Here is a 288,358-nt window from a genome sequence, read left to right on the forward strand (position 1 = left end):
TCCCTTGCCCTCACGAAGGGGGTTTCACATCAGTTTTTTTCATGTGTAGATAGCTCCCTCTATTGACCTCAAGATGCACGTGCATTATTGTCTCTAATCGGGTTTGGAGTTTGGAGCCTGCTGTACATCATGTACTGTACAATAAGAACATGACGATACTTTTTATTGCAGGTTGATAGGTTGACAACTTTTAAAAAGATATACATATATATTGCAATAAATCCTTTGATTTGTACATTATGGGTCGTTTTGAACAATATTTACACATTTAAATAGTACTAATTAACATTCTCTAACTTGATGCCACCGATTTCCCCACCGTTCAGCTAGGACTGCTCCCACGAAATACCATATTATGGTGTCTCATGTATCAATGGTATTTATAATATTATAGGTCTTTTTTGTCATCATGAGCTATCATTTTAAATGCAGGAACACTTCCTATAACCGTCCTTTATTACCTCATTACGATAAGCACCACCCACTCGGGGCAACTGGTTCCGTCGAAACGAGCGCTCCCAAACACGCTCAGTTTGAACTGCGCAACTGCCCCTCTACTTTTTCATTGGACGGTTACACAGCAGGTTGTGTGCGTGGGTGACAGCGGCTAGCATCACATTCACACTTCACCCGTGAAAACAACCCCCATCAGCTAAGTTAACAGGAAACAACGGGTGAATTTGGCTTGTAAAAGTCCTCATAAGGGCGAAAAGGATAAACCGCGTTTTGTTAGTACGGTGAGGATGTCTGTCCCGGCAGGAGAGGGATGAAGATGACACCAATGTTATGGCGAGTTGTGTCAGTGTGGCTATGTGTAGCTGTGGTCTGTTGGTAAGTTGACTTAATATCCCCTATTTTCTCAAAATATTATAACCACAAGGTTAACCATACAAAGTAACATACTGCCAGACACACGTGAGGGTTACATTTGCTACAGCGCATTATGTTAGCATTAACATGGTGTTGTGATGTGGCACCTAACCAGGTGCTAACTGTTCACTTGTTGTCAGTGTACGAGTTAGCTTGAGTTACTGAATAATTAGCTAGCCTGTTAGCTAGGCTAGGCTATTTGACGTAGTAACCATCCACTTTAAGTAATTGTGGCTGATTAAACATAGTTAGTAACATACGTTGTATCAGCTGCTAAAGTCTGTATCTCCTTTTAAGCACAAGTATTTGGTGAAGACTTTTGACCTAAACAACAGTACGCAATGTGTTAGACACACACTGCGGAGTCAATTGCGGATGCTTCCCACGACCCATCCTGTCACAGTGCTAACGTTAGCCTCATATTTGCTCTTGACAGGATTACTGGCCTGGCACGTCCGTTCTGCTGGAAGCTGGAGGCTGTTAGGTCTATGTACACCTGACAGAACACAGTAAAGCCAGCTGAGAGGGAGCTTATGGAGGAGGATTGTTGGCTGTAGCCATGATGTAAGAGGATAGTAACACTTTAGATGGAGAGAGAAGGGAGGGGTGTAATATGGTATTAACTTCTATGTTAATGTTGACCTGATCTACTTTCACAAGCGCTGCTTTAGCTTTCATTTCAGAGTGAAGTGCGAGTTATAAAAGTGTGTTATGACATGCAGTCACATGTACACATTTAGAATCTCTGGAATTGCGTCAGTTCATAGATTTTGTTGCATTTTTAAAGTTCTCAGACATGTCCTAGCAGGCATAGCACAGGTGTACATAACTACTGACACGATGAACAGCTGTAGTATTCACTTCAGGTTGAACAGGCTCTTATTATGCAGAACTAAACTAGAATAACTCTAATGTCAGACAAGGCCGTTTGCTTTGTACCCCTTACAAATGTGTTTCCATAATATAAAACACATATTATTAGTCATTTTTAAATCCTTCCAATATTTGAAAATCAGATTGCACTTGCAATATAAGTTAAAATAATTTATATTGTTCCCAAATTGTGCAGCCTTCTGCTAAAATATTTGCTCATATTTGTTGTGGAACTCTCTGAATGTAGCCAACATCGGAAGACATGAATCACTATGACTGTCACAATACAAAGTGTTTGTACTACCAGCTGAATGTCTGAAGGAAGTCACCATCATGATGTTCACCATGTGTGTGACGTCATATCATTGAATCAATCTTATCAGATTATTATAATTGGAGTAATCAATGATGCATCACGCCACGTGGCATTCATGTGACGGCATTTGAGAGTCACAGGTCAACTGTCAGTCAGAGGTGTGTCTCGGGACAATCTTGATGGCAGTGGACACATAGACCTCATCTTTGCCCTTGTGATATTTATGTATTGTATATGTTGCATAGTGAGCAGTCCATTGGTCCAATCTGCTCTCTAAAGCATTGTCTTTAAGTATCGCAAAGGGTCTGCGATCCCTTCAACACTACTAAGGCTGTAACTATCATTTTTTTCATTGTCTCTTGATCTGCCAACTATTAGATCAATACTAAATGAATCTGGGTGTGTGGGTGTGTGGGTGTGTGGGTGTGTGGGTGTGTGGGTGTGTGGGTGTGTGGGTGGCTCGGTCCATTTGGATCGTCGTTACGTCCCTTGATTCCAGGAAGGAAACAATAGAAAAAGAAAATGTCCAGCGAGGCGTTCTGGGGCAGCACAGACGGGTCCTTTCTGTGTTAGAGTTGTACTCGCTACAGGGTGCACTTTGAGGGGTTGTGACTCTGCAGACCGTTTACATGCATACAAAGCTACATAACACAAGGGGACGGGTGATAACCAGACAAGCACATGACTTTCCGCAATTAATCAATTATCAAAATAGTTGGCCATTCTTTTTCTGATGATTGTTGCAGCTCTAAACACATTCTATTCTTGCCTGTTTTTGTATTACTTTTCACCAATTTCTCTTCAATATGAAAACACCTCTCATTGCTGTATGTCAGAGGAGGCTGGCGCACAGAGGGAATATCCATATCCTTCCAGTGTTTCCCACATCATTTGATTCTATTTTTGGGAGCACCGCACCGCACACATTTAAAAAACACTGCCTTCTAAAAACCTCTGGCATTTCCTCCCACTTCCTTTGTCAAGTGTCCTGCTTTAACTCTTTGTTAGCAGTTAGTGAATGATTGAGCAGGTCGTGGTTTAACACCGCTCCCGCTCCGTTGGGGCCTTTCAATTAGAAAACAAGTGCTCTGTTGTGCACCAATGCGTCTCTCACTAGTCTAGACCTTAACGTCAGATCAACAAAAGCAGGTAGGCCACCCAGCCCTGCCCACAGGCCGAGTCAAATCCCCCACCTGGCATCCAGAATCAAATCCAGATAATTCCTCGGATTGTTGACAAGTATGCAGTCGCTGTTGGAGTGTGGCCTTTGAGACCCTAACCCCCACAGGAACGTTCCATTGCTATTATTACGATCCTTGTTTGGGCGAACTATTGTCCTTTTCCTGCCAGGAGTCAGCGGTCACTGCAGACCTCTCCATTGGGTCTTCATTGTAATGTATGCATTTATTTAAACAAGGATCAAGATGTACCAAGACCATGTACTGTACTTTAACAAGATCAAAAGACAGTACAGGTCAATCAAATAGTACATAGTACAGTTCAAATATAATATTACACTTCAAATAGAAAAGCTCCTGACTTAGTGTGTCACCAATCAGAACTGTATTGTTTTTATTTAAAGAAAGATTTAATACACTTATCATTTGAGAAAAACAAAATCTATAGAAGCAAATAACGATGTTCTTTTTCTTCGCAGTAAAAATACAGTTAAAACTACAATACATGAAATAACTATCAAGAAATAAGTAAGATTACAAATGATTACAAAAAAGGAAGGGTTAATAAAATGACAAACATCAGGTCGGGACATATGATGATGTTTTAGATAATAGTCAACGGACAACAATCAAACGTAATAGAATATAAATAACATTTAAGAAACATTTGAAGTTTATTGATCTTGTTCATACAGTCAGTTTGAGTAACACGCCACATGTTTGAGGTGTGTCTTCACTTTGACAACGTTCTCTGACTGCACGCAGATAAGATAAGTTGTGTCCGTTAGGCTAGAGGCCCCTGGGACTCTCAGTGAGTCATACTGTGACACTGCAGCGTCCACTGTGTATGACTCACTGCAGTCAAATCCAGTGTTCAGGCTGCTCGATTCAAGAGTGTATACCCCTTCATAGTCCTCAACTTCTTCTCCAGATACATGGTGTTTTCGCTAGTGCTTTAGCAAGTGACCTACATTCATTATGACACTGATGTCCTCTCTTCGTCTCTTAGGTACCCTAGTTGCTATGTCGGTTGCACGGAGACGCAGCAGGAGGCTCAGAGGCCCGTGTCCTCACAGGACCTCAGTTCGGAGGAAGAATCAGGGGAGGAGATTCATCATCACAAGGTAGCAACTGCTGCAACACGACCATAGTGCAACCTAGGGATGCATACCGGTATCCGGTATTACCGAAATACCGGTTACTGGTGGCTACGGTATACCGTACCGAAATCAGATCCGGTTTCGATACTTTCAAAAAAAAAAAAAAAAAATTTTTAAATGTTATTTTAAAAGTGAGTCCGTGGCCCGTGATGGCGGGTGTTATAAATTAGATTGCATAATCGTTTTTCTTCATATTTTATGTATTTTTCATTGTTTGTTCAATACTAGAAAGGTAAAAGTCCCACAAATGAACTGTGATGGGATTTGTTTTCTCTCACCAGTGAAGGTACATGTTGATTTTAAAGATGAGATTTGTTTGTTTGTGCAATGCAGAGATCTCATGACCTTTATTCTATTATTTATTTGTTCTCTAGTCGAATCTCAGGTTTAACATGAATTATAACGGTCTGTTTGCATTGACAAGATGTGCTATTCACGCGGCACACCTGATGGCGGGTGTTATCAAAGATATTCCATAATCGGTTTTCTTCATATTTGTTATGTATTTTTCATTGTTTGTTCAGAACTAAAAGGTCCAAGAAGCCCCACAATTTAATTTAATATTCATTTGACATGTTAACTATATCGTAAAGCGCTTCATGGGAGTAATTGTGGGATGATACATTTTCAAAGTATCACGATATGTATCGGTTGAGTATCGGTATCGTTCAGTGGTATCGGTATCGTAAAAAAGTCAACGATATGCATCCCTAGTGCAACCCACACTAAAGATTCAAAGGTGTTATCGTCATATTCACTCAAGCTACATTGAAGTTGTTGGCAATGGAAGGCCCATCTTAAGTTATGCCAGATCTAAGTCCCAGGCCCTACTAACAGTGCATCATACACTAGACTAGGGCTGCTCGATTATGGCAACAATCATAATCTCGATTATTTGGGTCAATAATTGATATCACGATTATTAAAAACCATTATCCATTTACTTTGAAAACATCCATTTATTGAAAAGAAATTGAACAGTATGTTTTTAACAGTTGATCACCCTGAACTCTAAGAATAACTCAACTGAAAAACCAATAATAAAAAAAATAATAATAAAAAAAAAGTCGTTTTATTTCGATTACGTTATTTTCGTAATCATTGCAAACCAAAATCGTAATTGCGATTAAAATACGATTGAATTGAGCAGCCCTATACAATACAATGGCACTTTATTGTCAGGTCAACATTTCCCTTGCGTCACAGCAGCTCCACATCAACAGGGACACATATTTAAGACCAGAAACAAGGAAACTGACTGTTAATATCAAGTGTCAATCAGTAAGGATGTTTAAAACCCTGTTCAAGACATAAAGGAAGGGAATAGGAAGTCAAAAGTACAATAAGAAATGTGCAAGTTATACAATGATCCAAGTAAATACAGGGAGAAAAAAGTATAACAGGTTGCCGTCTAACCTGATGTCCTAAATGTTGCTGTATTAGTGTTGTATTGTTTTAAGTGTCGGACCCCAGGAAGAGTAGCTTTTGTCCAGAGCAAAAGCTAATGGGGATCCTTAATAAACATAAACATAAACCTGAGCTAACTCAAGTGATCATCAAGACCATCATATGTTTTTAAGCTCATCTAACCACACAGGAATCCCCCTGTCATGATACACTCAGATCAGATCAAGTATCTGAATATATGGACTAGAAAATCAAATGTTTTTAGTTTCTGTAACTCTGGTGTAAATAATATTTGTGTATGCGTTCATTTGTTTGTGTGTTTTTCTGTAGGCTGAGGAAAGCTTAATATTCCCTGCCCTGTCTGACAATGAGAAGTGGATGGAGGATGATCGGCAAACAGAGGATGAGACGGCGCAAGAGGTGGACGGAAAACAATATTTAGAGGTACTGTACAGTTGCAGTGTTTATGTAAATAGAAAAGTGCAAATCAATTCTGTACCGTGATGTTTGCTTATGTCAGAGATCATTTCATAGGTAAGATTTCCATTTGGTTTCCTCTGGAGATCAACCTCGATATGCATTATACTATGTGCTCCGTATTAATGATTGATTGATGATTAATGACAGTTGAAGCTTGAAGTGCTATCATGCTAAATCCAGCTTTGGCTAATGGGTAGGGCAGAGCCATTCTGAGAGACAATTATTTGGACTAATATTACAATTGTGATATGATTCACATATTTGAGGCAATTACCATTTTAACATAACTTTTCATTCTTATTTTCCTAAAACAAAAGAAAATATGAAAATGGTTATGGTTTGTATTATGTGTGTGAGGATCTGTATGACATTTCTTTTTCTTAAAGAAGCCCTTTAATTCTTGATGGGGTTTTCCCTTCCCTGTAGTCGTGTGTTCTATAGGTTTGTGTGCATGTAAATGGTCTGCAAAGGCTAGAATCCCTGTGTTCCCTCCGGAGGGAGATTCTCTGCCTACTAATAGGCAGATCACTTTCAACATCTTTCTCCACAGCTCAAACACCTCTGTTTATCCATCAGGCCTTTGGAGAGGAGGAGCTCACTGCAGACGGAGAATGGAAGCACGAAAAAGACATTTCACTACCTGAGACAGAACCTGAGCAAATCTCAGAAAATCCACCCCCTGAAACCTCCGCCACTCAAGACCAGGACTCAGCCCCCCCGCTGGCTCCCTCGGACCCTGGCTCTGATATTACTGTTGAGCCCGAAGATAACTCCAACATCCTTAACCTTCAAGAAAGCGCCCCAGACAGGCAAGATATTATTACACGGAGGCTTATTTCATGTTTTGTTTCCACTGCGATCTACTTACTTTGCTGTATCTCATTCTGTTGTTCGGAAAATCACTTCGAGTTACGGTACCTTTTTATAAGAGCAAGTTGTTTTAAAAGATCATTAGTTGTTTTTCTTTGTTTTACCGTGAGTAAAAAGGCTGCACGAGTGTAACATGGATGGTTGTTTCTTTCAGTGTTTCAGATGATGCAGCTGAAGTAGCTGCCACAGCTGCACCTGACGTCGTTGATTCGGAGCCGCCTCCAGCTGACTGTGAAGAAGTAGAGGAGAAAAAAAAGGGAGAAGGGGACAATCCATATGACAATGAAAGGTGGGTACAGGAAATCATGTGCCCTACTTAGTAAGACATCTTGCATTTTTGGAAAGTTGGCTTTGAATGCAGGTCGTGAGTAAGGCCAAAACAAAATGTAAGTATAGTGCAACTGTCATTTTCTTGCCACAAGGGAACTTTCAATCAAAACAAAAGGCAGTGTTTGGTGGTGTTGTGAAGTAGTGTTGGATCAAGGGGGTTTATTATTGCAGTCGGCTTCTCCCACTGTACTTCCCTAGAGTTTTACCAAACATGTCTGCCTCTGTAAAAAACAAGGAGCAGTTTAACAGCAGTACAAACCTGTACAAACAAGGAATCAAACATTTTCACATTCAAATCTCCTCTAATGAAGTTTGGAGGACTTACTTTTTTTTCTCTGACAACTTTCAGGGGGTGTTAACCTGGATCAAAAATTATCCACTGAGGTGTCCTCCTCTCCAAAAACTAAAAGCTCCTAAGATTTAAACCGGTGCAAACAGGCAGCTTCACGTTGAAAATCCTCATTGTTTAGCTGTCGCTAACATTTTCTTTGTTTGTCTCTGAGAGCTTTATATCCATGACAACTCAAATCCTTTATCCAGTTCAAATATATATTTAAAAACAACCAAGATCTAAAAAGTCTATGGTAAAAACGTAGCTTAATCTGCATAAAAGTAAACTTTGGGCAGACAACCACAACTCTTACACATGCTCTAAGGCAGCGGTTCCCAACCTGTGGGCGGCGGCCCCCTAGTGGTCCGCGAAGGCATTGCAAGTGGGCCGCCAAATAATCTTTAATTGTGTACAGGCTAGCTAAAGACACAAACATGGACATAACAATAACATATAGGAGATGGCATTCCCATCTCAGACTAAAACAGAAGAAACAAAGATACAGTCAGTAGGATCACTTCAACATTTCACAAACAAAAATAGGTTGATAACCAAATACCACCAAAAACACAACATGGCAAGCACATTTCCCATTTCATGGCGTGTTCAGCCACCCTTTGATTTTTTGTGGCAATCATTTTTTCCAAAATAAATTGTATTTACAATCTACTAGTGTTGTCACGATACCAACATTTTGGTTTCGATACCAAGTCAAGAATTGCGATTCCGATTCTTTTTCGATACTTTTCTTTAAAAAAGGGAAACAGTTTTAAATGTGATTATTGTGCTTTATTTCACACCAGAATCATAACACAAACTTTTAAACAATGAGAACATTAAATAAAATAAATGACAAGAATTCGTATTAAATAAAATTAATACATTTCTTACAGTCCGTAGGCTTGCCCTCACTGTCAGAGATATAGCTAAAATACTTCCAAATTTCTTCTTCTGGCGTCTTTTGTGTCAACAAGCCGAGGCGCAGCGGCAGTTGCACTCCCACTTGCAGCCATGCTTCTCGTTTTCTCACATGCTCTGGCAGCTAGCGCTGAACACACACGGCTCTCATTAATACGGCGCTTTCTCACCGGAGTACTTTTCCCCGTCATTCTTAAAGTACCTACTACTACTACTAATGAAACGGAGGAATCGTAACGTTTTTAACGGCAGGGTATCGCGGTACCTTTCAAGTATCGGTGCACACTACAATCTACTCTTCAAACACCTTAAGTTAAGATTACTCCTTGATTGACTTTTAAAATATGTATTTTAGCCAGAAGAATAGTTGTATTTATTAACTGTGTGCGGTCTTCATCTAAAAGCCCAAATACAATATTAAAGGATGTAAATTCAATATTTGCCTCCAAATAATTTGCAAAACATTATAATTTGTTTGGAAACATTTTCATTATTAAGATTTTTTTTAATTGGAACCTCTTTCTTGATCCTCCTTAGCAACGGTCATTACAGTCCTTGACAGCGGTCTGTTCTACTGGATTTACAACGTGTCACATGTTCTGAATTGACCAATCATAACTTTATTTAGCCTCTGTATTCTTTATGGTTGAATGTGGGCCGCGAACAAAAAATGTGATTCTTAAGTGGGCCCTGAGTTGAAAAAGATTGGGAACCGCTGCTCTAAGGGGATACGTTGGTGACTATGGGCAGCCAAATAACATTGACTTTATCCTTGATTGAATGTCTCTAGGTTTTGAAATTGATATTTTTGGAAGCCAATGGAATATTAGTAGTACCCAATTCAACAAAATATATTGCCAAGTTCTTGTCATTTAATACATTTTATGGTGGAAATGTTAAATATTAAACCTTCAAAAGAAAAATTTAGAATTTGTGACCCCTGAACAAACACCAAAATGTTTCTTTTGTTCCCACAGCAGTCCTCCAATCGTTCTGGAGAACACTTCCAATGTTCACACTGCAGGTACTAAAACCCACACTGACCAAGCTCTGAGTCCTCCTGCTGCTCACGGCACAGAGCATCTGGAGACCAACACGTTGCACGAGCTGGAAGAGCAGGTGAGGCTCTCAGATAACACGTGAACTGCTTTCCTTTTGTCTACCTAGAGAGGTGACCCAGCGCTAATTGTTCTCATTATCTTCGACAGGATCCCAGCCCCCCTGCCATCACAGGCACAGATAGCAGCACGAGCAGCAAAGACCCAGAGGACATCCCCACCTTTGATGAGTGGTCGCGCAAGATGATGGAGATGGAGAATGGAAAGAGTAAGATTACAAAGTGTGAGGATCCAGGATTCCTGTGTGTGGGTACTGGATTTAAAAAAACAACTTTTGTTATGTTTTCCTCTAAATAGCTCGGTCTACTCATACTTCTAACAACGGGGCTCCTCCTGTGGTGAAGAAAGTCCAGAAGAACTTCAATAACTACGCCTCAGTGGAGTGTGGAGCTAAGATCCTTGGCTCTAACCCAGAAGCAAAGGTACTGTGTGTATAAAGGAAATGGGGTCAGCAGGGAATCAGGTTCTGTGTCCTGATTAAAGAACACGGAAACATACTTTTCAAGTTATGGGGATTTATATAGGATGTCGTTTGAAAAATGATAAAATATGGGAAGTAAATGCAAGAAATTACAATTCAATAATTTTACACAACTATGTAAATATATAGATTGATGTAATTACAATTACTGCTCTCCATTAGGTTTACAAGCCATTGCTGGCAAATATATGAAAGGTTACCAAACAATCACTAGGACTTTACAGGATTACAGAGTAGTGCAGAGATGAAAGATTTGTGTAGGCCGACCCGGAAGTGAGGATCACAAGGGCTCCCACGACAAAAAATAAATCCGATTTTTCAATAGGATTTCGGTATATTGCAGAAAAAAAGGTATCTGTCAAAAGCAAGTATGATACTTACACGTTTTGGACATTTGGATAATCTGCACATATTGACACCACTTGATGATTTATGATATTTACAGGTTCAAAGCCCACTGCAGTCAGCATGTCGTTGTGTCCCTGAGACACTTCACCCCAAATTGCTCCTGTGGGGATTGCACACAGTATTGAGTATGTAAGTCGCTTTGGATAAAAGCGTCTAACAAGTGACATGTAATGTAATGTGACTTCACCCAGGCTAATGTTAGGTACAGTAGTCTCATTTAGTCACTTGTTAGCACTGTTTTTACCATGTATAGAAGCTTCGGACATTGTGGGGTTTCTTTATTTAACTACAGATATTATGTAAGGCATCTGTCTATAAAACATTGACTTCGAAAGGGGGAGGGTTACCAGGGTGTCCGCGGGGTCTTGTTTGTTTGTAGCCTTTATTTAACCAGGTGAAAGCCCCTTGAGATCAAAAGATCTCTTTTTCAAGGGTGACCTGCAGGACATTAGTTACACATGTAACATAAAAACAACAGAACAACAATAAGGATGACATACAACATAATGTACAGGGTACAGTTTACAAACTCTATTTACAGAGACAGGTACCATGAGTATCAAACAGCATGTCACCCAGCTGAGTTTTAAAATGATGCAGGGGAACCAAAGTGCTCAGTTTTAAACATGTTTGCAGACTGTTCCAATTTAGTGGAGCTGCACAACTAAAAGCTTTCTTCCCTAAGACAGTCCTAGCACTTGGCACATTTAATAAAACAACATCATGAGATCTCAGGCAATATGTACTTTCAATTCGTCGAGAGATCAGAGAGCAGATATAAAAAGGTAGTTTACCCAACATGGCTTTATAGATGAACATGTACCAATGACTGAGCCTCCGTACAGTTAGTGAAGGCAGACCTGCCTTGGCATACGGTACAGTGATGAGTAAGTGCTTTACAGTTAGTAACAAATCTCAGGGCACTGTGATAGGCGGCATCTAACTTTTCCAGGCAATGGGCAGGTGCATTCATATAGATCAAATCACCATAGTCCAGCACAGGTAAAAAGGTCACAGAGCCTTTTCCTGGCTTCAAAAGAGAAACAGGACTTGTTTCTGAAAAAGAAACCTAGTCTAACCCTCAGCTTTTTAAGCAGGTTATTGACATGAAGTTTAAAAGTAAGACAAACATCAAGCCAGATACCTAGGTATTTATAACTGGTAACCACTTCAAGTACTTGTCCTTGCATAGTAACAATATCCAAAACAGGCTCTGGTGTCTTTTTAGCTTTTGAAAATAGCATTACCTTGGTTTTATCAAGATTTAAAAGAAGCTTAAGTTCAGCAGGCTGAGTCTGAATAATGTTAAAAACAACCTGTAATTTAACACCAGCCTCCTTAATGGAGGGACCTGCACAGTACATCACGGTATCGTCCGCATAAAAATGTAAAGTAGCTTCATCCACATTTTCACCTAAACTGTTGATGTATATGGAGAATAAAAGTGGACCTAAAACAGAACCTTGAGGAACACCATTAGCAATATTTAACCACTCAGAAGACAGCCCATCAAAGTGAACACATTGGGACCTTTCAGAGAGGTAGTTCACAAACCAACCCACTGCATGGCTGGATATGCCAATACTGAGTAGCCTCTGCTTTAAGATGCGATGATCAACGGTATCAAACGCTTTGGAAAGGTCAATAAATAGAGCTGCACAACTCTGCTTATTATCTAAGATACTCGTAATGTCATTCACCACTTTCATTGTGGCAGTGATGGGGCTATGTTGCTTTCTGAAGCCTGACTGATATTTAGACAGGATATCATTTTTACATAAAAACTCCTTTACCTGCTCACTCACTAGGCGTTCGAGCACCTTCGCCAGAACTGACAATTTAGAGATTGGCCTATAGTTATTTAAAATAGTTGCCTCCCCTCCTTTTAGTAAAGGCAAGACATAAGCTGACTTCCATACTTTTGGAATTGCATTTGTGCTGAGGGAGAGGTTAAAAAGAGAAGTAAGAGGAAGAGCAATAAAATCTGCAGCTATCTTTAAAAAGAAAGGTTCTACGTTGTCCGGGCCAGCCGGTTTCTTAGGATCTAGCTTAGATAAGGCTTCATGAACAACATTGACAGTAAAAGGAGTAAAACTGAAAGGGTTTTCCAGACCACATTGTTCAGAGTCACGGATTGGGGTGTTCACAGAAGCAGAGTTAGTCACAGAATCAAACATAGAACCGCAGGACACAAAATGCTCATTAAAGCAATTTAACATGGTGGCCCTGTCCGATATAGTGCCAGATGCTGTGGTAAGGCACGGAGGTAGCTCATTACGGATATCACCGGTGGATATCGATTTTATGGCTTTCCAACATTTCCTAGGATTATTTAGGTTTTCTGTGGTAACTGACAAATAGTACTTCGACTTTGCACTTTTGACATTTGAAGTGAAGCTATTCCTTAGCTGCCTAAAACGCAGCCACTCTACCTCTGAGCCTGATTGCCTAGCCTTTGCCCAGGCCTTGTTTCTCTCATGAAGGAGACTGGACAGCTCATCAGAAAACCAAGGATTGTCTCGTCCCTTTACTCTAAATGTACGCAGGGGTGCATGTCTATCAATGATCTCCATAAAACCAAGATAAAAATAAGACCATGCAGTTTCTACATCAGCACACAGATCGATTTTTCCCCAATCAAAATCAAACAGATCATGCACAAAACCCTGCTCAACAAAATGTTTTTTGTCTCTCTTAATGATAATGCGAGGTTTAACCTTTTGGACCTTAGTGTCCCTAATTGTGGCTACAACACAGTGATCGCTCAGATCATTTGCAAATACTCCCACAGATGAATATTTATGGGGAACATTAGTTAAAATGAGATCAATTAGGGAGGATTTATTAGGGGACTTAATATTAGGGCGAGTAGGACTGTCCACAATCTGAGTAACATTCAAAGAGATACAAAGGTTTTTAAAATCCTCTGACACCGCAGTTAACCAGTCCCAGTTAAAATCTCCAAGTAGCACTATTTCCTTGTAGTCTAGTTGTGATAAAAGATTTGCTAGTGAAGACAAGGTGTCTTTGACAGCTGAGGGGGGTCTGTAACAACTCACTACCATGACCTGTTGACCCTTTGCCACTTCTATATTTATGGCTAAAAATTCAAATTGCTTACTGATCGATTTGGAAACTAATGTGGTTACACTGAACTTATTCTTAACATAAATGGCAACGCCACCACCTTTATTAGGCCGGTCGGTACGATACACATTAAAACCATTTAAGGCAATGTCAGAGGCCAAAATAGATTTGTTTAGCCATGTTTCTGATAAGACAATGACGTCAGCGTCAGTCGAGCTCGCCCAGATACGGACAAAATCTAGTTTACCTAACAGACTGCGCACATTCAAGTGGATGAAACCCAACCCAGACCTAGCTTTAAAATCAGCAGGAGTAGCGATCTGACTACTACTACTGGGCGGACCAGGGTTAGGTTGTACATTTCCTGACAGTAATAACAAAAAACAAAACAGGCATCTTTTCCTCTTAAACGACACACATACATTGTCATCTAATTAAAAACACCGGAAAAGTCTGCGAGAGTGTGATTTGAGCTTAAGAAGCAGTCCTGAAGAACCATCATCGCAGGAAAATAAAAAAGACAAACATATTTTGTCGAGCAGATTGTCTGTGACAAGGCAACCGGTAATTGTTTGAGCAACACATCCGAACCTTTGCAGGGGATGCCCACTGCGGGTGGCAGAACAGACCTGAATCCAGTAATCTTCTCAGAATGACTAGAGATCTTCTCATAGTCCAAAACAGTTAACAGGCACAGCAGAATCCCGATATGGGCCATTTTCCCAGACCAGCACACAGTATCCGCGATGTTCCTGGAGCAAAATCAGCACAGCAGCAAAGGACAGGTGAATACAGCAGCGTGGAAGTGCTCCGGTCCCTCCGTGGTATCCCCGGGGTGAAAGCAGGCCTCTGCAACAGCAGAACCAGGACAGGTGGAAAGCAGGCCCCAGCGGTGGTAAAATCCTCCTCCGCACAGCAGCACACGCCCGGTGGAAGCAGGCCAAGCCCGAAGCGTGGATCCACTCCGTCTCTCCGCGACGACTCCGGGGTAAAAACCTCTCCATTACAGCCGTATTCTACAGGTGGGAGCAGGCCTCCGTAGATCGCAGATCGCAGGCAGCAAACAGGTGGAGCCGCTCCGTCTCTTCGCTCCGTCTCCGGAGGAAAAACACCTCAGTACAGCCGCACTCGACAGGTGCGGCTGTACTGAGGTGTTTAAAAAGTATTAAAAGTTGATAAATCAATTTAGCGAAAATTAAGGCTATTAAAAAGCATTTTCCAAGGTATTACATTTTGTAGCTTGTTTTCAATAAGTATATGAATTGTCTATGTATATATATATATATATATATATATATATATATTGTATATGAAAAGCTCCGTTTACACCGGTTGTTAAACAACATCGTTATGGGGAAATGCAAGTTTGCGTCCAAATGATTGGAAGATAAGGAGGAAGGACAATCAATACTGTATATAGTCAATGTGAGGTAAAGTGTGTCGCCAATGTAACCGGTTAAAACTCCAAGTGGCGATGAGGTCTTAAAATGTATGGAAAGGGTCTTTAAAGGGTCTTAAAAAAGTTCTTAAAAGGTATTACATCTGACTTCAGGATTCCTGCATATACCCTGGTAACGGAGGTGGAGAAATCCTCACACATTCCCGTGCTTTTAGGACTCTTTCCTGCACCCAAATGAGGCAAAACAAATCACCGCCAAAATGAAGAAACAAAACTTAAAAAGCAATACAAATCCAAACATATCAAACGTGTGGAATTGACAGTACAGTTACAACAATATGCATGATGCTACTGAGCAATCTGTCGACAAAACAAGCTCATATTGATTATTTTCTAAATGTCTTCCATACAGAGCACTTCGGCCATATTGAAGGAGAACATGGACATGTACATGTTAAACCCGTGCAGTAATAAAATCTGGTACGTAGTGTTCATGCATCTCCTGCTTTCTATCCAAAGATGCAACCTCCACCTTATTGTTGAAGCCTTTCTTTTTCTTTATTGCCAATGCCCAGGTTCATCATCGAGCTCTGTGAGCCCATCCAGGTGAAGCAGCTGGACATCGCTAACTTTGAGCTGTTCTCCTCCACTCCCAAAGACTTCCTTGTCTCCATCAGTGACAGGTATGCACTGCAACTATCATACATACCATATTTACTGTGGGGGAAACTTCTGTGTAGCAATGCAGGAGGAGTCACCGACTCAAAGGGAGACACGGGGAGAGCTGGAGCTCTGATGTCAAACACTGATGGTTTATTAGGAGCTTCGGCCGGAGGATTCACAAAACAAGTCACACAGTCAGAGGTTCTGACTTCACGGTTGAGTTGCCACGTCAATTCTGAAGAACTCTACCCCAGACCCATACTTAGCTAGTTCAGAGAGAATAATCAACATTGTGCATGACAAGATAGAATGATAACACCTCTATCAGCTGACGCCAACAGGCAGGAACAGGGAGACAGAACACTGAGAGCACAGCAGCCAAGGTTACAGGTGCGTGTGCTCAGTCAGGACAGTTTGAACTGATACACTGGGTCAAAGTTATGGGCCTTGGAAAATATTTCCCCAACATTTACCTGTGTATTACCAAGCCTTTTGAGAATTTGCCCCAGAGTGTGTTTCATTATGGAAAAAACATCATGAATAATTAATATTTTAATTGATCAAAACCTGTATTCTTATAATGTCCATCCCAAAATGCTAATTCCAATCTCTTAACCTGATATCCACTGACTATGTGGTGAATCTCCTCTTGTAGATATCCAACAAACAAGTGGCTGAAGCTGGGAACCTTCCACGCCCGGGATGAACGCACAGTCCAGAGCTTCCCTTTGGACGAGCATCTGTATGCTAAATATGTGAAGGTGAGCTTTTCAGTCACACTGCCATACAGTACACCAGTCTCCATTCTATGAGCTAAAGTAGAGCAGATGAATCTCTGTTATCTCTTGATGCATGAAAGCATTTAACTGTTTCTGTACACTTTCTCTCTGAATCTAATTGAATGAACATTTTGACTCTTAACCGTAGAATGGTCTGTAGATTACACTGTATTATAGTATGTCTTTACCTCTAAAGCAGGGGTGTCAAACTCAATTTCATCACAGGCCACATTCGCATTATGGTTGCACTTAAAGGGTCGGTTGTAACTTTAAGACTATATAAAAATACATATATAAATATTTAATACATATAAAATAATGTATTATTACATTATTGCCTCTGCATTGGATTATTATTGGATAGGGGAATAACTTCATAATTAACTACATGTGAAAGCAGAAGATAGGGCGAATAATTGGAAGTCTCTTCAGTGAGAATGTCACAAAATGATTGAAAAACAAAAGCCAAATTCTGGAAAAAAAAGTCACAAAAAAAAGTAACATTTTGAGAAAAGGTCAAATTCAAAGAAAAAAGTCATATTTTGAAGAAAAAAAGTAAAATTCTGAGAAAGAAGGCATATTTAAGATGCATTGTGGGACATGTAGTTTATGGGCAACGTGCTTCTGTAAATCGGCATGTAACTGTATAATAAACATATTATATTCTTTGCAAGCTCTTGTGGGGCCACAGAAAATGAAGTCGCAGGCCGGATTTGGCCCCCGGGCCTTCAGTTTGACAACCCTGCTCTAAAGCCATATTCTAAATATAATCCACCGCACATTTAACATTTGGTTTTACATTCTAGATTTGGACATTTTGCATCTAAAGTGAATGAAATGAAACCATCATAAACGTTTTGGTCCTGTTTGAAATGCACGTGTATATCTCTTTAATTCTTTTCTCTTTTTTCCCCCTGTCTCTCTTGCTTCAGATGTTCACCAAGTACATAAAGGTTAGCCTGCTTTTCTTGTAGAGGTCTGTGGTTGTGTGACTTGAAAAGTAACACTAAGGGAAGGGTGTATTTTGTGGTGTGATCAACTCTGAACAGATTCATTTGCTATGCTATGCTAGCTGCTGCTAACTTCAAGAAATACTCTTTGAATACAATCATATCAAACATAATGAGACTATGCTAACCCTTCAGCTGTTGTTGTGTGATAAAGCATGCATGAAATGATCTAACTTGCCCTTTACTGAGATGTTCCTCAGATGTACTCACATTGGTCTCTAAATGTTTAATTGTAGCCTTTTATACTGATTCACAGTCAAACTAAATCACGGCTCTGCTGTTTTGTAAATAATGAAACCACTGCGGCAGGTGTTAATCTGTGTGTGGTTAAATACAGCAGCCATTTCAATTATAATATTTCAATATATTTTTCCTTTTCTTTTAGGTCGAGCTGGTTTCTCACTTTGGCTCTGAACATTTCTGTCCCCTCAGTCTCATAAGGTATGTACAATTGTTTTTTTTATTCTTAATTTGAAGTTACATAGTATTTATATTACAGTTTGCACAATCATTACTCGGTCGGTCTATACAATGGTTAATCTTTTTCTTATTTCCATTATAAACACACACAACCAAACTACAAAAAAAACCAGGAAGTATACAAAAGAATGACATTGTTTCCATTACAGAAAATCCAATTATAATAGTGTACCTTTCATCTACTGATGGGATGTCTGGGTTATGGTACTATGCTCTTAATATGTATGCAAAGATAAGTTAACTGACAAATTCCAACATTAATTTGATTTTGATTTGAATATTGTAAGCATGCCCAGAGGAAGTGAGCCACCTGTTAAAGCAAATGTAAGTAGATGCCAAAAGGTGGTACTACACTGACTTCCATTGGGAAAGAGACGTCTGTAAACCAGTGCAATTTTAAGAAACATTTCAGATATATTTTGGATGTGCCTCTACTAGAGAAACAGAGGTGAACGGGGGAGACAGAGGGGATGACATTGCCTGAAACATTCTGCGCACTCGGGAGTTGAACCCAGATACTTGGCAGTGGGCAGCGCGAGGGGCCGCTAGCTCGAACTTCTGATCTATCCGGTGGCCCAAATAATAATTTGTTTGAGTTATCGAAACTGAGCAAAGAATGGCAAATTTGAGGCGGGGCTTAAGCCCCTGTCACACTGTCCCGAAATTGACACCCGATGGACACACGATAAAGGAAATGTTCAAATTCGGCTGTGATCGTAGCAACATCGGGCCATTCGTGAGGGCATCTAAGCCATCGTATGACCGCCGGTGGAGTTTCTCAGGCTCCGGCAGCAACTTCGTGAGCGGCAACTTCGTAAGGCACTCGTGAGGGCATCTTGTCAAATCGTGTCATCTTCGTGTTATCATCGGTGCATTCACCCTCACTCTGATCGGGGCGAATGCCCGATGGCACCGATGATAACAAGATGCCCTCACGATGGCCTTACGAAGGGCAACATTGACACACGAATTCAACACGAAAATGAACCTTCGCAAGGTCCTTCGGCAATTTTTTGGCATGCCAAAGATTTTGCCACCGCTCACGAAGTTGCTGCCGGAGCCTGAGAAACTCCACCGGCGGTCATACGATGGCTTAGATGCCCTCACGAATGGCCCGATGTTGCTACGATCACAGCCGAATTTGAACATTTCCTTTATCGTGTGTCCATCGGGTTGTTTTATTGCACAACAAAATCATGTAAACATATGATGTAAATAACCCAATTCTGTTCTGTGAAACTAAAAAGGATATAATATATTATTTTGAAGGACAGTTGACAGGAAGTTGTTGTTGTTATGGAAACAACATTACGGAGAAAACGTAATATTTTCTACATATAACGACGGATAAAGTAAAGAACAAAGTCTGAAGATATCAGTACAGTATCATAGTACTGTAACACAATTGTTTTTGGTACTTTCATTGCAGTTGTATGTCTTAAATGTAATGTAAATGTTGCCTTCGTGTGTGGTTCGGGGCCATCTTCGTACGAAATTCACAATTCCATATTCGTGTGTCCATCGGGTGTCAATTTCGGGACAGTGTGACAGGGGCTTTAAGGAAAACTCAAGTGCGCCTGCTCTATTGGCCCAAGTCCCCTGATGATTCGGGAACCAATGAATCTACAGTCTGTCCATTTTGGCTTAATGCGTAACTTTCATAGAAATTAACGGGGGCCCGCCTCCAAACTGTATCCAGTATACATCCATGACTGTTGGTTGTCTAGACCAGGGGTTCCCAAAGTGGGGGTCGCGGGATGATTAAAAATTGAAAAGTAAAAACATTTAATCATTTTTTTTTTATAACTTTTTTTTAATTAATAATAACGTGTGCATAGACATTTTTCAGGGGTGGACTGGCCATATGTAGAATTTCCCCGTAGCGAGGCTCCCCCCGTTGACAATCCACTAGCTCAGTGTTTCTCAAACTTTTTCATACCAAGGACCCCAATAAAAAAAAACACTCACGGACCACCTGACTCCACAAATATCCAAAAACAATAGGCCTGCTCACCACTCCAACAGTACATAACAGCCTAATAATGACAGCTTAACCTTCTCTATATCGCCTCGTTCACACAATAAATCAACAATACAACTACAGATTATATAAGCATTTAGTTCAAATGCGATTTAAAATGAGGTTTTACACCTCTTATGAAATGTAGACTACATTTATTACGGAGTTTATGTCTGAGCCAACAGACTCACAGATCGTTGGCTACTGAGAGAAATGCAAAATACACTGCATGTAGTACGACACAAACCTCCGCTGTGGATTTTCAAAACAAAATACAGTAAAACTTTGGTCGCAGGCCCAAGTTTAACTCTCTGAGGTCTAAGCCATTTTTTCACATGTTAGGCTCGCCTGGGCTTTGTTGTAAAAATGCTATTACAATATGAGCCTTGGTGACCATCGGGCTGGCCTGCATGGTCTGCCTACAAAACTAAAATAAAAGAACGTTTATGCAGCCCCAACAACAGCCTCTAATCATCAACAGACTTCATGCAATGCTTCATCGGATGCATATATTAGATATATAATCTCTATCTTACTCCTAACACATCTAAATCTACTTCCAGCATGGATAAATGTTCATAAAATACATCCATTGTTTGTTTTATACGCTTCTTGAAATCCTAAAAACACGTCGTTTTTCTAGAACAGATTACAAATCCCCTAAAAATGGTTCAAACAAGTGGCAACATGTGTGTCGAAGGTGTTGCGCTGGGCTATATCATGCATGAAAAGTTAAACTTAAGCTCGCTCCATTGCGGAGATATTCCCGCGAGAGTGCGGAAAACTTAAATAAAATAATGTATTCTAACACTAGGCTAAAAGTGTGTTTCCTAATGATGGCTTGAACTGCATGATCTCTAGATGGTGTCAAGTGTTATTAGGTAATATTTAGCAGGTGGTCATGCTCAGTTCACATTCCCCCTTCCTCACACTATCAAGCCTATGGTGGGAATCAGGAGGGCGAATGCAGCTGTTGCTTCCACTTCTGCAACATGTATAGATAAATCTGGCTGTAGCCTGAGCACAAAAGCTGCTTCAGTAATGGAAACTGTTGAAGAAAAGGAGCAGCTGTTGGAGGACTCTCCGACACTGTGTGACCTGTGTGTGTTGTGGGCTTTAGTCTGGATCACTTTAAGTGGCTCGTGAGATCAGATGTCACTGTTACATGAGCTTGGTTCAAGAATGATTCTGATGTATTTTATTTTGACAGAGTGTTTGGCACAAGCATGGTGGAAGAGTACGAGGAGATAGCCGACCCCGCAGAGAGACCCGATGATCAGGATGATGATTTGGGTGAGAACAACATCGCAACTGGAGAATGCACTGATTGTTCATTTTAGGCTAGTTTCGTTTTCTGACCCTTTTTAGGACTATAATTGACAGAATAAACAAACATTTGGGTTCTTATTTTTTAAGAAAACATTGAAATTCAATTGTTTTGTTCACAAAAAAAACATTTCCAAAACTTGTCACTGAGAAAAATCTATAATGTAACCACAATCTTAAAACATGTTTTACTTTCCCAGGAGAAAACGGTTGCAACAACATATTTATTTAACGACATACCTAATGCTTTTGCATCAAAACTCCCACTATGACATAAAAAATATTAAAGATTAAAAAGTACAATAAAATAAGTTATGAAAAATGACTACCAACTTCGTATTTGCAGTTGCATCCATATTTCCATTAAATATCACACTTTAAATATGTGTTTAAGGAATAATACAAAATAATTTAAAACGATAAAATATATATATTACTAGCAGCGACCAAACATTCAGTATATTTGTAGATAATGAATTTCATAGATTTGGAAATGTTCGCAGCATGCGAGGCTTAGAAGTTAAGTGTATGGTCACTACACCAAACCATAGTGGTTTGACTTTCACATGTATCTTTGTGCTTTAATGTTCCTGCAAGAAGTGATTGATGTGTGTTTTTAAAGTGCCCTGCTCCTTACAGATGATCCTGCTGGACACACGCCTGGAGAAGTTGAGTTATCCAACAATCTGATTGGATCAGCAAAGGGTAAATATAGCAACTTCGCCTGCAAAATGATTCCTACAATCAACGTGGATCGCTGTATTGACTCTGCTCTTTACATTTCCTCCTCAGATGTCATTTTAAACATGGTAAATAATATTGCTGTCAATGTTCTCGGCGGAGGCCAAGAGATGCAAGGTATGACCCGTGTACTCAGCTCTGACTTCAACTTTCTTTAAGGAGATAGCATTCACTACTTTTAAGATGTTGGCCTTGACTACTGTGGGTTGTAATTGTTCATGTGTACACTCTCAAGGTTATCTTTTTTCATTTGTAGGCAACATTTCATCTCTGGAAGTGAACACGACCGAGCCATCACCCATACTTGAAACCACCTCCCAAACTACAGACCTCACTATAGTGTAAGTTCATCTAAAAACATCTTTCATAAGAAACACAAAAAACAGTTTGATGAGGAGACAATACCACCCCACTCAAGCAAATCATACATGTAACACTTTTGAAGTAGTAAATGAAATACAATAGTAATTCAAATACAAAACAGAGTCAGTTTGATCTTTCATAATTCCTAATGGACAAACCAAACATTTTTGAAGGAAATGTTTTATTATTAAAATCATAAAATTCATTACATTTGTATTAAAACAATCTGCCACCTCACACATAACATTAATGAATTAATTAATAAAACATAGTACAGTGACAACAATAATAAATGACAACAAAACGGAGCCAATAGGATCTGTTATAATACTTAATCCCCCTTAACCATAACTCGCAGATGCCTTATTGTGCACTTAATTCACTTGATTTGATGTACTTGTTTCTCCTCCTTCTGTAGTCCACAATCTGAAGTGGAAGATATCTTACCAGACCCTGATAGCCCCGCCACTGAAGCCCCATCTTCAGAGACACCCACTGCTGAAACAATCGAACAAGAGCTCCCCCCAGTGGAGGGAAATATCATCGTTGCCTTAGAGAAAAATGCAGAGGAACACATCAGCTCTACCATCACCCTTCTGGATAAGGAGGAGGAGCCTGATGAAGAAAAAGAGAAAAAGGATGAACGACAGCAAGAGATCCAGATCTACTGTTCACTGCTTTCTTCTTGCTCTTGCGCTGCTTCCCTGCAGGAGTATCTCCACCAGCAGTGTGCCGTCGTGCTGTCCAGAAAAAGGAAATGCCAAACGGTCAACAGAAAGCAAGTGATTCCTCCCATCCAAACACCTTCCTGGCAACTTCCTTTATCCCCCTCTGCCTCCCCTGAACCTCACATTGAGGAACATCAGCCCCATGAAGAAGAACAAGCGTCTGAACAGGAGCCAGAGAGCGGCGCAGAAACACCAGGCACCGACGAAGAATCTCATCAAGAGTGTACGTCGGAACCTCCTCTGCTGGAGCCCAGTCAAACCTCCATCCTCCCTACGGTCGCTGATTCATCCCCTGCCAAACCAACTCCCATTGTGGAGACACCACAGATGTCTTCTGAGGAGCCAGAGAAGAGCCAGGATGTGCTGGATGAAGAGAAAATAGAGCCTTCAGATTCTCTCACTAGCTCCATTTTTGTAAAACCAAGCATGGACGATGCCTCTGTGGCACAGACAGAAGAAAAGTCTGACATTGAGGCATCCAAAACGGAGATAGAAGCCCCTATCGAAACCCAAGATACGACAGATGAATCCCAAGTTCTCCAACCCGTCCCCTCCCCTCATTTAGACCCTGACCCCCCCATAGTACCTGAAGGTGGTGACATTGAAGCTCAAGACTCTGTTATCGAACTAGAACCCTCCGGTGGTCACATAGTCGTCACAGAAACAAAACTAGAGGATTTTGCGGAGGATTTCTCGTCATCATCATCAGGTGGAAAGCCGGCCGCCTCGGACATCTACGCAGAGACCCCCAACGGCACAGAGCCGAACGGGAACCCTGTGCACGGATCCAGCCAGAAGGAGTCTGTGTTCATGAGGCTCAGCAACCGCATCAAGGCTCTGGAGATGAACATGTCGCTCAGCGGGCGCTACCTGGAGCAGCTCAGCCAGAGGTGAGAAACAGGGATGTAGACAAAAGAAAGCAGCTTATGGTTGTCGTCCTTCTTGTATAGAGTAGAGAGCCATATTGTGCAGCAATTTTACAATTGATTTATCTGCCAGGTTATTTCTTGATTGATCATGTGGTCTATCAAATTGTGAAAAATCCAAGATTACTTTAGGTAATTGATTTGATTTGTCGATTGACAAGATAATAATCACCAACTGTTAAGAGTAGTTAGTAGATTAGTGTTAAGAAAATGTTCATGCTGTTTCGGCCCTGTGAAGACATTGGTCTGTTTCAACTGTTTTTAAATGCAACTGATGTTTTTAACTATTTGTTTGTTTATTCAATATATATATTTTAAATTGGCAGATTAGTGGATGAGGAAAATATAATTGTTGATTGCGGTCCTAGATTTCATTAAATGTTTTGTTGAATCAGTTCAAAACCTAAAGAATATCAGTTGAAAACAGCAATTTTCTGCCTCTTTTGCATTAAAATTGCGACTATTTTTCAGTCAATGGTCTGATCGCCTGACCATTGCAGCTTTAATATCAGGATTTCTTCTACCATGTTTTGATTCAAGGTACCGAAAGCAGATGGATGAGATGCAGAAGGCTTTCAACCAAACCATCATTAAACTCCAGAACACCTCCAGAATAGCAGAGGAGCAGGTGAGCAGTGAAGGGAAAACATGTTATTCCAGGTAGATGCCATGAAGGATAATCACTTTTTGTCAGACTCTTAAATAATTATCCCAAAATCAGTTGGTTAAAAAGGGAATTGGTTGAAACAGTGCCTGTGCCAATATCTTTTTCTAAAAGAAATGTTCATTTTTTAAAAATAAATCTACTAGGTCAGCGGTTCCAAACCAAATACCAAATACCACCAAAAACACAACATGGCAAGCACATTTATTGTTCTTTAATCCCACTCTTCGTTAGAGCTTTTATTATTTCCCATTTCATGGCGTGTTGAGCCACCCTTTGATTTTTTTGCGGCAATCATTTTTTCCAAAATAAATTGTATTTTTAATCTACTCTTCAAACACCTTCAATTGAGATTACTCCTTGATTGACTTTTAAAATATGTATTTTAGCCAGAAGAATAGTTGGATGTATTAACTGTGTGCGGTCTTCATCTACAAGCCCAAATTAAATATTAAAGGGTGTAAATTCAATATTTGCCTCCAAATAATTTACAAAACATTATGATTTGTGTGGAAACATTTTCATTATTAAGATTTTTTTAAATTTGAACCTCTTTCTTGATCCTCCTTAGCAACGGTCATTACAGTCCTTGACAGCGGTCTGTTCTACTGGATTTACAACGTGTCACATGTTCTGAATTGACCAATCAGAACTTTATTTAGCTTCCGTATTGTTTATGGTTGAATGTGGGTCGCACATTTTTTTATTCATTGAGTTGAAAAAGGTTGGGAACCGCTGTACTAGGTTAAAAATGCCTAAACAGCGACACCTGCACGACAGACAAAAGGGGGAAGGGCAGTCTGTGTGAAGTGGTGGTGGTGGGCAGAGGAGGGCGGGACCTCTTATATTATTCTCTATCTAGTTTTGCTGACAAAATATCAAAAATAGTTATTTTTGGGTATTCTACTCAGTGATTTTCCAAAACACAATATTAACATTCTGAAGGTCCAATGGTCATTTCTTAAATTCATTTGAAGTTCTCTACCTATGTATTGCACCTGCTTGTGACACACTGGCAGTAATGCAATAGATAGATTTATACAGTAGCATACCAGAACAAAAGTTGCAAATTGCAAACTATTTTTTTAATGCATCACTGAAAGAAAATGCATTTTATTAAGGATGTTTAACAGTTTTTTTTTATTATCAGTTTTACGTTTCATTTCATGCAGTGATTTATGTTACACTAACATGCCACATGCTGGTAAATGGTGCCTGTGGTTAATACATTTTCATCATTCAGCAGCCAAAAAAAACAGAGGCTGGTACATTTTGAACATTCACTGGAACAAATAAAAATAAATAAATTAAGCACACTTGTAAGCAGTGGCGGCCGGCCCATAGGGGCGCTAGGGGCGCCGCCCCACCTCTTCCCACATTCAAAAAAAAAAAATTAAATTAAAAAAAAAATATTAAAAAAAAATATATATTTTATATTTTTATTTTTAATGAACAAGGTAAATATCATACAATTGGTATCACTAAAATGTATAATCTACAATAAAATATCGTTTAAAATTGTGTTACGATGTCTAAAGTTACTGATAAGTCACATGTTTCCTGCCTGGCCTTGCCCATGGCATTAGTTTATCATTACCGGGCGGAGCCCCCGAGCCAAACAGCAGCAACCAGCACGTTGCAAAAGTGTCAATAGTAAACTGCCGCCGAAACACAATTTCAGCCAATCAGCGCCGTCAAATATTTTGGTCACGAGGGCACTCACGTTGGCGCCCACGTTGCTTACGTGCGTTGACGTGAGTTGTTTTTTAGACTCGTGAGTGACCAAGGTGACGCAGTAGTTGGATGAGAATGGTGTGCAGGTGGAGTCGGCGGACCTCGGTCCGCACCCAATTCCGTGCAAGAGCTACTCTCCAATCCTTTCGAAAGGAGAAGTTGGGAGATAAATTGATACTTAAAGACCTTGGACCGGACCAACCCGATTTGTATATATCACAGCAAGCTCGTGAAAAAGACAAAACGTATCAACGAGGCTAGCTGGATGCAAACGATGCAAACAGGTAAATGCTATGTTTTGTTTCCCATGCTTGCTCTTCAAACAGCCGGGGACAGATATGATCTGTTCAGAAACTAGACACAAGTTAAACAAGTACAAACCACAGACTGTCTGTGTCATGGAGAATACAGTCGCTGGTTTATTTATGTCTGTATAGGCCGTTGTTGTGAGTGTGGACGGTCGGAGCATATATAACGTTAGCTTAGCCAAGCTCCATTTAGAAAACAAGCAATCTAAAAGGTTTTTCGCCTGCCGTCTGTCTGCAGACTTGTCAAAGCATTAATTCATGGTTTTTACTAACCGGTATCAGTATGTTGTTACATCGGCATCATTTAGAAACGTGTATTACAATTTAATCACGGTAAAAATATGTTCATTTTGTTGTAGTTGTAGCTCCCGAGCGCATCTTGTTTGAATGATGCGAGTAAACACAGCTGGCAGCCGCGGTGAAACTCGAGCGACTAGAGCGATGCGATAGGAGCGTTTAGAGCGAAGCGAATATTCGCATCGCGTCCGGTCTGAACGCAGCATTAAAGCGAGCTCCGCGCTGCACTGGAAACGCGCCATTACATCACCAGAAGTCCTAATTTAAGGGGTCATTTCTCCCCAAAAAAAATTGTTTACTCACTATATCAACAGCCCTACCAAAAATATTTTCCACCAGCCGCCACTGCTTGTAAGCTATGGTTTTACTTATTTCCCTTCTAATATGTAGTTGAACATAGCCATCTAGCATAAACAAACATGACGCCTGTGGGGGAAACTTCTAAAGCAATTGGAGTCAGGACTCAAAGAGACACGAGGAGAGCTGGAGCTTTGATGGCAAACACTGACGGTTTATTTGGAGCTTCGGCCGGAGAATTCACAAGACATGTCACGGGCCCCGGTTTGACCACACCGTTGAGATGCCACAATCAATTCTGAAGAACTCTTCTGTAGCTCGAGCTTTTAACTAGTTCAGAGTGTAATAATCAACATTCTTTATCAGCGAGACTAAACAAATATGGACCCTGAATCTAACTAGAGCTGTCGTCCATAGAAAATAACCTACGTTCCTAAAAAAAAAGGGCTTCTAGATGTCCCTGAACGATAAACTACCTCATGCAGCTTGTGCTCGGTCATAAACTGCAACAACAATGTGCCCAAGCTGCCCCTCCTTAAGAGAGATAGCAGCAACACCCAAGGCCGTAGACCTATGCCATGGGAAAGGAGAAGATGATGAACTGTGTCAAAGGTTGAATACCTAAGCAAATTATTCCCCAACAACGCCATTAGTTGGTTTTCCTCTCGAGTTTCACGAGTCACCAGCCTCCACAGTGCGTGAATGTGTGTGTAGTGCTTAATATGTTGTCCTTCTGCCCCCCAGGACCAGCGTCAGACTGACTCCATTCAGGTGCTGCAGGGCCAGCTGGAGAACGTGACTCAGCTGGTTCTCAACCTGTCCGTCAGAGTGAGCCAGCTGCAGAGTGATGTAGGTACTGCTGCAGGCACAAAGCCTTCGTCTGTAATCAGGAGCTTTTACAGTTTCATATGAAACCAAGTAAATATACTCTTTTGGTTTACAAAAGAGATTAGTCATCACTCATCAGCATGATACATGGGTCAGGGGTTTTTAGGATATTTTTTTGGCAGAGCGAGGCAGGGGTTATGGGAGAAAGAGAGGTATGACTTTCAAAACAAGTCCCTAGGCTGAAATCTGACCTGCAACGTAGCAGTTACGGGTCAATAGAGAGGTGTAGAGATGATGTCGTTTGTAGGCCGACCTGGTTGTTGGCATCACAAGGGCTCCTTTCACAAAAAGCTATCAGATCTTTACATTGGTCTTTTTAATATTGCAGAAAACAAGATCTGTGACTAAAACACGTTCTGATACTTACTTGTTCAGCAGGATCATTTCCACATTATGTACACCATTTATATGATGATAAAATAAATAAAAATGTAAGCATAAATGCATCCACAGAAGTAAAATGCTAACGTTGGGCTATAAACAACCACTGCTTAGCTAAAGGCATCTAATGTTGGGCATGATGACATTAAGAAGTTTCATTTAGCCACCCCTTATCTACCACTTTTTGATGACACTCTTTTACACACTTTGAGGACATTCACCAGTAAGGTATTTAGTGACATGTTTTATAGAACAACATATGAACATCTCTTAAGCTTGTGTTAAACACAGACCTCCTTTCAGGTTGAAAACAACAACAAAAACTGTTGACTTTAAGAGAATCAAGCGTAGTAAAATGCTAACTCGTTTTCGAGGTTTAGGACTCATTACTGCACCACTCTCTCCGTCACCGCTTGGCTACGACATGCTCCAACCCTGACAACAATTGGAAACATTTCTTTTCAGCTACTGAATGGGTTGACATTTTACTGATTTAACTTCTGTAATACACGTCTGAATGTCTACGTATGGATTAGTATCAGTTCTTCATTCTGCCTCTAGTTTAGTCCCGTCAGACGTTGCTGCTGTTGTGCTAATGATGTAATGGATGTTCTATCTCTAGGTGTCAGACAGGCAGAACTACCTGCTGCTGTCTCTGCTGCTGTGTCTGTGCCTCGGCCTGCTGCTGTATGCCAACCACTGCCGCTTCTCCGATGATCCTCCAACCTCAGACCCAGAGCCCCCCCCATCCAAGAGCTACACCTTCTGCTGTCCTGAGAGGTAACAAGACATCAGGCTTTCTGCGGAAACATATGAAAAAGGACAAATCTTTCAAAAGAGATGCACAGGCTGCAGTGGAGACGCTGATTCATACAGTTTCTCATCAAGGGGGGGGTCTCCTGTCCCCGGTACAAACACACTGCCTGAGGAATGTTATGTGTATTTTGTCATTAACCTTTTTCGGACCACTTATTTATTTATTTTGGTGACGATCCGACCTCCATGCTGCTACTCTGGTTCAAACTGCATCCACCAAACAATATGATTTATCTCGACCTCCCCAAAAGAACCAGAATCTGACACGGTGTGAGATGTCTTTTTTAGCTGTTCTGTCGTCATTTCCTGCGATCTTCTTCATGCAGTCAGTCAGAATGAATATGAATACGGGGCGTATCTTTGACTATTTATAGGCAAACATGGGCGTTACGTGAAGCCTGCAAAAGCTGCGCTGCATTTCGAGTTGATTGTGATTTATAAAGGGAAACCGGCGTAGGACGTTCGTGCGCAGTGTTTTATAAATCGGAATATTTGTGTGCGTATGTATTTGCTTTGTCCTACGTACGCCACCTTCCCACGTGAGTCCTACGCAAAGTTTTATAAATGAGCTCCCTGGACACGCAGGTTAAAAGTCCATTATCCAGGCAAGAATTGTATTTGTTCATTTCATTTCCCTTCAATGATCAAACATAAAAAGAACAGTTTTTCTTTTACGTCCTCTCTTGCGATGGAAAAGAAACACATGTCTTTACCTTTCTACCAATAAATACCAAACCCCTGATGCCAAAACAGAAGCTTAAACAACTGGTCAAATAACTAAAACAAATACACTTAATCATGATCAAATGACTATGTACAAAACTGATATAAAAATCTGAAGGCCTTTTTGTTGCTTTCTCCCTGTGAAATAAGGCGTTAACCAATCACCTTGGGCGTAACGGGTCCCTTTTCGTGTGTCTTTACGATAATTAAAAAACGACACAGACTCTATAATCTGAAGATTTTGAAATCTTTATCCTCCAAACAGATCCCAGATCCACTCCTTCCATTGTTTCCTTTCACAATAAAATCCCTACACTATAATTATCACAGTATTTTCCATGTATTTATTTTTTTGAAGACATTTTCTTGAGCAACCAATTTACTTGGAGCAGGAAGAGGAGGGGATGACGTCAGAAAAAACCCTTACTTGGTTTGCCTGTTCGCGTGTTTCTGTTGTTTATTCATCTCGCCCCTGCTGTGTGAAGACCTTAAAAATGAAATGCTCGGATGCATCTCTGCATACGGTACATGGAGGCTTAGAAACATCTCTAATGGGTAGGGTAAAAGTGAATAAGCACTGAGTGGCATCTCCAAATGGGCTGTTAGAGCTAATGGCAGAGGTTACCGCGCCTCGAACGGCTCCTTCTCATTAAGCCAGTTTATTGATACGATTAATCATCAAGAGAATCGCAGCCTGAATCTTAAGTGACGACACAGTCGTGACTCATGTCCAATAAAGGTGCTACATACCGTCTATCCGTTCAACCGTTGCCGTTTCCTTTATAGGCCGTTCTCTTCCTGTGGTGAGACGGGCCTGAAGAGGAGTGCATCCTATCCACTCATACAATCACTTATCGCTGAAGGTACGTTTCTACAACACGAGGTCTATCAGGGTAATGATATGTTTGTTTCCGTATATGTTGAATATCTGATCAATCGAGTTATGATGGGGAAACTAACCTGTTTTTTGTCTTGCAGGCCCAGACATGCTGCATGCCGGGGAGACACCGAGTCTTTGTCCAGCTAACAGAAAGGTGTGTAAAGATGATTTTATCGTGGAACTATCCAGAACTTTCAGGTCTGCTTTCTGTCCCTAGAGTCCAAATAAAACACAGAGAAGCAGCGTTTAGTTATAATGCTCCATATATCTGGAACCATCTCTCATAATCTCTGTGTGTGGGAGAGAAACTCCCTCTGGAGGGAGCTTTGGGATTTTAGCCTTTGCAGACCATTTACATGCACTCAAACCTATATAACACACGACTACAGGAGAGGGAAAATGCCAATAAGCATAAAAGGCCCTTTTTATATCAAAAGACTTTTCATATTTTACACTGCACTGTAACTTTTATTCTTGTATTTAATTTGAGCTTGTTTTATTTGTATACTTTTGGCTTTTCAGTAACTGTTTTTAAAAGTATTTTTATATCATTTAATGTGTTTCTGTTGCACTATATCTTAATGTTTTTTTCTTCTTCTGTAAAGCACTTTGAATTGCCCGTTGTTGAAATCTTCTATACGAATAAAGTTGCCTTTCGTTTTTGAAATACTGGTTGTAACAGTTCTCTCTCTTACCTGTCCCCTGCAGAGGAGACGTCGCAAGATGAAACCCTTGGAGAAAGTGGAGACTCTGAAACCCTCTTTCCACGCGGCAACAGAACTTTGTAACGGAGCCGTCGTATGTAACGGTGTCCCTGTCTCTACACACCCTATACCCTTTACCAAAAGATTACTTCAACCTATGTTCAGAGACTCGCCGTCAGAGGGCAGCTCGGAGGGGTCCTCACACTCCGACGACCCCTCCTTCTGTGGCATCACCACAGCCTGCAACCGAATCTGTGACGGGCTCCCGCAACCCAGGACGCGGGCGGAGAAGCGGGCGTTAAGACGCGGGCGTCCCAAGCCCAGCTGCGCCGTGGTGGACCTGATCCAGGTCCCACGCAGGGTCGATGAGATGCCCATCTCTACCATACACGACCTCATGAAGAGGCACACGGAGCAACGCTCTGGGACATATGGGGTTAATGTTCCCCTCTCAGGTCCTGTTTGACAGGACTCCACTCCTTCTCACTAACTCTTTCCAAAAGAGGGACGATGTTTTTTCAGTAGCCACAGGCAGCGTTGAGCTTCCATACGAGACAATCCCTTCACTTAGTTTTTTTGTTCATGTTCGCGTCAGATGTTTATATTTGTTAAACTAGAAAAATCAAAGAAATGTCTTCCCAGCTTTCCATTAAAGCTTTTCTCTTTTGTTTGGAGTTATTGAGTCTGACTGTGTGTTGACCCTATACAAAATGATTGAATCTATATTTTGCTCTTGACATGTTGCACACTGACCCTGTAGCCAACATCTCTAACGTGTAGAAATGACTGTTTTCAAACAACCATCTCAGTTTTCCATCAGTACCTTATCACTCTACTCATTCAGGTCTGACCTCTAAGTTAACCTGCTCTCAGGACATCGCCTCAACATTTCAAGAACAAGCAAAACACTTTTTCGGTTGTCAGTTCACGTTCAAAATAAAAGCACATGAAATGTATTTGGACTCTAAAACCCTAAGATGACACATAAAAGGATTTAGGATTTGTATATTTAGTTGGGAAAATATACAATTCATACAAAAAACATTTAAATGTTCTTTTGTAAGATATTAATCCATTGCACCTGAAAGAGAAAAACTCAAAACATGAAAGTATATCAATAAAGAAATACTTTTATTTTAGTGATACTGTAAACAGCAACAGGTGCTTGAATTAGCACTGGGGTCCACTCTTCAAAATGATGCTTGAAATATTCCAATTCTAAGCAGTTATTGAAACAAGAAACAGGAAGATTGAGTATTAGTGGCTTGTGTTTTTCTCAAATTGGTGTGTTTAACACCATGCAGAACTAAACACTGGAGTATGTTGGTTTCAAGAGGTTATCGGACAATTGGGGCAAGTGCACCATAACCCCACCTGTTGTAATCAGAAGGAAAAGTGTTGTAAGTGGTACTGAGTAATTTACCTTGCTTTTGTCATTCAATATTATTATACAATGTTAGGTTAGTTTACCGTCTTGCCGGATATGACTGTTTTAAAAATGATGTATTCATTACATTTGGCCCCGAGTTTAGTGTGGGAAACTACCGTGCGCATGCGCAGTGTCAAACAATGTGATGCCACCTGGAGATGAGTGCCTGTCGCCACACTGCAATTTGATTGGCTGTGGACTATTTTCAAGAATAATTGCTTCAGTCTCCTTGATTTGCATTATCTTCTACAAACACATTTGAAAGTCTTCCTTTTGAGGAACACACTTTAAATAAAAACACCTATGTATCGACAAGCCGCAGGCTTATGTTTTAAACCCAAACCATGGTCCAAAAAACAGTTTTAACAGAGGTTCTTCAGGGAAATGTAGCTTACTGCTAACTTGCAAAAGGAATACGTTTTTTTTTTCCGTTGTGGTTTTTTCGCAGCAAATGGTACCTGTTGAAGAGCAGACTTTCTGGACTTCGAGTATCTTTCTTTGAGAGGATTACCAACAATGAAAGCAGGAGGAAAACGCATTGACGTCGGGCTAGCTCTGGAGAGCCAACATGGCTACGTCACGTTGAGAACAGGTCTGATTATCACCCAAATTATGAAATGATTTTTCTGGTATTGCATCTTTCCAAAGTAGTTGTTGCTCCCTATATAAAAACACCAGTGCATGTTACACAGACACCTACTGTAGACAATTCTCTGTAAACAAGATGGTTGTTGTGATTGCTGTACGGCCACAATGAAACAGAACATGCAATCAACGTGCAATAACATGCTATGTTTATGCATCATATTGGATGAAATTGAACATTTGTTATTGTGGCTGAGAGACAGTGTAACTTTCTGCATATAAACATCATCCAAGTTATTATTCATGTTCTCGGCTCCAAGGGTGTAACTGGTTTGAGAAGTGGGGGGGGGACACAAAACAGGGGGTCCTCCGCAATGAAACATTTTTCTCAATTTAATTCCATTTCCTGCCTTTCTACAAATATATTAGGGACTATGGTGTTAAACAATCCAAGGAAAATGTGTAGTGTATATAACGAGGAAAATATTTTTTTCTTTAAATTGAAGTTGAATGCATCAATCTGGTGCACTTTGAGAGCAACATTAAGAGATGTATGGATACAGCTCTCAACACTCATATGAAACAGAACTGTATATATATATATTTCAATAGGCCTACTCCAAAAACCATTAGAATATGCTCACAACCAATAACACATAATTGATACTGTATACTCATCTCTCCTCTCTTTATCTTACCTAGTCTGCATTCTTTCTTTTTATTTATGCATATTTTACTAATCACTCCCCTTTTAAACTGTGTTTTTTTTTATTTTTGACCGACATTGGAATGATTTCTTAACTTATTTTGAACAACTATATTAAATATAGTTGAAATATTTGTTTACATAGATGACCAAACCGTTTGAGACCCACTGAGATTACTTACTCACTCACTCACTCACTCACTCACTCACTCACTCACTCACACACACGCTCCTCCGTGTGACAGAGAACTAGCACATATCTATATTTACGAGTCTGAAAACAGCATTTTTGGATGCAGAATAACCCAGACTATTTGTCTGTTGATCGATTAGTCGATTAACATAAGATATTGTTGAGTTTTTAAGTTAGTAACAGTTTTTTGGTAGCACTTTACAATAAGACTACCCTTATAAAGGGCTTACGGACAGTTTGTAATTCATTAATTAATTAGGTTGTGAACACTGTATAAATCATTAATAAGCTTTATAAGACATGAGATAAACAGGGCAACTGTGACCGGTTGCTTGCCAAATAGTGAGCCCACATGTATCTGTACTGCTAAGCCTTATATTGGCTACCTAGCTTGATTCATCTTCTTCATCAGCCAGCATCCTTGGTATCTGTTGCTCACTGAGTTGATTCTCGCTAAGTAGCCAATGCAGGCCCGGTTCCAGAACAAAATGACTCAGGGTGCATCTGAGATTAGAGAGGGTGCAGTGGTAAAGTGCTATTTTTATAAGTGGGGAGTGGGCTTAACACCCTCTAGGGGGGTCCTCACCTCCTCTAGGGGGGTCCTCACCTCCTCTAGGGGGGTCCGGGGGCATGCTCTCCCGGGAAGATTTTTTTTTAAAATATTGAAGTTAAAAGCATCAATCTGGTGCACTTTGAGAGCAACATGAAGAGATCTATGGATTGGATACATCTCAACACCCATATGAAACAGAACTATACACAGATTTACTTTTTCTTTATGGATATTTTACAAATCACTCCCCTTTTAAGACCGAAATGTCTACATGCATAGCAGAAGATGGCATCTTTTTTACAGGAATATTCCAGCCAATCTCTGTTTTGAAACCATGAGCTGCAAAATGAGCGCCTTACCCCACTGTACAGGCGAGTTGGGTACTTTTTTTAATATACCTGGGCAGGCTCTGTTTTGCCGAGGTCCTCTGGCACTTGCGGGCCCGCCGAGGGGTGGCGGTGTTTGGGGCAACGAAGACGTTTGCGGCTGCTCCGCCTCCGTGGGCGAGGCGGGCAAAGCCGGCAAGTCGGGCGGGAGGACGTTAGTGTCCACGACAGTGGCCGCGGGAAACGTAATGTCCCCATGATCTGAACTGTTATTACCTGCAGTAGATGCAGTGTTACTGCTGGCGATAAGGGCTGGTTGTTTGAACAATTTTCTGATGTCCATCATTGACTGCCGTGTAAGCACCTTGCAGATGATGAACGCTCAGAGGAGACTCGGCACGTCACATCTGCACGCCATAGGACCCTGACCAAGCGTCGCTCCTGGACGTTCAGGGAGTGAGACTGTGTTGGCACAGGTCACGCACACCTGACATAATAACGTTACTTAGGCTACCATTTAAATTGACCAAATAAATGCAGCAGACAATGTTATTTAACCACAATTACAATTTATTTTATTTCAACTATATTCTTCTTCTTATTATTACTATTATTATTATTATATATGTAATATCTTTCACTTTTTTTTTCTTCAAATGAGGGTGCATAACGACTCAACTGAGGGTGCAATGCACCCTTATGCACCCCGTAGAACCGGGCCTGAGCCAATGTAAGGCTTAGTCATCTTGCCAAATGAGCCTGTGTTGATGTATGAAAACATGTTAGATCTGGTTTATAAATAGTTCTTAATGATTAATAAAGTGTTTACAACCTAATTACTAACCTAATTATAAACCCTTTATGAATCCTTTATAAGGGTCTTATTGTAAAGTGGTACCCTGTTTTTAGTACATTTGAGCTACGGCCCTTATTTCCTTTATGTAGCATATGGAAGATATATCTATATGAGCCATCCGTTCTGCATTATTCAATCATCTAAACTACATATTGTTAGTGACACATTTACAATGAATGATGAATACACATTTGCACTTGACATGTCAGTAATGATGCTAAACAGTTAACATTTCAAATAAGACCCAGGAGGTTTTGAGCTTTGATAGCTGAAAGCATTCACCCACTGAGTACTCTGACCTTGTGCTTGTGCTGTTTGTGTTGACTTGACTACCAGATGCAGTATGTGTTATTTACAGGAATATGAGCAGCACAGTAAATAGTGCTTGGTTACATCAAAACTAGGGATGCACGATAATTATCGGCCCGATATTAGGAATTATGACGTCATCCCGATAAACCCGATACCAGTATTAATAGCCCCGATAATATACAATATATTTTTTGTGTAAAAAAAAAGAAACAAATACTGCGGTGTGGGTGGATTGGGATGAAGGGCGCTTGTTTTTCACTCGGCTCCTCCCGTTTTGCCAGTACTGTGGTATTAGTGGTTTAGGAAGAGGGGAGTTTTTTCACAAATCCAGCGCTCCCTAACTCGTGAAGCCAGGACAGTAAACAAACATGTCGTCGGTGGTATGGGCGTTGGAGCTATGTGCAACTCAAGGCATATGCTCGAACCGGAGCTGCCTGGACGCTGCAATCATGTTGCGCACTATCCGTGCTGAGTGTGCTGACTTTTCGTACAATGTCCCACTGTCTGGCTTCCTGCATAAAGTCAAGTGCTCGGCGCAGTTGTGGCGAAATGTCGCTCCTCTGTTTTCATTTAAACAGCTCCGTATATCCGTTAGCGCAGCTAGCTAGCACCAGATGCTAACAACAACAATGCACGTAAGGTCTCTCTCTCGCTCGCTCGGGCCACTCATACACACACCCTCCCGGTCCTCCCAATAGCCAGTCGGTGCCTGCCGGTGAGCGTGGAAGTGTGGTCTGCCACAAGCGGGCGGCAGGAGCGGGGCTGTCAGCATCAGCTTGTAGATGGTATTTTAAACTCGATACACTCTGAAACTACGGGGCGGCCGAGGAAAAAAAATACACATGCGTTAATCGCGTTAAAATAATTAGTGGCGTACATTTTTTTGTATTATCGGTTATCGGTATCGGTCTTCAGAAGCAGGAAGTTATCGGTATCGGTTTCAAAAACCCAATATCGTGCATCCCTAATCAAAACATGAGGTCAATTTAACTGTGGGGAAAAAAGACCAGCACTATGGCTGACATCTCTCATCAGGTCACAGATTATGGTGCAACATGTTTTATATATGACATGCATATGCTCTGCTTTGATTGGCTTAGTTGCTTTGAACTGATTTTCTTGTGTTTTTTTTAAACATCGTTTTGCAAATCTAAGCTGCATAAACAGAAACACACACACTTCAGTTACACAACATGCTCACCACACAGTGCAGTAACACAATCACATAAAAGCACTTGTACAAATATTCATGCACCAATGTTTATATTGAAGCTGAAATAATTGGGATGTTTTGTTTTCTTGACATAAATCAGACCGTTTGGTCTGCAGGTGACAAACAACTGAACTACTTGAATCTCTCTTATGTAAGTGTGTTGTTGCTTTGTCCAGCAGGGGGCAGTGTAATCTTTGGCTAAACCTTCTTTGCATGATTTTCGATCCTACCGTCATCATTATTCTCCATATGATGAGTCATTACTCAGGATGGAAGTAAATTAGTTCAAGGGCTAACACTGCTCTCCACCATGCATATTCATCTGCTTTTGTTTTTGCCACCATGGAGCCACTGAAACTGCTCCCCCTCATGATCATATTTGTGTTTCTTTTATTAAAAATGCACTTGTAAGACTCTGGAGTATTCAGACCAAACAGTGTACATTTGAATGTCTCATGGAAAACAGAACACTGGCTTGTTTGAAGACAGCATCTTTTGATGCGCGGCATTTATCATATGGCTCCAGCTGTGTATTTCAAGTCAGTATTGGAATTGGATTAATTCCAATACTTTTACACACTGTCTCTTTCTCGCTACGGTCAGAGCTTGTGAGAAATTAGGTTAAAACCTCTTTATTCATCTGACCCGGTTGAGTAGCAGGAGCCTTTCAGAGATAAGCGTGCCTGATGCTCTTTCCCCCTCATTTTGTTAACAGAATTCCTAGGTTTCTCTTTCCCCTGCCTCTCTCTAAAGATTATCTGTAAATGCACGGCTGCAATCCTCTTTTCCCGGGCACTTCATCCGTGGTCTGTCATGCACGGAATATATTCTCAGTGTGATTTTGTATATTTTTATTTCGGTAAAGGTGTCTGCTCTTTACTCTTTGGCCTTATCCTTTAAACACAGAAACAATAAGGCCTTATTCTTGGCAGGCCTGTATTTTTAACACTATAAATGCTTATTTTACCCATAAAGGTCATTTTAATGTCATGGGAAATACCACTTACCCTCTGAAAACAGATGTGTTATGTCCTCTGTTCATGTGTTGGATTGTGTTATTTTCAGCACTCTGCTAGTACCTATAGTCTTGGTATGTTTTTTATGTAACCCTACATTCATAAAGCCCAAAGATAAGTGCCTATTCTTTCTGTAGTCGACTGTCACCAACGCCTCTTTCCCTGAGTTTCCACCTCTGTGGGTCTTTCTCATCCATCCACACCTACTCCAGGCCTGCTATTGACTTTACATGCAGCTGCAGAGCCTGTCAAATTCACCTTGTGTTCTGTTTAAACACGGCATTAGAAAATAACCCTGTTGTGATGTCATTAGGCTTATCTTGGATTGGGTACAAATCTGAACCATGTAGAGGAGAACAGGCAGTAGAATCGGGGAGTATGTGGTGCAGGGATGCTGAACTGGAAATTAGCATCGCGAGACCTCTCTACAAAAAGTCAAGATTTATGATACTTGCACCTTTTGTCAGTAGGATTCCCCCACATATTAACACCACTTTTATGACGTAGAACAAACGTGAAAATCTTATTTCTAGCCTAAAACATATTCAGAATACAGTTGACTTCGAACCGCAAGTGCTGACATACTTACTCATTTCTGGGTTTAAGGACTCATTTCTGCACCACTCTATAGGGGGCATGCAAATATGTTGGCTTTTACCAGACAGGAAGGGTCAAACTAAATTACACTGGTTGCACTATGGGAAATGTAGTACTTCTTATGCTTGACTAAAAACAGCATATCTCGGCAGTTCTGACCTTTCTTCTGTCTGTCTTTTGTTAGTTCCCCACCTTTTTGGGTCTTCCCAAACATCCTTTGAATCAGTGCTAATATTATTATTTTTTGGGCATGCTTTCAATATGGCTGTACAATAGGTAGTGTCAATGGTTGTTGAGCGCACCACTTCTTTTATCCAGACGGAAATATCTCAACTATTCCATGTATTTCCTCTAAAATCAGTTGTCTAATCCTGTGGGCGTTCATCTGATGTTCAGGAGCTATAGACATTTTACCTGCAAAACTCTTGTCTTCCCTTGTCAGCCTACATTGAACAGAACCATCTTGACATTCATCGTATATCTCATGTGCATTAAAAGGAATTGTTGCTCTAAAAATAGGGATGTATCGGATGTTGTAAGACTTAACTGGTCACCATCAAAAGGACAAGGTGTGTGTGTGTGTGTGTGTGTGTGTGTGTGTGTGTGTGTGTGTGTGTGTTCTCATTGTTCCTGAATGTTCATCTGTCCTTTCTTAAAGGGCAAACACCTGAACCCTTTTTTTCCGATCTAGATTCCTTATTACGTCACTTTTTCTCAGCATATCTTACATCTCTTTACAGACTCGCACCTTTTAGATGTATACTTTTTTCCCAATGCTCTTACCGTCCTTTAGCTTTCCTCTTTTCTTCCCACCATGCATTTTTCCATCTCAGTGTGGGAGTGGGCTCTGTTGGAAAGGAGTGGAGGATCCCATCAGTGCGAGCGTAAACCATTGGAGGAGAATAATCCTCTTGAGTCCTTTTGCTTTCTTAGATTTTCGTGAAAGGGGAGTATGGTTTCTTTGATGTTCTGTGGATACCATTTGAGACCACAGCATTATATGCGGATTTACAACTTCTGTCATTTCCCCTCCCTGCAGCGTCTTCATGAGCGTTATTGCCCATTTCCTTCTTTTCTTCTTTAAATGGGTCTTTTCATTATGGTTTTTCTATGACCCAATCTCCGACACTTCCTACCAGTGTTGGACATCACAATAAACACACTTGTAGTTGTGATTCAGTCACAGTTAAATCTTCTTCATGGTTGAGCCACAATGGCTTTCTGACAGGGCCGTTTAGCAGGGTGCTTAGCGAGAGGCCGATAAGATGTTGGCAGCCAATTGGAATCAATTCGGCCATGCCTTACCCTCCGTAAGCTCTCTGTCGCACAAGACTTATTCCCATGCACCATGGATATATAAAGAGAACTGCACATAGCGTTGGAGGCAGGGTCTTGTTCATTCCAATCAATGTTGCGCAGCTTTAGGGCTGCACAATTTATCGAAATTTCATCAAAATCGTGGATTGTGGACTCAATATCTGGGAACATAGGTGACACTACCTCAATAAGGTACTGTATTGTGATGCTGAACAGAAGACCCAACCTTCAATTGGTGTGCTTCAGACTAAAAAACATTGATTGGTACTGATCCTCTTTAAAAAAATCATACCATAATCACTTTAATACATGTTTTTAATGATAGTGTGATTAATGTTTGCTCCGATCATTTCGATGTATATCGCAAATCACATCGTAATTGCAATATATGTCAAAACAATTAAATATTGCAGCCCTGTTAATGCACAATAAAATGGTCCGGGGACTTAACCATACGCATTTAAGCCCTGCCTCCGATCCACTCAGTCCTAGCGGGTCTTGACTTTTTCAAATGAACTGAGAGGGATTATAATTCTAGAACTGACTGTTAGCGTATATATGTAAGTTGTTTGAATAAAGGAGTTGGCTAAATATTAAGTAATGTTTAAATAGTGACGTTGTACTGTGAAGTTGATTTATCTCAAATAATTGAATGCTGCTTTACAGAGCTCTTTTTCCCAATGCAAGTCAATGGGAAGAAGTATTTCTGACAGCACAAACTGGCAAGAAAGTTGTAGTACCACTGATTGGCCTTTACAGAAATGTGCAGCAAAGCCTGGCTAACTAACTGGGTATATGCCAGGCTCCTATCTTTAGGCCTGGTGCTTATTCTGGAAGTATACATTGAAAAGCCGCAGCAGACATGTCACATTGGATAAGGCCCTTGGTCGTAGATGTATATGAATAACAAACTCCTCAAGGGGAAGCTTCTGCTTAATGTTTCATGGACTTGTTTCCTATATAGCACTCTTGTCATCTGAGATTTGCCTCCATCTGATGTGACACTCAGAAACATGAGGTGTTCCCTGCGATCGTGGCTCATCTCACACAGAAGCCCGAGATGTGCGAAGGAGTGGGTAATAATGGATAGACTTTCTCACACACACACACACACACACACACACACACACACACACACACACACACACACACACACACACACACACACACACACACACACACACACACCTATATCCCGCCTTCACGTGGCACAGACCCGGACATATAATATTGAGTCCACATTCACTGGGTCACACTGTGTTCTCATGCCAAGCCCACACATGGGTGAGACACAGCTGAGACACACACAGATGAGATGTGACATGTTGACTAAATACACGATGGGATGCACACCATTCAGCCTAGAGTAAAGAATGATCGTGCATGACGTGCATTTTCACAGCAGCGCACAGTCTAACCTTTCCCCCGCTGATGAATGATTCACAACCCAGATGCTAAAGGTGACTGTACTCCATGTGAGTGCGTCTGACTTTTCAAACCATATCCCATATTGTTCTTCATTGTTTGTTAGTTTTCTAATGTTTAATCTAATTTGTGAACAAAAGCATAAAAGATGGAGGATATTTACATATTGGATCACATGCGTTTTGATCTCAAGTTCCACCTCTGGACTGCATTTAAACATTTAACACTATCTAGTGGCAATGTTTGCAATAGTTATATAACGTTAAGAACGGGATTGAATATGAATGTTAACGGGTTATGTCATTCATGAATTAATAGTGCTAGTTAAAAATAAGACTGCACGACTTAACATGAGGACATGAAAAGTAATGATGAAGAATAAAATAAAAACAATGATGCATTGGAACTAGTATCAATGTAAAACAATGTGTGATTTAATTAAGGTTCACAAATGTGTTTCTTCCTGTTGTCATTGAATTCAATATTTATAATTTCAACCTTTTCTGAGGACATAAATGAACCTTATGACACATGTTTAATGATCCAGGCGATCAATACATGTTTGACTATTATGATGATCTATATACTTTTCTATATTGACTAACGGAGTGATTGTAAAGATGGTTACTGTATTGACAGTGTTCGGCAGTTACAGTTACTTATCCACGTAATGCTCCGTTACTTCGACATGTGGGTGTTGCCTTGTTTGATTTGTAACCGGTAGTTTGATGGAAGGTTGATAACAGTTTGGTCTCTGCGTTCATTGGTACGCTAACGTGGCGCATTGACTGAAGATGGGGGGGGGGGAGGTTGTTAGACTGTATGAGTCTGAGGGTTTGTGAACTGCACAGCTGAGGTCTGCACTTGTGGAAAGCTGTGTTCAGTGAGCGAGGCTAAGCTAGCTGCTGAATGGTCAGTGAATCCCTTCAGAATGTAGGCCGCCTGCTTGTTAAACAAGGACTTACTTTCTACCTTCTACAGTATGTGTTAAAAACAAGAGAAGGGGGGGATGTGGAGTTATTTGAAAGCACCTTCATCAGAACTGGACTCCATTGCAACAGTAATGTAAGGCATGCTTTTTGAATGTATTAAGCATGTTTTCATTGAGTAACTTTGCAAACACTGCTATACTGCTAGCCAGTTTTCGTATTTTACCCTTTGATACACTGGGACTTTTTCCTGCACATTTTCCCAAGCTGCTGGTGTTCTCTGAACGAATCCACAGTCACTCTCATGTTAATCTTTCCAACAACGTAATATGTTTACATGTGGATTGCACTTCAAGCCGGCCCTGGCCATTTTGCAAACAGGCGCGTGGCATCTTTGGCACACGTTTTTATGTTAATCCAGTTTGATATACAGTACAGTGTACTAAAGTAAGGGTGGAAATGGACCCTTGGACCCCCTACTTCTAGCGCCCTTCTTTAGGACCTTTTGCATCGCCAGTATCTCCTTTTGTCTTTTATTCAATGTAGAGATTCAAATTGTAAAAACGATTTGATGAAGCCTAGCATTACGTGTTGGCTTATTGTGGAGAGGGCAAAAGGAAAACACTGTAATAATGAATGGCATAATGAGGATATAAGTATGATGTACTACTTTGAATGGAACATTTTCAGGTTCATATTTGTATTTAGTGCCTCTACTGTGACATGTCTCCATGCTTTAATGTTCACAAAGCTCTTTATTTGTCTCATACTGCCTGTGCTGCAGCACCTCTTTTCACCCTCTGTCTGAAACCAGAGCCCAGTCTGCTCTGATTGGAGAGGTCAATGTGTTGGAGCGCTAGCCAATAGAAGCATATGGTATTACGTAGTCTTTCATTTTTGTAAAGCACTTTAGATTGCCTTGTGTTGAAAGGTGCTAATTTAAATAAACTTGCCTTGCCCTACATAGTGATGTCATTATGTTATGGAAGTAAACAAAGGAGTCCAATGGAGGTGTTTCAGACAGGGGGAGGGGGAGGTGGGGGAGAAACTCCATTGCAGACCATTTACATGCACAAACCCAATATAACACACTACAGGAAAAGGAAAACCCCTACAAATATAAAAGGAGCCCTTTTTAAAAGTACTAATATCTACATTATTGGTTATTTAGATGCAAGTTGATCAGTCGAGATGGTAGTGAGTATGTGAATATTATACAAAATCCTTGTTTTTTTAAAGTTTGTTACTCAGAGGTTTAAGTTAGATGAAAAGCACACAGAGGACAACATCATTAAATCACCTCACAAAACAATAAACGGTACACATGAGCCCTTTGGTTAAAGCAATTTTATTCAAATGATCGTTCTCCGTTAGAACCGAATTAACTCGATTATCTTTCCTGACATTGCATTGTTGCTAACAAACCCTAATTCACCAGGAATCTAGACAATGACTGCATGCTCTCATGTGTCTCTGTAATGTGCTAATTAGTATTTAAATGAATATGAGTCTCTTGTGTAGCTGCCTATTGTAATCGTGATGTATGCTTGGAACAAACACTGCATTATGATGTAATGTTGCCTCGGGGAAAAGACTCCAACACAGATAATGTGAGTCAATGCTGGAGAGCTGGAGTATTAAATAGACATTTTAAAGGACTGTCTGTCTGAAATCACTATAATCCAATTAAGATTCCAATATCAAATCTATTCACTGAAAATGTGGCGTTTCTTACATAAAAACCTGTACACTGAAATAATGTAACACAAAATCGTTTTGCTTACATAGTTTCCTAGAGTGCAGTTTGAAGGCCACTCCACCAACCACGAGGTCAACCCCCAGCCCCCCCCCCCCCCCTTGATAGTCACCATGGTTACACAATAGGGGTCCTGGAGATGAAGATGTGACGATGATGGTGTTGGTTGTCACAGTTTGTCCCCGGGGCTTCTGCTTTTCGCATCAGCCCCCCCCCTCCTCTGCATCCCGACCTCTGTCACCTCCCCTGGGGGCGGGAGCACTCGCCAGGTGAGAAAAGCACGCAACAGGAATCAGAAGCACCGGCTCCACTGTATGTGTTCCCCCGAGCAAGGTTGTGTTTGGCTGATATGTCTGTCCTTTTCGCTCATTTGATACCAGGCAGGTTCTTTTTCTCAGACTGAACCAGGGGAGGGGGATGCGCTCGCGGATATGAAACTAGCAGAGAGGAGTTGCTCATAATGAGATCTGACCATTTCATCTTATTAAGCCAACTTTCAGCACATTTCATAATGTTTAAACCGGTTGTGTCAATCGATTGAGAAATCCAATCACAAAAATAATCAGGGATTAATCACGATTGTTCACACATTTGATAAACTAGTATTTACTTGATTTGTGTGAAGTAACGTGTGTGGTGATGTAATAAATAAATGCATCACAAACTGGTAAAAGATATCGGAGCTTTTTCTGCTTTATTTGAACGTGATTTCTAAACTATTAAAGTGCAATAATTTTCCGACAAAGCGGCTGTCACGGAAAGCCTCGTGATTGCCCTCTGTATAATGTGTGCATACAATATGAGCATACAATATGAGCATACAATATGTTCGTATGGTAGTATTCTTGCTGCTGCTATCATACTGCGAGCACTATGTGTTCCTTCAGTGTTCCTTCAGTGTTCAACGTGTTTGCTATCTCCCATTCCTGTACAACTTCAAGAAACGGACAAATCCCTCTACTCCATTTTTACCACAACTAACAGTATGAGTGCTGTTGCCATCAATTACTTACAGATGTCCAGTCAGGGCAGTAAATGTAGCTTGTGTCAAATGTTCAGCTTTTTTGCCTTTTCACTGCCATGCAATTGACAACGTTGACAGCCCTAGGTTAAACATACAAGAAAAATAAACGTTAGTAATGGGATAAGGCACTTATATAAAGTGAACTTTTGGAAATCAGAAAAACACCCAAAGTCAATAGGTTTCCTGTCATAACAGTTCATAGGAAAAACTACTTGAAATACCTTTAGTGAAAGAGAGCCCCACAGTTGGCTGTGAGACCTTCTAAATGAAACCTCTATCTGGCGATGCAGCTGGATGACGTTGCTCAGGTTCATATCCACTAGTCTTGTAATGGATTATGTTGATGCCATGTCGGCCCTCAACTCATGCATAGTGTAATGAAGAGGGATTATTTGGTTTAAGGCTCCAACAAGAAGGTGGTAGAGGAGAAAACATCCCTGCAGGCTCACCACCTTGGTTCAGACCCCGTTTACACGAGGACGATACAGGTTGTATCCGCATAGTTTCTCTTGCGTATAGCCCTTTCGTTTACATGAGGCCGTAACAAAACGATAGAAACGGACCCCGCAAACGATAACGGGTCCCAAGGTGGATAGATCTGCACGCTCTGGGTGGGCAAACGGCTCCGTGTGTATGCCTCTATACGATCATTTTCTGATAACGATGAAATAGCCCCGCCTCCCTCTCCCCACGTCTCCCTCTCCCCACGTCTCCTGCTCAGAGATCAGCTGCTGGGCTGTCAGAAGAGGGGGAGGAAAAGAGAGGCTCCGTTTATTATTTTTATATATGGAGTTGTTATCAATTTGTTTTAAAGCTCAATAAATAACAAAGAAGACCTTTGACCGGCACTTTTCTAATTTTGTCGGCCCGCTGACGACCGGCCGTTCTGTGATTCTCCAGAACACACAGATGGCCAGTCTGCCCCTGGGTGGAGGTGAAGGGAATGAGCACTTTTACAGCCTTTTTGGCGAGGTGGGGGAACTCTGTCTCCACAGTCCACAGACAGCCAAAAGTGTGCAAGTGACACTTTACTCGTCTTTTTCTCGTTATTCTTTTCTCACGCTGCGCCCCCCCTGAAGCTCTCTGGCGCCCCCCCAGGGAGGCGCGCCTCACACTTTGAAAACCGCTGACCTAGACCCACCTTGAAGCGTATCCTGCTGTTTAATCTCTAAATTGGATGGTCATTTTCTAAATAAACATCATCAGGCTGTGTTGAAGAAGACTTGCTTTAGCAATTGAGACCATAAAATGTAAAGGAACATGTTTACCCAAATAGTAAATCAAGTCGTAATACGGGTACATTTTTCATAGACTTCAATACAATTGGACTTCCCTTGCAGACACTAAGAAAGAATGCTGTTAGAGACACTTCTGCTTGGCTTCACTTTTGGACACATGATTGCTGCTTTGTTTTCGTGGTATTAGTTTTTTTTGTTATAGCTAGGCTAGCTAGATTCAAGATGATTAGATCTGGTGTTATATTGTCAGTGCGCTCTAATCCTTAAATGACCCGCTCTGTAAATAAACAACAGTTGTAGACATGTAGACTCTTTTTCTAGTATTTTTCTAAAGCCTAAGAAAGAACCCCCACTCGCATAGATGCCTTTTATAGACCTTCATATGGAATCTGGAGTGGCATTTTCTTGTGAACCACATGGTATCATCTCTGTGCATGTGGTATGTATATGTACATTTGTGATGTGTATGAGGTTGCATGTGTGCATGTGTTTGCTCCCATAGAGACCTTCTGTCTGTCGGGCCAATAAATGCTATTTTCTGTCCAACAATCAGATCTTGTGTAGCTGCTTGTTGTTGGAGCAAGGAGTGGTCTGAAACCCACCTCGGCTCCGCGCGTCCTTTAATGAGCTAGTCAAATTTATAAAAGAAGGAATTCAAAGCACCAGATACAGGGTTAAAAAATAATCAGTTTTAATGGTAAACAACAATACAATACACTTTAAAGGGGGTACCCCCTGCTCTGGTCCCAGTGCCGGGAGATCCCATCATCTTGACGGCAGGAGGAAAAGAGACCTAACACACAGACACAACAGGAGATATGTAAGAACAACGGGGAGGAGTTGTGTTGAATGCTCCTCCCATAGGGCCCATCCATTGGGAGATATAAAAACGATGGGCTGTCGTAGCGAATCAGCGCGAGCCAGCCAGGAGGCAGCCCAGAAAAAGAGTCTCTTCAGTTTGAGGGCAAAACAAACACATCTGGTGTTCGCTGTCTCACATTCTTGCAGTTTGGACACACACCCCCCTTCTTGCATAGAGTTCCCTCTCTGCTCCCCCTCCCCCATCAGTTTAACCCATACTGGCTCACATACTCTTGGCCTCTTTTAAGATATGTCTAAAATATAGTTGTTTATAGTTGGCCAATACAAGCAATACATGTAAATTACCTTAATATTAATAATAACGAGGAAAACATTACCTCTGCTCTCAAGCAGTCCTCTAGAAATGCTTCTGAAATAGTAACGCTCACTCATTTTTACCATGCAGCATTCCAGAGATCAGAGCTGTCTAAATAAAGATATCCCCTGCTCACATCTTACTTCCAAATACAAAGGTTTCACTTCTCATATTTCCAGCTTCTTGTTACACAGACTGCCATTATTGATACAAAGTAATTAAACACACACATATATCCAAGACATGTAGACTTCCCTGATACTTTACATGCTGTGTGTAATGAAGAATGTCTCCTCCCCTCTCTAGTCTTCTGTCATGAAAAGCTGCTTCTACTTCATACAGAGTAATTAAACATGTTTAAGCCAACCACTCCACAATGTTGTAGCAATTTAGTACCCACACATGAAAGAATAAAACAGAGAAATCAATAAAACACAAAAACAGGTATAGTTAAGCAGTAATTATAGCCATGTTTTCCAAATAGTAGAACTCTACCAGCATGTTTTAACGCACACTCATTTCATCATGCAGCCCCTCACAAATGTCACATGTTTTCCCCTCTGAAAGCTATGCTTGTATAGGTTTCAAACGTCCCTGTCTTATGACATTTTTTGGATTAGTTAACTAATAAAGGTTAACTGTTCCCATACCCTAAGGCAGGCCTATTCAAATGGCGGCCCGCGGGCCAGATGCGGCCCATAACCAACTCCTGAGTGGCCCAGCCTCCCGTGGCCAAATTCCTACACTAGTACAGACCATGAACGCAACACTCCGCGTTGCATAGAAACCACCAAACCAAAACGCAGCACGTTTTTTGAAAGTGCATCGAGTGGTGCTAACGGTGGTCCTATGATAGCACTATAAAACATGTCTCTCTCAACTCTGAAGCGTAAACAAAGACAAAACAGTCATTGATCTTGTGGAGCAGATGCGCGCATTCCAAGTCAAGCTGGACCTTTTCGCGACCGATTTGAGTACGGGTCGAATGCTGCATTTTCCGACGCTCCGCAAAGACATCACATCCCCAACACAAATCACGGATGTGATGACAGATTTCATTGCGAGGTTGAAAGAGAACTTTGCCGGTTTGGACTTACTCTGCCCACAGAGGTGATGGGCTTTGCCAGAGACCCCTTCACTGTTGCAATAGAGGGGGGTGTATGGAGTCAGATTTGGGTCAATATTCTAGCGAGTAAAACAAGCTACTCACGAGCGGAAAATGTGCTTTTACACGTGCATAAAATGACCCTCGCGCGCAGATTAAACCCCCGCGAGCGGCTCTGCGCCCGCGAGCTCTGCGCCAGCAGCCCTCTTGCTCGCTCGCAGGAGTATCAGCCTCGCACGCGTGAAAAGTTTCTGGCACTTTGGGGCGGAGCCACTGGACTTTGATTGACAGCTGCCAGGAAACCCGGAGTTGCCAGGTTTGATAAATGCCTGAACTACCAAGAGCCGAGGAGTGACGGCAGCAAAATCAGTTGGACGAGATTTCCTCGGCTCTTGGTAGTCCAGTGGCTCCGCCCCAAAGTGCCAGAAACTTTTCACGCGCGCGTAGACAGACTCCGCGAGGCTGATACTCCCGCGAGCGAGTAAGAGGGCTGCATTTTATGCACGTGTAGAAGCACATTTTCCGCTCGTGAGTAGCTTGTTTTACGCGCTAGAATATTGACCCAAATCTGACTCCATAGGGGCGTATCAACCAGAGCAAAGGAAGTGGTCCCCTCCACCGACGAGGGGAAATGTACACTGGAACTTATTGACATGCAGTCATCCGTAACCATGGCAGAGCAGCACACCAACGGGCCAGCGAAGTTTTGGAGTGATGTCAAAAAACAGCAGAAAGTAGCGATCTGTGTGCTCAGTATGTTTGGATCAACATGTGAGTCAAGCTTTTCACACATGAACTCAATCAAAAGTAGCACTCGCTGCTCCCTGACTGACAGCACTCTTCACCAATGTCTTAGGATTGCATTGACATCCTATGAGCCAAAAATCACTGCTCTTGTTCAAAACAAAAAATGTCACTTCTCCCATTGAGAAAGTCAGCGATGACAAATCACAAATGAGGTGATAGTAAGCACCTAGTTTACTATAGTAGACGTGTAGTGTAGTATTCATTCATATGCATGTTAGTTACCCTTATCCCTTGTTATGGGTTTGTGCACTGAAGGGTTTGACAGTTATTTTTGTATTTAAATGCACTTTGTAATGTATCTGGGTCAAATGTGACCAAAACGTATGATTTTTTGTTGTTGTTATTACTTGAAAAGTGAAAAAATAGTATTGCTACAGTACTACCTCTTTTTGTTACATTGGAGCTCTTTAACTGTTTGTTAATGCACTTTTTGATGTGCATGTGTCATATGTAGGGTGAGTTGCCCTAATGTGGGACACGCCCTAATGTGGGACACGCCCTAATGTGGGACACGCCCTAATGTGGGACACGCCCTAATGTGGGACACCTAAGCTCAAATGGGTGGTCTTCCGCAAACAAATGAGAGTCAATGAAACTATGGGTAAACACAAGCTGTGATGTCATGCGATCAAAATCACATGACTTCTCAAATGTCCAATCACAGATGAGGGTGGGAAAACATTCAAACAGGAAGTACCCTGTGTGAAGACCACCCAAAAGGTCAGTGACGTAGTGTTTTGACAAATGTAATGTTAAGGTTTTAAATTTCGTTTAAATAAAACAATCTTGGAAGTTTTTATCAGGATATGTTTATGATATGTTTGTTCATCAGAACATAATATAATATGGCGTAAATATACTCTATATTTTTTATTTCAATCAAATGTTCCATCGTCCCACTTTAGGAAACATGTTTAGCAAAGTGGGACAGTGTGATTTGCCTAATGTGGGACAGTTCTTCAGTTAGGCAAACATGTGTGGAGGGGCATGGATTGTGCAAGAGCAATGGTTATTTACAGGGTTTTAGTCTTCTAATGCATTATTTTAGATATTTAAGGTGATGGGCAAATTATATTAAATAATTGGGGGTCTGTTAAAATGATATGACAAAGTCAGGGAGAATGTTAGAGATAAATATCTGAGTTTAGAAGATGGCAATGAATTTAAGCCCAAATATTCATAGTAATTTAATAAATCCTTCCAACACACGTTTTATTCTATGCATATTAATGATGAATTTAATGCATTTTAGATCACAATGGCAAAGGAGAGAAATAAGACAGGGAGAGAATCGCAGACACAGAAAAAGGCAAAGAATAATGGAGGAAAGGCAGGTCAGGGAAGCAAACTGAATCAGTGGAGGCAGGACAGGATGAGGGCAGCCATAGAAGAATATCGACAGATCATTGAGGATGGTGGGGTTCCTAAACTGAGGCTGTTGGCCAGGGCCTGGACTGTTCCTAAATCCACTCTCCAGCGCAGGGTAAAAGGCAATGGTCACTTTAATCATACGATTGGAAGAAAGCCATTCCTTCCTGAGAAGGATGAAGCAGAACTGGAGGAGATGATTGCAACCCTGGGAAAACGTGGATTCCCCCTGAGGTTGGACGACATTATAAAACTGGCCTTTCAGTTTGCCGAAAAAAAAGGAATAAAAGGCTTCAGTCAAATCACAAAAAAGGCTGGCTATAGATGGTTTCAGGGGTTTCTGAGGCCAAACCCCAAACTGAGCATGCGCAAACCAGAGGCGCTCTCAGCCGCAAGAGCAGCAGGGTTCAACCCCACTGTTGTGAATAAGTGGTTTGAAAAGTATAAGGACACGATTGAGACCCTGGGGTTGAAAAATGGCCCAGGCCACATCTGGAATTGCGACGAAACAGGGCTCCAGGATCACTTCCTGTCCACCAGGGTGGTTGCAGGAGTTGGGGCACCCTGTTTTGAGGTCACTGGTGGAGAGAAAGGTCAAACCACCACCTGTCTGGCCTGCATCAATGCTGCTGGTGGGTATGGACCCACAATGATTATTTTCAAAGGCAAGTGGATGAAGGCAGAATGGCTCTTCGGGGCTCCGAAGAATACCTTCGTAAAGATGTCCGATAATGGCTGGATAAATAGTGACTGGATAAATAGTTTCTGCAAAGCCTTCCAAAAAATGATCCACGAGCCCATCTGCTCCTTGTTGATGGTCACACCTCTCATGTGTACAACATCGACTTTTTGAATATGATGAGAGAGAACAACGTCACTGTATTTAGCCTACCCCCTCACACAACTCACTATCTGCAGCCAGCAGACAGAGCACTATTCAAGAGCTTGAAACACTACTGGAGGCTCAAGGGACGAAGGATCACCAGGGAGCGTGGAGGGAAACGGCTTGACAGGGCATTGTTCATGCCACTGTTTTCAAAGGCCTGGATGAAAGCTGCTACACCACTGAATGGCCAGGCTGGCTTTCGAGGGTCAGGGATATACCCATTCAACCCTGCCAAGATCAATGAGAATCTGTTCATGCCATCTCAAACATCTGAGAGATGCATTCAAGAGACTCCAGCCCCAGATGAGATGCTCTTTCCTGCACCAGCAACCCCGTGTCATCCTCCACATGATGATGATGATGATGATGATGATGATGATGATGATGATGATGATGATGATGATGATTCCTGCCATCCACACATGTGGGAACTTCTTGAGCAGACCCCATGCCACCCTCTGCATGATGCTGTTCAGCCAGCAATCTCCCCTCCTCAGCGCTCTCCACCATTGTCCCCCATTGTAACCCCACCACCTATGGCAGAGGAGGTTGAAGTAGTGACACAGCCAGAGGTCTCCTTCAAATCTCTGATTACACTTCCAGTAAGAAAACGCCCAACCACCCAAACCTCCTTCCTATAGTTTCACTAGCGACAGCCATTTTGCTTTCGACTACTGCAATGGTGTCTTCACAGGTCTCACTAAAAAATCTATTAGGAAGCTGCAGCTAATTCAGAACGCTGCTGCTCGAGTCCTCACTAACACTAAGAAAGTGGATCACATCACTCCTGTTCTGAAGTCTTTACACTGGCTTCCTGTGTGTCAAAGAATAGATTTCAAAATACTGCTGCTGGTTTATAAAGCACTGAATGGTTTAGGCCCAAAATACATTTCTGACCTCCTGCTAAATTATGAACCATCCAGATCTCTCAGGTCTTCAGGGACTGGTCAGCTTTCTGTCCCCAGAGTCAGAACTAAACATGGTAAAGCAGCGTTCAGTTATTATGCTCCAAATATCTGGAACAAACTCCCAGAAACCTGCAGGTCCACTGCAACTCTGACTACTTTTAAATCCAGGCTGAAGACTTGTCTTTTTGTCGATGCTTTTAATTGAACTATTCATATCTTAGACTGCACTGTAACTTTTATCCATGTACTTTTTCTTTTAATGTTTAATTGACAGCACTGTAACTTTTATCCATGTATTTTTTCTTTTAATGTTTATTTTATTAGCTTTTCTTTTTAATGACTGATTTTAAATGCCATTTTCTTAATCTCTTTCATTTTTTGTAAAGCACTTTGAATTGCCTTGTGTTGAAAAGTGCTATATAAATAAACTTGCCTTGCCTTGCCTGCTTGCCTTGCTGCCTTGCCTGCTGCCTTGCCTTGCTTGCTTGCCTTGCCTTGCCTTGCCTTGCCTTGCCTTGCCTTGCCTTGCCTTGCCTTGCCTTGCCTTGCCTTGCCTTGCCTTGCCTTGCCTTGCCTTGCCTTGCCTTGCCTTGCCTTGCCTTCATCAAAGAGAAAGGGGGAAAGAAAAAGGAGAAAAAGCAAAAACCTAAGGAGAAGAACACTGCACAAGTGATCCAAGAAGCGTGTGCAATCTGCCAGCATGCATATGGGCACGGAAAGGACCCCAAGTCCACAGAGGAAGGGCTTTCGTGTGCAGTCTGTTTCCAGTGGTTCCATGAAAGCTGTGCAGAGGATAATGGGGTTTTGGATGATGATGGCTCCTTGACATGCAAGGACTGCTTGCTTCCAGACATGTAATGTTGTAAGCAATTGTTTTAGGCAGGTTCATGTTTGTGTGTGTTGTGTTGCCTTCAAATATAGGCTACCTGTTAAAGGTGTATGTGTTCCCTGTGAAATACATTGTAATGATTTTAGATTTTAATAACATTTTAACTTTTGTAATTAACAGCAGCATGTTGTAAGCAATTGTTTTACGCAGGTTTAGGTTTTATGTGTTGCCTCAATGTTTGATATGTTGCCTTCAAATACACCTGCAGTTGTATGTGTTCCCTGTGAAATACAATTCAATGATTTTTGAAAACTATTAGAATCTATTGTTGTTTGATGATGTTTGATTCTCACAAAAAGAAAAGAAAAAAAGAAGTTAACATCCACACCTATAAGCCTAAATGTTGTAACAGCAATAACATTATACATAGTAAAAGAGCTGAACATGGTATTGCACATTTAGCTTTGAGTGTTACTGACCCGAGATGTTTTATTACAATAATAAATAAAAACAAATGTATTAATTAAGGTGACTGAGGCTTTTCAACATTTCAGCGTCCCACATTTTGCACAGAACTGTCCCACATTAGGAAAAGCAGATTGTCTGAGACAACTTGGCACTAAGAGTACTGATATGTCTACCATTTATTTTATGAGTGTAATATCTGCACTTTGTCTTTTGGTGTGATTAGTACACATCCTGGGTATTTCAGAATGGTACTGGATGTTGATTTATTGTATTGGCTTCATATCGCAATATATTCCAGAAGTCTGAAATGCAAAAAATGTCCCACATTAGGGCAATTCACGCTATCCAATTTTATTTTGTATGTGAGGAAATGTATTAAGACTGCTATTATTGTATTCAGTTAAATGCACTTTTTTATGCACGTTGAGATGCCTCAGATTCTGTTAAATTAATGCTAATGTGTTTTTGACGTATCCTTTGTTAGATGAATAATTAATACAAATGGCATGTTTTTCATCGCAGTAATATGTGTTGGTTTAAAATGTGTCATTACCCGCTTTTTACAGGCTGCTGAATGTCTGGCCCAGCTGCATTTTGTAGTTATAAAATCTGGCCCAACTGAATGTGTAATTGAATAGCCCTGCTCTAAGGCCTTCCTCTGAACTTCATTCCACTCCAAAATCAGCTTACTTGGAATGAATACATTTATTGATAATCCAGGCCGACTATTGTCTCCAGGCCTCTTTATGAGCCTTGCAGGAAATGAATCATTAACTAACAAGACTTTAACTGCATTATATCTGAGGAAGATCTATCTTGGAGTTCCCCTGTTAATTGCAAAGACCATTGATGATTAACAAAGAGACTCATGGGCCCCTCTTGATATCTGGAAACTGCAACAAGACTTTCTGAAAAATACTTAACGGGTAATCTTTTCACTCAAGGCAGAAATCACAGGCTATACTGTACCTTACCTACTCACAAATAGCCAAAAAACCACCCTTTTGATTATACATAAAAGTGGAAGAAAAGACTATTGCGCTAATCTACTTTTACTAAAAAGGGGACATTGTTTCAGGAATATATAAAAAACCTCTCTATAATTAAGAGGAAAAAATGTACTTTGTCCATTCAAATTTAACACACTTCTTATATATCAGGTGACATAATAAAATGAATATACCAGAAATATGCTGTATTAAACTTTCTGCTGTAACACTTTACTTCATTGTACAGAGACAAAATGCTAAATGTGGGTTATTTAACATACTAACTGCGCTTAAAGAAAAAGACAATGGGCTCTCTAATAAACGTTCTCGTGCCAAAATGATTAATTCAGTTTTTTTCCGCCCTTCGGGTCCAAGTTCATTAAAACGCTTCGTTAATCTGCTTGTGTGGGTGGCCAATCAAAATGAGGTCTTTGACTTATTTTGGGTTTGGGCTATTACTAATCACTGCACGCTGACTGACTGATCAATATGTCGTGTGTACCATTACACAATGCAGTGTCCCTGGGGTGGGGAGCCATTTAGAAAACACAGGACATGTTTTACTTGTATTGTAAGGCTATTCAGGGACCCTGAGTAAAAGGAAAAGCCAGGTTGAGTGAAAGACAATAGCTCTGATGCATCATGGGTAGTTAAGACTGCACACAAGTGGGTCGGGACTCGGGAGCTAGTGTACTTGTAGATTCCTTAGGGTTGCTTTCTGACATACACCATAAGCAATTGAAGTCCTCCGGAGTTACTTTGTGCTACAGTCCTATCCACTCGAGAGCCTTGACATCATTAATCCATTAAACTTTAAATTCCAGAGGATTTCTAGTCCTCCTGCTCCCAGATTAGCAGTTCAGTGCGTTTCTGTGTCAGTTCACTGGGTTGAAATTAATTTCTCGACTAATTCAGTAATTGCACGCCAAAGCTTCTGTATCTGTGTGGAGGATAAGTTCCATCACGCTGCTGCTATACTGCAGGCAGGTTAGATGTTTTGGGGGGGGGTGAAATTGCGGTTATGTTCACTCTGCAACACAGGCTTATTAATACTGTTTTGGCATCATTACCACAGCAGTCTGCTTATGCATTGAGAAATAACTTACTGATGGGATGAAAGCCGGCAGAAAAAAAGCATTTCCTATTCAACATGTGAAACCCAGATTGTGGAATATTGCACGCTGTGATCCGTCACTGCGAGAATCAGTGCGTAGACACTGAAACATGATCATTTTCCCAAGCTTTTAACCACTTTCTCTGAATGTCTAACTGTAATTGTGAGCACTGTATTATACAGGAATACTGAATAAGTGCTTGATTTACTGCTTCGCCCATTATGGATAAGCCCTTGTGACACACTGATGTAGAGGCTATTTATTTTCATATGCTGTCATATGTGTGCGGCGTGAACAGGCTCTTAGTTTCTGTGGGTGGCGTGGGCGGTAATGAAGGAGGGGGATGATGTGGCACATGTGTGATAATGAGTGACTCTCAATCCTTCTCTCTCTCCTTTCCATTACAGTGTGAATCACTGTCTCTCCCTTGGCGCCTGCTGCACTCCAGAGAGGATTTAGACACACACACACACACACACACAATAGTTTTTCGCTGGCACAGGACGGCTGGACACTGTCCCCGCCGATCACCCGACACGTCTGACATCTTGCCTCTCAGCGTGACTCGAGCTCACTGGGGTCGGGGGCGTCGTACGAGCAGCGCATCACCCAAAAAAAAAGCGTCTCCTCGGCTGTGTATCCTTTAGCTCACAGCCCTTTGAAAAAGATGACAGTGCTTGAAATGCACATCGCCGCTGTTGTGACACTGACTAGAATTACACTAAATTACCAGTTTGTAGTGAGGTGTAATAACAGCGTTTGTTCCCATGATGCCGGCTTCGCTGCCGTCTTGTACGAGGCCCGCCTGCAGAGATGTGCAGCTCTGTCTTACAAGGCGCACGTGAACATGAGGTGTACCCTGTTATCACGCCTCGCTCTCTCGCTCTCACACACACACACACACACACACACACACACACACACACACACACACACACACACACACAGGTACTTGCCAGAGGTGTGAGAGTTGTGATAATGGTGTGTCTTGCAAACCCAGCCATCACGTGTCAATTCTGACAGTCGCCGCTCGCCTACTCTGTTGGCATTCACAGGCATACACGCACCCAGCGTTTCAAATATTTGATTATTGTCACAAAGGTATGAACAGCAGAGAGAGGGCTGACAGGTTGGGATGAGGAAAATATGTTGTCTTCTCACAGCCCACAACACTCAGAAGCATGCTGTTCAGATATTTAGGAGTAGCTTGAACGTATTGTTGCCACATTTGGAAATGTTTACTTCCATCGCTAAGCCTCTTTCTTTTGATATTTTTTTGAGAATTGAGCGGCATCTGAGGCACACTGCCTCGGGGTCCGGAATAATTTACAATGAATGTAAAGCGTATATCTACAGATGGTGACCATTTGCGCCAATAAAACACACATAGTGTCTATTAGCTTTGGCCAAATATAAATTCTGATATGATTTTGACACGTGTTGTCGTTGGTAACCTTACTGAGTTAATATACCAATTCAGAAGATGGGTCATTTTCTCATAGACTTTTGGACAATTGGACTTGCTGACCCTAAGGAAGGATAACGTTTTAAAGCACTTCCACATTGGCTATGCTTTTTTTGAACTGGAGCATATAGTGCTTTGATTTATTCATATGTATTTCAATATATACTGTATATCATTATGTTTGGTTTTTGAAGACTGTATTATTTCAGTGCAAATGTTTATCTATTCATTGCTGTATATATAGCATAACATAATTTTTTTCGCCCCAAAAATCCACACATTAAATCACTTTTATGACTTTTAATTATCGCTAACGTTAGTCTAACAAGTATAACTAAAGGGAACCAGAAGCGGTAAAATGACAACTAATTCCGTGTTTTATGACTTATGTCTCCAACCCTCTTTAAATCTAATTGAAATGGGTTTATAAACTTTATAACTATAAATATATAACATTTCAAAAACATTGCAGTACAAATAATTTGAATCAAGTAAATGTGGAATAAAGCCTGTGCTTAATCGACATTATGCTAATGAGGGGGTCATTAAAGCCCACATTCTCCACAGAAAGCGTTATAATAAACATTGCCATCTGTTGATAATACCTATGGTATGATCTCAGGTCTTGGGGTGGCTTTCCACACTGGCATTTGTGGAGCTGGTGCTGTGCAGTTGGTTGCACTGTGTTTTCTCATCATCCCTAGTCATCCCTAATCCTGTGACTGCAGCTGTACACACAATGGATAATCCCATCATGACTCAATTGTGTGCGGAAATAAAGACACACGTTGCCCATGCAGAGGAGTTATTTGTTAGGGCTCAAAGGGGGGCAGGGACTGTTGTGTGTTCACAGAGGATGAGGTGAATAGCATTACATGTTCACCTGCCAATACGTCTCCACTTGGATGGGGTCCAACGCTGCTCCTGCTGCCATTACAGTACATGGAAAGGCTTTTTTCCCCTATGAAAAGAGAGTCTCCCTCTTTTCAAAGGACTGGAGTTGTTGGATAATACAGACTAATGTGCTCAGTGTAAGGTTAACAAACACATCACATGGCAAACACTGGCTTTCCTGGAGGAGAAACGCTCTTATCCGGTCTATGCCTTTTTAAAAGAAGGTTTTATAGGACACTTAATGTAATTCTCTGCCATTAGAGTCTATCAATGAAAACTACATTGAACACAAATATAAACGCAACACTTTTTTTTGTTCCCTTTTTTCATGAGCTGAAATCAAAGATCTAAGGCTTCTCCTTTTCCGAGATAATCCATCCACCCCACAGGTGTGGCATATCAAGATGCTGATCAGAGAGCATGATTATTGAGCAGGTGTGCCTTGGGGTCAGAAAACCAGTCAGCTTCTACTAGAAACTTTCTAGTGTGACCACCATTTTCCTCACGCAGTGCAACACATCTCCTTCGCATATTGATCAGGTTGTTGATTGTGGCCTGTGGAATGTTGGTCCACTCCTCTTCAATGGCTGTGCCAAGTTGCTGGATATTGGCAGGAACTGGAACACGCTGTCGTATACGCCGATCCAGAGCATCCCAAACATGCTCAATTGGTGACATGTCCGGTGAGTATGCTGGCCATGCAAGAACTGGGATGTTTTCAGCCTCCAGGAATTGCAACATGGCTCCATGCATTATCATGCTGCAACATGAGGTGATGGTGGTGGATGAATGGCACAACAATGGGCCTCAGGATCTCATCACGGTATCTCTCTGCCTTAAAAATGCCATCAATAAAATGAACCTGTGTTCGTTCATAACATACGCCTGCCCCTTACTAAACTGCCCCTTACTATAACCCTAGCACCACCATGGGCCACTCGATTCACAACGTTGACATCAGCAAACGGCTCAAAATATATATTTTTTCAGTTGAATTATACTTAGAGTTCAGGGTAATCAACTGTTAAAAACATACTGTTCAAATTTATTTTTTCAATAAATGGATGTTTTAAAAGTAAATGGATAATCGTTTTTAATAATCGTGATATCAATTATTGACCCAAATAATCGAGATTATGATTTTTGGGTTAGGGTTACGGTTTCTGATGGTTTGTGCAGTAAGTCTTTGGTTATGCAAACCGATTGTTGCATCAGTTATCCAGGTGGCTGGTCTCAGGCGATCTCGCAGATGAAGATGCCGGATGTGGCGGTCATGGGCTGGTGTGGTTACGCGTGGTATGCGGTTGTGCCAACTGCACATTTTAGAGTGGCCTTTTACTGTGACCATCCTAAGGCTCACCTGTGTAATAATCATGTTGTCTGATCAGCATCTTGATATGCCACAACTGTGAGGTAGATGGATTATCTCGGCAAAGGAGAAGTGCTCACTAAAACAGATTTTGACACATTTGTGAACCATATTTGAGAGAAATAGGCCTTTTCTGTGCATAGAAAAAGTCTTAGACCTTTGATTTCAGCTCATGAAAAATGGGAACAAAAACAAAAGGGTTGCGTTTATATTTTTAATTAGTGTAACAGAGGGGGCAACCACATGAAGTAGCAGTCAGCTTTCGATGGGTTAGGACTCCTTTAGTGTTTATAATCAGGACACTTTTTTACCAGGTTTTGTATGAAAAGCAGAGGTTTCCTGCTTTCCAAAACAAAAAGCTGTCGTTGTTCGACCCTAACCATAACGCATTACTCTAACCCTAACCCTCAAATCACTGTGCAGTATATGGCAGATTAAACTCCTTTCCATCTCTAATGCTGTTAGACGGGTATAGAATTATGGGTAGATCTCATTGGTAATGTAAGCTCAGCTTGTTTCTCAGATAACTTCATATCCAGAGGTTGGATGGCTAAAAACCTTCATCTAGTTAAAATGTATAGAAACAACCAAGCCATTTAGCAATATTGGGAAAAATGGTGGCTTCAAACTTGATAAAAGTCTTCTGGCAGACAAGCACTATGATGCCACGTGTGCAAAGAGGATACATTGCCATTATAGGTAACCAAATGAAATGGACTCTCTTCTTGGTTAAAATAACCAATTTCGCAGAAGAGGTAGAGGCATCACTTGTTAGACCTAGCCGGCAGTATGCAGCCACGTTGCAGTGTTGTTCTTGTATTTCTGTGTTTTCGAGCAATGTAAAACCATTTTTACGCTTATGCACGCCTGGAAGTCCTTTTTCTGTGCAACAAATGCAGAAATGTTGCATACAGTAACATAATATATACTACCTTTTTGAGGAAACAGACAGAAGTGAATTAAAATGTCAATCAAATATTTTTGCAAGCAGGTTATGTGCTAAGGGAAATAGGTCCAAACTGTAGCTGGTAATTTCATGGAAGGATTTTCTTGTTTACAGAGGCACAGAGTGGAAGCTCGGTACAACCACAGGCTGTCTGTGTTGATGCCTCTCTGTGGTTTACAGAGCCACTGACCATGCTACTATGTGTCAGCCTGCCGTGACCTCCATTTCTCCTCCTGCTTCACTGAATTCTGTGCACTGGCTCAGATAATGAACAGTCCAGCCCAAGGGGGACAATTAGCTTCTTAATGTGTCTGATCTGATAGACGTTTGCTCTTGTGAGTGGAAATCCTGCGGAGGAGTGAGCGCTGCCACGCTAGGGCCGTCGCTGCCTATGAGTCTGGCACCGTGACACAGAGAGGATCAAACCTAAAACACAACCCTTCTGTCTGACACCGCGAGAAACACGAACCCCGCAATGCATCAGGGATTCACCCGTCTGAAGATGTTCTGCTCCCCCACAGATTCCCTCTGCATTTAACACTCGAAGCCTGGCAATTGCCTCGAGGAGCCGAATCCAGTACCTTTTGTCTGAAAACCCCCTTGACACACCAATCAGGCAAAGAGGCAGGGCAGGCGCTCTGAATTTTAATCAAAAAGAGAATATTGAGTTTGTGGAATTTTGAATATGTGCCTCTCAAACAAAATGCTCTTTGATATGGAAAGCTACCACTCCTCCCTCCCTCCGTTATGAATACAATTATGTGTCCTGTCAGTACAGTTAGGTATCCGAGGGCACTTTGACCCTCATTATATTGAGCTGTACATATGAGAGAAAAGCCTCTTTATTTGCCCTTCATTCTTTATTTTCTCCTGTACAATGACCCCCCTCCCAGCAGAAGGGGAGGTGCGCCACGCTTCTGTCACGGTGTTAAATAGGTTGTGAGGAGGTCGGGAGGTTATATAAAATTAACAGTTCGAGTGTAATAAATTACCTATGGTGTGTGACTCAAGCTTAATTGTCATTAAACACCAAACTGGAGTCAAGAACACACCAGCCAAATTCCTTTTTGGAAGTCAGAGATGTTGTGAAACCTGTTTGATCTTAACAGCTTTCTGTGTTCCTGAACGCCTCCAGTTGTTCTGCTTCTACAAGTATTTAAAATAATGAGATATTTGAACAAATGTATCCAATTTTAGTCTTTTTTTCTTGTATATTGCCTTTGAGTTAAGAACAGAGGATGTTCTTAGTTTGTATTTTCAAATGAAATAACTGTGAAGTATATCAAAGGATGAATATTGATGTGCAGTTATCATTTAGGGGACAATGCAGTACATTTATATAATACAACTATATTTTTCAAGGACATGTGCATTCACACAGTGTAGTAAGGATCGTTTATGAGGAACAAATGGTCTATTTCGGTCATATCTGAACACACTAGGGGTGTAACGGTATTCGTCCCGTACCGTCACGGCTCGGACGTCACGGTTCGGCACATGCAGTCACACGACGAATACGCCTTTTTTGTACGAGTGGGAAAAAAGTCTGTCATTCAGGGCAGTATCCACTACACTATTTATAATCCAGGGGGCGGTATTGCGCCTAAAAGCTGTTTGCCAGCCGCCCTTAAACAACAAATGAAGAACAAGAAGAAACACAACAACAAAACCAACAAAACGAACAAAATACAAGAAGAAGAAAAGTTAGTATGGCGATTTCAGATAACACACAGGAGCTAGAACCCACCTGCTTCTTTTAAATCAGCTGTGTGGGAACATTTCGGGTTCCCTGTGGACTAAATAACGATGGAGTGCGAGTGGTGGATCGGACGAGGACGCTGTGTCGGCGTTGTTCGACAGCGGTGCGGTATGCTAATGGTAACACACGCCAAACATGCTAAATCATATCAGAAGGCATCACCCAGATTTGCCAATCACCGGAGCCCGGCAAAAGACAGCAGCAGTTCAACAGCTGATCCCCGCTGTTTTTAAGAAGCCAATAGACATGAAAGCGGTGAGACCAACATAAATAACGGAAGCTTTTGGCATATGTTTTTCAACGACTTTGCGCTCTTGAAACACTTTCTTATTATTTATGATACATATTTTCAAGACAGTGTTTTTAGTTTTACAGCTTGATGAAACTTTTTTGTTTGACATCAGCCATTATAGATAATATGGCCATCTGAGTTTGTGTGGTACTGCTTGTGGTTTGTTTTTAACTGTTTAATACAGTCAATTATTCAAAATGTCAGAGTTCCTTATTTTTATACAGAAACTTGCACTACTGTTCAAAAATAAATAACAACAAACCTGGAATTATGCATTTGGGACTTTTTTTTGCTTTTTCTTGTTGTACCGAACCCGTACCGAACCGTGACCCCCAAACCGAGGTACGAACCGAACCTTGACTTCTGTGAACCGTTACACCCATAGAACTATGGGCTCAGAACAGTCTCATAATATACACATGCACACAGAAGGATTCACACTTGTGTTTCCGGATCCACACTTGTGTTTTTCAATGCACACACAAATGTGTTCCGTTTCATATACATGTAAATAAAATCCAAATACAGAAAAAAGTTTTACATATGTATTTTTGATCCGCACATATTTGTTTTCCGTTTAAAACCTCTGCACCTGCAAACACAAACCGCTTTCTGTGCACGCATCGCTGTGCATTCGTGTGTGGGTTTTTTGAGACTCCCCTGACGGTCAGCCGATTCTTACTTGTAATTGTTTCTATCTATAGCCAATCAGATGTCCCCTCAATTCTAAGCCAATAACATGAGTGCACCCCCACGAGGGTAGATTTCTTGCGTTCATGACGTAGCGCTTCATGTACGCATTTTGCGCTGTCCGGAGCTGACAGGTCCATCTCAGGACACCTCCACTCTCAGTACAGCACCACTTTCCGAACAGGAAATGCACGCAAATACAAGCCTTTATATTATTAAGGTACAGCGCCACTTTCCAAACCATTGATGAATGCTTGTGTACACAAAAACGGCAGGCAACACCGTTTTAAATGTGTGTTTCCTGTATGGCGAATACAGCTGCTTTATTTATGTCTGTATGAAGTTGTTGTGAGTGTGGAGGGAGCAGCTACAGGTTAGCTTAGCCTAATCGATCAGTGCACTACGAAGCCAGTGCTCGACAGTGAACTGTCAACGGGGGGAGCCCCGCCGGTCATTATCGGCCGATATTCACTCTTAATAGTTTGATCGGTGCTCTCTATAAAGGCCGATCAGGAGAGCTGGATCTGATCGATATGGACATAAACGCGAGTAAAGTATAACCGGACGCGAGAGAGAGATCAGATCAGCTGCTGAGTCTGACGGAGACAAGCAGCTCTGCATGATCACCTGAAGCTCCGCCCTCTGTTTAGCGAGCTGACCGGACAGCGCAAAATGCGTATATGAAGTGTCATGAACGCAATAAATCTACCCTCGTGGGGGCGCGCTCATGTGATTGGCTTAGAATTGAGGAGACATCTGATTGGCCATAGATAGAAAAAATTACAAGTATACGAATCGGCTGACCGTCAGGGGAGTCTCAAAAAACCCACACACGAATGCACAGCGATCCGTGCACAGAAAGCTGTTTGTGTTTGCAGGTTCAGGGGATTTAAATGGAAAATAAATATGTGAGGATCAAAAATACATATGTAAAACTTTTTTCTGCATTTGGATTGTATTTACATGTATATGAAACGGAACACATTTGTGTGTGCATTGAAAAACACAAGTGTGGATCCGGAAATACAAGTGTGAGTCCTTTTGCAGATCATGAAATACAAGTGTGAATCCTTCTGTGTGCATGTGCATGTGTATTATGAGACTGTTCTGAGCCCATATAGAACACACAATGAATACACTGAAGACACACAAGTTCAGCTGTACATAATTGTCACTGGAAACTTACCTAACATGTACGTTTTATTGGCTTATTTGAACAATGTGATCGCATGATTCCTTTTGATATGACTGCAGATCTGCTGTAAGCTAGCTAACTTAGCTAACCTAGTCATTTCATATATACTGACAAAACTTTATAAACGTCAACAAGCGCTCTGGTCCCAGCTGTGTGATGCACCTTTCAGTGTCCCCTGGTTTCCGTTGTGTTTTGAGCATCTTGCCAGGTTTTTTATTTTATTTTTTTAATGTTTTGTGTTCATAGGGTTTCGCTTATGCAGCACTTTATACCTTGAAATTGTGTATTTGCCCATAAGGCTGATACAAACCAATATTCACAATACTTTTAGCTACGTTTGGTTCTCCACCAACTCTAGGGAAATATCTGTGCCTGATTTCATAAAACCACTTAGGCTAAAGGATGCTTGGGAAAAGAACGACTTGCATCACATTACCATAAGCGGAGGGAGAATAAGGATGTTGTAAGTAAAAAACATTTGATCTCAGTTTTTGCCCTTAGCTACTTAAGTATTCTTTCATGTCTTGCAAAAAGGTCCCATACCCGTCTGATAAAAGAGAAATCGTTTGTGAAAAAAAAGATAATGGCAGAGTTTATGGTAATTTAAGAGAAGAACAAGATAACAAGACCTATTGTTCAGGACAGGGAAAACCAACTGGGAACTACTGTATGAACAAACTTGTAAGACTGTTTTATTGTACATATTATGCTCGACATTAAGGACTGCTCTATGGCCCGGGGCCATCTAGTATTTAGCTCGGGCAATGAAGCCTCACCTGCTGGTTGCCCGATCGGGCAATCTATTAGGCCAGTATCATGCAGCTCGCGGATCCAGTAATGAGTGACCCGACAGTAAAACTAAACATATCTATAACTAGTTTAGGTAGTTTGAGAGGTAATTAAAATAGCTACGTGTGATATGCTAACCTGAAGTGTGTGTTTTGTCCGCTCACCGCTGCATGTGATTATGCAGAGCTGCGTGTCGACTCGTCAGCAGCAGCTGATCTCTCTCTCTCGTCAGATTAGACTTCACTCGCGTTTATGTCCATATCGATCAGATCCAGCTAGTTCTAGCTAATGATATGACTACCTGCTTATTAAAAAACACCTAAACAATAAGTGTTGCTATGCAACTGGGTGAGGCCACAAAGTATAGCGCAGCATTATGCATTTGTTTACATGCCCACCGGAACCCCGAGGCATTACCAACAGATCAACGCACAATCAACCCATACAGGACATCTCTTTCTCCACATTAAGTGTTAGACATTAGAATTGACTATTCTCGTCTGTCACATACTCTTCTTGTCTGTCACATAAGTGGCGCAACTGAAGCGGTATTGCGCTAAAGGGAAATTATTTTGACCGGACATTTTGACCGAAGAGATTTAGGCTGCAGTCGAATAGTCCATTTAGCTTAGGAACCTTCCTAACGGAGTGAAATGACCCGGAAGTCCCTCAGTGGCAGCCATGATAAGTGCCGTTCGAATCTCAGGGGTCGGCAACAGGCGGACCGCAGTCCAGATCCGGACCCAGACGCCGACATACGGACCCGGACCTATAATCAATACCAGTGGCGAGCCGTGACTTTTATACCTAGGCCCTCTGACCCACCCCCCTCCCTCGAAAGAAAAGAAGAGATATTACGTCACAGCGTATACTTCAGCGGAATATCAAAACCGCGGCCCGGGGTGCAAAACGCATCAATGACAGCGACCCTCTACCACACAAAACAACATCATTTATATAAACACCTATCATGACAGGGCACCCACAGCCAAGTAACAATTAAAAATGAATTAAGTCGGCACGGCGGCCCACATTGAAAATGACTTAGCCTTTGATGATCAAAGTCCATCCTCCTGTCCTTTTGGATGAAGCACTTGCGGGTCATTCAGCTGATCCTTTGCCACTCCAGTTTATCATTGTAGGCTAACTCAATCTTGAAAATGACTCGGTTAATAATTTCGCAACGATGTCATCACTATCACTGAAGTGAGCCATCATGAACAAACTTATGCTAATCATAAATCTATCCATCATAAATCTATCGATTAGATTTATGATTAGAAAATAATAAAAGTAGGGTAGACATGTGGATATTATCCGGCTGAACACAACGTGCATTTATCTAACAGGTTCGTTTTCCACAGACCTTATTTCCAGCTATTTTCCAAAATTCTATGGAGAGATCCCATTGCTTTCTGTCGAGGGAATCCGAGCGCAGCTTACTTCTGGGTTTTAGGACGCGTCACTGCACCACTTGCATAGACGGGCAGTGGGCGGAACTTGTCATAAAGTCCACGAAAATAAAGCCCGCCCATTTAGAGGGAAGATATGATTGGTCAATTGTACTGTCATTTGACATTACTCTCATTGAGTTACTATAGCTGGCCCTCTGTGAATGTAGAGAGGGACCAACAAGCTCTCCCGTCTTCACATAACTCGCAGAGACGGCATTTAACCCTTTACATTCCAACAGAAACTGAACAGGCAGATTCGAAGGATTTATTTCTTTGGAAATATTATTTTAAATACAATTAAATCAAGTTATTTTGGTACAACTAATGAAAAATGTAACAACAAAAAAATATAAAAAATCATATTTAATTTTTTTTTTTTTTTTTTAATGTTTTCAAATATTATTTTTTAGAATATCTTAGGCCCTCACAGAGGGCTGTGAAGGCATTTGCCTTCATCAGATGGAAAGTGTCTTGACCAACAACTTAAGTATTTCTTATAGCTATGCAGGGCATGCAAGCGAGCAAACACAAACAAACAAGTGAAATGAAGAATACAATTGAAATTGTACAATATAATATTGTGATGTTTATCTTATAATTCAGTCTAGAGAATGCACCAGACAGCATCTAAGACCTGCACAAATCTAAATGTTCTAGGGGGAGGCCCCCCAAACCTTTTGCGTCATTTCGTCCGCGCGAATTTTTCAGGGCAATCTCTATTGGGCTCAGGGCCATCTGTAAATTAGCTTAGATGGCCCACAGAGCTCTCCCAAAATCCTTAATGTCATGATACCTACAAATCATATTCTTTTCTTCACTTGTTTATTGTATTGTCTTTGTTGTCCATTTTGGAGAAGCTATCTAACACTGACAATTATGCTGTCAAGTAACGTCAAAGATGCTTATTAAAAAAGATGACTATCATTTTTGCCGCCAATAGTATGAAATGATGACTTCCTGTCTCCAAAGTTTGAGTTGTCGAATTCATTTATGTTTTATTTTGCTAACATTAAAGGTCACCTTTTATGCAAAAACATGTGTCCCCTCCCCTCTGTGTAAAGAGATTTTGAAAGTTTCAAGAAAAAAGATTTGCTCACTTTTTAGTCCTGATCCATTTCTATAAAAACCTGTCTGAAAAAGAGCTGATCAGATTTTGGCCACTTTATGATGTCATAACGATTTTTTGGCTTGTGTAACCATTAGCCAATCACCAACCAAGGTAACCCCCCGCCCACCTTATCATCTGAATCTCCTCCTAGAGCAACATTGTGTTCTTTGTAACCAAATCTCTCTCAGAGGGGCGTGGGGAGGGGTTCCTTATTTTCATCTAAAGTAACAGACAGAGAATCAGCACTTTTGAAACAGGGCTGAAACAGAGGGGATTATGGGATGCTGCAATGGATGATCAGAACTTTTAGATTTTAGCCTTTGTAGACCATTTACATGCACATAAACCTATATAACACTACAGGGAAGGGAAAACCCCAAAACATCATATTATACTGTATATTAATTATACAGTTGCAATCAGAAAGCTGAGAGGCTTTATGCATCACTTGATATACAACCCTTTAATTTAGAAACAATATTTAGCACAAGGGATGAATTTAACAATTGAACTAATGCAACTATGCATTAGCTCTTTACCTGCTAAATGCTCCACGATCTTCCCTGGCTATTTTCAAAAATGTTCTGCTTTTGGTAAAGGACAGAGTTCAGTGAGTTTGGGTTTTTCATTTCATTTCATAGCAAACCTTTATTTAACCAGGTGAATCCCATTGAGATCATCAATCTCTTTTTCAAGGGAGACCTGCAGCAACTTTTGAACTTTTGGAAGTTGAAATGGCTGCCTGCTGTGGCTCAAAACGACTCAATGAGAGCAGTGACACTCCGCCAGTCCTCAGGTGATGTGTGAAGCGACCCCTTCACTCACAAGCCGTCTCCATTTGATCCATTGCTAATATAAAATATTGATTATAGCAGCTTTAGAGGCATTACAGTAATGTACTGGCTTTAACGACGGCCGTTAAAACTGGGTCATCTTAGGCTATTCTCCCCATCTGTATGCTAATTACCCGTCGCAGTTACTCACATCATTGAAGTTAATGTAGAGCCATAGAAGTGGATATAGTTACTGTTTCACATGCTGTGTACTGACCCGCATGATGAAGAAGAGTGATCTTCATGTATAATCCATTTCAGCATGCCTCGGAAATCTGAATTTGAAGCGTATAACAGTTTTTTCACGTTGATTCATTTAGATTTATTACGTAAGCCAATATTTCCCACATTTGTAGTTATTTCGTGTTGGATTCAAGGATTCTTTCTATGACTTTGAAGCTTTGCACCTGTCCTATTTCCAATGCTTATGAATCTCCATTCCTTTAATGGAGACTAAAGATTAAAGGTGACCGGTGCTTATGCCGTGAGGGCCCTATAGGCTCTTTCGCCTGAGGGTAATATTTCAAATGACTTCTTATACTTAATTGTACTGGTACGCCACTTTCCCACCCTTCATTTCACATTCCCTTTATGCATTTCCTCCTGTTACTTATTCATTTCTTACCCGTTTTTGTCTTTAGTTTTAAAAAGTGCTTCCCATGAATCATCGGCATACATCATTCTTTTACATTAAACGCACAGTTCACGTTAAGCCCCATAAATGCACATTATGACACACGTTAAATGAAGATGAATCAAAAGAGATTGAAAGGGTTTTATGTTTTGCCGAGGTGAGCAGAAGGCTGTAATGTATTTCGGCTCTGCTCTAACAGCTTCAGTATGTGTGTGTGATGCTCCAGGTTGTGACACTCTGTCGGCAAGAGCATATGGCAGGCTCTTACTCCGGTTTGCGGACCCTTTAATTAGCGCAGCAGTCCAAATGAGGTTACTGCAGTGAAGGAAAGGAAAACAAATCCAATGGAAAAAGAGCAGGGGAGAGAGGAAATTGAGTGTGTGTGTGTGTGTGTTTGGGGTGGGTGATGTGGGGCAGCTGTGGGGGTTGGGTATATAAGTGCACAAAATGTTATGTAATTCAGTGCATGGTTATGTAAAGGATCAATAGTGTAAGAAAACTCAAGTCCCCCCCCCCTCCCTACCTCTGCACGCTCACATGCTAATCATTGTTCTCCTCTGAAGTTCACGGCTAATTGTTTCTCAGGAGAGGAGCCTGGCATCCTCCGCCGCTCGTGCTGTGGAAACAGAGGCGCTGTTGCACGCTGTGTTGTCAGACAGAAAAGCACAGGAGGAGCCGCACAACTTTATTAATAAAAGGTTTCCCCCCCTGTGCTTTTTTAACATTAAAGAGATATGAGTCAGTTCTTACGAAGAGACTGGCAGAAGACTTACAACTGACCTCATTAAGTAATAACACAGCACGCATGTTAGTCCTTTGCTAAATCAGAAATCTAAACGGATGCATTTATATTTCGTACTTTTTGATTCATGATCCTGCTTTAAACCGTAGCGATACATATGTGGACCAAAAGCAGCGTGAAGGACGATCTGCAGGCTTCCTTCATGGTTTTGCTTAAGCCCTATTATGCTTTTCTCTTCTCTGTAGTGTGTTATAGGTTTTTGTGCATGTAAATGGTCTTCAAAAGATAAAATCACAAAAATCCACTTGCACACATTTACCCCCCCTCCCCCCCCCCTGTCTGAAACGCCTACATTGGATCCCTTTGTTTACTCCTGTAACGTAGTGACATCACTCTGTAACACTTGCAATTCTATTGGCTAGCACTCCAACACATTATAGGTGATAGGCTAATGGGCGGGACATCTCTAAGTAGTTGACCAATCACAACAGAGCCAGCCAGTTAACCAATCAGAGCAGACTGGGCTCTGGTTTCAGACAGGGTGAAAAGAGGTGCTGCAGCACAGGCAGGATGAGAATAATAAAGAGCTTTTTGAAAGCCACAGTAGAGGAACAAAATATAATATGAACCCTAAAATGAGTATACTAGGACCCCTTCAAATTATTAAACGTGTATGCATTTTAAGGTTCAATATTGGACCAAATTAGGCACTGTGGTAAATCTTGAATATGGTAGCAACAAGGGATTGGGTAATAGAGGATCCTTTGGGTGCAGGGAACTTTCACCGTTGTGATAATCGTGAGTAAATTCACTGAGTGACTTGAAAAGCTGTGTTTTCTAAAAATAAAGAATTCATCATTATCGTTCATCAATCATTTATGCAGGGGGCCTTATGATTTATTACCTCTTTTAACATGGTTTGTTTTTCAATCAAAAAAGGATTTTCACTATCTGTGATTCCGTACAAAATTGTTATCTTTTGATTTTTCTTTTTTAGATCCAGTCAATCCAGTATTGGTGTGATTTTAGGTGATTTTATGTATATTTGTTGATTATCCGGACAATATCGTGAATCGCAAGTAATTTGGCCAGAACCATCAGGAGATTATTTTTCTATTATCGATTAATTTGGTGATTACTCTCTCAATTAATACGTTTGTCTATAAATTATAATAAAATAGATAACAGTCAATAACACACTCGGATCCATTTAAGATCTAAAAAAAAAGAGCCTTTTTTCACAATTTCGCTCAACATTTAAGCAAATTTCAGCATGTAAAAATACAAAAAAATCTCACCTGATTTCTACAGCCCTCTTTTCGTCTCTGCTTCAGGCTACATTAGCCTCTGTTAGCATAGCGCACCCACATTTCCAATCTAACGCAAAGTTGTTGAGTTTCAGTAATCAATTGGTTTTGACTTTAAAATACATGCAATTAATTAATTAGACTATCTCTGAATAAACATATCAAAATCAATGCAGTTCATTTCAACTATCATTTGTCGGACAATGCTAAGTCACTATTAACCCTTCATTTTGAGTCAATGGATACATCTCAACTGACATCCAAATGTGATTCATACTGGGAAAATAGACACTATTCAGATTTTGAGTGCTGTGAGGAACCCCAACTGAGTACAGTGCAGTGAACAATTGACATTTCCCTTGAACTGAATGTCTATATATGTGTATGTTAGAAAGCCAACATTATGCACTGTGGAACTCTACATGACACCTGTCAGACCGGGAGATGGCTGTTCTCTGTTTCCAATTCCCCTGCTCCATCAGGGCGGCCTTGTTCCTTTTTCTCACTGCAGAGAGGCGGATCACAGGGTTTCCTTCTTCTCATATCTCTCTTTCATTCTCACTCTCTCTTGTCTTATTTCCGCACTTTTGCTCTCTCTTTTACACCCTAACATCTTTTTCATTCCCCCTTCTCTTGTGTCTTATTTCCTATCTTTGTCCCTCCCTGCCTTTCGTCTCTTTCTGTTTTCTGCTCCCTCTTGGCTTTACCACCTGACTCTCAGTTCAGCTGCTCTGGGATTGTCCCTGATCATTCAACATGAACATATCTTCTACTCACTGCTGCCCTGTGTTCCCCTCATCTCGACCATGTAATATTAAAGTCAAGGGGGACATCCCCTGCTGTTTTCAATGAGTGCTTGTTCGCGGCAGAGAAGAAAAAAAGACGGAGAGTAGTAGAGGGGAAAGCGATGTCACCCACAGCCGAGCCGGCAAGATGAATGCACTCTGACTAAATCTCCCCTTTAGCCACTTATTATTATTCACAAAATCCAGACCCTGCTCTACCGCAGCTCTAAAGCTGCATATCAAATGTGAGGCGTGCATTTGTAGACGGTCAACAAAAGCTATTTAAAGGCGAGGCTGACAACAAGATCAGGCTTTTGATTAAGCACACATTACCACATTTAAATGACAAGTGTCTTTTTATTTGCAATTTCAAATTTAGGTCGGTCATTGAATTTTTGGAAAACTCTTTAAAGAAATGAAAAAAACATACAACGACACTACTTCACATTCAAAACCTTTCCTTTTACTTGTATGCAGTCCATTATTTCCAGGAGTTCACAGATCTCTTCTTTACTATTTCAGTTTTTCCATGGTAGTTTTTCCAATGTCCAACCAAGACCTGGTCCAGGAGGCTCACTTTTCAACCAGTTCCTTGTTATAGCCTTTTTACCTTCGAGTATCAAGATTTTAAAAATGAAACAAACCCAGGGTACAGTACATAGGCCGGGGTCACTAGGAATCTTGGGAACACGTAATATTTATAATATTAGTTGGGAGACAAAACGAATGGTGTTGAAATAAAAGAATGCATGACAAATTGGTAAAAGACATCTAACGGTGTAACGGATTACTAATTGATCACAGATGGCAACTAGACTCATTTGCTTTAGAGATGTGTTAAAATGGAGGCAAAGGCATTATGCTGAAGCATGCGCAGTTTCTCGAAGTTAGGAGTAGGAGATAGCAGAAAAGATCTCCTCTGAACACTACGCCCTGTGTAGCGCACATTATACAGAGGGTGACCCCAGCGGATCTAGATGACAGTTAGATTGTCATATCGATGCTTTAGTTAAGTGTCGGAAAATTGTCGGTCTTGATGCCATTAGTTCAGAAATCATTACATCTATTTTAAGATCTAACAATAAAATTGCTTTATGATGTCCAGTGGTCTTCAGTCAGCTCAATACAGGTATCTTTTGCCAGTTCCTCCAGTTCCTTTGCCTTTCCACTGCCATGCAATTAAAACCCACGCTGGCATTATGGGAGGATATCTGAATAAGCTAAATAATTTGCGCTTTTTTACATTTATTATTAAGATTTCCATATTAATCCGGAGCTACGTTGCATTAACATTGCCACCCTAGTTTTTACATGCCGTGAATAAATGAACCTTTTGCTTTCACCCATTATCAAGAAAACCATTGGTGACTGCCTGCTGGAAGAAAAGGACTTGTGTTAGAGGTACCTCTGTAGTGCAGCCCATTGAGGCTACATGGCAAGACGTGCAATTAACGCAGGACAGATGGTCCAAATTCACATCGTATCAATGACTGGACTGACATGATAGGGAGGGAAGTCCGCCTGGCCCCGTGAGGCCGCCACGCCTTCACTGTCACTGATGCATGGTCCACGTTGACACGTTTGATCAGCTGACTCCATGCAGAGCAGATCCACTTTGAATTGAAATGCATGCCAACAGTACTTACTTACAGAACCCCTCCGTGTTGTGCAACACAGGTGGATACGCATTACCAAATCTATAACCCTATTTTTCTCTCATACATTATGCATGTGACATGCCATTAGTGAAGACAAGAAGGGGTTGGGCCAGGGAGGGGGTTTAATGAATTTTCAGATGATGATGATGATAGGAGGATTTGCATTTGCGGGAGGTGACATTGTGTTTGTTCTGGAAAATTGGTTGAGATTAAGGTTCATGGTCATGCCGTGCCTGTTTCAATTAATGCTGTTATGAAGAACTGGAAAACATCCGGTTGTGCTTGCGTGTCGTGATCTATATATATACAGTGTATGGTCGTGATCTATATATATACAGTGTATGGTCGTGATCTATATATATACAGTGTATGGTCGTGATCTATATATATACAGTGTATGGTCGTGATCGTTGTATTTGGTTCAATGAATTCATCTCTGCAGTAATCAGTTAATTTGCATGCCAATGAAATGTGTTATACTGATTGCTGATACTGATTTAATACAAATATGATACTTCGTTTCACACGGCATTGCTTCAGAGTTCATCATGTCATATTGTTGTACACTGTTTTGTATTTGTTGATTATAAGTTAGAATTAATATAACCGTCAATAAAGCACCCAATCGAAATTGGCATTGGAAATCTTAAATAGCTACCTGCTAACAAAAACTCAATGTAGATTTTGGCATCTTCTGTCTTGTCCACGTGTCATTAAACAGTAAGATATCGGATAAGTTTGACCCCTCTTCGTTGAACTTGACAAATGTTGACAAAACTATTTCAATTGAAGGTCCAAGTACTTCCTAGTTCTAGCTCTTTCAACTGAATTACATAGGTCAAATTGATGGACTTCTTGCTATTCTACTCCTTTTCTATTACCCCTAGGAAGCCAGGACACCATTAGTCCCAAACCCTAACGATCCTTATGATACCCATTGTTCTGTAGAAAAATAAAGAGATGTACCGTGACCGTCATGTTTTTGGAACCCGGCATCTACTCAGTAAGGAAGTATCGGTTCTTGTGTCATCCTTACTTGTAGGTAACATTAATGTCGGTACCAAATATTAATCAGAAGTCAATCCATCCAATAATAAAGACAATGTCCTTCAGAATCCGTAACCTCAAACTCATGGTGGTGCTACAGTATATACAAAGTCAGAAGTCAACAGGTTTTCGTCCGTTTGGAAACGTGAATGTCTTTACCAAAGTTGTTGAAATATTGTCATTGAAACCAGAGAACAAGGTTGCATGGCTTAAAAATTATCATTATATTTTGACACTGCTTTGATTGTATTTACCAGTGAAAAAGAGGGGACAAGTTTAAATGGATTTAATCAGGATAATAGACTACTATTTTATAATAACATACTGCTGAGCAACTGCATAGAAAACAAGTTCAATGGTTTATTAATGCAATGTATTTCAAAACTAACTGTAGGTGGTAAATATTTTATATTGCCCTGCCATTGGCAGCTGAACCAAAAGTTAATTTCAGCCTCTGTCAGTCATAGATTTGTTATACACGATAATGTTGTAGCCTGCTCCTTCCTCCGTCAATGAAAAAGACATCAGAGGTTACAAACTGGTTCCTCCATTTCCAGCAGACTGTTAATATTCTACTAGAAGCTGTAGTTCTAAATCAAACAGCCTTCACAGAGTCGAATATTTATATCTCACCCTGTGTCTGTACGGCGTCTGCGCTCACCAGCCGTGATTACAGCTGAGGTGTTGCGATAATGACCTTGCTCCGGGAACTCGACAAAATATTAATTAGAGATTGCTGTGTTTATGAGTCAGCTGGGGTCGTTACACAACCCAGGCGTGCAAAACGGCCAACTGTTTGGATGTGAATTCACACACAAAATCTGGTGTTTGTCTAAGGCTGCTGTTACAAACCACACCATCATTAGTCAGTCGTTTCTCATTTTCAACAATAATATCAAAGCTAGAAAATGAAAAATCAATACAGTCAAAAAAGAAAGGGAATCTTCTCATTGGCAGTTTTTAATTGCAAGCTTGTGTGACTGTATCATGTTGATGATTCCCTTCAGGACCTGCAGCTATTTGTACGGGAGGGGAGGTGTTTGAGTAGATAGCATTATGAGCATCCTTGCTAATTAACTGTTATTAGTTTCCTAACCAAAACCTGCACCCCCTCCCCTTTCTCTCTCTTACTCCCCCTATCATTCCTGCCCCTCCTTGTCCTCGACAGTCTAATTTGTATTCAGGTGGCCTCCCCTCCTCCCTGTGTGTGACTCTGCAGAGCAGGTGTCCGTGGCTGTGGCTCAGACAATGATAGGCCACTGATAAGCTGCCTCGCACAGACTGATAGATGGGCAGAGACCCTGTGTTTTCTGTGAGGAGAATGACATGTTTTCTGCTGCCGGTTCTGCAGCTATGGAAGGTCATTTAAATGCAGGGAACATAAACTTGCAAATCCCCATGGATGCAAAGGCCTACAATACAGTATGAATACAAACACTTGCATGTCTTAAAGGTACACGGTGCATACCACTTTGTTTATTCACTCGTATAAAAAGGTTGATTATGTTTGTCAACTCTTCATAGATGAAATAAAGCCCTGTGGAATAGTTAATCATTCTCTAAATACAAATATTCACTTTGTTTCTGAGATTTAGATTACAGGATACAATTTCCCCTCATACATAAAGCTACAGTACAGCTAGTTAGCTTAGCTTAGCATAAGGACTCAAAACAAAGCTTAAATGGCCATTGAGTAAAATGTAGGTGGATTTAAAGTTTTCCTTAGTTTATAATCCGAAGCATTGTTGTGTTTTCGTTACCCTATAATGAGCCCTTAGCTACACTAGCTCAAAACCAACATGATTGTCTTGGATTGCTTTTCACATTCTTACGTTCCCTAAAGCTACCGTTGAACGCTAACAACTGCCTGAAAGAGTCCCCAGCGTTACAACAGTTGTGCGTTCTGTAGCTCAATACCACACTCATGTAAGGGTATTCAGTTGGATGCAAACTGCGACCACAAGGCTAGATGCCGCCAAATCCTACAAACTGCCCCTTTCACACATTAAATAGAGAAAAAAAAATGAAATACAGAAAAACATTAAATTGACTGAAATAAATGTCACTAACAAAGATGTTTACACCAAAGTTGTTTTTAAAATAGATTTTTTTTTTTTAAATGAGATGCCTTGAAGGGTGTTTGTGTTTTGGCATGTTAGGACAGAGCCAGGATAGTTGTTAAACTTGCATTCTCTTTCATATCGAGCAGGGGGGGGGGGCAAATTATCTCGTTGCAAATTCCATGCAATTCCATGGAAGTCTATGAGAATATATACCTTCTTCTTATTGATTTCTTACCTCAGTAACCCTGACCAGTTTATGACCAGGTATGGTTTTATAGTTGTGTAGTAATGCATATAGTTTATGTGAGTAAAAAGGACAATTAGGCAGGGTATGTTTTAGAGTGTGGGTACCTTGTGACTGCATGGTTGCTACCACTGTGTTGTGTTTTGGGTGCTCTGTGTTTTTGTCATTGTTTACTCTTTCACAGTGTTTTTTTTCTAGCTCAAGAAAGCTATTTTCGACATTTCAGTCACCCAAAAATGTATAGTTCAGCTTTTGATTGTACTTAGCTCCACCTCCACCATCTGAGTGCAAAATAACTAGTATAGTGACAGCCAAAATGGCAGACTTCTGGCTTCAAAGCCAATATAACCAATTGAGGACAATATGGTGAATTATTCCACTTCATATACTGCTTATTATTATTACATTACATGTCACTTGTTAGACGCTTTTATCCAAAGCGACTTACATACTCAATACTGTGGACAATCCCCACAGGAGCAATCTGGGGTGAAGTGTCTCAGGGACACAACGACATGCTGACTGCAGTGGGGTTTGAACCTGGGGTTTGAACCTGTGCTCCCCTGATCCAAACACCAACTCACTAATCCACTGCGCCACAGCCTCCCCACAGCTTATACTGTTTCCCCCTTTTCCAGTCATGATTCTTTTAGCTAAGCGTCTGTTAGCTGTCATATTAATCGCACACACATAAGAGGGGTATTGATCTTCTCATCTATCTCAAGAAATGCTCATTTGTAATTTCCCAATATGTTATTCCTTACAGACATTACTGCTAAGAACAAGATTCAACAGCAAACAACTCTTAAAAACAGATGTAAATGCTGTGTTTAGAATGTTGGTGGTGAGTCCGTCCTTTTGTACACATTTGTATCACAGACTGTATCTCAAAGCCCTCTATAGCCACGTCTGGCAGACAGCGCTGTGTTATCTTTTAGCAGTTGTCGGACTTATGGACAGATCCCTTCTGGTCGAAGCGCTCCAGTTTTCCCGAAGTGAAATGATCTGTATGTGATGATATTGTGTCTCCTGATCCTGGCATCCGGCAAGATACCACAGCGATTATCTCCTGTAATCTTTAATAATGTCCCAGGGAGGAAGACGGAGTGCAATAAGCTGCATCTGCTCTAACTGGCCCTGGTCAAACAATATAGCAGATAAAGTGTTAGCCTCCCATAGGTTTACTGTCGTGGTTGTTGCTATTTCTTTTTGCATGATATGGGTAACTGAATGGTTATTTATGGCCTCAAGGTCATTAAATGTTCCAAAAGGTTATTTTATTAGACACAACATTGGGTTAACCAATGTCTACGTATATTGGTTACGGAGTGTTTTTTTATAAGCAGTATTTGTTAGATCGTAACTTAAAGATCAGTATTTCATTAAGGCAAACTTTGTGACTTTGGTCATGGGAGTCATGTTTGTGTCTAAGTTTCTTTAACAAATTAGGCCTCAGGGGCTTGTCACTCCCCGCTGAGATGAGACATTAATGTCACCGTGTGCATCTGGGTGTATAATTGAAAAATGACTACATATAAATGAAGTCTGCCACAGCAAGGCAACGTGATGTAAATGGGAACTGAAGGAAAATATGGAAACACTGAAACAGAACGTAAATTAAGACATGTAGTTTGGACCAGCCATCCATCTTTGAACAAGTTTAAAGTTGATTTTTTACTTTTTGCTGCTACTAAACTCTTAATATTTGCTGCTATTATAGTTGGTGGAGACCAACATCGGAGCTAAAAAAGAGGACTTATGTGTACATGTCACCATGAAAAACTGGAGATTCATAATGTATTTAGTTTCTCAACATTCTCAATGTTGTGTGTACAATGTATATTGCTGTCCCCAAGTGGTCAGAAATCTATGTATTGCAGACCAAGATTGAATTATCTTTTGTAAAGATGAAAATATGTGTTTTCTAGTTTTTTTTCCTCGGCTCAGTTATACTTATGTTTGTTTTGTCCATATCATAATGCTGTACAGTGTACACCAATTGTTGAAAAAGTATAATTACATTCGACAGCAGATACCAGTGAAAATTAGGGCTACAACTAACATTTTCTCATTTAATATCATATATATATATATCATAATATAATATCACTTTAATATCACATTTTTCAGGCCATCTCAGTTTTGCATTTAAATATATTCACTTTAATATGACACAGAATAATGTTTATATTTAACAGGCTAAAAACAACCTTCTTATTTTTTGCTTAAAAAATGTATTAATTAACAAAATATGTTGGTCTTTCTGGTAATCTAATCAAATAAAAAAATCACAGGGCAATGCCAGACTTTTGAGTTTAGAAGGTAACTTGCAAGGCACTTTTTCAATTGTATATTATTACTTTTCATTATCTTCTTATCTTATATGGTGCTCAAATATCAAAATGCATGCAGGTCTACTGTAGAACATAATGATGGGAAAAGACAAGCTGTCTGCATTATCTTCCTGCGGAAATAAAAATGGGCAAACAATGAAGAACAAGCACTAAACCGACAGTATTGATCATGCAGGGGGGAGGGGGGAAGGAGGGGGTGGCGTTCGTGGGTGATGGCGAGGTTTTTCAGCCATGCAGATGGGCTCATGTTTTTCTGCCTCTGATCATGGATGAAGATTCATGGTGGCCATGGCGGCTCCATGTCCGTCGCAAATCCAGGAAGGATATTTATGTTGACAGCAACTCCTTCTCCCACCAAGCCCGGGAGGAGGATCACACAAGCTGTCACTCAGATTGATGTCTCCCCTGGCGGCACAAGTTAAAAGGAAAGGAGGAGAAGGTAATGAAGAGAGGGTAGAGGATGGAGAATGCTCCCAGGGTTAGAGACGTATAAAGACGATCCCTCACCGCTGAATATCGGTATTCAATTTATCATATCGACGTTCACATACATACAATCAAATGAAAAAGAAAATGTAATGTCATACACGTTGCTTCGTTGCATACTGTTGCAATATTCATTATTTGTACCTAACTGTTATCCAGTCCAATCATCTTCAAAATGGGATGCTTGTGCAGGTGCGTCATTCAACCAAGAACACATTTCCCATCTCTGCGTGCTTTCATACGAGAAATGATTTGCTATATCACGGCCCGCATTGTGCAACAGGCAATTTGTTTGTTACACGGTGATGGCCTCTATATAACGATGAGAGGAAACACAATGTAATTTCTACCGTCATTTACGGGACAAATTGTTCAAATGGAGTAATAACAACCTCGTCTCCTGCACTCGCCCTCTTCCTCATCCTCTCTTACATCCTTTCCTCGCCTGTTCCTGCCCTATTCCTTCCTTGGAGAATGCATTGGGAAGCATGCAAATGAGAACAAGTGAACAAATGAATGTTTCATGAATGCTTTTATGATGAGAAAATGCAAATGAGGATGAGTGAGCGAATGAATGTTTAATGAACGCTTGTTCAATGAAAAGGACTTATTAACTAGAGCGCTGACTTAGCATTGCAGGCCTTCCACGCATGAAAGGATCGCATTATATTTTGGCAAGGAGGTGATACAACACATTTAGATGAACAAGCGCCGCTAATCGGTCGGACCTGACTGACAGGGACGGAGACATATTGAATTAGCATTTAACTGTCGCTCTCCCTCACCCGCCCTCTATTTGTTTTGGATAATGCCGCACAGACAATCTGATGGAGTCAAATTGGACGGGCCGTGCCAACCGAGCCACATTTTTTGGCTTCTGCGTCTGAGCTGGGGATCGAGGCCGCTCACATGAGGGAGATATATCACTCGCCTCATTAGCTGTTGTTGTCATATTTCCCCACGTCTCACACAGAGAGGTAGAGGGGATTTTTCTTTTCATTTCACCCTCATGTCCTCTAGTCTAGAATATGCTCAGAGTGAGATGTGTTTTGTGCTTCTTTCACTGCTTTGGTGCATGATGAATGTGTGTGTACGCCTTTAAAGGAGTATAACCTTGGGTGTGAGTGCTTACCTTTTGCCTGAAAGTACCTCTAATCGTAATGTTTAGAGCCATTGTGGTGCAACTCCTCTCCCTTTATGGGATCATCCTGCTGCCTTCATTACTCTCTCTAGACTGAGCTCATCACGAGGTAAACCCAGAAGGTACAGTTGGTTGAAACCATGGTTGAAACACTTGAGCAGAGTATTTGCTATTTTTAACTTAGATAAAAAGATAAAGTAGCATAACACCCATTGGGTCCTTATATTCTACTATTTGTTTTAGTCGCACATGCTATTTCCAAAAAGACAGCATTTTAGGGCTGAATCCAACATTCTTTTTATTCAAATGTTGCTGTTCAATACAAAGATTCAACTCTTGACAGCGCTGGGCGATATGTATAACCGGTCAAAATTAAATATGAATTCACCAAACTAAATGTAGAGAAATGTCACCATTCATCTCTATTAGACCTTGGGCCTTCCTTAGTTTTGGTGGAAGACCTCTGTTTAGAGAGGCGGAGCATCATAAAACACAGTTCTTTGCAACAGATATTTTGTGGACGGATGATTCCACTCATCGACTTTAAGGAGGCAACCCTAGACATTTCCAAAAATATGTGAGTTAAATAAAATGATCCACTCTTGCCAAAAGTATCTGACATTATGTAGACATGGGTGTAATAAAGAACCAGCTAAGGCCAGAGTTGGTACTTTTTCTGGTAGTCCGTTGGTTCCACCAGTCTTTTCTCATGAGCATGATATTTGAGGAAAGTATTAATGGACTTTTCCCCACATTTGGCCCCATTGTTCACTTGGACTTGATTTTGGTAGTCAGAGGTGTCTCTGTGCTAAAATCTGTCCCATTATCGTGATATCTCCTCATGGGAATTTCTTCAAACGTTTACTTGTAGAGAGATCACACATCTACTTCTGAACACACAGTTGATGATTGAACCAAAACAGTAAAGTTGTGGGCCCAAAGTCCAATACATTGGGCTGAATAGTATTACATTACATTGAATTTAGCTTTTAACCAAAGCGATTTTGTTTAAGCACAAAAATAACTCCACAGACCTGAGGGTGACTGCACTGTATGCGGATAATTCTCTGTGGGCTTATCATTAAGGTCAACGCCTTCACGTTACACATTGTTAATTCATCAATTTTCTCTCAGTATATTGATTAGTGCAGATTTAAGAGACGTTTTTTCTCTTAAGTACATACAGTACATAGTAATTCGTTCAATTCTGAAAATTTCACTCGAAACAGCTTGAGGGTTCAAGAGTACATCGTGTCCTTCAGGTCAGCCACTGAGTGTAAAAAAAAATGGCAGGGTGGCACTGTTTCATAATCCCTGAATGAATTGAAATCTTTCCGCTTTAAACGGGACCATATTATTCCAATAATGGTCATTATCCCTCATATTAGCTTAGCGGAGAGAACACGCCAAATGGCAAGGGCCACTCTGTCTCCTATTTGACCTTCCACACCCACGCTAACACTCGCCGCATATGCTCTTTTCCCCCGCGCCCTCCCTCTATCTACCCATCTCTCTTTCTCTCTCTCCCCCGTTGCTACAGTTGCGTTGGTGGGAAATGGGGCTTAACAAAAATATTGTCAAACTGCCTGGAAAGCCGAGGGGAGGAAGCTGGGCGAGCATATCCAAATAGCCTCCATTTGAATTGCTAATTTGAGCTGCGAAATAAAAAATAAAAAAGTGTTGACAGAGCGGAGCAGAGGAGAGAAGGTCCTTAAAAAGGCAACGGTGTTAACTCTTGGGTGAGAGCAGCTACAGATCAAAGCTTTTTAACACAGGGCAGACTTAAGCTTCTACCGAGGACCTCACTACACACCTCTCGGTTTCCCACTAATTCTGTCCCCTCGCTCGCTAGCTTCCACAATCCCCTTTTCTCACAGCTTGGGCTTTTGGATGAGAACCGCCACTTCCTCAAAGAGCATGCAAATGTGTGAATGTACTGTATTTGCGACAGAGACAGAGGGGAGAGGGGGGAGAAGGCGAGCTTTGTTAGAGATGTCTAAATTGGGTTGCCTTTGTGCAAATCCACTGATCTCTTTCAAATGAAAAGGGAAACATGTGTTGTCCCTCTAATAGGCAGTCCACAAAGGAGGGAGCCACACATCAAAACACATAATTACACATGTGGAATAGAGGTCACTGTTGGAGACGCACAACAGCACATGCACCCACATGTTTACAAGTAATCCGGGCTATCAAGTAACACAATCGGATAGGGCTGTACCAAAAGGGCTTCATTCATACCGTTGATGTGGAAATTCTAAATGAACCTCAAAATACTGTGCCGATTTATTTATTTTTGTATTTATTGTGACTTGCTCAGTTGTAGACGAAAATTAGGCTACATTTATGTTGTTTAGTTCACATACTGTTATTCAACTTGTGAAATCAAAACATTTACAATAATAACATAGATGGATATATTCATTTCCAGATTTCAAAAGATGTTTTTATTCCATTAAATATTCTGCTTCAATACATATCTGTTGGTATTTTGTCTTTCAATAACCACATTTTCACATTCAGTCAAGAAGAAAATCGATTTAAAAAAGAAAATACTCATAATGGTCCAGTTTGTGTCAAAGTGCCCGTTAAATACAAGAACTTGTCCGAAGATTTATTTAATTTAAATTCCAGATGATGACACTTAAAATATGGAGACCAAAGTTTCATTCAGAAAACCTCAATAGAAGCTTTGAAAGTAAAACATTCTCCCCAGTGAGTAATGGGCTTCCTTTAACACAAGTTTCGAATCCCACCTGCTACCTTTTGCATGTTGCCCCCTCTTTCTTCCCCTTAATATTTAATTATCTGTACGATTGAAATTGAGAAAAAGAAGCCACAATAATTACCTAAGAAAAAATACAAATAGAAATGTTCCTCCTTTAGCAGCTATATATGATAACAGTATTTTTTGCGTTATAATCCTACATCATCCTGCGCAGTTAATCTAACACAGGGGTGCCCAACCTTTTTTGAACCGAGAGCTATTAAAGTTGCCGAGATCTACCAGTCCAAATAGAGAGGCGTAGCCATTACTGACAGCCTACTACCAGGAAAATACACACTTCTACTTGTATACAACTGACCTTTGTACGATGAATACTTCATAAAATACTGCAGATCCTTTATTTTACCTCTTTCTAATCTACACACAAGTATTTAACTGAAGTTACACAACAGTGTTGTTGATACAGAGTTAGAGTTTATTCACACGTCACTACAGTGGGTAATGTTTTCAAGAAACATTGAACAGTGCTGCCACATGTGACACAGGAAAAAAAGAAAAGACTCTGAACCCTTTCTTTGCCATTATATAAAAATAGTGTTGCTACAAAAGTATAAATTAGGCTTACTAATAAAACAACTCAGATCTGAAGCTACACAGGAATCTGCTGCCACAGTGCAATAAAAAAGACAAAATTAATAGAATCAAACCCTTTGTTCGTTGCATTTTAGTAGAGTATAAAAAGAAATGCCTTTAAAATAGGATTCAAGCAACACTAGTTTCTTAACCTGAATTGATGATAGACTATAATCAATTTAAGTTTGCATTCTTATACCATTGTGTACAATAATTATAATGAATAAGTTCAAACAAACTAAAACTTACAGCTGATTAATAACGGTATCCAACTTGAGTTTTTATTATATCAAAAACCTGTTGAAATGCTTCTGTTATTTTTACTGTCCCCCAAAAGTGCGTCGGCAGCCTCCAGGAAAGCTTCTTTCACAACTTCGCCGTCTTTGAAAGACTTCATGTGTTTCGCTAACAGGGGTGGGGAACCTCCGGCCCCCGGGCCGCATACGGCCCGCGAGACCATTTGGTGTGGCCCTCGAGGTAATTTATAAACACACGCAAAAAAGAAAAAAATTAAAGAAATCTAGACCGCAAAATAATTAAACAAGTGAGTGCCTGTTTTTCCTGGCCAAGGTCAGGGTCCTTGAACACAACACAAGCCTAACGTGTCATCACGTGGTATATGTCTCGTCTGACCGGGGTGTAGTGCTGACGGAGAGCAGTGAGCACCAGAACGCCGCTCCGCTCCGGCACTTCCAAAAATGTCAGTACCCATAAGGAGCCGTACACATGCTGCAGTTTTTGCGTGGCTGTGTCTTAGTTGAAAGCCCAGTGGCGATCTGTTCATCTGACCATACAGTCAATAACTTTGTTGTTATTAGCATCTGGTTAGCTAGCTATGCTAACGAATAAGAAGCTTTTTCTACAACCAGTGAGGTAAAGGCACATCTTTATATGATCATTATAGTTATAAAACAAATAAGAGAATAAAGTAAACAGGTATAAAATACTATATGACAGTAAAAAAAAGTTGTTATTAATAAACGAGAATGCAGTTTGAAAGGGGAGTGATTTGTAAAATACCCATAAAGAAAAAGAAAATCTGCTTACAGTTCTGTTTCATCTGGGTGTTGAGAGATGTATCCATAGATATCCTAATGTTGCTCTCAAAGTGCACCAGATTGATGCTTTTAACTTCAACATTTAAAAAAACAAATCTTCCCGGGGGAGCATGCCCCCCGGACCCCCCTAGAGGAGGTTAGCCCCCCCACTTAAATCATGTTCACATGGATAGGAGTCTAAATACATTTGCACACATCTTGTGTCCATATCTTTCTGTTTTGGTGGTCATGCCACAACCGTGCACGTGCATGCGTGAATCATGGCAAGATATCTGGATTAAGAGGTTGCTTTTTCTTTGCACAGTATGAAAGAAAGGTGAAATGAGTGGGCTGTGATTTTAGTATTTTTAAGCAGAGGTCAATAATTTGTACGGCCCTCGGAGGATGTTGAAAACATTGAAATGGCCCTTGAGAGGAAAAAGGTTCCCCACCCCTGCGCTAGAACGTGACTGACACGATAAGATGCTCTGGTAGCAGCCTTGCTCTTGTTGTTGGGCCTGGTGGAAATGGACTGCTGTGCATTTAGCTGTCCTTTCAGGTACCTCCCCCTTTGGGAGCGTAGGGCAGAATTAGGAGGGAATTCCGTCTCGTAGTGTTTGTGCACTGTTCTGAAATGCCGCTCCTAAATTAGCCTTCTTCGATAAAGCCACGCTCGCATTGCAGATGAGACAGATGGACTTTAAAAAAATAATCATCCTCCCACTCGGAGTGAAAATTATATATTTTGGGCTTTTTTGCTTCTGCCATCTGGTCTTGTGTGTGTGCGGACTGTCACTCCTGTTGAAGCGTGTCACTCATGGATGTATAATAAGAACTGGATACAGCGTGGGAGGGGAGGCCTCATTCATTCCTATGAGAGTTGCTCAATGGCGCATGATGACAAAATGGCCCAACTTTTGAGAGAGCGAAACGTCACAGATTATCCGGCATGCCTGAGAAGTACCCGTATGTGCACTCATAGAGCATGCACAACTTTAACCACGCCGCCCAAAAGGCTCGTTCACATTAAGCACGTGAATTTGCGTACACGTAACAGCACCGCGCGTTCATGACAGCATGGTACTGGATTTATATTAACGAGGCGGCAGTTAGCAGCTAGCTAGTAAATTATGCTAAGTTACACATCAATCGTTATGTACTTTTATATTACGCTGACATCAGGATCTAGTGATATCCAAGCAACAGAGCTTCATTTAGCATGATACTTGTGTGGGTTGTACATGAAACCTCTTGGTAATATATACAAATGTATATGTTGAAGCCTGTTATGATCAATTGTGAGTTAAAACTTTATCTAAAAGATAAAGCTGATGATGGATTACTGTGGTGGAGTTAAAATAACAATAGCCTATTTCTTTTTGAAATGTGATGGAGTAAAAGGATAGTAACTGTGATTATTCATGTTAAGTAGCCCACAAGTAACTAAAAGAATTGCAAGTGCAATAAGAAGCTACAGGAACGTTAATCTACGTCGGTAATATTAACTTTATTGAATACAACATTTACGGTACAAGATTTACATCATACAGCCCATGTAGTATAATATTTTACAAATGATGAATTACAGCAAACATGTGCAATATATCCATTATTACAGCTCCGTGGGCTGGCAGTAAGGCGATATGGTCTGTTGTTATTGTGCATCCATGCATGGATTTACCCATGGGTAAAGAGAAACTCATGTAGTACTGAACACGTAAATTGAACGTGCCGGGCGGCGCGGTCCCGTGGGTTAGATGCGCGTTCATAATGCCGAGGGAAATAACTCTCAGAATAACGTTATTAGCACATTTGTACAACTTGAGGAACGAATGTTTTTAATAAGGGCTATACAAACGTTCATACTGGGTAGTTTATTTAGTTTAAAACAAATTATCCAACGAGTTACAGACCACTCTTTGCTAATGTAAGTCAATGGGAAAAAGTGTTTCCGGGCCCAGCAACCTAAAGGAAGTGTAGTACCACCGTTTGACCAGCACGAATATTCTCATCAGACTCCGGCGCACTTCCTGGGGGCTTGGTGTCACTACGTAATGGTCACTATCCGATCTGCACTGCGCATGTGCGAGATGTCCATATTGGACAACTCCATACGGCAACTCAAATAGGACATTTGACGTCTAGACGGCTGCCCGATTTGCATCGTGCATGCGCGAGTCATAAACGTCTCAAATATCTATAGAGAGGCGAAGTCACGCCCATCTACTTCCGGTCCATGGGACCTTATTTCGTAAAAACAATGTATTGAAGTCAATGGAGAGAGAAAACGTATATTTCGATCCCGTTTGAATTGTGCCATGAATTACACATATGATGTTTGTCAATCTTAAAAAATCATTTCCATGTCAAAAAAGTCACAGTTTGTCGTAAAACTGTTGAAATATAAGACTATGAAAAATACGCAACTAGAAAGACTACAAATCCCAGAGTCACGTAAGTGATGTCACAATTGTTTTCTTCCACTGAGAGATAGCTAAGATCAGGCTGGCTAAGATAAGATAACTTTAACAAGATGCCTGTGTGCTTAGTACCAGGTTGTTATCATACCAGCAATGGGTCTTGCTCGTTCTTTCGCTTCCCGTCTGATGAAAGGACCAGGGGCCTATACTACGAAGCTGGTTCAACCTAACCTGGATATGTTTGAGTTAGCCGGTTGGCCTAATCCAAAACATACGCGCTCTCGCTAAACTGTACTACGACGCTGGTTATCAAGTGGATCGCTCAAGCCAGCCGTTTCCTCTAGTTAGGTGTACGTTCACATGAAAGGGGTGGTATTTGGAGCATTCGACCAATCACAAACATGGAGAAGCGTACTGACAGCGCAGTGTCAGCGCAGTGTCATACTTCCTGAATGAAAAGTGAACTTTAATACTAGTCAAAAATGAAGAAGTTAAACTTTAAACATCCATGACTTAAACACGTTATCCAGGATAAAAGCCACATACCTGCAAGGTGAATACAGCTGGCAAAAGAAAAAGTGTTTGAATGCGTACATTAACAGGTTTTTGATATCACTGCCCGTCTAAAACACGATCTGACTTTAATTACATTTGTCTCGAGTGTTTCGTCAACTTAATGTGTTGCTTAAAATAATACTTCTGCATACAGTATGTGACACTGAGTGTTGCACGGCCAGATACGGCTCAGTTGACTCAGATAAGAAAATATATGATACATTATGAAGTGATATGCCGCGGACTGTACTTAATGTTACTCTGATCCGGTTACTTATGTTGTGGCAGATATTTAAGTAAGCTTTCTTAACGCTAATGTTATAATAGTCAGATTGCTCTGAAGATGGGAGGTGATATTCTATTAATGTTCACGTTCACACAGTCGGTGATTTTTGCCGGCCGTCTTTCCTGCAACGGCAGTTTTTCTGTATTTCCTTTCTCCTGTAATATGACTTGATCGCTTTAAACTCCGCACACTGAGCTCTGATTGGTCAGCAGGCAGTGCTTTCACTGAGTTGAGCTCTTAGCCTGCAACCTAACCTGGTCCCGACCAGGTTAGCCGCTAAGCATAAGTTACCATGGAGATCTAGCCTGCTAAAAAGAGAACCAGCTTCGTAGGACCGGAAAGCCAGAGTTTTCCCTGAATTTAGCCGGCTAAGCGAAAATCCTGCTTCGTAGTATACCCCCCAGGAGTGGCTGGATCAAGTTAGCTACCTAGCTAGTAGCTAGCACGTTAGTTATCATTACAGCCTTGTCATTAGTGTGAATGCTGTTTACAGCATTCCACTATAGTACTTCAAATCTTTATTCTTCCCCTTATTATTTCAGCCAATACTTTGGCACTCCATAACTTCAGCTTATTTTCAGCTACAGAAACCATTCAAATATTAAACTATTCAGCCTATTTCAAAAATATTTTATACTTTTTGAAATATTCAGCTTTTGAAACTCTTTTTTTAACATTGAAGTCAATGGGAGCCTTCAAATCCTGTTTTCCTACACCTTGCGCCAAATGCTACTCCTTCCACATACTTCCAGCTAGACACTTCATTCCAACTTTCAAATGATCACAAGACCTTCAGCTATTCAATTCCTATTCAGATTTTTGATATCTTTTAAACTTTTTGAGATATTGAATTTAGTTTGGAGCTTGGTAGAGAGGCCTTTTTCAGATTTTAACATTACAGTGGATGGAGCAGCTCGTTAAGTCTAGAGTGCTTGGATCTCAAAACAGAGTGCAGCAGTGCCTGAAATTCTCCCCCCCAAAATATTTTAAACTTGCCATAATTCCCAAACCCTACACTCCTCAGACATATTCTTTGATGAAAAACGTAGGAAAACCTCTCATGGGTTGGAAAATAAAAAAAAATTAAGAAAAAAAATTAAACAAAATGCCTCTTGAGGGCATGAAGAGAGAAAAAGTCCAGCTAGCTCCCAATAGATTCCCATGTTAAATTGTTCCAGATCTTTAGAAGTACACTTTAGACAAACTGCTCCCATCTCCACATTTTACACACAAAACCCCCCAAAAAAACATATTTCAGTTCATTGGGGTTCCCTGATGGTCACGGTCTGGTCATTTTTTTATAAGAGCCATAGTTTTTGAACAGGTGGCAAAATTGTCAGATATAATCCCCAATGAATTCTTATGGGACTCAGTGCTGCAGTTGGTTGTCATGGTGTTGCTGGGCAGATTGGAGCCACACACACACACACACACACACACACACACACACACACACACACACACACACACACACACACACACACACACACACACACACACACACACACACACACACACACACACACACACACACACACACACACACACACATATACATACATACTCTCTCTCAAACCCAGGCACACACACAGGCACACACACAGGCACACACACACACAGACACACACTCTTTCAAACACGACAAAGTTTGCAGTAAAAATATTCTTCTGCTTTCCCAAGCCTTTTTACTTTCTTTTCTCATCTTAAAGGTGGGGTAGGTAAGTTTGAGAAACCGGCTCGAGATACACTTTTTGTTATATTCCATGGAATGCTCTTAACATCCCGATAGCAATGAATATCTTAAGTGCTTTGACAAAAAATCCCTTAAAAAATGTCATCTGTGGAACCCTAATACTGTAAAAAGTACGACCATCCGGCTAAACGGCTTGGATTGCCGCCCTGTCTGTCAGCCTTCCATCTCGTGCACGCACAAATGTATCTCGTGCCGTCATTGGGCGTGCATTGCAGCAGTACTTCAATGACTCGCCAGCAACAGGCGGCCACTTTCACCATGGCAGAGTTAGGTTCAACATCGTCTACTGGTGGCAAAATAAATAATGTAACGGAGCAAATTAGGAACAAAAACAAAGTGGAAACTAGGAGAATTAAAACCAGAGTCAATATCGGAGTTGCTTTTCAACGATGGCGACTACTGATGGAACACACCTATGGGGGTTATTCCCAGGGCTGCACATAACTGGTGCGCAGGTGCAGAAAATAGAGGAGAGAGAGAGAGAAGAGAGAGAGAGAGAGAGAGAGAGAGAGAGAGAGAAAGAAATATATTTGCGAGTTGCATATGAACCATGATATGAACTCAGGGCCGGCCCGTAGCACTGGCTAGATGTTCGCCGAGGGCGCCAGATCTGGGGAGTCGCTGCGCTGGCAGTTCTGGGAGGGAAAAAAACATTTTGACTGTTGGGGCTCATCCTAATTTTCGGCCTTGATGTAACAATATTCATAATTAAGTAAATGTAACACCCTTTTCACCCCGGTTACACGTTTCATTTGCCCTGTACGATGGGCGCTGTAAGTGATGAAAATGGGGGATGTTGGCTTATCTGGCGCCCGCAGCTCACAGCCAAAATGCGAGGGAGAGAGGGAGGGTGCACCGGTACCAGCGCTGTTGTTATTAGAATCTGGTGCTAGCTGCTCTAACGGATATAAGAAGAAGATGTTTCTAAAATAATGTGGAGGGAGAGTCCTCTCCAGTCAGACTGAGAGGCTGATAACTACAGCTCAGTGAGGTAAGGACTCTTAGTCTAAGTTCAAACGGTTTGATCTAGGGCTGTGCAATTAATCGTATTTGAATCGCGATTACGATTATGGTTTGCGACGATTATGAAAACAGCATAATTGACAAAATACGATTATTTAGCTGGGTGCGCTTCGCCCCACCCTAAAAGCCCACTCGGCCACGTGGGAGTGACATGTGTTGTGAGTGTTCAGTGCAAGCGAAGATGTCAGAACAAGAGCAGCAACTCGTTAAAAAGAAGGGTACAACTATTTCCACTATTTGGAAGTACTTTGGCTTTCAGGAGTCCGACGTGGAGCAAAACAAAGTACAGTGCAGGATTTGTTACCAGGTTGTGTTGGCACCACACGCTAACACAACCAATCTCTTTAATCATCTGAAACACAACCAATCTCTTTAATCATCTGAAATACAACCACAAAGTGCAATACGACTGGGCAATAATACAACAAAAAGCAGACCAAAAAGCAGATGCCGCTCGACTTCATCCACCACATCATCACAGTCATCGATTCAGGACGCATTGTACAGAGCAACGGCCTACGCGACGAGCTCGCAGAGACACAGAGATATTACAGGTGCCATTACATTTCACATCGCTAAAGATATGTGCCCAGTTAGCACTGTTAGCAACCAGGGCTTTAAGCAACTTGTCAACACGTTGGACAAGCGTTACGCGATGCCGTCTCGGTATTATTTCAGCAGGTATTATGTGACAAATGCCGTGGGGAAGTTGAGAGAGATGTGGCTTCAGCTGACTACTTTGCCACCACAACGGACCTATGGTCTAGCCCAGGGGTGCCCAACCAGTCGATCGCGAGATGTGTCTAAAAATAGAACAACAATATTCTGTTTTATCGTTAATGTCCTGTAACATAATCTTCCTGTGCCAGAATAATGCACTTGAACGCATCAAAGCTTTGTGATTGGCCGGCGTCACCCCTGTGTCGGGGCGTGGCTGAGGGTCTTCAGTTCAGGTGGCAATATTGTCACCTGCCTGCGCTCATCTCTGAAACCAGACCATGTAAACAGCCTGGTGTTTCTTGCAAAAAATCTTTAAGAGATGACACGAGCAGCCCTACCAGCATTTGCCATGGTGGCGTAGACACAGGGCCGCCCCTGGCCAACTTGGGGCCCCAAGCGACATTGTGAGATGAGGCCCCCCCCCCCCCAACCGACAGGAGTGAACTTTTTTTTTTGTGGAAACAAAGTAGGCTACTTTGCAAATATAATTCCTGTTTATTATTATTATCAACGGTTACTTTTTTATACAGTGAGGTAAATGGTAAATGTGCATGTATGTCGTTCAGTATGGGTTTACAGGTGAATTTTGCATTTCCTGCCAAATACTAGCCTCAAAAAGATAAAAACATAATTAATGCAAATAAACTACTTCTACTAATAATGATAATCATAATCAATTCAATAATAAAAATACTATATTGTTTTATTATAATATAGTTGTAATATAGTCAAGACAAAACATGCTTATGACATGCTCAAAAACTGATATTTCTTAAATCTGTATTCTAGTTCTCTCTGTCAGCAATGTATCAACAACTAGACACACATTTCTATCAGTATTTCTCTGTGTTGTGGTTGACATGATGATGACTGTTAGGAGTTAAGGGGAGAGGCTGAGCATCACCATGAAATGTGCAAATTGACATAAAAATGAATAAAAGGGGAAAAAATGCTCCATGTTTTTTAGGCTGTAAACTTTAACTGTTATGTAAGCCAACTAGACAGACAGTGTATCACTCTTCCTACTGTACATTAGCAGATACAAGGCATAACATACTTGAATGAATGGTAAATAAAGAATGCTGGAAATAACTGCATCTCCATTAGCCTATATGCTCTGCAGAGACTGCCTTCTTCATGTCGTGAATTGCAGCTGATGTTTTAAGATGGCAATTGGCAATTTGACTTATACAACATTCGTAAGTTGTACATTTGACTCATACAATAACCCACCTTCGAGTGATGCTCTAGTTTCTTCATGTTTTGTTTTTTGCGCCGGACTGAAACTGTCTTTTCACCGACATCTCTTCACCTGCACTAGTGGCCGTATCAAAGCCGTGATTGGTCAGATGTCGATTCTTGCAACGGTGTCGGGTTACAAACGTGCTCCTCTTGTCACCTCTCACGGCCCGTCCATACAGCGGCGTGCGCCGCACTCTCACTCTCGCGGGGGGTGCGCGGATAACTGAGCGGAGAACTGCGCACAGCAGCTGAGGCCCTCTGGGCGGGGCCCCCTGCGCAAGGCGGGGCCCCATGCAGCCTGCGTGATTGGCCTGTAGGGAGGGGGCGGCCCTGCCTAGACATTTTTATTTGGTCTTAAATTGTAGTTCAACATTTATTTCCTGTTACTTTTGGACCATGACGGTTGGCCAGCCTTCAACGTTTAACTGAGTGGAATATGTTGAATATGTTTTACCAAAATGTTGGCTATATGTTAAGGAGTTTTCAGTAGGTTGTGACAGTGCACTGCAACATGTTTGATTTAATTTATTTGTCTAATTTATTTGTATTTATCATATTAATAATATATGTTTAGTATGGTTTTGGAAGTGTGCTCCAACATATTTGTTGATCTTGTTTATTGGTAAAATATTATTTGTTTTAAAGTTCAATAAATGGTCAATGAATAATCGTCAAAATAATCGTGATATCAATTATTGACCCAAATAATCGTGATTATGATTTTTGCCATAATCGCACAGCCCTAGTTTGATCACAATTTATGTAAACACATATTTCCAAGGCACTCCTTTATAATTATTGGGATAAACAGGTTTCAAATCATTCCAATGTATACTATAGGACAGTAACCAAAAATATCCTTTAAAACTGGAGAGATAACAAAAAATGCATAAATAAATAAATAAATGTTAAGGTAAAATAAGATATGAATGAACAACATAAATAAAATAAGTTACATTCATTTGTTATTGGCTATGGTAGGTTATTGGTTATGTTCACATACTTATTTGATTACATCCACTTGTCTAAGATGACAACAGAGACTTTCGACCCAAAACCAGTTGTGGATGCAAGCAGCTAATCGCAAACTCAACCAGAGAGAAAGTAGTAGGCCTACATCATCAGCTACCATGTCTGACAGAGAGGAAGACAGTGAGGAGAACAGTCAGGAGGGTAGTGATGACAGCTTGTAGGATTACTGGTCGTGCTAATGTTGTCTTGTGTTCACCACTGCATGTGTGTTCTGTGTTCACCTCTGCATGTGTGTTCAGTGCCGTGTGTCTGGCAAATAAAGTTAAGACCCCCTCAAAAGTTACGGTTTATTTCATTTTAAGGATGAGCACCAAGCAACATCTCCAGGTGCTCCTTTGAGAACCAGGGCAAAAAAGTTATGTGCACCCCTGGTTATTCCCTATCTTTATTCAAGAGCGTGGTATTTAAATTTGAGAGCATACTTTATGTATTTATTTCCCTCAAACCCTGTCCTCGCACTCAAATAGTGCCTGCTTGCACTTAGATTAGCTCTGCTTCTGCTCAAACTGTACGCTTGCACTCAGATATATTGCTGCTTACAGATTTGTTCTGCTCTCAGATTTATTCTGTGCATGCTCGAAACTTTTGTGCAACAATCCTGTCAAAATCCCTCAACCAATAGGAGGCCAGGTGTCCTTGCGGGTGCGTTCGCTTTACTTATTACAGCGTCCCGTAAGGGCGGTTACTCTTTCGTTTGTCTTTGGTGCGATGAAAGGGTTTGAGTGAAGGAAATCAATAAAGTATGCTCTCAAATTTAAATACCACGCTCTTGAATAAAGATATGGAATAACCCCCATACACACCGAGTTGAAATCTGACGCCGTGGTCGCTCTTTTTCTCTTGGACAGGTAATTATCTGTTTTGTATGGTTTACAATTCCCCTGAACTATATAGCCAACCTAAGTCATGTGCGCGTTCATGTGTGTTGGAGGAGGTGCTCTGTAAGGAAGTCTGAAGGAAGGGGCGGATTCTTTTCGGCTGTGTACTTTCAAATTTTAGTGCACTTGAGCCGGTTTCTGAAACGTACCAACCCCACCTTTAATACAAATTAATTCACTACTACTTACATCTGATATTTAACTCCTTCAGCCTATTTTCAGCTGCAGAACCCATTCAACTATTACATTATTCAGCTATTTCAGGACATCAAGGCTATACATGTTGTTGTTTATACCTTTTTTAAACCTTTTCTTTTAAATATTAAGCTTTTTCTGCATTTGTTTAGCTAAAAGCAGCTACCATTCAGCTAATAACATATTCAGCTTTTTCTGCATTTTCAGCTAAATTCAGCCATAAATGTTCGCAGTTTAAAGCATTCGCACGCATTTTCTGCAGGAAATGCATTTTCTAGTTTTTATTAGCCTTAATATGAAGTAACATTAAGTAACCCAGAATGTTAAACAGTAAGAGTAGTAGTCATATTTCGTGAACCCTTTGAAGAGTACTGTCACCGGTGTGATCATTCTATAATACACAATTTAAGCCCGGGGGAGAAATGCTAACGCTAGCATCGGCGATCGCCGATCTTTTCTACTTCATGCTATCTGCACAAATGGTTGACATTAAACATTAAAAAGACCAGGCAGTTCAGAGAGAATCAAAGGAAGGCAGGCAGCTTTGCATGACATTCTTCTGGACGTGTTTCATTGTGGTGATAGTGAGAGTAGTCAATCGTTTTGTTGACAAGACAGTAGTGACGGCCATCTTGGTGACGTGTGTTGTTGTGGGAGACCAGAGATGTAGTTCATTGAGTATTTCACACAAACAAATGTGTTACTTCACAGTTTTACGACACATTTTATTTTATTTTTACTTGCAAAATTATCTTTTAAATTGACAAACATCATATGTGTAATTCGTGGAACAATTCAAATGGGATCGAAAGATAATCTTTCTCTCTCCATTGACTTCAATACATAATTTTTTCAAAATAAGGTCCCATGGAGGTCCACCGGAAGGGGAGGGACTTCGCCACTCTATACAACAATCTTTTGTTATTTTATTTTATTTTAAAATAAAATGAAGGACATTCACAGTTAATGTAATTAGATATAAATTATGAATGCCATACATATTGCATACATTCAAAGTCAATATTTCTTCAGTATGTGTGATAGCTGTCTAACATAAGTTAAATCCATTCCTCACTTATTCTGACAATGTAATAAAATGACCCAATAAAAGGAGTTGCCTGTTAAGCCCCAAGGTTTTTTTTTTTACGACACTGTGTCTCAGGGGATCTTTATATTTAAGAACCTATTAATGTGTTATACCAGATTAACGGGAATAATCTCAGCTAACTGACGATACAAACCATTTTTACCAAAACAAAACACAAGTCTCATAAGAAGCATCTAAATGACCCCTGAGCGAAAAATTCTAACCTATTACTGCACCGATTATCACTCCTAGCTCCCTTATTACTTATCCTACTGTAGGTGCACATCCAACACATCGTTTATGATCGCATGGAGACACAGAATCTAACGGTGCCCACCTCAACACTGAAAGACACAAACTTGCGACGTTATCAACAAAAACGTACATCAAAACAAGTGGCGCTAGGTAGCCCACAACACTAACATGGCTTACCTTCGTCTTTGTCTGGTCTAAACTGGTCTTCAATGGCATTAAAACGATAAAAACGATGGTTTAGTTAATCCATAGGTTAATCCAATGTGACTGAGTCCCCTTTGAAATGTTCTGATAATCCATAAGAAATAAAACAGCTTTTCCGTTGCTTGATATCAGAGCAGCGATATGTCTCCCCTCTGCTGCAAGCTAGCATGCGCAGAGAGGCCACCTTTTTTTTTTTAACATGAGTGTGTGCGGGACAATTTCCCTTGGATTCTATTGGCTCGGGTTTTTTGAGTGTTCTTTTTCTGCTTTGCCAAACGCCACTGTGTCAAGTGTCCTATTAGAGTTGCCGTATGTAGGACCATCTTGCACATGCACAGTGCAGATCGGGCAGGGGTGCAGATCGGGTAGTGACAAAGCGGACAACATCAGCTAACTAGTGCCTACTGCCCACCAGCCACGCCCCGACACATGGGGTCACGCCAATCACAAAGCTTTGATGAGTTCAAGTGCATTATTCTGGCAGAGGAAAATTATGTTATAGGACATTAACGATAAAACAGAATATTGTTGTTCTATTTTTAGACACATCTCACGTTCTACTGGGAATCTCCCGATCGATCGCGATCGACTGGTTGGGCACCTCTGATCTAACACATCCAATAGGATAGAGCCAGACCCTTTACAATGTGAATGCAGCTTTAGAAAAAAGGTAATTCAAGAGTCTTAGACCCTGACCTTTGTGACAAATATTGACCTTGAAAAAGTTTATTTTCCTATTTTTAAATTGAGTTTTAGACTGAACAACAACATGCACAGACATCAAAGAAATCATGTCTGAAACCCTGTTAGAAATTGACATTAGTATGCATCTTTTGTAATCCAATCACAAGTAGACAGCTCTTAGTATCTCAGTTCACACCTGGCATTTGAACGCATCTCCACTATTGTTAAAATGGCTGCACATGCGTCTTAAATGACACTTTGTGATCTGAACTTGCTCAATATACACATTATTTCTGTTTCAAAAGACAACATTATTATAGTCCTGCATTTCTAGAAAGATTCTGCAAATTGTTTGAAACGATGTATTCCTCTACTGGTCAAGTATTACGCATTATGCTGTAATGACCTTGGAAAAGCTAAAGAATCACCAAAGCCATTCAATTATTTCTCTGGGAATCATGGTACTTATGTGTACTTATTTCTAGTCGAAATCCATCTAATAATTGTTGAGACATTTCACTATTAAACAAACAGGGTGCTTGAGGCATCATCCTCCACTTCTTGACACCATGATGTCTGTAGAAAATGTCCTGGAAATCCATCTCTATGGCTAAAAAGACACAGCTGTCTTATTTTTCAATTTGGAAGGAGATGATCTGTTGAACTGTTTTTTTATTCAGTTCATGCTAAGGTTTAGCCATTTAGTTCATCTTAACTATGAAATTGTACTTATACCAAACAAATTGCTGCTGCCACTTTAAGCTCTTTTTAAAAATGCTCCTTGGCACATCCAAGAAAAGCAGCAAGACTTTTTTTTGGCCAAATTAATGTCAAATTCTCTAATGGAGAGAATAAAATAGCCCCAATGGACACCTGCATCTCAAACCCTATCAGAAACCAGATACTTCAGTCAAAGATTAAAAGCTTCCCATTGCTGGCGTCCTCCCACATCACACTCATAATTCCTTCACTCTCCCGTGTCCCACTCCTCCCCCTATGGGAACCACACATTACAACCAAGATAAATCTGTCTGCTGTGGTATCACACAGAATAAAGTGTCCAAACCACAACATGACTTGAGGCTACACTGATCTTTCCTCTGTGAATAAATAAGGCTGCTCACATCTCATTTTGGCATATTGCCATATTGATTTCCTTTTGATCACAGCACTGATGTGAAGGAGTGTATTATATATAATTAAAGACAAAGTAGTGGGGGAGAAGTCTTGTAAATGGTGGATTCTGCACAAAATAACTTCATCGTCATGTTATCCATCTTTGTCGGTTTTAAAGTAATAACCTTGAAGATATGTTTGAGCTCTCACTCAAAGAGCTTTTATTTTTCTGTTGAATGTAGCCACAGCTAGTTTGTAATACTTAAAATGCAAGTACTTTGGCCATCGATCTCCGAACACTTTGGTTGTCAGAATGATGACGATAAGCCATTGGTGGCCAATATTTAGGGTGTCGCCAGCAGATATCCAGGCCAAGACTTACTTTCTCTTTGCTACCCATTGTTTAGTAAAAGAGGCAATAATAGAGTCAGACTTCACAGAAGACATATAAGGATTGTTTGACAAGTAGCCAGTAGCAACTAAAAGCTACAGTATAATGTCATGAGACAATAGCCGATCGGTAGGCAATTCTTTCCGTTTTCTTTCGAGAGCCTAAACTAAAGCCTTTGCAAATGAATACAGCAAATGACCCTTCAGACACCAGCATGTTGTCTCTTTGCCTTTTAGATCGTGTATTCACACTGTATGTATATGTGCATAGATATTAGTGGGCCATTGGCTTTTTTACAACTGTGTTACCAAACTGATTTAGCACACATGATGACTTTGACACATTTTGTCAATACATGTGATGTAAACTTAAAAAAACGTTTTATGTATCATGTGCTTATTTGCCTAAAGCTATAACTAGAAACAACACGATTCCAATAAATGCCAGGATGCTTAGAAGCTCTCATTCCTGGGTGTTTGTTTACCCTATTCAACGATCAACATTTAAACAGTGTTTTTCTAAGAAACAAAGCGTTCTATTTCTAAATGAATTAACAAACAAGTTTAAATTCTTGAGGAATATATTATCAATATGTACAATTCTTAATGTAGTGCATCTTGCTTGTCAATTAATACTCTAACAATAGAGGAATTGATCGCTTCCAATAACTTGCAGAAACCTTCTAGAAATGCAGGACTATTAATTACAATTCATTTGGTCTTTCAAACAGAAATAATGTGTTTATTGAGCAAGTTCAGATCACAAGGTGCCATTTAAGATGCATGTGGACACATTTTGTACAATGGTGGAGATGCGTTCAAATGCCAGGTGTGAACTGAAATACTAAGAGCTGTCTACTTGTGATTGGATTACAAAGGATGCATACTAATGTAAATTTCTAACAGGGTTTTAGACATGATTCATTTTATGTCTGTGCATGTGATTGTTTATTCTAAAACTCAATACAAAAAAACCAGCTCTGGGCTAATGTTGCCGTTGTGTTTTTATGGAGGAAGCCATGCTGCCAGCTATTTGGAAGTGAAACCCTCTGCGCCACACACCGCTCGAAATGCTTGCCAAACACTGCGCCCAAAAGGTAAAATGATTTCAACTTTGACCTCATTTACCGCTGACCTTTCATCGCACTACCAATTAGCTGACAGCTATGTGTAGCGTTGCAAGCTAGCAGAGAACATAACCTTAGTAACAAAAACTTAACTTAACTAGCTGTTTTTACAGCAAGGCTCTGCGCCCAACCTTGCAATATGCAAATAGCAAGTTGCGTATCATGTGAATGCAACTTAACACTTCAATTGTATCAGGTTAGAGCAGGGGTGGGGAACCTTTTTCCTCTCAAGGGCCATTTCAATTTTTACAATATCCGCCGAGGGCCATACAAATTATTGACCTCTGCTTAAAAATACTAAAATCACAGATTCATTTCGCCTTTCTTTCATGCTGTGCAAAGAAAAAACAACCTCTTAATCCAGATATTTTACCATGACTCGCGCACGCATGCACGTGCATGGTTGTGGCATGACCACCAAAACAGAAAGATATGGACACAAGATGTGTGCAAAAGTATTTAGTTTCCTATCCATGTGGACATGATTTAAGTGGGGGGGAGCTAACCTCCTCTTGGGGGGGGCATGCTCCCCCGGGAAGATTTTTTTTTAAATGTTGAAGTTAAAAGCATCAATCTGGTGCATTTTGAGAGCAACATTAGTAGATCTATGGATACATCTCTCAACACCCAGATGAAACAGAACTGTAAGCAGATTTATTTTTCTTTATGGATATTTTACAAATCACTCTCCTTTCAAACTGTATTCTTGTTTATTAATAACAACTTTTTTTTACTGTCATATAGTATTTTATACCCGTTTACTTTATTCTCTTATTTTTTTATAACTATAATGAACATATAAAGATGTGCCTTTACCTCACTGGTTGTAGAAAAAGCTTCTTATATTCGTTAGCATAGCGAGCAAACCAGATGCTAATAACTACAAAGTTATTGACTGTATGACAGATGAACAGATCGCCACTGGGCTTACAACTAAAGACACAGGCACGCAGAAACTGCAGCATGTGTACGGCTCCTTATGGGTACTGCAATTTCTGGAAGTGCCGGAGTGACGTTCTGGTGCTCTCAGTCAGAACTACACCCCTGTCAGACGAGACATATACCACGTGATGACACGTTAGGCTCGTGTTGTGTTCAATGACCCTGACCTTGGCTAGGAAAAACAGGCACTCACTTGTTTAATTTTTTTGCGGTCTAGATTTCTCAAAATGTTTTCTTTTTTGCGTGTGTTTATAAATTACCTCGAGAGCCGTACCAAATTGTCTCGCGGGCCGTATATGGCCCGGGGGCCGGAGGTTCCCCACCCCTGGGTTAGAGAGTTGGCATATCTTACTTTACCAACTACTGTATTTGCATTGGTTGAAATTATTATAATTTGTGTAGTCACGTTTTATTTTGTACCCAAACAGCTGTCACATATGCTGATTAAAACAAGTTTGATATATGTATGTCAGCTGACCAAAAGCGTTGTTCACATGAAGACATTGTTTTGATAAATGAGTCCCTTCTCTAGCTGTAACCTTTAATCAAACAGGATCATGGTATTGCTTTGGAGCATGTGGGCTGCTGAATGGAGCTGTAACTGATGACACCATCAGTATCACCACATCCCCTGCCCTGCCCCATCAGACTGCAGAAATCTTGTGGATCATTACTTACAATAAGCATATAATAATGACCCATTTTCCAGACCCTACAGTGAGAAGCAGCTGCCTTCCTCTGCTGCTGGTGCAGATGATCAGCAGCTGGATGTCTCCGCCTGGCCGCTGTATGACACAGTCAGAGGGACTAACCTAACCTCTAGGTAAGGTGGGCTGACAGAGGAACAGGACCGAGGGATCGTTACTGGGTCAGCGCTGTGAACCGGCACCGCGGCTCACTCATCTGACCTACATTACGCTCCATGTAGCCTGGATCAGCTCCAGTGTACAGGAGTCTCTAGACAGAGTTAAAACAAACATCAGATCTGCTACAGTCTCACTGCTCAGTGGAAGCGATCAATTCCTCTATTGTTAGAGTATTATGCATTATGCTGTAATGACCTTGAAAATGCTAAAGAATCACCTCTAGTAGAAATCCATCTAATAATTGTTGAGACATTTCCCTCATTGGCATCCTCCTTCACTTCTTGACTGCTCAGTCTGCGGAACTGAGAGTATACCTCATTTGTTGTTTTACTTTACTTGCTCATATAATTGTTTCTATAGCTAGAGATACAAAATGACTGAAGTTTAGAAAGACACATTTTGAAAAATAAAAATAACATACAACACATTTGATTTAGTGTAAATAGTGTAGTGCCGTGAAAAGAGAGTCGGAGGCGGTGTATTAAGAATGGAGTTCCAATCTTTATTATCCATTACTTTCAGAGAGGCTAACACATGCACTGCTCTGCCTGATGAGCTAGCAGGAATGGCAGCTAAAGCTACAGGTGTTCCCCACTAAAGGGTCCGTGTGGCAACACAATAAGCAATGTGAATTATGTCCAATAACGTGTCACCACACAAGCCCCCCCAGAATTCACACATAAACAAAATCAGCATGGCGGGGAGGAACAACACGCCGACCCCCACGACTCCTGAGCACGGGAGTCGGAAAAGTGACTCCCGCCTGTGCGGCCCCCGGAAGGGGAGGGACCGGAACAACAGGTCTTAAATCCGTGACAGGGGACGAGGCCGGGGGGCGGCCCCGTCGCGGAGGTCGAGCCAGCACCACAGGCTGGTCCAAGTCCAGGTGAGCAGCCTTCACCCGGTCCACCGAGACGTGCTCGGCCTTGCCACCCAGGTCGACCACCAGGTGCTTGTCCCCGTGCTCCAAGACCCGGAAAGGCCCATCATAAGGGGGCTGCAGGGGGCCTCTGTGCGCATCGTGCCGGATGAACACGTGCTCCGCCGAGCGGAGCTCTGCGGGAACCTGGGACACCTGAGTACCGTGCTGAGTAGTAGGGATCGGAGCAAAGGCCTCAGCGGCGTCACGCAGGAAAGCCCGCTGGGCCGACGCCGACCAGGGAGCCGATGCATTTGGGAGGAAATCCCCCGGAACTCTCAGCGGCTGACCGTAGACCATCTCCGCTGTAGAACAATGCAGATCTTCCTTAGGTGCGGTCCTCAGGCCCAGCATCACCCAGGGCAGCTTGTCGACCCAGTTACCGTCTGTAAGGCCGGCCTTGAGGGCCGCCTTCATGGAGCGATGAAAGCGCTCGCAGAGGCCGTTAGCCTGAGGGTGGTAAGCGGTAGTCCTGTGCAGCTTAACCCCCAAACCGCCTGCCACAGCGTTCCAGAGCTCGGACGTGAACTGAGAGCCCCTGTCTGAGGAAATGTCTGACGGGGTGCCAAAACGACACACCCACGTTGCAATGTAGGCCCGGGCAATGTCTGCGGCTGATGTCGAAACGAGCGGAACCGCCTCCGGCCAACGGGTCGTTCTGTCCACCATGGTGAGGAGGTAGGAAAACCCCTGAGAGGAAGGCAACGGACCAACCAGGTCAATGTTGACGTGATCAAAACTCCTCTCAGGCACCAGGAAACGCTCCAACGGGGCCTTCGTGTGGCGGTGCACCTTAGCGCGTTGACAAGCCACGCACTCCCTGGCCCAAGTCCTCACGTCCCTTTTCAGTCCTTGCCAAACGAACTTCGCCGCTACCAAACGCACCGAAGGTTTAACGCCGGGGTGTGACAGGCCGTGCACAGCCTCGAACACAGGACGCCTCCAGCTGGCAGGGACGACAGGCCGCGCCAGGCCCGTAGAGACGTCACACAGGAGAGTAATGCCCGCGTCGCCGAACACCACGTCCTCCAAGCGCAGCCCCGCGCTCTCCACCTTCAGGGCCTGGACGCCGGGATCTGTGACCTGGTCTGCCACCATGCGAGTATAGTCCAGGCCCAACTGGACGGCACCGATGACGACCCTGGAGAGGCAATCAGCAACCAGGTTCGACTTGCCAGCCACGTGCTTAATGTCCGTAGTGAACTCCGATATGTAGGACAGCTGCCGCTGCTGACGTGCCGACCAAGGCTCCGCCACTTTTGACATGGCGAAGGTGAGCGGCTTGTGGTCGACAAACGCCGTAAATTCACGGCCTTCCAGCATGAAACGGAAGTGCCGCACGGCCAAATAAAGTCCGAGGAGCTCCCGGTCAAAGGCGCTGTATTTGCGTTCTCTAGGCGTCAGCTGGCGGCTAAAAAAGGCACTGCTCACTGCTCGTGCACTGCGCCGACCGCGTAGTCTGACGCATCCGTGGTGATGGAGATGGGAGCCGTAGATGATGGGTGTGCCAGCAAAGCCGCCTGAGCCAACGCGGTCTTGACCTCAGCAAAAGCGCCGTCCACCTCTGCTGTCCAGTCGATCTCCTGGACGGGGGTCTTGCCTTTCAACGCTTCATACAGCGGCCGCATAATGTGTGCGGCCCGGGCGATGAAACGGTGGTAGAAAGTCACCATCCCCAGAAACTCACGGAGCGACCGGGCTGTGAGCGGGCGAGGAAACGCCGCAACAGCCTCCACCTTCGCTGGCAGAGGTGTCGCACCGCCCTTGGTGACGCGGTGCCCCAGGAAATCGATGTCCGACACCCCGAACTGGCACTTTGCAGGATTGATGATTAATCCGTGTTCGTTGAGCCGTGTGAAAAGGGCTCGGAGGTGGGACAGGTGCTCCTGCACTGAAGCGCTGGCGACGAGTATGTCGTCGAGGTAAACAAACACAAACGGCAGGTCCCGCAGCACCGAATCCATCAGGCGCTGGAACGTCTGAGCGGCATTCTTGAGTCCAAAAGGCATCCGCAGGAACTCAAAAAGTCCAAAAGGCGTTATCACTGCTGTCTTGGGAATGTCCAGGGGGTGCATGGGCACCTGGTGGTATCCACGCACCAGGTCCACCTTGGAAAACACCCCCGTACCGGCCAGATGCGCCGAAAAGTCCTGAATGTGCGGCACCGGATAGCGGTCAGGCGTAGTGGCGTCGTTGAGTCGGCGGTAATCCCCGCACGGGCGGAACCCGCCGTTCGATTTTGGGAACGACGTGCAGGGGGGAAGCCCAAGGACTGTCGGAGCGGCGGACAATGCCCAGGCGCTCCATGGTTGCGAACTCCGCCCTCGCTACAGCCAGCTTAGAAGGGTTCAACCGCCGGGCCCTGGCGTAGACAGGAGGCCCCCAGTGACGTGGTGTTCCACGCCATGCTTAGTGGTAAGCGCAGAGAAGGTGGGTAGCGACAGGTCTGGAAACTCGGCCAACAGTCTGAGAAACGTGTCTGCACCTGACAGCGAGCCTGACAGCCCCGTCGTATGCTGCGCTGCCAAGTGTGCACACGAGGGAAGAAAACGTTAAGGCATCAACCAAACGCCTATTCTTAACGTCCACTAAGAGTCCTTGAGCACACAAAAAATCCGCTCCGAGGAGGGGAAAAGAAATGTCCGCTGTCACAAAATCCCAGCTGAAACGCTGTCCTCCGATGCACAAACACATAGGCCTCACGCCGTACGTGCGAATGGGACTGCCGTTAGCCGTCGTCAATCGCGGTCCGTGCCCCCCACGGGCGACGTCTTCACTCGACGCTGGAACTACGCTCCGTTGAGCGCCCGTGTCACACAGAAACAAGCTCCCCGAAACGCTGTCACTGACGAAGAAGAGCCTGCACGTGCCGCCGACGCTCAGAGCCACTACTGAGCGCCGGCCCCTCCGTTTCCCGGGGGTTTGTAGCTGCACGGAGCGATGCATCTCTTCGCCCTTGTCCCGAAACGTGCGTGGTAAACGCACTCTCCGGCGTCTCCACGCTGGCTAGCCACAGCCGTGTCCGGCCTCCGCCACGCTTTCTTGACTGCCGGTGGGCCGCTGAGCGTCGCGGCTAACGTCTCTGCCCCGGGCTGTTGCGTAGCCAGGAAAAAACGATCCGCTTCCTCAGCCAAAGCACGGGGCTCCGTGACAGGCGTGTTGGCCAGCGCCGTCTGTACCCGGGGAGGCAAGTGACGCAGGAAAATCTCCGTGAATAAAATCCGGGGATCTTCCCCCCCTAGCAGATTTAGCATTTTCTCCATTAGCTGGGATGGCTTGCTGTCTCCTAGGCCTTGAATGTCAAGTATCTGGCGGGCCCTCTCCTTAGCAGATAAGCTAAATGTCTTAAGGAGAAGGGCCTTAATCGCCTCATATTTGCCATGATGTGGGGGGGCTGCGATGAATCCCACCAACCTGGACGACGTGGAGCTCCCCAGCGCTGCTACCACATGGTAGTATTTTAGGTCCCCGTCACGGACCTGTCGGCAGGCGAAATGTGCCTCCACGTGTGCGAACCATGCCTCCGCGGCGTGCTCCCAGAATTCCGGCAGCTTTATGAAAACATCGCGCTCAGCCATATTCGTTAATTTTCCGGAAACTTTCTCGGAAAAGTCAGGGTCACCAGTAGTGCCGTGAAAAGAGAGTCGGAGGCGGTGTATTAAGAATGGAGTTCCAATCTTTATTATCCATTACTTTCAGAGAGGTTAACACATGCACTGCTCTGCCTGATGAGCTAGCAGGAATGGCAGCTAAAGCTACAGGTGTTCCCCACTAAAGGGTCCGTGTGGCAACACAATAAGCAAGGTGAATTATGTCCAATAACGTGTCACCACAATAGTCACTTTAAGCGGCCAATTGCACTTTTGGAACAAACTCTGTTGAGCGCTGTTGGAACATGCAGTTCTTGAACATATGTCTTAGTGATTGTAATGTTATGTTGAAGGTCACCTCTTGTGCAAAATCCACTTTTTCATGTCTTTTATAAACATTTGTCTCTGTGTGTAGCCTACTCCTGACCCTTTATATAAAAACCTGCCTGAAAATGAGCTGATCAGATTTTGGCCACTTCCTGATGTCATAACGATGTATTGGCTTCTGTAGCCATTAGCCAATAACCAACTAGGGGTGCAACAACTAATCGACTTAATCGATTACCAAATTAGTTGCCAACTAATTCAGTCGTCGATTCGTTGATGACGTCATCACATGTGTTTTACGCGCCGTTAAGCTCCAACGTTATCGGTACTGGAGACATTTAAAAAATATATATGTATTCTTGCTACAACAACATTATATCGCAGTCTTAGTGTCGCCAACTCGTTTCTAATATGCAAAAAGACAAACAAATGCGTCTATGATGTATTTTCGATCAGACGAGATCTCTCTCCCCCGTCTGTGTGCGAGGGGGCGGGGCAGTTTACACACACGCAGCTGCTACATGCAGCGGAGCACACTGCGGAGATGGCGGAGAGAACGCGCTCCGAGGTGTGGTTCAACTTTACCCGTCTCGATGTGGAGAATGCTCGTTGCCAAAAGTGCAATAAGAGTTTAGCATGTAAGGGCGGTAACACGAGCAATTTGTCTAAACATTTAGCAAAAGTGCTCCACATCCAGACGGAGGAATGCACCGGGTTCGACTGTCTTTCTAGCAGCTCTGTAGCCCCATCCACGAGTAACGTTTCCACGTCAGGTGTTATGTATGCTAGCAGCAACACACGGAGTTAACTACATTATAATACAAACATGGGTTAATGATTAAAGGAAACTGAGTTATTTATTTTGTTAAAGTTTCAGCTATTCTGTTTACAGTTCTGTCATCAGATTATTTAATACGATTTGTTAAAACATTGTTGTTTCTTTTGATGTGAAATATTATTTATTTAATTTAAATTAAAAGCTATGTTAATTTTGTTCAAAATGTGTTTAGTTAATTTAATAATATATGTATTTTTGAATCAAGTATTCATCTTTATTGTCCTAATTGTTAGTTTCCACATGCCTAAAACAACCTCAAGCTACATCTAAAAGTTGATGGCTAAATAAGAGAGTTTGAGAAATTGTGCAAGGCATACAGTAATAGTCCGAATAGTCGATTAATCGTTTCATTAATCAATAGATTAAACGATTATCAAATTAGTCGTTTGTTGCAGTCCTATAACCAACCAAGGTCTTTTGCATTTGTTGATGTTGCAAATGGTGCTGCTGTAATTCAAGAAACATTTCAGAAAGTATTGAAGCTAGCCAATAGGTTTAAGTGTCTAACTCCTAACGTTAGCTATGACCTTGTCACAATCATCTCTATTCTGTAATGACCTTGGAAATGCTAAAAAATCACCTCTAGTAGAAATCCATCTAATAATTGTTGAGACATTTCCCTCATTGGCATCCTCCTTCACTTCTTGGCATCATGATGTCTATTGAACATTTCCTGGGAATCCATCTCTATAGCTAAAAATAAATATTTCTCTATTTGTATTTTTTTCTCAATTCCATCTTGTTTTTCTATTTGGAACGCGATGCTCTATTGGACTTGTCTCTGATTAAGTTCATGCTGGGGTTTGTGGGGGGCAGGTTTAGCGAATCAGTTCATCTCAATTTTGCAATTTTACTCATTCCCAACAAACTGCTGCTGCCCCTTTTTGCTCCTTCTTAAAAAGCTCCTTTGTTGTCCAACCAGAAACACAATACAGAGTAAAACATGGTGTTGTCTGATATTTGTGAAATACACTTTATTGCTATCTATCGGGAGATAGATTAGAAAGTAAAAACCACTCTCGTGTCTTCACAGTAAATATAAAGCTGCAGCCTGTTAGCTTAGCATAGAGACTGCAAACTGAGGGAAACAGCTAGCCATACTCTGTCGAAGGTCTCTGGAGTAAACATACCTCCTCATAGAAGTTCAACAATAAACATCTAATAATTTGAATGCACGACTTTGTGTATTTAAAAAATATGAAATAAAGATGCATCTACTTCTTTAAACCGTATAAAACACCATTAAATCAGGATGGCAGTTTTAAAGTTACCCCTATTAGGATTTGATGGTATATGCCATGTTATGATTACAACAACCTTTTCACTTTCCTTTAAAACTACTGCCTGTGTCATGTGATATTTACTGCATAGACCTACATGCTCCTTTCCCCCCTCACAGGGGACACAAATACTGCGCTGATATGAGCAGCAATCAAACGGTGAAAAAGGTCATCCTCTCCGAGCGCCACAACATCATCACCGTGAAAAGGTAAACAGGGGGGGGGTTCATGTGTGTTTTATACCATACCTGTTTTTTCTCCTGTGAAAAATTGAATTAGCAGGTGGTACATTAAGCAGCTTATGTTTATTTTACGATCATCGCCCTCCCCCCTCTTTCTACCTCTGATTCCTGCTCCCACTTTTCTGACAGATGTCGAGTCTCTCCCCGAGCTGCTCCACCTTCCTCCTGTACCTGCCTGCTCTGTATGTTTGTCGACTTAATGCTGGAGCAGGGCTCTAATCTGCCATTAAGACAGGGGGAAGAGAGGCTTACTGGTGTTTCTCTTACAAATCCACTTCCAGAAAACCCCCGGCAGAGATGTTGCACTGCATCTCAAAGGATTAGTGACACCGACGGGAGGAGGGAAAAAAGGTAAAAAAGAAAGTCAAGGTGAGGGAATGACAGAGGTGTGAGGATGGATGGAAGGCTTCAGGGACAGTAGCCAAGCAAGGTGAGCAAATAAGTGTGTCCCTGTGTTCAAGTCCTTGGTCTGCAAAAGCTAAAATCCCAAAGTGAGTCCAAAGGGAGTTTCTCTCCGACACCTGCCTGAAACAATTGGACTTTGTTTGCTTCCTCAAAATAATGACATCACTATGTAACACTCGCGCTTCTATTTGCTATCACTCCAACATATTGTATGCTAAGGGGCAGGACATTTCCGAAACATCTGTAAGCGATTGGCCAATCGCAACAGAGCCGGCTAGCTAACCAATCTGGTTTCAGACAGAGGGTGAAAACACGTACTGCAGCACAGACAGTATGAGAAACATAACGACCTTTTTAAACATTAAAGCATGGACATAACATAACAATAGATGTACAAAATACAGATATGAACCTGAACATTATCAGAATATGTCCTCTTGAAAAAACTGTAGGCCCTGAAAGTGGTACAATTAGCTAATGGCCAAATGTATCTAATTTTCAAATTTCGATAGCAAATTGGAGGCGGGGCTTGATTAATACACAAGTGCACATGTTCTATTATAACAATATGATACATTATTTAGTTATAACGTTTTTCAAGACTCAAAGTTGCTTAATGGACCCCATGGATGGGGAATAAAGGCGTAGGATCCAGGGATGATGTCATGTCTAGGAAACTAATAGTGAAAGTGTATTCTTTATGTTAGTTTTGTCATGTCTCTTTGCCCTGTGCTTTATGTTTATTCCCTTAATTAATCATCCCTCTCATTTCAGGCCTCCACGCTCCCCGCCCCCTTCTGTCTCCTGCGTCCTTGATTGTTTTCCCCAGCCCTGATTGTTTCCACCTGTGTCCCCTTTACCTGTGTATATATTGTGGTAGCTTCCTCCTGTTCATTGTCAGTTCGTTGTCTTACTATGACCCACGTTCCTGATTACCTCACGGACTTCCCACGGATCTACCTCATTGATCACTTGCTAGTTTTCCTCGAAAGAGTATATTTGTTTTCCTTGTTTTGATTACTGTGCAAAATTCCAGTAAAGTCTTTATTTTTTGAGAACACTATCTGTGTCGTGCAATTGAGTTCATGCCTCAGAGTCTCTCCTTGACAGATGATCTGATAAATGTTATTCTCTACAGTCTGGCCATTTTGGCATTAAGTGCCACTGAGCCACAGTCATAGGAATAAAAAGCCCCCCCCCTCCAACGCTGTATCCAGTTCTCTTTATAAATCCATGGTTCAAACATTGAATTTGCTTACGTGGGAACACAGAGTGAAAAGGAAAATGACACAGGAAGGCAGGGGTGTAGGAGCAAGGACAAAAGGGAGCATGGAGAGAGGCGGTGGGGCTGTGTGGGTGCGCTTGTTTGTCGAACGAGGGGCTGCTACATTTAATATCTAGTATCTGCACCACGTTTATTTAATGTTCTGAGCAAATATCAGTTACTGACAGGTCCCAGCTCTGCGTCTTAACCCCTTTCAACCTGTTCAAATACACAACTGATTCTCTCCCCTACATCCGCTCTCTTGGCTCAGCCTTGGCTTCTAATGGGAGCCAGGCTGCGCGGCCCTCATTCTGTCACTGTGCTGCAGCCCAGGCATGACTAACACCTTTCTGAAGGCTGTCCATCTGTGGTGGGGACACCGGAGAGCCAGAGCACGGGGGTCTGAAACGGAGCAGTCCTGACAGGCAGATGGCTCAGCTCCTCCGTGCCAGGACTGTGCCCAGTTCCTCTCTCCATCCCCGCCACTTTCCCCCTCTTGGCTCAGCCCATCTGTGCACCGGCCTTGAGGGGAATGGTTTGACCCACCTGGGCTTGACACGGGGGGCCAGTGTCCTTTTTTTATTCCGAGTCAGAGGTCTGTGAGAGCCTAAAACGTACTTAAACTGCCCACGCTCATCCGAGGAGCTGCCCCCTTCTAAAGGTAAGTGAAGGTTGTTGTGTTTTTTTCTTCTTCTTTCTCCGCCTGCTTTCCGTGGGCAGTTGCCATGGCTACGGTAAAGTAAGCGACCACCTGTGGGCTCGCTTCTGAAGTAAAAGAGGGAAGAAAAAAAAAGAGACAAATCAACAGACTGCAAAGTGATTGAACCCTGGAATAAATCCAACATTTCCGAGACTCAGATGAAAACATTTTGATTCAGCAGACAGGAAAGCCTCTGGATCAGACGGATAGGGGACTGGGACACAGTGGGCATCGGCAGCAGATTTTAGCCAGGGTCAGAGCAGCCTGAATCCCCCCGAAGCCACGCTCACCACAGACTCGTCTCCTGCAGGACATCAATCTTCAGAGCTGCTGTCTTTGCAAAGAGCAGATTTGATTTCTCCACTGAACAGAACTCAACCCTTGACCTTCCTCAACTCAAAGCCCTGGTAGCCCCAACCTGTTGCTATGGTTACTGTAAAGCGAGCGGTGGTGCTGGTAGCTGCAGCACGGCAGGATACAGAGCCGCTGTGAAACATTATAGGAATCTATATACATTTCTACAAGCCCCCTCGCAAAGTGTAATTGAATGTAGTCAGGGATGCGGCCCCTGTCAATAAATTACCTATTTATTTCTGGCCTTGAACAAGGTGACTGCGTGTAATACAGGCAACGCAGTGTGCAGCAGAGGTGTTTGGAAACACAGTCAAGTCCCTGCTGCCGTGTGTGTGCATGTACTCTGTGTGTACGTACATGTGTCCAAGCGTGTGAGGATGCGTTGTCTCGGTGCCAGTGGGTTTCCTCGTGCCAGCGCCGCAGTCTGGTGAGGCAGAGCGGCATGTCTGCTGCACAGCTGCGCGCGGGCATCTCCCATTGGTCGAGGTTAACGAGGGAGAGAGCACATCTGCATCGGAGCAGGCCACGGATGAGTGAGGCCACAGCAGAGGCTGTCATGTTCTCTCTCTGACTCGCCTGCATGTGCTCTTATGAGAAGTGCACGATTGTGTATTTATTTGAATCTGAGGAAGGGTGTCAGTGTGCCAGTGGAAGGGAGGTATCATTTAATCTAGCACAGGAGTTTTTGCGTTAGGCTCCCTAAGCATGTACTGCTTGTGTGTGCATGTGTGTGCATGTGTATGCATGTGTAATATTGCCACCCGAGTAAGCCAATGTGTGGTTAGGAAATATCGTTATTTAAATGCAAATGGTAGTTAAATATAACCAATCTTATAAAAAGAAAACTGCCATTTTTATTCTCCTGTGCCGGGAACCGCCTTGGCCGAAGCCTTTATGATTTTGGGAGAACGTCTGTCCACACTATTTTCCAATCTCAGGAATTACATGAGACAATTTCTTCAAATTTGGCCCGTACGTTTACGTGGACAAAAGTCAAGCTAACTGTAGCCTCACAGAACACAACTTCAGCCAAAACTTGATGAATGATTAGCATATTATCACAATTTCACTTATTGAATTGGATAAAATAAGGAGGTTATGATATTTTGGATGTGAAATGCAACTTAATTGAATGTTGGAAGCAAACAACTCGAAGCAGATATTCTAGTTCAACCATAATGTGTTTGGTTTTACAAAACAATGCCAACTTAAAGTCCTTATACTAGGGTTTCCTGGAGCTTTCAACCCCATCACATGGTCTTCAAACGTAAATGTAATTTGCACGGTTGACATGTAGAAGATCTGTTAAGCCTTAGCTTCGTAAGTAGCTCGTACTTTGAACTGTTTGAAGGTATTATCCATTATGGCACACAAGTATACAAGGAAATGTAATACTAGACCCTTAGACTTATTAGTTGGACAAAAAAATCCCAGCCCATAGTCCGTCTCCTAGGGTTTTTCATAGCTTTGATCACATGGTCTGCATGAGCAGTGCTTAGTAGCTTTTATGTTATTTTATCCATTTAACCTGGATCCAAAAGGCACTGCTCAAAATAACTGTATTTTGACCTTTTCAAACAACAATAGAGCTTTAAGATCCTAACATTAAAGGAAGCTGTATAAAAGATTGCGTTAATGAACACTGCCTTCCCTGTAGGACCTGGATTTGGGAAATAAAGTCAAAACAGCACATGGGGACATAATGAAATGAATACTGTAGCTTACTGGAATAGAACACTGCCATTGTTGATGTTTATTAATAACGCTTGTGCTTTTCCTACTATTGCTGCATTCACGCATTGTCAGCAGAAAAGGAAGACTTGGTAGCACTCCAGCATTATTTCCAATGCTATCCTTGCAGTCACATTAAATAGCCTAAATGAGCCACTTCTGTGGATTTACAGTTCAACCCAGAAACAAACAGTGTAGAGCGTCTTTTAATCAACTGTATTATTGCAAATAATAGGCTCTATTAAGATGTAGCTACAAGCAGATGTGGCTTTGGGACCATTGTGAAACAGGTTTGTTGACACATCTGTATTTCCTTTCTTCAAATGGGAGATAACTTCGCTGTCAAAGGTTCCTGATAGCTCCGTCTCCAAGTGTTGGACATAATATATCATCGCTCTCACTGGTACTCAGATAAAGAAGTTCCAGCAATAGCGACAGAGTCCAGGAAGTCATAAAGCTGCAGTAACTCAATCTGTAGAGGAACACCCCTGAACTGATACAGAATATCTGGACAATGTTGGAATCATGAATGAATAAACATGGCTGCTGCATGTTCCAGGTAAATGTCATTCCCCCGAAGAAGATCAAAAACAGGATATGATTCAAACTGGCAGAGTGTGTATGACAGTATCCTATATCATCTTCAGAAAAGCCCCCATTTCCAATGCAACATGAGCCGGCAAGCAAGGAGTCGCTCCTTGAATTACAGGTGGATCGCTTTGAAAATCAAAAATCTGCAAACCTTTCACGGCGAGGGGGGCAGGCAACACATCCTGGGAATAAACATGTGAGAACTGCCTTGGATACGCATCCATTCGCGCTCGTGTAGTTAAAGTGGTTTCTTGAATACCAATGCAGCTGTCGAATGCTTCTTTTAGGCTTAGAGAAGGTTCTTAAATGGGTGAAACAATTCAGAAGTATACAGGTGAGAGCCATGATGGAATTTTCTAAATTATAAAGAAAGGTGCTTAGTGCTTACCTTATTTCCTTTATCATAGGACTCATTGGACCAACCCCTAACCAAAGAGAAGTGAATAATGCTGTCCCACAAGTCCTTGCTGCAGATTTAAACGTTCTTCTTATTGTAATACTGTTGTACAGCGTTAAGTTTGGTACCGTACTCATTTTCTATAAATCATGCCCCGTCATCCATCATAAATGCAATCAGATTATCTTAGCACTTTGGGTTTCTTTTCCTAAATCCTTTGGTATTCTTCTTCAAATCCTTCCTTGACCTCGATCAGTGTAAATTCATCCGCTCAAGAAGTGGAGGCTTTCACTGTGGAAAATAGTCCTGAAACCCAGTAAAAATGGTCCAGGATGACGTACCAGGAACTCTCCACATTGGGAACGTGATCTCACTGCGAGTCGATGGAACATCCTTTACCAGAGGAGATAATGGTCTCCAACAATTCCTTCCTGCAGTAACATTTAAATCACCATCACTGTTTTAATATTACACCATGGATACTTTGAAAACAACCTTCTTAGTAGATGTAATTGTGGCGACGTTTGAAAATAACTAAGACTAAAAAGGGTAGAATTAAAATAGTTGCCAACAACGCCACCTAGGTTAAAAGGAGCCTAGGACTCCTAAAATACACAGGTTCTTTAAAATCAGGGGTGAGCAGAGTTAAGAACCACAAACAAATAAAGTTGACAACAGTTTATTATGTTAAAAATAGAATAAAAATGCCCCAGCCCAAAGTCTCTCGAGAGGTCTTGCGTCTCGGTCTTGTTATTGTTAGATACACAATAATCGTTGCATTGTACAGCGCTGAGTTTGAAACTGTATTTGTTTTCTATGCATCTGCCAAAAGTGCAAACTGATTCAGCTCTTTGGTTAGTCCTTATGAATTTTCCTTGACATCCTTTCTTGGTCTCAATCAGAGGACATCTTCTCAAGAAGTGGAGGCTTTTGTTGTGGAAATACTATAAAAGCCTCCACTGAAGGAAATACAGGAAACTCTCCACATTTGGAATTTCACCTCAATGAGAAATCGCTTTTTTGTGCCTTGGCCTCACTACGGTCTACTGCAAAGAATGAATGTGAGTGTACTCAGTCATGCATAAATATGTCTTTGTGCCTAATGTTGTCGCAATGCACAGTAGTATCTATCTAGGACAGTAGCATGTAGTGATTGTTGTGTACACTGGCAATTTACATTAGAAAGCCCCGTAACAATAGACGGTCTCACCACGTAGATCCGATAGCCGGAGGTTTTAACGTAGAAGCCCGTCATCGTCCTTATTTTCTGTTTTACCCCGGGAATGTAGAATTAACAGATTAGCCAACGGGAGGGGAGGGGGGGCGGGGGGGCATCTGCTGCTGTTTGATCTAGAAAAGGAAAGACAGTGGTGATTGTTTGAGCAAGCATGCATGAATTCATATGTCTATTTGAGGACAGTGACTGAATCCGTATGTACACAGGACCCGATGAATGTAAGCAGGCCTTGATAATGTGCCGAAGCAAGTGCCTCCCTTTGCCGTCTACACGTTGGTGTGTGTGTGTGTGTGTGTGTGTGTGTGTGTGTGTGTGTGTGTGTGTGTGTGTGTGTGTGTGTGTGTGTGTGTTTGAGTGAGTCCATGAACTGAAACGTGTGTGGAGAGCGAGACGGGGAGACGGAGAAGCGTGGAGATGAGAGGAGAAGGAGAGGACAAACATATTCCTCTTTACCGTGGATTCACTGGCTGAGTCACTGCAGATGGAGGGCATTTTTCATGCTGCATTGCAACACAGTTCTCTTTACTGCGTTATTTTTTACGACACTCCTCCCCAAGGATGTTGGAGTCTCAAGGAGGACTGGGATTAATATAACAGGCTGCCCATTACCGAGTGACATTTGAGTTCTTCTCCTACACCATTACGCATCTGCCTCGTTCCTCATCGGGCGGGTTACAGCGACTGACGCGCGTCACGCTACAGTACATGCAGTTAGCAGAATATTCAAACCTCCATCTGGCTCTTTCTGTACCTATTTCTCATTTTCACTCTTCTAACTTTGTGTATCCTTCCGTCACTCACTGCTCCCCTCAGTTTCTCACATCCTGATTTGAAAACACACCTGTCTCAATCTGGCTGATTCCTCATATCTGATATTGTTTTATTCTCATGTAGTGTGAACATATCGTATTACCTTGGTGAGCTCCACCTTCAAACCTCACTTTTTTGTGCTGGGAATGTTTCTACTGCAATTAAAGAGGGGATTCACTGTTTATTAGGATTTTAGAGTTGTGTTTTGAAGCGATGCAACGTCCCCCGTGGAACAAATCAAAACTGGGTCAGAGCCTCAAAATATCAGAAGAGGAGCCTTATTATAATTTCTGTGTATTGTCGAGCTCCAGATAAAAAACTCTCGAAAACAAAAGCTTGGCACATTTAGGATGGAGATGAGAAGGCGTTGGGAGGAGAGGGAAACCCAGACTGTCGATGCCAGAAAAGTCTGTATGTGTGTTTGTGTTGGTCCAAAGCAGCCTCCAGCTTCTAAATAACCCATAGTCCACATTTTGGGAGGTTGACTCCAGCATGACGATCAAAGCGTCCAATCTGGTTCCCTGCACCAGTTAAAACTCCCTCAAATCTCTAGTGATTTTCCGGGGGCAGCCCTGCACACGTGGAACAATGAGCGGAAAAGTCCCGTCTGTCTGTGTCAGTGTGCCTCAATTTGCATGTCGCGTGTCATGTAAAGCCTGTGTGGGTGGTTAAATATATATGCCAGTCAGCCACAGAGAGGTGTGCAGCAGCTGCAGCCATCAGTCTGCATGTGCACAGGAGGGTGACGATGTGTATGTAGGTGCGCCTGTCAGGGCTGTGAAGAGGGAGGTCTGAAGGCATTTGGATGCACTTGATGGAAAATCGAAGGCGCCCTCCCCCACCCCCTTCTCGACTCCCTGTGCGGAGCAACACATTCCCAAAGGACCCACATCTTGGTGCCACGCTGCAAAACACACCCATCTCAGCATGTCATTTATCCAGGATTGAGTCTTAACATCTTGTTTTCCTTTTAAAAAAGTGAAACCATGTGGCATGAATTCAGAAAAATATGAATTGTTTACATCTTCTACAGCAGTTTCTAAAATGTGCTGCATTTATGTCAAGCAGTGGAATATAATGAAGGTACTTCTACTTTTGAGTATTTACACGTGTTGTGCTTATAATTTGTTATACTCTACTTCATTTTGGAAGTTGATATTGTACTTTTCACTTCACTTAATTTATCTGACAGCTTAAGTTACTTGACACGTTCAGATTATTGGCGAATATAAAATATAAATCAACTAATACATATTTATTGACATATTATTTTAGGTTAAGATATCCAGCATCAATATACAAAGTAATTAAAATGAGCTCCATCTTTACCAGCTGTGATAGACACATTATTGCATTCATAATCCAGTCATTATATATATATGATTCTGAAATGGACCATTATGCATAAAGATTACTTACATTTTTGGTACTTAATTATATTTTGATGCCAATACTTTAGTAACATTTTACTTAAGTTAGATTTTGAATGCAGGAATTCACTCGTACGATACGACATGACATAATACGACATGATACCGTGCGACATGGTGTGACACGATATGACATGATACAATACGATATACTTTATTATCCCTGCAAGAAAAAATCCTGTGGAACACTGTTTTTCACAGAAGACAAAAATCTTACATTACACTGTTCACGTTAAAATACATTAACATATTAAAACATGACTTATGTACATATACACAGTATACACATATACTGACAAAAGCGACATATTGCACAACCCTCATAGCCACATTTACATCTATACATTTGAGTGTTATGAAGCTTAATGGACATACTGTAGGCAGAGATAACTTAAGTGTGTGTAGCAGTTCAGTAACAATGAGTATTTCTACAACATAGTACTGCTACTTTTACTTAAGTGTATAATCTTTCACCTCTGATATCAAGATAATCACTAAAAAAGGCATTTTGTTTAATTACAACAATCTTGTAGAAGATTATTAAACAAAGTCATAAAATAAACATTTTAGTTTTATTTTGATTGCTACTGTCAACATTTCTCTGAAAATCTAAAGAAAGTATTGTCCTTTAGAGAAATAATTCTTTCTGGGCTTTTCTGACAGCTTCTGTTTGTCGTTTTTGGAATCCAAGCAAAATGCTGTGCAGCAGTGACAGACATGATGTACAATTTGTGAGTCTTGTTTTTGAAAGTGGAGAGAGGAGGCTGTAGCTGTGGTTTCCTCCTGTCCTGTATTTACTGTCTTCAATTTTTCCATCTCAAAGAACATCAGGGAAATCCATTTCTTCCTCTTTCTATAGATTCATTTTACACTTTTGTGTGTGTCTTGTGAATTAATGCATTGAGATGTGCAACATACACCCACACAGCACACTGAAAACACACTCACACACGCAGTGTGAAACGCATCCGTACATATGCACAAACACTCCCCCTCTATGCAGTGCAGTAAATACAATCATTGTACTTTTTGGCTCCATTTTCTCCAGGGTGGTGACAAGTCTTTTTTCCACTCACATGGTTGAAATCAAATCCAATTAAATCTGTAATGGCTCTCAAACTCTTCTTCTGCTTTGAAGGAGTCAGCTTGCTTGAGTCACCACAGTTGGACCCAAATGTGCTCAGTAAATCAGTGATGCGCAAATGTGCAATGCAGACGTGTGTGTGTGTGTGTGTGTGTGTGTGTGTGTGTGTGTGTGTGTGTGTGTGTGTGTGTGTGTGTGTGTGTGTGTGTGTGTGTGTGTGTGTGTGTGTGTGTGTGTGTGTGTGTGTGTGTGTGTGTGTGTGTGTGTGTGTGTGTGTGTGTGGTCGGTCATTGGCTCTTTGTTAGCCTGCTAATATTGGGAAGTGACTGAGCTCCCATCAAACTTATTTTACTCTGCTAACTGTGTCACATGTTTCAACAATAGCTGTCTATTTGCATATTTTAATTAATAGCTGGAATTTAGAATTAATCGCTTCCTAAATGTATGGGGTAATTATAGGGTGTTTGTCCTTGACTTGGCAGCGTCACCCAACCATGAATAAATTCATCATCGCCTTGTGATGGCAGACAAAGTTACGCTGACACCTGCAAACTTTGTTTCCTGCACTTACCCCTCAATTACCCTCTTTTACTTTATTTTCTAACACAATAAATCACATACTGTCACATTCTCTTTGTCATCGGGGCCCCCTGTGACAATTTGATCACAGTGATGTGTGGGTGGATAGAGCCTGTACAATACGTGCTTGTGTGTGATGGGGTTTCTAAATACTCAGTGCACTCGCTAAAATAAAGAACCTCTTTGACAAACCGGACATAGGCAGGGTGTCCTGTGTTTCCATGGTACCCCAAAGAAGCTGTGGTGTGCTCAGAGTTGCTGATTGGGTCAAAGACAGTACTTCACTTTTTTACATGTGTCTTTCAGACTCCTGTCACTGGAAATAGATTGATCAACGTATGTATGCCAGATAAGTGATTAAACATCTATTGGCCTTGGACCGTATATAATTGAAATTAGTCACCGTGACATCACTTATCGGTTTATGGATTACTGTTTTGAAGACTCAAGTGTGGCATTTTGAATGTCGCCATCTGCGTTTTAGACCTTTTGTTTTTTAAAACCAGAAGTGACACGAGATGTTAGAGCAAAGACATTTTTTACAAAACCTTTACCTTTAAAGAACTTTAACACACTGTGTAAAACACAAATCACCCAAAGAGCCCTCCAAATGTAACAACACCATGTAGTAGACCAGTCAATAACAAGCTTACAACCCTATAACTAACACTTATTTCTGATCTATTTACAAAACTTATTTTTAAGCTGTTGTGGAAAACACTTGAAAATAGTTGATGTCAAACTATTGAGACCATTTCCCTTTTTAAAAATGTGTACCAAGGTAATACATCTAGTGAGAAGCAGGGTCATTTATACTTCTTCACATTCTGACTTATTTAAAGAACCAGAGGTTGCCTAATATTTTTTGAAAAAAGTGCACAATACTGTATATCATGCTTACAATAACATATTACATCAATACATTCAACATTCCATTAACACAAAACAAAAAATGGCATTTATGACGGGGGCAAAAAATACAGCTCTGAAAAAAATGAAGAGACCACTGCTGCATTACCAGTTTCTCTGGTTTTACTATGTATAGGTATGTGTTTAAGTAAAACGAATTTTATTTGTATTTTATTCTTTAAACTACTGACTATGTATATGTGTTGGAATTCAACAGACACTGGAATGGAATGGCTACCACATGTAGATGTTATGATTTAAGAAAAATGTGGAGTGGTCTCTGTAAACAACTGTATGTAAATAGCTCATGAGGTTTGCCTAATGTCTACACAATTTAGATGTTGATGCTTCAAATAACTTACAGAATATATCCGTACACTATTCTGTATCCAAATACTGTGCAGATGAAATGTATAGCCACATTGTGATAACGCTCCTAATTACAAATGCATCTCAGCAGATGGAAATAAAAGCATTGTATTCTCCCTCCCAAAATGAAAACTGGCACCTGTCATTGTCCATCTGCTTTATTTCCTGTTCTTGTGATTTAATATCAGTAGCTAATAAACAGTGACACCCTGAGCCTCGGCATCCTGGATGCTGCGTTTAGACTGAGGCCCTAGCCACACGGAGACGGTAACGAAAACTAACCAAATTCGATATCAAAAAAGTCTTCCGTCCACACGCAATCATCACCAGAAACGTGTCCGAGACGCTGTAGTACATATGCCCGGCCTGTAAGTGGCGCTGTACATCTGCCACAAAATACACCAAAAGCAGCGAAGAAGACTTCCCGAGCATGCATGGTTGCCATGGTCATTCTCTGCGGTGGATTTAGCAGCAGAGGTGGGGAGAGGCAGGGCTCTGGCTCTTTTTCTCCCTCCCCGAGGCAAGCGTGTGCTCCTGCTGTAAATCTCCCCGGTAGTCCACCAGCAGATGAAAACACCCACCTCTTCCAAGGGATGAGGGAACCGTGCGGCAGAGTTTCCGTTACAATTTTTCTTCGCCGGTCAATGTCCGTTAAAGTTGAAATCTTCCGGACACAATTATAAAAGTGCCGGTCAGAGGTCTTCTTTGTTATTTATTGAGCTTTAAAACAAATGAATAACGACTCTATATAATCATATAAGAATAATACACAGAATCTCTATATGATAGAGAACTGTAGCGGATACGACCCGTTTCGTCTCCGTGTGGCTAGGGCATGAGTCTAACACTGCACAATCAGTTTAACCCATTACAGGAGAGTGCAGAGTTGACATAGCTATATAGGAATGGTACATTCACACTTGACAAACATCACAGTTTAATGCTGATGTTCGGAAAATTCCACTACTATGTTCAGGCACATTCAATAGACCCAAGGTTAGAACAAAGACACAGATGTGAGTGTTTTCTGAAAGAAAGTAGAGTGGCTACATCGCAGTTTCCATGGTCTGATTGTCCTGTGTTTTATGAGCAGGATTTTCTCCAGACCTTCCTGACCTTGATAAGAGAGCTGGTCTTGCTTCATGTGTGTAATGAGCTGCTGTTGTGGCTTTAACACTCACATAAGATCATCACACACATAGCTAAATGAGTGCCTCCATACAGACACATATTTAAACCTGGCGAGCATCAGCACTGCATATGTTTCAGAGCTCTTTGGTTGCATTAATCTTCTGCTTATTTAACATTTTGCTTTTTCAAAATAGACATCTAAAGTGACAACTGAGAGGGAAAAAGGAAGGCGGCTGGCAAAACATCTAGTCTTTTAAGATAGAAAGTTTCTTACAGTAGTAGAACTAGATTGTTGGTAGCAGTTAACAGCTGTAAACACATTAACACAAAAGGTGATATTGGGGAACGTGTTAACAAACGGCTAAGAAACAACACTACCTTCATTTGGAGACATGTTGATTAATGGGAGTCCAATATTTAGTCTGTTCTTGCCTTTTTGTTCTGAACAAACTTCAGACTGGCTTGTTAACCGCTCAATGCTCCACTATGTTGATCATGTAGAGGCTAACTTTGTCTTTCTAATATCACACTACATACAGTGTACACTATGTTTACCAGCTTTTACGCCCCAAAGACAGCTGTAATGTTTTGGCCTGACAACCAAGCTGAAAGATGCTAAAATGCCTCAAACATTGTTTCTATGTTCCCTCGGATCAGAATTCCACTTTGATATTCTAACACTAACATCCCATTCATCATTTGTTAACCTAACTACCCCAACTAACAAATGCAACAAGTGCTAGCCAATCAGAGGCAGATTAGGGTGGGTCATGGTGGGTCCACCATAGTAGGGAAATACATCAGGAATTCTGCATATAGTGGAGATGTTTGGATGTTTGGGTTTTGGGTTCTTGGTCCAGTGGGACATTGGGCTTTCAGGATTATAGGTTTGCTCAATCAATGGGCAATCGCTACATTTCTACCAATGTGTTAATGTTTTTGTCGCTGTATGTGAGTTATTGTTTCCATTGGCCAACGAATATATTGACGGAATATTGGGCCTAATATGGATTGAAAGGATCAGGGGCTCAGGGAACATCGGCCTGTCTCCGGTTATCACCCGTGGTGCTTCACTACGACCAACACTTTGCTCATTAGATGTCCTTCCAATGTAATTATTAGTGCATCTTTAAAACTGTTTTAAGAACATCATGCACTATTAATCTTTCATGCTTCTTCAATATTTCCAAATACTTCTTCACTTTAATATATTTTCTAGGGTTAGGTTTAGCAATAAGCAATTGTTAGCATGGCATATGTTTGTGAGTGCTGTATACATGACATGACGGTTGGCTTGAACAAACTGCTTATTTCCCAACGATAAAAACATGGGTGCATTTCTTTAACACAGGTGCTTCGTCCCCTGAGGAGATTGGCCTCCACACCTGCTGGTGTTGGAGCACATTATGCTGAGCCCTGCTACAGGAAATGAAGAGACCTGGGTGAGACTGATAAAAAGAGCGGGACTTTTCAGCAGCCAGAGCGGTTGGGGTCAATGGTCGCATGTCATTTATCGATATCAGGCTTCTCCCCACTCTGAATGCTAATCACACACTGATACGACAATACGATTAGACTTGATTAAAACAGGCCATTAGCATAGAGCGTAGCACAATAGTGAGAAACCGGCCCTCTTTCGTCGATAACACGCTCATTCTGTGGCTGTTTTCTTGTGTAAAGAATACAGCTGGACGTCTTAATTAGTGGTCAAGTCTTAAGCATGTTACAAGCTTAGAAAATAGCAAATTGGTGCGTCATGTTTCTTCATTGAGCATGTTTTCTGCCATTGTATACATATGTTTTGTCGTGATCACAAAGCTGCTACTCTGTCATTGAAACCAGGAACTAGTTATTGATCAGCTTTCGCTCCAAGGTTCCGCAGGGGGGTGGGGTGAACCAGTTAACCACCTCTCCTCTGGGAGATGACTAATCATTTGGCAGGGTGCAGCGATGAGAATTTTGACTGCGGTAATCTCTGGATTGAAGATTAAGCGCCATGTGGGGTGATGACTCTCCTCTTTGTCTTTTTTTGTTGTTGTCTGGATGGGGATCTGCTCGCCTTATCTTATCGCTCTGCCTCATTTCTCCAGGGCAGTTCCCCGCCCTTATCAACGCAGCTCCATCTACATGGAAATCAAAGCCTTTCGCAGAAGTGGAATACGATTAGGGAGGGGGAGAGAAATCTAATCTCTCCCCCTCCCTCCCCTCTTTATTTGTGCTATTAATGCAACCTACTAAGAGCCTGAACAACAACATACATACTCTGTTGTTGTGAAGGTGGGTGGATGGATGAACAAGGTGGCACCACAGTGATGGGTTGATGTGTCACTCGTGAAACATTTCATCTGTGAGGCTTCTTTTTGTCTGTGGGCCTTGAAAATGTGGATTAACGCTTGCTTCACAGGAGCCAGCTGCCTGACACTGACCTCCTTTGTTTTTTTAATGACCAAAGAGTAGAGTCCTGTGTGCATGTGTGTGTGTGTGTGTTTGTGTGTGTGTACACAGTGTCAGGGGTGGCCGCTAAAGGGAGGGCGGGTTTCAGAGGGGATTAGAACCCACAAAGCAGCCTCCCTCCCCAGTAAACAAAACGACATGGTAGGCCTACTGTACTTTGTGTGTATGTGTGTGTGTTTGTGTCTGTGTGTGTGTAAACGTGCTATGCCGGTCACACCAGACAAAAAGAGGAAGGCCGAGTCTATCTGTGAAAGCAGCGGGATTAAGCATGCTCAAGCCAAGAGCTACACGTCAATCAACCCGCTAAGTGTGTGTGTGTTGCATACACAACTGTAAACACACACTGCACTTGTCCGGTAGTGGGGGAGGGGGGCACCCCAACACTGTTGTTTTCATTTGTAATCCGTGGGCTGGAGTGACGCCAGCGATGCATCAATCACACTCAGCAGCTGCAACACAAACAACAACAAAATGAAAAGAACAAACTTTACTTTTTTTTTAAACACGTGTGAACTCTTTGGTGCATCATCAGATATGACATCCTTTAGTGATGCACGATGTGAAATCACTTCAAAAAACACAAGAATGGAGACGTAAGCAACAAAATCACTTATTTTGATCTGCCGGAATGTCCCAGACAGTCTCGTGCACAACCCCTTTGAAAAGTGCCCCCCCGCCACCCCCACCTCTCTTACTGGTTGTTGTCTGTTTGAGAAGCTTGTTGTTTCGCTTTCAGGACCCCCGACTGTTTCCCCATAATGCACCAGCACTTCTACGCTGCACCCCGTTGCGGCCAGTCTGAAGCCACTGGTGTGGGGCCATTCACAAAGGTCAGGGCCTTCATACAGTAGGTGTGTGTGTGTGAGGTGTGGGGGCATGACCTGGATGTAGTAGCCCCTTCGAGGTGGGGGGTCATCATGCCCCCACGTGCCTTGTACCACAGATTGATGCCGGCTCACTCCCCTACACCTTTTCACCCCAGCTGGAGGGGGGGGAAATTGGAATCGATACGGCCTATGATGAGGAGGCTGGGGTGGGGGAGGAGGGAGGGAGAGCGCTGGCTTGACGGATGGCTGGTTAAAGGGGGGCGATCAATTACCCTGATGGATTGCTTTTTGGGGGATTTCAGATAAGAGACTGATCCCTGCTCCTTTAAGACCTATTGTCCATTGAAGGGGAAGTAAAAGGGTCATTTTGCATAACATCCTGCGAGGCTGAAATATCACTCTCTTACATCTTTGTTGTAGTGAGAAGTGGCAACTGGTCCCTCCTCCCTCCACCCAATCCTTTATTTTTTCGAAAAATGTTTAATCCCCTCCCTCCCCCCTCCCTGCACACATTCTCCCTCTAACGGATCCCCTCTCTCTACATTATTCTCTGTGCATTTAAAAAAAAAAAATCTGTCACCGGGGGCCCAGTTACCCCGCCCACTCTCCTCATTTTTGCCGGAGTCTAGAATAGTGGAGCCAAGAAATAGTTAATCTCTCCGGCTGCTGCTATGATTGGTCGCTGTATGCAGCCCTCAGCCTCCTTGAATGAGAAACGGAGGTAACCAGGCAACTTCAGAGCCGGAGAGAAGGGGCAGGAAAATAGAGCTTTTTACCGGATCTTAGCATTGTGGAAGAATTTTGAACATGTAAAAAGCGAGGCAATGTGATTTCACCTCGGAAAATGGAATTAACAAATGGATTTTCTTAAGCACGCTCTCTGCCTCTCTCTCCATCTCTCTCTCTCTCTCTCATTGGGGGGGAAATAGAGCGCTCAAATGAAGGGGACACAGATGTGGATTAAAACGCATAAATGGGACACTCCAGAGAAGCATCCGCTAAGAAAAGGTGAGTGCAGTTCTTCTATTAAAGGAGTGTTTTAAAAAGCGGTGAAAGTGTCAGAGCTGCTTAAGGATGCGAGGCAGCTCCGCGACATGTCAAGATTTATGGATAGGATGCGTTGGCCGCGGAATGAAAATGGGTTGCGGAGCAGTCCGCTATGGATGACTGAGAAACAGTCTCATATGTGATGAAAATGAACCTAACGAGATCAGAAATTGTGCTCGTGAGGATGACCATCGATGATTGCTTGGTGGATGTGAACGTGGAGTCATTTAAAGCGTAAACGCCGGTCGCCTGTCAAATAAGCTGCTGTCCCATATTGAAATTGCGCAATAATTGGAAATATGGTTCTGAATATGATTTCGATGCATGACTTCCCTCGGTTATGTTTCTTTTTGTGAAGATAAGTATCAGGAAAAGCTTTGAGCTTCTCCAGCCACGTCTGCCCCCCCCTCTCCCTCCCTCCCTCCACAAATATTCAAATGAAGAGATGTCCTGCTGCAACAGCAGTAAGTCATCTTCAATCGACTGCTTGTTAACCGGCTCTGATGCTGAGTGGATGATGTCGCATTTGTTGATAAATGTATTGATCGGTGCTCAGAAACGGTTAGAAAATGTTCGGTGGGCTGCATCGGGGGGACCTGTGGATGGGAGCGCGCGGCGGCAGCGGGCTGACCGGCAGAGCAGAGCCGGGCTGCCTCAGACAGCGCACAGGGCCTGGAGTGGGCTTTGGCTCTTTATTACCGATCATGGGTCACTGCGGTGATAAAAAATAATCCTGCTAATTGTGGAGTCGTCTGATCATGGTAGAGGGTCTGAACTGCGTTAGGGCATGCAGTTGTTTCGCCCACATTTGGATTTTCCCGATTAGAAATGGATAGATTTCATTGGCCATTGATTTGATTATTTAATTCACTTTTATTTAACTTTTGTAAGTATTTTATTTAGATTTTAAGTAACCATATATTGACATTATTAAAGTATTTACAGTAGTGCTGTTAATTACTCATAATTACCTCTTTGAAAAAAAATATATATATAAAGCAAAATGGATTATTTGCAAAAAAAACTTCTTTAGGTAATCTTAAAGTTTTTCAATTTGAAATGCAGGGGATATGATTAAAGGATTGCCCACACACAGCTCTAAACATGGCAACAGGCAATACCTTGGCTAGCAGCTAACGGTGCTAACAGTGAAAACATTACAAACAACAGCACCAGTGCTATCAGAACTAATGGTGTAAACCTTAGGGGGAACCAGAGGTTGGGCCATACTTTACCAGTGAAAACAATGTGGGTCGCTACAGCATTATCAGTGGATCTCCTTATGACTGCAGTGCAGGTTGGCGGCTGTTAGATATCCACAAACAGGGACTAGCATGCAATAACATGAAAACACTAGGTTCTGTGTGGTTATAGGGTGTTTAACCCCTTCCTTCCTTTCATGATTATTATTTTTTTAAACCTATTCAAATCCCCCATGGGTTTATAAGCCAACATGACCAGTTCAAATGCACAATTCAGTGCTTGGCCATATGTCTATCAGGGTGCTCATGTAACACCAGGCCTCAATGGAAAATGGCCTCGGCTATTGCTGTGGGAAATCACTAACAACACAGCTAGCAGCTATAAAATGAGATGCTGATGAAATTAACCACATCTTGCCCCGAGGCTCAAATGACCACATGTTGTGTTTATGTCGCTGTTCGTCGGGATGTATGCAAAGGTCGGCGTTAGCTTTTTGACATTGGTGCCAAAGTTCATTGGTGACTCCTGCCAATGGTCCAAACTGCCTATAGTAATCTCCTTATAGAGGATGTTCTGCAACAGATCCTAAGCTGCACTCACTGGCTCGTTTGTAGGACACATGTGGTGAATGTGCACACACACGCACGCAAGCATACATTGCGATTTCCAGTTGTCATCCCAAGACAGTTCTTTGCAGACCAGTGTGAGTTGGGGGGCTTAAGATGGAGCTGAACAAAACACTAGAGAGCATTAACTTCTCCAGTATGGGCTTCTTTGTTGGGTCTCAGTGGATTCAAGACACTTAATTTAGCTCCTGACAGCAGAAGCTGCGGGTGGATATGTTAGCTATATCTTATCCGATTAAGACCGTAATGCCTTTTCCCCTTTCGCAATTATTGTAAAATAGTGAAAGTGGTTTGGTTATTTTGGTTTGTTGTCCCAGCACAATTGCAACAAAGCAGGGACAACATTTGGGCTGTTGTTGTCTTGAACTCTTGCGATCCTTAGGGCTGTCTCGCCCATTCGCCTTAGTGTCACCTCTTGCCTTCTGTATTGCTGAAAGGCATCCGTGTTTCACATTAGTTTGTTCCTTTCATACTGCATTGGCATTACCTCAACTTGAACTCCCTTAAGATTTCCCAAGTGCACTGAGATGATGCATCTAACGAACAGGGGGGTTACGCCAACCTCAATGTAGCGTTTCAGCATTAGACGCACGATTGCCGGAGTGGCCTAAATCTTTCATAAAAGTAGCTTTTAATGAGCTCACAAGATTGTGTCTGAGTTCTCATTTTGCTGGTGGCCTTATCACATCCAGTCTACTCATTAATGGAGATGTCGCCCCTGGCAGTGGCAGGTCAGAGTTGGTCCGGGTTGACTCCGTTGAACAAAAGGAGAGGATTGCTCAGATAGCGGAGCATGCGGGATGCTGAATGATGCTCATGCTCCACTGGGAGTGAAATCAACATGACAGGTGCATCTGAAGTCGAGAGTGCAACGGGAGGGTGGCGGCAACCATGTGTCAGAAGCAAAGTCTCTTAACTTACAAGCTGTAAAACAAGCTCAGAGTAGTTTGACATTTTGGGGAATACTTTTATTTTTATAAGGATTTTCTTATCTAAGTCTTGTCGAGAAAGCGAATCAAAGTCAAAGAACAGTTTGCTTTAAAGAGGTTATGTGCTGGATCATTTCTTGCCTCGCTACTGATCCTGGCCAATAAATAGTCTGGCATCTTATTGACGTAAACGTTGTTTTGTGCACTTTAGGACAGATTGAACAATGCATATAAAATGGGAGTTAATGAGCTTTAGAGGTGCTCGTAGGCAGATTTTATTACCTTTGGACAAAGGCCAGGCGAGATGTTTACTATTGTTTCCGGTCTTTATTCTAAGATAAAATATCCATTTGGTTTAGCTCAATTTTTTTGTGTAATGTCGTGAAAGCATTGTCAATTCTAACATAAAGATCTAAAGAAAGCAAATAAGTGTATGTCCAAAAATGTATTATCTTTTTTCTCAAGCATTTTCCAAGAGAATCATTCTGTCAATAATAAAGTATTGAGTTTGGACAGACCTCACACAGGGCGATAGAATGGGAACAATCCCCACTTATTACTCACTCTCTCACTGACGTGACTAAGCGGATGTGCAACATATAAAACCTAAAATTGGAAAATGTTTAAATGAGACATTTCTTTCCAATATGTTTGGTCTGGAACTGTTTTAGTAAAAACAATAATAGAAATAGGCCTACACTTGGAAATAGAACAAATATTGTCTATGATTTACATTATAATGAGGCTGTAATTCGCAACTCTCTTATCCATTTATACTGTGTAACTTATACATTAAATCAATTATTTCAAATATCCCTCCACTGTATGCAATTAATTGGGCTTTTTCTGTTTACAAGGATAAAACCATATCAAAGTAGACATATGTTTAAATTAGAAAAAGTGAGCAATAATAGTAATCTTTGCTAATTGTGGTCAAAGCTTAATTTATGTTTCCAATGTATATGTAATTAAGTCAATTACCAGTATATATGTAAATTGTACCACAACAGCAGTGAGGCCCCATTGACTACCAAGTGTTTCCCCTCCTAGTGTCCCTGGCCCTGTTGAGTTGACAATGAGGCCGCGACCCCAGGACTATAGAGAGTGTTACTGGAATCAAATGGGCCAGTGAATTCAGACAATTATTTCCATTGTGTGGAGCCGGGTAGCTAGTAATGCTTGCGCCTTGACCTGTAACATCTGGTGAGTGAGTGAAGTGTTCAGTGTGAAGTCGGCAGTGTGGGCCTGCCTCCCGCGTTCAGCCGAGCAGCCGTCACTGCCCGCTTCACTTCCAGAGGACTGGGCTTCTTCAATGCATCAATGGCACCAGCCATCACGAGGGACGTGTACCATGCCAAACCAGTGATTCATTAGGACTCAATTAGCTGGGAGGCATGGGGCGCCATGCCATATGCCTCAAGGTTCTACGCAATCTGTACCCACTCCCTACTACTGTACTATCAACTGTCTTTGGCACCATGCATTTGTGTCGCAACTGCCTTTCCACAGTCGTCTTTGTACTATTAAAACCAATCGGTAGTATAGATTTAGCAGGTCTCAAGCCACCCACCTTCCAAAGCTGGGAATGAGTCACAATGACCTTCAGCTCAACTCATGTTGCGCCAGTTGGCTCCGTATGAAATGCTCATCCATTCACTGAAGTATGAGGCTGCAGAGCTCCAGATACTGTAAATCTTAGGAGGTAAGAAAGCCCCCCCCCTCCATCCTCCTCTCGCTCAATATCGACCTCGCCTTGCTTGCCAAGAGGCGGTGTGTGCTGCCGACAAGATCTATCCGCCCTCAAATCTAGTTTGTCTTCTTATCTGTGCCAAGGTAAAGGACCCCCATCACCCCGTCACTCCCCCCCACCCCACCGCCCAATCAGACTCTTCCACAACCCGAAACTAATGAATTAGAGCAGAGAGATGTCTTGGGGCAATGAACATGCCAAGCTCATGTGATGTAATATGATGTGGCATATACACACTCTGGCCAAACATGGAAGCTGGCATGTGATGTGTTTGTGTCAATGATTGACATTTACACATTTTCTTTAAAGGTAGATCCTGCTAATTTGCTATGAAAGCCGCTGGCATTAAAATAATGCCATTCAGTTACCTTTTAAAGGCCCATTGAAATAAATAACAATCCAATCATTCAGGATATGAATATGGAGTTATACGGGGCTTCAGAGGACTGTCCGTCTACACCCCCTTAATACCTCCAATCCATGATGCTGCTGGATATATTCTGTAGATATTTGAAATGATAGGGTCAAGTGTACTTTTACAGAACATAATGGGATAGCTTAGCTGCTCATCCCAAATCCCATTTGATTGGATACATTTGTCCGTCTGACACCAAGAACAGGATTAGTCATCAAAAGCATTGGAACAGGGAGCAAAAAAGGGAATGGAGAGACGATAAATGCAACGACATTGATAAAACCTTTTGTTTTTAATGTCAACAGGTCTTTCATTTTTCTATCGCTGTTTTTAGGCATAAAATATAATATATGTTGGAGGAATTAACTTCTGAAACAAAGATTGATAAAAACATAAAGATATGACATTTTGTTTTTAAATATTTACTTATTAGTCAATTATTGTTGAATTTTCAAAAAACAAGTGTAAAATGTAATAATGGTCTGGACAGAGACTCTGATCAGCTATTGACAACCTGCCTTTGTACATAACAAGTTCAATTTAAATATCTACCTGATACAGCATGTATTAGTATTATTATTTTTGTCCACCATCCGCAAATGCAGCAAAAAAGACCTCAATCATAAATCTAAATCAACGCAAAAATACTTTTTTTATATAGGTCCATTTATGTGACTATTATCAAAGGAGTGTCATCGAGAAATGGAAAGAGTGAAATAGGAAAAAATTCAGGGTGTTTCTGCAAATTAAAAGCGTAACTATTCAATAAAGCCAGGAGCGCGAGAGAGTGAAATGGAGAGAAGTTGGAGCGGCTCTGCCCCAGTTGTATGCACGTGCAGCCACCCAACTGCACTCCTCCAGCGCTTTCACCGCATTACCCAGAAACGCTACGTTCGTGTGACCCAATTTACCAGCGCTCTCCTCCCCATTCATCTGCTCTCACAGATGCACTGCAGGAGGCTCCATAAGCAGCAGAGCATTCATCACCTCTGAGTAGCGAGGTCCTCTCGGTTCCTCCCGTTGGCCCGCTCTACAGCCCTATCCCCCACAGGCGGGACAGCAGCTCCATATGTGGCTGATGATTGTAATAGTGTGGCTAGCAGCAGGCACTACAGTAGCCCTGATGCATTTGTGTGTGTACTTGTGTATGTGCCCCATAAAATATGTAATCAAATAAGCTTAGCGGGTTTTTCTTCCACTGACATCCCATTTAAATATTGTATCTGCCACGGCTCTTTACTGCAGTGCTTTTTCAAACCCCCCCCCCCGAGGTAATTGAGATGTTTAGTTCAGCCTAGAGGAGCTATCAAACTCAATTCTCATGTGATTTCACATCCCCTGATTGATGTTTTTTTTCTTAGTGAGCACAGCGCATCCCCATGTTTGGATCATTTACAGGTTTGTTTAACATGTGTATTGGTGGGTAGGAGTTTGATGTGAAAGAAACTTCTGACATACAATACAACTCATCCTCTGAAATTAACATACTGTTGCATCAACATCTCTTCAAAACTGTTTAAACAAAAGGTAACACTATATTATTGCAGGGCTTTTGTATTGCACTGCATTATTTAGCTTAAACCGGCAACTGAGCGAGCAGTAGGTTGTCTGTTGGCTTTACTTTCATGTGGCCAACATTGAATTCAAGCTGGTGGAACCAGAAAAGTCTCTCAGGTACTCAACTCAGTAGCAATTGCTGGAATCCAAACAACAGCCTCTGGCTTTAAACACTTCCAGTCATCTCAATCTTATCCTAATTTATAACAGCAAAAAGGTTTTGAGAAAAACGTAATGACACCTAAGTAACATTTTCCACGTATTAAGGCAACATTCACAACATGTAGGACGTATTTGCCAAATCACAACAAATATTTGACTACATTTACATGCACAAAATATACTTCATACTGTCATAATTCCAATAAAGGATTCCTTCTCAGCAGTTTAACATGGCTAATGAATATTCTTTAAATATAAGTGTTAACATGCAGCCGCAACATTTACGTAGATGTGTCCTTACAACTAGAAATGAGTGCTTTTATTTAGTCCTGCATCTCTGATTGTTTTAGCTGACGCACAGAGCTGGCTGTAAACAAGTGGCCATCTGTCTCAGACTTTTGGTACAAATACTCAATTAAGACACCTTTTGTGAATGTGCATATACAGGTCCAAAGAACCAACCCTCAACCGCATGCCTTCTTTAAAAATTAGGCCTACTTTTATCTAAAAACAAAATGCTATTTAATAATAGCGGAATATTTCTGTTAGGCTATAATTTTTAGGTAAGGAAAATATCATCAAAAATTAAACTGGTTTGCACCATTTTGCTAACCTTAACCAAGGTACTTTAGTTGTATAAAATAATCTGTGTGGCATACAAAACCAAACATTTATTTCAAAAATAACCACTGAACTAAATCCAGGGCAGCCCTCATTATGTAATACACAAAACAATTGTAGTACATAATTACATTTCTTTAAACAAGGGAAGGTCACCCACTTATTCACTGACTATTTGTGTTAATTAGCAATTAGCAACTACAACTGTTAAATACAAATTGTCTAGAAAAATGTATCCCTGATCTTCAACCAGATGACTGGCTGGGGGCCCTGAGGCGAAAAGAGTCCCGTTTCGAGCCCCCCATTGCTCTTAAGCTTGAGGAATATTCACAAAATAATATACTATCTGCCTAACAGAGCCTAAGGATGATAACATAACAGATCGCCTTCAGATAGCCCCATTATTTCAGTTTGCTGTATTCACTAATGTTTAGCTTGATGCTAGAAATCTAGTTGTTATCTTTGATTCCAATTTCACTTCAGATCATTATGTCAACCAAAAAAGTTTAGTCCTGTTTCCATTCACTTCAAATGTTCTCTTTTCCCGTTCTCTTCTTCTGAGTTTATTTTCTGAAGAATCCATTATTGTATTTCACCTGCCTTAACAACAAAGCTTGCTCATGCCTTCAAGTTTTACACAATTCTGCAGCAACACTGTTGACTGAAAGAAATCATAAAACCTGTTTTAGTCTCCCTGTATTTGCTTCCAGTTAACGTCAGGATTGATTTTAAGGTTTGAATCTTTAGTTTAAGTACTTCATGTTCTAGCCCCGTCTTACATCCTCATTTGTGAACTTATAGGCCCCTTTCTCAGATCTCAGAGAAACTCTACTAACAGACCCTGGATCACAAGCTAAAACAATTAGAGCTGTCTTCCTCAAGGATTTCCTTAAAATCGCTACTTTAAACCTTTTTTTCTATTACATTTGTTGGATGTGTTTATTGTTACAGGGGTTTTGTATTTGTGAAACCTTTTGTAAAGCCTGTTTTGAAAGTTAATTATTGCCACACAATGAACCCTGTTTCACCGCCTCATTTCAGTCGCTGCTTTGACCGATTGTTTCTATTTTGTTTACTGCAGTGAGAGTTGCCAAGGACATGTTGTTGTAGGGCTGTGCGATTATGGCAAAAATCATAATCACGATTATTTGGGTCAATAATTGATATCATGATTATTTTGACGATTATTCATTGACCATTTATTGAACTTTAAAACAAATAATATTTTACCAATAAACAAGATCAACAAATATGTTGGAGCGCACTTTCAAAACCATACTAAACATATATTATTAATATGATAAATAAAAATAAATTAGATCAAAATAAATGAAATCAAACATGTTGCAGTGCACTGTCACAACCTACTGAAAACTCCTTAACATATAGCCAACATTTTGGTAAAACATATTCAACATATTCCACTCAATTAAACGTTGAAGGCTGGCCAACCGTCATGGTCCAGAAGTAACAGGAAATAAATGTTGAACTACAATTTAAGACCAAATAAAAATGTTTAGGCCACCATGGCAAATGCTGGTAGGGCTGCTCATGTCATCTCCATAGACTGTATATATAAATGGACGTAGGGTCCGTGACGTCACCCATAGGATTCTGCAGAGTTGCCGTGAAGCCCTTAGTAGGCGGAGTCGGCCACTAACGGCTCGACAGTGACGCCAGAGTTCAACTCCCGCCTTCTCCAGCCTGCTCCAAATAAGGGCAAAGAGGCGGAGCCGAGGCGGGACCTGCTGCCACCGAGCTGGAAGTTCCAGAGCTAGCTGAAGCTACCAAGCTAAGCTAACATGCTCCCCATCTGCACGCTGCCGTCGCATGTTACGTTTCTAAGGTAAGCGGACATGAAACTATTCAGCAAAACTATAAATAATAATCTAAGTTATTGAGCTTTTAGCATAATACTTCAGAATCTTAAAACCCCTTAACGTTTGTATGCAATTGTGCTAAATTCAACACTGGAATCAAGCAAATATTAATATGTTTGCATGACATTAGTTATTTATATTTTGATATCACTTAACTATACGTTTAATACATTTAAGTCAAGCTAAGGTACATGTGATGGTAGCTAGTTAGCGCTCTTACCTGTGAGGCCTCCTCCAAACAGCATAATAACCAGACTGTATCATTAAAACTAAGTACCAGTTATAGATCCTTGACTTTAGACAAACAATTCAAAAGACAACATGTATTTAAAGACCAATCTTTATTTGAATGTGCCTCTTAACCTGAGATATTAGTTATACAGTAATAGTATTGACAATCTAAAAAAACTGAGCAACTCAACAGTCAACTTTATGTTTCTTATTGTCTAAAGCATTTATTATTTTCATTTTCCCAATCTCATATTCAGTGTGGACGGATTGAGACAGTCTGATGTCCAGAGAGCTGCAGAGACTTCAGGGAGAAACCTCCGTGTGATGGACGTCCTGTCTGTTGGTTTGGAGAGGACTGAGGGTCTTTCCTCAGCGAGGAGGACCAGGCCTGATGGAGGAGCCCATGCTGGGCAAAGCTGATACCAACTGCACAGGCCTAGTCGGTCACTTTATTTGACTAAATGTGTTTAATACATTTAATAGGTTTACACCTTCTGTCCATATGTGCTTTTTATTTAAAACATTTGATTAACTTTTGGTTCACATTTCAATAAATTGTATTTGCTCTCCTTTTGTCCATTATTCTTACTGAAAATTTTAGATTACACATTCACATCTGACTGAAGATTGGCCCCATTTATTTGTGACATTGCAAAACAAGGTACATGTTGTGAAGCTCATAAAGTGAGGCAAATAGAAATAATCAGCGGATGGAGTGTAGATGTGGAAATAGCTGCATTCGATCAGCTGACTGTGTTTTTACAATAAAAGTAGTTTCTTAGTGAATGTCCTGTACTGGTCTTAAAATCTCATAACATCAGCTTTTAATGTTCCTCTTGGATGTTCTTCTTGACCCTCAGAGAAGGAGAACATGTCGTGTCTTTCAGGCATGTCCTTTCCTAACAAAAATGACAGGAAACATAAAACATATTATTGCAGAACAAGTGTGTTATTTATGAAAGCGGTGTGTTTGTGTGTTTAGGGGCTGTAGATATCATTATTTTGTAATTGTAATGTTTTTTTTTTTTATTTCAACAGTGAGCTACAAAGACAATCAGATTATGAATGAACAGTATGAAGTTCATCAACATTGAAATATATGTTATTATCAAAATAATATTTAACTGTTACAAAACGTAGTGCAACTGTAGAAGCTTGCTCTGTTGTCTCACTGAAAGAATAACTTTTACCACGTTTTTTGCAGACAATATTGAGAGATAAATAGTAGCAGTTCTCACTATGTGTTAAATATCTTTGCCTTCAATACATTAAATTAGAAAGCTGACAAAGTCATATTGCTAAATATCTAAATGTAACTTTTTGCATGGAAAAAAACCTCAACTTAACTGATGTGTAGGTGATCTAGTATTTAGTATTGTTTAATGAATGTATATCAGTGTATTCAAGTCAATACTTCATTCATTTAAACCAATATCTTTCTTTATTCTTTGTACAGTATGAAAAAAGAGTCTTTGTACCTGAGCTGAAGTTCACTGCTGTGAGGAGTCCAGTTCTGTCTCTCACTCTCTGGTCCAGCCTGTCTGCATCACCTGGACACTTTAAACAAACAGATATATATGTAAAGTACCATGTGTACAAACAATATAACTGATTCTCTTCTGTTGAACATGTTGGATTGTGTATTGTCCGAGTCAGGGTCCTTTTTATTTTACTGTAACTTTGGAAATTGTGTTACCAATGCTTACTGTTTATTTGATACCCATTTGGTAATGCAATAAATAAAAACTTCAAGGTTTGGGTTCGTTCTTCAGATGACTGTGACGTTAACGTGTAAGCTCAATAATGAACTCCAGCTCAACCAACCATATTGTAATATCTAACTAATCATCTTGAAATATGACATTAATAATTGTAATATACACACATCTTATTGTGAGGTTGATTTCACATACACTACTTCGACATTAGCTTGTCTACATACTTGAGCATAGCCAATTTAAATTAACCTTAGATGCATACAGTTCTACCTATATAATAAAATATCTCTAAGTTACAAGGATGTAACCTTATTTTATCAACCTCAAACAGAAGCCGTTTGTTCAACAGTATTATCCCACTTAACACTTGTCTATTTCGTTTTAACCTTTATATACAGTCTATGATTTTAACTTGGAGGCTACGATTACAATCGTTAGCACCGATGTAGCTACCACTAGCCACTAACTAACCCAAGCCTTACCATTCATTACGTAGCCGATTAAAATCATTAACACATAAATAAAGCACTCGAATTTCACTTACCGCATTCATGCACCGTCTGTTTTAACCGCAGAGCGAGTCACAATAGTCCGATATATAAGCCTGAAGAACAAACAACCACGGCCGGCTACAAGTTGTGTTTGCTGGATGAGCTGAGCAGGCAGAGTCCCTGGAGCTAGCTTCACGGAGCAGCTAGCAGAGAGACAAAAAGCTAACAGCGGCAGGCACTTGACAGAGCCGTCACTCAATGTGACCACGCCCTAATATATGCACAAACTTTAAGACCTAATATAAATAAAAGGGTCGCGTTAGAAAACAATTCACTCACAGATCCATAATCATGAAGGTGGAATCTAACTATATCGCTAATAAAATGTATGGAGCCAGGGGTAGAAACATGTTTTTTTCTGCTGTAAAGTTGGGCATTTTAACATGGGGGTCTATGGAAATTGCTCCTTTCTGCAGCCATCGCCTATCGGCCAATATATGAACTGCAGTGTGTGGCACTTCCGTATTGGCTTACCGGCTCTACCCCACAGTTTGCCGCTTGGTCATCTCTTAAAGATTGTTCGCTAGAAACACCAGCCTGTTTACATGGTCTGGTTTCAGAGATGAGCGCAGGCAGGTGACAATATTGCCACCTGTACTGAAGACCCTCAGCCACGCCCCGACACATGGGGTGACGCCGGCCAATCACAAAGCTTTGATGCATTCAAGTGCATTGTTCTGGCACAGGAAGATTATGTTACAGGACATTAACGATAAAACAGAATATTGTTGTTCTATTTTTAGACACATCTCGCGATCGACTGGTTGGGCACCCCTGGGCTAGACCATAGGTCTGTTGTGGTAGCAAAGTAGTCAGCTGAAGCCACATCTCTCTCAACTTCCCCACGGCATTTGTCATATAGTGCAGGCAGCGCAGACCTGCTGAAATAATACCGAGACGGCATCGCGTAACGCTTGTGCAACGTGTTGACAAGTTGCTTAAAGCCCTGGTTGCTAACAGTGCTAACTGGGCACATATCTTTAGCGATGTGAAATGTAATGGCAAAGTACTTGCAAATAGTGGAAATAGTTTTACCCTTCTTTTTAACGAGTTGCTGCTCTTGTTCTGACATCTTCGCTCGCGCTGAACACTCACAACACCTGTCACTCCCACGTGGCCGAGTGGGCTTTTAGGGAGGGGCGAAAGCGCACCCAGCAAAATAATCGTATTTTGTCAATTATGCTGTTTTCATAATCGTCGCAAGCCATAATCGTAATCGCGATTAAAATACGATTAATTGCACAGCCCTATGTTGTTGTACTTTGTATGATGACAATAAATATATATTCTATTCTAATCCATTGAGTCAGAACTTTCCCTAAAGGGAGCTGACCCTTAGATTGACCTTTATGGACGTGAATTTGGTTTGCTTTATTATTCTTCATTTATTGGTGTTATTATTAGAAACAGTGACAGAAGGCCATATTTAACTCTGTGGCAATCAACTCAGCTATAGAATCTGACATTTAAGTAAAACGTAGAATGAATCTTTCTCTCATTACGGCTGCTGACATTTGATACTCTCTGCTGAGGGTGAGTAATTCCAGTTGCTTTTTGTTCCTTCTTGTAATTAAATGGATATCTGTCATGTAGTGATGCCTGCAGGGAACAGATTCCATACTGTATTTTTGATGCAGAGCTGTGCTGAGCGACAAGCATCTGGCACAGCGACCCGGTCAGCATGACGTCTTCAGACGAGTACCTTCAGATCACTCCTCATCGGAGCGCCACAGTCGGGGGCTGCCCTGATGTTTTGCTCTAATCAGACATCAAGTGTCATATTCAGAAGGCTTCACTCAGGCTTGTACCCGCCTCCACTCTGGGTTTACACCAAAACAACATGAACAAAAAGGAAACGCGCCTCTGAGAGAGTCAACATTGGCACCGTCGCTCGTCTGTATGTTCGCGACAAGATCTTGACCTTGTGAGGCCATTGTAATGAGAGGCAGTCGAATATTTCACTTATCATTAGCAGCATGATTAGCTGCCAATGGGCTGTGCCTGGCGTGGTTTAATCCTCTCGGTCTCCGGAGTGCGATAACATATGAGATGACAACAGTTTCACACCCGGTTTCACACCTCCCGTTGTTCCATACGTCGCAGCGGCCTAATCACTCATGAGAGATTAATGATAGACGTTTGAGGTGTGCTGGGAGATTCTCTAATTACACCCGCACATACGGTACTGTAGTCAGGGGAATAAACAGTTTATGTGCGTGTGTGTAAGCTTCTACCAAAGTACCGTTTTAGGAGCTACCTGTTCCCTCGTACTGGTACAAGTTAAGAAACAAAGGCGCTCTCAAGAGAAAAAGGAAGAAAACCTTGTGAAAATGGTTTTAGCTAAAGTGTAGCTGCAACATAAAAATCACAATACTGCAAAATACCACTAATTGGGATGTCAACAAGAGTTATACTTTAGTAAATATGGAGAACAAGTATTTCTGGGCTTTGAAAAGCTCCTGCAAGAACTAGTAACGCAGTGAGAAATGTTGCACATGCTAACTATCCTGTGGATGTCATGTCAATCACTTCTATATTTTCTCTAAGACGAATTTCTGCCAGACGCAGCAGTGTGTGTTTTCACAGCAGAAGTAAAGATAGAAGGGGGATTTGTAACATCTCAATTGACTTCAACCTTTTCCCTCTTAGACCCCATTTACGCGGGAGCGCAAACGCAAACGGACCGAATTCGTTATCAAAAAAGTCTTCCATTCACACGCATTCGGCTCATTTAACGTGTCCGCTCACACGAGACCACTGGAAACGCTGTAGTACATATGCCGGGCCTGTAAGTGGCGCTGTACTTCTGCCACAAAATACACCAAAAGCAGCGAAGAAGACCCCCGAGCATGGTTGCCATGTTTGCCCTTCTGTTTATGCCCCGTGGTGGATTTGGCAACATGTAGTTCATGTAATTCTCCATGTCCACTTGTTGCTGATGGTTGTGGTAGAGGAGCTGTAGATGTTGCACTAACATCTGTAGTATGCTACTGCTGACCATGCTACAGCAGTGAGCAGCAGAGGTGGGGAGAGGCGGGGCTATGGCTTCATCGTTATCAGGAATTGATCGTATAGGTCGTACACATTGAGCCGTTTTGGCCCCCCAGAGTGTTCTGTTTGCAGATATATCCACCTTGGGACCCGTTATCGTTTGCGGGGTCCGTTTCAACGGTTCCGTTACGGCCTCGTGTGAATGTAGCGGATACAAGCCGTTTCGTTCTCGTGTAAACACTGCCTTATACTCAAAAAGGTTTGCTCACTTGGGACCGTATGCAAATTCTTAGTGTTGGGAAGGTGGCTGAGTCTTGTACCAAGACCCTCGACAGCTTTATAAAAAAGTTAATGAACCCTTCCACTTGACAAAAAACATATAAAGAAAAAAAGGCAATGTGTATTATAGTGATGAAACCAAGGACACATATTAGCTGATTCTGCATCTCCCCTTGGCTTTACTGCATTTTGTAGCCAGTTTAAGCTCATTGTTTTGCATCTGACTTTACCGGTTGGCTTCACTCTCTATCGTTGTTTGCACCAAATGACAGACCATTTTAGGGATTAGCTGGTTAACATATTGATGCTTTTAACTGCTAAAAAGCCACATATTTCCTTCAGGAGTTGGTAGAGACCGACAACAGAGCTACTCACAAATGAATTTACACAATTAAAAAAAAAAAAAGTAGAATTCTGGGAAGAATTGTGAAGTATTTAAACTCTGTATGTTAATTTAACAAAATGTACTAAATTGCAATTTTGGTAAAGTGCAATTACATAATTCCTGTTTATCAAACACTGGTAGTACTCCAATTAATACAATTTTAAGATTATCGTTATCGGTCGAAGCTTGCGATCACAAGGCTGATTATTTATTTATAATTGTTATTCACTAAACCAACATCACAGAAGCCCGATACACCAACATGGCTTAGTTACCTAACATATTTGTGTTGGATGGATAAATTCAGATTTCTGCTGAGGAAATGCTGTTTTAAAGACCATACAAACCTTTTTTTTATTAAAAATGTTTAAATATCTGCGTTATATATCAGCCGCACTGCTATTTGAATATACATGACTTATTTTCACTGTGTGTGAGTAACAATACTAAGCACTGGTGGCAGCTCTATGGTCTCAAAGGAAGGCTGAAATGATTAGAAATCTCGGGAGGAAAATAACTAAACTAGCGAGACCCTTTTTCTGTCTCTCATCATTTTCATACAGTCCCTTAATAGTAGCAACATGACAACAGTAATTAGGATCTGAAACTTAAGTTTGACTTTCTTAGATCCAAAATATGTCACACTGCACCTCATTTACATTGAGAGAATCTCTTCCTCAACACTGTGTGAGCGATGTCCCATCATGACGGCATCAAAGAGACCGTGGGACAGGAGGTAGAAAAACAAAAAGCTTCCTGTCCGGTGTTTCCCTTCAGCTTCATTAAAGCTGTCTGGCAGACTGCAGGTAATGTTTTTGTGCTCCTCGGTTTTGATCACACTTTTATCTCGGCTTCACTAAACCTCTGATATTCACATTACCTGTCCATGGTGCAGCTGAATCAAATGTGCTTCTTTTAAGACATGAATAGAGTCAGAACAACAAACAGTTATTCACAGTGGAGTTTCATAAAGAGGCTGCTCTCTTTTCTGAATTATATCCATGACCCGTGTGCAATTAAAGAAGACACCTTTTGGCTATTTATTTAGTTCAAAGGGAACACAGAGGGAGGGAGACAACCCTAATTGTCTCATTAATTACTCTCCGCATGAAATAATGACCAAAACCAAGGTATCCACAGTTCTTTTGTAACTCACAAAAGAAAGGCAAGGGTGGGGGTGGCAGTGAAATAACACATGCTTCAACCTCTTTTCACAAATAGGCATTATGTTGGAAGAGAGGGAGACAATGAAAAAGAGGGCAGGGGGGAACAGGGGTGGGAGGGAGAGAAAAAAAGAAGGTTAAAATGAAATTGAAAGAGTGAAAGAAAAGGCTGTGTCGACTAAAAATGATAAGAGTGAATCAAAAAGAGAGGAACTAGAGACAGAAGGAGAAAAGATTGGCTGTGAGGTAACATGGTGTTTGTCCAGGCCTTTTTGGAGCTTGCCCAGTTCTCTCTCGCTCCCATTGAAAGTGGTAAATAGGCTGTTTTAACACACTGTTCAGACGCTGAGACACAGCACAACAACAAACCAAATCAACGGTGAATTAAAGACTCCTCTGGGAAGCCATCGAGTAACATCAGAGGAGGCGTTTTGAAGAGACAGATCAACCAATTAACGATTCTGAGAGGTCCAGGATTCTCACGCCGGCTCTGTTTCCATACCCGCTCTATGTGGTGGGTGGTATTAGATAAATAAAAGCTGGAAATGTATCTTGTTTGCATGCTATTGTTTACTGTCACCATAGGGAGCTAGTGATACTCTATTAGCCTGAATATGTCTGTTATAGAGACAGAAGCAGCCTAAGAAATGCCAACTTTCAAAATAAACCCCATTAATATTTGCATCTTGAGACCTCAGCTGTGCAAGCGTGTTGTTCATTTATGTCATGTCTGACACTTGATGAGACCACACACATTCTGCACTCTTCTTCCGTCTAAATTGGGCCCAGTTATCCTGCAGCTGGGCTGGTAAATAGGATAATGCGGGAGCACTTCAGAGGCCAGCGTCTCACTGCCCGGCCATGTTGGAGCCACGCCTAAGTGAGTGCACAGCTCCAAGGCCTGTACTGATATAAATCTGCATGGCAAAGCAACTGTGTGGCAACGCTTATTTAGTTTACCAGATGTAGCCGCTGAACCCGAAGCAATGAGGCTTCTCTTTTGCCCAAACCGAATATTGTATTTGGTATGTATTTTCTTCCCTCCCCTCCTTCTCCGCTCGCACACTTGACTGTTCCGTCGTCAGAGGCCCTCCATCTTGTCAGAATGAGGTGAACTAATGGGCCGTGGCTGAACAGCCCGAGCTCAGAGGCTATCAGTTCCCCCTGGAAGGCCAGGAAGGCAAATGAGGAGGAGGAGAAAGGAGAGGTCCTTCTTCATGTTTGACTCCAATATTTCAGCTTTCCCTCAGATAAATCATCGCAGAAATCAAAAGGAATGGTTTAGTTTCTAGTACGATGTCCCCATTTCTTCTGCTCACATATTATTCACATGTTTGCTATAGCTAAAAGAAAGATTGGTAATTTACTCAATTTGATCACAGATCTTCATTAGGCTGTCCTCTTTACCCTGATGCTCCCCACATCCTTTGTTCTTTTAGTCATGCTAGCAGAGGTGCTCTTTAGATGACAGTGTCAGGCCTTTTGGCCAGTCTGTTGCTCCACCACTGGCAAACATATCTTCACCACAATTGGATGGATTGCACTGATATTTGGGCAATACTAGAGTAGACATGATATTTTTGAATCATTCATTTACCTAGGATTAATCTGGTTGACCAAATTCACAGCCAAGGGAATCATTAGGTCAATGTCTGACAGTTTAAACCAAAATACCTACAGTACCTAGCATTAGCATGTTGGCATGGTCAACAAGTCAAACAAGGCTGTAGTTCAGTTGCTTCTACTTGTTTTCAGTTGTTAATTGTGAACATTCCTGCGATGTGGAAGCTATTGTTGCCTATCAAACTATCTGCTAGCTTTTTTTTTCACTTTACAACTGTGTTAAGTATTTTTCTTCCCAGAAAAAGCGTAACTGCTGTCCCTTCCTACGCCATTAGACTCTACTTTTTGACCAATAAGAGTACACCATCCGGGTTCGAAAAGTGCACTGCATTTTGCCATACTTTGTGAATAGAAGGGCAGGCACAGAAGTATGGAAATAGAGCACACATTTGTGTTGTTGCTGTACATTTTCATATATTTAATAATTTAACCTGCTATCTCTGTGCGTAAGATGATTAACCCCTCTGACATGTGGTCATAGATGTTAATACATTCCAGCGTTGCCCCAAAGACCTGTATGCCAGTCAATCATTCGCTAGTCTGGAGTCTAATTAGTAAAAAAAAAGAAGCAATTTAACCTTATCTTTTAATCTAATCATAGGCTATCTGACACTTGTAAGGTCGCATGAGACGACCTTATCGTTGATTGTGAGAGTGCGATAGGAGCTGAAGCCGTGGAAAAATAAGATATTTCACAAAAGAAATTATTACAGTCTTTAGGTATGGAGGCTATATAATAATAGTTGGTCGGCTTTCACTGGTGACAAAAGGTAACACAGCAGGAATATTCAGAGCAGCTCTGCTAGGCCAGGTTGTGACAGTTGTGTCCCACTCCATAAGCTGGGGGGCGTTTTGTAACAAAGATGACCAGCGCGAGGTGCCAAAGCCGGTCTGTCGAGCAAACGTTCCACCAGCCCAGGGCCATGCCAGCCGTGGCCAGGAAGAGATGTAGATGGTGCAGGGGAAGGGGCCGTCCCCGCTCCTCAGCAGTCACCGCAAACCAGAAAGCACAGACTGCACCTTCCGTCGGGACCACAGTGAATGGAGGTGTAATTGGCCATATCCAGTGATAGATGGCTGTTCAACCTTTGTTACTCATCGGTGGCAGGATGCGTGGGGGCCTGTCTCACAATATGAGGTTGATTGTGCAGTCTATTAAACACCGGTCTCAGGAGGAAACGTGACTCGCAAGAATGCTGGGGCTTAGAAAAGCACCTCAAGTACTGTATGATCTGATTTAAAAATCAATGTGTGATTGCCCATTATAGTTCTGAAACAGTAAACATGATTGAAAATCTGATCATACTTTAGGAATCGTTTCCATCCATCGAAAAACTGGGAAGATTAAAATCAGTATAATTGTTGCAAATTACAACCCTTTGTCTCTGCAGCATAAATCTAAATTATGGTTTTTATTGCGACCCAATTAGCACGTCAAGAACTGAAAGGAAAAAAAACACTCGTGATTTTTGATCATGAAGCCGATTAACGATGTGACTGGTTGAGTGTTTATTTAATTACCTGCACCAAGGGTTATAGGAATCTTTCTGACAAACTGAAGATAGCATGGTTTCTCTTCATGAACACATCTCATGCCATTGCACTGAAGCTGCACGACAAGATGTATGTTTCTGCATGATGCCCAGGGGGTCTGGTGTATACCTTGTGAAGGTATACACTCCTGAAAAATCAATGGCTTGCATGATTGATATCTTCAATGTTAAGGAAGAGAGTGTTTCCATACATCAGGTTTTCTCAAAGCATTCCTGTTTTTGTTCAATAATCCGGCGACAGGGCAAAGAATCTGACGCAAGCAGGAAACAAACGTCTAAAGAGATGATTTGTGAACTGCCGGCAGACGAAGACAAAGACAGCGGCGGGTTGATGGAAGGAAATGAACAAATGCAAGCAGAAAGGAAATTGACTTCCCTCAAGGAAGTTTCCGTTTGCACTTGAGAGAGGTAGCACTAAAATGAACAAATTAATAAATAAAGGGTGGCTTTTGTCAAGGGCTTTTGACATCCTCCAACTGTAAGAGTAGCTCGAGAAACGAGTGATGCTCGTTAACTCTGACCCAAATCATAAGAGACACTGGGAGCTGTTAAAACACAGAGCAGATTGGGGAGTCTGGGTGACCTAGATAGCATTGGTTTTGACAAGCCGCAGTACATCACATTAAATCGCTCCTCCGTCTAACACAATGAGGCATATCTCTCTCATTGGTAATGAAAATTACATTCTGATAAGGTTCATTGTGACATGGAAAATACCTCTTCCATCTGTGGCACTTCGAGGCTCTGTCAGAGACGTACTTACGGGAAGATTGCACCCTTTTGCCCGGACTTGGGTGAAATGATCTGCCTCATAAGTACACATGAGAGGTGACACATGGTCTAGACAGCCATGCACAAAGAGAACTGGTGGTGATGAACAACCAATATGAGCTGTTGTTAAAGAAAATGAAATGTGTCTTTACATCATAGCTCATTTTGGAATAATAGAAGGGTAGATGGACTCGACTGCTGGAGGAGAATGAGGATATAGCTGTAGACAGACTATTTCCAAGATCAGTTTGTCTTACGCATACGTACAGGAATGCAAAAAGCTATCCATATACGCTGCAAGAATCTCTTTACCCAAATTGAAAAAGACAACATAATCTCACTTATTTCTAGAAGTATCTTCTAGCCATACAGCCCTATTTGTGACCTCAGTACTTTGTAGATGATTCAGTGGGTATATGGAAGAGTACAACCAGGCATAAGTAAAATGCCTAAGTCAAATATGATAGGGGTAAAATAAAATGTATTTTACATTTTGATATTAAATCAAACTTTCAGAATGAGTGCTAGGCAAAAGAAAAACGTTTTCCACATAAGGTCAAACTTTTTCAAATAAATCAAACTAATAGCGTTAAGGCTGTAAACACAGGATGTGAAAGTATAGTATTCAAATCTAGATTGGATTAATGGTACAATCTTAACAACATGCATTTTTCCCCTATGGTTTGCTTAAGTTATACTTCTGGTTGCTAGCCATGCAGATCGTTTTCAGTTTCCACATGTTGAGATATCCGAGTATTCTGCCACTAGCACAATACAATGGATGTGAATGTATTTCCATGTTGGGTGCTTAAAACATTATAAAATTACATTAAAAGTCCCAGTTACTCTGAATAGTCGACTATATTCCATGTGATAGTCCCTAGGAATATCATCCCTATGAATAGCTTTCCTAGGGACTATTGTTTGATCTAAAAAAGCAGTTCCGATGAAAATGTCTCACATTGAGGTCGGTGGATAATAATATGTAACAGGGATACTGATTCTGAACCATTGTCTCAACCTGGCCAAAATAAACATCTAAAGTAAAAGGATATATATTCTTAATGTTGACCTTTAATAAGTCATGTCTATGAGTGTTTGCTTAACACCAGAAACAGTTTCAGTAATAGGCAAATATTGAAACAAGACTGACAATGTCAAACAATGTCAGACAGGATAATGTTTGCCCGGTCTCGATGTGCAGCAGCTCTGTACAGGCCGGGGACGGCTGAAGGCCTCTTCCCCCAACAATGGCCCATCACCATGCCAACAGAAGCGGTGCCAGCCGTTGTGCCAGTTTGGCACGGACCCCAATGTTAGCAGTGGATGATTCAAGGGCATTAAAGCACAATGTGGGGGGTTCCAGTTTATGGGCAACAGTGCCAGGATTTCCACCAACAGCCCGTCGTCATCCATCGCTCTCTGTTACTTCCCCTCACCTCGAGCTGTTTCCTCGTGCTTTGAGCATTAACAATCCATCTTCTGAAAATCTACTTTGCACGCACAGAAGCACCGGTCATGCTTTAATGTTCTATATTTACTAAAACAAGAGCATCAAATATTCCGCCACAGGTCTCTGTCAAGAGCGGGCATTTGTTGTACTCTCATTAAGGATTGATGAATGAATTATAACATCTTTGTTGATTTGTTAAATTGCTGCCTGCCATTTTTGTCTTTTAAATTAATGAGTGATCAAGGGGGCATGTGTTGTTCATTTGAATGTTTAACCACCTCCAGCTTAACATTAACTGTTAACCCTTTCTCCTCGCCTTGCAGTGCTCGGAGCAAGTGACTGTGATGGGCTGTCGGACTGCATCTGAAGCACTCTCCAAAAGAATAATATCCACTCCTGACCTACTCTGAAGAACAATATTTGATTCAATCAATGGTGCAGTCTTCCCCCGGAGGGAATTACTCCTGAGTAATAGGTGGACCCTCAGAAAAGAGCAACAGTGGACCATGTGATACTTGACATTCAAAGAGAGAACTCAGGTACACTCCAGAAGATGTCAAATTTGATCTGAGGCTGCTCTCGAGAGGATCACACATAATTCAATCATCCTTTTCATGTGTGGTTCAGCATTACTCCAACACGATGGGCCAGCAGTGACGGAGCGCACTTATCAATGACGGATCTTCATTTATCGAGGAGTACCAGACATCTCATCATGGATTTGAATGAGATTTTCCCCACCAAAGGGCGACTGTAAAACGAAAAAGACTGGAGTGGGGGGGAATCGGACTCTGGGAGTTTGTGAGGATTAGTGTGCTGCTAACCCATGGTGGATCTGCTGTGAGGGGGACGAGGGACTCAGTGGAGGATGTCAGCGGAGGCCGAGCTCCAGCCGGGTGTCAAAACCAGCCAGCGAAGGGAGTCCAGGAGGGTAAAAAGTAAGTGAGACTTTACTGCATTGGTACAAATATTCTGTCAATCTAAAATGTAATAATTAAGTGGTGCGGGAATGAGTCCAAAAACCTGGAAATAAGATGGCTTTTCCAACTTCCCAGTAACTCGTCAGCAAGTCAACGTTTTTTGGACATGATCGTGGTTCTGAAATACGGTCTGTGTTTAACAAAATGTCCAAAGCTTCTATGTGTCATAAACATATGGCAGTTGCTAACAAGTGAATAAATGAGACTAATCAAAGTAATCACGCCGAAAACGAGTCTGCTTTTGGCTTAGCGATGTTGATACGCACCCATGAAACTGTGATTTAGTTAATTTTTAAGCTTTTTGTTTGAACGTTGTTGGGTTTTTCCTCTGGCAATTGCATTTAAGCTTCAAATAACAAAAAGTGGTGTAAATATGTGGAGATTATCCTGCTGAACCAAATGTCTAAGTAACGTGTTTGCCACAGTTCGTATCTTATTCAAATTACCGAATTCTAGTGGAAAAATGTAATCACTGAATTACTTTGGACAATACATCCACCACTATAGTTTTTTGAGAATTTCGATAAAAGTCAAACGGCCTGTCCACACAGCGGCGTGCGTTGAAGCTTCCAACGCTTCTGCCCATTCACTTTGAATGGGTTGACGTCACTTTTAGCCGAACTGCATCGTGGGAAGCGACGCGGAGCGTTGCTGGCGTGGCTCGCTGCAAAAGTTGAGCAATGTTCAACTTTTGACGCCTCGGCAGAAGCGTCAGCCAATCGAATCATATGCCAGTACAAGCTCTAGCCAATCAAACCGCTGCTTGTGTGTCAGGGGCGGGAGATTCATGTGATTGGTTGTTGGTCGAGTGTCAGACACGCCCGCCGGCAAGCGTCAACGCACGCCGCTGTGTAGACGGGCCGTAACATTGAAGGAAAAGTACTTTAGAAAAGGGAGTCGGGACAAAGTGTTTTACTGGCAGCTATCTTATGTTTGGCAGGCAGTGAACATAACTTTTAGTCCTGTTTGTATGGAGTTAAATAACGCTGGACTACATGGAGAGAAGGCTCGCTCAGTCAGGCCTGCCGAGAGCTCCCTGTCTCATCCCGGGGATCCAGATGTAGTAACAGCTATCGCATGTAGCCCCAGGGTCTGCTAGCTCCCATGATTTAGGTGTCATGGACAGGGTAATTCACACCCTGTCGCTTTGATGAACAGCATAAGTGATGTAATAGGACGAGGCATTCTCCGAAACTTCACCAGGAGATTGAAATGGGATTGAATTGGCTGAGAGGAGTAAAGATAGGGAAGTAGAAGGACTGAGGGGGGAATGAAGAGGATGCGGTTTTCTTTGCCCTCCCTCTCTCCATCCCTTTTTTTTTTACTCTTTTCTCCATCCATATATAAAGCCACTGCAGCTAGTCCAGTAAATCTGGCTTCTGCGGGATGGCTGAAACGAGGCCGTGGGGCCAGGTCCTCTGTGGCTGTTTCACTGTCGGCTCGCTTAGATAAATGGCCAGGCTGGAGGAGGGCCCATTGATTTGAGTTAAGTGAAAGGGGGAGTGCAGAGCTAGAGGGGGGCTTTGACACACGTGGCCATGCGACGGGCTATCAGCACAGGCTATCAGACCCTGACTTTACCATGTTAATCACATGGGCTGCAGGGACCATTGTCGCAATCTGTAAAGGTGCTATATAGAGCCATATAAATGGAAATGGAGCAAAATAAATGCAGGCAGACTGTCAGACAGCTAATAGTTGTTTGTGAGCAGGCTGGGGCCAGTTGAAGGACTCTACAGAGGATAACGATGATGACATGTATTTAGATAAAGCACTATTCAAATTTCTGGGAAGCAACACTAAAAGTTGATGAAGAAGAACGGTTTATTTCTCATCTCATAAACAATATAGAACTGAAGGAAGGAGTACGAAACCCGGGATATAGAACTACCTGTTCCCTTGACTTTTTGGTTATGTGCCTGAAACATGGTCTGAGAGTCATTTAACACGGAAAGCAAATATTTCGCCGCAAAAAAGGAAGATCATTGCCTTTCGGCCATTTTGTACCACAAATATAAAAAGGTGTTAATCAATCAATTTGTGGGGAACAGTTGGAGTTGAGTTTATATTCGTGAGGATTATAAAATGACAACATGGAGACTCCCTAGTTCAAAGGAACACGGCAAACGTTATAACTCCTTTCAATCTTGAAAGAGGCGACATTATTCCAGATCCCATCCTTCCGTTCTTACCTTTCACAATAAAAGCCCTATACATATGTTAAGTATTTCACATTTACGTTTGTTCAAGCCTCTCAGTATGACAAGGCCTTTGGATACTTTTGGGCAACAAACCATCGTTTCCGATTTAACATTACTGAAAACATAGCAGTAAATATTTGATTCCATCTCTGTCAATAGCTCTCCCTAAATTGTACACACTGCTGCTTTTGAAAAAGATGTACTATTCTACTACTTCTACTAGACAATATTTCTTGTGCTTTGTTTTAGGGATTTCATAGCACTTGTCATTCCTTTCAAAATCTGTTAGGAAAATTCCAACCTCACAGCTGGCTCTGAATTCCATGGTAAAGCCAGAGCTCCCCTCCAACTATCAACATAATTGCTTTACATGCGTGACTTTGCTCTATCTCCGCAAAAAAAAGATTCATTTCATAAAGAAAGACAAGGAATAGAGGACAGAGAGACATTGAAAGAGAGAAGTCGGAGAACGTTGGTGATGCGGCGAACGGAAAATGAAATGCAATCGTCAGTCACCTCTCGTTCTGAATGAATGACATTGGGAAGATTGTAAGAGACAGTAGCCTACAAATAGTAACCATTTCACCCTATTCAAACACGATTTCCCACATTTGACCAAATCAATCGGGTTTCATATCAAACTGCTCATTCCACTGCTTTACAATGAGTGTTATAATGCCATCGTTGTGGAGCCTCTACCTAAAAAATGATCTTGCCCATTTCCAACCACTAGAACACATCAATGTATAGTCGACTGCGATCCAATGGTCGGCCCAGTACATAGACAATGTACACAATGACCCTCATTACCTTTGTAAGTGCTTTAACGATTAGTTTTTAGACCAGGACCTCGATTTGCTGTTGAATGTCAAAGTTGGGTGGAGGAATTTTGACATTGGTGTTGGGTGAGGGGCGTCGTACTGCTGTTAGTGTTTGTTATGGCTAATCTGCACGTTTGCAGAGGTTTATGGAAGTTATTTCATGCACATGGGGCAGGCAGATGGCAGGGACAGATTTTCCTTCCCTACTCCAAAAGGATATGTAGGATTTTCATTTTTAACACAAAATAATGGTTAACATTACAGATTTACCGAATATCTTTTTAAGCTTTTATTCTGTTCTAAGATAAAAATCCTTGAAAAACATTTTAATAAAATTATTAATTTTGATTAAATTAGTTAGTCTATTACTATTACTATTTCTCTTTAAAAAATAACTAATCAGTGACATGCCTCCCTCCATGTCCAACAGACGGCAGTGCACATGTTTAACCGCAATAATAAATGTAGTTTTTTTCAACATTAAAAATAATTAAAGAAATAAATTATTGTACATTTAGCTTTTTAACTTTGAAAATGTTTGGAACAAGCAAGTCAGAAGAAATTATCCATTACTGGAATCTATTCCATCAAATGGTATAATGCTAATAGCATTAGCATTAGCTTGATCTAAGACTGCATAAATAGCGGCTTTAAACACAATAAATCGAATATATGAAAAAAGAGGAACAAGTGATTGGTGATTAAGTATCTGAATGTTAACAATATGAATGAGCTGAACTTCAGAACAGCGCTAGTTAACATTAAACATGCATGTACAGTACGTGAACTCAGAATCAGCAGGCATTGCAATACATTCAGTCTCATTTTATCTTAATGCATTGCATGTGTCCTTGTAACAGACGGATATTGACAGGAAGAGACGAGCAGACACAGATACACACTCGGAGCAGTTCAAAGGTTAAGCTGCTTTGATGCCCAGATCCCCAACAAAAAGTTTCCTGCTGCCAAGTCCTTATATCTAGAGGGGCACTTCTGACTCTCCATCTGCTGCCATCTGTGCCTTCACTGTCCCCATTCTAGTGTGGCACGGAGGAGGATGCAACACTGTGATCAGAGACAAGCCCTGTAACAGTATGGAGCAGGGCGAACAGTAATTGTTCTCTCCATGGTCCTGGTGCAGGGCCTGTGTTCAGGTGGCTGGCCGCAGCATTTGTTTCGAGGCACGTCTGATGTCCTGGCTGGTAAATCTCAGCTGCAGTTTTGGAAGATTTGGCTTTTCCCGTCTTTATTAGATTTCACCAAATGAGGTCAATGGGAAATATTAATGGGTATTGTTGTTACAAAGGTCTTAGAAATAGTAGTGCAGTGATGTAATATATTTCTAGGCCAAACTGGTATGTAACATTGCATGAACTCCCTCAACAAAAAGCAATATGATTCCATTGGATTATGGAATATTGCAGAAAATAAGATTCTGGCAAAAACACGTTTTGTGATTCTTACAAGTTTTGTTAAACAAGTTTAATATTCTAAAAACCAAGACTCTGTTTATTTGAAATCAGATGAAAACAAACTGTCACGGACCCTGCCGTGTTATCTATGATTACTATACGCTTTTCATTCATAATTTCAGCGGGAGGGAGGGGGAGCGGCGCTGAGGAACAGCAGAGTGCGGGCTGACAGGTGTCTGTGTTGACTCTCCCCTTATTGTGCGTCAGCAGAGGCTACAAGTGTCTTAGCTAGGTTCAAGTTAGACAACTAATGTCTGGGTTAGTGTTAATGACTTAATGTGTATGTCATCTAATGGTTCATCTCAATACACACACATTTTCCGTGCTTTCCAATAGTTTAAAATAGTTTTATTCCACTGTTAAATAACCTGTTCAATACAAACATGCCACTTGTACAAAATAAATAACAGCTTATTAGAGGATGTTCCCTGAAAGAATGTAAAATGTCAATAAAGATGTCAGACTTAATTTGTTAATAATTACATACAACACATGGAATTTGTGTGTGTGTGTGTGTTCCAAGTGAATCTGCGGCCCCCTGGTGGCCAGTACATACATTATGTGGCCCCCACCACCATCCAAGTTGCCCATCCCTGCTATAAACAAACTACATCACGTTTTCACGGCTCGCATCCCAACCGCTAAACTAAAGGCGGCTAATGTTTGGCGTGCTAATTTTAGTAATCTTATTTAGCAACTTGGTAGCAGCCGTCGTTTTGAGGACACGTAGAAGCTTCCGACATTCAGCCGGACATTACTGACGTATTTCATGTTGTAGAAAAATACTTGAGGATCTCTTAAACTTGTTTTAACCGCATATCTTATTTTGGACATATAACCATTAAAGATGTTGATGTTGATACAAGTGAACCGAGGTGGTAAAATGCTAACTCATTACCACATTTTAGGACTTATTTCTGCACCGTTCTATTACCTCTGCATCCTAGACCACCAGGGCTCCTGTATGGCAGGCATGTTGTCCAATGTGTGGGATGCACTTAGACGCAGAATAATAGTACACAATGCTTTAGGCAGCCCTCTGTCAGACAAATTATGAGCGTCAAGTTTATAGGCCAGAAATATTGTGAGGACCATTCAACCTTGGGTAATTGTAAATCCAGAAAGCCAGAGGAGTATGTATCACCCCCAACTCCCCTCACCCACGCACACACACACACACACACCACACACACACACACACACACACACACACACACACACACACACACACACACACACACACACACACACACACACACACACACACACCACACACACACACACACACACACACACACACACACACACACACACACACACACACACACACACACACACACACACACACACACACACACACACACACACACCTTCCGCCTCTCTCCTCTCCTTCCTTACAGTTAAAGTAACAACATGAAACAGCATGCCCCGCAGCTCTTTAGTTTTAAAATACAGCACACTGCTCGTCGTGATCTGAACCCAGAGCACGTAGCGTACGAGTTATGCCACTGTGTCAAGACGCTCATTCGGTATGCAAGTCCTACTTTTTTTTGAGGATCTGTGCATAAACCTCTAAATCTCTCCTGAAGTGTTATTAGGGGGAAATGGCGCGCTGTATGAAAAGAAACAAATGGCACAGAACATCTGGTTGAACCTCATCTGAGAGAGCTGCACTAAATTGGACCGATCGTGTTTAAAATGCAACTGGAGCAGCATGCATTTTACATTACATTAGTGTATGAGTCAGTAAAAACTGGATGGAATACATAACGCTGTAAGAATAGGCTCCAGTCGCTCTATGAGGTATGGTTTGGAATAAAGTACAGCAATAATTATCATCCGCCTTCTCTTCTTTCATCTATCCAGCAGGCTTTGAAACAGCACATTGTCTACAGTTTGTCTTCTTAGTGAGTTTGTTATCAATGTGGAAATGTTCATTTCTCTACATGGTAGTGACAGGCTTAATGTTCAGAGGTACGCGGTGGCTGTATATAACACTCATTATCCTCTGGCTTCGAAACAAGTCTGAATTAGACCCAGATTTGACATTCACTTGCTTAGCGACTTTAATGACTTTAGCTTCTTCAAGCCCTCCCCCCCTTTAGAGAATTGTGCCCTGATGAATTAGTGAGAGGGTGTGCATAGCCAAGACGAGTGCTTGCATTTGACGCTTTCTTTTTTTCGCCATTTGCACAAACCTTTTCGATTTTCCTTAGAAATTGATTAGATCTTAGATGGAATTCCATTTGTGTTTGAGTAGATGTACGGTGTGTTTCTTGGTGGGAAAGGGTCATTTTGATGTAATACGTTCTTTGAGTTATTTGGCGGTCTGAATTAGGGATATTAAACCTTCTTCCTCTCTCTCACACAGCTCAGCTATCCTCTTAAATGTGCCGTTAACGGATGCACTGTATGGGACTCTTGACCTAGAAATGAGTGAGCAAGGGGCCTGAAAACTGTTAAATTCTCAGAGGCGATGGTGACCTTGATTCTGGAATCCCGTCGTGTAAATGTGTCAGGAGACGATGTTTTGCAGATAACAAACCCAGCACAGGTTATGTGAGGATGATTTATACATTGCATATGCACAAAACTGGGCTAAAGCTCGCATGTCATAATCAAAAGAGTTTGAAGGCAGGTAGTGTGGAGACAAAATGAGAAGACTGGCGGTGTCAAGGTGATGTCAGGGCAGTTTCAGAGATGATAGACAGAATAATCAGCAATGGATGGGATGGAGAAGGTGAGGAATTACATTATAAAGCCTGAGGCCGGACCAGACACATTCACAGATGCCCCCCCCCCCCCCTGTCCCACACCACCAGCCCACCACTCGACGTCCATCACCCAGGGAGGGCCTGGTGGATTATGGGTGAGCACTGGACCGAGATGATTCCTCTCAATAGCAGCCATTCATGCTGGTTTGTCACCACCAATGGCACCCATGGGAACTGTGGGTGTGGGTCAGGAGTAGGAGTGAGCCCCCCACACCGTAACCTTCCGACCGGGCGTTCTGTGTGAATGCCCCACAATGCCTTGCAATTGGCGACCGCAGAGTGTTCTCAATGTTCTGGTTGTTTTCTCATTAAGTCCACCGGCTTCATTCAACTTCATTTTCAATCTCAAGTTCAATTTTCTGTCAATTTTTGTTCGCTGCTGCTAATTTGCAATTCATTTTGCATTTCCTATTCCATAAATGTTTATACCGGAGCAGCCAACTCTCACAACACACACACACACACACAACACACACACAACACACACACACACACACACACACACACACACACACACACACACACACACACACACACACACACACCCACACACACACACACACACACACACACCACACACACACACACCACACACACACACACACACACACACACCCACACACCACACACACACACACACACACACACACACACACACACACACACACACACACACACACACACACACACACACACACACACACACACACACACACACACACACACACAGCAGCTCCTATAGCTCAAGCAGGGGCATGATGCTAAAGTTGTATTTTTCAGTCGCGCCCACATCCTTGTTTCATGTTTTCTCCTCCTTATTTTTCTGCCTCTCTTTTTCTTTTCCGACCACAGGTCAGGACCGCACTGAGGTGGGGCTTATTAAGCGTTTCCGTGGAGATGGCGTGCGTTACAAGGCCAAGCTGATCGGGATTGATGAGGTGACTTCGGCGCGCGGGGACAAGCTGTGCCAGGACTCCATGATGAAGCTAAAGGTGTGTGTTTGTGAATGTTGGGGGGGAATCAATGAGCTCCTTCACTCATCACAGTCAGATATGGAAAAGACTTGTCCGGTCATGTCTGTATTGTCTGTTGAATGAGTCATATGAGCTGTCCTCTCCTGTAAAGGACTCACTGAAGCTCCGTAAAGAACTGACCACACGGAACAAATAAAAGTCCAACCGTGTTATTCTGCAGCTCTTTATCATGTAGCTACTGTAAGGTTGGTTTTGTATCTGTTGCAAAATGTTAGCAGCCTCAATATCCCTCTAATAAGCGGCTTTATTTTTAGCATTGCTCAAAGCTCTCCATATTTATTCACACAGCTGTTTTTGACCTTGGAGGCAAAGTCCTATGTTTAAGACGCTTACAGCAAACACTTGCGTTAGAAATTATCACTTTTTAGAAAACCCTCCCTGCCTCTTGAATGTTTTCTCATGTCAGTCCCAGCCTTCTATTTTTACAGCGATGATATACTTGTCGACATATGCAAACTGTGATAATGTGACCTAGATAATATTTAAGCCTGTGTTCTTTAGAATGTTGCAAGTAAAATGAGGTCAAATTGAGCCCTTTAGTTAGTTGAGAAAAAGTGTTAGTACTGGTGATCGTGGATGAAAGGGTTGAGTGTCAACCAACCTATTTTGTAGTAGTGTACAAAAATGTATTGTTGCTAGCAATGCTAGGCCTTTCAACTGTTCCATTCTCGAACATGCCAAAAACAGGTGTTAGTCATTCTCAAAACAATGGCTCTTTGATCTCAGTCAGTGGAATACTAAAGCAATCCTCTCATTTATAGCCGCCTACCGTAAATGCATTGGCTGAAAAGAGCTAGCTACCTACCTACTTAAAATAACAACACCATTCTGCCACAAGCTCATTTATTTATGTTTTCAGCTGACTCGTTTAAAAACCGGGTCTGTTCATTATTCCAAAGGCCCATTGTACGGAAACCCAATGGTAAAAAAAAAATCCCATTTGTCCAAAACCCATTTGTTCCACAGTCCATTACCACAAAGCAAACACCCATTCTCAGAGCAATGAGCCTTCAGACCGATGGGTGTTTGCTTTTGGGGTAAAAGACTGTGGGACCAATTGGCTTCCGGTCCAATGGGAAATGTGTTGGACTATTGGGTTTTCGTAATAATATTCCTGTGGCACAACGGCAACAAGAATCTTGAAACAGGGGTCTTTAAAAAGCACTTGATACACCTTTTTCCTCCTGCTATAATACTGTACTGTTAGAATGTTAAGGAAACATTTCAGATTTCTCCATTAGTACAACATCCTGATCGGCTGCTTTGACATAACCTAGAGACGCACCAAATATTGTGGATTTAACAGCCCCTGGTCATGTTAGAAATGATACATCTGGTTACTTTTGGCATAATGCTAGGCAGGCCAACATTCTAAACTTTGAAGCTTATGGTAGAACTTATAAACACTTATTAAAAGTAAAAAGTTCAATCCAAAGCTTTAAAGACCCACCATGCGCAATTACGCTTGCTAATTTAGGTTTGACATTTGCTGTTCGGATAGGGGTTTAGCTAACGTGCAATTTATCAATATAAAGAACATATTACTGAGAAATAGCATGCTTCCTCTTCTCAAAATGTAATTCTGTATCCTCTTAAGTACAGTACCAGCTGTGTTTGGCTCCAAAGTAAAAGGCAGGCAATACTTATCACTTTCTTTGTTGGGGGGGAAAATAGCAGCACATAAGCATCTTTGCAGTAGGTGGCTACGGGATAAATCTTCTTCTAAAAGAGGACGTATACGCCATGGCTTTTTTAAAGTATCTTCTCATACTCTTTGCTGGGGCTTAAATGTGTGGGAAGCCCCAAGAGAAGAGGAGAGCAGCCGGAAGGCAAAGCCTCTCATCGCCTACAGTATATGTCCAATAAAACAACTTTTCCCCCGCCCCGATGACATTTCAGCAGTGCCCTCCATATGACTCCAGTATTCACCAGCTAGCAGCCATTTACAGTCTATGGGGCAGTCGATACAGACCTGCTATTATCTGGACTGGGGATAAAGGAGGCGACGTGGTCTCTATTGAGCTGCCTCTCGTTGCCTTGAGGACTAATCCACCAAATTGAGAAGCCGATAGCTGATTGACAACATCCATCGACTCGCCCGCCCGCCCGCCTCTCTCTCATTTACTTCATCTTCTCCTTATCCCCATTGCTTCTTCTGCTCTTTATCCTCACCCTATTCACACTCCCTTGATTCCTTCAGCTCCTCTGTTTCTCATATTAAAGATACATGTAAAGATGGATATGTTGCTTTAACATCTCCCTGCGGAAGTAGAGCTCAACTGTGATTTATGTAACCCGTTATGTCTTTTTGAATATTAGCTGAGCCCTAAGAGAAACAAATCTAAAGTGGAGGATAGCTGAGGTCGACCACTCTTCAGCGTTACTGGTCCTGCAGTTTTGTCACATGTGTTCAGCACAGCAGGCAGGACTTTCTTCTTCTCTTCTATTCTCTTCTCTTCTCCTGCAGGCTTTGTTATATGAAAGACATGTCAAGCACACAGGTCGCGTCAAATGGAACACGGTGGAAATGTTAATTGTTTTCTTTATTAGAGCTGAGAATGTAAGAAAGAAAATGTGAGCTGCTGAGATCCATGGGAAAAAACGTACTTCAAAGGCTGGCTGCCGTGTTCAGTCAGCACTATGCGAAGTTGTCGAAGCGAGCTGGTCGGTCAGCAGCGATCCATTCTGTCAGCAAATCTCACCTTATTGTTGTTAGCTAGCACTTGTGTATGTCACGTTGAAGTGCAGTAAACCTACTTCAAGAAAAGGGAGCGAAAAAAAAGGCCTCAATAATAATAACTATTGCTCACAAGTCGATGTGTGAACTCCTCTGAGAGTGAAGCTTCAAGAAACGGCACATGAAAGAACATTCTGTCCTATCACACCTTACGCAACTACTGTCACCTTACGATACAATATCCACCCCCCCCATCTCCCACTGTCACCCTCACCTGAGCCAGAAGAGGCGAGGGCTCACCATCGTTCATGTTGAGCTCATATCCTTTCATCTCCTCATGTCGTTTCCTTTAATCTCCTGCAGGGAATGGCTTCCTCTGCGCGTTCCAAAGGGGAGCACAAGCAGAGAGTGTTCTTGACGGTCTCTTTCGGCGGGATCAAGATTTACTGTGAAAGATCAGGGGTGAGTAGCATGTCAGCGAGGCCCTCGCCAGCTGCCGTACTGTGATCCTACAGTGTAGGACATCCAGAGGGCAGACGCTCGCACGCTTCAGTGCACAGCGGTTGCCAACCGACGCCATCTTGTCAGCCCGGTTGACTTATTGCTCCCACTGAAGTACCTGTGTGGAGGGAGGAGGATTCACAAGGTTGTGCTGAAATAAAAACAATTGCATATGTATTCCAAATTCCTGTCCAAATATCAATGCGGAATGTCCACATAACATTTTGCTCTTTAACTCCTAAAGATTGAACTAAGAGCTGTAACTAATTGATTAGACGACAGAGGGAAACATAATCGGTAATGCTTATGCTGATAGATTTATTGTTTAGGTCATTTTGTATACAAAAAAATGATGTTGAGCCTCTGAAATGTGGAGGTAGTTTAATTGCTTTGTTTTATTTCATATCAAAGTGAGTCTGACAAAACAAGAAATACAAAGACTTTAAAGAAACTTGTATGGACATTTTTCACTGTTTTTTGACATTTAATGGACCGGACAAATAACAGATTCCTAGAAAATATTCTGCAGATGTATGAAAATGAATGTTAGTTTGAGACACAATTGAACTTGACAGCTTTACACTGCAGGTCTTGTATTTGATATTTAACCCTAAGTAAACTGGGTTAACCCATTAGATCTAAGGTCTACTGCAGGCCCTTTACTGTAAGCTCTGTCAGGCCCTGTCTGCTTGCTAATGATAGCGCAGTGAGCAATGTTACGGTGATGTTATGAGATGGGCTGTTTCCGCCTCCGTACTGGCCTCCATCCCCCTGGCGGGCTCCGAGGCCTGCTGTTCGATTACAGGATGATCGAGGGGGCCCGGCTCTCCCCTATCCTGGGGCGTAGCGTTGGCTGGATAGGCCCACTATGCTCATCAGCGCTAACCGATAATTAGCACTCAGTTCCACCCCTTAATGATCATTGCCGCTAATGCTAATTACACCACGGCTCCACCTCAGCTGTCGTTACAGCTAAACTGATAATTACGCAACAGCGTTTGTCCCATGGCTGCGACCCCCCGCCACATCACCAACCATCTACCCCCCCCCCCCCAAAAAAAAACCCACACATCTCTGATAACATCTTCTTTCACTGTTAATGAAAAAGAACATTAAGCCCTGCGCCACCACCAAATAGCTCACCAGCTTTCTGACAAGCTCATTTGTTGTTTTGGAAAATGCCCCCTAATGCTCCTCATTTTATTTACTGATTACCGGCAGTAAATAACACTAGTCCACACTTAATATCCCTCTTGAGCTATTATGGGGGAACGGGGATCAGCAGTGTCAGCAACACTGTGATGGAAATACTTTATGTAAAGCTGACTTGATTCTGTGCTGAATCCAGTAGACTAGTCGTATTAGTTTTGTATTTTACATTAATCTGAGGCGTTACCAGCGACGCTCCCCGCTGAAAAACGGCTAATTTTCGAATGAAAGCTCCTCCCCAGTGCCTAAGCTTATCTCTGCTAATAGAGGAACTGCAAGTGGGTGTGCCTGAATGACAGCTGAATTACTGCGTGTGTATATCTGGGTGTGTGTTTATGTTTTGCGAGGTTTCTTATACAAAAAAGTCATTGTTTCCTGATTTTGGATATCAGAGCGTCTCAAAACCTGCTTATATAAGAGAGTATACAGAAGTAAGGAAGTCCAAGAGATTTGACATAATCTGACATAAAGCACAGCACAAACATCATGTGACTGGATTATACATTGAATATTAACCATAGTGCCTATAGAGTACTGTGTAATATAGATTGGAACACCCTTGAGTCTCTCCTCCCTCTGTGTTGGTTGCGTTTGGCTCCACAATATGCAACGATGTTTAAAGTAGGTCTGACCTACTTTCCCTGCCAACACAGTGTACAGTACTCGTAAAACACTATTTAAAAATGGAACAAGACATGCTTTTGCATCTTTAAGTGGAGCAAGATTGTCAGATTTTCCGTTTTCATCAAGCCAATGTGGTCCTTTCTGTAACCCTTCACGTGTGCCATGTAGGTGCTCATGCATCACCACTCAGTGCACGAGATCAGCTACATCGCCAAGGACACCAGGGACCACCGGGCCTTTGGCTATGTCTGCGGGAAGGAGAGCCACCACAAGTTTGTGGCCATCAAGACGGCACAGTCGGTATGACATTTTCTGTTTTTAGGTTACTTTAGGTTAGGTCAAGTCTCAAGCAATAATAGACCAGAGCCAACATCTTCATATTCTGCACTTACATCATCGGGTCATGTAAGTGACATGTCTGACAAAAATGATATACATTATAGAAATGAAAAATCTCAAAGGTCACTCAGCATATGAATTATATTAATTTATTGATGATTATAACACAGTTAATTCAAGTTCTTGTCACCTCAGTATTTTTTTTTGTGGCTGAACTTTTTTAGGTTAGGTGTCTGATTGAAATAATTCTATAAATACATTACACATTTGTTTATTATAAAGGCTAATTGAATTGATGATACCTATGAATTAACTCCTTGTTACCTTAGGATTCTGTTTAAGGGTTAGCTGCCTATAATACAAAATATCACAAAGGATAATCCCCATTATAAATAATAATAATTAATTGAGGTTAAATGAAGTCAAGCAGTTAGATTGTTTGTCACCTCAGAATTGTGTTCAGGGTTTACTATTTGTACATAAGTTGTCTGACTGAAATAAATAAATAATGTTTTAATCACAAAGGTCACCAGAAGAGGATAACACAGTTAAATCAAATCCTTATCATCTCAGAATGTTGAAACTATTTTACCCTTAGAGTTTTTTCTAGTTGTATTACTAAAGCTTTTAAAGTATTTCAGCAAACAAGTTAATTATCTTCCTGCCTTGTTCATTTTCACCCAGATCTTCTGGACCATTTTAAAACTCCTCTACCTCTGTTTCTCACTGCTTTCCTCCACATGTCCATCTTTCAAAACACTGCACTTCATTCACCTTGATCTCTCTGAAAAAACTATTCTTTATTTCCTCAAATTTTTATTTAATTGCCCATTTCCTTTCCTTTCTCACTTCCCTCTTGTTAATATTCGTACATCCCCGTTTTCCTCTTCCCCCAGGCGGAGCCTCTCATCATCGACCTGCGCGACCTCTTCACGCTCATCTACGACATTAAACAGCGGGAGGAGATGGAGAAGAAAGCGCAGAAGGACAAACAGTGTGAGCAGGCAGTCTACCAGGTAGGACATGTTTTTTTTCTCAGTTTCATTTCCCACTCGGAGGCGAGATCACACATTACATCTCGGCCAGCAATTCATTCACACAACAGAAATCTTCCTCTGAAGTGCATCCCAGACTGTGTTTGTATGCACCATTGATTTCTATATTGAATATCTAAATATAATGGAAATGCAACAGGTTTGTTTTATTGGAGTCAGGTACTGTATGTGTGACAGGAAACGCATGTGTGTTGTTATGCTCGCTTGCAGGAAAGGACACATCAAATGTATTTTTTGTTACCCGTTCTTCCTCCATTTCCTTTCTAATGACTTTCTAAATTGGGCTGCACTGTCTCACTGTTTTAAAAAACCAAAACGTGTCATCTGCCTTGTATCCCACCCCTGCACAGACCATCCTGGAGGACGAAGTGGACGACCCAGTTTACCAGGTAGGTCCAGTGGCACACAGCGCAGCGACCAAACACTGCTGACTGTGATGCTTTCTAGCTGTTTTTCACTCTTAAAGCTTTGAATTTTACAAGAAAACTCAATTTAAATATCTCCTCCAGTCACTGATCTGCTTGAATTAATGATTCATGATATTCCACCATTCCAGTAATACACTGAAGACCATCCTATGGACAGTTTTGTTCAACCATTCAACTCCCATTTGCCAGTGCAGTGTTGTAAAACCATATTTTTTCAGTTGATCTGTGTTCCAAAGACATGCCCACCCCCCAACAGACTGGTTGTTACCCCCTCCCCTTCTTTATAGCCTTGTGTATTTATTTGCCTGACATGTTTTCTTTTTTTCTGTTTGCTCACACTGAATACAGACAACACTAACTCTTACTCTGAATGCTATGTTCAGTGGTACGTCCAGCCACCCCCTAGAAGTGTGTTTTGCATAAAGTCATTCCATGTGCAGCTTTGGATTATGTTGATGTTGGTTGACAAAACTCCACACTGTGGCCAGAATCTTAAAGGAGCACTTTGACATTTTGGGAAATTCACTTTATACTTTCTTGCCGCCGATACGGTTGGATACAATTCATTTTATTCACAAATACAAGTACAATCATAAGACATAATGGGGATATGTAAAATGGGACAAACCAATACACTATTCTAAGCTTTTAGAAAAGGATCCCATCAAACTAAAGAAAGAGTATTTACAGTATATATATATAACACATTTAGAATTGGAGAGACTTCATTTAATATACAGAAACATTACAAGCTAAAAACACCTACAGTAACATTGACCAAATACCCTCAAACTGTATCAGCAGTCAAAACATTAGATTTCAATCTTCAATTTTGACATATTTGGTCAAATGTGCTTAACTGCACTAAAATCAAGCTACGGTGTTAACTTTAGCATTGATTTCGTTTTTTGTCATAAACTATAGTCTCTTTTTTGTCATGTTTTTTTCATTTTGGTATCTCCCAAGCATTTTCAAGCTACAGCTGTTGCCATTTTTGTTGTGTACAGTTACCATGGTTACAGGGGTTTGTATTATCTTTCTCAAGGTTAGAGGTGAAGGACATGTTTGTGCAAACACAGTGTCCATGTTAACTCTGTTACAGGTGGGGTAGGTAATTCACTTCAGAAACACTTTTTGTTATATTCCATGGAATGCTCTTAACATCCCGATAGCAATGAATACATTAAATGCTTTGACAATAAATACATAAAAAAACGTCATCTGTGGAAGCTGTGGCGCTGTAAAAATCACAACCCGGCTAAAATAACTGGATGGCCTACCTGCCTGTCAGCCTTCCATCTCGTGCACAAATTTATCTCGTGCCCTCATTGGTCATGTGCGCGTTCGTGTGTGTTGGAGGAGGGGCTCTGTAAGGAAGTGGCAGATTTTTTTCGGCTGCGTACTTTCAAATGTTAGCGCACTCGAGCTGGTTTCTCCATTCTTACCCACCCTACCTTTAAGTCATGTTGACAGAAAACAGACTCTCCTCAGTAAATCAATTTATCATTTACAAACGCTGGCTGATTGAACAGGAGGCTCACCTTGCATTAGCATTCAAACAAGCATTAGTTCTGAAGCTAGATTCCACCACTTCTTTTAAGTGCTGTGGTTCTCATTCATAACACTCCGTTCGATGTCTCACTATGGGATGCGCCTCATCGCGGAGCAAACAGAAGCATCAATCTCATTACGCCAATCCTGATTGGCTGGTGATCTTGACGTCAGCGTCAGGGAATCACCCCCTATAAGTAGCTTGCGCCACGACGCATGCATCATTCAAACACCTCTTCTCGCTTCAGAGCACATCTCTATAGTAGCCGGACAAGCTTAACGGTCCACAGACTGAACCCAAATATAACCATTTCGGTCGACGGGCGCTCGCCGGCTACTCCTTCTGCTTCGCAAGAAGACGGTAATACTAACGCCAGTTAGTATTAAAATCGACCTCGCCGTTCTTTCCCCGGAAAGTAAGGTAAGGTTTTGATTTTTCTCAAGCTAGCTACGCACCCGTTGCTAGCTAGCTTCCCCTTACTACCGACACCACGGTAGCGAGGACGCTTTTCTTTTTCTCTCTCACGGAGGAGAAAAGGATTAGAAGTATATTGACACACCAGTCAATATTCTTTGAGAACAAAGGACCCACACCGTCCCCTTTTTCTCCGGATTAACGACGGGTTGGTAACACTTTTTCTCTCAACGACGTACCTGTTACGAGCGGGTCCTCTCCACGCCACGAGGCAAACAAGATGGACGCCTCTCCCCCTCACACCAGAGGAGTCAGGGACTCGAAGGCTCGGTCATGCGGCTGCGGGTTGAAGATAGCAGGCACAGACTCACACCAGGTCTGCCCGTCCTGCCTCGGGCTGAAACACGCCCAGGAGGCTATCGACAACCCCGGCTCGTGCGGGCATTGCGCCCTTTTCACCCGAAAGAGCCTCCACCGACGGCTAGCACACCAAGCTAGCTTGTTGGAACAGGACTCCCTCATGTCCACTGATTCGCCGTTTGGCAATCAAGACACGGGGGCGTCTGCTGCAGAGACTGAGCCCCTCACTATGTCGGTCTGGGGCTCACTAACAGCGGCAGCTGCGGAACCGGGATCCCACGCCGTGTCAGGCCGGGACCCGGTGGCGGCAAGAGACGCGGGAACGGAGCCCCACGCCTCACCAGGCGGGAGCTCCCGGCGAGACCTCACCATGGTCTCACCCGCGGGGAATGTCCTGGAATTAGACTACATGGGGGACAAAGAGGACACCTCTGAGTCCTTCCTGTCTGATTCGGATGAGCAAGAAGAATATATCTTCATGTCATCGGCTCAAACGGCAAAGCCGGGAGCGATGGCTGCTCTCCCGGGCGATAGCACACCAGCTTCGCCCTGTCTGAGCAGGGACCTGCAGGCCGCGTGTCAGCGCGCTGCGTCCAGGCTAGACATCCCGTGGCCCGAAAGGGCCAAGGAGACCGCCAGGGCTCTGAACGTTTCCTCACTGCTAACCGCATACCAAGCGGAGCTCTGTGAGGATATGTCGAGTAATCCTGGACCGGCCGTTCTGGACGAGTTGGCCGCGGTCACAGACATTTGTCTCCGTGTCCAACGCTGCGCCGTCCAGGCCACGGGCAAAACAATGGGGATCATGGTGGTGCAGGAAAGAGCTACAGTAGATGGCTCAACCTCACCAATCTCCCAGACCGGGAAAAGGAGGATGTGCTTGACATGCCCATCGTTCCCGAGGGGATTTTCGGCTCCGCTCTTGCCTCCATGCAAAGCAGATGCGAGTCGAAAAAGAAGGAGGACGAGGCCCTCCACCTCTGCCTCCTTCGAAGGGCCCAGCCGCTGCCTTCGCAGCGGCAGCCCTTCGTCCAAGCTGCGAACCCTGCTCGGTTAAAAATACCGAAAGCGCAGAGGTCGCAGTCCGCCCCGAGTCCCCAGCCCAGGCAGGGGACGAGGGCGAGCTGGCCTAGAAAATCTCCGGTTCCGGCTGCAGCCCAGGCGCAGCCAACCCAGAATTTCGGCCAGCAGTCGAGGAAGAAGAAGCGAGCGGCGCGACAGCCCCTCCTTCTCCCCTCTGTGACAGAGCTGGAAGTCTACGGTTCCCCAGCTCTAAATGTGTTCCCGCCGCCTCGAGAGATGCCTCAACACCATCCTCAAGTCCGCATAAACACATGTCACACACTTATTGATTTTTCTGTCACAAATCATTTTCCGCTGACGCATCCAGGCTTCGAGCCAAGGGCGCAGCTCGGAAAAATGAAAAGAAAAACAATAAACAGTCCGTCAACTGTTCCCCTTCTGAGAGCAGCTACGGCCTCTCTCAAAGGGCGGACAATTGATGGGTCTGTGAAGGCACCACCGTCACGCGCATGCACAGTGCCGACTGGGGCTGTAAAGGCACCACCGTCACGCGCATGCGCAGTGCCGGCTGGGGTCGTGAAGACACCACCATCACGGGCATGCGCAGTGCCGGCTGGAGATGTAAAGGCACCACCGTCACGCGCATGCGCAGTGCCGGCTGGAGCCGTAAGGGCACCACCGCCACACGCATGCGCTGTGTCGGTGGGGATTGTCGAAATGGGGCACCACAGTGCTCAGACACTGGAGGGCCCCATAACACAACAAATAGAGACTCAGAGGGGAAGAGACGTGACATCTAAGCTGGCTCTAAGGAGCATACAGCGGGAGATGCTCACGACATCTGCTTGGGTTTCTCAAGACGGTTACACGGAGCTACAGACTCCAAATCACCGTCACCCCCCCTCGCCTCTCGGGCTATCTGTATTCACAAGCCCGGGGGGAGTCAACCCATATTCTGGAGAGAGAGATTCTCTCTCTCCTAGAAAGGAGGGTTTTATCTATAATGCCCGCCGAGCAGAGTCAGATTACGCAGACAAATGTCCTCGTAAAGCACCTGCTCAACATGGGTCTCATAATAAAACCAAACCCCGCGCGCCACGGCGTGTGGAGAGTATTGGTTATTATGAAATGCGTAGTGGCACTACGCCACTGGCCGCACCCGACTTTTCTAGTACGGGGCGCGCCTACGGGTGCCGTCCTTTCACGGAAGGTGGCCACCACGGACGCATGTCTGACAGGCTGATAGGGTAGTTACGAAGGTCGCCCGGTGAGGGGTCTCTGGAGCAGAGACCTCCAGCGGGCGCACGTAAATCACCCGGAGCTTTTAGCGGTGTTCCCCACCATAAAACGCTCTCTGCCTTCTCTCAGAGGACACCATGTCCTCGTGAGGACAGACAACACGACCACAGTATCGTGTATGAACCGCCAAGGGAGGTTGCGTTGTCTCCAGTCACACACACTGGCACACAAACTTATCCCTTGGAGCGGCAGACGTCTCCTCTCTCTGAGAGTGACGCATGTACCAGGAGTGATGAACCTCGGGACAGAACTACTGTCCAGAGGTGCACCACTCTATGCAGACTGGACTCCACATCCAAGGATCGTGAGTCCGCTATGGGTGCGTTACGGCAGAGCCGCGTTAAATCTGTTCGCATAAAGAGAAAATGCTCAATGACAGCTGTTCTCTTTAATGCACGATTTACACGCACCGTTAGGCGTGGACGCACTCGTACACGATTGACCTCCGGGTCTTCTGTACGCGTTCCCACCCCTGTCTCTGATACCCCCAACTCTGGCCAGAGTGAAGGAGCAACGCCACACACTTATCCTGATGGCTCCGCCTTAGCCCGCAACGTACGGGCTGGCGGAGATATATCGGCTGTTGTGCGGGCAGCCATGGCAGCCCCCTCTACGCAGGGACAGATTGTCTCAGGCGGGGGGGGCGATCCTTCATCCACGCCCAGAGCGCGGGGCACTATGGGCCTGACCCGTGAGTGGTACAATCTGAATACAGTGGGACTCCCTCAGAAGGTGATAAACACTATTCAGAGTGCGAGAGCTTCCTCCACCAGGTCTCTTTATGACTGTAAGTGGAGGGTGTTTGAGGAGTGGTGCCTTCAAGAAGCACACATCTCCTTTCAATGTCCTGTCGGGGTGATTTTATCATTTCTACAGGACTTGATCGATAAACACAGAGCTTTCTCCACGATCAAGGTGTACCTGGCTGCTATTGCTGCATGCCATGTGGGCTTTGAGGGTAAGACGGCTAGCCAACATCCTTTGGTCTGCCGTTTTATGAAGGGAGCTCGCAGGCTCCTCCCTGTCTCCAGGTCACTGGTGCCCTTATGGGACTTGGCAGTGGTTTTGAATGGGCTCAGAATGACCCCATTTGAACCCCTGGAAGGAGCTGACATGAAACATCTGTCACTCAAGACAGTGCTGTTACTGGCCCTGGCATCCGCCAAACGGGTCAGTGATATTCATGCGCTGTCTGTACATCCTTCATGCACTCAGTTCGCCCCAGGGCAAACGAGAGTGTTGTTGAAGCCCAACCCTGCCTTTACACCAAAGGTGGTTGGTTTGTGTACCCCAATTGACATTGAGGCATTTCCTCCGCCGCTGGTTTCCTCCGGGGAACAGAAGCAGGATCTGTTGTGTCCAGTCCGTGCTTTACGCACATATATGGACAGATCAAAGGAGCTTCGTCTTAATGACCAACTCTTTGTGTCCTGGGCTAACCCTCACAAGGGCAAGCCTGTTACTAAGCAACGGCTCTCCCACTGGATTGTGGAAGCAATTGCTTTGGCCTATACGAGTCAGAGTTTGCAAGCACCTTCGGGTCTGCGGGCTCACTCGACTCGGGGCCTGGCTACATCCTGGGCTTTGTTCAAGGGTGTTTCCATCCAAGACATCTGTGCAGCGGCGAGCTGGTCCTCGCCGCTCACTTTTGTCCGCTTTTACAGGCTAGACGTCTCCGCTCCAAGCGTGGCCCGAGCAGTGCTGGGCACCTTGTTGAGTTGGGACTCTACCTGTTAAGGTTCTGTTTGGTTGGTGATTTTCGAGATAAGCTCGTCTGGCAATACGGGAGCTACAATTTCCCATAGTGAGACATCGAACGGAGTGTTATGAATGAGAACTATATGTTACTTACGTAACCCCAGTTCTCAGAGTAACATGAAGTGAGATGTCTCACCAGACGGCCCTCCTTGCTATGGTGAAGCGAGAAGAGGTGCTTATTTTGAATGATGCATGCGTCGTGGCGCAAGCTACTTATAGGGGGTGATTCCCTGACGCTGACGTCAAGATCACCAGCCAATCAGGATTGGCGTAATGAGATTGATGCTTCTGTTTGCTCCGCGATGAGGCGCATCCCATAGTGAGACATCTCACTTCATGTTACTCTGAGAACTGGGGTTACGTAAGTAACCTATAGTTTTCTGCGTTTAGATCCAGCAGAGAAGCTCAACAGTTACGTAGCGTTGGGGTATTAATATAGCATCTTGAGGAAATTTAAGAGAGTTGACACCCTTCCTAGAACCTTCTCATTCCTTCCAACATGAAATACACCCAATTTAAAGTAACGTAAACATGTAATTCTCCACACAATGTTACTACTTTAAACACAAATCTGTGTGCTGCCTGCATGTTTTTGTAGTCCGGCTCAACTTTTTTGAGGCACTTCTTGTCTAATTTTCACTTCATTGTAGAATAATTTAGCCCATAAATCTGTTTTTTCAAGACCTGAAAGCGTCAAGGAACATTTTGACAGAGACATCATATTCCTGGTTGAAAATACTTCTAGCTGAAGATGGCAGTGCAACAGCTATAATTCTGCACAGGAGATTTGTTTGTGCAGTGGAGGATACTATTATAATCAGAAGCTAGGCTATGTGTGTGATTCTGCTTACGTAGCAGGTTGTTTACAATGACTTCTGTTCATCAACCAATCATTAGCTCATTTGTCTGTCTTTCATGTTGTCTTTTAGTTTCTATTTGTTGACAAAAAAGTACTTTTTCTTTTCAATAGTTACTCTTCATAGTGTTTTTTATTCACAATTAGACAGTGTCCTTTGTTTCCAGTCATAATGCTAAGCTAACAAAGCTAATCCATTGCTAGCCCCAGCTACACATTTATCATACAGATATAAAAATGGTATCCATCTTCTCGTCAAAAAAGTGAACAAACATATTTCCCAAAATGTCAAAAAAAATGTTTTATTTGAGATCCTTCGAGACTTTTTTATAAATACATATATTAAGAGGAGACACTGACCAAAGTGAGACTTCACTCATGGATCTCAAGTTGAATATTCTGACCTCTCAAAGAGGTGGGGCATCATATCATTGATGTTAAAAGAAGACCTCTAGCTTAAACCTCCACATTGCCTTGAACTACTGCCTGACCTATTATACTTGTGCTCTTTCCTCTTCCCACCTCAATCTTTTTTTCTTTTTCTCCACTTCCCCTCCAACCCCATTCACCGCCTTTTTGTATTCGCTATTCCATTTCACTCCCTGCCCGACGCCATTCTCGCTCCCCTGTGCTATCATTTATTCTCGTCATGTATCACTCCCTCGTTGTATCTCTGTTTTATATGCCAACCTCTCTCTCTGTCTTCCCATCTCATTGTTCTCTGCACCTCTACGCCTTGCCCACTACTTCTGTTCTATAGTACATAGTGTTTGAGGCTGGACACGAACCCCTCCGTGGCCACCAGTCAGAGGAGAGCGTTTATCAGGTACAAAGACAAGCATTGCCCCCCTTTTCTTCTCCCTTTTCATACCCTGTGATATCATATTATGGTAACAGTACTAACATGACTGTAAAGCACCTTTCCTAAAGAAGTTACAAAGGGCACGTTGTTTTGGGAGAAAAGGTTTTCTGAGGATTCAGTAGAAGGTCAAACTAGGGTTTCAGTTTTTAACATGGCTGAAGATAAAACACCATCTAAGAAAGAAGCGAATACAGCTAGGATCTATTAAAAGGGTTATATTCATGTTCAAGTTACAACTGGTAGCATTAAGGTTAAATCAACACTAACCATGGGAACAAATGCATTGCATTCCATGTGGCTTCTTCACAATAAAAGCCTCTGTTTCGCCAGTTAGTCACAGCAGAAGGATATTTTTATTTTATTAGCATTAGCAGTAACTCAATACAGCTCTGAGCAATGTAATGAGAGCATACACTAAACAGTGAGGTTATCAACAAATAAAATGACATGCGTGCATCGTCACTTTGCATAAGAAGGCCATTTGAATCCAGCATGGGATTGGCGGTCTCCGCCCACTACCAATGAAAACTCCAACAAAGAAAATGTTAATACTTTCAAAGGCATGGCAAGAATTATGGCTTTTGGTTTGATTTGAGGAAAATCTTTAGGATTATATATTTAGAGATAATAAAAATAAGCAGTTTACGTTAAAAGTACCAAAGAGAGTTAGGGCCAGTCTTCAGAATCGGCGTAGGAAGATTTTTATATACATTTGAATCTCGAGAAATAAATCAAACCAGATTATACCTGCTAAGAATTATGTGTTTATTCTCAAGATTTCAACACTTATTTCAACATTTAAACTATCCATTTTTAAAAACTAATTCTGACATTTTGATTTGAATCAAACTCATTTGTTTCCTTTATGCCTGACCCTAACACTCTTTGGTATAAAACATTTCTCACGTAGCGTTTAAAACATCTAAAGAAGAGTCAAGGTCAGTTGTTCAGTCTGGATAGTTCACCCAAAGCCTTTAATATCTCCAACACTTTGACCTTTTGGCTTTGGACCAAATGAAGGACTAGCAAGGACTCCGGAGACCTGTGGTATGGTTTAATCCTACCCTCCTCCCTCCCTTTCTCTCCCTCTCTCCCTCCTCCTCCGCCTCTTTTTGCCTCTCTGTATCTTGCGTTCCTCTGAAGATGAAAGATGCAGAGAAGGAGATTAATCACTTGCCATTTGATCTCAGAATGAAACAAGATCAATAGGCTTGAGGAAAACGTAAGGAAAAGTTGAGGGAGCGATGGGGAGACAGGCAGCGGGGATAAGAGCAACAGATAGTCTGAATAAATGTGAGAGAAATATCCAAAGGAGGCCAGAGCCGAGGCGTTTTGATATCGTCAGATGAACCAGTTGAGACATACTGTTGCAGAATAACAATAGGCTTTTTTTAACACTCCCAGAACCAGCTCGCACCGTCTCTAGCAATGTTTGCAATCAATATTGATTTAAGTAGAATTGATTTAACGAAACAGCTGTAGAATTAGCATAATCCCATTGCTCGAAAAGATAAAACTAAATCATAGAAAAATGGACTAAATGGAAATTGATTCAGAATGCTATTTCTCCTTCAATAGACATGTCTACTTCTTGTTTTTTAATAAACTAGCCTGTTAAAAAAGAAAACGTAAACAAACGGCTGTTGCTCTGTTTCTTACGGATGAATCGACCTCCAATCCAATGCAGGTCCCAAGCAGTCAGCAGAAGGACGGGATCTATGATGTCCCAAAGCGCCATTTCATGACTGTAGGTGTTTTTTTGTTTTGTTTATTATTTGTTTCTTTACTCTTCTTCTTGCAAACCTCTCTTTAACATCCTCTTGGAGGAAGCGCCTCAAGCCCCTCTTGACGGTGCCCATTGGTAATGTCAAAAACACATTTTCCAAGCCTAGAATGACTCTGACTGTGGTGATGATGAAACAAATTTCCATTGGTCATGCCCAGCCTGTCTCAAGAGATAGGACAAATTGATTGGTCAGCCAAAGTCGGACATGTCGACAATTTCACAGGACGTTAAAGACGCCGGCTACGCATCCTAAATCCAATCCTGACTATGACGCATGTCCAACCAGATGGTTGAGACACAATCAGTTTGTTTTGAGGCCCACCGATCAGATAAATAAAGGGGGGGCTGTTCCGTCCTTCCTCGGAGGATGAGGTGGAGAGGTTTGTAGTTTGGGTTGGTGTTGGTTTGAGCTGCATGCAGTACAATCTAACACTCATTAAAGCTGTACCTGAAAAACAATATACGGAAAACAGACCCAAAAGCATTCCCCCCCCCCCCTTTTCATCAAAATGAAAGTATATCTCATCTCATCCTGCTAGGTTTTATGAGTTCTTCACCACCACGCTATTACATCCCTCAAATCGCTTGTACAAACATTCATTCAGGCCTATTTCGCCCCAACGTTCACTGGGAGACAATTTCCCCACAACTTTTGAAAACAGCCCCAGCAAAGTGCTTCTGTGCTCTCCGCTGTTTGTACGCTCAACGCTCAGCATATCAAATAGATAAACTTCCCCGGCCCCCGCGCTATCTCACCCAAACAGCCCATGCCGGTATAAGTAGCAGCGCTTCCATATCTCTAAGTGTTACTGCTTGTCTGTTCATTCAGTTGGAGCTTTTTGAGAGCCTCCGTGCACCCCTGATGTGTGTCGGTGCCTGCAGGGAGAGACATCTGTGTACGCTGTTTACCTTTTCCCCAAATTCAGACTCATTCTGTGACCCTGAATGGTTCCAAAGTGCCGTGCAAACTGTGCAACGCGCCATGTCCCGGCTTATTCAAGGAGGACATAAACACTCTGTTAGCAGCAGCACTGATTGCTGCTATCCTCCCTTTTTTTCTTTCTTTGATTTAAATATGTGTGTGTATCAGTTTCTTTGCAGCATGCAAGTCCTGTGTGTTTTTGTGCTTCTTTACGGTGATTCATTGTCTGCTTGTGCATGGCCCCAGAGACATTTCATGCAACTTAGCCATTCCATAGTCTCTTCCATAACCGCGTCCCCCCTCTCCTTTTTAAGTAGTGCGAGTGGAGGACATGGGGGGACTAGAGCGTCTGCCCACAGGGTGAGGTGGCCTCATTGTCTCGGTCGGGTGGTTCCAGGAGCTTCTTCTTTTCATTTATGTGATGAAATAAACACACTCTGTGTATGTATCTGCTCCCGGAGAAGAATCAGCATGATAAAGCAGCCCAGGCTCTCACGGGGGCCCCGCGTCTTGATTGGCAGACATAAGAATATCTAATCAGAGTCTGTTTTATGGGACTGAATAGCCTTTTACCCACTCAATTATAGCGAGCCATGAAAGATTCATTTTAGATCCATTTTCTGATAAGGGAACGAGGGGATAGTTGTTTCTTGCCATCCACAGCACAAACCGCCTTTGTGAATAGATTTCACTCCCCACTCCTACCCACCCATGCAACCACCATACCCTATCTGGAGACAAATTCAAGGTTTCATGAGTGTGCAAATCTCATTGTCCGGATGTATCACTGGACTTTTTCTTTCTTTTGGCCCCTCTGTTCCACTCGCAGAACATCAACCACTTTGATCTTTTCGGCGACATGTCCACCCCTCCCTCGGTAAGTACTGAAACCAAACCCCGGTTGTGTAATGGAAACATGTTTATGGAATTCATTTTATCTGTGACATTAGGTCATTTAATTAGGACTGTCGCAGAGATCTAAATCACCCGACATAACGATAAGTGAGATAAAGATGAATGTGCAGCCCAGTGACTTTTAGGTGACTTTGACAGAAGTGACATCTGTCTGTGTGTGTGTGTGTGTGTGTGTGTGTGTGTGTGTGTGTGTGTGTGTGTGTGTGTGTGTGTGTGTGTGTGTGAGTGTGTGTGTGTGTGTGTGGTGTGTGTGTGTGTGTGTGTGTGTGTGTGTGTGTGTGTGTGTGTGTGTGTGTGTGTGTGTGTGTGTGTGTGTGTGTGTGTGTGTGTGTGTGTGTGTGTGTGTGTGTGTGTGTGTGTGTGTGTGTGTGTGTGTGTGTGTGTGTGTGTGTGTGTGTGTGTGTGTGTGTGTGTGTGTGTGTGTGCGCTTCGCCTCCCAGATGCCCCCATCACCTGCCAACACACTGGACCCGAGCCGGAGCAGCCGCCAGCAGCAACATGCTGCCGAGTTGTACGCCCCCTTCAGCCCCACCTCCCTTCCATCAGGTAGCCCCCATCTCCTGAAACGTTGCATCCTTTATCACAAAACGGAACATAGGAGAGAATAAAGTGCTGGTGGGGATGTGTTTCTTTGATGTGCAGTTGGAGAAAAAACATGCTAAGATTTACTGTAGAACAGAGATACAGTAAAGCAATATCTCTTCAAGGGCAAAAACTGGTGGGTTGTGCATATTTTAGAAAAAACATTGACATTGTGGCTTCCAAAGAACGTTCAAGAACATCCCAACATCCTTCAAGAACAGCAGCCTTCTTTAATGCAGCAAACATCATCATGTCACAATGTGTCTGATAACACAGCTTATGAAGATGATTAAGACTAAGACATCTCAGATGTTTTTCTGGAAGCTTTTCAAGACAGCGTTTGCTTGCAAAGGCATTGCCATACAACAGTTAATTATATTGAACACAAATATATATTTTGATGACTGATCTCAAACTGCAAGATTCTGCAGGTTTGGTAGTCCTCCCAAAAATGTGGTCCCCAATAAAAAAAAAATGTTCTGCCACTAGGGGTCTATCAATCAAAACAGACAACAATGTTAAGTAGAATGGGATCATGGGAGGTATCAATGCAGACAGCTTCTCCCCGATAGGATTCCTTTATTTATGATCAATGTCTCTCCAATTTAGTTTGGCTGCTGCACATGTTCAACTTAGATCTAGACATCTGATGACTAACATTCTTTATGAGATTAAAAACGATCAAGGTCTAAAAAGGGTATCGTAGAGGTGGCTTGAAACTGGAAAAAAGTCAATTCATGACAGCTTCATGTAGACAACCACAAAGCAATGCATGCTCCAAGGGGATATCGCCATTACAGGCGACCAAATGAAATGAACAGATACAAATAACTCGTATTGTTAGACATAAAGTTATATATTATACCTTTAAATGTTCCCTTTTGCTACACATTTCAGCACTGAATATCTGTCGTTAGTCAAATATCAAAAGACAACATGCTGTAATTTGGAAAATCGATGTATTGAATTTTGAATCACAGGATACTAAATGTGTTCTGCGCCCATTATAATAATCTCCTCCACTTCCTCTTCCTGCCTTAATATCCTTCGATCGGTTTTCCTTCTCCCCCCTCCCCTGTCTCTCCGCTGCAGGCTATATGACCATGGGTCCGGTGCAGGCTGCGCAGTGGGCTCAGCAGCCGTACCCCGGCCAGGCCCAGACCCTGGCCTTCCCGGTGCAGGGGCCCCTCCAGGTGGCCCAGGTCCTCCCCGGGGGTCAGCCGCTCATCTGGAGCCAGGCCAACATTTTCCCGGCCACTCAGCAGCAGTGGGCGGCCATGGCGGCGTACATGCCGGCCCAGACTGTGGGCGTGGGGGGGCACGCCATAACAGCTGCCATGCTCCAAGGCCTGGTACCCATTACCACCATGTGCCCGCAAGCCTGCGACTTATCGGCCCCCTCCTCGGCCATCACCAGCCCCCAGCACACGGCCGACCCCTCCCTGCTCCACAGGCAGCTGAGCCTGGGCAGGGAGGGGCTCGGCGTGGAATCAGATGCAGGCGAGGGCCCCTCTACATCAGGAGTTGGACCTGGATTTGCGTCCGCATCGGTGAGCAGGTGTGGGACCCCGGGGCCCCTTGGCGTCCCGGACACGCTGCTCTGCAGTCAGCTGCTACCGCCTTCAGCTGCTGCCACACAGGAGGAGGAGGGCAGCTGCAGTGACCTTGATCTCTCTCGGATGACCTTGAGCCCGGGTACATCCTCGTCACCGTCTACTGAATCCCGTAAGTGCTCCTTATTATCTTAAAAATCTAACATCTTTGTGCCATTCTATGTAAACCTTATTTTAATCGTAAGCTTTATCCTGGAAGGCAATGGTACGGACTGGACTATTTGAACAGCTATTAGATCTAGCCTTTTTTGCATTCATTGTTCCAAGAGGATGCATCATGCTTACTTCGATGACCCCTGACTTTTGGGGTTTTGAATTATATTTCTCCAAAAGGGTTAGATTATTATTTCCTTTCAAATTGAATACAGTGCACCAATGTAGAGCAAGTCCACTATTGTAAAGAAGCCCTGAGGAGCAAGTGAGAAAAAAATCTGGAGGTTGATTTTTTGTTTATTTGTGAAAAAGGTGGGACAAAATGTGGCAGGACTAAAGAGTTGTTGTTAATAATAATAATAATCAATTTGATTTATAAGCGCACTTTTCATTTGCGTAAACAAAACTCAAAGTGCTTGTTGTAATCCATATTTACCTAACAACACCTAGAAACAAAGAAATAAATGGTTCAAGGCCAGAAGTAAGTAAAGAATAACAGAAAGTTAAGAAAATAAATATTACAGGCCACAACAGAGTTACACAGTGTAATGTCAGCAGGGGGGGGATTACAGAGGAAGGAAAGAGACCTTGCAGCCTGCTGCCTGACTTTAATTTTGGGAACTGTTTTCTTAAGGGGGCCTGTAACCTTTTTCAGGTTTATGTTTGTATTTTGTGCCTCCACTGTGATGCCTATGCTTTAATGTTCAGAAAGCTCCTCTCATTCTACCTCTTTTCACCCTCTGTCTGAAACCGTGATTGGTCCTGCCCCGTAGCCCATCACAGAGGAGCGCTAGTCAATAGAAGCACGATTGTTACTTAGTGATGTCATTATGTTATGGAAGTTAACAAAGGAGTCCAATGAAGGCATTTCAGGCAGAGTGTGTGTGAGAGAAACTCCCTCTGGAGGGAACTTTGGGATTTCAGCCTTTGCAGACCATTAACATGCACATAAACCTATACAACACACTAAGCATAATGGGTCCTCTTTAGACAGGAGAAAAGGGGTGGAAAGAAAGGGCGTGCACATTCATAAAGTCGTTTTTTATTTGATAGTGTGACGCATATAAGATGTCAAGTACAAAACAAACTAAAGTGGAGGGGATGACATGCGTTAAAGGTCACGATGTGGATTTGAATCAACTGCTTCTCTGTTTGTGGTTGATGCTAATATTCAGATTAGCCTTAACCAGCACACTATGGAAACTGTTAAAAAACGAAGTTGAAATATCTTCTTACTGTATTTATTGAACATCTCTCCCTTCCTCTCCTTCAGCGTCCACCCCGGCCCCTCACCAGAGCTCGTCCTCAGATTGCCCCGCCTCCCAGGCCAGTGACCCCCCCACAGATCACTCCCCTGTAGACCCAGAGGGCGCCTGCAGCAACGCCAAGGAGGAACAATCGGTAAGCCCCTCCCCCCTTGTCAATAACACATGGATTTGAAACAAGTGACCACTAATCTATTATAGTCATATGGATGATCTGTTCTCAAGTACATCTCACACAGCAAACGATTCATATGGCAACATGGGATTGATTTTACAGAAAAATGTCAAGTCAATTAAACATAAAAGGTCAAAAATGATTTAAGTGTCTTGATAAGATCGTGTATAATAAGGTGAAATCTCGGTTTGAGGTAATTACAGTCATTATCTAAATGTTTGGCTGATTTTTATGGGGGAAGTAGGAGGAAAAGGTCAACAACTTAGCATGTCACCTGCAACATTTCAACTTTGACATCCTCTTCGTCTCAGGGCTCTGATGCTGCAAGGTCGAGCTCTCCGGAGCCCAGCGGAGCTCCTGATGCTCCGCAGGATCAGACCTGTCCACAGGAAGACAGCTAGAGAACAACAGACACCCAGTGGGTATTTCATGGCCCCCTCCTCTCATGTTTGTACTCTTCAGTATCAACTACCTTCACATGGGACTCATGTCATTTTCCTGTGTTCATCCCCCCTGTTCTTTTGTCCAACAACTTCCTCCCTCTCATGTGTTCATAACATGAACTCAAGTAAAGTAAAGGCTTTATTCATATACACATTAGCAACATCTTAGTTGTTGGCAATACAAATAATAATAGTTGAAAAAGCTCTTTATTTTTCTGCCTGTGCTGCTGCACCTCTTTTCACCCTCTGTCTGAAACCAGAGCCCAGTCTGCTCTGATTGGTATGCTTGCCAACTCTGTTTTAATTGGTCAACCGCTTAGAGATGTCCTCCCCTTAGCTAGCATGTTAATGTACAAGCGTAGTCAATTAAGTTCTAGCTTAAGGTAGCATGTAGCTAATTTAGCGTCATTATTTGTATGATATCCATTGTTTTTAACTGTTTTGTGAATTAACGTTAGCATATTTAATGTCTGTAAGCCACCATATTCTCATTGAGGAAGATAACGATGTTGGAGCGCTAGCCAATAGAAGCGCGAGTATTACATATTGATGTCATTATGTTATGGAAGTAAACAAAGGAGTCTAATGGAGGCGTTTCAGGCAGGGGGGAGGAGAGTGGTGGGAGAGAAACTCCCTCCACACAGGGAGCACAGGGATTTTAGCCTTTGCAGACCGTTTACATGCACAAATAAATAACACACTACAGGAAAGGGAAAAACGCCAAAAAAGCATAATGGGGCCTCTTTAAGATATTAAACAAATAAGTCATTAAAATGTGCATTAAAATGCAATAATGGTGCAAGTAATATGATTTTATGTATTTCTGATTACTGATGTCAAACTGCAGTCTTCTGACTATATGTTCAATCCAGGCCACCAAATGAAATGCCTGTTACCTTGATGAAAATGACTGATCTTCAGCTTTAGAAAATAGTTGGAGACATTGACCCTGCTTTCTTTATTAGCTTCCTATTAGCATTCATCTCCTTTATTCCCTTCCCATGTGAGCTTTGCAGCCCATTATAAAAGAGCCTTGGTTCAGTGTTTCTGTCATCATGTTTCTCTGCATCACCCAAACTAAAGATAAAGAAGGCACAATGTTGCCCCCCTGTGGTTGGATCTGTAACTGAATGAATGCAGATTCCTGATTTAGTCAATCCGTTTGTTCTTTCAGGGAATGGAAGCTCTGAAGGCTAAGACAGAAGAAGCTCACGAGAAAAGAGAAGAAGAGAGAGTGACTGTGAGATCTCTTACAGCTGGATTACACTGTTTTTTCAACCTTTTAAAGGATATTTTTGGCAGTTCTGTAATTAGCTGGCTTTCCTAGGATCTGCTTTTCCTCCAGAGGCCACACACTGTACTGTACTGTACTGAACTGAACTGAACTCCTCAGCATGACAACCAGACTTTGGCTTTATCGTCCAATCAAATTACCTTTCAACCAGGAAGTGACCTTTAATCTTTGATAAACACACAGCGGGAGGCGACTTCCTGTCACGGATTAATGAGTTTACACCTGCGAGGAAGCGTTGAACAGCCATGGTGACACTGATGATGCAAATATTTTTTCACGAGGAGCAGCGTCCTACTGTATGCGGTTGACCTTGCGTTTTGTCAACCGCCACCAGCAAAGACTGTAACACAGCAGATGGATTTTGCCAAATGTTCTCATGGTGTTGCTCCACCGATTCGTCCATTTGCATGAACAGCCTCGATGTGGATTCAGCTGTGAGCAAAACTGTTCTCTGCGGCTTCCCTCCAGAACCGAAACATATTAAAAAAATATTCTTTTCTTATTTCATAAGCTGTGAATTCTTAGCTGGTGTCGTTAGAGGCATCGGAATGACTACGAGGCATTGACGTGGAAATCAAAATTTGCCAAACTATCTATTTTGTAAATAAGAATCCCCCCCCCCCTCCCTTATACCTGAGCCTCTGTGCCATAACATAGCCTCTCTGATGCCAACTACCTGTGTTTCTCTCAAGCAATGCCCTACCAGCACATCCATTTTTTGACGTCTGGATGTTTGTTTCGCTTTTGCAGCCATTCATTTCTGAAAAATGTCTTTGTTTCTGTTGGGTCGGTGAATGAACTGTGAATCTGTGTTACATGGTCATTTGAAATAAAGCCCGCTGTACCTGTCTAGCTCTGTTTGAGCACGAAAGAACGATAAAGATGGCATCAAGATATCCTGCTACTCTTCAAAGGTTACAGGTTTTTTTTTTTTAAGTGAATAGAAAGCAGATTTTTCTGCATCTTTTTCGTTTTTTTTAATATTCTACATTTCCAGCTGAGGTCGCATTGTTTACAATTTGCCATTTTGAATCATATCTCTGTTTGGTTTCTTGAATTAATAAGCAGATTAAGAGACAGTAGAGTGCATTTCTATGCCTTATCAGGTTTATTTTTGTTGTCCAGTCACTGTTCTTCTTGTATACAGTAAACAGGTCATTGTTGTAACAAAGCACTTATCGTAGGTCTGCTCCACCCAATCCAAACGGTCAAAAAGAAGGGTTATATAATATGAACAATAGAGATATCACTATTAACTGCTAGACATACAATAACAAACGGTTACTGTACCCCTTGCTCGTGTAAGAAAAATGAGAAATAGTCCAAAATATTTTGTAAATTTTATTTATGGAATTAAGAATTGTCTTCATAAAGAGAAAAAAAGGACTTTTGTACGTCTATGACTTCCCCTTACACTGTACCCATGCCACTGTTCAGTCACAAATAAAATATCATGTGATTCCCACCATGCTCCATTTTCTTTTATTTGTTCAACCTGATGCTGTTCTTTTTATAAAAAATGATCTCTAAAGAGAACAAAAGCAGCCAAAAGAGGCTGCTCTGCTCACACAAATACTGCAGTGATCTTTAACCATACTCATGTGACTGCTTATGTGATATAATAGTATAATCACTTGTTCTTTTTTTGTGCTGATTGTACTACTTAATCACATAAGCGGCCATCAAAATCATACTAAAGTAAAAGCACAGACATTTTCAAAGCAAAGTGCATTTCAAGAACCAAAGTATAAGTTTTAATGCAGAGAAATGGCCACAATTTTAATGCGAATGCTCAATTTATACCAGGCATTTAATTCTAGCTGATCAAAGTGGATCTAAACAGCCTTTTACGCAGGTAAGAAGTGTTCTCATGCCTTCCACACAATCAATCTGAAGGGTCATTCAATTATTAATGGTGTGGAAAATTAAAAAAAGTTCTGCTGCACATATTTGTAGAGGTTTGCTTTTGTTGCGAAATATTGGGACATTTGACCTTTAAATGAAACCATCTGGGACTTTTATAACATAAATCAATTTGTATGGACTTCTAATAACTCATACACATCTGCTTTTTGTAAAGGGATACATGCCAAAATGGTTGGAAAGCACTTTATTTTACAAGAATATCAAATGTTATTGTGTGAATAACTCCAGCTGTCAGATAAAGGCAATTATATAATTAAAATAATTGTACTTTTGTTACCACTGCTGCTGTCATAACAAACATGGATCTACAAATTAAATTGCTGTTCTGTTGCTTTGCTCCTCCAAGAGTAAACTATAGATGTGGCAATAGATTGTGTAATTCTGTAATGTCCAAAGTCAATGAAAGTGTGGATACGTCCCCTCCTGACCCAGAAAGTGACGCAACTTCTGGTCTAGCCTCTCGCCTAGACTACTGCAACTCCCTCCTGGCTGGTCTACCTGCATGTGCCATCTGACCTCTGCAGCTCATCCAGAATGCAGCGGCTCGTCTGGTCTTCAACCTTCCAAAATGTTCCCACACCACGTCGCTACTCCGCTCCCTTCACTGGCTTCCGGTAACTGCTAGAATCCACTTCAAGACACTGGTACTTGCTTACCATGCTGTTAATGGTTCTGGCCCTTCCTACATCCAGGACATGGTTAAACCGTACACCCCAGCACGTGCACTACGCTCTGCATCAGCCAAACGGCTCGCTGCGCCCTCGCTGCGAGGGGGACCCAAGTTCCCATCAGCAAAAACACGTGGGTTTGCTATCCTGGCTCCAAGATGGTGGAATGAGCTCCCCATTGACATCAGGACAGCAGAAAGCCTACACATCTTCAGCAGTCTAAAAACTCAGCTCTTTCGACTCCACTTCGAGCAATACAATTACTAACAAAGCACTTATACTAATAAAGGACTGGCTTACCTAAAGCCAGTTGAGTAGCACTTGAAATGTTTGGCTCTATGAAACCTGATGTACTTATATGATTCTGTTTTCTTCAAGTTTGTATCTTCTTGGTCGAATGCACTTATTGTAAGTCACTTTGGATAAAAGTGTCAGCTAAATGCAATGTAATGTAATGTGTGGAAAGTTTAAAGGTCAGAAGTACACAAACATTACTCAAATGTTTTAGAACAGGAATTTTCTCTATTACAAAGCCTTCATCTTCCACCAATGTCATCTATCAATACACTAAAGTAAGTTGTTTTATTAATCACATTCCCTCAGATTATACATAGCAAAGTGAATTAAGATGATTAACAAGATGCCCAGACTTCCTGGATTACCTATTAAACTTGCCTGGCCTGCTTGCTCTAAGTCCTGATGCCTGTGTTAAACTCACACTGACACAAGACACAAGTCCTATATATCCCTTTGTATTTCTGAGGCCTGCAGGATTGTGTATTCAGCTCCAGCTCTGAGTGTCTTGTCAGCTCTGAGTTCATGTATCGATCAGTGTGTGTTTACATAGAGAGCTGAGCAGCGGTGTGTCCTCGTCCACAGTCAGTCACAACACACAGCCATGCTTCCTGTGGGGATACGGATGAGTGCACTCACTTCGCAGTGCTGTCTAATCTACGCTACTTTGGGATTGGTGCTGTCAAGGTATGAGTTGTATTGCTCTGTTTAGTAATTAATTGCCTGAATATATGTATATGTTTTGGTCAAGTTTAATATCCATCAAGGGTAACTAATGTAACAGCCTTGATGTCATAGAATACTAAATGTTTCTATTGTGGGATTAAAACTAATTCATTTTATTTTGAATTCTGTATTATTTTAGAAGAGATGGCTTAACATTTAAAAATACATCCAATTAAGCTTTCCGTATATATGCACTAATACTAGGAGTTTGAGTAGCTAGTAGTTTGAGTAGCTTGTGGTTTATTTTATATTTGTTCACATAATTTTATTCTGCATTATTCTCAAAATACAAAACTAAAATCTAAAATGTAATGTCTTTATGCCGTGCTCTTACAGTATGAGCTTCCGCAAAATTAAATGTATTTTCTCTGATTTTGATCTATTTGTAAATCTTTACAACCTTATTCTACAGCAATGTGGTTTGAAAAAATGTAAACACATTTGCTTCCAAATTGATAAACATGTCTGTATAATAAATGTCCATTTGTTTGAACTTGATTTTCCAGCAACAATGCAGAGCCCATTGTTCGTGAAGCTCGGTCAGCGGGCGATCAGCTGGTAGTTCAGCCGGTGGACTGTGTTCTGTCAGAGTGGAGCTCGTGGTCACGGTGCGACACCTGTCAGAAGAAAAGAGTAAGTCTGATGACAGCAGACAGGTGACAGTGCAATACATGACATGTGTTGGTTGACCCATTAGGTCACCACCATGTTTACCTGATAATCTGTCATCAACATAGAATGAGATCACCTGTAGCTGATATTTTCTGCTAATGTTGATCACGTTTATATTCATCCACTTAGGGTTCTGCCTGAAACCATCACTGTGCATTGTTTTGGTTTCTTAGGCAGTGTATACCATCATGTGATATCAGAATTTACCATTGAACGCGTGTGAATGAGTTCATCTTATTTTAGCACCTTCTTATAAGATATATCTGCTATATTTAAAGGGATTTAGTTTAAGGAAACTTGTTATTGCTATGAGAACATTTGTCAAAATCCATCTGCTGTGTTACAGTCTTTGCTGGTGGCAGTTGACAAAACCCAAACTTGTTATTGCTAAAAACTCATTCTGGTATGAAAGAAGCAAGGCTACAGCTAGCAGCTAGCTAACTTAAAGGGGACCTATCATGCAAAATGCACTTTTGTACGTCTTTTATACATGAATATGTATCCCCGGTGTGTCAGGGAACTCACCAAGTGTCAGAAAACACAACCCTCTCTCTTTTCCTCCATACCCACATCTCTAAAAACGGGGCTGCAATGGAGCTGATACAGATTTGAATTTTTCTGACGTCAGAAAAGGGGTGCTCCGCCTATATGGGCAACTCACCTATCAGGGGAATGAGAGGTTGGGCCACGGCCGGCCATTGCCGCTCCAAAGTGCTGGAGACGCTGTATTACATATGCCAGGCCTGTAAGTGGCGCTGTAGTTTGCCACAAAAGCAGCGAAGAAGACTTCCCGCGCATGGTTGCCATGGTTGCCATGGTTGCCATGGTTGCCATGCCCTTCTGTTTATTCTCGGTTGTGGCTCTTTTTCTCCCTCCCCGAGGCAAGCGTTTGCTCCTGCTGCTGTAATTCAATGCAAATCCCTCCCTCGCTGTAATTCTCTCCGGTTAGTCCACCAGCAGATGACAAACACCCACCTCTCCGCCTCTTCCAAGGGACGAGGGGACCGTGCGGCAGAGTTTCAGTTAGATTTGTTTTCGCCGGTCAACATGTCCGTTAAAGTTTAAATCTTCTGGACAAAATTAGAAAAGTGCCGGAGATCTCTTTTCCTTCCCCTCTTCTGACAGCCCAGCAGCTGATCAGAGCACTCCCCTCTCCTGCAGGGGGGCGTGGTCAGCTGCAGCTCATTTGCATTAAAGCTACGTCACAGAATCAGCCCTTGCAAAAACAGGGCTGGAAAAGAGCAAATAGAGCTAAATGAGGCATAGCTCAAATGCAGGATCTGTTTGGTATTTTGAAAAAAAACTTCACAGACATGTTTTATATAGGTATGGCCCTACAATATATTTGTCAAATATAGCATGATAGGTCCACTTTAACTTGGACATTTGAAACAGGAGTTAGTGCTAATTTGGCTCTATAAATTAGTAGAATGAGTCACTAGCATAAAGACTTTATTAACACCTTGTTTTGTATAAAATAATCAGTTTAGGCCATTTTTGGCTAGTTTTAGTGACTTCCAGGAGTTCCACGTAGTTTTGCCTAGTAGGCCTGCTGACCAACAACCTATAGGTGGATGTTGCTTTTAACAGTCACACTATCTGACCAACTCCATTCCCTTTTCCAGTTCTTAGCGCTAAGCTAAATTAGCCCTTAACTGTTGGTAGCTTTAGCATAGCAGAGTTATACTAATCTTCTCCTCTAACTCGCGCAAACAAGTAAATTAATATATTTCCAAAACCTCAGACCTTTCTTTTGACTTAAAACAAATGGCAAATAAATAAAATGTACAAAAAAAAAGGTAAGGTTTTGTCTGCTGCAGTAAACTAAATAGGCCACATGTCCAATATCCTGCTACATTGGCCAGATAAGTTGATCCAACTATTGTAATGCGCCGTAAATGAGATAAGATTTGGTACAGTCAGTTTAGAGAATGGTGAATAAATCATTCCCAAAGAGCTAGTATTGAGAGATAATTTTGCAGTGTGAGGCATTTCACATTTTGACCCTTCTGGGCAGTTTTTCTGTGAAGCAAAGGTCTCAGCGGATGTACTCCAGTGCTCTATCTCATCCACTTTACAAGGAGGGGGATTAATAACCTTGACATGACAAAGTGAAAACAGCCCTCTAATGAGATTTCGGCTGTTATAGTCCCCCGGAGCAGATTCCGAGCTCTTCCAGCACCTTTATTGGGCTGTTAGGAGTCGTTCTCTGTGTTTCTCTGACCGTTTATGTGTTTGTTTGTCTCCCTCACCCATCCAGTATCGCTATGCTAAACTGGAGCAGCCGTCTCAGTTTGGAGGGCAGCCGTGCAATTTTTACGGCAGGGAGGAGGAGGCCTGTACCGTTCCGGACCGCTACACCTGCGACAATGTTCCCTTGTGTGAGGGATTCCTCTGCAAACAAACAGGTATATCCATAAACTGTATACTATGGGTATATCATACAGTCCACATATAATATTACACTGCTTCTGTCTTTATGCTAAGCTAAAGTAAGTTATTTAGTGGCTCGCTTTAGGCACGATTCCAACATCTTAAGGCAAATAAGCATTGCATATGTGTATTAGCATTTTTAAGACTTTATTTTTGGACAGATGTTTTGATACTAGTTAAGGCCTTATTTGTATACAATTGAATTCAACGTTGTTTAAGACTTTTTATGAATCCACAGGAAGCCTGGCTGTAGTTCAGATCTAGAATGCCAAAAGTAGGTAGGAGGTGAGGAAGGGGCAAGTGTCCCCCCCCCAACCCGTGCCCCGATTTGCTGCTGTAGTGATTACAATGCAAAGTGGTCTCCAGTAGTTCTATTTTGGGGGGAAATTAACCATTGCTAATTGCCATCCACATCTGTCCTCTCCTTCAGGTCGCTGTATTCCCAGAACTCTGCAGTGCAGTGGGGAGGATGACTGCGGGGACATGTCTGATGAAGCCGGCTGTAAGACAGTTTCCATGCCCTGCGGACAGGAAGCCGAAGAGTACTGGGGAATCGAAAATCTCGCCAAAGGGTTAGTCACTTTCCCATTACTCTACAATATAAGTGTCAGTTATTTCAGGGGACTTGAATACCTCAAACATGATGTTCTTCCCACAACAATCTGGTGCTGTTACTTATCTTTCAGAATCAACATCCTGAACAGTAACCTGGAGGGAGTGGTGCTTGATAACAGATACTACGCTGGCAGCTGCCTGCCAGACTACATCCAGGATGTCAGATTCAGGAAGCCTTACAACTTACAACAGTACACTCATCAGGTGAAACCAGCTGCCAATCACACATATGAATGATGTTTTATTAAGGAACCACTTTTGTTTTATTAATTTGGTCCTCCTTATTACAAAATGTTAAGGACATTTTCCCTCCCATGTTTTTACAGACAAAAGGCTCTTATGATTTCAACTTCAAGTCTTTTAGCTCATACTCTGAGTACATGGACCACACCATAAAGGAGCACTCAACCCAAACCACTATTTCCATTGGCTTTGCCATTCCAGGCGTAGCTGAATTTGGCTTCAACTACAACAGTGACAAACATACCATGTCTGAACGGAAGATCCGACGTGCTTCTGGCAAGGTGAGTTATGTGTTTTTTTGTTTTTTTGTTGCGTTAACCCAGTTAAACCTAGTGATTTCTCAAAAACAGAAAAAAAAACCTTTAAGGATTTATCATAAACTCACATGTCATCTATTTTATCTGTCAATTCAGACTCCAATCTTAACCTTAAAGCATTAAAGTGTCCATTAATTGCCTCATGTTTTCTCTCTACTCAGACTAACAGCTTTGTGAGGACCAAAGTAGAGCTGGAGTTGGCCCAGTACATATTGAAGTCAGACGATTTAATGCTTCACCCTGAGTTCTTGCAGCGGCTACGCTCTTTGCCGCAGACCTATGTTTATGGGGAATACAGGCAGATCTATAGGGACTATGGCACCCACTACATCACAGAGGCAGCCCTCGGTGGAGACTTCACACACACTATCATCTTGGATAAGGAGAAGCTTGAGATATCAGGTAATCAGTTTATGAGGCCTCAGTCAAATCAAGCTTCGTTTGAATGCTGAGTTTCTAATTGTACTATGAAGTACTGTATGAACACAAGAATGCATATCAAAACAAGATAATTATCATAATCATATACTTTGGTTTGGCAATGGCAGTGACATCCTCTACATCCCGTCATCTTCAACACTGATACCTGGTGATCAGTAGTAATAGATCAAATAATATATATATCAACATTTTTATTAAACCTATAGGTTAAAAAGAAAGTGCTTCACAAAGAAAAAGGATCCCAAATTTGAGCCCTGATGCACCCCACAAATAAAGGACGCAAAGTTAGATAATTGTCTTCAGTGTATACAAAGTACTTCCTGTTGGATAAATAAGAGGGACACCAGTTTAGTGCTACTCCAAATATCCCCTGTCAATTTGAATATGGTGGCTGTCAAAGGTTGCAGACAGATTTAAAATAGTTTCAATGGCAATTTCATTATGGTCTAGCTGCGTGAGATTAAAATATAAACTCCCTGACTACTTTGTTTGTTCTAGAATATTCTTTGGAAGACTACAAACACTGCATACAGTCAGGCCTAAAGGTCGGGGCCAACATATATGGTGTTTATGTGTCTGCCGGAGTCGAGGGTGGATCCTGTGATGGCCTGCTCGATGAGATGGGAGGTGCGGTACCACGTTCTTACCAAAGTCCCTGCAGGATATGCTCTGTTCTTCATCAGACAAAGGAACTTATGCTAAAACGTTGAGGTCTTACGGTTTTTCCACAGAGGACACAGTGCATGGCCGCATGGTGGAGGACTTTGTTGCTGTTGTAAGAGGTGGAAGTAGTGAGTCCATCACTGCTTTGCTGTCTAAAAAACGTCCCACCTCGAACCTGATGGGACTGTGGGGTGAAGGCGTACGTTTCAACCCAGATTTTCTTCGCAAAACGGTGAGTTTCTCTGCTTTTTACTTAATGTCATGTTTTCCTTTTCGCTAATTTCTTTCCTTGTCTCATTCTGTGTTCTTTCACATTATGATACATGCTATAAACTAAATGCTAATATTATCCCAACAATGTGTACTTAACTAATCGATGCCAGAACATTCAGCAGAGAGTTGATCTTTGGTGTTACCAATATTTGCTCAATTACAAACAGGCAAAGTACAAATTGGCGGTTCAATAACACATTTGAGGACAAACTGCAAAGACGGCAAATAGTAATTGTGTAACAGGCTGCCTCCCTCAGACATGGCCAAGTTTCAGATTTTATTAGGGCTCTATCTTTTTTTTTTTAAATTGAAAATAATGTCATAATGACATTTGTTTCTCATTAGACACGGCCCCTGTATGCGCTGGTCACTTCGAGAGACTTCTCCCAGGATGCCATGTTGAAAAGAAACCTGAAGAGAGCGCTGTCAGAGTACCTGGCAGAGGCCAGCCCGTGTCGATGTGCTCCCTGCCACAACAACGGAGTGGCCGTTTTGAAAGGTACCTCAAAGGATATTAATGTTGGTATTATGCAAATCATAAGATCCCATATCCAGAATTTATAGACTGAAAGCTCATTATCAAATTCTTACTTTCTTTTCTGAGCTATGTTTTGTTATTTTACCTATAGTTTTGAACACAATACTTAAAGGGATATGTGGATTTCCCCGTGAAAAACAAAGCTGTCCTCAAAAATCAATGTTTTGATATACAAATAGTTGTTTTGGGGGTGATGGATTTCTTTACTCATGGCAGAAACTATGAGAAAAAGCAACATAGAGCATAGTTTAGCAAGAGAGGTCAAAATGATGCAAAGAGTTTTCAGTCTTTGGGGGTGACCTTTGTTTTTACTTAAAGGAACATTACGTGACCTTTTTTTATCTTCAAAGGATGACTAAGCAAGCTCATTTCACCAATGAATCTTCTCTATTTGAGTTTTTGTTTCCTAACACAAGATAATAGTGCAGAACGTGAATCTGACGATGTTTCAGTTGAGATAATGATGTTAGTTATAATGATGAGAACGAAATAAATATCTCCTACTCCTTCAACAGGCACCAGATGTGACTGTGTGTGTCCTGGTGGCTACTCTGGGCCGGGCTGTGAGATCACTAATAGGCGAAAAGGTTAGCTCTCAAGATCCAACACAACATGCAAACAACATTTTTTTCTCTCTTTTTAATAAAGCCTGACATATTTATATGGAATATGATGTGGTCTCTCCTGACAGATATAGCCATTGACGGCAGCTGGAGCTGCTGGGGTGCATGGTCATCCTGCAGTGGGAGAACGATGACGAGGAGCCGTCAGTGTAACAACCCAGCACCTGGTAACGGAGGCCTGCCCTGCAGAGGACTGCAGCAGGAGTCTACTGAATGCTATTAATATCTGCTCTGACGTCAACATTGACATGGACAATTATTAAACCCTCCTTGAAAATATTAGATTGGTCTGCTATGTCTTTGTCTTTAGACTTACAAGGTGAAACAATGAATAATATTTGATTTAAAACGTACTTGACCTGAATGCGATATATTCAATGAATATTTCATAAACAATAGTAAACCATGTCACTTCTGAATAACTGTAGCATTTAACTAGATCAGTCTGAAGCACTGACCTACATTCAACTCCTGTTTGATTTATTCCACCTTCACATTCAAAGCATTTAAAGATTGGAATACAAAGCATCTACACACGTGGTAAAGTCTGCACAACATTGCTGCCTTGATATACAGATTAGTATAGTCTGTGTCCTGATAAAGGCATGCATTTTTATCTTTTTATTCAAAGCTCAGACAGATAAGCAGGGTGAAAAACCAGTTTTTATTCATTAAAAAAACATAGATTTTCACGCTGAGTGAGTTCAACAGTACTGAGTCTGAGAGGAGGAGCCTCTGCAGGTTGCTCCACCCCCATCAGGAGCAGGGTTATCACAGGTCCTTGTCCGAGTCTTCCTCCCCGATGCACATGCTGTCCAGGCCCCCCAGCACGACCACGACCCATCCGTCCTGGTATCTTTCGATGAGAAATTAAGGGGTTTAAAGCCAAGATTAACAAAAGAACACAAATACAGAATGTAAACATGTCGGTAATAGTTTGAAAAATTATGATTATTAGTTGGTCCATTTAGAAAAAGTCAACATTTTAATCAAATGTCAGACAACTCCTTTTAGTGTACAATTGCAGCTGGCTCTCGCTGATCTTTTTTGTTGTTCTTTCTTTTTAGCTGCACCAGTTTATTTATCAAATGGTCTACAAACATTTCTCCCGTTGGAAGCCTCTTTATTTGCCCTGAGAGTGAAATATTGCATGATAAAATAGATCGGTGGAACTGATGAATGCCCAAGTGACGCAGCTGGACAGTTCCCAAGTGGCGACCAACCTTTGATGGCACCCACCTGTCACTTGACGCATTTTCCATAATTATGTAAAACTTCTGGCCTAAATATTATTTAAAACTGAAAATGAATATAAAATGTTCCTTCTGCGTACATTTGTCATTCCATTTCAAAAGTCGCTATTAAGACCAAAACGGCTGGAAACGTGTTTTTCTCTGCAGTACAGTTGGGCCTGTGCATTGGATTGCCTTTAGATTTTGAGCCAGCCTCAAGTGGCCATTCAAGGGACTTCAGTTTTTCTACTGTTTAACCCTGAAGGTTGTCGCATGGTCAAACGCCTTTCTCTCTCTCACCCATTTAATGAACAATGTTAATGTAAACAGGCCTGGACACATGAAGTAGTTAGCTTAATTTAACATAAAGACTGTAAACTGGAGGAAAAAGCTTTATTTTTAGCAAATGATTGTAATGTGATTTTCTCTGCTGTATTTACTCATGAAAAACTTCTCACCTCCTCTGAGAGTCTCTTCACAGGCCTCTCCCTGGAAGCCGGACTTACAGATGCAAACACAGGAAGTACCTCTGAGGACAGGAATGCCATTGTGCCTACATGGGGCGCAGCGGCACGAGTCGAACTGTTGCAGATACTCATCCAAGCCCCTCTCCAAGTTGGCCAGTCTCGTACCTGAATGTTCGGCAGCCGTGCTGAGGCGCACAAGCTCATAAATTGGCATGGTCTATGAACGGACAGAGATAGGAAGAGTAGACAAGTTACTAAAATGCATATGACCACGACAGCATACGCACAAAAGCAGTGTGAGATCATGAACAAATAAATTCACTATAATGTATGTTCTGTAAGATAGTGTTATCTCAAATGATATTTCAGGTGACCTCGTATTCGATGAGTGTTGGGTTGTATTTAAGGGATGCTCCCCAGTTCCTGTAGGTGTCAGGGTCCCTGATAGCCAACAGGCCACTGCTGCTGTAGGTATTTCCCCCCTTCACCAGAGTAACAATGTCCTCAATTATAGCAGAATCTGAGCCCTTGCCTACAATTCAAAAGAGGAGAGAAATCAAAGCTTTGATAACACTCTACTGAAACAATCTTTCATATCAGATGTCGATAGAAACAGTTCAAAATAAAGATTTTTGATGACTTACCTGCACTGAATGTTCCCTTTTTTTTGCATCCTTTCCCACCCACTTTGAAGTCTACTGAATTAGAGCCGTCGATAGGATAGCTTACACCAATAGAGCCACCAAAGCATCGCCCAGCTTGTGTACCATCAATATCTGTAAGAGTAAGTAAAGAGTATTTAATAAAGGTTACTTCACGGTACCTTTCCTATCAATTGACATTGATTAAAAAACTGTAGGGCCGACAGTACTTGAGCTTGCCATGGACGTTTTGTTGACGACAACAATGTATTCAAGGGTTCCTCCCATAGTTCCCTCTGTGACATAGTGGGTGCCAAATGTGCTGAAGAAGCGGGAGTACATCCCAAAGTCATACTGCTCCGGGAGCTCCATGAGTGAAATGTAGAAATCTTCATGAAGCATCAACTCATTACTTCTCATTTTGAAGTGGGCTGTTTGCACTTTGGAGAAAAGCCTGATGAACCCTAGTTCCTGAGGACAAAGAAAAACGTTTTTTATAGACTTTTCCTTTTCAGAGGTAGAATTAGTAATTATAAACTTTATATGATTTATACACCCCAAAAAATGTGCTATCTTTTGACACTTACCACTGGATAAAGGAATTTAAAATTGTGGATAATACAGTAAGATGAGAAGAGAGATCAATATTGTGATATTTAACCCAGTATTCAGACTGGGAGGAAACATCGAGCTATGACTCTAAAGCAAAACAAATCCACTTACCAGTTCACAATTGACAACTTATTCGATTTCAGTCTTTAAAAAAACAAGCTGGTAGGCAGAATATGTACATTTTGGACACGACTAGGCTAGACTATAGGTTTCCCTCTGTTTCAAGTCTTTTGCCTATGCTAAGCTTACTTGCTACTGGCAGTAGCTTCCACTGTGTAGCAGTGGAAAGGCATGAGAGGAATCAATCTTCTTGTCTAACTTTTGCCAAGAAAGCCAACAAGCATTTTTTCAAAATGGCTAATGCTTTGAGAAATCCGCAAACCCTGATTTCAAACATTTCACAATGATAGTATATATTTGAAATAAACAAAATAGTTAACTGCACTTCATGTAGAGCTTTTAACCTTTGGGTCAACAGATCATACCTGGCTTTTATGTTGCGTTATGTTTTTGAGAAACTCCGATTCTTGACTTGAAGTCAGTCCAACTTCCACATAATAGACCCCAACTGTGAATCCACCGTTGGAGGAACTCATCGTTTTTCTTGCTTCCAGGACGCTCGTCATATCTTCATAGTATTCATGAGAACCCTCTGACATAGCGTGAGCCTAAAATCAATACAACCGTCTTGTCAAAATCAAAATGTCTTAGTTCATTTATTCATTTATTAAAGACACCCCAAAAAAGTAACAACATTACAATACCACAAAATGGTAAGTATGGTAGTTGTAAGGTTTCCTGTAGTTCTTCTCGTCTTCATTGTAGTGCAGGTTCTCACAGAATGCGTCGTAAAGGAATTTCCTCCATTCACCATTATAGACATATTCACACTTTCCACCAAAGTACATTGGGTCAAGTACATGATCCACAAAGCCTCCAGTCAAGCTGTTGTAGCTGTAGACATAGAAGTAATTTAAATCAGTCAGTAAAGTGATATGTCGAAAGATTTGAATTGAAATACATGTGTGTTAGATTACGTTCTAATGTCAAATGAGATATTCCAATGAAGATGGCCCACGGGTGAAGGCCCTTGCATTTGAAGTATTACAAACTGAGAAAAAAATTGATCTGTGGGAAGTAAGACCCAAAAACACACCTTTAACTCTCGCCTAATAGAATAGCTCTCCAAGATTGAAGTTTAAATGGGACACATTTGTATGAATATTGGCGTCATTCTAACTATGTAGATTTAGGATGTTTTTAAGCAATTTGAGAGAGGAAGATATTGTGTTGACGATGTATTTATCCTGATGCTGTATGTTCTTATAATTTGTTACAACTGTCTTAGTAAGTCATTTGCAATGCTACAGTAGAAATAAATGTTCTTCCTTTTTGATATAAAACCTAAAGAGAATAATAACACCATTATATGCATTATTTACCCCTGAGTGCCACGTTCAGCCCCAGGGATGGGTAGAAAGGTTGAACATTTGTCCTCTCTCCGCCTGATTTCTTCACAGTTGTCTTCGTCAGAAAAGCCCTCGCAGTCCAACTCTCCATTGCAGCGAAGGGACTGGCTGATGCAACGCCCTGGATACACAGAAACACAGATTTACTTATACTGGATGCACACGCAAACATAAAAAGCATCTTCTTCTTAACAATAATATGTTGCGTTGGAGGGACTGGCCTGTTTCGTTGCAGGTGAAGCTCTCTCCGCAGTAATCTGTCAACATACACTGAGTTGTCACTGTGGGACATGCCAACTTGTCCCAGAGTGTCTCAAAGCACTCGGTGCCACCAAACTGAGAGGGCTTCTCTATGTGTCTGAAACGGACCTAAAACAGAGCCACACATTAGTTAGCATCAAAATCCCCCATGTTCATTCCTTTATATACTGTACCATCATTGGTGTACTGTACAGACATACAGTATGCATAAACACAGAAGAATGCCACATTTTAAGGCATGACATGTTGTTCATACTGTTGCCTTTAAAACATACATTCAAAAAATGTTTCCCATTATTTGTACATTACCTATAAGTAGCTATATAAAATATTTGGTATAAGGTTTTTGTTACTTTACTGATCAATCTGCAAAAATATTTTCTAGATTACTCAATCGTTTGGTCTATAAAATGTCATAACAAATTTAAATGTGTCCGTTCCAGTTTCTCAAAGCAAGATGATGTCATTCAGTGTCTTGTTATGTCAGTCTAAAACCAATATGATATTAAACAGAGAAAGCAGGAGATAATCATATTTTGGATGCTGAAAACGACATGTTTGCCATGTTTCAATGGCAAAAAATGGTTACTTGCGTTAAAATGGGTTGATATGTTTATTCCGTACAAGAAATGGAGCTGGTAGACAGATTTTGTTTAGACATATAAGGATATCTGTTTTATCTCTGTTTCCAGCTTTCTTATATTGACAGACATAAGAGGTAGTAATCTTCTTGTCTGAATCAGCAAAAATGCATTCAAGTAACAAATGTATTGAAATTAAATGTATGGAAGCAAACAAGAGACAGAAGTATTCGAATTGTATTAGACACCGAATTTATAGCATTGAAAATAATTACTTTGAAAATCATGAATCTGAATTTTTTTTGCTCCGAATTTATCTATGTGAAATAAAAATGTAAAAATTCAAGTTAAAAAAATTCGAATGTTCAAATTCAGATCCCAAAAATTCAAGTGAAAAAAATTCGACGTCAAATATTTTGGTGTTTAAAATTCGATGTCAAAAAATTCGGTGTGTAAAATTCGACGTCAAAAATTGCGATGCAGCCTCATCCGGGCTACTCAGACAGGATAAGCAATCGAGCCCTAATGCAATCAAACCGACTTCTGGCCTATCAGAGCCAAGCGGCAAATCCCGGGACAGTGCGGTGAAGCCCAATGCTGCAAACTGTAGGCGATGGATGCAGATGGGAGCAATTCCCGTAGACCCTTTGTTAAAATGTCCAACTTAACATCAGAAAATGAACATGTTTCTAGCCTGGATCTACAAAAACATATTCTGTATATAGTTAGATTCCCCCTTCATGACAACGGGACTGCTGCTCCTAGCTCCTCTCTGCTAGCTCCGTTAGCTCCGTGATGCTACAGCGGCTCAGCGCATGAGGAGAACACTACTTGAACTCGGCCGTGTTTGTTGTGTTGGTTCCTGGTGGACTATTCGTCCTGCAAATATAGGATTTATCTGCGGTTGAAACAGACCGTCCATGAATGCAGTTTCTTCGGTAAGTCAACCCTGCGTACTTTATGTTATGTTACTGGTGTTTTTATTAAGCTAACGTTAATGAATGTTTAGAGTTGGGGTAGCATTTGAGCAATCGTAGCTCCATCTGTGCTAACGATGCTATGCGTAGCATCCAAGAGTGTAAAACATTAAGTGGGATGCTACTGTATACCAAAAGGCTTCTGAGCGAGGTTGCTAAAATAAGGTCATCCTTGTACGTTAGATAGTTAGTTTGCTAGTTAGGTTACTGTATGCATTGTTAAGGTTCATTTAAATTCGCTATGCTCTACTATAGCATAAAATAGACTAGCTAACTTCAACGTATTGTTGAAGAGAGGCTTAGTGTATATTAAATCAACCTCACAATGAAATGTGTGTATCTTTAAAATATGAACGTCACATTTCAAGATGGTCCAGAAATAACGCTCCCTTAGATATTGTAATATGGTTTGTTGAACTGGAGTTATTTATTGCAGCTAACCGTCTATCCGACGAACGACCCAAACATTGTTGTTTTTAATATTATTACCAATGCCTCTTTTAATTGTATTATCCTCACACTTGAGAAACAGCCTTATCGTTGCTGTAGAACGGAACATGTAACGTAATGCCTGCATTTAAGGACGATGAATAGCGTAGTCAATGCTTTAGTGACAAGGAAATGATTTGTTTAAATATGATATATGACGTTATCTGTGACTTCAGTGGAAATGAAGCTTATCCATTGCATTGTATTTGTTCAATAGGTTTGTGTATTACCCTTACGTGTGTGATACATATGAATATGGCATTTGAAAACAAATTAATTTGACTGACTCATGAAAACCTCATCCAAAGTAACAGTAAAATAAAAAGGACCTACACAATAATACTCAATCAAACTGATACAGTATAAGGACTGTGATATCCAGCAATTTCTGAAGTATAACAATAAGATTATGACCTGTTTTTAAAAGAAGATAAAAAGTAGTTTGCATGTAAAGAAGTCTGTAACCCATGCATGTAACTTTACATCTGTTTGTTCAAAGTGTCCTCAAGGTGATCCAGACAGGCTGGACCAGAGGAGGAGAGACATATCTGGACTCCTAGCAGCAGAGAACTTCAGCACAGATTCCAAGGTACACCTTTTTCATGCTTTACAAAGAATGCATAAAGTAATGACTCTAATACACTGATATACATGCCATTAAACATGACTGAGTGAATACTAGATCCCCTACACATCAGTGATGTTGAGTGGACTTTCTTAGCAAAAGGTTACATTTACATTTGACCAAGCAACATCACATAGTGAGAGCTGCAACCCTTTGTCTTTCAGTGAGACAACCGGACAGAGCAAGCTTCAACAGTTGCACTAAGTTTTGATAACAGTTAAATATTATTTTAATAATACATTTATTTCAATGTTGATGAATTTAGAACGGTTTATTCATAATCTGATTATCTTTGTAGTACACTGTTGGATTTAAAAAACACATTCAAATAAAAAAATCATTATATTTATGAACAAACAAACACACCTCTTTCTTAAATAACACACTTGCTCTGCAATAATATGTTTTTTGATATTTCTGTTAGGAAAGGACACGCCTGAGAGACAGGACTGCTTCACCATGTTCTCTTTCTCTGAGGGTCCAGAAGAACATCCAAGAGGGAAAGGAGAAGCTGATGTGATGAGATTTAAGAGCAGTACAGGACATTCACTAAGAGACACTTATATTGTAACACAAAGACCTGCACACTGACTAGTTTTCTAGTCTAACAGGAACTTCATTTGTGTTGTTTTGTGTTTTACGTTGCACCTCAGAGACAGTGTGATTATTGTCAGGCCTATAAAGTTTGGCAAAAAAAAGAAAGTCAGCTGATCAAATGCATTTGCCTCACTTTCTGAGCTTCACATCACTTGTGCCTTGTGCCGCCGAGTTTGGAACGTCATAAATAAATGGTGCCAATCTTCATTCAGATGTGAATGTGTAATCTAACATTTTCAGCAAGAATAACGGACAAAAGGAGTGCAAATACAATTTATTGAAATGTGAACTAAAAGTTATCAAGCATGAACCATCACCATTTTTTTTAAATAAAAACGAAATAATATACATAAGTTACACTAAATGTTAATCTGTTAATTGACAGGCCTGTGCAGGTGGTAACAGCTATGCCCAGCATGGGCTAAGTTCTGTAGGTGCAGCTGGTGTAAGTCCTCCTCCCTCAGGCCTGCAGGGTCTTTCCCTGCGAGGAGGACTCCTCGCAGGGAAAGACCCTCAGCCCTCTCCGGCCAAACCAACAGACAGGACGTTCATAAAGCTGAGGTCTCCCCCAAAGTCTCTAATCATCCATCCTGTGAATATGAGAGGGGAACAAATAGTGTAATAGATGCTTTGGACAATAATAAATATAAAGTTAACTGTTGAGTTGCTCAGTTTTTTAGATTGACAGGGTTTAATAACACAAACAAAAGGAGAGAAATAAAGATTGGTCTTTCAATAAATTGTGTTGATTTTGTCTTTTGAATTGTTTGTGTGAAGTCAAGTAGCTAGAACTGTTACTTATAGTTTGAATGATACAGTCTGGTTATAATGTGTGGAGGAGGCATCACAGGTAAGAGCACCATTTGTTGGGTTCCATCCACAACACATTGATGTGTGTGTATTTATTTATCTACTATTTCTTGAATCATTGCTGTCAGTCCAAAACAAGAGATTTTGTTTTGGTAACATTTAAAAAAAAAAAAAACATCTCTTTTCCACTACACTATCTTGAATACTTTAGTTTTTACGTCACTACATTTATCTAACAGCTTTAACATTGTAAAGGTGTCACTTCGGACTAATTATGACAGCATGTCCTACTCAGCCCTAGAGTCTCTCGGGCTCTGGTCCTACTATTTTGAGAGTTTGAACAAACCAGACCTTCATCTATTAATGTAGAAAATAGTTGGCACATTACACCATTATGAAAGTAAGAATTAGTTAGCTCATTGTTCAAATGAGCTCCAACTACAACAGTTAAGTCAACTCGTGCATCGGTAATAACAATAAATCAAATGATATAATATAATAGTATAACTTGTGTCTACTTTAACAACACTTTCCTAATTATACTAGCATACTTTTACTAAAGTAACATTAACATGTTTAAATGCAGGGCTTTTGTAAGAGAGTATTTCGTATAGTGTAGCATGGTCTACTTGACTTATCTAACCGAAGTGATCGTTACATTACTTTGCAAACCGTCACCCCCAACCAACCAACCCACACACACACACGTTGTGATTCACTTCAATTAATGGTAACGGAGCTTGCTAACAGCAAGGCACAAGGATACTTCACTCATTTAGCTAATGTAAGATACAAATGCTGTCGAGCCCTCACTGCTTGTAAAATAAAGAGCACAAACTGACTACTTACCCGAGCGGCGAGCCCCGCTGTTCTCCGTCATTTTTCTCCCGGATTGTTGTGATCACATGACTGACAAATCCGTGCTCTGATAGGCCAGAAGTCGGAGTTGCATTAGGGCTCGATTGCTTATCCTGTCTGCGTAGCCCGGATGATGCTGCATCGCAATTTTGGACATCGAATTGTATACATCGAATTTTTTGACGTCGAATTTTTGGGATCTGAATTTGAACATTCGAATTTTTTTCACTTGAATTTTTACATTTTTATTTCACATAGGTAAATTCGGAGCAAAAACATTTAGATACATGATTTTCAAAGTAATTATTTTCAATGTTATAAATTCGGTGTCTAATACAATTCAAATACTTCTGTCTCTTGTTTGCTTCCATATAAATGAGTTTGCAATTTTTTTTCCCCCGTGTATCGACCATAGACTGTATATATAAAGGTATCGACTCATAGTTGCTACTTTAATGTACAATGGGTTCTGGCAGCTTCAAATTTTGGAGCAGCATTGTAAAATTAAGGCCGACTTTTATTGACCTTATTAGAGCAGATGTGCTGTTTTAGGATAATAATTTCACCCTTTGGACCCATTGATCATCTCATCCAAATATTACTGATCTGAGCTACCAAACAGAAAACTGTGTCAACACTAGAGTTCAAGCTTCACTATTGCCAGGTATTGCACAAGTAATACATGCATATGTAATACCAATTTTTATACAACATTTTTGCATGACTTATTAATTAATGTATTGAGAAAACAACATTACCCTTTGTTCTGTGCAGGAGTTACATGGAGTCCAGGATGACCATCTCCCGAGTTTACAGTTGATGGGATTTGGTTTGTTGACAGCTCTGGCACTCCTTGCCACAGCCAAACTGTCACCCCAAAAGCACTTTTATTATCTCAGTTCCTCCTCTTATATCCATGGAATATATTCAACCACTACCAAGATGTAAGCAAGTGAAAGATATATTAAAGGGAGGAATACTGCACCTTTCATCAGCAGTTGTCCATGGCGTCCTGGATGCACTCACAGCTGGGCTCAAATGTAAAGCAAGATGCAGCGTGCATAAAGTCAGGAGTAAATTCAAATATCTCTCCATGCTGAAAATGAGTAGATAGTCCTTAGGATTCAAATACCACATCCCAAAACAGCCGTTGTAATGTGACTTCTCTTCACTGCAGTCTTGACCAACCACAGTGAATGATTGATGAAGAGTAAACATGTGCTCTTACAACAGTTGGGAATGTTTTTTTGTATTAATCTATAACCCCAGAAAACACTTAAATAAAGCCAGAACATGGCGTCCCAATATGAACAAAATATACACTTTTGATGTAGGCTAACAACAGCAAAACTATTTAATACACCTCAAACTTACACAAACGTTTTCCTTTTTACAATATCTGCAGTAAAGAATATCATTTTTGTTTTAAATTAGATTATTATTTTCATGATTATTTGTATTGATAATACTATTATTAAAAAAAGAAAAAACAGTGGCTCTGCCTCTTTGCGCAACTACCTGACGTCGAGTTCTGATTGCTCAATTAAACGGCACGAACGCGCACGTCATTAGGTCACGCGCAGCAGGTACGTCTCAGGTGCGTCTCACGGCGTTGCTTTCAAATTGTTTGTTTTAGCTGCCTGTTTGTTTCTTCTCATGATTTATCAACGAAGCCGACAGCTTCCACGTTACCTCATTTTTGACCGCTTTCCAACGGTGAAAAGCTGAACAGGGATGCACAGAACGAGCTACAATGGAAGAGGTGACTTTTAAAGATAGAGTGAATTTACTCGAACAACGTTCAAAGATAGCTTCATTTAAGAAGCATACCATGGTATGGGCTAACTGTTACCGCATGTTGGTTCACGCACATTACAAAACAATGTATCATTCACTTCTAGTGGTGTCTAGCTTTAATCAACAGATAGTTTGGGGTTTATTGGCCCAGATTCTCAGACACCTATCTCAGAGATATCGGTCTCCATTCCCAAACGATGGCTGCAAATACAATTTATTTTGTGGTGCTTACAGTATTTAAAAATATCGCATTAGAAAATCAACAGCATCATATTCTTTTAGAATAACATTTAAATATGGAGAAATATAAGATAAATGTGGGCTGCCTTTAACAAAAGAAGAAAAATCAATCAAAACCTTGATTTACAAGTGTTCTTTCCTCTGTTCTTTGGTTCTTTGTTTACAATGGAGGCAAGTTTTCTTCAGAAATTCAAGGTAACATAATAATTAATATATAAAATGGTAATGATTGTGGTTTAATTGTTTCCTTATTAAGTCAATGTATTAGTCTTGTTCTATCCACCTAACTGTTTAAACCCTAAACATATTCAGTTTAGAATCATCCCCATACATGCACGCACATACAGATCACCTTTCCTGTCTTTTTAAAATATATTTATACTTATTTCCATTGTTGTTTTTTATTATTTTGTACATTATATTGGGTTAAAGGCAGAAATCATGGAGAGATCTTTCAAAAACCCCATCATGTAAATCCAAAACTAAGTAATTATGTGAGATGTTTTTCGTAATTTTGGTAAACCAACCCTTAAATGGTGTTGTGCCAGCATTGGGGTTTGCTACCATAAATAATAATTTAAGTACATTTCCTGTGAAAGTAGTCATATTTCTATTAATCTAATTATTCATGATTCTTTTTTTCCAATGGAGGGACTGAGCGGTTTCAAAGCTCTGAGGGCCAAGTTTCAGGAAGAGGCCCTCTTGGCTCAATCCAGAGCTAGTCGCCCACCTGTTGCAGAGAAACCCAAATACCTTCCACCTTCCGGAGGACACTTCAGCTCTTTGGTCAGCAGTATTAATATTGCTGTGGAAAACAAGCCCCCAGTTCCCCGGGTCATATTCAGAGATGGGCTGCGGGCATCTGGAGGTAAGCGACCGATATCCTTTCCACCACAGCCTCAGCAGACCTCCCCCTCATCCCAGCCGACTAATGGAGAGGCAACAATAAGGCATTCCATCAAAGACAGACACATGGCTCTGGTGCTTCCTCTCCTGCATGCGAAAGAGAAAAAGACAGAACCGCCGGTCAAAAAGGAGCACAAACTGGAACCAGAGCCAGAGACAGAAGTCCTGCCACAAACAAAAATCAAGAAGAAAGGTTTGCTGCTTCCTTTCAAGTCAACTAAAGCTTCAAAGATCAGTGCAGAAAATGGAAATGAGCCTACGTATGCTGATTTGACCATCAGACCCTCCAGTGCTCCTGGTGAGTTGCCCTCCTTGGAAAGACACACCATAGAAGATGGGCTTTCCTGCCCAAGTGACCAATCACCCGCAGAGTACCCCCTGTCTAGCCCCGATATCCCAATCACCCATCCTACTGCAGAGTCAACTGTCGACTCCGAAAATAAATTTATGAGCACCTTGGAGAAAGCCAAGAAGAAGTTTTCACGCAAGCAGATGTTGATCTCTGTTAAAGCTAAGAGCTGGCGGTCCCCTGACCACGTCTCGAGAGACGAGGCGTTTTCTTCGCCGCCAAATAACTTGGTGGAATCTAAACTACCCATACCCTCTCCCGTCTATCTTCCACACCTGGCTTGCCTATCGGCCCGGCCGTTCTTCAAAGCAGACTACACACCACACAGTAAGTTACATTCAGAACCATTTTTTGTCCATGTCAGACACCCATGTCATCCTATACTAGTTTTTCGATAAGATATCTAATGTGTTTGTGATGTTGTCTTTCCCAATGGCTAGAGTATGCTAGAAATAAGCAGTTTGGCAGAGATACAACTCTTCCCCATGTCAAGACTGGTGAACCTCATCCAACCCTTGCCCCTCGAAATGAGCCTCTGCCTGACTCGATGTCACTGGGTCCATTGCCCAAAAAGCCCCCCAGACCTCAATTTGTGGATCTCAGCTGTTACCATCGACCCACAGTTAACGGTTTGTTAACTTTTCTTCATTTCTGTTTCTTTTTCTTCTCCATTTCAGTAGCTGTGCTTCATTTTAATATGATTTCCCCCAACCCCTCTTTTGTGGCTGACGGACTGAAGACTATATTGGCAAAAAGTTTGATTTCACTTTGACATCGCTCACTGTGTGTATTCAGTGCTGCGGTTTACATTATACTTTCTTGTGGTTAGGCTGAACATCTGTTCAAATGCTGATCTTGGTTTCTTATTATAGAGGTGTCACCAGGTCTGAGCCAAGCACCAAGCGCAGAGCCAAAGGCCAAGCACCCATCCATCTCCCAGTCTGTGCTCGACGCTCCAGAGTTTCCAGACTTTGACATTTCTGAGATTGAAATGGCAGACGGTGAAGCTGTTGACATTTCTGCGCTAGAACTGGAGGCCTTCGACTTAGTCAGCATTGAACTTCCTGTCCCAGATGACTTTGGGGTCGTCGATTACGAGGATCCACAAACTCAATTATTAATGTGCGATGCTGTAGAGCCCTTTATGAGCACCGACGTCCAAGATCTGAACCTCGGCAATCTAAACATAATGCCCCTTGATCCGGCCAGCTTCCCTGAACCAATAAACCTCCCAGAGTTCCCAGAGTCTGCCGTGTCAGAGCAGTGGTCTCAGAGCGAGGAGGTGATCGTGGATCCTCTTTCAAGCACTAAAGCTGACAAGACTGATCCGGGAGATGCTGAGTCAAACTCTGCTGTGCAGGAAACAGTCAATAGTAACCACGCCGCATTGTATGATGGGAGTCAACCACATCCCGAGTGAGTTTTATTCTACTTTCAATCACATACTGATAACATTTCCTGTTCGTTCAATCTGGTTGTTTTGCTTCCTCTAGTGTATCTTCACAGGACAGTTACTATGAAGCGTGCGATAATGTGTACGAGGATGTCGAGAACATCAACAAATTCAGCTTCGGCCAGAACTCGCGCAAACGTAAAGCGGGACTGAAGAGTAAGAATGTTCACTTATTACGGTATTTCTTCCTGATAGAAGTGCTCATTATTCTCCCTGTTTAACTTGTTTGTTCATCATTTTTACAGATCCATACGTTAACCGTGCGACGGTAACTCCTTTTCTTAAATACATTTTAAATGAGCATTTAATCATCTTTTTATTGATTATGTTTATGAAGAACAATATGTGGCAAATCAAAAATAATCTTTTATTTTCAGAAAGAGGAGGCACCTCATCATTTATGGCAGCGGAATCCACGGTATGTATTCTTTTAAACATACAGTACAAGTCTTGTGTTTTATCTTTAAAAAAATTGGCCAGCCATTGATTTTTGTCTTACTGTGCTAGGGGTAGTTTGCCACGAGATCCCTCTCTCCCGAGCTTTATTCATGCCCACAGGTATGTCAGACATATCCCCTCTCATACAGCCATATACTTGTTCCCTCTGTTTACACATCGGAAAAACCTTAGTTTTTGTAATTCAGTTATTTTTTACTGGAATGTGGTTCCATTTATATTCAGGTGGAACATGTTATCTTTATGTAAAATGAGTTTTCTTTGAGGCCATTGAACAGTCTGATTTGTTTTCAGTAAAGAACGCAACAGCCCTAACACAGCTGAACATAAAGAACGGAAGAAGAGGGAAAAGCAGCGACTGGAGAAGGAGAAAAAGGAGCTAAAAGAGAGGGAGAAGAAGGAACATGAAATGAAAAAGAAATTCAAAGTAAGTTAGGCAAATACTCAACTGATTAGTAAATACTTTAGTACTTTTAGTCTTGTAGAGCTTTCTAAACTGCTTCTGGGAGGCCCTTAATGGTCAGTTTTTAACTTGCTCATATTCCATCCTGCATTTTAAAGAAATGTTTTACTATCACAATGATGGTAAATGAAAAGTATTACATTACTGAAACGTTTCTCTCTAGGTGACCGGTGAAGAGGAGGCCATGTACCACGTCAAGGCGATGGTGGCTAGCAAGGTTCGCAAGAATGACCTCCCAGTTCAGAAAGGAGACACTGTTGGCATCATTCGCACCACCAACTGCCCCAAAGGCAAATGGTTAGCCCGAGACACTAACCACAAATGTGAGTTTGTACACATGCTGTTGATTTTCCCCCCCGATAGATCGCAATATTCAAAACAAGGATTTGAGATATTGTGATTCATTGATGTTGATAAAAGGTTCAGTCACATGATGTTACCTGCACTAGTCTAAGCATGTGTAAACTTGAGTTGAATCTTGAACTGAAAGCAGGCTAAAAGTCATGTTTCTTTACATAAAAGTAAAGAGATTTTTCAAAATGAACATCACAGTTTCAGTTTTTTCTCTTTCCTTGGTATTGCAGATGGTTATATTTCCGTGATGAATGTAGAACTAAATATCAAAGAGATGCTGGAACTTGGTAAGAAGGCCCAAGCAGCTGGACGAGGAGGCAACCTGGAAGCAGACACAATCAGCATTGGGAGCAGGTGCTGGATACTGCGCTGATAAAAATGCTTTCGCTTCTAAAAAGATTTGTAACCAGCCGATTCTCACAAGTATATCAGCGTGGGGTTGTGTCATGATATATGTCTAATAACTATTTTCTTTGTTTTGCAGATCATCTGGTCACCTTGTACTAACAAGCAGTTGTAAGTATAAGCCTCTGCACAAACACAAATATTGAAGGGATATTTGACATCGTTTAAGTATGAGGTACTTTCCATATTCAGTGCATTTCCTACAGAAGACACCCCTACTGTAGTTTGGACTCGGAATATGACACAGGATCAGGGTCGGCTCTAGAACACATTGAATGGGGGGGAAATCATTTACCACGGGGGGGGCACACACTGCCGTCAACAACCAACATACAAACACCAACGCAACTTCAATTTCAAAACATGCTGTAAAGGCTCTTGTTTTCACACATTGCAGAGGTGTGGTGCTATTTTCTAGCGCACCTATGACTTGTACACGGTTGTGGCACGACCACCAAAACAGAAACATATGGACATAGGCCACCGTATATTAAAAAGTGTGCAAATGTATTTAGTATCCTATCCATGTGAACATGTTTTAGGTGGGGGGTGGACCTAACCTCCTCTAGGGGAAAGCAAAATGTATTTTAACTTTCTAAAAAAAGGCTGCCAAATAAAGAAATCGATATCAGTTTTAGTGTATGCGATATACTGTAACTATTTTCACCGCTCGACTTATCGCTCTTTCTGGTGGGGGAACTGAAGCTGTTATGTGTTCTCTCTCCAAAGCCACCAGTCTCCTTTGACAAAAGAGTGTAATTTCCCCTCTAGAACACAGAAGTTCCTGGTCTGCTGCTGCCTTGATCGCTTAGTTAATGTATGTAATTACATGATGTTGGTTCATCTGAACTTGGTCTTAGTCTTAAAGAACACCTAAAGTCACACAATAACCGAGACTAACCGCTAGAGTCAACTTTCAAGTCTGGAAAGGTAAAGTAAGTGTTTCCGTCAACGGGGTCTGCTGGCTTTCGAGAGAGCATGGACATAAACTGTAAAGCTATCTGACGGCAAGCAAAGTGGTGAACATGTTCTTAACGTCCTGTAGCTACACGTATCCTTTTACATAGGTAGACTTTTCCTTTAGGGGACTAAAATAAGTTGTACTTTTGTCTGCTTTTTGAAACCGGGGTGTGCTGACCACCATAGGTAAAACAGTGACTACAGATAAGTACCTCTCACAACCCTACTTCAACACATCCTAGCTTTCCCTTCAGGCTTTATGATTCAGTTAATATTTGACAGCTTGTGCGGTCACCTCTAACCCTACTTTTACATTAGCTACTTCAACATCTCAAAAGCACTGTATCCTTATAAATACATCAAGTTAACCGCTTTATTTCATGTATGGACTGTTGAATGATGGAGAACAGTTACACAGAGGATACTGGATACTACCAGACCAGACCAGCGCAACACAATACTTGGCCTTAATGACTTAGTTAGTGTAGTTTCCTTCAGCTTGACAGCCGTGTGTTGTTTTATGATTGTGAAGGAGTTCCATGTCAGCTGGGGTTTTTAGTTTCTACCCTGCCTTACATCGATCATCAGTATTCACACCAAACTAATGTGTTTCCCACAGTCACAGATGACAGTGAGGAGTGGGCATGTGAAGACGAGACCATCTCCCCCGTCAATGAGAGCCAGTAAGTAATGTCCTCTACTGTGGTGTAAAGTTGCTTTTGAATCAGTGTTTTCTAAGAAGGACGGAAACCATTGACCACATCAGAGTGCCTTTAAGTAATTCCCTTTGAAAGATGGGATTGAGTTCATGTGGCGGGTATTTTTCTTCCTCTTCTTCCTGCATAGTTCCTTTCCCCATCAGACGGTCCCACTGCCTGAGACGTGTGAGTACATTTTATATGAAAACATGAGAACAGAACATGGGTTTCTCAACCTTCTGGTTTTAAGGGAAATGGAAGCTCTGCCTGTGGTTGTTTTATTTGATGTATGGCAGACTGTAACATGCCTCCTGATGTACATTTACCATGTGGCTCCCTCTCTCCTTTACCTCCCCCCCCGCCCTTCATGTGTTCCCTTTGACAGTATGCGACTATGTGAGCGCCCATCACACTCTGAGCGATGCCAACCTGGAGGACCTACACACACAGTGAGTCTCACACACAGGTGTCAAAGCAGATACCTTGGCATGTTTGTTTTGCCTAACAATGTATACGTTAATCTTTCTACACCCCCCTCTTCCTAAGGCAGCGAGTGTGTACATAATGTATTTCACCATATAAAAACAAAATGCTGTTCTCAACATGGGACTTTTATTTAACACAATAATAAAAAGGTGATTAATATATTCTGTAATTTCCCCTAAAAATATCAAACCCTTTGAAACTCATGAAAAACTCTAGCTACGAGTCATATTTCGGGAGGGGGTGTTTTACCTTTTTAAAGATGAAACATGCTGTGTAAATTACACCGAAAGGTTTTTGATTGTTCTATGTCCCCCAGTTGAAGGGGGTTGGTGGTAGAGTTCAGAGGGTTTTGTTGGGTTCAGAATTCCAGAAAAGACAGACAACTTCTAGGTTTAACTATTTATTGTAAAGAGAGCAAAATATATATCACTTGGCCAAGGACTTGTCACGTCTTGGAAATCACAGGCAGCAAAGCTGTAATCTGTAACCACCATATCCGTAAAGAGCCTCGAACCTCGTGCGACAATACATTTTATTACACAGGGCGTTGCCCATACCTTTATGATGGGTCAAGACTAGATGAAGAGATACCGCGGTTTACACTTGGTTCTCTTTGGTTGGTGCGCAGACTCAGACAAGAGTCTCTTGGCAACACGATCCTCCAATCATCATTCGGCCGGCTGGCGAACTCCCTACTCTGTCTCTATCATATGTCATTTGTTTTCGCTATCGTTTCTTCAGATATAGTGGAAAACCATAATGCTGCTTCCTAGCTTTGCTTGGGCGGCTCCCATACAATTCAAGGCCGGTGCGATGTGCTGTTCTGACTACGTCTTTGTGTTCTCTCAGTCTCTGCACCTGACCTTGCTACTTTCAATATTGCAAGCTAAACACTTTCTCATGTGACTTTTCCCTTCGTTCCTGTCCTCCCCATCAAAACTTGGGGGGGGGGGGGTGATTGAGTCTATTTATTCCAAAGTCACAGCCACATAAATGAGCACAATAAGCTTATAATGTAAGAATCAGTCTTTCTAATGTTATATAAAAATAGCCTCCACAGTTCTTATAAGTTATTTTTCTATTAATAAAAGTTAAAAGATATGTTTCATAGTTAATTCCATTCCAATAATATAATAAGAAGTTAATGTGTTCAAATAAAACCCCCCAGTCAGAATCGGAAACAAATTAGAAAAATAAGCAGGATATCGGCACATTTGAAAAGCTGAAACCAGCAGATGTTTAAAATGTTTGCTTGAAAAATTATCAATTATATTTTTGAAGTCCTATAGTGCCTCAAACAAATACTTCCATACCCTGTTAAATTGATTAGTCTATATTGTTATAGTGACACTATATATTTTCTATGATTAATAATATAACAAATCTTCTAAATATATAAAGTAGGGTGACTTTTTTTCAGGTCACTGTATTGGATTGTGATATAATGTATAGGTGTGCCATGCCCCCTATAGGCTACTAATGAGTATGCAAATAGTTATACAAGTCCTATCACTTTCTTGTCTTTCACCCTAAGGACGAGACATGACGCCCTGCAGAAACTAGCCATCTTCTTTCAACACAGCAAAGAGGAATTTGATGACATTCCTGATGGCAGCGGAGTGACCCCTACAAAGTACAGTATTCTCATATTCATGACCTCAACAATATCTTAAAAGTCATCAAAATCTGCAACCAACAACATCGTTAATATCAAAAATATTTTCTCAAAATATATTTTCCTTTTTATCCCTTCTATCCTGTGCAAAGTGCTGAGCCACCACGTAAGTTCAGAGTTGAATTTGTTCCATGACCCTTCTGTTTGTCACCACTCGTGTCACTCTCACTGATATTGGTGCAGCTAAGTGCGGGGTACTTAGACATCTCTTTGAGGGCTCCACAGTCAGGTTGGCGTCCTGCCTGTAATGGAAAATATCTTGCAGGAGGACATTTATCTGACTCCTGTAACCGGGAGACGTGCTGCGGCGCGGTTCAAAGTTAACGTGCCATTTTGTATCTGCTCCTCTTTTTACCCAGACTTATTGTGTGCTGTCGAGGAGCCTCCGTATCCGTAAGTGTTGACGGCTTTCCTTCTTATCAGCAAAATGAAGCTTGTAGATTTTCCCAAAGGAGCGCAGACAATTCTTCGGGAGGTTTGGCATTCTCCTGGTGAACTCTGACGACCCTTCATGTTTTGGTCTGACAGGGAACAGGAGGTTGACTTCACAGAGCTGGAGATCCTTTCTCCCCCTCTGCTGTATGCGGACGCCTTCTGAGTACCACATCGCCAAATGAAGGAATGTATAAAACTCAAAATATATAATTCACTTAAGAAATGTGGTACCATGATTCATATTTTTTTTAAATATGTGTTTCCTCTGCAGTGGAGAAAAAGAAACGATCGTGAATGGAGCTGCTGATGTTACTGTATTATAATTCTTATCACACGTTTTTGTTGAGTTTACCTTGGATCTTTCACAATATGTTCTTCAGTTATCTTGTAACTGTTATTAATCCACAAATTGAATCATTGCACTTCATCCAAAGAGTGATGACATAAAGTAACTCCTCACTTGTACATTTACGGATTTATTTGTAAATGTGTTCTTTGCATTTTGATTTCTTGTTTTGTTTGTTACATCCAATTAAAAATGTGCTATTGATTCACGCTTTTGATTACATTTTTACCCTCATTGAAACAGACTGCTGGATAAATCCAATGCATTAAGTGCTCCTGTACACCTGCACGAGTCCTGGAACATGGAAATGAGTTAGCTTCCTTGCACTCTTGGTTCCATTTTCTCTAAAAATCAATGTATTTTTAAATAGGTTTTTGGTTTGATTGCTGAAATAAGGTCTGCGGTTATGACAAGTTTAAGAGATGTACACTTAACGGTCGCCTATTGTGCAAAATCCACTTTTTCACGTCAGTTATACATCAACATGTGTCCCCTCTGTGTAAAGAGACTCTGAAAGTTTCAGGAACAAAGATTCTCTCTCTTTTTGTCCTGATCCATTTCTATAAAAACCTGTCTGAAAATGAGATTTTGATCAGATTTTGGCCACTTTATGATTTCATTACGTTTTTTTGGCTTGTGTAACCATTAGCCAATCAGTAACCAAGGTAACCCCCGCCCACTTTATCACCTGAATCTCCTCCTAGAGCACCATCGTGTTATTTATAACCAAATACCTCTCAGAGGGGCGTGGGTAGGGGCTCCTTATTTTCATCTAAGTAACAGACAGAGAATCAGCACTTTTGAAACAGGGCTGCAACAGAGGGGATTATGGGATGTTACAATGCATGATCTGTTTGGTATTTCGAGCCACACACTTCAGAGACATGTTTTGTATATATGCGACACCTATAATATATTGATGCAAAAGAGTATAATAGGAGTATATTTTATTTTATATTTTCTCCTTATTTTGCAATATTAAAAAGTCCATTGGGTTTAGATTTGACCCTATGCTCTCATTCCCGGTTCTTTGTCATTGTTGTATGGGCTGACGTTGCTTGTGAAATCCCCCTGTGCGTGTGCGTGTGTGTGACTACCATATGGCATTAATTGAAAGGGGAGGAGCTGGAGGAGTGGCTGTCACAGGACTCTAACTTGGGAAGGAGGAAAGGATGGTTAAAAGTTAGTAGAAAGTGAGCAGTGATTGTTAGAAGAGCTAGCGCTAATGTTTGGAGAGGGCGTATTTGCTCAATTAGTTTAGACTTGCATGACGACTGCTTAAGATTCAAGTAGAACAAGCTAGATAGTAAAAAAAGAAACGTAGCCTACTGCGGTAACTTCACCAATACTTTTATTCCGTTTTTTATCTGAACCACTTAAGACTTTTTAAATGCAACGCTGTTTGATATATGAGAAAACCATGGCCGGCGAGACTAAGAACTCACTGAACAACAGTAACTGCAAAGACCACAGCAGGAGGAAGCTGCTGGTGGGAGTGGACCTCTTCTGTCTGTTCCTAGGTAAGACCCCCACTGGATGCTAATGACAGTCTAACTTGTGTGATATGTTTGTATAAAGTGTATTTCACGAGAACGTGTTGGTACTTTGCACTGAATGTATGGCTGTTTTATTCGCATTGTAACTTTAAACTTTACAGGCAGAGGTGGAAGAAGTACTCAGATCTTGTTAAGTAAAAGTAGAAATCCAAAAGTGTAAAGTAAAAGTTCTGTATTCAAGATCTTACTCAAGTAAAAGTACAAAAGTAGTGGCATCTACAGTAAATATAGCCTACTGAATGTATCAAAAGTACTGATAATGCAGATTGGCCCATTTCAGAATCACATATTGTTTTCTTATAATGTTGGTGTGTTTATCAAGCTGGTAAAGGTGGGACAGATTTCAACTAATTGTGAATTTAATCCAGGTGTACAAAAGTCTTAAGTGTTTATAATATGTGTTATCATTAATCCATATCTACAAAGTAACTAAAGTACTACATAAATGAAGGGGGAAAATAGTACAATATTTACCTCTGGATTGTAGTAGAAGTACAAAATACCTCAAAAATACTACTTAAGTGCTGTACTTGAGTAAATGTACTTGGTCAAAACCACTGTTTACAGGATGTGTTTAAAGTTCTTATGTTTGCTTCTAAACTCTTACTATACAATTGTATTTCCTTACACATCGCTATAATGTGTTATTTTCTATAATGTTGTTTTATGTTTGACATTAACTGCTGTATTATATGAAACTTTCACTTTCTACTCATGGTGTCCTCATACATTAAGTGAGCTTAATATAATAAAAACATAATTATTTGTTGTTAAAAACTATTACATTATTTATAAAATGACACACTTTTTAGTGTAGCTACACCAGCTCGTCAAGCTGTGTTTCCTAAGCAACAAGTGATGTCTTATTACAACTGCAGCCTGCAAATTAGCTACAACAGCTATTAAGTTAAATATTTTCCAAAAATACATTAGCTTAGCTAGTAGTGGAAGTATGTTTTCCTCAGTGGTGGCCAACCCCTTTAAAAAAATAGTACTGGCAGAGGGGAAAGTAATAAATTGCTCCAGGAGGGATATGTTTCTTTGGTCTCCAGCAGCCACACCTGTACTGTAGCTCACTCTGCTTTGACTCCTTATTATATTTTCCAGAATGGCTCACATTCCTCACCAGCAGGAATTCTCTTGATCTCAACATCTGGCATAATATATTGTGTGTGTGGAGTAATTAAGGGAAGTGGTAAAAGGTCAGACCTGAGTGTGCGTGCCTGTTGATCAGCAGAGATGTTAAACAGCTGGAGAACACTAGCTTAAGGTTGTTAAATATATTTTTTTGAACCTAGAATGTTCGCCCAACCTTGAGGCTTAAACCTTTGACCGTTCACCAATTTCACCCTGTTATTATCTTCCTTAACGTAATCCTGCATGGTGTTCTGTGGAACATCAGTGTAAGAAATGGCAAAGCAGTGTTTCAACTGCATGGGAAAGCACCAGCCATGCTGTTGTCAAAAACAATCCCATGAAAGATCAACAGTGTTATGTATTTTTTCGACCACTCCTTTCGTCTCAAAGGAGGGTAAATCCCCATGCTTTGCTCTGTGTATGTACCTTACCACAGAAAAGCTTGTCAACAGACCAGCAGTGTGTTTCTTGCTGAAGATGTGGTTTAAAGAAAGCAACCACAGGGAGGAAATGGTGGACCAGTAATGGTAATCACTCCTACTCCATTCTCACAGTGATTGCAGTTCTAGTATTTCTGCATCTAGGGAGATCTCTCTCTGCTTTCATGAACTATCTCAGGTCACTGTGATCCCAGTAGACCACCAGTGCCAGTAACAATAACATTAGTCACTACACTAGAGGAGATATCGACTCTCGATTTAGTTGTGATTGGAACAAAATCCTGGCAAATAAGCCTAAGAAAAGCAGAAAGCTGCAATGTAGTGTTTTTGCCTGAACCCAGGGGGGGGGGTTAGGTTAATCAGGTTCAGTTTACATTAAGCCGTAGCAGGTGGGTTTCCTGTTTACCACTTAATCGTCTTATGTTTGTGTTTTTGTTCTGCATTGTGCTTAAGGTGGTTCAACCGTTTTAGTTTTTGAACACAGGCCTTCCTTCTTGATGTAGAAAACAGGCATAAGTGTGGGTAGTTAAATGGTCAGTTCTCCAAAATGACGATACTATAATGTTGTGGGTATCTAATTCCTTTTTTAATGCCTTTTTAGGATGGTAGAAGGCCAAGGCACACAATGACATGTGCTCTTTTAAAGGCTTGAGTTGAGTTGACTCTAAAAGGCATTCATCCTACAGTCACAGTATGCACATACAAGGTTGTATAAGGTATGCATGTAAATATATCCTTAAGTGACATTGTCGTGTATGATTTATTTATGTTTATGTTCATGCATTGTTAGTATTTTAGTTTGGGGTTCTGGGAGTAGACGAGGAACAGATATGTAAACTGCCTCTTGTTTAACACCAGATATTCCAAAGATTTTAATAATAAATAGATGGAAATACTGTAGAAAATCAGCAGTAATAGCCGCTAGCAATTCAATGCAAATGCGCTTTTGTGTAACCCAAGAAGGCAGGTAGTTTCTTTCCGTAGTGGAACTCTGAAGTACAGCAGACTGACAGACAGGGGGTCGGTTGTGTGGGGGCTGCTGGGATTAAAAACAACTGCATCTGTGTATACACCACAACTATCTCAGACATGTATACATTTCTATGCCAGACACCGAGAGATCCCTGCAAGTGGAAAATGTGCGTCTATTTATTTGAATAGTCACACCATGGTGTTTTGGCAAAAGTCTCTAAAATATGGTGGGGATTTAATCCAGCGTGAGTACACTGATTCTAGTTTACACAAACTGCAGCTACACGAAGTTGCCAATTCTAAACTGGGGGGGAAGGAGTAGGAAATTCTACCAAGTGTGTCATATTTTGATGTGAGACAGCTCTTGGTTACGTGTTGAAAGAGCAGCCATCATCATTCTTAATTTACAGTGTTTGCTTGTTTGCCTGTTAAGCAAACTGCTTCAGGGTAAAACCGCCGGATAAAAGACACCTGATGTTAACATTAGTAACTGAAAACACACTGGGGGGCGGGGGGGTTGAAGTCATTTTGTTTGCTTCTGTTGTCTTTGGGTCGAGCTAATGCAAAATGCAAACCCACGCCTGCTGACTGGTGTTGTCGTTGGCGAAGCGAGGACAGCCTCCCTCCCTCTTCCTCCTCCTCGCCCCCCGGCTGTTTAGAAGCGGGAAAAGAAGGAAGAGGGTAGGAGGGGAAAATCCTAATGCGCTGTACTCAGTGCTGACACTGCACTGTTGAGACGGATGGAAGGGGTCGGAGGACAGAAGAAAAAAAAACGCTGGGTGTTGGGGAAAACAGGAACTGACAGCATCTTGTGTTTTCCTGGTCTTCTTTGCAATCAGCTGTTTGAAACACTTGACCCGTGTTGGTTCCTTTTGAAAAAGCTGTGGTCTCTTCAAAACCCCCCCCCCTCTTGTCTCTTTCCATCAATCCCTGCCCTTAACCCCGGGCAAGGGTCAGGACTCTTGGGGTTTCACATCCAGTCCTTTTTTTTAACGATACATATATACAGTGTATCAGCAGTTTTGTGAGGCCAAAGTCTTTGTTTTGGGAACCCTTGTGGTGGTGTTTACGGACAGGCTAAGCAAACTGAAGGGATCAGACGTTGAAGGGTACTGTAAAGTAATGTATATTTTCACGGTTACAGAACTCTGAGACATACCACCGTGCGCTTTCTCTCGCCACCAGACTTCCTCTGGAGCTGATTGAATCTGCGTCTAGGTATTTGTTTGGAGAGCGAGAATGAAAAGCGAGAAAGTTAATAACGTGAATCCTGCTGAATGTGGAGGGAAGGACCAAATTCCGAGGTTCCCATCAGGAATCGGCGCTCTGTCTGTAACCTGAGCTCAACCCAGCTGGACCTTCAAAGGCCAAAGTCAGCTGTGTGTGTGTGTGTGGATGTAAGGGGTTGAAGGGGCTCAGCAAGTGAAGCGTGTGTTGACATTTGGTTTTGAGAAATCATACCCCCCCCCCCCTCATTCACCACAACCCACACTCCCCTCGGCAGCTCTCGGTGTTGACCTCTACACCCCGGTGCTTTTTCGCTTTTGAGACCGAGGAAGACAGCGTGTGAGAAAGTGAGCGCCCATGTTTGTTTTCCTTTGTATCGCCAGATCTGCAGATTTATTCAAAGAGTTACTTGAAAGCCCCACCATCAGTTAAATGTCGCTTTGAAGTGATATGAAAGTGCGGTTTTCCAAATTCTGTCAAGAGATTGGAGGCCTCTCCTGGGTACCAGTACGTCCACACTCACATTTCAAAGTCCTCCATTGAAGCCATTGCTAAACGGGGGAAACAGGCTGTCATTTTTGGCTTGCATATTGCTAGCACCCACTCTGTTTGTTGTCTGGAGATAAATAAGATCTCTTTGCCACTTTAAGTGGTGAAAGACACTAAATTGATCAGACTTAAAGTGGGCCTTTTTTAAAGTGCACTTGAAAGCCTCGGCAGGAGAGGAGAGATGGCTCTGATACTGTTCGTGGGTTTTTTCTCGTCAGCTTGCAGCAATGGTCTCTAACTTAAAAAACACGACACATCCAATGTTGTTATTGCTAACTCAGCCGGTTTGAGATGAGTTGATGCTATTCTCAGAGAAAAGGGTTCAATTAAGACTAAGACAAAGATGCAGCTTTAATTCATTCCAATGCTTATTTACTCATGACAGCATCTGTGTGGGCTATTAAAAGCAGGATGGGATAAATAACTTGAATTCATGTCTATGGGAGTTTGTAAAATGTTTGTCAACCTCCATCTGTACATCAGTGTTTCCGTTAGCTTGTACTTAACAGACTTTGACCGCAATAATCTGTTAAAAACTGGCAATTAAACATTGCTCCAGTCATAATGTCCCCTGAAGCAAAGTTTGAGTCGACAGTACGCCTTACAGGCCTTCATGTATTTTGGTTTCTTTACAAACCGTTTTTTTTTTCAGATACAAAAAGAAAGGAAAATGATTTGTGTTATTAATGTACAGCATAGGGCTATCATGCTATTTTTTTGGTGTTAGGCACAAGTCTAGTGACTGGATTTAAACCTGCGTTCAATGTCATTCTTTAAACAGCCGGAAACACTGCTGTACATGTGTGTATTTCCTATTTACAATGTCTGTTGATACAGCTGACTTCTGCCCATACAGTTGTGCTTGTTGGTGCGTTTTTGCACAAATCTCCCTTCCCACCGTACCGGAGAGGATTCTTCTGCAATGACAACAGCATCGGGCTGACCTATAAGAGCAGCACGGTGTCCACCACGGTGCTCACAGCCGTGGGCGTCACTGTGCCCGTGGCCTCAGTAAGTCCTGCTGCGGTACTGCAAGACAACCAGAGGGAATATGTTGGGACACTCGGTTCATCCAACGGTTGGCTGGTGACACGATTGGCTCGACAGACTCTGACTCACACTCAGTGGTTATATGTTGCACTCCATTAGCTGCAAATCATGTAGACCGTGCTTTACAGCCAACCATTTTCCAAAAGCTATGTTTATCATCATAAGCCTTTGGATGTATTTCCCAGTGGCTGCCATTGGTTTCCAATTGTAAGAAAGGGTATTAAAAATAATCTGTGCCTACAAATTAATTAATTAATTAGTTGTTTATTCCATTAAAAAGTCAGAAAATAAAGAAAAATGTCATGGGGATAAACAAACTTAAATAACTACAAAAGAACACTTTTACAATTAGATAATACTTGCATTTAAGAAGATAATTGTTGGTGAAGATGACTAAATAAACTTTTGGAAGGATCATTTTCTGTAACGTGTATTTCAGGATCTTTCTATTTCCAAAGTTCTGCCGCTCTTTGTAAATCTACAGTCACATTATAAACGGAAACCAATGGCACCCTGAGGAGAGTGCAGTACGTAACATCTGATTTGGAAAGTGGCCATCAGCAAAATAAACTGCTTTGGCCCTAATAAAGTCTCTAATAATACTGAAAATGAAACAAACTTGGAGTCATTATCTCTTGATCAGCCACAGATCCCAGCCACAGAATGGACCGATCCTGTCCCAGATGTTCCCTAGTTGCCTCTTGCTTGTACCTGCGACCTCTGTAATTTGCCAGTCATTAACCCTGCACCTCCATCTCTCCCTCCCTCACCCATCCCCCCCACCCCTCCTTTCTCTCTCTGTGCTGCTCACTGCTTCTTCACACTAGCCGGCCTGCCTTTCTTGGTCATTGAGACCAGCGCTGTTCAGCCCTACCGTAGAGGGTTTTACTGCGACGATGAGTCCATCAAGTACCCGGCCAAACACGGAGACACCGTTAGCGACGGTGTGCTTAGCGCTGCTGGCATTCTTATCACCCTCCTCTCTGTAAGTCACCTCACTCTGATCACTAATGTCATTATCATCACTCTGTGTTTTTTCAGCAGCCTTCACCATTACTAGCAGCACACTCACTGTCACCATGTAACAGATCTAGTAAATGTATGTCAAATTCAATACTATAAATTAACTCGAATTACTAACATTTGAGATGACACACTTTAAAAACTTGAATAATATTTCATTGCTTATTTGGGGAAACAAAGAAATGTGAAGCAAGCAAGGGAGTCATTCATCCAACCAACCAATCACATTTCAGACAGTTAAATAAGAAATATGTTAATATACGTCCTGTTTCGGTCACTTATATTTGTCAAAAATATCATGCTTGGATCTTGAATGGTGATATAAATGTCTTAATTTAGAAACACATACCGTACATAAAATATACGCTTTCATCCAAAGCAACAAAAAGTCCATTCAACCATGAAGAAACCTACTCAATAAAGCAAGAATCCTGCAGTTACATTCAATTTGAATGAGCAAAAAGTATAACAATATGATAATGATGTAAGGATTTTCAACTGCTGACTCAATTACACTCGCAATATGTGTTCCTTTCTCCAATGTATCCATGCATATTCCAACTGCACTCAGACCCATGTTCACACTCCCATCAGAAAGCTTTATGAACTGAGATAATCCTACCTGATTACTGAAACAACTCCTCCTCATACCTGTGCTATCAGTCCCCCTTGATTGGCTTCAACACATTCCAGATAAAAAACAGTCAACAACATTTTTTCAGGGCTTTTCTCCTGGGGGTGGGGGGCTTCAGATGTCTCCATTGATAAGAGCATTCTAGCTATCAGTGAAGTATTGGGTAGTTTGTTGCAATGTCCTTGGAGAAAAATGGTGAGGATACGCTACCCCGACATCCTGTAATTCAAATTGAAGTTTTCTCCAATTGAACCGTAAAGATTTTTTTGCCATGGTTCTCGGTTATGCTGTTCCATTTCCAATGCCTCTGTCCACACGGCTTTGTGATGGCTAGAATTACAATTAGACTTAACTCAGACAACCGGACCCTTTTTTCAGCTTTCGTTTTATTCCCCCACATCTACAGTACACTAGGTAAATGATTTGAGTTTTTTCTCTGAGCTCTCTCAAAACAATCAAATTCAAGAAACATTCAATGTAGATACTGTACAACTGCTTCTGTTGTGTCGCTCTAGCCTTTTATAGAAGTCCACTCTAAAGAAAAATAGAACATAGGTTATGGTAATATGTTAGTTGTTTTTTTCAGTTTGAAAACATTTTACTTTCCACAGTTTCCTAGACTATTCTAGCTGTTCTTTAACCACTTCCACAATCCACATCACTGATTATTATTTATCTGAATTCTCATTTTATTACATTTTTCAGTGTAAGTATAAATGATCAATTCTACATTAATAATAATAATAATAATAATGCATGACACTTATATAGCGCTTTTCTAAAAACTCAAAGACGCTTTGACAGAGAATAAAACAGCAAAAAAAACAAAGAAAAATACAAAAACAGATAAACCAAAACAGAAAATTGTCACAAAATCAAGTATTTAGTCAAAAATCCTGAGATTAAAAAAATATCTTATCGCCTAGCGGTAGTTACAAATGTGCGTTGTTTTGTTAATATCTACTCTCATGTAAAATCTGTTAAAGTTACTGAGAAGAGATATGTGACTAAATTCAGTTACTAGTTAAAATGTTAGTTGTTACACAGAGGTTACATAAAAAACACAAAAAATGTATATGTAGTACGACTGTACAACTGTTGCTCTTTTTCTATCTTAGTACAAGTTCTTTTGACTTTTAATGAAAGTTGGACAGAAGCTTCAAATTGAAAACAAATCTAATGTTAAAGTTCCTTTACTTTGATGAAGGCATTAGAATGTTCGGTTCGTATTCCACAGGGTAGCAACTATTCAGTAATTAGTTACATTTCAAAAGTAACCTTCTCAACTATGCCAAGGGGCCAGCAAAAACAGATTCCTTGGACCTGCACTAAGCAGCAGTCACATTTGAAAATTCTTCAGGGACAATTTAGTTTCCCATTGATGTTCCTCCAAACTTGCCATAGCATGTGCAGTTGACCCTGGAGGACGTGCCACGGGAAGGTGCCTTGCCTCCTGACATGTCCCGTCTCCTTCCCTATAGCCAGTTGTGCCCCCCCCTCCTTGAAGGGCAGACTGCTACCAGGCTTGGGGCCACAGGGGTTTTAATGGTGAGAACGAGTTCTGGCCCCATGTAATTATGGTTGACGCAATGGTTGCTTGGTTAGATACTGTAATTGGTTGGGTGTAATTGTGGTTAGGGTCCAAAACAAGACTTTGCCAGATATCTAATTTTCTCCTCACAAAACCCCCTGGAGTGTTGTGGCTAGAAAACACCAACATTATGTCTTTTAGTGCTTTGTTTCCCACCGAATGGAGCTGAGAATCACAAGAGGCCAAGTCCTTTATAATTTATGCAGATCTTTTCAGAAGAAATGAAAACACCATGGTGTCATTTTGGAAACACAAGACATTTGAAACAAGCCGCAAATCAGCATCTTGCACCCATTATTACCTCTTGGGGTTTTAGAGTAACAGCTCTATAACCCACAATGCCAATTCATTTATGCATTCACATGGTTAATTATTTCTCACAAGGGGAACCAGATGTGTTTTTCTCCCCCTTCCCTCTTTTCCCATGAAAGCAGCTGGGCTTTATCGAGCTGGCTCTAAAGGCCTGAATGGTGGAAAACAACACACTCTATCGGCTTGCTAAATCTCCGTCGGGCTATCCCTCTGCACAGAGTGTTTCCCAGAATGAGACTTAGTTCTGCGCCCCTCGTAAGAATGTCTGATGAAACGGAGATACTAACAGAAAACAGCCAGACATCCCATGTGAAACCGGAGCCAGTTCAGAGAGGCAGCCAGAGCGGTGAAAAACAAGCATGCCCCCGACGTGCGCCTGGTGGAGTCCCGCCACGAAAATCAGACACGTCTCCTAGCGTTTCTGCTGATTAGAGCCAGCAGTGCCTCCCCCGCTGCCTCCCTCATTCCTCCAATCACCTTCCATTTTATTTCCCTTTCTACTCTACTCTGAAAGCTTTCTGTCCTCCCCTCCTGTCACTCCGATTTCCCCATGAAACTCCCCGAAACTCTCGTTCTGACTCCTCTACCACACTTTCATTTTGGAGCTGTTGGAAGACAACGAGATGAGGGGGTTGGAAAGTGTTTTTTTGGGCTTGAACAGCTGTTGCAGGTTAAGGCTGTCTACCCCCCCCCCCTTAGTGCGCCTTAAACGTCAGTCATCGGTTTTAGACGGTGGTTTATTTACACTTACTGAAAACTATACAAGGCGGACAGTTTGATTCACCTCCCACGTCGCCTCGCTGTTTTTCTCTCAGAAGTAGGATGGTACAGGTAAACACGTTCAACTCGAAAGTAGCACTTTTCAAACCACTTCAGGGGAAGTCATGAATTCTATTTTAGCTGTCATAATAACATCTTAACCTAAAAAAGGCGCGTACGTTAATTACAACTCTCCACTCTGACCATCAACCTGCTCCTAAATGTCCACCCTTGCCGAATCACATACTTTGATGTTCATTTCTATAGAAGCACAATGTTCAAATGTTAACAGGGTATTTCTAAAAGTATGACACAAGATCTCACAAGAACAAAGTTAATAGGCTTCAAATATATTCAGATAATGAGAAATAACTTAAGATTTAATTGTATTACATTACATGTGAAATATGAGTATGACACTTAGCTGATCAAGCAAATCCTTCTGTCCAAGCAACATCATCTAAAAGTGCTCTCCCATTCATCATAAAGAAAGTTGTCTCTTCTGCACTCGCACACTTTCAAACAGAACACAGTAGTTATGATTGAAATGCTTTGGAATTAATGGTTTCAATGGGATGGTGTTAACATCATGAAATTAACTGACGTCAACATCTCTTCCATGCCTTCAGATCATCATCGGTGAGAGCTACAGAATCTACTTTTTGAACGAGGGATCCAAGTCCTTTGTGGGGAACCCCTACATCTCCGCTCTGTACAAGCAGGTGGGCGTGTTCATCTTCGGCTGCGCCATCAGCCAGTCATTCACTGACATCGCCAAAGTGTCAGTGGGCCGCATGCGCCCTCATTTCCTTGATGTGTGCAAACCTGACTTCACCACCATCAACTGCTCCCTGGGCTACATCACTGACTACCAGTGTCAGGGGCCAGATAACAAAGTTCAGGAAGCCAGGTATTATCATAAAGCGAGAAACAATATATAGAAACGTGCTTTAAACTGTTTTCTTACAATGCTGATTGTCCTTTATTCTTTCAGGAAGTCTTTCTTCTCTGGACATGCATCCTTTTCCATGTACACCATGCTTTACCTGGTGGTAAGTTATTCAATTGTACACACACATTCTCTTACTATATATATTACAAACCCATTTCCCTCCCTAGATTATAAAGATTATTGTCATCAGTATCACATCACAAATGCTCTCTTTTTACAGTTTTACCTGCAGTCTCGGTTCTCTTGGCATGGAGCTCGCCTGCTGCGCCCTCTGACCCAGTTCACCCTCATCATGATGTCTTTCTACACCGGCCTGTCCCGTGTGTCTGATCACAAGCACCATCCGACTGATGTGCTGGCTGGTTTCGTGCAGGGAGCAATCGTGGCCTACTGCATAGTAAGTGGTTCTATTATGTTGTAATATTGTAAACGTCTATATTAGATGAGATATGAATTGTTGATTCATTTATATTTCAGTGGCCTCAACTATAAATACACTTTATACTGTTTTGTTTCCTACTTTCGATTAAACGATAATATCATTATTCTCTTTTCTTAAACAGATTGCAAATCTTTTTATAGACACAAAAAAGAGCATTTTTAAAAAAAAATAGTTGAGTGAAGTAAGGGGCTTGATAATTATAGCGTTATGGTGCTGCAGATACTGTATGTCCTGGCCCTCAAATAGTAACCACAAATCTATTTCTGGTAAAGATCACACCATGATCTTTTTAATATATATATTTTAATAAATAATAAGAATATTGCAAAAATAATCACTCCCTTAAATTATGTAAATCCTATTACATTTGCAATATTAGTCAACATAATCGCAATAACATTTTTTTTCCTCATAACATCTAACCCCACTGAAAATCGAAAACAGAAGGGGACCTAATACAGAACTTTGAGGAACTCCATATTGTATCCATAAATTAAAGGAAGTTGCATTACATTGGAAAATAAAGAGACAGGAACAAGATTTATTTCATAAGTGTATCTTGTTCGATTTTGAAGGTGTCTCCTTTGTGAGTAACATTTTCTTCTTTTCTTTTTCTTCTTCCGCAGGTATTCTTTGTATCTGATTTGTTCAAACCTAAAGGTAGACGCTCTACACTTTTGCCAATACAAGTGAAGAAAGATCTTGTTCCTCCTGCAGACATCAGTCAGCGGAGCAACCACCTCATCATGGCATAGAGAAGACTGCAAACTGACTCTACATAACCCTGTACTGTGCCGTTTCAATCACTGCTACAGCCACTGGCCGATACTGGATAGAACCAACTCTCAGAAATATGGATAGTGCAGCACATGGAATCTTGAAACACCTCAGAGGATGTCAAATGTCGCTTTCTCAACGGAAATCTTCTCTTTCTTCAGTCTTACCAGACATTTGAATGTGAAAAAGAAAGGACTAAAGACATTTGTACCTCCTCTGTTATGAAGATTTTCTAAGATTCTCCTCTGTCGAAGCCTTTCCATGGACAAAACTCTGAAATGAAACTGAGAAACGGCAGCTGTAAACAAAGCTGTGTGTGGCTTATTTTGCCTTCTACCCTCAGCTGCATCCAGCATGGGAGCTACACTAATATTCCCGCCTCTCACTCACCTTGTGACTAATACAAACAAATCATGACGAAAAAACAGATTCCTTGATTTTATGAAGGATGTTGTTTTTGTTACGAACATAAGAATTGTATGTAGGCCCTTACGATAACTTCTTCTGTTTGACAATATATTGTCCAGAAATGACTGCGATCAACAATGATATTGTAATTTTAAGACTTTTATTCCACTGAGGTAATGAAAATGATAATATAATAGGAGGACAATGCAAATACACCCTTTGCAAGAGATTACCATATCATTCTTAAGAATATTCACATTGTACACTGGAAGACATGTAAGGGAAGGAAGAACCCTAAAGTTTATTCTGATATCAGTTTAGGCTAAAAATGTTGGTACAATTATTAGGTAAACAACAGCATGTAAACACAACAGGCAAAATGATCACGGTCATATCCAAAAATCACCATTAATAGATAACCTCAAAATGATCGAGGTCTTGTCCATGTTTCGTACCATAGGTCAATAACTTCCTAAACGATCACCGTAAAAAAGTTAACGAAGTCATGTACATACATCAAATGCGTCGTAAAAATAATCAAGGTCAGGTCAATATTTTACCATGAGTCTGGAACGTAATTATCGTGAGGGGCCTAATTACATGTGAATTTATAGCAATATATCAGCTTGACTCTTTACTGGTTTTTTGTACCACTTGATTGACCTGAAGTGAAGCTTTTGGAAAGCTTTGTAAGCATTTATGTCCATAATGTGGTGTTCCTTAGAAGGTGCACATAAGTGTTGGATGTGGGCCTCTTTCTGCTGGCTAGGACGAGCCCCCATTGAGCCATTTAATGAAAGTCCTATCTGTTATATGTACCAGGTGGGTGCTCATAAGTGTTAGGTCCAGAATGCGTGTGTGGTGTGTGTGTGTTGGTGTGTGTGTGTGTGTGGTGTGTGTGTGTGTGTGTGTGTGTGTGTGTGTGTGTGTGTGTGTGTGTGTGTGTGTGTGTGTGTGTGTGTGTGTGTGTGTGTGTGTGTGTGTGTGTGTGTGTGTGTGTGTGTGTGTGTGTGTGTGTGTGTGTGTGTGTGTGTGTGTGTGTGTGTGTGAGTTCCTTGCATTACTTCTGTGTTAGGGTAAGGTCTTTTTCTGAGCCTGCCAATGTGTCTTAATGTCATGTCTAAATATTTCAGTGTTAATAGCCTACAAGTGTGCCTCCCTTCAGTCAGAGAACAGGCAACGGCTCTAACAGACATATGCATATTGAGACGGTAACACTGTGGAAAAAATGCATCACATGCAGTACATGTTCTTTACTGTTACTAATCAGAGCAATTATATTCATCACTGAGGAATCCTGTGATGAACTGTATGCTACACAGGCATAAATAGACTTGGAGTAACTACAGGGGCTTCCTAGTGAAGTGGTTACTTACCTTAGCTTTTCAGAGTAAAAGCACAATAAAGCAAAACATTTTTGGCACATTGTAACCGCTTGAAATCTCAAGTCTTTTAAAGTAATAAATGATGGTTGGTAATAAGGATCTGCATTATAATAGACACAAATCATTACATTTTAAAGTAAGTATGTGTTTGCATGACATTAATGACATTTTTTGCAAAAAAAAACTTTAAACCACTTACTAAAAGCATCATTCTAACTCGGTTTTAGGTTACTGAGACACATTTAGAAAATGTCTTGAGATCCACTTTATACAGCATCAGAACATTCTGCATACCATACCATACCTTGTACATTACTGTAGTATGTATACATACAGAATATTTCTTGAATAAATGCCCACTACGACCTGTGTGTCGAGACCTGTGTAAATGTAAAACATGCTGCTTTATAGAGGCAAAGCTTGGTGGATGTCATCCAGTAAAGTTGACACATTGTGAATATTACGTTTTTTTTAAAACAGCTCAGTACATGTTTATAAAAAAATAAAAATTGCCTTTCAATATTTTTGTATTGTGTGAAATGTTGTACGATGAAACTGTAAGACGTATAAAAGATAAAATGTACTAAAGTTCAAAAGCATTGGACTGTGATGTTTATTTCACTTTTTTGTCGTACATGGTTTGTGTTAAAATCTGACTTTTATACTATGATTCAGTAGTGGGCCAACTGTGCGTGCGATGGAGAGATCTGGGCGTGGGGCAATAGTAGACTTCCATGCTCGGCTTCCTGTGGGGAAATAGTGTACATTCCAGGCTTTAACCCCTCTCCCCAATGGCTCTCTGAAATAATATAGACTCCCACAAAAAGAATGCCAGAGTGGCAAAGGACATTCACATATGAGAATGCTTAGAAGTAATGCAATTTTCCTATAGTGTATTGTATTATCCCTGCAGATGGCTTTGTCTCCACATAAAACCTAAATAAACCATATAAATATATAAAGACCATCTACAGGTTGTACCATGTAAAGTTACTGCTTGTGTCAGCATATCTTGAGCCTGGTTTTGGAACGGTTTTTCATGGTATTTTAAGCTGATTGATTTTTACTGTGGATCAGGCAGAGTGCCCAGATTAAAGTTGATTAGTTTAATAAGCTGCAAAATGTGTTTTGTATTTATGACCATGCTAGGGGTGATAATTGTGTGCAGCAGCTCCCTTGTGTTATTATGACTATGACTGTTTCTAATGGCTTGATTGGGTACATGGCTACACCCAGGGTTGGGTTGTAACGGAATACATGTAACGGCGTTACGTAATCAGAATACAAAAATCAAGTAACTGTATTCAGCTCGCGTTACATTTGAAAAACGAGTAATCTGATTACAGTTACTTTCGTAAACCTGAAGTGAATACATTTTGGATTACTTATTGGAATTATTGGTGGAAAGATTTCCTCACAACATTTAATATGCATTACTAAAGGTACAGCCGAATCATCACAGCCCACACAACCTATTACCGCCGCAGATGGACCAAAAAAGCGTTTGAAAAAAAATCGCGGGTCCGCTCAGTGAAACAATAACAACGAAACATGGAGGAACACAAGTCTGCGTTTAAACCGCGTGTGTGTGGTTAAAACACATCAGCCTGCGGTCGCTCTTTCTTTAGCCTTACTAATGATTATTTCTGAAGGTAAACACAGTGAAGGCGGTGCGTGAAAGGCATTGCGTGCTCGTCTTCTCAGAGGCTGAGTTAACCCTCCCGCTGCCTCCTGGCGCTGCAGAGATTTCATGAAGTGAAGGAGGTGTTCCTTCTATAAAACAGCTGCGGGCAGCAGATACTGTGAGAGTCACGGACATGAATTCATAGATCAAGGCAGACTGGTGCACACACTCTCCTGTTTTGCCAATCCGGTGCTTAAACAAATATAGCTCTACACCCCTGGCCGTAATGTCCTTAAAATGAAGTCCGAGTTTGACATTTGAATTCATGTCCTGCCAACACTGGCAGGACAGAAGGCGACACGCCCGTTCTAAGCCGTGTCCCTCACTCCTCACATCCCAAGCTGCATCCCCAAACAATTAATTATGTTGTTACATCGTTTCAGATGTTGTGTTTCAGTTGTGCTCTTGATAAGCCATTAAAACAGTAAAAACACATTCCTTTTGCTTTTTGTGTCTCCTGTACACCAAAACATACCCATCTGTGATGGAAAAAGAAAGTAATCCAAAAGTAATCTAAAAGTAATCTGATTACATTACTTTTTTAAGACACGTAACTGTAACTGTATTCGGATTACTTTCAGAGCCATGTAATCAGTAATCAGTAACTGATTACATTTACAAAGTAACCCTCCCAACCCTGGCTACACCCTACAGAGTGCATGTGCTCTGGTAGAGTTGAGTTTTTCTCTACTTTGATCCCATACCGAAAAATCTCCACTATTAAACAGATTGCCATAAAAGTCATTCATGGTCCCTAGAGAGGATGAACATAATGAGCCGCTGACTTTTTCTGTAGGACACTATGAGGTTGTAACTTTTAGGTTTAGTGAAATGTATTTAACTATAGAATGGATTGCATGACATCTGGTACAGAAATACCTTGTCCCCAGGGGATAAAACCAAATTACTTTGATAGTCATCTGATTCCTCGTCTAAGACCAGCAGTTGGCCAAAACCTTTTCCTACCCATTAAAACATTTCTACATCTACTACAAAGGTTGGCTAAGCTATGTCCCTGGCTTATTCTCTTGCACTCTCTTAAGGCTGACGTTTGTGCTTAGCCTATAAGTTAAATGTCTTCACAACTATTGGATAGAAGTGTCCAAAAGAGAGGAAAAAAACAAGTTTATCCAATAACTAATTTAGCGCCATCATCAGATTAGCATTTGGTGGTACTTAGCTCCACCCTCCTGTGTCACTTCTGGTTCCAAAAATATGGACGCCCAAAAACCAAGATCGCGATGGCCAACATGCCAAACCCGACGCTTCAAACCCCTAGTGAACACATGAATGGATGACAACAGTTGACTACATTTACTTTTTATAAACAGCCTATGATGCAAAATCCCTAAACTCAGATGATGATAATGCTACACATGTTAAATGTCAACCTGTTAGCACTGTCATTGTGAGCATGTAGGCAAGCTGGATGATGTTAGTATTTAGTTCAGAGCCATTCTTCAAGTAACCACTAGCTTGTCTTGTTATGACCATCCCTGGATTGACGCACTGTGGTGGAGCAGTTTCCTTTTGTTATGACTACTTCTAAATTACATTTCCAGTTTCTTAATTTGGTAAAGAACCCGACCCACAGGGTGTGTGCTGCTTTTCTGCTGTTATGCTAACTTCCTGTGGGTGCATAGTTTCCATCTCTCTCAGCCTTGTTCTTTCTCTAAACCAAACATGGAGCGTGTTTGATATAAGTTATCTACTGAAGGTGTAAAGACTCCTTTGCTACCAAACATGGCAGTGCTTATAAGTCCATGAGTGTTGCTCTCTCTGTTGAACAAATGTCCGCATCCAGTGCCAAAAACTTGTGTTTATCCTTGTGAACCAGCCCTGACCCGTTCCATTAAACCATCAGTGGTGCAAGATTTTCTCAAAGATGTCTTCAGTTGTAATTGGAAATGATAGAGGCTGTATGCTTAGTATATCTTTAGTATTCACCAGACCAACTAATGGAACAGTCTTGCTTTTCTTTTAACTTATCTAGTTTGGATTCAAAGTCTTTCTTGATCAGTAGCTCTTAACATTCTGATAATGGAAGCCTTTTCATGTGGTTTGGAGAGATAAAACTGTTGTTGTGTTTTCCCACCACAGTTTAACCCCTATTATTGGTGAAGTAATTACTCTGTGATTTCCAAATTGTCTTTATTAGCTCTGTAGCACTGTTGTGGTTGTGATGATTTTATTTCTTTTGTACCCCTTAAACACATACAAACACAGCACACTTCTCATTCTTCCTATCTTATCCTAGCCCTTTTTCAACCACAGGAAGTTTTGCCGAACCAGAGATCTTTTGAGGACCATTTTGCATTTCAACCGCAGGAAACTAAATTGAGTTCCGGGGACATTATTTTACCCCTTGAAATTAGTGCCTTCAGTCATGTGAGATTTGGAGCTGTTAATATGTGACTTTGTAAAGTTTAAATATGTTTTCATCCAAAAAAGTAACCATTTAGATTCCCGATATGTGGTCAGTTTATCTAAATAATGCATGTTTGGAATGTCCTCCTGTGACATTTCCAAGATGTGACAGAGGTCCAGGTTTTCCAGTACTTGATCTCAAACATTTTGTGTAAAACAGCCATAGTTTTTTCATGCGTTTGCGGTAATTTATGCCGAATCCTTGAGACTGCGGTGGACACATTGACATCATTGGGCTGAAGGCATCTTTTGCTTCCTATAAAAGTAGTTCCTTTGGGTGGCAACCCCAACTTCTGACATAATTATTTCCAAAGCCCCCTAACCTTAACTCAAACCATAACCACCACAACTAAATGCTTAACCCCAACACTTACCCTAACCGCCTCTCTCAAGTAAGGACTAACCAACATCTCTTGGTCCTCACAAAGGTAAATGAACAAGAACCATAATTAAACCACCATCCCCTTCCTCACAAAGATTGTTACCACTCTAATTACTAACGGATGTATTTTCTAATCACACATACTGTACAAATTAGCCTGCTTTTGTGCATTTTTCGAGCTGTTGCTTTACAACGTAAAAGCTTTTTTGTTGTTGCTGTTACTTGGTGGTTTTCAGCAATGATAACTTTTTGAAAAACCCCAAGAGGAGTTTGAAGCAAACAAAAAAAAATCTGACCGGGGTCATTCTTCTAGAAAGGCTATACTTTAGATTTTTTGAGAGGGGTCTGCCTGCAGACCTCCACTCTCAGGACAGTTCCGGTGCAGACCTCCACTCTCAGGACACCTCCACTGTCAGTACAGGAAGTGACGATTCTGACGTGTGCTAGCTAATAGTGATGCTAATGATAGCTAATTCCTAATAGTAGTATGTCTGTCGTTTGTACAGTGCTACTTATATGTTATGTAAAACCTGCATACTTATATGTGTTTTATTTCTATATTGTTACAGTTTTACAAAGTAAAAGAAGAACAGTAAAGTCAAGAAAGAAAACCTTGCATCTTTATTGGAGTACTTAAATGTTAGCTAACTGTCTAGCTACGCATAGGGATACGTGCTGTAAGGGCACAAGGTGTCCCTTTATATATACGCGGCGTAGGTGGGGAGATTCCAGCTGGGAACCTCCACCCCGCTGCGGGACGGACCCGTGGGACCCCTGGACAGTGCGTCTTGGTCACGCTTCATATCGGCCGGCCCGGGAAGGAAGAGACACACAGAGTGGGGGAATTTCCCCACCCCAACGCAGCAAACCCTCCCGGCCATCAGAGTCGAACCCGCAGTTCGGAGGAACCGACCGCCAGAGCACCGGCACTAGGCCGGGCCGGCGCGGAGGCCCTCCGACAGACAGGACACAGGCCGTGGGGGGACACCCGAGACCTTGAAGCCTGTCATAAGAGCCACATGACATTATTGGCAGTCGTCGTTGAGGTCATTTGTCCACTCCCTGACAGATGGAGGGATGCTGAGCGGAAGCGAGGCACACCCCCCAAATACCGAGGCTGATAAGTGACCTCATTACAGCTCCACTGGGCTTGTTTTTCTTATTCACAGAACACCATGATGATGGCTGGCTCCCTGGGAGACCCTGGCTCTTGAGCCGTGCCAAGATCTTGGACTTTCTGCGAGTTTTTCTTTACTTGGCTCATGGCACACAATCAGCATCTAGGACTATCACTACCAGCCTGAAACACTTAAAAAAACACGAAAATGCTCGACATCCCTCTTCACAAGTTGTTTATAAGTACATTCATGGCTTGTAAATGTTCTGTTTGAGTGGATTGTAACCAAAGCAGAGTGAAGACAGCAGGCCTTAAACATGTTATGTAAGTCTCCTTTATCTGCCCCTCAGTCATCAACACACAATACACGCAAACGCCCTTCATAAAAAACACTCTAAATCATAATATTAGACATAATACATTGTGTTTCCATGCCCAGAAGCTCTCAGACCTTGGGTTGCAGTGCTTCATCTGTAAGTAATTATTTCTCTGATTCTCTCTTTGCCTCTTTCTCTCCTCATCCTCCCCTGTGTCTGGAGAATGTAAACATCAAGAGGGAGGCCCAATCTCTGCCATCACAACTTTTCTTACAGCTGACGTGGAGACAGGGCTACACTAACCGGGGGTCTGAGCCCGAAACAGTTTAATGTACACAGCGGGTCGAGTGTGATTAAGGTTTGCAACAATTTGTTGATAGTTTAACTTTATCCTGGAGCTTTTCCAGTTCTAGATCAACATTTCAGCCATGCATGTCATGTGAACAAACTCCCTTGAAATGTTGCCATAGAAGTCTCCCGAGGATGCAGGGCTAAAAATCAAAACCATTCCTTTTTCATATTCTTTTATTGCTTGGTACAGGTTGGGGTCTAACAACGATGACATCTGCCAGTGTATTGGTCAATCACAATTACTCAACGTCTGGAAAACAATGCATTCGTACGTATGAGGAATCACTTATTTAGCAATCAAAAGTGTTCTGGTTTCTGTTTGCGTTCCAAGAAGAATGTAGTTAGAGCTGGTGTTGAGAGGAAAAGAGGTGGAACGCCTTGGCCAAAATGTAATCTCTGAACTCTTTGCCTAAACTAACTGCTTGTGAAACCATCCGTTCTTAGACGTCATCTTTCAACTCCATTATGGCGTCTCAAGTTGCAAATCGTACTGTAAACAATTGACGGAAAAGGAAGTCTTGACCCTGATATCCATTATACTGAGATTCTGCTATACCCAGAAATATAGGCCCTTATCACCAGAACCTTAGGGTTATCAGGCTGACGTTTTCCAAGATAAGCTAAACAATAACTGCTATAAATGTGGTTCTGAAAATTCATGGCAGCGTTCCTAGTGTCAGCCCGACCTTTGCCCCGATGGAGCTTAATATAAAACAAGGTATCCAATGCTGAGTTTAGAACCCCAGGACACTAGCTCAATGATCGGGTGACATTTTAAACATGAGATAAGTGCCAGATTTCTATCATTATAATGTATTGTTACTATTCATGGTTCCCAGAGGAGAAATGCTTATGAATTTGCTTTGGACAATTTTGCTTTGCACTATGTAAAAGGAGTATTGTCATGACATTTGCTGAACACTTCAGGGAAAGATCTCTTGTAGATGTGGTTGTATCACTAATAACCTTTGACCTAGTGACATCCTGAGGACCAACTGCAGTTTTGACTGCAAGGCGGTAAGAGTAGAGTCAAACTTTGTTGTTGAATCTTTCAATTATTTTGTGCGCTCATCAACAAAGCTCTACTAGTGGGGCTTTAGACTTCTTGTATTGTTTTCTACTAGATGTTTCAATCTTGTAGGGACTTCCACAAAATCTCCTTACTACACTATCATGTTACTTGAAGTTCTTTAAAAGGCATTTCTCTAAGAAACCCCCATTCCTTGTCCCCCCCAGTCACTCCCAACCTCTCGAACTGATTTCCAAACCCCAAAGTCCCAAGGCTGTTGCCCCCTCCTCTTATTTCTCTCTCTGCTGAAGAATTTGAACAAATTACCTCCATATGTGTCTGAAGGAGCCCCATGGGAAAGGAGCCAAGAAGAATATACTGCTGACGGAACACAAACATTGACTTCATCAAACATTGCGAGCAGCGTGCTCTGATGCTCTCCATATGCTCACCTGGCACCGGCAGACATTTGCTGACAGCACAGCAACATCTCAGCAGCGAGGCCCTTTATCTTCTTATGCCGCATGTTGTTTAGTATCTCAGATGAAGAGGTGGATGGAGGTTACAGTAGGTTTGCTGGATGCTATCACTAATGAGGTAACATGTCAACGTGTAGAGGAGGGTTCGTGTTTCCTCAGGCCTTTACATGATAAGGTAACCAACAGATTTAATGTGTCAATCAAATGTAAATGTCTTTAACGGAGCTGAATGAAATCCCAGAACCCCTCTTTAGGTAGAGCCTCATGTGTTTCCAGTTAGTAACCAGAGAAATGGCAAAAAGGAGGAAGCGTGAGACAGGACAGAAAAATGGGGAAAATGAAGAAATGTAGCAGTAGGAAGACGTGTGATTAACTTTAAATCTCAGGTACGGCGCTCGTTCTCCTCGAAACCTGTATTTCTTTTGGCACCTGGCCAGAGGCTTTTGACCTTGTTCACTTTCCTTCACATGTCATTCCGCACGGCAGGCGCTCGGTTGTGACCTTTCTGGCAATGAATACATGTCTCTGGAGAAATATCACTTACAGAAAGCCTTCACGGACCTTACGAAATCACCCAATCAACAGCGGCTATATTTCACGTAACCATCAATGTGTCTTGTGCTACTGTAAATCTCAGGTACGGCTCTCGTTCTCCTCGAAACTGCTGACCTCCAACACTTGGAATGTGTGACTCACCGGGGGAGGAAAAGGGTAGACTGCTCCTATCTGACTAACTCCAAGCTGCAATATAACAGAGCTACAGGTTGATGCAGAGGAATCCTCCTCCCTAACGTGCCTGGAGAGAGTGAAGGGGAGAGAGCGTCAGGGTTTTGGCAATAACAGACTTTCTGAGCGAAAGTGGAGCTCTGAAATTGCAGGGGGGTTCATTGTGTTGCATTCCATTTGGTTACACACTAGTCAGCTGTTTGACAGGTCGAATAACGGCGATTAGAGAAGAATCGGATCCCAAGCCAGTTGAGAACAGAGCGACTGATTGGTCATGTCCAGGAGAGTTTTTGTTTGGTAAGACAATGACACCCGCCGAGGGAAATGTCTTTAAGGGCAGATTTGGGGAGTTTGGCTGATTCTATTAACGTAGTTGATGATCTGGTGGAGAATGTCGCAGGAAATGCTGGTTTGGCAATGTTCTTGGCAAACCTGGTAAAAGAAGCAGCTGTCAGATGTATTTTGTGAAAAAACTAAAAAGGAACAACTGAACACTACATGCTCAGTGCCACAGACTTGTTGATGAACGTAGTGGAGCATTTAGCTAAAGAGCCAGATATTTCCCTCAGGACTTGATGGAAAAGCAAAACGGAGCCAAAAGGAGAGTGAATATTGGACTTATATTTAACACATGGACATAAACCAGACCTGAATGAGTGCTAATGTTGCTCTTTGTCTGCAAAATGTGTGCATAGAAAACATCGCCATAACAACTTCAATATTGTGTTAACAGCTAGAAGCACTAACTCCAAGTGGCCAAAAATCTATTGAAACAGGTTTAAAAAAGAGAGATAGACATCGACAGTTCTTCCTAAAATGAGATTTGGCATTGATTGAAACACTCTCACATTTTCTCCATATTTGAATCAATATTTCATGATTGGTTCCAACTGTGTATAAATGCCTCTGAATGGAGATTATATTATGGTTGTGTAAGATGCAACTCTTAACACCCTTAAAATATATTCCGTAGGTCTTTATGTCAAAAAGGTAACAATGCAAGTTTAAGACTAATTTTAGCACAATTTACCAGCCTAAGCATTTGCATATGTGTATATACCATGAAAGAATGGATGTCTGATAGCACAATCAGCGACATTTTTCTAAATGTCACAATATGAACAGAGCAGTATATACAGGAACTGCCAGGAAACAATCAATCTTTATATATTTCAACACAATGACTGACTGTAGAGTAGACAATGTGACATAGTTTAGCAACCATCAACTATGTATGAGCTTTTGGCAGTGCCTCAGTATAAGTTTACATAATACATTCATAATGCTGTACATGAAGTGAAAAACCCTTGAATGAGGTCAATTGTGATATTGGCTCCGTAAATAAAATTGACTTGACTTGACTATACTTGACCTATACCCCCACTTATCCTCTTTAGTACAAACACATGTCACACGGAAAATAATAGTGAAGTAAATATTGTGGAATGAGGAAAGATGTGGAATTTTGCAGTACCAGGCAACCTTTTTGGCAAAGACGAACAATATGTAAATTAGGACAACACATTGTCAAAAGGCAAAAGGCTTTCCCAGTGAGGATTTAAAGCCAGAATCACCATAAATCTTTCATCTGGTGCAATTTTCTGCAATTCCTCTCCAAGGAACGATGGGATGAAAAGAGTTTTTAAAAAGACACCGGGTGCTTTAGCTGCTCCTGACCCGGGGCGATGGAGACGCCATACTGAAGCCTGGCTGTTCTCCTGGGCTCTGGAAGGAAAACCATGTTTAACGTCTCCACAATAACATTCCCTGGGGTTATTTATTCAGGAATGTTAATGTGCTTAGAATCTCCTGGCCCCTGTGGCCTCTGACACAGGCTCCTCCGGGCTTTCCTATCAAGCGTCCGATCAGGCACAGCACAAGCTCTTTGGTGCCGCTGCCATCTGGTTAAAGTACAAAGATTGATGCAGCAGGGATCTATTGATAACCCTGCAGCCGGACAGCAAAGGCTATCCATTCGGGCCTTTTGCAATCACATCTCTGTTTATGTGTTGCCTCAATTTGACATTGCACTCTGGAAGTTGGTGTTGCAAGTCTTTCAGTAGAAATTAATGGACTTCTTGATATGCCTCTCACGCACTGTAAACACTGTATTTGATGTGTCTTCTCAGCTGCGGGATCTGTGCTTTATGTCATGGTTTGAATAAACACAACACAATTACAGGATGTAAATGGGCCTCTCCATACATATGAGATCCATTACTGTCCCACACTCATTTCATCTCTCTGTTGGTCCATAAATGGAAACAGATGCACAGAGCAGCATGATCACTTAACTAAAATTCACGAGCAGCGGGAGTTATTAACTAACTGCTTCTCTTTAAACATTGGGCCTTTTTGCATAATTGTTAAATATGTCAGTCAGGTCCTTAAAGGAAAAGTTTAGCATTTTGAAAAACAATGTTTTTTATTGTACATTTAGTGTGTTTGATTTTTGACAAAGACTTACATTAAAAGGTGGATACCATTCCTATACCTTTACAGTTAACATGAAGGCTAAATAAGCTTAGCATAAAGAATGAAATAAGGGGATATTGGGACAATAGCCCCCTGGGCAAAGACATACAAGAAGCCTAACCTCCTCTCCTACAAGGAGCAAGAAACACAAAACTTTGTGGAGGCTTTGTTTTGTTATTGTTTTGTGTTCCTTTTGTAGTTATTTTGTGTCTTTTCTCGTTGTTCCTTTTCCTCTTTGTATTTATGTTTACTGCAGCTTTTTATGGTGTCTTTTCTGGTGACATTTTGCAGGCGAAGGCCAGGGGAGCCTCTGACAATTTGGGCCTCTTGGTCTGTACTCCAAGGGCTCGCTTCAGTAATCCATCCATCCCAGCAGCGCCCCTAAAGCAATTCTTGTGCACTGTACATTTGAGGATTTCCATGCTTGAGTGCTTATATTTCTTGGGAAACTTAAATGGACCATTTAGTTATTTCTGGCCTAATTGGGCTTTAAATAAGGAGGGGTTCCCCCCTCCCTGATTGGCTTTGTTTGCATGATAGGGTTTTTCTACCTAACTCCCAGTAAGAGTGCCAGGACTTGAAGCCGTTTGTCATAGTGGCCTAACGCCAACTTTTGGTTTGTGCCACATGATGCCATTCTGCCGAAAAATACTTTGGCTAAAACACTCACACTGGGAAAGAGATGATTGTAATTGAGTTAAACATTTATTTTGTATGCAACACACCCCACGCAAAACTCAGAAATTAATCTGTGTGGTCCAATAACATCATTATTGTATAGTGTAATGAAGAAGTATTCATATCCTTAAGTAAAAGTTATACCATACTACCTTGGTACAAGTAAAAGCCCTGCATTTGAAATGTTACTTAATAAAAATAAGTAAGTATAATCCGTATTAGTCAAAGTAGCCAATGAAAATCGAAACACCAAAAATGTACAAATACTTAAAATAAATTAGAAGATTATTTAAATGTTCATAGATGCCCATTACCATCCCTACATAAGAGAGATGGGTGATTCATTGACTAACCTGTCGCCCCCTGCCTGAAACACCACCATTGTTGTCGACATAGTGACATCACTATGTAAATCTCAACCTTCTATTGGCTCGCTCTCCAACACAATGTACCTGATAGGATAATGGGCGGGTCATCTCTAAGCAGTTGACCAATCACAACAGAGCCGGCCAGCTAACCAATCAGAGCAGACTGGGCTCATGGTTTCAGACAGAGGGTGAAAAGAGGTGCTGCAGCACAGGCAGTATGAGAAAAATAAAGAGCTTTTTGAACATTGAAGCATGGAGACATGTCAGAGCAGAGGCACTAAGTACCAATATGAACCTGCAAATTAGCATTGAAAGGCCCACAAATGTGCCCCTATGAACAATACTTGAGTAAATGTACTTAATTACTTTCCACCTCTTTAGAATGAACTCGGCCCCATCTCAAACACTGGATCCAGTTCTCTTCATGCATGCTTCCCATAGTGTGAACTCAGAGGATTTCCTGGCCTTAGTGGCCTCACTGCTGTTTTTCTGACCTTTGACTCAATGCATGCAAACACAAACTCCACGCTTCAGGCGTACTCACTGGGGAGTTATGCTACACCACAAAGATGATAAAACTTATTTTCCTCTTTTCCCAGTAACATGTTCTCTATGTAGTTATGTATTCAACCCACATGAGTGAAAGTGGATTAATGTTCATTCCTGTCCCCTTACGTTTCAGGTGGTTTCTCAAAAAATAAAATAGTAGGGCAACTCCCCTAATAAACCCCACATCCTCTTTATGATTCACAGTAAATCAACCTTAATTGCACTGACAGGTGCTGTAAAACCCTATCTGCTCATAATTCCAGCCATTCAATAGCATCCACAATTCGACCGGTTCTTAATGTTTGTGTAAGTTTATGATTTCCCTAAACCTGGAAGTCAGAGGCCCTGACTCGTAAAAAACATAATTCTTTCTGTGAAACATTTTTATGTTTACCCTCTACCTCCTGTAACGCTCCCCCCGGGGTCATTGTATGCTGAAAACACTTGCTCATACGTGGGTAATTTTTTAAAGCCCCCCCGCATGGGTCCAGGTAACCCGATTATGTGCCCAAATCATCGTTTTTTTCCAAGGAAATGACAAGAATGTTGTTCCTAGTATGACATATTTGCTTCAGTATTACGTCTCAAGATGAAAATCATGGAATGCGCTAGCAGCCGTCCAGCATGTTCGTCAAGAAAATAATTAATGGCTGAGACTCTCCTATAAAATTACAGAAAACATATTATTTATATTCCTGAGTGGATGGGATGACCTCAGAGTGTTAACTTAGGCTCAGTTTTCAGGCTCGCTGGTTGGACAGCCTCATCGGTGAAACTTGATCTGCACTGAGAAAACAGAGCTAATGAATGAAATCCCGGAGGTGAGGAATACAGGCTTGATTGTTCAACCTCTGAGAATGTCATCGTGTACCTGAGGGTTTAGAAAGGATGAATGTCTGCTGCCATCTACAGGCATTACAAGGGGAAACAAGCTAAATGAATCGATTTGGCTGCATCTCAAAACAAATCAGTTACCAGATCACGTCTGCAGATGTCTCCTCACTCCTAAAGGCTTTTATGTTGCAAGTAGGGAATAGTAATGCTTTTGTAGTAAAGTGAAAAGATTGGACGAGTCCATACATTTCTCAAAACGATTAGACAGGAGTTTTTGTTGCTGATTTGTGTACTTACATTATCCTGAATGTTTTCCTAACCTGGAGATTAACATAATTGTATTTAAAAATATAAACATGGGATACTATACTATATATTGTAGTTTTGAAACAAAACAAAAAACATATTATCAACAGCCGAGGCAGTGACTAACAGTTTCAGGTCCATTATCTGTGTACATTACAAACGTTTATTCCTAAATCAAATGTTAAATCCCTTCAAAAATGTGGCTTTTAGCTTTGTTACTCAACTTGTGTTTGCCTTTTCTTCCTGGTTTTGCCTGATTTAAGAATATAATGGATGATACAAAACAATTTCACATTTTATGTAAACCCTGTAAAAACAATAGCTCTTAGAAGACATGTCAACATACCTCAGTTCATAATATGGTTACAATTCTCAACACTAACTAATAAGATTAATATGTAACATTTCCCCCAAAATAATAAGGGAATAAGGCTTTTCACTCAATCCTACATTCATTTTCATTCCGCTTGGGACTGCCTAATACCTGCAGTGTTATATTGGTCTCTGCAGAGCTGCTTCAGTAAAAGCAACCAGGAGATTCTGTTGCACTGCTGAGAGTTAGGAGGAAAGGTGAGTAAGCTTTATGAGGCCCTAAACTGTGGAGCAACCCACGGAGGGGGGTGAGGCTGGGGGCCAGTAAAACGTCAACTTTTAAATCAAACCTGTGACATCCAGATTCAATTTGAAAACTTAACTTACCTTACATTGATATACTGTCTCTTAATTGTTGTGTAAGTATTGTACAGTAGCAGCTGTTTGTTGGTTGTACTGTTACTACTGTGTAATTGTATTTGTTACATTAGATTAGGTATTGGGCTCTAGTTTCAGACGGAGGGTGAAAAGAGGTGAAATGTGAAGCATGTAAACATGTCACAGTAGAGGCACACAATACAACCTGAGAATGAGCATAATAGGAACCCTTTAATTGTATGTTTATTGAAAAATTATGTATGCTAATTTCATCCTGCATAAAATAATAATAAAATAAACCTAACAGCTGGCACTACGCTGTGTTTGTCTCCCTCTATCAGTGCCCAGTAGTAAAACCTTCCTAAATGGTTTTTTCCCTCAGTCACAAAGCTTCACATAAAACAACTTCTCTTTGTTTAGTTGTTCTGTAAGCTGAAGCATAATAAACGTATATTCCGCCATGCAGTCTCCATGTTGCTTTACTTTTTCTCTCTTTTCTCACTGCATCATCAATTTGTATTTTTTTTAGAGATTAAGATCACCTTTATTACTTCCAGAGGGGAAATTCAGTTATTCACCCTTGTGTTAATTTACAATTTCACACATAGGCCGGACATACACACCCAGATGCACAACAGGGCCTATAGACATGCACTAAATGGAGAAGTGGCTGAGCGATGGGGCTGCTTTTCCTCACTCTGCCAGCGCTCCGATGCCTGGGAGTTGGAGGTTCGGTGCCTTGCTCAGGGACACCTCGGAAAATTGAACGGGCGACCCTTCGGTTCCATGTCCCAACGGACTGAGCTACTGCCGCCTAATTTAACTTAACTTAACTGGTCTTACTCTTAATGTTGAGGCAGAAAGAAACTCCCATATCAACTGCCCTCAATTTTGAAAGATGTCAATATGGGGCAAGATGATAGATGCATTAAAATAAACCCTCTATTTTAGTGGATGGCAGATGTTGGCCTCCTCACTGCTAACTTGGCCCGTCTCGGTGTCTAAACGTGGGCTAAAACTCTGCAGATCTGTTTCTGTTATAGTCTCTTTGGAAAGTTGTAAGCATTTACTCACAAAAAAGTACAACTTTACATATTTCTGATGCAAAAAGTTCTAAAACTCATGAATGGCAATACAGTCAAAAATCTATTGACAATCAGTCAAAATATGAAACGCCATGATGTTTAATATTTGATAAGCATGGATATTCAACTCACTTTTTTTTAGGGTGGATGTGGACTTTTACATTCATTATAAATGTATCTCAAAAAAACACTTCCATTGTTAAATGTGATCAAGCATATTTGCAAACATTAATCATAAATGTTACCCATTGTGTTGGAAATTGAGGAACTTACTTTTAGCAAAGTTCTTCGATGTGGCTTTATCGCAATCTTAATTTTAGTGAATGTTGAAGAAATCTACAGATGCAAATAGACAAATTATAGCAGAATAAGCTGTTTTCTTACCACTAGTCTGAAAGAAGAAATGTATCAGGCATCAAATCCCAAACTCAAAAAATAGGCCAGTACAATCAAAAGGAAATGCCTGTTGTGTATCACCTTAAGTCTTTTATTATGCTTTTTCCTTTTGCTTGCTTCACCTGAATCCACCCGTACAGTCAGTACGAATATAATCTGTCATCTATACCACTTGTTGTATTTTATAATTCTTACATTTAGGGAATCTGAATGAGTATGAGAGCACTAACTACGATGAAGTTCACATGAGCGCCTTATCCGAGGAGGAGAAAATCTATCCGTCAAAACAAACAAAAGCCTTTGTGAGCTTGTAATGGAAACCCTGAGAAATGTAGAGAGAAAAAGTGTAAAATAGTATCAATAAGTTAAGATCTTGGTAAACGATTGGTCTATTATCAGGGCCGGCCCTGACCAATTTGCTGCCCTAGGCAAGATTTTAGCTGGCGCCCCCCCCCAAATGCAGACACTCACTATGACTCGCGCGTGCACGGTTGTGACATGACCACCAAAACAGAAAGATATGGACACAAGATGTGTGCAACTGTATTTAGTTTCCTATCCAATTGAACATGATTTAAGTGGGGGGGGGACCTCACCTCCTCTAGGGGGGTCCGGGGGCATGCACCCCCGGGAAGACTTTTTTTTTTAATATTGAAGTTAAAAGCATCAATCTGGTGCACTTTGAGAGCAACATGAAGAGATCTATGGATACATCTCTCAACACCCATATGAAACAGAACTGTAAACAGATTTACTTTTTCTTTATGGATATTTTACAAATCACTCCCCTTTCAAACTGTATTGTTGTTTATTAATAACAACTTTTTTATACTGTCATATAGTATTTTATACCTGTTTTTCACCTATTCTCTTATTTTTGTATAACTATAATGATCATATAAAGGTGTGCCTTTACCTCACTGAGCTGAGGTTATCAAAGCCTCTCAGTCTTTCAGGAGAGAGCTCTCCAAAGCTCTCCCCCCGCGGCCGCTTACAATGTAAATTCCAATGTTAATAAAAGCACACAGAAGCTGTGTACGTTTTTTGGGAGATTGATTTATTTTAAATGAACACGAATACAAAATTAAAACCTATAATTGCACACTAAAACCATTATTTAAAAAAAAGAACAATTTCACATAAACCTCTGGTTTTTACTGGGGCTGGGGCAGTTCAACTTGATTTGGGGGGGGGGGGGGTGTGCCATAGTTTATGGGCGCTGTACGCAATATAGGCGTAGTTCTGTTAGTATAAGATAATAAGATGCACTTTGTTGATCCAAAATCAGGAAATTGTGTTGTTATGACATTTTTAATTTCTAACTTGTTTTTTTCTCCCAAATCTTTGGCGCCCCCTATGGGTTGACGCGCCCTTAACATTTGCCTATACTGCCTATGCCGAGGGCCAGCCCTGTCTATTATAGAGAGTTTTAATTCATTATTAACATTTCATATTGGATAATATTTGGATATTCTATTGATATGTATATTTTTGAATGAACAATTGTCGGGCTAAGCCCCCGATGTTACTAGATCGAGGGAATGCCCCTTCTATCACCTCCAGGTAAATTCCTCCCGCTAGCACACACAGGATTCACAACATCTTTGCATTTAGAAATGAGAAAAGAGGTATCTGGTCCTTTTTGCATTATTATCTGAGACCCCTTCTTTTTTTTTGGCGGCACCTTAGCGTTTAAACAAAAAAATGTGTATTGTGTTTTTTTCGACTGTACACACCACATTTTTGTAAATATAGTTTGAATTAAATGTGACTGTATATTATAAAGATAAATACAGTCATAATCATTTCCCTTGATGTTGCTGGTGTTTACTTTTGGTGAGGAAGGAGATGTAGAGTCTGTCGTTTTGACAAATACATATCTATTTCCAATCCAATTCAATCCAACTTTATTTATAAAGCACTTTAAAACCAAAGTGTTGTACAGAGAGATACATAACATATAAAAGCAGACAGTTCAGCTCACAAAACATAAAAATAAGTATAATGTTATACTTATTTGTCAGAAATAATCTATTTTTAATCTATCTTTCTGTGTGTACAACATGGTGTACAAACATATTTTGAGATTGAGAATAAAGTTGACTTTGACTTTGACTTTGAAGGAACTATCTGGATACATTTTCCAATAAAATACACTGAACAAAAATATAAACGCAACACTTTTGTTTTTGCTCCCATTTTTTACGAGATGAACTCAAAGATCTAAAACATTTTTTATATACACAAAATAACCATTTCTCTCAAATATTGTTAAAAAATCTGAAAAAATCTGTGATAGTGAGCACTTCTCCTTTGCCGAGATAATCCATCCCACCTCACAGGTGTGGCATATCAAGATGCTGATTAGACAGCATGATTATTGCACAGGTGTGCCTTAGGCTGGCCACAATAAAAGGCCACTCTGAAACGTGCATTTTTGCTTTATTGGGGAGGTCTGGGGGGGTCCGAAAACCAGGCAGTATCTGGTGTGAGGGGTAGGGGTAGGGTTAGGGTTAGGGGTAGGGGTAGGGGTAGGGGTAGGGGTAGGGGTAGGGGTAGGGGTAGGGGTAGGGGTAGGGGTAGGGGTAGGGGTAGGGGTAGGGTTAGGGTAATGTTGTGAATCGAGTGGCATGTGTTCGTCGTCCATTATATACGCCTGCCCATACCATAACCCCACCACCACCATGGGCCACTCGATTCACAACATTACCCTAACCCTAACCCTACCCTTAACCCTACCCCTACCCCTCACACCAGATACTGCCTGGTTTTCGGACCCCCCCAGACCCCCCCCAATAAAGCAAAAATGCACATTTCAGAGTGGCCTTTTATTGTGGCCAGCCTAAGGCACACCTGTGCAATAATCATGCTGTCTAATCAGCATCTTGATATGTCACACCTGTGAGGTGGGATGGATTATCTCGGCAAAGGAGAAGTGCTCACTATCACAGATTTTTTCAGATTTGTGAACAATATTTGAGAGAAATGGTTATTTTGTGTATATAATTTTTTTTTTAGATCTTTGAGTTCATCTCATGAAAAATGGGAGCAAAAACAAAAGTGTTGCGTTTATATTTTTGTTCAGTGTAGGCCTATATAACTTTTTTTTTTATATCACAAGTTCCCAAAAAATATGTGATAGATTTTAGGTTACTTTTTCCATTGATGGTGATGTTTTAACCATTTATATGTGTCAGCACATATAAATGGTTTAATATATGAATTACATATTTATCCTTTTTACAAAATAGACTACTGTATAATTCAATGAGTTGTAGGCTATGTTTAATATCAGCATCATTTAGAGTAAAGTAGTTTTATTGTAAGTGTGAGCTTACTGAAATGGCTAACTAAAAGCATTAGTGCTAGCGAAGCTGCTTTTTTGCAACCAAGTATCTTTTGTAAAACCTAAAATAAAGGAACATGTTGCACATAATATCTTTTTTCTTTTTGACTTGAATTATGTAACAGGAAACAGGTGACATTTTTGCTTCAAAGTTCAGAAAGAAACTAAGGTGATGTTGTTAATTAACGAAAGCCTACTTAGCATAAGATTAACCAGACATTTAGCTAACCCAATGCCTAATTTAAATCACATTATGTAAAATATATATAAACCAAAACATGTTAGCTAACACTCCATGTGGAAGAAATTCCCGTGTTTTTTTCATATAGTGCACTAAAGTTAAATACAGTAGGCTACAGTCTGTCATCACATGAATTCACCGATTTAGAACAACGTAATGTGCGCACATGTGTTACTTTAACCACGTGACTGCTGGTATGAAACACACACCTTTGTTTCAGGACACCACAAAGAGCATTTCCACTTTCCAGCATCACATTCACGGCTGCATACCATCAAGCTGCCTGAATGGTGACAGCAGTCAGCAGGTGAACAGGTGACATGCTAGCTCACTTCCAGCGTTTTCATGGCTCGTTCTGCGCTTCTGTGGCAGGTTTGTCAATCGTGATCGCGGTTTATTGTGGACTGTTCAGGAATATAACGAGTGGGACATTATTGTGAGTGTTTGAGAGGTTTATGGTGTGTCATTCTCCCGCTACGGGGTCTTATTTGGATTTGGAAAGCGACTTTACGCACAAGATCTCCTCAATCCAAGATTTTGAAGTGATTACTGCGCGGTGGGATGGCGGAGGAAACCTACAACGAATCATTTCCAGATCTGAAGGAAGTGGAAAATAAAGTTGGCAGGAAGACACCGGAAAGTCTTCTAATTTGGATGAGGGATGCTGCGGACGGCGAAAATGGATGGAGGTCTGATGTGGTGGACATGGGAGACCGCAGCTCCGATAGTTTTTCTGACAAAATAAGCAATTTAAAACAAGAGATGGTGAGTATTCTCACCCTAAAGATATAGATATAGGCACTACATGTTTTCTATCTGCTGTTTAGTGCACAACTTGTTTCTGCCATAGCCTATACTTTTATTATAATTACATGTTTTTCTCTAGACTGAAGAAATGTCAAAGTCACAGGGTACCTTGTGCCGCTTCACCTGCTTATTTAGATTCCTAATGACAGGCAGAATCACCTGTCTCTCCACCACACCCCTTACCTGGCCTCTCTGTTTCATTTCCACTCCACTCACTTCTGATACGTCCTCTGGTCATACTCTGCCTATCATCTTTGTTCCTCCCTCATTTTCCCAAGGTGTTTTGCTCTTTCTTCTGCCTCATGTGTTGTGGCTATGGCAGGGGTCTTCACTAGGGGGAGACAGAATTGTTCAGGAGAGAGGTTAAATGCAAACAGATTTTTTTTGAGAGGCAAGTATCAAAAGTCATGATAGCTGTAATCTCACAAAACATATTGTGGCCATAACTCATGAATGCATACCCTATTAATGAGTGTTATACATTTCTAATAGGATACAATGAGTGTTGAGATTTTGGATTGACATGGATATAACTGTATACTGAAACTTGACTGGTTGGCAGAAGTATACAAACCACAGCTATTGTAGTCAGTGGTCATTTTGTTGTCCCTTTGTGTTTGTTTTGTGTTCATTTAAACTTGTTGTAGCTTTTTTGGGGGGGGTTGTTTTGCCCCTTTTTGTCACCATTTAAAAAGCCAGTCTGGCCCATGATACTTTGGGCTCCTGGTCCTGTGCCGGTATGCCCAGGCAGTAATCTGAGTGCACATACTTTAATCACAACCTAAGTGTCCTTATTTGCTTCACGTTCATATATATATATATATTATTTATATATGTGTATATATATATAACTCTGCACTGTTCCTGCATATAGAGGTGTCTGCGTTCTGCTGATGTGAGGATTCTGCGGCAGCTGGTGGCTGTGCACGAGGGAATCGAGGCGATGCGTTGGCTGGTGGAGGATCGGGGCGCCTTCGCCAGCCATGGCAGCAGCCTGACAGGCAGCCTGAGCAGCCTGGCCACGGTGGAGGAGGCCTCCATGTCCCCCTGCAGGTACTGTACAGTGATTCGATTGGCAGGTGCACAGGAACATGTCCTCATTTAAATCCTTTATTTTTATAAAAACTACTTTCAGATTAAATGTATGAGGGCCGCCGTATAGCTCACTTGGTATAGCGGAGAACCTGAAGGTTCCAATACAGGTCATTTGCTGTGTGTCATCCCCTGCTGCCTCCCACTTTCAACACGGTCACTTCAATAAAGGCACCCGACAAAACATTTTCAAAGATAAATACAACGGGTATGAACATTTGCAATAAACAAAGTAATACCATCACTTACATCTTACCAAACATATTGGTGTAGTGTGGTTGAGTCTTCCTATTATCACCAGGGGTGTTTGCATTACAGAAAGTCTGCAATACGCAATATATGACCAGATAAGACACCCATACACATACACAAGCAATTTAAGCTAAATGTCGATGTTACTTTCATATTTGGCATATTAATGGACAGTATTTGACAGTTCATCTTTCAGGATACACACGTGTTATATTATCACTGCTGTGAAAATACACTGACCAGGATTGTGTTAAATCTCTTGAACATGAACTGAGCATTTCCTCACATCCTTGTAAATGACCACAGGTTTTTGACCAGGTCCATGCAGTGCACTTGTGTACATTCAACACAACAAATCTGAAACCTAAAACCAAGAAACATTTCCCAAACATTGTTAAATGTAACGTATCCCTGCATTTTGAAGGTAAACATTTAGCAAAAACCTTTGCTCCCACAGAGAAAGCCAGAGTCCAACTCAGGATTTGACTGAAACATCTGGAGAGGAATCAGCTGATCACACACTATCCACTGATGACGTGGATACAAACCACATGGAGATCCCAGAGTCTACTGAAGCAAGGCAATCAAGTCCTTCCACCCCTGAGTTTGAAGTCAGTATTTCCACACATGGCAGGCGTGATGGGGCATCATCTACTCCTGTTAATGGTTTGGTTAGAGCCACATTTCCAAAGTCACAACCACAAGACCTTAAAGCCGGCACTGACATTGTCAGAAAAGTTCTCCTCAGATCTCGCAGAGCAAAAAAAGACATGAGAGCAGATAGTGGTAGCTTTTCCCTCACTGAACAGTCACAGGCAGATCACCAAGCTCAGGAGAGTCCCAGCACCTCTCTGAACAATACCATGGAAGAGGAAGAGACTGCGCCCAATAGAGAGACGGCTTTGCTGGGCTATGACGCTCAGTGGTGCTGGGTGGAGTCACTGGACGATGTGATGTTTCTATGATCTCCCATAAGCACCATTTCAATGGATGATCTCTGGTTTGAAGCTATTCCTTTCAAATTTGACAGTAATGCAGTAGGATTTAAATTGCACTTTAAAACTGCTAAATAAATTAAGTAGATGTAAACTGTTTGATATGTGTATTTGTAATACTTTCAAAAGCCCAAAAACATGTTTATCCTAAAATGAAGGCAACCACAAATGTGAAGAAGCTCTTTTAGAAGATTACTAGAATTGCAGAGATATTGATCATGAACTTTTCTCTCGTTTTCATGTGATTGCAATTAATTTAATTCAATTGTCTGATTTTTTCATATACAATAATGGCTGCTAGCTTTCTTGTGCTTATTTCTCTCATATTGTTCAGTGTCTTTTACATCTTTGACAGTTGTAAATATAGTACAACAATAAATATGAGGTAAATAGTGTACTTTTAGTTCACTACATTTATTTTGTACCGTTAATTTCTTTACAGATTTGGATGAATAATGTGAAATATAATCAACCCTTAAATCAGACTTTAGTCACAACTGGAGTAAATTCACAAGCTACCCTGCAGTATACAAAGTCATTAAACTAGCTGCACCTTTACCAGCTTTGATAACACTTTAATGATCAATAATTATAATCAGAACATATATCTATTATTTTGTAATGGGCCAATCTGCGTAATGAGTACTTTTACTTTTGGTACTTTAAGTAATTTGATGCTGATACATACTTCATGACAGATACTACACCTTCGCCCGTCTCCATCACCGTGCCTACGTCAACCACCTCCCCTCCCTTCAAGAAAGCATCTGCAGTCTCCGAAGCCTGATAAGGATGTGTGTGTACAAAACACAGCAAACTCTTACTGATATGTGATGGGTCCAGGCTCAAGGGCGTATGGCACTCTCAACTCTTTCCAGGACATGTCGGGGCCCTGCCTGCCAGTAGCTTTGCCGATATCTGTGTTGATAGGTAATAGATTAAGAGCGGTGAATTATAGAAACAGGAAGCGCTCAAACGTTTGTGTGAGTTTATCTAATTTAGCAGTGATTCCATGTCAGCCACAGCTTGTTACAAAAAACATGACTGATAGTGTGTTTAACAAACTTAAACTAACTTTATTAAATGTCAGGTCTTTGGCAGGAAAAACATTTTTAATCAATGATTTTATCACTGAGCACAATCTCGATTTTATGTTTTTAACAGAAACTTGGATTGAACAAAATAATAGTGCAGCTGTTCTTATCGAATCAACCCCTCCCAACTTTAGTTTTATGAGTCAGGAAAGAATGCATAAGAAAGGGGGTGGAGTTGATATTCTGTTCAATGATTCCCTTCAATGCAGGAAGACATCGTATGGAAACTTTGATTCTTTTGAATATGTGGCCCTTCAGCTGAAATGCTCCTCTCGAGCTCTGTTCCTAAATATCTATAGACCACCCAAATACTGTGCCAGCTTTTTTGATGACTTTACTGAACTGCTGTCTATAGTGTGTATTGACTTTGACCGTCTAGTCATTGTTGGTGATTTTAACATCCATGTTGACAACCCCCAGGACAGAGGGGCTAAAGAACTGTTTTGTGTTCTTGATAGCTATGGACTGACTCAGCATGTGACGGAGCCCACGCACAATAAGGGGCACACTCTGGACTTAATTATCTCAAAGGGTCTGAATATTTCTAAGGTTGTGGTGACTGATGTTGCACTCTCTGACCATTCCTGTGTTTTCTTTGAGAGCTCTATTTCTGTTCACAAAAATGTTCAAAAAGAGGTAACCACAAAGCGATATTTAACTGAAAATACTAGGGAAATGTTTACTCAGAATTTTTCTTCCACACTTGCCCCTGCTAACATCTCAGTAAATGAGCTAGTAGATCATTTTAATTCTAAAATTAAAAATGTTATAGATGCCATTGCTCCAACTAAGGTAAAGGAAGTGTCTGGCAAGAAAATATCTCCATGGAGAAAGGCCATGACCGTGAGAGCAGAAAAAAGAGAATGTCGAAAAGCTGAACGCAGGTGGCGAAAAACAAATCTCCAGGTTCACTTTGAAATCTATAAAGAGAGACTTGGCCTTTATAATTTGGAATTGAAAAACGCACGACAATCGTTCTTCTCTGACATCATTACCAAAAACAAAAAGAATGCACGTGCCTTGTTTGCTACCGTCGACAGACTAACAAACCCCCCAGTGTCAGTAGCCTCTGAATTTCTATCCACCAGGGCGTGCAATGATTTTGCCTTTTTCACTGACAAAATTCAGAAAATCAGACAAGCAGTCAGTGCCTCTGCATCAGGTACAGCAAATGTGTTGTCTCTGTGTCCACCTAACATCAATTCAAACACCATGACACAATTCCATCAGATTAATGATAAAAACCTAGAGGACATTATACAACTTCTGAAATCCTCCTCCTGCTGCCTTGATATTATTCCAACAGGATTTTTCAAAGATGTTTTTCCTTGCATGGCCTCAGATCTACTTCATATAGTAAACAAATCTCTTCACTCAGGTATTTTTCCACAGGCCCTGAAAACTGCAGTCATTAAACCGCTCTTAAAAAAGAATAATCTAGATGCTTCAGTAATGAACAATTACAGGCCCATATCAAACCTGCCATTTCTAGGTAAAATCATTGAAAAAGTTGTTTTTCAACAGTTGAGTAATTTCTTGCATTTAAATAACTGTTTTGATGTGTTCCAGTCAGGCTTTCGTCCAAACCACAGCACTGAGACTGCTCTTGTAAAGGTCTTTAATGACATCCACTTAAACACAGACAGTGGCAGAACTTCAGTGTTAGTATTATTAGATCTCAGTGCTGCGTTTGACACTGTTGACCACAGCATATTACTAGACCGACTGGAAAACTGGGTGGGACTTTCGGAAACAGTTCTAAATTGGTTTGAATCCTACTTTAAGGACAGAAACAACTTTGTTTCTATAGGTAAATACACATCTGAGTTGACAAATATGACATGTGGGGTTCCTCAAGGCTCCATCTTGGGGCCTCTTCTCTTTAACGTCTACATGCTACCACTGGCTCAGATAATGAAAAACAACAAAATAAGTTACCATAGCTATGCAGATGACACACATATTTACGTAACAATTTCACCAGGAGACTATGCTCCAATTCAAACACTGAGTAAGTGCATTGAACAAATCAATGACTGGATGTGTCAGAACTTTCTCCAATTAAACAAAGATAAAACTGAGGTAATGGTTTTTGGAGCCAAGGCAGAACGTATAAAAGTTAGCGCTGAGCTTCAGTGTGCAATGTTCAAAACAACAGATAAAGCCAGAAATCTAGGTGTAGTCATGGACTCTGACCTGAGTTTCAACAGTCACATTAAAACAGTTACTAAATCAGCCTACTATCACCTAAAGAATATATCTAGGATTAAAAGACTAATGTCACAGCAGGATTTGGAAAAACTTGTCCATGCTTTTATCTTCAGTAGACTCGACTACTGCAATGGTGTCTTCACAGGTCTCACTAAAAAATCTATTAGGAAGCTGCAGCTGATTCAGAACGCTGCTGCTCGAGTCCTCACTAACACTAAGAAAGTGGATCACATCACTCCTGTTCTGAAGTCTTTACACTGGCTTCCTGTGTGTCAAAGAATAGATTTCAAAATACTGCTGCTGGTTTATAAAGCACTGAATGGTTTAGGCCCAAAATACATTTCTGACCTCCTGCTAAATTATGAACCATCCAGATCTCTCAGGTCTTCAGGGACTGGTCAGCTTTCTGTCCCCAGAGTCAGAACTAAACATGGAGAAGCAGCGTTCAGTTATTATGCTCCAAATATCTGGAACAAACTCCCAGAAACCTGCAGGTCCGCTGCAACTCTGACTACTTTTAAATCCAGGCTGAAGACTTATCTTTTTGTCGCTGCTTTTAATTGAACTATTCATATCTTAGACTGCACTGTAACTTTTATCCATGTACTTTTTTCTTTTAATGTTTAATTGACTGCACTGTAACTTTTATCCATGTATTTTTTCTTGTAATGTTTATTTTATTAGCTTTTCTTTTAATGACTGATTTTAAATGCCATTTTCTTAATCTCTTTAATTTTTTCTAAAGCACTTTGAATTGTCTTGTGTTGAAAAGTGCTATATAAATAAACTTGCCTTGCCTTACACACATTTTAGGTGGTTAAAAACATGAATTGCAGCGTTGTCTTTTTGGTAATCTAAAGCTCGTAGTCTTTAGTGTCAATATCATATAACCACAACACCTACATGTAATTAATTGTGTGTATTATATTTGATTTATTAACACAAATGTGTTGTTACAGATGCTTTATTATATTAGATTATATCTTTCAAAATGAGTTAAATTACAAATGAAAGGCGGATTTATCACTGTTTTGTTCGTTTCTGTATATGATATTCATCTTTCCGACAGACAGCAAAGGCAGCACCCGTTAAATTCGTGACGTCGTGTATTTACACAGAAACCAGGAAGTGCTGTGCAGTTGGAATGATTTGTCCGTAGCGTTAGATTTGTTTGACATTAGTGGACATTACAGGTGGATAAATAACAATGTAATGGTGCAAAAGCTGGCAAAGAAAACATGGAAATGTGTTTTCTACGTGCTCTACTTTTCGTCGCCCTGTCAGCTTGGATTTTAGCAGACGGTAAGTGTTTTTAAGTCAAAGGGACGAAGTCAGATATAACTGGTGTTAGCATGTTCGCTACTATGTTTGCTCCGAGTTTAGCTGACTGACAGAAACCTTTAGCGCAGTCTCTGCTCTGGAAAATACTCTCACACTTTGAACATTTTTGTTTAAACAATGTATCTATTATTGTTATTATAATTATTTTCACTGTACCATACTGCTAATTGGTGATGTGCTTAGAAGCGTTGACATGCACCAATGTTTAGACTTTTTAGGTCCCTTAATGAGTGTGTCAGCATTTTAGTGTAAACTATTAATTTCGTCAGATGAGCTGTATACGTTACTCTTTATCTCGGTAGTTAAGATTACCACAATATTTTGTAATTTTTTTAACCCAAAGATTATATCTTGCTTGATTTGGGAAACGCAACAACATTTGTTCTGCCTGGTTAAAGTCTTGATATGTGCTAAGACCAATACAATATGACACGTTTTGATCACAATAAAAGTGAAACTCATCAATAATCAAAAACGTGAAGGAAACCCTTACACTGTTTAATCGTGGTCTTCTGCAGGAGTTTATTTTGTTACACTTTTTTACACACTCCTTGATTGAGTTTATTATAGTTTCTGAGATCATTTACATATAATAAAACATGTAGTTTTGGGCACATAAGACCACTATACAAACATATGATATCAATATAATTCATTTAAAAAAACAAAAAACAGTTGTACTATGTGCTCGAAGATGAAATATAGAATAAGTGAAACAACTCATTTCAGCCAAACGGTTTGACTGATAGAAAGTTGCTCTTGCGGCCATCGATGGGTTAATACTCCCATTGGAGTGTTATATTTCATCAGGTGTTTATAGAAAATAACTGTCTTTTATCTTACCCACTACAGATGGACAGGTGACATTTGTCTCAGAGCTCTCGTCCAAACCGGCTCAGAAGTTGTCAAAGTACGGTTGGTATGGCAACGTGAGGCTGCAGAGGTTTCATATACCAGAGGAAACTGCCATCGCCCGCTGGCTGTTCTCCGTCACCAAGGGCAACAACTTCAACTGTGGAAAGCACAATGTCACCATGTAAGATACACAGTACTTATTCCAGCATCATGTGTTCGTCTATCCATTGTCTATGATATGTATTTTAGTTTCTGTTCCCGTTTTGGCTCTTCTTCATCTCTATAAAGCAGTTGTGTGCTGAATATTAAGCCAATAACCTTGCCGCTTTTTATCAAACTAACTTTGGAACTCTCTTTGTCTGTAGCCATATCCAATACGGTGCTCCTCCAGTCATAAATCCAACAGGGAAGGTGTTTCCCAATGCGACACTATGGAGCCCCCCTCTGTCTCTGATCCTACCGGTGACATCACAAAGCTCCACGACCTTTAACCTCTCCAACCCTGCTCCCGGAGACTGGTTCGTTGGTGCCCACCTGCCTGAACATGATGGGCGTATTGAGCAGAAGGTTTGTATGGAGTCATATACAGTATTTTACTTTCTGATGTGTCTGTTGTTTTAGTGGACGTAATGCACACATACACCATACTAATTGAAATGACTGCAATTTATTTGAAGTCTGTTTAAAAATCAAATCCAGTACAACACCAGTATTTCAAGAGTTCCATGCTTTCAATGTTCAAAAAGGTCTTTATTTGTCTCATACTGCCTGTGCTGCAGCACCTCTTTCCACCCTCTGACTGATTGGTTGGGGCAGGCTCTGTTGTGATTGGTCAACCCTTTATAAATGTCCCCACCCTTATTATGTGCAATGTGTTGGAGCGCTAGCCAATCAAAGCGAGAGTGTTATGTAGTGATGTCACTATTTGATGGAAGTAAACATAGGAGTCCAATGGAGGCATTTCAGGCAGGCGGGGGAGTGTGTGGAAGAAACTCTGGAGGGAACACAGGGTATTTGGCCTTTGCAGACCATTTACATGCACCAAATCCTATTTAACACAATACAGGAAAGAGAAAACCCCCAAAGCATAATATGGCCTCTTTAAACTGTCTGTTGATTGGATGTGTCTAATTTTCAGTCTAACGTTTGTCCATTATTTGGTCTAAATTGATTACATTACATTTAAAAAGCGCCACTTCAAGGTACTTTTTTAAAAGGTTTTTTTTATGTAAAGAATGATTCAAATCACTGGAGATACAGAACATAACATTAATACCAGAATAAAATCAGTTCTGAAGAGGTGAGTTTTGATTTGTTATTTGAACATGGAGAGATTGGTGCACTCTCGAATGTGTTGAAATGAAAAGGCCATGATAAAGTGTTCCCATCATGCTCCACTTGTAGATTTCCCTTTAAACCCAACCTGTTCTACCTGAGCAGGGGGAATCTAGCTGCGCCACATTCTTCACCTTCTTTACTTTGGCTCATATTGCTGACTTACTGAGTCTTACTGAAGTAGTGCAGTTGTTTTGCACTTTGAAGTGCCTGTATGAACTGGCACTTCAATCAATTGAACAGAAATATGTGGCAGTATATTCATATTTAATATAATAATCTCTTCTCTGTTAGGGGTTTCCATCTTGTTCGTACCTCTTCCAGCCGCAGCTGTCAATCAGGAGAGCGGTGGACACTCCCATCATGCAGCAGGGCACATTCCTCCAGCAGACCGCAGCTCCTGACACACCTGCACGCCTTAAGTAAGAACTGCCTTTGTGGTTACTTCCTGTTTTCCATCTCGGCAAGGTCAAAATCTCATGTCACAATTTCACGCCTAAATAATTGGCATTCATCTTTTTCTCATCGATAATCATCAAAATACGCAAAATCAATAAAAGATTCGGAAACTAAAATGGCACCAAAACATACTGAAAAAATAGCAACATTGTGTCTTGGATAAATATTCCTGTATTATATATAATGATGATATTCTCAATTACCTCAATAATGGACATTTACCAAGATCAACTTATTATGATTGTTATTTGTTGTTGTTTTTTGTTGAGATAAAGTCCCAAATTGTCCCATCCCAAGTCCTGTGTTCTGTTTTATCTGTTCAACTTCTTACATGTGAGTCTGGTTAATGTGTTTGTGTTAGGTTGTATGTTCCAGAGTTTGCGTCCTCCCTCTCGGTCTCTGTGTCGGACTGTTCCTCTGGTGAGGCGGCAGATGATGGGAACTGTTCCCTGGTGCTCCGGCTGGGCTCCACCTCCCTGCAGCAGCGCCCGGTAACAGTGAACTGCTCAGGGATTGGCTGCTCAGCTACTCTTTCCAACCCGCCTTGGGATACCTGGTTACGGGTTGTTGTGGAGAGCAGCCTAGGCAACCGCACCGTCACCTTTAGTATCGTCTCAAACTACACAGGTGGGCACAGAAACACATGTCCATAAACACACGTACAGTACACACTTATGTGTTAAAGAGCTGGAACTAATTATTATTTTCATTATTGATTAGTCTGCTGAATACTTTCTTGATTCATCTATTACTTCTTTGTTCTATAAAAGGTAACAGTTTTTTTGTATGTGTTGTCAGTCCAAAACCCAAAGATATTCAGTTTAAAAATAATATGAAACTGTCCTGGGAGGGAAATGTCCATATTTGAGAGACTTAGGGACATTATGTTTTGACTAATGGTTGATCTGTTATCAAAGTAGTTGACATCTCTATTTATTACTCGTTTCAAATGTCAGAACATGATATATAAGTTGGTCCCCGTTTCCTAAAGTCCAACATATGTTGTTTTATCATCTGAACATAGTTGATGATGGGTCGCCCATCTGTCCCCCTTTTAAAATCTATCTCTCTCTAAAAATAGACTAAAACTGATCAAATGTTTTATTTGTTCTATCTATAAGATATCTAATGATTGCTATTTTACTCTATTCCAATCCACTTCCTGACCTGTGTGCGTAAAGTATTCTATTATTTTCAATATAGATATTTTGTAGATTCATTGCTTTCAAATTGTGAAGAAAAACAAAGTCTGCCCTAACTTCCTAAAGTCTAAGATGATGTTGTGGTTTATAGTTCATAAACCCAAAAGTATATTGAGTTCAGTACGATATAAAAAAGATATAACCACATGATCTCTATATATGAGCAGCTGGAAACAGCATTTTCTCCCATTTTTGCAATTAAAAACTATTTTAAAGCATTAATCAAATGTTTGCCTAAGTTGTTTATGCTCCGCCGCATTCACAATTGGTGACCCATGTACTTTGGCTTAGACCCTGAAGCAAAGGACGCAGGTTAGAATCCAGCCTGTGGTCCCGTTACGCATGTGATCCCCACTATCTCTCCCTTTTTAATCTAGCCCTCCAAGAAAGGCTACAATTGGCTCAAAAAATAAGCTTAAAGAAAACCAAAAACATAATTTCTTCACCTATTATTTGTTATCTTTGCAGCTCTATTCTGTTTTAATCCACTTCCCGACCTGTGTGTAAGTATTCTATTCTGCTTGTGTGTGTTCCTCAGTGGGGTGTAAGCCAAAAAGCGTCGGCCTTAAAGTAGATGACGACATCAACAAGCTCCGCAGCAAGAGCAACCTCACCAACTCAACATCAGCCGACAACGACACGGTGGTTACGGACGCGGTCGCCCCGAGCAACGACTCAGCATCCCTGTTGACGCCGCTGCTGGCGTCGGCGTGCGTGTGGAGCATCCCCATCCTCTACGAGGAGCTGGATGTCCTGTCCATGCGCTTCACTCCCGCTAACGGACCCAACGTCAGCGTCACTGACACACACCCTACGCTGCTCACCTACCCCCTGCACACACAAGCAACCGGGGGGACGCTCAACCTGCAGCTCACACTCAACACTGTGAGTACTACTGCATTATCACACACCATTACACACATGAGGATGTTGAAGTGATAATCTACCAAGACACGGCTGAATTCCTTTGAAATTCGTTTCACATGATCTTGACTGTAGCTACAGAATTTAGTCGATCAGGGCTGTGTGCAATCCAGCGTCCATACATATACTTTATGACAAGCCATTGTGTTCAGGTTTAACTTTGGTGTGTGTGTGTTTCAGACTAATATAACCGTGGCTAACAGCAGCAGTGTGGTGGCCTGTCTCTCTCCCTGGGCTCCAGTCCTCGACCTGAACCACTCTCAGCCCTGCCGCACAGGTAGTACACAGAACCACACTTACACATGCAAACTCACACAAACATGCAATGAAGACATGGATATAACTGCAGTATCATAATGCAGTGGTTCTCAGGCTGTGGCCGCTCTCTTTTATCTCTATTAACAAGCACGGAAACGAAGGCTAAGACGTGTTCCATCTGTGTCTCTATCGCTCTCCTCCACCCCGTCCAATCAGTACTGTGGACAGTGACACACATGCACAAGCAACCCCTAGTTAAACCATATTTAGCAGCACCAACACCCACTTGCTTAGAGGTAGAAGCCACCTTGTTAATCCCCTAGGGACAATTCAGGTTTTCACTCTAAGTTATGTGTACACACAACTACGCACAGTACCTATACATATTAGACGCCAGGAGGCAGTTGGGCATGCATTGCCTTGCTCAAGGATACCTCAACAGTATCACAAATCTGTGTTATTTTTGTTCAATCTGGACTTGAACCTACAGTACAACCCTTCGGAGCATCAAACCATAGTTTAAATATATTCTATTATTTATTTATCATTATTAGAACCCAGGGCTCAATGAGGGAAATTAGTTTTCGTGACAGTTCCATTACATTACAGAATGAATAAAATGGAAGATAAAACAAATATAATGTATAATATAAGAATAGCAGGAAATATATATGATATAGGATTGATGATTGAAAAAGGAAAGGGAATGTACAATTGAGTTCATCTTATTCAAAATAATGGAGCAAGTCAATTTAGAAATGTATAACATATGACAGTCAATCTTTCAAATATGTTTTCCTGGCAACTGCCAAGTGCATGCTGGGATAGGTTTCAATAATGCTTTGACTCACAACAAAAAGTCACAGTAAAACATCCAAGCTTTTAAGGAATTGTGTCTAATTTAGAGGCAGTATGTAGACAGTAAACAAAGCAAGTCAGGAAGCTTGCCTCTGCGATATGGAAATGAAATCCTCCTGTGTGTATCTGCAGCTTTGTTCGGTGGGTACGGAGTCCGTGTGAACGTCAGTGATCCTAAAGCTGTGGTCAGGCTGCCTTTCCCTCAGTCAGCAACATGGTACCTCACCCTGCAGCTCACATGCAACAGGTAGCGCGCACGCACGCACGCACGCACACACACAACACACAAACTCTCTCTCTCTCTTTGTGCATTTTTCCGATAACACTGCTATTTGAAATTCACCCAAACACATCCTTGAACACTCTACAGATAAAATGGCCTCTGTAGACTTGTTCATGTTATAATTACAGACATTATCCCACCCTTTATGCGGTTATAAAAACATACATCGGGTTAGGGTTACAGCATGAGTATTAAGGCAAGACCTATGGGGGGGAAATATTGGAGGATATTTGACATTTTTCTTCCATTTGAGAATAAAGTTTAAATGTCCAAGAATAATGTCTAACTTTCAGTACTAGTGCCACGCATCCAGAAACCAAATCACAGGAGGAATATTTTTGATTTTGCATTTTGAGAGACCTCATTTCGAGACTGTATAAAAAAACATTGTTTTTTAAATCTAATGCCTGACCCTAATTCTAGAACTTTCCTGTGTTTGTTATGTACATGTGTTCTCTGTTCTTGCAGCAGTGACTGTGGTAATGCCTCCTTGGTGTCTGTGGTCCCTGAGGTGTTCATCAGTGCCTGTGTGGAGGACTGTGGGACATATGGAGAATGTAGACTGCTCAGATCCTACAGCTACCTGTACGCCACCTGTGACTGCAAGACTGGTACACACACACACACACACACACACACACACACACACACACACACACGCACGCGCACACAGATACTTTCTTGCTTTCAGTTAAATAACAAAAAGGTTCATGCAAAGTCTTGAAAATGTACATTTAATAGTTCTTGAAAAGAATCCTGTCATCAGCTTTGTTTGTCTCCCCTGCAGAAATGAGGGAAGTACTCAGATCTTGTACTTAAGGAAAAGTAGAAGTACCAGAGTGTAGAAATACTGTACTATACTATAAAAGTCCTGCATTCAAAATGTTACTCAAGTAGAAGTACAAAAGTACTCATGCAGATTGGCCCAAGTTTCTCAAAATGTTACTTAATGACAGTACTACTAGATACTTTACACCACTGCTCCCCTGGCGTCTAACCACAAACACAGAGAGGACTAGCTAAGCATTGAAATAATGATCAAAAAATACAAACACATGCAAAGCCGGTTTTATAATCTATTGATGCAGGCATAAGTAACTCTAAACGTAATGTGTGTGTGTGCAGGGTGGAGCGGGTGGGGCTGCACCGATGGCTCCTCAGCTCAGTCGTACGGTCGCCAGCTGACGGCCACTCTGCTGCTCACGCTCAGCAACCTGGCCTTCCTGCCCGCCACCGTGGTGGCCGTCAAACGCTGCTTCATCCCCGAGGCCTCCGTCTACCTCTTCACCATGTTCTTCTCCACGGTAACAGAAACACAGTCTTGCGTACATGTGTGTGAATGTTGCATTCTAGCCATGTTCCTAGAGTGCTGTTCATCCTCTTGAGGCCCTTTGGTATAATGTTGTGTAAGGTTTGACATTGTGTTAACACTTGGCTGAAATTGTCCCTCAGTTTATGTATTTCAGGACACTACAGACTTCATGTTGATTTTGTTTACTATTACGATGTGTGGTATTAAATATGCTGACTATGTCCGCTGACTATTTATTTGTTTTAATAATAGGTATTAATAGAGCCTGTGTCTATGATGATAAATGTCTTGAGTTTAAAAAGAAACAAATGAACCCACGCAAGATTAGATCAGCATTTCACACGATTTCACCGCAAGGATTTTTTTCTTACTTATGCTGTAATAAGATCATTTGGATATACTTATATTAGTATATATTTGTATGTAACTTCTTGGTCTCTTTATATTTCAGTTCTACCATGCTTGTGACCAGCCGGGTGTAGCAGTAATGTGTATAATGGACTACGATGCCCTGCAATACTGTGACTTCCTCGGGTCAATCTGTTCCATTTGGGTCACCATCCTGTGCATGGCCCGCATCAAAGACATATTCAAATATGTAAGACACCGACTATTGTTCATTACTATAATACTATGATGCACACTTATATTATCATTAGTTATTACATTTAAAGGGATAGTTTGGATCATTTGATTTGTGGAAGTACTTATCTATATTTAGTGTATTAATAACAGTAGATGGCACCTGGCAGGTCCTCAGCAAAGTGCTTATCCACCTAAAAACAATCATCATTTCACATGTACACTATATTTTTAATATTTTCTCTGCCTTTTGTTGCCATCAGATTCCATTGATAAAAACTGTGACTTTGATGAAAACTACGTCCTTTTAAACACCGACGCCACACAATAACGCAAACAAAATAACTATTAGAGCAAGCATTAGACTGGCAACTTCTGTGTTCTGCTGAGGTCAAATGATTGTTTTTGTCAATGATAGAGCAGGTAAGGACCATAGTTCCCAGAAAAGGCTCTCTGATGGTAAAGTCATGAAAATATTCATGCACCTTAACTAATATTGATCTACCACATCTATAGGGCTCATAGAGCATGTGCACTTGCGTTTCCCCTTAGCCCCGCCTCTAATCTGCTCTGTCACATCCGGTCAATTGATTGGAGAGGGAAAATAACTCTAGTTTCGACTTGTAGTGCATTTTACAACTTTACGGTCCTATTGGTTTAAAAAAACAACCTATTCAGGTGTTCGTACTGTGAAATTGATTTACGTAAGAAAAAGCGATACACTAGTTTGTAAGTCAATGAGAAAAGGTATTTTTTAACCTCATTGACTGACATGGCTCATTTTCTGGGGACTGTCTGTTTCTCCAACTCTACCTCATACAACCTCACTTCAGAATTCCAAACTTTCCCTCAAACTCAGGAAGAACATGATATTTTAACCTTTTTTTTTGTACACCTTGCGTGTGCAGACTCTGTTTATGCTCGGGGCTCTGCTTATAGCCATGTCAATGCAGCTGGACCGAAAAGGCCTGTGGAACCTGCTGGGCCCTGTCATCTGTGCCATACTGCTCATGGTCACTACCTGGGTAAGACATGTCCTTCAGTGAATGAGATTCGCTGCTAACTTTGCTGTTAGCTGCTAAAACAGAAGATTGATGATAAAGCTGTGTTCTTGAGTTGTGCTAAACCCAGTTCTCTTACAGGTGTACCGAGGGGTGCGGCGCCGACACTGTTACCCACCTTCTTGGAGGCGCTGGGTCCTCTTCCTGATCCCCGGAGCAGTCTGCGCTCTTGTTGGGGTTTGTTTGTACATTTTTGCTGAGACGGAAGACAACTACTACTACACACACTCACTGTGGCACATCCTGGTGGCCAGCTGCGTGGTGTTCCTGCTGCCGCCAAAGGAGAAAAACAGGGAGGCGCTGGGCTGGAACAGAGGCTGGACCTGGAGCTGGAGACCCCAGGTCTGTGGCTACACGCTATGTCAGAATGACAAGGACGAACTCTACACTGTCACGTAGTAGGACAGGAACCACTGTAAGGAAGTGACGAAGCATTGATAGTGTAACGGCACTGCGAACAATCACAAAGGGTAAAAAGACACACGGGTAGGGTAACCTCTGTCATTTTTTTAACTGCATCCTATTTACACTTGTTTTTCTGTCTAAGTGGGATGGGAACACCATTTTTTTTTTTAATTGGCAGCTATAGCTTTCTTGCGGGGTCTACAACGATCGTTCATGGCAAATCCGAAACTTCAGAGATCGTTAGATAAAAATATCTAAAAAGTATAAACAGCCAAACCGTCAGGTGGCACACCAACTGACCTTGGCCCTCATGACGGTCAATTGTACATATTGTGTATGTACATATTGGCTCCAAAATGTATCTTTTGAATATTTATTAAGAATTATATTAAATATTTAAATCTTTATATTCTGCCTATTGTATGATAAAGTATAACATATTTATAGTCAATTTAAACACTCCTCATTCTTGTATCCTCTTATATTGTCTTTTTCCACCCAGGCCTGGGCTAAACCTTTATGATCTATTTTAAGATATGCTTCTATTTTAACCGCCATGTGGTTTAAACAGCCTTTAAAATTTTATATTTACTAGCTAATAACAAAATGATTAGTTATTTCAAGCTTTTTTCTGCAAAATGAATCATTGAATAAAAGTGATCAAAACAGCTCAAATAAATTGCTTAAAGGGGCCCTATTATGCTTTTGGGGGTTTTACCTGTAGTTTGTTATTTAGGTCTTTGTGCATGTAAATGGTCTTCAAGGGCTAAAATCCCAAAGTTGCCTCCATGAGTTTCTCTCCCACACACTCTCCCTAATCAGAGCAGACTGGGCTTTTTTTTGGAGAAAAAAAAAAGTCGGGGCCCCCCCAACATAAATAGTCACGTAATGGGCCAAGTTAACATTTATTAAAATAGATCAATATGAACGTGAGCATTCCTTTTAAAAAATTTTTTAAAAATCACTTTGCTAGAACAGTGATAATAAAACAATGCTCCATAAGTCTGTGTGGTCAAAAAAATAAATAGAATTGTGCAATCCCTTTGCTATAGCAATAAGTTATAATACTTTGCCACTTTGCAATCTGTGCAAAAAAATGAAAAGAAAAAAATGCTGATATTTGGCCAAAAAGTGTGTCTTATCATAGAATTAGTGTCTGCAATGAGCACTGCACATTTCTTCAGAGATTTTCTTTTGGGGGTGCTGTGTGGTAGCTTGACGTTTCATAGAGGGTGCTCAAACATGTAGGGTTTCCCATTAATGTACCGGTCGCTACAGTGGAATTTTCTACTGCAACAATCCCCACGCATATACACAGTACACCTGCGACAGTTACAATGAATGCTCGATAATCAGCTCACGGCATATAGATGTAAGCAGGGGTAAAGTGGTATTTTTATAGGTGGTGTGTGGACCTAACATCCTCTAGGGGGGTCCTCACCTCCTCTAGGGGGTCTGGGGGCCTGCTCCCCCGGGAAGATTTGTTTTTTACATATTGAAGTTAAAAGCATCAATCTGGTGCACGTTGAGAGCAACATTGAGAGATCTATGGATACATCTCTCAACACCCTGAAACAGAACTGTAAACAGATTTACCTTTTCTTTATGGATATTTTACAACTCACTCCCCTTTTAAACTTTATTCTTGTTTTACTGTCATATAGTATTTCATACCTGTTTTTCATTTTCATTTTTATAACTATAATGATCATATAAACGTGCGCCTCGGAAATAATTGTTTAAATTAATCGTGACCAAACCGTTTGAGACCCACTGAGATAACTTAGACTAAAGTTAACTATCTAAACACTGAGAGAGTCCTTTAGCTCACTGAGCCTCTCAGTCTGACAGGAGAGGACTCTCCTCCACCTTGTTGTGGAAAAAGCTCCTTATATCCGTTAGCGTAGCTCGCTAGCACCAGAAGCTAACAACATCGATCTCCGGTACCGGTGCGCTCTCTCTCTCGCTCGCACACAAAATGGCTCCTTCCACACACACACACACACACAGAGCCGGGCTTGAATGAAACACAGAGACCCAGGCGTACTTGTACTGTAGCATATTATTTTCGAATAAATAATTTTCCAAATTATGATTTTTTTTATTTTTTATTTTTTTTCACAACCATTTTTCCTCCTGTTCTCTCGCCCCCCCTGTCATGCCTCTAAGCCCCCCACTTTGAGAAATACTGCAGCAGAGGCACAAAATAAAAATATGATCCTGAAAATGACTGTAATAGGGCCCCTTTAAAAACCAACGTCTCTTTCTGCCTCCCACGTGTATCATGCCTTCTAAAAATCCACTTTTGTATGCACATGGCAGAAGGCTATGTCAATGTTCAGTTGTAAATGTAGCTTGTAATGAATCTGAATGGCAGTATCATTTGGCACTATCATCTTCTCTGTTTTTTCCACTCTGAAACCGTATCAGTTCTTACTTTTGTCAACACTCATTCTTAAGCACTTTGTAAGAAAAAAAATCCCTACGCTATGTACTGTGATGTACATAGGCAGTATGCGTAGTATCGCTACGATTGTATATTTAGGTTACTGTGTCCAGTGCCTCCTCTTGTCTTCGTGTTTTCTGTGAATGAGTGCACTTTACGCACTTGTGAATGTTTGATTTGTCTCTTGCACCTGTGAACCTACTGAGCATTTTGCATTCAAATGTAAGTCATATAGTATGTTTATTTCCCATGCTGTGATGATTTTCTCATTAGAGATTTTACACAAATTGAATGTTTCCGTCACATTTTTCTTTTTTCTTTTTTCCCCTTGTATCTGAGTGTGCATCACTTAATTTGCATGTCATATTCAAGTAGGAATATGAAAGGTATTGTACCACTACAACATAGTATATCTCTTATGCATTAGGAGGAAGGTAATGTTCCATGTAAACAAAAACATTTCTTCCTAGTACTGGTAGGCTACTATTCAATCTGGTAAAAAATCCAAACCGCATTCAGTCTTCTAAAAATAAATCTATGGTATAAAGAGAAATGTTGTTTATTTTTTTATTGCTTTTTATCTGAACACAGTCTCTTTTTTTCCTGAGGCACTCTCTCTCTCACACACTCACTCTCAGGCCAAGAGTGGATGGAGCAATGGGAATAAGCGGATTATGATAATCCTCAGAAAGTGTGTGTGTGTGTGTGTGTGTGTGTGTGTGTGTGTGTGTGTGTGTGTGTGTGTGTGTGTGTGTGTGTGTGTGTGTGTGTGTGTGTGTGTGTGTGTGTGTGTGTGTGTGTGTGTGTGTGTGTGTGTGTGTGGTGTGTGTGTGGTGTGTGTGTAGTGTGTGTGTGTTGTGTGTGTGTGTGTGTGTGTGTGTGTGTGTGTGTGTGTGTGTTGTGTGTGTGTGTGTGTTGTGTGTGTGTGTGGTGTGTGTGTATGTGTGTTGTGTTGTCCTTATGGGGGACAACATGGCGGTCCCCCTCCGGGGACTCCATTAATTTCAGGGTAAAGACTTGGTTAGGCATGTGTGGGGTTAGGGATAAGTCTCCAGGAAATGCATGTAAGTCAATGTAATGTCCCCTGAAGTGATTGATACATGGTGTGTGTGTGAGATGGGCTTTGGGGTCCCGGCAAAAGTTTGACACAGATCAGTGCTACCGATCAGCTTGAACTGCCTCAACCACTCTTTTTTAAAACAAAACACAAGCTGACATTTAATCTCTAGTATGTATCATCATCTAGTTTAAATCATTGGAGTGCCGCTTACCCGGAATTGTCACCTAAAAGGTCAACTTGCTCAGTCATAGTGGTGATATGTCATCAGGATAGACTATAGTTACAGTATAATTATGTATGTGGACAGCGATTTTATGTGATGCATTTACAGCAGTGATTCACTAACTGAGATTAATCGGAGAGGTTCTCAAGATATTTAAATGGATGAAGAAAAAGTCTTCCCACAAAATGACGTTGAAGAATTATGTAACTATTCACCCTAAATCAATAGCATACAAATATGGAAAAAGTGTAAGGTTTTAAGGCGGTAAGTTGATTTTGGTCAAATTGGATCATACTGATATAGATATTTTACAGCTCCTCTTCCTTAATTCTTGCAGTTTACTAATTGTGAAATAAATCTTTACTTGTTGCTAAATGATTGCTGACGGACGCAATTGTTAGCACTATTTTGGCAAAGAGTAAAGCTTTTTTCAGTTGACCATTCTGTCAGTACTAGGAGCTCAGAGCACTGGGGAGTGTATCACAGGAGCTTTGAACCCATGGGATGAAGAGGTTTTCAGAACGGAAGCCATGTGAGTGGGCTAACGTAACCGGGTGAGTAACATTTGCTGGCTAGCTATGTCTTCTATTGTTGCATTTGATTGATGTTTGGCTGTGTTGTAAAGTTGTCAACTTGTTTTTGACAGTTATGTTATATAAAAAATGCATGTGTAACGTTACAGTTGTCAGTCATAATTACAGAATGGAAATCAACACCAAGGTGCCAATCTTTGAAGGGAACCATCGACCATAACCTGTTACCTAACCATTTCGCAAGCAAAGTAGCATTATACCTTTTTTAAAATGTCTCGATAGGCACTGTTGTGTCTATGACTGTAACAGCCAATCCAACAACCAACAAACAAAACTAAGAAGGGACCATGGGATTACACTAATTTAAAAAATGGAAACTTAAGGTAAGCTAGACAGTAAGACTAACCACTACTCAGGGAATAATATTGAAGTCAATGTTTTATATAAATTGAATGCATCGCAATCCACATATTTTATAGGCTAATGGCGATTTAAAACTGTAGGGGCGCTAACTCACAAAATGGCTAAATCTTACAATAAGGGGACATTTGTTAACTTTGAAGTGGCATAAGCCAAACCGGTGGGAACCACTTATTTACAGTGAGTATGAACATTTATGTTATTTTGACTTCATGCAGCCAGAAGATGGAGCCAGTCCGGTAGGAGAAGCACTAAGTTCAGACACAGTACTGAAAGAGAACAGCATGGAAACCGACCTGAGCCTTTTGAAGTAGTTGTCATATAGGCTGAGTTACTGGAAGTCTATAATTCAATAGCCCAAAGCCTTCACATCTCGAGTTAAATAGATGCACACAAAAAAAGAATGCAACATATAAAGGCGATGTGCTTAAAATACTCCCAAGGCTATAGAAACAGGACACATGAAAGAAAATGAGGATAACAAAAGCCTGATCACAAATCCACACACATACACACACACACACACTGTTCACCATAGCATGCAGCACTGAGAGCACAACACAACACAGAATGCTGTTGTGACATTTTTTATTGGGATGAAAACATGCTCGAGCTAAATTAACAGCAACAACCATTGCAATGTGAAGCTCCGGCATGGAATGATGAAGACAAGCAAACTGCACGATAATCACACACATGCTGAGACAATGTTTTCAATTAATACATATTTTACATTTCTATTGCTTTTTGAACAATCGCTCTGCCTAAACCTGCTTATGAGATACAGAGAAGATTCTTTATGAAAGCTATTGAGCGAAAAAGGAAGACTTGTTTTAAGGAGTCAATATCAAAAACAACAGGAAAGACCTTTTGGACTGATATTAGATAAAGGATGGCTAAGCAGCTGTAAAAGCTATTTTTCCTTTGCGGTTCACTGCTCTGGGAATAAGATGTGGCGGCGCTGAGGTATGCATTAACACCTGTGCTCAGAGAGGAAGCTTAAAGGTTGATATCCTAGCTTTTGTAATGTTGCAGTAGAAGTGAAGCTCTGGCTTGCACGCAGACAGTTTGACTCGAAAAAGAAAGCAAAGGAGGACTGTTTTTTTTTTTGCCCAGCATCAGACATTGGAGCCAGCTGCAGAGTTGGTACCTGCTTGCCCGGCCCCCTTGGTATTCCCGCCTTCCTCTGTCGCCTGGGTGGCAACCTGAGCAGGGGAGGGGCTCGAGTGGCGCTGGCGTCTCATGAAGGGGAACACACTGAGAGGAAGAAGAGAAATAAAGGTTTCATGATAGAGAAATAATGTATGTAAGTAAAGTGAAAGTGGTAGTTAATGGTTAATGTTACCTTTTCTTTGTCTCCTGGGGGACAATACCTTTGGCCAGCATGTTTTTGTATAGGTCAGACTTCAGATATCTTGGATAAGAGTCCTAACAGAACAAACATACACACAAATACACCATTATCACCTAAAAATGTTCTGATAACTGTCAGCTAACCTTTACATTTGCCATTTAGATGTGCTTTTAGTTAATAGACGACAGCCAAGGATATACCATATATATCCAAAGGTGACAGAAAATGTATGTTTTAACCAAATTAAAGGGTCTTGGTTTGCATTCTATCTGAATGAATAGCATTTCAAAATGTGGTGTCCCTCAGGGGTCAATACTGGGACCACTGCTGTTTAGTTCATATTGTGCTTCTTATTCACACAATCCAGAATACCCATGCTAGAGGACAAACAGGTATACCTATGTTTCTCCTAAACCCATCCCGAACAACAATTGAACAATTGAATTGTCCCTTTTTGAATGGTATTATAAACAATTAACAGATTTGTGAAACTTGCTCAGGTCGTTACTTTTATCACACTGAATACCAAGACTGCAATCATTTTTGGCAAAGTCACATTATCTTTGCATTGTAATATAATTTAGGTGCACTGCATTGTTGCACAAGAAAAAGTTAACTTTGACAATGTTTTAATCTTGACTTGAAAGTCCTCATAAATGACATAATTCCAAATACTAAAAAAGGTGGATTTTTATATTCTATAGAATTAAGTTAAAGCCATTTGATGCATGGAAGTGAGGAAAAAGTACACGGTAGCATGGCTTGGAAAATAATCGGTAGAATTGATTGAGGAAAAAGAGGCAAGAAATTATAATTGTGCAGTATTTTAAACTACAGTGGATCAGTGGTCAAACCTTCTTGATGAGAAAGTAGATGTGCATTTGCGCATCTTCCATGACAAAACGATGTGGGTGTCTGATCCCCAATAGAGTTTTATCCATTGTTTTACTGTCGATGTTGACCCATCTGGGAGCTCCCGGAGCCAGGAAGTTTCTGAATCACACACGAAAGAATGGCAGTCATCTGACCTATTATACGTGTCTATTTCAGCTTGTTTGTTTGCTTTCACGCTTACCTGTAGATTTCTTCCACTTTCTCGACGATCTTTGAACTTTCTCCATGCTTAATATCCTCACAGGCCTGCCAGAAAGCCAGGTTCTCCCCTAGCAGAGAGACAGATCATCAGGTGTTAGGAACGTATGGTGGTGAATAACACAACAATGACGCAGGAAAATGTGACAAACAATTAGGGACTTTTTATAGCATCGCTGCCCTCTGCGGAAAACTTTGGCTCCTGGCAATATTTCATATGCATGGATGAACAGATCCCTTTTCTTCATGTCACCTATTCCTTATCTATTCTTTCCATCCTCTCAAATAACCATATCATGAAATTAATCTTCCACTACCTCAACTGTTCCATTATCACCGCCGGGATTGGAAAATGTTACTAGGGGAACTAATTAAATGCTGAATGCTTATAAGAGTTAGAATAGATTTGAGATGATTTTCCTATGATAACAATCCAATTAATATTTCTAGCTTCTCCATATTATAACTTGATTTGCAGTATTCCATCTCCAATTGTTACCATATAATAGTGATTCAACATGTTAAACAGAAATGAGCTTTGAATAGAAATAGATGAAAGAAATATCTGATATTCTGTGTTTGAATTGGATTTGACTTTTTTTGAATTTTAAATTGGATTGACTCGAAACGTTATAACCAAAAGTTTTAAGATTTGAATTTAACTTTTTATTTTATTTATAAAGCTTTTTCTGTAAAATTGCAAAATGAGGTGTAATGAAAAAAATCACAGTAAAGATAGGTTATTTAAAATGTACAGTAATAATATTAGGACAATGCCAAACTAAAAAAATATGTTTTAAGATGTATTTTCAGGTTATTCAGGCTATTGAAAAATGGTGGTGCCTTCAGCTCTTCTGGCAGGCTATTCCAGAGGAAAGGACCACACACTAAATTAAACCTCCCCTAAGGTCTTCACCCAGGGAATAATTAAAAGCCCAGTGTCAGAGGACCTTAGGGATTTAGAGGGAGCATACAGGGACAGCATGTCTGATAAGTTTTCAAGTACTAGTTCGTTGAGTTATTTGAACACAAATGAAAGATTCTTAAAAGGTTCTATGAAGGGAACGAGATTAGATATGTGCTCTCCTTCTGGTGTTGGTCAGTACACGTGATGTGTCAATCTGCACGATATGTAGCTTATTTATAGCATTCAGAGGTACACCAGAAAGTAGAGCATTGCAGTAAATTGAGCTTGCTAGAGATAAAAGCATGCATGGGTATCTTCCTTGGATAGAAACCGTTGCACTTTTTTTGTTTTAGGTTTGTTCTCTCTGGACAATTGCTCCAATAATTACAACCTGTCTTATGATTGAAGTGTTTTAGGGCTAATGTCATTGGATGATAAGGAGATGAACAGCAGTGTATCATCAGCATGAACGTTCAACCCGTGTTCTCTTTTGATATTTTGAACTTGGTTAACATTCCAACATTTTTGTCACTCTTGCTTACCACTAAACTCTTTCTCCAGGTAGGTCATGAACTCCCGCCTCCCCATCTCGTCATTGAGAAGCTCCATGAAGCTGAAGCTCCAACGCTCCACTCGGAGACGTGTCGGTGTAGGTACCCTGCTCACGCAAACACAAAAAAGTGATACGTTAAGAGATGCTAAAAAATCTGAAACATGATCAACTAAATTACTCTGTTTGAGAAGTGTGGATTTCCTCACGTTTCTAAATTAATTGTCCAATGTGCGGAGTCATCAGAGATCCAGGGGTTGCTTGGAAGGCATCCTTGCATAATGGGGTCGTGGTTCTGGTACTGCTCGCTGTATTTCATAAAACTGAACGTACACACAAATGCAGAGGCATTCATGCACACAAAAACACACACACAAACAGACACACACACAGTATTATTGTATTAGTGAGATCATAACAGTTAATGGAGGAAGCATGCTCAGGAAGCATCCATTAGTGGCTCTTATAGTGGGAGCACTAAGCCTTATGTGCATGTGCGTGCGTGCTGGAGAGCTGGAGTTCAGCCGCTGCAGGACTTCAAGTCCATTAGTCCTTGTGTGTATGTTTGTGTGTGCACGTGTGTTCGTCAAACTGACACGTACCCTTCTAGGCAGATGGATGACTTTACACGGTTTCTTCCAAGTGCCCTTTTACAGGTGTCAATCTGTAAACAAAGGCAAGAAGCAGACATGTTAATTTACACATTGCACGCTTTAATGTACACTCGATGTACTTAAAGTGAAAATGTATACATTATATATAATGTTTACCTCATTTTTGTAGTGCTCACTGTTCTAGTTCTGTGAGAGAAACGCAGTGTCATCACTTTAAGTCACACAATAACTGCATTATGCATTTAAACTTAATCATATCAGTAGTAGAAGGCAGCTTTCCTGCTTTCTATATGTGTTCAGGCTTTAAATATTAAAACTAGGGCCGGGACTCGATTAAAAAAATTAATCTAATTAATTAGAGGCTTTGTAATTAATTAATCGAAATTAATCGCATTTTTAATCACATATACATATTTGACCTAAGAACAGTGAGAAGCAATTTTTTTTCACATGGATTTTAGTATACCATTAGGCGCATTCACACCGCAGTACTTTTCCCACAAAGGTTCATGAGAATTTAGTTCATGAGAACTCTTTGAACCTGGGGGAGGATTAGGCAAATGAAGTCGCTGACGTCACTTCTTCTTCTTCTGCTTTGGGTTTACTGGCAGGCCGCAAACCACTTCACGGCGTATACTGCCGCCCAAAGTCCCCGGAGTTGGGGACTGGCTTCAGTAGAAGCTGCTGGGAGTCCCAGCAGCCTTCCGAGTAAATCGCCAGAACGCCGACACCTCCTCATCTCCACTGCTCCCATGTTTTATTTTGTGTTGCCATAAGTTAGTCTCTCTGCGTTTCTGCGCTGGGCTAATGCTAATGCTAATGCGAGGATAATAAAATGGCGGCTTCACAAAACTTTTTGGGAGTTTTACGGGGCGTGGTTTGCAATCCGCCCAGCCAATCAGAAATATAGCTCTTTTCTCACAAGAGAGCCGTACGAAAGTCCCTGCTCTCTAGCAGCTCTCTGCTCTCTAGCAGCTCTCTGCTCTCTAGCAGGGACTTTCGTGAGGGTAAAAAGGTTCTCATGAACTAATTTTAGTACCTGCTCTTTTTGGTGTGAACGCGATAAAAGAGGCTAACGTCCACGCTAGCTTCCACGCTAGCTGCTATATGTTTTTGCATTGAGGTGATACTTGAGGCTTGATGTGCTGCGGTGATATGCGAATTTCTTTTTGCATAATTTGCACACAACCGTGCTCTTATCGACGCTTCCATCCGTCCGTTTTTTAAAACAACATTTCCCACTGTTGTTCACTGTGGTTTGTTGTTGTCTGAAGTCATGAACGTTAGTTGGTGCTCCAGTATAATCGGTACGCCTGAAACTCATCCAGTGAGAAACGTTCCGCGGTGCAAAAATAAGTGCGATTAAAATGCGTTAATTTTTTTAACGCGTTAATTTTTGTGTAATTAATTAATCTTAATTAACGCGTTAAAGTCCCGGCCCTAATTAAAACCCTATATATTCTGGCTAATAGGAAATTCACAGTGGGAGGTTACACACGTGTCATAAAGTAGTATATGTTTGATTATCATCACAAATGGGTATTTTTATGTTTTGCTGCTTATTAGTAATTGTTTTAATCTGCCGTAACTTCTGTATGGCATAAAGTAACCTTTATTTAAAATGTAAGTGCCCTATTGGGCTCATTTCAGGTTTCATATTTGTATTTTTTGCCTCTACTGTTTGACACATTTCCATGCTTTAATGTTCAAAAAGCTCTTTATTTTTCTCATACTGCCTGTGCTGCAGCACCTCTTTTCACCCTCTGTCTGAAACCAGAGCCCAGTCTGCTCTGATTGGTTAGCTGGCCAGCTCTGTTGTGATTGGTCAACCACTTAGAGATGTAACCCCCCTCAGCCTATCACGTACAATGTGTTGGGGCGCTAGCCAATAGAAGCGCACATGTTACATAGTGATGTCACTATGTTACAGAAGTAAACATTTTAGACAGGGGGAGAGAAACTCCCTCTGCCTTGAACTTTGGGATTTTAGATAAAAACCTATGTTACTCACTACAGGAGAGGGAGCCCCCCAAAAAGGGGCCCCTCTTTAAAACATTATACAATTCTGTAATTGTCCAATGTATAGCATGGCTGTCTTGGAAACTTACTTTGAAAAAATCCGAGCAGCCAAAAAGAGAAAGAGATACATAGAAGAGGTGTTATCACATTGAGTTTTTCAAAGGGGAATAAACAGTCGAAAAGGAAGTAAAAAACGTGATGATGTCACTGACCAGTGTAACTCGTGCGGTGTTATTTGGTCTCTCCAGACCCATGTCCAACACATTACGTGCCCCGGGCTGAAAACAAATACTCACACATAAGCACACTTACCTAAGGTGTGTGTGTGTGTGTGTGTGTGTGTGTGTGTGTGTGTGTGTGTGTGTGTGTGTGTGTGTGTGTGTGTGTGTGTGTGTGTGTGTGTGTGTGTGTGTGTGTGTGTGTGTGTGTGTGTGTGTGTGTGTGTGTGTGGTGTGTGTGTGTGTGTGTGTGTGTGTGTATGTGTGTGTGTGTGTGTGTGTGTGTGTGTGTGTGTGTGTGTGTGTGTGTGTGTGTGTGTGTGTGTGTGTGTGTGTGTGTGTGTTGTGTGTGTGTGTGTGTGTGTGTGTGTGTGTGTGTGTGTGTGTGTGTGTGTTGTTTGTGTGTGTGGACTGTGCGTGTGGGTGAGCACTTATCCTTCCCTGAGCTTTCCACTCAACTGGCTCTGATTTTTACTCTCGAGTTTCTCTTTCTTTTTCTTCATGTCCTCGTCCCTAATTTATAAGAGCAAGACAAGATGGAGTCCCTCCTGCAAACCCTTGCCCTCGGCTTCAACCTCTGCTCTGCCCACAGTACCTCCACTTGCCTTCCTACAGACATACACCCACTTTTCCTTCCCTTCTCTCTGGTCCTTCTCTCTACCTGTCTCCTTCTTAAAACAAATGGACTGCTATGATGTTAGGGCAGCATAAAGAAAGATGAATATGATGACTCTTTCTCTCTCTATGTCTGTTTTATCTTTCTCTCTCTCTCTCTCTTTCTCTCTCTCTCTCTCTCTCTCGCTCTCGCTCTCTCTCTCTCTCTCTCTCTCTCTCTCTCTCTCGCTCTCGCTCTCGCTCTCGCTCTCGCTCTCGCTCTCGCTCTCTCTCTCTCTCTCCCCTGTTGTCAGCTGAAGCTTTTACCAGATGAGTTGAATATTTCATGTGTGAGGCAGAAGGGACTGTGAGGGAACATTAGTGGGACTTCAGAGAGTTTAATTCTGTAAAACACGTTTCTATAGAAGTATGGTCAAGACTATTATAGTATAGCATAGTACAGTATTGTACATTGAAAATATAATATAAGCAGGTTTAGTGATGCACGATACAGGATAGCAGGCATATAGTATAATATAGAACAGGTTTGAAAAGTAGTGAGTAAGTGCACTATCATATAGAATAGCATAATATTGTATTATGAATAGTACTATACTATAGTTTAGTATTTATTTTAACCCAATACAGTGGAGAAAAACATAGCATAGCATAGTGATGTGTAGTATGTTTTCAAATCTATCACAGTAAAGAGTGTGGTATGGCATAGAAGGACATAGTATAGCATTGTTTCGTACTGTATATTAGTATTTAATGCAATATAGTAAAGTATAGTATAGTGTGGTATAGTATAGCATTCTATCGTATTGAATATCCTATTGTATAGTATCGTACTGTTTATTTTAATCAATTACGGAAGAGAGAAGTATAGTTTAGTGTTGTGTAGTACAATAGTGTTTACTTTAATACATTACGTTGGAGAAAAATGTAGTATAGTGTAATTTAATATAGTATAGTAGTGTATAGTCTAATACATTACGGTGGAGAAAGATATAGTATGGTATTAGTATAGTGTAGTATATAGTTCAATACATCACAGTACAGGTTGAATAACGTACCGGGGGTCTGTTGATGAGCCAGTAGGCCTGCTCCTGACATTCTAGAACAATGCGGTCTGCCTTCCTCCTCTGTTTGGATGCCCTAAACATAAATCACACTGTAAGGATGTGTGTGTTCATGTGTTTGTATGTGTGTGTATGAGTGTGAGAGTACCTGAGTTGCTCTCTTGCTTGCATCACCACAAAGTCCCAGGTGTGGTTGATCCTCTTGTGTAACACACTGTACCTCTCCTAAAAAAGAAGAGGAGAAAGAACCAGGGATGAATAAGAAATTCAAACCGAGAGAATAGGACTAGAATAGTGAAGAGTTAAAAATGACCCCAGACTACTGCATAATGCATGATGCACTGACACATGCTCTGTCTTTCGTTAACACACTCACACGTTACTCACCTTTTCATATTCCATCAATTCTCCTTGTTTTCTTATGTTCTTTTTAGCCAAATAGATGGCTGATGGCACGCACAAAGGACAACACAAACAGTAAAGAAATAAATAAGAGGTTAGGAGGGTTTTGCCCATATGTTTAGCATACATCTCATGTATTTGCTATCTATGTATAAATCAGAACTTTTGTTAAAAGTTATATTTGAGCTGGAAGCTTTGTTGCTTGGAATTATTGGTAGTTTGTTTATATTTTTAAATGTGATGGTGGGTGACAAATGTTCTCCATCCTATTTAAATACATACAAGTACTTAACTGATCATTCCTCTTACCCCTTCAGTTTGTTTTTGGATTGCCTTACCATAGTCTAGCTCTGATGCAGGCCAGCGGGTACTGGTCCAGAAGTAAGGAGTCTGAAAAAAACCAGCAAAATTGTTTCAGATTTCTGATAAAAATGTATCGTAATACGTTAAAAGTGCAAAGGGGCAGATGGAAGGGGGATTAGAAAGTGGAATAGAAGGAGGGATATCCAAAAGTGATTCAGCATTTACACTTGATGGTGTTTTCTTTACCAGCAGGTGAACTTATTATACTGAGGAACGAATGACTAACCTGGAAGCGGTAGGGCGACTCGTCGGGCCGTAACACCAGAGATCGGGGCTCCTTGAGGGGGTAAATGTACCCGTACTTCACCAGCAGGCCACTGATGTGCAGCGACTCTGTAAAACACCACAGAAGAAACTCATCGGGGCTATACACTTAATTCATCCAGCTTTTTACTTCAACCTTTAAGGATACCGTGAATGTTTCGATGTCTGTTTATAGGAGACATTATTAGGCTACGCTAAGTAATGATGAGGATATCCAGGTTTTTCTTTGTCTGATGTCTCATGAAAGAGGTTTTTCACAAGCTCTCAAATTGAACCATCTTAACATGGAAAATCAATCATGCTTATTAAACCAGTCACCAACGATTATGTTCACCTCTCACTTTAAGTCTATGAAACGTACGGAAAGGTTGACATTTTTCCATCCCAGATACACAGATTCCTACGTGGTATCTTAGTTTGTCCAAAATATTCACTTTAATATGATATGAACCAGAGACAAGAAGGGAATCTCCATATTTGAGTCTAAAAAACAACCTTTTGTTGCCAATTTTGCATTAAAAAAATACTTTTTCCTATGATTTACCAATAATAGAAATTATAGGCTACTAATTTCTGCAGCTGAAATACATTTTTTTTTTTTCATCAAACATTTATACCCTGCCAGCAATCTCTCAAACATCAAGACCCAGTGATGAAAGCGTCATCAATCTTCAGTGTTTCCTCATTTGGTAAAGAGCCCTACTTTGTGATTGACAGCTACCCCAAAAAGAGCTGTGCTATGCCTTCTAATAAGCTCTTACCAGTCTCTCTCTTGCTGACTGGCTCTTCTCTTTCCTCCTGAAGTGTGCTCTCAGGCCAAAAGGGACCTATGGGCTATTTTTTCCAACCTCTAATTTATTTCAGGTACAGAAAAGTCTCCTGAGGTTAAAAAGCTCCACAGGGATGCTAATCAAACCCAGATCATCAGTTGAGTTAAGTTAATCAAACTTGTATCCTCTGGGGCTCACCCCATTTCTGTTTACTGGAAACCGCTACCCCTACATTACACACACACAGCATTACCATGTCAGCTTGAGAGAAAACACCATAACCTAGCAACGACACACAACAAGCAAGGGAAACGGAAATCACACAGCAATATACTCTCTTCACACAAATTGTATTATTACTTACCCTCCTCACAGATATTATATTTCTTCATCAACCAGTCAATAATATCACGGCCTGAAAGAAAAAAAAGAGACCGAAATGAGAAGAAACTTCCTTCCTCTACTCTGAAAAGCACACACAGTATTCTCAAAATCACTGCTGCATTATGCATGATCGCTGGGGCACACACACAAGCTGCATGTCCACACACAGAAGGTAATGCACTCTGACATAAAGGGACACACACTCACACACATACCTGTCATAGCGTGTGGAATGACGGTGATAAGGAGCCTCTGGTTTCTCATCTTCATGCCCATGTCAGGGTCCTGCATGGCCACAATCACTTTCTCCATCTGTCAAGGGAACAGACACACATTCACACACAGATGCACATGCACATGCAGATGCAAAGAAAATAGAAAATAATAACTCAAAAAGTAACTCAAGTAAGTCAGAAAATGAGATTAACAATTCATGTTCCACCCGTTTATAACTTGTTCTCATCATCACCATGCTGTCGGATTTACTCAGGGTTATATATAGATATACAGTATATTGTTTTACATGATGAAACTAAAGGAGACAGTGTTACCTTTCGAAAGCATGACATTTGATCCCGGTGCCAGCCTCCTTTAGCCATGGTGTTGATGGTCATCTTGCGGGATGCTTTGAATCACTCGACGGGACGGTAAAGTGCTGGAGACCGAAGTGCTGTCCGCGGGAGCGCGCAGCAGAGCGTGCACTCTCTTTCCTTTTTTCCCCCAGCAGGCGGTCCGGTGCTTGGTGCGCGCGCCCCTGTGTAGATTAGAAAGGATTAATGTGCCAAAGTGATTTGGATATGATATAAAGTTCCTGTACAGAATGAAAACAACAACATGTGTTTATATCTCCGTTTCAGTATTTAGTTTATTATAGTATAGTATGTTTACTTTTTCGATGTACTTATTGCAAGTATGCTGAGAAAAAAAACATATTTAAAAACAGTTAGCATACAAATAATATCAATAGCACATTTAGATATAGAGAACCACTTATAGGTATTTTTTTGACAAACATAACGTTTGGTTTTTAAACTTTGTTTGGTTAAATAGGCTAATACATTTTATTTAAAAAATATTATTAATACAAATTAATGAGCAAGGTTTTTTTGTATGCCCGTTTAAGACTATGAATACATTAAAACATTTAACCCTAAAGTCTTTGTTTGCTAAACTAGGATATCTTGTAAATACATATTTCAATCGTTTTACATTGAAATATTACATTTTATGTAGTTGTGGTTTATTTTTTAATTTAAATAAATAGTATCTCTTTATTGCGTAACATCGCTTTTTTGGATTTTAATTATGAAATACATTTCTGTATTGACATTTTAGCACGCGCGTTAAAACGTCTATTGCCTTCGTTTTATCCCACGCGGGCTTCCGTACAGCAGGAAGTGGTTCCCTCGTCGCCCTGAGACAATTCACTAGTCACTACGTCGGCAAATTTATTGAGTATATTAAGGGCTTTTCCCAGAGGTAAGAGCTTAGCTAAATACTTGTGTTTCATTGAAAAGGCTCAGACCATAACTAACGTGCATTGAAGCTGCTGCGGGTTACAAACCAGTATTTTTAGCTAACCTTGCTAGCCCTAGCTGTAGCAGGATGGAGGAGAGCGACTGACTGTGGAGCTCCTCATCCTGGAAAGAGTTGACATACAACCTACAGTTTGAAACCCTGATATAAAGTGATAGATATGTAACCTTAAAACTCGAGTTTGAAATTACTTTCTCTTTATTGGTCGTTTTACAGTCGTTGTTCGTCTTACGTGAATGGAAAAGTAAACAATGGCTGAAGATTAATGCATTGTGTTTGTTGTGTTATATGACCATAATGCCAATTAATTAAAAGTTGAAAATCCCAGTTAACTACAGCATTACATTCTTATTTTTAAGCAGTTTTTTTAACTTGTCCATTTTAAACTTTCATCAATTTTACTTGTCATGAAGGTTTTAAATGTGTCCCATTTTATTTGTATTGTTGTATTCTATTATATATGTTGCATTGTTGGAGGAGCTCGGGTCAGAAGAATTTCATTGCCATTTCTACACTGTAGCTTATGTGCATATGACAATAAAACCTTTGAACTGAAGTTTGTATGGGTTTCTTTCAGGTGGTGATGGGCGACATCCGTCAGTCGCTGCTGCCTCGCGACGTGCTGAGTGCAGCCAAGGAGCTGCTGTACCACCTGGACATCTACATCTGTAACCTTGTGCAGTCCGGCCGGCAGCCCCCCCAGGTGGACTCCAAAACCCAGGAGCTGGTGGAGGAGTTCATTCTTCATGCACCAAAGGACAGAAACACACCAGCCAGGGTAATGACCGCCACATGTACATACACTTTATAAACACACACATAGAGGCAGCCATTTAACTGTCTGTGTGTTTCTTTCAGAGGATGAGTGCCCTCCAGGAGCTCCAGCTGTTGGAGATCATGTGCAGCTGTTTCCAGGAGCAGAGTCGTGATACTGTCCGTCAGCTTATGTTCTCCGCCCTCTTTAGTCTCCAAGGCAACCAGGCAGACGAAAGCCGGATGGTGCTGTTAGGCAAACTGGTCTCCATGGCAATTGCTGTGGGCAGGGTTCCTATCTTGGAATGTGCTGCTTCGTGGTTACAGGTGAGGAGTCAAACATGCATACATATTTAAATGTGCATTTAATTCACGATGTGAAAATATCTGCTACAAGACAATAACACAAGACAGTTTGGTGACGTCATGAGGAAGCATGGGAACCTGGGACAGTGTTTCCCACAGAATTTGATTCTATTTGTGGGGGCGCAAAAAAAATTATATACGATATTTAATTGTGGCGGCCCGCCACAAATGAATCGATGTATGGGAAACACTGTGGGAGTTTGTCTTAGCAGTCAACCACTGTCGGTTAGTATTCCTAACTGTTCATTGTTCAGGAGGTTTTCAACAAGAGGTGAATGAAATGTAGATGTCTCCTCTCCAAAACAAACAGACCAGTTGATCACATTTGGTAAAAACACCAAATAAAGCGGTGTTGCGTTGAAAATCTGCGTTTTCCATCGCAGCTCGCCAGATAATTGGGGCTGTTAGCTGAGTTGCCACTAATGATGGCCCAGCTTGTTTGTGTAAGACAGTTATGCAACATTAAAAATCAGTTTCACTTACAATCTTTGGCTGCCGCGAGGGTTTGTTTTGCATGTTTTTAAGAATACTTAAATCCAGACTTTCAATGACTAAAATCATTCTCATGGTTAAAATAAAAACAAAGAAAATGACTTATATCTACAAAGCATATTGTGAAAAGGGCCTTGAAACTGGATACAAATGATATTAATGACCATTTGTAGCAGACAACCAGAATACTGACGGGGCTAAGCGGCACTAAGTGCCGGGAACTAAGTACAGCAAAGTACTCGGTGTGAACGCGGCTAATGTCTCAAGATTTAGCAAAATACACCTTTTTGAAAATACAGTAACACAAATACTACAAATTCACATAACAAACAATCAAAAATCAAAAAGGGTCGGCAATTATTATTTATAAAAAAAAAAAAAAAACGTATCATTATTATTATTATTACAACGGAGGGACTATTTTATTTTTAACATCATTATTTACTAATAACTATTTAAATTGGAGTGTGTATTTTTCTTTCATATTGCCATAATTTGTAACCGTTTTATGAAAGCAATAGCTCACTTCAGGCCGTGATATATGGTCATTATATCACAGCTAAGGGGCGTGGTTCGGCCCGACGCGAAGCTTATAAATAGCTTTATTTATTTAAATATATATATATATATTGCATGTTATACCTTTTTTAAACAGTTTTTATACTTCTATGCAGTTTTAGTCTTAGAGCTTAGACCTTGAGGCGGAGGCTTGTCTTGATTGAGTACTCAAAGTCATGTGAGATATTTCAACTCCCTTCTAACTCCAAATGTATGTACTGAACAGGACTCTTTGTGTCCCCAGAGAACGCACCGTGTGTACTGTGTGCGGCTGGCTCAGGTTCTCGTAGACGACTACTGTAGCTTGGTGCCGGGCTCGGGGCCCACGCTGCAGAACATCCATAGTGCCAGCCCGCGCTTCTGCTGCCAGTTCATCACGGCTGTCACCACGCTCTACGACCTCACCACAGGTGGGACAACACCAAAGCACCAAAAAACATCTAAAACTGGGCCCTAAAAAACGATAAAAAGAGATTTGTTTGGGTGGCTGGAATGCAGTTAGTCAATTGTTTGTTGACTAACACTGTGTTTCCACACAGTTTTGTGACAGTAATTCTGTATGGTGTACGCCCCCTTGTGTGAACATTGCCAAAAAGAAACAGGACCACAACTACAGAACAATAGAAAGTATAAATTAATGTAATAATCCCACTTTTATCAAACTTTGATTTGGGTGGCGTAGGCTGTGCTAACCATCTGCAATTTTAGCAAAAATATATATTTTTTAAATTCAAGCGTTAATTAAACTAGCTGAATTTGTTTTATTATGCAATTACACAATTCAACTATTTCACACACTTTTTTAGCATATGGTCTTTCCTTAAACTGCCACTAAAGTCTTCACTTTTGCACCCACTCAAGGCAGTTGATCAAAGTCAGAGCAGATGACTGAGGTTTGCATAGAACTGAATGAACTTGTATGTGTCAGCTATATGGGAACATTATTTGACTATTAGCCCATTCCACAAGACATTAGCATCAAATGCTAAGCCCAAAATGCTAGCTAACTCACATTTTTCAGGTACATTTTTGATAAAAATAATGATGAAAGGAGGAATTTTGCAAAACCAATGACGATCACAGAGGTTCCCATAGGAATGAATGCACTTCCAGTTAACTTGTATATGTGCAATAGCTTTATCTAAACGAGAGAATTCCCTGAAACGTTTCCTCACAATGTTCTCGTCTTTTTATTCACCTTCTCTTATCTTTGCGTGTGTTTTTCAGAGGAGCTCACCCCCCCGTTAGAACTCCTCCAGATGATTGTGTCGTGGATCCAAGACGACCCTCGTCTAGTCCTCATCAACTTCCTGAACACGCCCCTCTCTGGCAATCACCCAATCAGCTCACTGGATGTCACACCTTTAGGGGGCTTGATGCGCTGGTGCGTTAAAGCCCCCCTAGCATACAAGGGAGGCAAGGGAGACAAGAAGCCGGCCTTGACCAATGGCAGCACAGAGAGAGAGGGGGAGGTGGGGCCTCTGTTCTCTGCTCTCCATCTGAGCGGCCTACAGGTGCATGAGATCCATTTACCCACAGTACACATGTATGTACAGAATGCAAAACACCAACAACATGAGGATCATCTCATGATGTCTTTATCAAACAAGGACCAGGCATACATTCATCTCAAAAAGAGTCGCTATTAGCTCATTTCCATGTGCAGTTTCTGTGCAGCTACTCATTTCATCAACAAGCACTTATACAGAAAGATCAAAGTACAGATCTATGGATTATAAATACCACTACATTTTACATTTAAGAAATATATAATTACGTTATGTTGGCAAGAATGGTTGCTCAATATACATTTTCAGATTTTATAAAATGTATCCTCGGGAAAATTGGATTTTTATTTTAGAATAAAATATAAGTAAAGGATTAATAAAATAAAAGATTTATACAAACATAAGAAGAAAGAATGTGCAATAACTCTAAAGAATTGTATTTTTGTGTGCAGTGAGTGCAGGTTTGAGTGTCTTACGTTTAATGTTTCAAACTCTTACATGATTTAATGTCTTCCAAAAGAAACACACAGATGATCAAAAACAGTTGACATTAGGGCTGCCCTCGATACAAGATGTTTCCAGTCGACCAATAGTCGTCAATTCAGGCAATCAATTAACTAATTAACTTGTTTTTTCAACCGAAAACGCTTTCAGTTTCAAAGGCTGATAAAGAACGTTATTTTTAACAGCATGGTACGTTATGCCTTACATCAAATATATGTATAGGGTTTGTAATGTGTGTCGGAACAAGCAGCGAGGACACACACACTGAGCATTTTAGTTCTAGTGTCTATAATTCATATCTGAATATAACAACCCAATAAATACTACATAGGAAACGGAAACACTACATACATTATCTTGAATTCCAATTGAACTTTTGAAAGCAGAATGAGATCTTTAAACTCGCCTCCTCCCACCGCTCTCAGGTCCTCATGCTGTTGCCGAACATCCTGAATGAGAAGGGTCTTTACGGTCGCCTGGCGCTGCTGCAGATGGAGTCTCTGGCCTCGCTGACCTCTGACCTCTCCAGGCTGTTGGACCAGGCGGACAAACACGCCCCATCCACAGATACCCGAGCGCTGCCTCAGCTCGCCCTGGACCGGCTGGCTCAGGCTCTGCAGGTGTCCATGGCCAACGGGGCGCTGCTCTGCTCCAGAGGTGAGAGAGGGGAGAGAAGGGGTAGAAGCATAGAAGACATTCATAACATATACATTACACTTGTCATAGTTGGCCTCAAAGGCAAAATAAGCTGCATTACTGGGCCTCATTTGTCATGAACTTGACAAATATTAAAACTCAGCTGAGTGTACATTACATAATGTTTAGTGGGTGCTTTTATCCAAAGCTGTTAAGTATCTTCCCAAAGGACACTTCTACATGGTGCTGGGGTCAAACTGCTGACCCTCTACATACATTTCTTTATCTTTGATGTATCCAGGAATGTTCTTGGGATACATTGTGTTTTTATAAAGACCTCAAAGATTCCATCCGTGTGAGGTGT

At 41.3% G+C, this 288,358-nt stretch overlaps 10 protein-coding genes across 23 annotated transcripts in view; 8 read left to right on the forward strand and 2 right to left on the reverse strand.

The window, feature by feature from the left end:
* Positions 1-576: 576 nt before the first annotated feature.
* On the forward strand, positions 577-32,628 carry LOC117545549 (SUN domain-containing ossification factor-like). Of its 4 annotated transcripts, XM_034215377.1 has the most exons (25): positions 577-831; positions 1,307-1,434; positions 4,247-4,361; positions 6,135-6,248; positions 6,861-7,093; positions 7,309-7,443; positions 9,711-9,852; positions 9,942-10,059; positions 10,149-10,273; positions 15,639-15,706; positions 15,802-15,909; positions 16,545-16,650; positions 17,601-17,621; positions 18,064-18,119; positions 21,389-21,471; positions 22,144-22,209; positions 22,297-22,362; positions 22,502-22,586; positions 23,027-24,226; positions 24,803-24,890; positions 28,307-28,411; positions 29,454-29,611; positions 31,157-31,233; positions 31,349-31,404; positions 31,959-32,628. In XM_034215377.1, exons 2-25 carry the CDS (start codon positions 1,430-1,432, stop codon positions 32,418-32,420), a joined length of 3,792 nt encoding a protein of 1,263 aa, XP_034071268.1. In that variant the 5' UTR covers positions 577-831; positions 1,307-1,429; the 3' UTR covers positions 32,421-32,628. The 4 variants fall into 4 exon arrangements, with proteins under 4 accessions (XP_034071268.1, XP_034071265.1, XP_034071266.1 ...); XM_034215374.1 differs by lacking the exon at positions 1,307-1,434; XM_034215375.1 differs by lacking the exon at positions 1,307-1,434 and having other exon boundaries at positions 9,714-9,852; positions 31,959-32,420.
* Positions 32,629-127,612: 94,984 nt separating this feature from the next.
* dab1b (DAB adaptor protein 1b) lies at positions 127,613-184,742 on the forward strand. Of its 8 annotated transcripts, none has more exons than XM_034215236.1 (15): positions 127,613-127,985; positions 150,209-150,823; positions 158,986-159,125; positions 162,208-162,306; positions 164,347-164,478; positions 165,414-165,533; positions 165,923-165,961; positions 174,023-174,088; positions 175,812-175,871; positions 177,641-177,709; positions 178,188-178,293; positions 179,422-180,054; positions 181,369-181,496; positions 181,847-181,982; positions 183,153-184,742. In XM_034215236.1, exons 2-14 carry the CDS (start codon positions 150,754-150,756, stop codon positions 181,934-181,936), a joined length of 1,752 nt encoding a protein of 583 aa, XP_034071127.1. In that variant the 5' UTR covers positions 127,613-127,985; positions 150,209-150,753; the 3' UTR covers positions 181,937-181,982; positions 183,153-184,742. The 8 variants fall into 8 exon arrangements, with proteins under 8 accessions (XP_034071127.1, XP_034071126.1, XP_034071130.1 ...); XM_034215235.1 differs by having other exon boundaries at positions 127,614-127,985; positions 181,847-181,953; XM_034215237.1 differs by having other exon boundaries at positions 127,615-127,985; positions 177,662-177,709; positions 181,847-181,953.
* Positions 184,743-186,400: 1,658 nt separating this feature from the next.
* Positions 186,401-193,986, forward strand: c8b (complement component 8, beta polypeptide). Its single transcript, XM_034215234.1, has 13 exons — positions 186,401-186,438; positions 186,746-186,847; positions 187,393-187,519; positions 189,819-189,966; positions 190,422-190,563; positions 190,678-190,810; positions 190,933-191,130; positions 191,328-191,568; positions 192,106-192,234; positions 192,339-192,502; positions 192,889-193,042; positions 193,597-193,668; positions 193,773-193,986. The coding sequence occupies exons 1-13, from the start codon at positions 186,416-186,418 to the stop codon at positions 193,925-193,927; spliced, it is 1,788 nt and encodes a 595-aa protein (XP_034071125.1). The 5' UTR covers positions 186,401-186,415; the 3' UTR covers positions 193,928-193,986.
* Positions 193,987-194,347: 361 nt separating this feature from the next.
* c8a (complement component 8, alpha polypeptide) lies at positions 194,348-204,520 on the reverse strand. Its single transcript, XM_034215233.1, has 11 exons — positions 204,309-204,520; positions 204,082-204,190; positions 198,347-198,494; positions 198,099-198,246; positions 197,421-197,610; positions 197,142-197,324; positions 196,275-196,515; positions 196,048-196,179; positions 195,778-195,935; positions 195,395-195,620; positions 194,348-194,560 (listed from the first exon to the last, which is right to left on the reverse strand). The coding sequence occupies exons 1-11, from the start codon at positions 204,458-204,460 to the stop codon at positions 194,409-194,411; spliced, it is 1,839 nt and encodes a 612-aa protein (XP_034071124.1). The 5' UTR covers positions 204,461-204,520; the 3' UTR covers positions 194,348-194,408.
* A 399-nt stretch (positions 204,521-204,919) lies between these two features.
* si:ch211-188c16.1 (uncharacterized protein LOC562677 homolog) lies at positions 204,920-214,550 on the forward strand. Of its 3 annotated transcripts, XM_034215403.1 has the most exons (20): positions 204,920-205,085; positions 206,012-206,942; positions 207,056-207,244; positions 207,488-208,031; positions 208,109-208,224; positions 208,314-208,336; positions 208,446-208,486; positions 208,576-208,626; positions 208,819-208,951; positions 209,151-209,310; positions 209,572-209,695; positions 209,826-209,857; positions 211,326-211,389; positions 211,553-211,590; positions 211,790-211,853; positions 213,425-213,523; positions 213,658-213,671; positions 213,925-213,958; positions 214,094-214,184; positions 214,272-214,550. In XM_034215403.1, the coding sequence occupies exons 1-19, from the start codon at positions 205,077-205,079 to the stop codon at positions 214,161-214,163; spliced, it is 2,736 nt and encodes a 911-aa protein (XP_034071294.1). In that variant the 5' UTR covers positions 204,920-205,076; the 3' UTR covers positions 214,164-214,184; positions 214,272-214,550. The 3 variants fall into 3 exon arrangements, 2 of the variants coding, with proteins under 2 accessions (XP_034071294.1, XP_034071297.1); XR_004568860.1 differs by lacking the exon at positions 213,658-213,671; XM_034215406.1 differs by lacking the exon at positions 208,576-208,626.
* A 962-nt stretch (positions 214,551-215,512) lies between these two features.
* LOC117545544 (phospholipid phosphatase 3-like) lies at positions 215,513-230,080 on the forward strand. 2 transcript variants are annotated; one of them, XM_034215363.1, is made up of 6 exons: positions 215,513-215,866; positions 221,084-221,238; positions 226,226-226,506; positions 226,591-226,648; positions 226,769-226,945; positions 227,617-230,080. In XM_034215363.1, exons 1-6 carry the CDS (start codon positions 215,737-215,739, stop codon positions 227,743-227,745), a joined length of 930 nt encoding a protein of 309 aa, XP_034071254.1. In that variant the 5' UTR covers positions 215,513-215,736; the 3' UTR covers positions 227,746-230,080. The 2 variants fall into 2 exon arrangements, with proteins under 2 accessions (XP_034071254.1, XP_034071253.1); XM_034215362.1 differs by lacking the exon at positions 221,084-221,238 and adding an exon at positions 222,105-222,262 and having other exon boundaries at positions 215,516-215,866.
* Positions 230,081-249,288: 19,208 nt separating this feature from the next.
* LOC117545452 (leucine rich adaptor protein 1-like) lies at positions 249,289-252,136 on the forward strand. The gene is made up of 3 exons (XM_034215224.1): positions 249,289-249,785; positions 250,702-250,880; positions 251,635-252,136. The coding sequence occupies exons 1-3, from the start codon at positions 249,582-249,584 to the stop codon at positions 252,134-252,136; spliced, it is 885 nt and encodes a 294-aa protein (XP_034071115.1). The 5' UTR covers positions 249,289-249,581.
* A 4,573-nt stretch (positions 252,137-256,709) lies between these two features.
* Positions 256,710-267,289, forward strand: pgap6 (post-glycosylphosphatidylinositol attachment to proteins 6). The gene is made up of 13 exons (XM_034215213.1): positions 256,710-256,773; positions 257,665-257,848; positions 258,033-258,234; positions 259,297-259,424; positions 259,823-260,088; positions 261,202-261,548; positions 261,768-261,864; positions 262,836-262,950; positions 263,455-263,597; positions 264,112-264,290; positions 264,750-264,896; positions 265,789-265,905; positions 266,023-267,289. Exons 1-13 carry the CDS (start codon positions 256,710-256,712, stop codon positions 266,338-266,340), a joined length of 2,307 nt encoding a protein of 768 aa, XP_034071104.1. The 3' UTR covers positions 266,341-267,289.
* A 4,325-nt stretch (positions 267,290-271,614) lies between these two features.
* Positions 271,615-282,255, reverse strand: rgs11 (regulator of G protein signaling 11). Its single transcript, XM_034215439.1, has 17 exons — positions 282,193-282,255; positions 281,857-281,953; positions 281,622-281,672; positions 280,450-280,556; positions 280,199-280,250; positions 279,846-279,904; positions 279,607-279,683; positions 279,453-279,534; positions 277,777-277,842; positions 275,702-275,725; positions 275,534-275,595; positions 275,141-275,254; positions 274,924-275,039; positions 273,458-273,545; positions 273,237-273,375; positions 272,374-272,456; positions 271,615-272,285 (listed from the first exon to the last, which is right to left on the reverse strand). The coding sequence occupies exons 1-17, from the start codon at positions 282,253-282,255 to the stop codon at positions 272,147-272,149; spliced, it is 1,419 nt and encodes a 472-aa protein (XP_034071330.1). The 3' UTR covers positions 271,615-272,146.
* Positions 282,256-283,024: 769 nt separating this feature from the next.
* cunh7orf26 (chromosome unknown C7orf26 homolog) overlaps positions 283,025-288,358 on the forward strand; it is a 7,046-nt gene continuing 1,712 nt past the window's right edge. Inside the window, exons 1-6 of the mRNA XM_034215210.1 lie at positions 283,025-283,120; positions 283,755-283,955; positions 284,036-284,257; positions 285,591-285,756; positions 286,574-286,860; positions 287,784-288,015. Of these exons, the coding sequence (XP_034071101.1) occupies positions 283,761-283,955; positions 284,036-284,257; positions 285,591-285,756; positions 286,574-286,860; positions 287,784-288,015 (1,102 nt within the window). The 5' untranslated portion in view covers positions 283,025-283,120; positions 283,755-283,760. The remainder of the gene's footprint in view (positions 283,121-283,754; positions 283,956-284,035; positions 284,258-285,590; positions 285,757-286,573; positions 286,861-287,783; positions 288,016-288,358) is intronic.

This window comes from Gymnodraco acuticeps, unplaced genomic scaffold (genome assembly GCF_902827175.1).
Source record: "Gymnodraco acuticeps unplaced genomic scaffold, fGymAcu1.1, whole genome shotgun sequence".
NCBI classification, from domain to species: Eukaryota; Metazoa; Chordata; class Actinopteri; order Perciformes; family Bathydraconidae; genus Gymnodraco; species Gymnodraco acuticeps.

Bases quoted from the DNA above. Each gene is read 5' to 3' on its own strand.
- LOC117545544 (XM_034215362.1), top strand. From the start codon at position 215,737: ATGCAACGCTGTTTGATATATGAGAAAACCATGGCCGGCGAGACTAAG. The intron at 222,263-226,225 runs GTAAGTCACCTC...CCATGCCTTCAG, and splicing joins TTCTTATCACCCTCCTCTCT to ATCATCATCGGTGAGAGCTA. The intron at 226,946-227,616 runs GTAAGTGGTTCT...CTTCTTCCGCAG, and splicing joins CAATCGTGGCCTACTGCATA to GTATTCTTTGTATCTGATTT.
- c8b (XM_034215234.1), top strand. From the start codon at position 186,416: ATGTCATCTATCAATACACTAAA. The intron at 186,439-186,745 runs GTAAGTTGTTTT...CCTCGTCCACAG, and splicing joins TCATCTATCAATACACTAAA to TCAGTCACAACACACAGCCA. The intron at 189,967-190,421 runs GTATATCCATAA...CCTCTCCTTCAG, and splicing joins ATTCCTCTGCAAACAAACAG to GTCGCTGTATTCCCAGAACT.
- c8a (XM_034215233.1), bottom strand. From the start codon at position 204,460: ATGTGGTATTTGAATCCTAAGGACTATCTACTCATTTTCAGCATGGAG. The intron at 195,936-196,047 runs GTAAGTCATCAA...TTTGAATTGTAG, and splicing joins AAAGGGAACATTCAGTGCAG to GCAAGGGCTCAGATTCTGCT. The intron at 194,561-195,394 runs GTGAGAAGTTTT...TCTCATCGAAAG, and splicing joins TGAAGAGACTCTCAGAGGAG to ATACCAGGACGGATGGGTCG.
- pgap6 (XM_034215213.1), top strand. From the start codon at position 256,710: ATGGAAATGTGTTTTCTACGTGCTCTACTTTTCGTCGCCCTGTCAGCT. The intron at 261,549-261,767 runs GTGAGTACTACT...TGTGTGTTTCAG, and splicing joins TGCAGCTCACACTCAACACT to ACTAATATAACCGTGGCTAA. The intron at 264,291-264,749 runs GTAACAGAAACA...TTTATATTTCAG, and splicing joins TCACCATGTTCTTCTCCACG to TTCTACCATGCTTGTGACCA.
- rgs11 (XM_034215439.1), bottom strand. From the start codon at position 282,255: ATGACCATCAACACCATGGCTAAAGGAGGCTGGCACCGGGATCAAATG. The intron at 280,251-280,449 runs GTTAGTCATTCG...GGTTTTTTTCAG, and splicing joins AGTCGCCCTACCGCTTCCAG to ACTCCTTACTTCTGGACCAG. The intron at 277,843-279,452 runs GTACGTTATTCA...ATTTGTTTTCAG, and splicing joins GGCTCATCAACAGACCCCCG to CCCGGGGCACGTAATGTGTT.
- LOC117545452 (XM_034215224.1), top strand. From the start codon at position 249,582: ATGGCGGAGGAAACCTACAACGAATCATTTCCAGATCTGAAGGAAGTG. The intron at 249,786-250,701 runs GTGAGTATTCTC...TCCTGCATATAG, and splicing joins GCAATTTAAAACAAGAGATG to AGGTGTCTGCGTTCTGCTGA. The intron at 250,881-251,634 runs GTACTGTACAGT...CCACAGAGAAAG, and splicing joins GCCTCCATGTCCCCCTGCAG to CCAGAGTCCAACTCAGGATT.
- dab1b (XM_034215236.1), top strand. From the start codon at position 150,754: ATGTCAGCGGAGGCCGAGCTCCAGCCGGGTGTCAAAACCAGCCAGCGA. The intron at 175,872-177,640 runs GTAGGTGTTTTT...TTCTTTCTTTTG, and splicing joins CAAAGCGCCATTTCATGACT to GCCCCTCTGTTCCACTCGCA. The intron at 181,497-181,846 runs GTAAGCCCCTCC...TCTTCGTCTCAG, and splicing joins ACGCCAAGGAGGAACAATCG to GGCTCTGATGCTGCAAGGTC.
- si:ch211-188c16.1 (XM_034215403.1), top strand. The intron at 207,245-207,487 runs GTTTGTTAACTT...TTCTTATTATAG, and splicing joins CCATCGACCCACAGTTAACG to AGGTGTCACCAGGTCTGAGC. The intron at 208,337-208,445 runs GTAACTCCTTTT...TTTTATTTTCAG, and splicing joins CATACGTTAACCGTGCGACG to AAAGAGGAGGCACCTCATCA.
- LOC117545549 (XM_034215374.1), top strand. From the start codon at position 767: ATGAAGATGACACCAATGTTATGGCGAGTTGTGTCAGTGTGGCTATGT. The intron at 7,094-7,308 runs GCAAGATATTAT...TGTTTCTTTCAG, and splicing joins CAAGAAAGCGCCCCAGACAG to TGTTTCAGATGATGCAGCTG. The intron at 18,120-21,388 runs GTATGTACAATT...TTATTTTGACAG, and splicing joins TGTCCCCTCAGTCTCATAAG to AGTGTTTGGCACAAGCATGG.